This window comes from Lagopus muta, chromosome 1 (assembly GCF_023343835.1).
Source record: "Lagopus muta isolate bLagMut1 chromosome 1, bLagMut1 primary, whole genome shotgun sequence".
NCBI lineage: Eukaryota > Metazoa > Chordata > Aves > Galliformes > Phasianidae > Lagopus > Lagopus muta.
This window is the reverse complement of record NC_064433.1, coordinates 185861086-186087776: the sequence shown is the minus strand read 5'-3', so window position 1 is coordinate 186087776 and position 226691 is coordinate 185861086. Positions and strand designations below refer to the sequence as shown.

The 226691-nt window shown below is 40.5% G+C and overlaps 2 protein-coding genes across 3 annotated transcripts in view; one reads left to right on the top strand and one right to left on the bottom strand.

The window, feature by feature from the left end:
• The window catches only part of TYR (tyrosinase), a 45932-nt gene extending 26282 nt beyond the window's left edge, over positions 1-19650 (top strand). Inside the window, exons 4-5 of the mRNA XM_048940165.1 lie at positions 13681-13862; positions 19228-19650. Coding sequence (XP_048796122.1) covers positions 13681-13862; positions 19228-19451 — 406 coding nt within the window. The 3' untranslated portion in view covers positions 19452-19650. The remainder of the gene's footprint in view (positions 1-13680; positions 13863-19227) is intronic.
• Positions 19651-46063: 26413 nt separating this feature from the next.
• Positions 46064-151617, bottom strand: NOX4 (NADPH oxidase 4). Of its 2 annotated transcripts, none has more exons than XM_048940139.1 (18): positions 151455-151617; positions 150877-150972; positions 139774-139884; positions 138615-138699; positions 137884-137981; positions 135945-135972; positions 133712-133784; positions 129306-129386; positions 124005-124233; positions 122116-122280; positions 121907-121969; positions 105493-105553; positions 85534-85615; positions 59967-60086; positions 56437-56545; positions 55829-55897; positions 53690-53790; positions 46064-48432 (listed from the first exon to the last, which is right to left on the bottom strand). In XM_048940139.1, the coding sequence occupies exons 1-18, from the start codon at positions 151509-151511 to the stop codon at positions 48312-48314; spliced, it is 1749 nt and encodes a 582-aa protein (XP_048796096.1). In that variant the 5' UTR covers positions 151512-151617; the 3' UTR covers positions 46064-48311. The 2 variants fall into 2 exon arrangements, with proteins under 2 accessions (XP_048796096.1, XP_048796104.1); XM_048940147.1 differs by having other exon boundaries at positions 139774-139880; positions 151455-151472.
• Positions 151618-226691: the final 75074 nt, after the last annotated feature.

Below are 226691 nucleotides of genomic sequence, written 5' to 3'. Positions count from 1 at the left end.
ATTTTACCTGTCCAAGTGTCCCCATGCTGTTCAGCAACATCAGCTGCCACAGACTCCTTTGCAGGATGGAGAACTGAGAGCATTAGGAAATGCCAGACTTTGGCTCATGTCAGGATCTAACAATAAAATGTTCCTTATCACATTGATTATCAGTGAAATTAACAAGTGCATCTGAAGCAATCTGTTCAAAAGTATATTAGTAGTCCAAATCTGCACATCATGAATTGCATGCCAGCAATAGCCCACTGCAGGCACTTTCAGCCCCTTTAGGCTCAATATACTCACCTTCATGTCAGTTTTGCCTTAATTCCCCTCAAAAAGTTAACACTGCGTCAGAAGTGATTTTGTTGGAAAATACTTAACAAGAGGAAATGTGCTTTTCACTCCCAGGATATGCCAAAATAAAAGCCTCTTATTTTAATTCTGTTTTATAAACAACATTTTCATTTTCTCTTAAATGTCACCTCAGGCTTCGGAAACAAGCAAACAAATAAACAAAAAAACAGAATGAGAAAATCCAAGTTCTTCTCTTGTTTTGAAATGTTGACAGGAAACAAGATTTTTTTAGCTCTTAAAAACTATTTGCTTTGAGAGTTTGGAGAATTTTGAGTGAAATCATTCAAAAAGAATCATTGGAAATTCCTGTATGGCAAAATTAGGTTTCCAGACATAACATGAAATCATTCTTTATCCTGAAGTGTCTCCAGTGCAAGACAACATGAGCAAAACATGAAGCCAAAGAAGCAGTATCCCCATTAAAAATGGAGGAGTCATTGCATAAATGCAAAATGTACGATTAATTTTCTCTTTTGATATCAATACAGCAAAACTAATTGCTTTCTAAGGTATGTTTACAGAAAACAAACAAACAAACAAACAAAAAACAGATGGCATAGGGTAAAAGTTGCCCTGGTAAAAGTTTTTCTGGAACTGAATAAACTACGGCATGGAGTTGTGTAAAAGCTAATAGACGTAGAGAGGTCAAGAGGCTTGCATTAGCAATACACCTCCTCCCAAAGTCCTTCTGCATCATGACAGCTCAGGATGGGAAGCTATCTGTGCCCAGCACTTATCTTCCAAAGTGTCTCTGTGTAGGCAGTGGATGAAGTTAAGTGTTCTCTGCAGTTGTCCCTGACATGAAAGAGAAATGTGGTAAAGTCGTTCCATTTAGGGAAAGCACAAGCATTGCTGGGCTACTGTTACCCTCAGAGTAAGAATCACTGAATCATAGAATATCCCAAGTTGGAAGGGATCCCCAGGGATTACCCAGTCCAACTCCTGGCTCCACCCAGGATCACTCCAAATTTAAACCCTGCGTCTGAGATCACTGTCCAGAAGAATCTTGGGGCTGTGTGGTTTCAGAGGCAGCATATGAGTGAGCAAGATGGGGAAAGAAGGGGGTGACAAAGTTATCTCTCAACCTTCAAAGCTCTCAGGGAAATTAACTGCATTTCTGTGATATCCCTTGGGTGGCTGCTGCCTATCGGGCTTCTCATACCTGCCTTGCATGTATGACACAGACACTGCTGTATGGAGACCTCATCAGAATGCCCTTACATGGGTGATGAGATCCCTTCCTTACCAGTGTTGGAAGCCACCACTTCACAGAAAACATCTGAGTTTAACCTGGTGAGGCATCAAAGGGAAAAAAGTGCTGCCCATTAATCTTTTTTTACACTTTGTCAGTGGTTAGACTAAATGTTCTTAGAGGTCTTTTCCAATCTCAGTGTTTCTGTGATTCTATGACCTTGGTCTCTCCTTTTATTGGCACACACAGATTCCCATGACAGGGATGAGATACAGAACAGATCAGTACTGAGAGGGTGGGACATTCATGCAAGTATTTTAGAAATGATAGCAGGGAAGGAGTTGTCTTAATTCGTCCTCCCCTTGGGGACATCTGCAAATCAGCAGGAGACAGGGTCCCTCTGTTGCCACAAGCCATGTAGCTGCCTTGTCATGAGCTGGCACTGCACCAGAGCTATTAAACCTCCCCTCTAAACTCTTAGGCTTAGCACCACTTAAACCAGAGCTACTTGTTTGATGGAGCTGACTCACTCAAAGTGGGCTTAGTATGTGGGTAGAGTGAGTTCGCATCTACTGCAAAATACCGTATAAATATATCCATGGAAAGCAGAGTGTAAGTGGGAAGCTTGGGGTGTTGCTGAGAAACACTGATCCCCAGTATCTCTCCTTTGATATCACTGTGTTCTGACCTGAAAGGCAAATCATATACCAAGATACTGAACATGTACTCTGTCTTTGGTTTGGTAAAGAAATTGTGCAATCCCTGTTACTCAATTGCGAAACACCCAAAGGGACCCAGGAACAACTCTGTAGAGTTACACCTCATCTAATCTGCTTTGCTCACTGGGAAGACAAGGACTGAGTCTATAATACACTTGAGGAAGCTGCTTGGAGTTCCAGAGGACATTCTTAAGTCCTCTGGAAATCCACAAGTAGACTCTATAGAATTAGAGGCAGGGAAAGATAGGAACAAGCAATAGGCTCTGTAGATAAATGCTCTTGGCCTTGATTAAACATATATAAAATCTATAGTGCTGCTGACCTAGCTTACTTTGGGTAACAGTGAGAGGAAGGTAGAGCACGCATCTTTGGAATATACGTGGAAAATAGTAGTTGGAGATCTCACTTTCTGAGTCATGATTCAGGTTGGATGTTTCCCATCCTGCTCTTAAAAATCAGTAATCTAAGAGGTTCCATTCAAGTAGTTCAATTTAAAATGCATGTTTCCTATCATTTTTACTGCAAGATTTCAGTTCAGCCAATGCTGTTATAGAATTGATCACTTCTATACGCTATATATTATGCAAGCTATTAGTGGTTTTTAAAAATAAAGGTTACTATGCCCTGAAACTTGGCAAGAACCACCTGGTTGGTCTTTGTCTTCACCTATTCTTGTAACACTAGAGGAGGAAAAAGCTCTCTTTGTGTCACAATGATCAAGACAAACTCTGATGCAGACAAGTAACATAGCACTGAATTTGCTTCCTGCAGCACTTTGGCAATAATAGCAGCCATAATTGTTCAAATTGTAAAAAATCACAGGATAACATGGTACTTTTCTCACCCACGTGTAGCTGCCTTCTATTCATCAAAAGAAATTATCACTTTGCTGCCGTAGATGTGATTTATGTATTACATGCCCTTGTGAACCTCAGTAATGACGATCTCAAAAGAAATGAATTCCAAGAGAACAGGAGTGGGTTACAGTCAGTCCAGCCACTGCCACAGCAGTCCATTTTAATCTGCTTGTTATCGTTCTCTTCAGGAGAAACTAGTTATTAAACTTTAGAGCAGCTGGCATTTGTAATATCTTTTACTTCAAGTGATGTTTTTCTGTTAGCTGCAAACAGTAACAATGATGAACCCAAGAAAGACAGGGGAGGAAATATATTCCAGAAAATATTATCTTTTTTCTTTCCCCGTGCAACACACACTTGCATTTCTATTTCCTTTTTTTTTTTTTCATAGAATCATCAAGGTTGGAAAAAACCTCTAAGATCATCCAGTCTAACCATTCCCCTATCACCCATATTTCCCTCTTAACCGTGTCTCTCAACACAACATCTAAACATTTCCTGAAAACTTCTAGGGTCAGTGACTCCACCACCTCCCTGTGCAGCTTGTTCCAGCATGTAACTACTCTTTTGGAGAAGAATTTTTTCCTAGTATTAAACTTGAATCTCCCCTGGCACAACTTGAAGACATTTTCTCTCATCCTATCCCTGTTATCTGTGAGAAGAGGTTGACACCCACCTCACCACAGCCTCCCTTCAGGGAGCTGTAGGGAATGATAAGATCTGCCCTAAGCCTCCTCTTCTCCAGACCAAACAATCCCAGCTCCCTCAGCTGCTCCCTGTAAGACTTGTGCTCCAGAGCCCTGACAGCTTTGTTGCCCTTCTCTGGACATGCTCCAGGTCTTTCTTGCAGTGAGGGACCCAAAGCTGAACACAGTACTTGAGGTGCAGCCTTACCAGTGCTGAGTACAATGGTCAAGGGACACCATCATCTCTCATTTATCTCTTGTTTTTAACAGTGCTGAGAAACACTGGAGACCTAAACATGAATGAGAAATATATTAATTTTAGTCAAAAATTAACATGGATTGACAGCAAAGGGTGAAAGAACACCACTATTTTAAAGTAACAAGAATTTCCCTCCTGCAACTAGGTAGTGGCATTGCTGACTCTCACTGGTATTAGGAGACTGGCTTGACTAAGAAAAGTAGTAACAGTTTAGATCATTTTTTTGCTCAAATCTGAGCCCACCAATGTCCAACCAAAACTTGCTATTTTTCCAGCCAAGCAAGTATCTGTAGGAGTTAGTTTGCTCTATCAATAAACAAGTTACAATGAGGCACTACCCAGTCCTGTACTAGCCAGTATTCACATTCCTCTGCCCAGATTCCTACTCAAATTCCAACACTCAGCTCCTGCTTTTATTATCATAAGCAATATGTCATGCTCAGCTTATCCATTATCTCTTTCTCCAGTAGGAATAAAGCTGTTTATGTTGCAATCCATCAGCAACCCACCAAATATAAACTGGGCTCAGCAGTTGTTGGTTCAGCCTACAGCATTTTCTACAAAGAGAGAAAACAAGAATCAGTCAGTGAGATTCATTGAGTGGCAAAATGGGTTGCCAACAGGTTAGACTTTGTTGTTTGTTTGAGAGCCGTGCTTCAAGGCTTAAATGCAATGGAGTTGAAGCCTCAAGCAGTTTTCCTCTTAGAGGAGTAGTACTTACACCTACACTGCCAGCAGCCAGCTCTGCTCAGGACTGTTTTGTCTTAATCCTCATTTGGACTCAGGTCCCTGAGCAGCTTTTTCTCATGATAAACTTTGGAGAAGCTTCTGCATTTTGTGTTCTAGAAGAGGAACACTTGGAGCACTGCCTAATTACAGGGGCAAGGACTGAAAGCTGTGCAGCCCTGAGGCAGATCTTTGTATTCTCCTAATCACATAAAGGTGTTGAGGGCATCATAAAGATAAGGGAAAAGCTGTTCTAAATCACTTAGCAGATGGGATATTAAAATATCACATATGCCCAGCAATACAACCACCTTAATTTTTTTCATAAAGTGGGACATGGATAAAGAAAGTGGTGTTGATAGTCTTGCAGATGGGGATGATCATGTTGCATTATACCTTTACTGTCTCTCTCTCTCTTGTTTCCTCAGTCTGACACTCTCCAAGTACCCAGGTTTTGCAGTGCCATAAATGAAAGCAAAGAAAGTGGAAGAAAGTACAGATTCTTGTAGTGGGATGGTAAAGCAGAGCTATGCCAAGATCCTCTGGCACCACACAGCTCTCCCAGCCCTGGTGGTACTTTGTAACAAGTGGGAAGGTGTCAGCCTGGTGCACATCGCCTTGGCTCAGCCAGAGAACAGTCTCTGGGGAGGCAGCCTGTACTTTAGCTGGATAACTAAGGGGCTTTGTGTCACCTGCATTTTGCTACTTGGTGTTGCAGGTGGCCTGGTCCACTGTGAACTAAACAAACTCTTTTGGTCAGAAGGCAGAATAAAAGGAAACAACAAAACAGGACAGATCTTCACTGAAAATGAATATTCATATTTCAGAGGCATATGATTGATCTAAATGAGATTCTGTGTTTCAAGATAAAATTCAGAAGAACAGCTTTGCACGAAGGAACAGCTCCATTGGGCCAAAACATCCTCTTTCATCTGTTTTGTGCAAGTTATGTGTTTAAAATGAGAGGCTGTCATATCTGCTAGCCCAGTAGTGTTAAGACTACCACAGCTCCATGTTCTCAGGTCCAAACTGTACTGAGACTGAATATATTCTGATAGGTTCATATACACACAGTACATATATATATGTATATGTACATATGACCAGACACATCAACAAAGAAAATGCACCATTCACAAATGCCAACAGTATGAACAATTTAATCCTCTTGTTCTCTGTGCACGATCAGGATGAAAGCCTATTAATGAAAAATAGAGCTATATATATATGCATATATAGAATCTGAATCCCCTAGTTACTGGCTGTAAATACCCAATCTGTCTCTGGTTCTTTTCCCCAGGCTGAATAGACCCAGGTTACTCAGCCTTTCCTCATAAAGGAGATGCTCCAGGCTCTTTGTTGTCTTTGTGGCCCTCTGCTGGACTCCTTCCAGGATATGCCTGTCTTTTTTGAGCTGGGGAGCCCAGAACTGGACACTATAATCTACATTTGACCTCACCAGGGCAGAGTAGAGGGGGAGGTTAATTTCCCTCAACCTGCTGGTCACACTCTTTTTAATTCACCCCAAAAAACTCATACATGCACACATGGTTCTCTCCACTAGCTAGTCTGGAAACTGATCTAGAGGTAATTTGGCAGTGGTACCACAAGGACAAGCACTGAAATCCAGGGCAGTCCTCAGCACTGGCTCAATACGAGGAATCACAGCTTTGGCTGTGTTTCTTACAATAATTGAGGTCAGCAAGTTAATTTTTAATCAGACACTTGCATTTTGACAGGTTCAATTTGTTTACAACCAGCCTGAGTCCCTGTACTGTCTTTAGCCAACTTAAAAGAAAAGAATGACACTGCAATATAACTGCATACATTGGCAAAGAGGACAGTGCCTTGACTTTACAACCTCTGCATTAGCAGCTCTTCCAGTAGCAGAGTACCAATGTTTCTCCTAAATGCTTGGGATGGGAATTACCTGAAGTGACTTTGTATTATCAGGTGGATGGTGCCAACTTTTAAAGTGATGACTACTGTGTAATCACAGTTCTCATACTGACATTTCAGCTTTGCTCAGTTTGTTTTCTTTTCCCTTTCTTTCCAAATGCAAATATATGTTGCTTGCCAGATTTATTTTACAGAATGTCAGATCTCATGATTGTGAAACGAACTGTATAGACGTGCTCTAAGTAACAACATTCTGCCTTTCTTCTGCTGTAGTGAGCCTGACCTTGTCTCAGTCTTGCAAACATAAATCAGAAATGAAAGATACTGTTTCAAGTTTGGTGCAACCAGTGACATGGGTATATATTTGAGTGTGACAAAGTTATTAGTGGCTTGCCAGGTTGCTATGTAACAGCTAAACTTTTAGTATTCATCCATACAGTTTAGCAGAGGTGTATGGATGTATCAGGCTGAAAAAGAAAGGGCACAGCTCCACAGTTACTTTACATCAGCAAAACTGCTACATAACCACCATAGCTAACCTCTCAATGCTACATGGAGGTGCTCACCTCTGTTCCTCTGCTGTACTGGCCATCAAGTAAAAGCATAACACATCAGGTGCAGGACTTTATCTCACCTCATCTAACCTGAAATAAATGAAAATAAATGAGAAGTTAGTATTTAAACCAAATCAGCTCCTTAATCCTAGTTATGACAAGGTTGCACAATCACATATGAGGAGGTTGAGGACAAGAAAGTAGGGGGAAAGCAAGAATGTATCTTGAGACATAGATTGACTATGAACCTTCACCACAAGGCCAGCACTGTCCTTCCATTGGGGATACACATGTTTATGGTGGCATGGAATGTGTGAGGAGGTACTGAATCCTCTTCTTCCTCCTTTCCCTCTCTCCAGCTGTCCTTAATTGCAAGGTAAAGCACGTGACTTGAACCTCTCCTAGGAAAGCTTCCCAAACATCCAGTTAGGCTTACACTACGTGTCACTTCTCTGTGGTGGTACAGTACAAAGAAATGGCTAATAGCAGATATTGGTCTGGTTTCTCTTCCTACGCTGCAATCCAGCATAGCTCTGTGCATGACTGTGGAGGCAGACTGACAGGAAATGGCTCTTCAAAATTATGAAGGATATACCAATTCTTGTTGCTTTACTTTTTTTTTCTTTTTTTCTTTTTTTTTTTTTTTTCCAGGCTTTAAGATCTCCTTATTGTGAGCAATATCTTTTTTTTCAGAGCACACGTTATAGCTAGGACAGAATGAAGTTATGAAGCCTACATACGGCAGTACTGCTTATACTCTGCTTGATATTTCCCACTGGCAAAATAAACCCATTTGTTTCTTGACTCATCCTTTCATTAGCTATAATCCCATTGCATATATTATTCATAGAATAATATGAATCCAAAAATCCATATTGGTGCCCTTTTTAAAATCATCCTCAAATCAATCTCATTCCCCCCAATTCTTCTTTTAAACCAAGTTTTTTTCAAATTAATTTTCTTCTATGGCTCATTTCATTTCATTTTATATTACCTAGTATGTATGGAGCAGAATAAGGAAAATAATCAGGTCTCTTTATACACAATCAAATTGAAGTGATATATCCATGTCTTTTACGGATGCCTTTAAATTTCTCTGTAAAAGCACCCTACCACACCAAAATGCTTTGTGAAAGCAAAGTGCATTTCGTCAGACTGAAAATTTAAACTACCAAAGCAGCAACATGCCTGGTGAGTATCTTTATTATTTGTTACCATGTGCCAGCATTTACAGTAGCAGCACTGGGACTCAAAGATATTAAATTCTGACTGATCCAAAGAGTTTAACTGATAATTTACCATGACCTTAGATCAATTATTTCAGTGAGAACACAGAGCTTTCTTTTAGCCTAAATATATCTGAATAAAACTATTCTGTAACATTAAAATACTGTTTATAAATGACAAAAATAATCTTTGCATTGACTATTGATCACCATAATCTAGCAGTTCTAAAATCTTAAATATTTACTGTTACAAAAATCCCTCTTGAAAATAATTTCTACTCTGGAAATGCAGTACAGAGAGACAGAGCCTCTTTGGGCTTTGAACATGAAATAGAACCTCTTTCAAAATTCATATTATTTTTCTATCCGTTTTTATTCCTTAACCTCTTTGGACATGCAATTTGGGCACTTTGATTTTCTCAACAGAAGGGAGCAGCGTTCCAGATAGAAATAGTCTTTGCTGCGATCTACATACAGTTATTTCTAAAGCCTTTAAATAAAAGCTACTATTCCAAGTTACTTTTGCTTGCCACTGAAGACATGCGAAGGGCATTAAGGTTATCGCAAGATTGATTTCCATTCCAGTTAGTCCATTTCCATATTTTAAATTTCTATTTCCTAAATCCTGATTGCCCATGACCTTCCTAGATAAGAGCTGTCACCCTCATTCCCTGCCATTACAGGAGATGCTTACGTGTTGCATGAGCAAACTGCCCTTCAGTAAGACACCAAGATGTATAAAGTGAAGGGAATTTGCTCGATCCACAAGCCACAGTGGTTCAAGTGGGTTGGGGAATATGCAACTTGGGAAAGATGAAACTAAGAATTAGATACCATTTTTATATCAGAGGGCTGGAGCACCTGTCCTACAAAGAAGAGAGCTGGGCCTGTTCAGCCTGGAGAAGAGAAGGCTCCAGGAAGACCTCATTGATATCTTCCAGTACTTATGGGAGTTACAAACTGGAAAGAGACTGACTTTTTACATGGTCTGACAGGGATAGGCAAACAGAAAACTGTTTTAAACTAAAAGAGGAAAGATATTAGATATTAGGAGGAAATTATTTACTCATTGGTGGTGAACCACTGGCACAGACTACACAGAGAACCTGAAGATAGCCCATTTTTAGAGCTTCTCAAGGCCAGGCTGGATGGAGCCCTAGGCAGTCTGATCCGGTGGGGGAAAGCCCTGCCCACAACAGAGGGTTGGAATGGAATGATCTTTCAGGTCTCTTCCAGTCCAAGCCATTCTATGATTCAGTGCAAGAAGGAGCCCACTCTGCTCAATTTGCTCACTCTTCCAAATTTTTTATGACAGTCAAGTTCAAGCTCTGAGTGATTTCAAATAAGATCAGAAGTTAATTGACTTAGATAAAGAGATATTTCTTTGCAAGGCCCATGTATTTGTCCATTTCCTGTAGATAAAGAGATGATGACCCATGTATTCCACACAGAAACTTTCTTTCCTTTCCCTCTCCCTTCTCTACATGGTAGTGAGGATTTATGGTTTATCTCCAGATTTTGATCCCAGGTTTGGTCCTCCTAATTTCTATTCTCTAAATAAAATTCCCAGCTGCTTTAGACGTTCTTCTCTTAATCCCGCTTTGTGCATCCCGCCACTCTCTCATCCCATCTGTTCTTTTCAGCACTGCCAGCATCTCCCAAATGATGCCAATCTAGCTGGGAATGCAATGCTAAAAATGTCTCCGTGTCTGGAAAATGCCACTGTGACCTGTGCAACTAACTAATTATCTGCTTCTCCTCCGTGTCTACATACTGAGGAGGAAAGTAGCCAAACAGACTGTTATAGAAGTTGGACAGACTTTCCCTTCATTGAACTTCTGTCCACTACATTTTGGAAATAGAAAAAATACAGAGATTGGCTATCACAGAGTCCTGACTCGTTAGCTTTCTTTTTGGTACCATTATTTTCATAATGCCAAGCAATGGAAATGATGTAGAATAAAATGGCCTTTCAGTTTTCATTTTCTTGCTTTGTTAAGCTCTCGGGGGCAAAGTAATGTGAAGAGGTTGATAAGCAGTAATTTTGCCAAGTTAATCAAGAAATCTAAGGAGTTCAGATCTGTCACTCTGCCACTAACCTGGTTTTTACATCATCACCTCACAAAGGGACCAGCTAATTATATCAGCACTTTGTCTCTCTGCATGAGGATTTCCTTCTGCAGCCCTAAGCTCTTCCAAGTTTGCAGCTACTGAACGAAACATGCAAAATGAGCACATATTTTCAGGGTGTAAGAAAATATTCTACAACACAGCAGTTTTAAGGGAAGAAAACAAAACCTTTTATCCATAGAAAATGGATCTGATGACCAAATATTCTTTACCCAGGATGTACAAAATTCAGTGGTCCCAGTATTCTGAAACAGAAGACCGGTCATTATTTTACTTTACATATAGCTGTAGAATCCCGAAGGCCTTTCAGTTAAAACAAACCCCAGAAGATAGGGGGCACTGTGCCTAACCAATGGCAGAAGCATTAGTCTACATCAAGACTCCAGTTTTCCTTAAAAATGCATGAAAGCAATTAACAGCATCAGTCTGGGAATCATGAAATGTAACTGTTCAAAAACAGCTCAGTGAATTGTCCAGCATGCTTGTGCATCAGCACAACTCAACATATTAGTAATTGGAGATATATGATTGCATCTAAATCTAAAAATCAGCTGTAAGAGTCAGTAATTCAGTGCTCCTGCTACAGCTAAGAGAAGCTTGCTATTTAATGTGGGAGCCATGCTGCAAATGAAGGATTCCAAAGCATATGCGTTCATTTCCATGGAAATGCTTTGCATTTGCATTCTATTTAAAAGATTACTGGCCTAAGAATTCTTGAAACTGCTTATGAAATTGCAACATTCGAGTCATCCAGAGAGAATGCTGCATTCCAGGGCATGTCCTACAGAGTTATTTCAGGAGAATGACAACTTCTGGCACTGAACTGTGTGCTCATCAATTCTCCAGATTTTCAAAATATGACTGCTCAGCATTTTCAAAAAAGCAGACCCCAAGAAGTACTTTAGACTGGGCATTCAAAAGTTAGGGCATGGATCGTGATGAGACATTGAAAATATGAACGAAGTTCTATCTCTGCCATCATCTTAAAATGTTAATATTAAAAAATATATATTACTGTGTCCCTGCATTCAAACCACATCTATGCCTCTACTAGTCCTGTGATGCAGAGAAGAGTTGTCTCAGCTCCTACCTAGCTGGGTTTTTTCCTACAACTGCTAGGAAAAAAATGCATTGATAGTGAGGGGGCCTTGACCAAAACAGAAGCATAAGGCAGACAGTGTAGGGATGGCAGTCCCATGCCCTACTTCCCCTCAGACTAGACTAATGGCCTGATTTCCTTTATATTATTTGCCTTTTTAAATGATTACTGAATTTTTCTGTGGCATTCTCCAAAGATGTAATGAGATTACAGACTTTCTGTTCAAAAATTCTCAATATAACTGCAGCTGAAGACTTGATATCACTGTTCAAATTTGTCTATCTGAAAACTTCAGCTGAATATTATTATTCTGACAAGAGTTTTTCTAGACAGAGCTGATGAAATTTAACTGGAAAGCTACAAATGAAGATTCTAATCAATCTGCATTGTTAAAGGTTGACAAGGTGGATGAACATAGTGGTGCTTTCATCTACTAAATCTTTTGATCTTAATAAAGAACCAAATTTCTGGCCCAAGCTCTGTTTTCATGATGAAGAGAGAGCATTAATTTTGGTGGGATAAACATCGTGTTTCTCAACGTTTCTGCCCAGTGACAGGAGGTAAAATTCTACCTGCAGAGTTCTCAGATGCTCCACAGAGATTGCATTCAGGTTCTATGTTTTCAAGATAACTTGAGCCCCTGTACAGTCAATTACAAGATGGGAGGAAAGTCTATGTCCTCCAAGTAGTGGTTAGCCATGGGGAATAGTAAGAGTAGAAATAGATAGAGAAAATGATAGTAATTATGACAACTATATACATGTATATATTTATATATATGAATGTATATAACAAGTGATGCACAAGCAATTTCTCACCATCCTCCTATTGATGCACAGCTAGCCCTCTGAGCAGTGTAAGAGAGCAAGATGAACTCTTACCCCCTTCAAAACTCCTCCCTTATGATACCATGTGGTCTGGAATACGCCTTTGGCCAGTTTAAGTCAGCTGTCCTGATTCTGTTCCCTTCCAGCTCCTTGTGCCCTTCACTGAGAATGGCCTTGGTTCTGTACAACACTGCTTAGCAGCAACTATAAACATTGGCACGTTATTAACACTGATGTTTTCCTAGAACCAAAACATAGCATCATACCAGACACTCTGAGAAAAACAATTCCATTCCAGATGACACTAAGAGTATCTGAGGATTGAAACAAGGTGAAGAATTGAGAAGACAAAGCTCAGGCAGAAAAGGAGATCTGAGAATGTTTTGGAGGGCTGTTGATTTTGCCTTCCAAATATATCCAGCAGTTCACTTGAAAATGCCAACATAAACTGTTCTGCCCCCATAGTGCAGTATGTGAGCTTTCTCCTTCCCTTTTAAAATATTCAGAACTGTATTAGGAGACAGATGAACAGATGAACCAGTGGCAGAGATAAAAGGAAAAGTGCAGGTGAGGTCAGAGGTGCTGATAACACCCACAGCTGGAGAAAGCTTCTTTCCTGACTACTTATCTACTTTATCAAGCTTTTGGTTTCATATTGCCTATCCTTTCTTCCTAAGATATTTGTGGTGTTACATCAGCCATGGTATATCCATACCTTAATGCAGGAGTGAAAGCCTCTAGTTACAGCAGAGGAAAAATAAGGGAAGGGTAGTGGGACATAGCAGCATGGGACAAAACCACCCAAAAATAGCCTTAAACATGAGTGACAAGGAAGGATTGAGGTATTTAATCCTGCTTTCTATATCTCACAATCTTGCAAATTACTGAGCAAAAAACTTCAGTCAGGTCATAGTGACACAGTTTTGCATTTGTGGAATTTAAAAGCCGCTCTGAAGTCTTTTGCTTTTCACATGCTTGCACAAGAACTCAATACTGAAGAAGCTAACCCCAAACTACTTGGAAAGTATAATATATACAAACTCAAGTAATTGAATTCCACTTTGTCTCTAGAGTTCAAGAGGAAAAAGGATCAGCTTCTTTTCTTTTTATCTTCAAGAGGAAAATTTCTGCCAGGCTCCTCCATTAATAGACACACTTTTTCTTTTACAGCATTTTTGAGCAATGGTTAAGAAGACACAGACCCATGCTAGAAGTTTACCCAGCAGCCAATGCACCCATTGGGCACAATCGAGAAAATTATATGGTTCCCTTTATCCCTCTCTACAGAAATGGAGAATTTTTTACACCATCAAGGGAGCTGGGGTATGACTATGAGTATCTGCAAGAACCAGGTAACTCTGCAATTTTAAGTAAATATCAAATTTGTTGTTTAACTCATGGAATACGTCTGCAGAATGACAATATGTTTAAATACTGCCTATGTATATGTAATACAGATATAAATCCTTCTATTTCTTATTGTTTCATATTTTAGTTACGAACTGTACCTGCATGTTTTCACATTTCTCGTCTGGTCATACACAGAGCCAACCTGACTCTATTAGAAAAGTCCCAGTCAAAAAGGAATCACTGACATCAGTCATATCTATCCTAGCCTCATTATGATCAGAATGTGGTCCGAAGGATCAGATTATGAACAGAACAGGGGAGAAAAATTGATGGATTCTGAATCTGCTATTTGCCCAGCTCAGCTTATATCGTGTAACTTAGAATGGCCTGGGTTGAAAAGGACCACAATGATCATCTAGTTTCAACTCCCCTGCTATGTTCGCCAAGCACCAGATCAGGCTGCCCAGAGCCACATCCAGCCTGACCTTCCAGGAACTGATCCCCTTTCTCTCCCATTCCCTACTGCATGAGGAGGATCCACAGGGCAGCGGCGGACACTCAGCAGCTCCAGTGGGATTTTCAGGTTCTGGATGTCCACTGGTTTAACAGTGGACAGAACCAAAGCTCTCCTGGCTTACAAAAGTAATAAAATTGATCTCTTAAAGGCTCAGAGAAAAATTCATCTCAGTACCAAAGGCCAACGCAGTGTTCATGCAGCACTTTAAACAGCAATCTATTGACACTGTGCTTGTCATGTGGTCATTTATACAGAGCACAACAGAATCATTCATAATGTTAATTTCACTTACTCAGATGGATTTTGCTGTCATTGATAATATTTATGACTTCCATTGCTATTCAGAAGTGGTTTTGACTTGGCCATTCTCAAGTATATAGAGACTGAAGAGACCTTTGGGGAACCTCCAGTAGGGCAGGTCATGCGCTTAGGGCACGAGATTTTGTGGTTTTTAGTCTCCTTATTATTTAATGAAAGAGCTGCATTCTGCTAAAGATATAAAATTACTTAGTATCCAAAAGATAATATCCACTTATGCTGTGGGATGCAGTAATCTTTGCAACGCATTGGCCACAGGACAAATAGGTCACTGCACATGTTTGGTTTTCCTGTTTTAGGCAGAACAATTTCTCTTAATTTACAAGGCAATTAAGGGTAAGAAGTCCAATAATTATATAGCAAAAGCGCCAGGGACATTTTAACAGTGCTAGCGTTCTACTTTTTTTCTTGTTGTCTTTATCAAAGCACTATCAGTTATCACAGCATCTCTGTATTTCAATACAGTTTGCTTACTAGTGGAGATGTACAGTTTTGCATACTGTGTTAAACTGTGACATCATTAATTTATTTTGTTTATTCAATTCTCAAGTAAAATCTAGCTCATGATTTACAATCATCCAGCAAATGCATTTTTGGCTATTTTATAACTACGGAATCTTCTCTCCTAGATTATTGTTAAGGTCTTTTATTAATATACTACTGAGAGGAAAGTCGTTATTTCCCGTAATATTCTGTAACAAAATTTGGCCAACTCTATTTATTCAGAAAGAAAACAATCTAATACGTGTTTCATATATAGTCTCAAAGTTATTACGTATTTTTGTCTGATTATAAGCATTTCTATGCTTTTGTTCATGCCACCATAATTTAATTCCTGACCATCAAGACTATAAATATATGTATATATACAAATGAAAACCACTAGTTTCTGAAAACCACATTATTCCTAGAATCGTACATCTAAAAATGTGCCACGTACTGTGACAGCCAGAAATATTGAGTTCTGCATGGGTATTGCACAAAGAAGCAAATTGTAAATTATTTACCACTTAGCAATTCATTTCTGTTGCCTTCTGATCTCTTGCCTTTTCCCAGGGGAGCACTTTCCTTAGAAAATGAAATTCTTATTAAATTTGGTCTCTGTTTCTAATACAGAAGCAAGGAAAGTAGCTTCCTAATTATTTTGAAAGATCAACACAAAGAGTGAAATTCAAACTCATTTGGAAAGCCCAGATAATCCCCAGACGTTGCTCAACCCCTTATTAATCTCACTGAGAAGATGAGAGTTAAGCTATTTCTTATCTGAAGGAAGGCACTAGTTACAAGTGGAAAATGGCCCAGAATCTCAAAATAAAGAGATGGATTTTCTTAGTATTTCAATGTTTACACCTGGATTGTTCTCTAGAAAGGAATGACAGGTTCTGTTTAAGAGACATAAAAGTGAACAGGAATTTCTTAGAGGAAGTGAAGTGAGAAAGCCTGCTGGCTCCCTCAAAATCTCTTGTGTACTCAAGGATGTACAGAAAGTGTATGGCTTGGAAGCCAGGAGTTACTAGACAGACAGGAAAAAAGTGATATTGCTGCTATTAGTCATTAATGGAAATCTAGATATCATGCATCAGCACAACTTTCCTTCCTCTGGCTTTGTCATGAACATAAAGGATAGCTGTAACTGATGTTCATGGCACTTTCCTGGGATGATTATCTTTTAACTTCAAACAGCAACACAAAAGGAACAGAGTTGGCATTGGCTAATATCTCTCATTGCTTTTGTCTCCCCCCCCCCCCCCCACTCTCCCCTGACACTTTTCCCAGGTAATTGTCAGCAAATACAGTCACAGCACTTTTGGGTCTTTCACAGTTAGAGAGATTAAAGCTTTATGGAAATGGACTCCCTGAAATGCCACTTTGCAGGATTTCTGCTGGGCAGCCAGGACAGTCCCACATTTATGATTGTGTCACATTCACAGGTTACAGATTGCAGGGTGACTCCATACTCTGACACTCAAGAGTTAACATGACAACTTTATGATAAAGAACCCAAGCATCTTTTGTGCAGCAAAAGTAGTAGGAAAAAGGTAGTGGATGTCAAGAGGTTGCTGTTGGCTTTGAGCTAGCTACAGAAACTGTACAGACTGCGGCTGAATGCTGGAGGAAGGCATGTTTAACTGACTATTGGTATTTAAGAAAATAATTAGTTTCTCCTGCTATGAGAAGTGACATCTCTTCATCTCAAAGTCATGCTGTGTGTTACCAGGGAGAAGGTAGCTTAGGTACCTTGTGGGAGAGAAAGACTGTTGTTTCTGTTTCACAAAGATGATCAGAGGGCCGGGACACCTCCCCTGCAAAGACAGGCTGAGGGAGCTGGGCTTGTTCAGCCTGGAGTAAAGAAGGCTGCGGGGTGACCTCATTGCAGCTTTCCAGTACTTAAAGGGAAACTACAAACAGGAGGGGAATCAACTCTTTGAAGGGGTAGATAACTGCAGGACAAGGGGAAATGGTTTTAAGTTGAAGGAGGAGAGATTTAGGTTGGATGTCAGGGGGAAGTTCTTTACTATGAGAGTGGTGAGGTGCTGGAACAGCTGCACAGAGAGGTTGTGAATGCCCTGTTTATCCCTGGAGGTGTTCAAGGCCAGTTTGGATGGGGCTCTGGGCAGCCTGGTCTAGTATTGAATGCAGAAGTTGGTGGCCCTGCATGTGGCGGGGGTTTGGAGCTTCATGATCCTTGAGGTCCCTTCCAGCCCTGGCCATTCTATGTTCTGTTGAAAGACAACATACAGGTATAGGAAGCCACACAGAAATCTATATCACAGATAATTTCAGCTAGGTGGGGAATCTTGTGATATTTTCCTTTTTTCCTTATCACAAAAAACATATCTGTTATGTATCAAGCTTCTTCTGTGATATGTATCCTCCAGTATGAATAGCCAAATTATTTCTAATTTGGTCTTGTTTGCAATATGAACATAGAAGAGTTGTATTAAAAAGCACTGGGATTATGGAGTAAAGCAGACAGAGTTAGGAACTATCAGAATTGAAGTCGTGCTTTTAAAGTGAAAACACCCTCCAGCCCTGTACGTATGCATTACACACCACTTTCTCCCTAGTTCCCCACCTCACTCACAACCTAGCCAGAATTTGCTAAAAGCAGATGCCCAAACCTTTTTGCTGTTGGTTGTCTTTTTCTCAGTTAGAGCAGTATGTAGCCTAATGTAAGATTAACTGCACACTCTTAAAATGTTATCTTGAAAATGTGTTCTTTAACAATTTGTTGCCAGTCACCATAGCAGCTGTATTCTACAGAAAATACTGGTTTGTATTCACAATATGGAGGATTCTGTGAAGGTACTGTCCCTCCTTGTTGGACAGAGCAGAATTGAGGGATTAAAAAGAAACTGTATGTCATACACAGAGGTTTGTGGAGTTCATTCTCAACCATCAATAACTTATCTTTTTTAAAAAAATTCTTTGTGTTATATAGCATGTATATATGTCTAATGGGGTCAGAAGTCTGAACATGCATACTCTTACAAATCCAACCTCAGAATACAAAGTGGGATTCAAAGAAAAGTACAGACTTGAGAAGTAACACCAGAAGTGTTCCCCAAAATGAAGCTGAGTTGAAAAGAAACCAACTGTGTTCTGCCTAAACTCAGCCTGAATTGAAATATATCTAAGAATTTGATTGAGGCATCGAATGCTGAGTATAGTTCAGCATTAATAGTTCTACAAACTAAAATATTTTCATAGCAGTTACTAAACATCATGTGTTCAAAAGCACCAAGAAGATACATGGGATTACTTCTATGGGCACCAGTGAAACTGGAAGATGGTAGAAAAATATAATGTCTGGAGGTGTACCAGAATTACTGGAGGCTGGGTATCACTTCATGAAGGACTGTGATAGGTTTAATCTGTTCTTAAACTCCTCCTTGTACTCAGCCTCAGTTACTGTTACCAACAGGATGCTGACCTAGCAGGACCTTTGCCCATGCTGTATGAGATCTGACAAACCCTTGAGAAGGGTCTGTTGCGACAGGACAAGGAGAAATGGTTTCAAACTAAAAGAGGAGAGATTTAAACTGGATATAAGACAATAGTTTTTTACAGTATGGGTTTTGAGGCACTGGAACATGTTGCCCTGAGAGGTGGTGGATGTCCCATGCCTGGAGACACCCAAGGTCAGGCTGGATGGGGCTCTGAGCACCGGATGGAGCTGTAGGTGTCCCTGTTCATTGCAGGGGAGTTGGACTAGGTGGCCTTTAAGAGGATCTTTGAACTCAAACTATTCAGTGATTCAACAATTCTTGCTTTCTATTCTTACAGTTTTCACAAAACCATAAATAGCACTGGAAATGGTAAACTCAATTGCTGTCGATTTCAACACAAAAATGGGGAAACTTTAAGGACTGGTAGAATTTGCTTAGAATTGTTTGTAACCTTCAGATGATTTTTTTTCACTTTAACAATCATTTTTCACTCTGAGCCTTCGAATATTATCTGTTACACAATCTGTATACACTGGAACTGCATTGCATCATTAAAAGGACCTCTGTTTTTCTCCTTTCTAGCACTTGGTTCTTTCCAGGACTTTTTAATCCCCTACCTCGAGCAAGCCCGTCAGATCTGGCCCTGGCTGGTCGGCGCAGCTGTGATCGGAGGCATAGTTACTGCTGTGCTCTCTGGGCTCATCCTGGCCTGCAGAAAGAAAAAAGCAGGAACTTCTCCAGAAATACAACCCTTACTCACAGAAAGTGAGGATTACAACAATATATCTTATCAGTCCCATTTCTGAAGACCTCCAGTATCTCAGTGATGTTTCTAAGGTGCTAGTCAAGCATGCAGTGTTTATGTTTACAATGACCTTGTTGAGCTGTGCTACATAAGCTGGCTGGGCTGTCCTACTCCTTGTGCCTCTTGTAACATCCAGTGTTATAGTACCTTATCAGCTCCAGTACTCCAAGATCTCTCATATTCAACATGTTACCATGCCACCCAAGGAACAGAGTGTATTTCCAATGCTTGATTAAACAATGCTCCTGTTAATCCGACTGGCTTCTGTGTTGCTTACTAAAATGTATCTTTAGATACAACTCTCTGATCTTTTTTACTCTGTTATACCCATAGGCTCCAATCCCACAGCCCAATTCATGTGAAGAAATTCACAGGGCACGCATAGGTGCAGGGATTTAGTGACAGGAACTCGATTGCAAGATCAGTGCTACATTCACCCTGGTGTTCAGAGCCCTTTAGTTTTAGTGAGAGAAATGTGTTGTCTCTGAGCAGAGTGAATGATCCATGGACACATTTTTCTTTCAGGGTATAAAGATTTTCCCTCCAGCTACAGTAATGCACTGTTTGTCCATGATGGAATGCCATCAACAGCAGCAAGTGAGCTCTAAGGAACCACTTCTCACTTGTCTCAAACGTTCCAGTTATTCTTCTGCTAAACCATTTTCCATTTGTTTGGGGTGCAGAGGGTTTTTTTCAGAGATGAAACCTAGCCTCACTATGTACACCTCTCTTCAGTTTGACTTAGGGATGCTCAGGTTATGGCTGACTTACGATTTCTCAATAGGCATAAACTTCATACAGACAATCCATACATGACGAAACAAGATTTGTAACTACATGACAAGTTTTAAACTAAAATAAATAATAGTTTTCAGAGACGGTGACTCCAACTGACTTTAGTTCCAAAGCTTTTCTCAAGCAAAATGTAAGTCACGCAGTAATCTCTGAGATTTGGCACTGATAGCTAGCCATGTTCTGATTCCTATGTGATGCCGTCCATCCCTACCTGATCTTGTGTGGGTTTCCCACAAGCTGTAGCTCTCCCAGCATTGCTCCAGCATGTCTCCATCCCACGGGCCCACCTTTCAGGCAGTGCTCCAGTAGTTTGCAGATGACACCAAATTGGCTGGAAGTGTGGATCTGCCTGGGGGTAGCGAGGCCCTACAGAGGGATCTGGACAGGCTACATAGCTGGACTGAAGCCAATGGGATGAGGTTCAACAAGACCAAATGCCAGGTCCTGCACTTTGGCCACAACAACCCCAGGCAACACTACAGGCCTGGGGCAGAGTGGCTGGTAGACTGTGTAGAGGAAATGGACCTGGGGGTATTGATTGGCGCTCGGCTGAACATGAGCCAGCAGTGTGCCCAGGTGGCCAAGAAGGCTAACGGCATCCTGGCTTGCATCAGGAACAGTGCTGCCAGCAGGAGCAGGGCAGTGATTGTCCCCCTGTACTCAGCTCTGGTGAGGCTGCACCTCGAGTTCTGTGTCAGTTTGGGGCCCCTCACTACAAGAAAGATATTGAGGCCCTGGAGCAGGTTCAAAGAAGGGCGACAAAGCTGGTGGAGGGGTCTGGAACACAGGCCATATGAGAAGCGGCTGAAGGAGCTGGGAATGTTCAGCCTGGAGAAGAGGAGGCTCAAGGGAGACCTCAGTGCTCTCTTTAACTTCCTGAAGGGAGGTTGCATTGAGCTGGGGGTTGGCTTCTTCTCTCGTGTCATTAGTGATAGGACCAGGGGGAATGGCTTCAAGCTATGGCAGGGGAGATTCAGGCTGGACATCAGGAAGTATTACTTTTCAGAAAAGGTGGTCAGGCACTGGAATGGACTGCCCAGGGAGGTGGTGGAGTCACCGACCCTGGGGGTGTTCAAGGAATGTTTGGGCTTTGTGTTGAGGAACATGGTGTAGTGAGAACTATTGGTGATATGTGGATGGTTGGACTGGATGATCTTGTAGGTCTTTTCCAACCTTGGTGATACTGTGATTCTGTATCCATGGGCTGTGTCACCTCCAGGCCTCATCCACTGCTGCACTGTGGGCTCCTCCATGGCTGCACACACAGACCTGCTCCCTGTGGTGCCCATGGGCTACAGGGAACAGCTGCTCAGAGTAAACATTATATTTATACGGATCACTAAGGAAATCAGGAAAAGGAAAGGCTCATAAGTTTTCTCAAAGAGACAATACAAGCAGAACCAGCAAATGCATTTATGAATCAGAAGATTTTATTCTGAGAAAGCAGGTGGTGTAGATATTCACTTGTCCAGAGCTGTGGGGAGTTTCCATCTGTCTGTGAAGCCATGGTGAGTTACAGTCTGGGTCTGTGTTACCTTGTCCTTAGGTTCATGCCTTCACAGATGGCTGTAAAAACCTCAGTCAGAGTGGCTGAAGAGGCTGTGGGCAGAAGGGACCTGTGGCTTTCTAAAACAAGAAAATCTGAACCAAGATAAGGAGCAGTAACCCTCCATTCCCACGGGTAGCCCTTACCTCAGTCCGAGTATATCAATTCTATGTCTCCCGGCAGCCAGAGGACATGTGTTCTAACATGGGCTACCACCGGCTGGCTGCTTACTGTAACACGGGCTCTGCTGCTATTTTGATTACTTAGCTTTATATGAATGCCATGTACAAAGTGGAACAACTCCGTAGCTGAATGGCTAAGAACAAGAAGGTTTCATGCTTTGGCAATGTTCTCCTCAGGGTCTCCAGCCTTCAAAGACACAGAAAGAGAGAGCACAACCCATTCCATGACAACCACACGTGCTTCCTAGATCCAGAGCCCAGCCCTATATTTCCCTCCCTCTCTGTGCTTCCTGTCTTCTTATCACAGCGTTTCACCATCCACCAAAACTCCAATGACCTGGGTTGGCAGACAACTGAAGCTGTTTCTATGATCACACTATGCTGGCCATGACACCAATGCATGAGTGATTAAGGGAACTGCCACACATCTGCCTGTTCTGACAAGACCACGGCATCACTGTGACAGTTGCCAGCAGCTCATGCCCGAAAGTCCAGCCAGGCTGGTAATATTTTGATTACATACCATTTTACTGATGTCTCTGTGGGAAGTGGAACATATCTCCAGCTGAGCAGCAAAAAACAAGAGGTTCCTTGGTCTGGTCACAGAATCACAGAATCACAGAATCACAGAATCACAGAATCACAGAATCACAGAATGGCCAGGATTGGAAGGGACCTCAAGGATCATGAATTTTCAACCCCACTGCCACATGCAGGGCCACCCACCTCTACATTCAATACTAGACCAGGCTGCCTAGGGCCCCATCCAGTCTGGCCTAGAACACCTCCAGGGACGAGGCATCCGCAACCTCTCCAGGCAGCCAGCACCTCACCACTCTCATAGTAAAGAATTTCCCCCTGACATCCAACCTAAGTCTTCCCTTCTTCAGTGTAAAACCATTTCCCCTTGTCCTGCTGTTATCTACCCTTTCAAAGAGTTGACTCCTCTCCTGTTTGTAGGCTTTAGGTATTGAAATGCTGCAATGAGGTCACCCCGCAGCCTTCTTTTCTCCAGGCTGAACAAGCCCAGCTCCCTCAGCCTGTCTTCATAGGGGAGGTGCTCCTGTCCCCTGATCATCTTTGTGGTTCTCCTCTGGACCCTCTCCAACAGCTCTCTGTCTTTCTTGTACTGGGGGCTCCAGACCTGGACACAGTACTCCAGATGGGGCAAGAGCACAGTAGAGGGGGACAATCACCTCCCTGTCCCTGCTGGCCACCCCTCTTCTGATGGAATCACACAGAATCACAGAATCACCCGGGTTGGAAGGGACCCCAAGGATCATGTAGTTCCAACCCCCCTGCCTAGCAGGGCCACCAACATACATATTCAGATCAGGGAGCCCAGGATACCATTTGCCTTCTGATCTGCAAGAGCACACTGCTGGTTCATGTTAAGTTTTTCATCTATCAAGACCCCCAGATCCTTCTCTGCAGGGCTGCTCTCAAGGACCACTCCTTCCAGTCTGTATGAATGCCTGGGATTCCTCCAGCCCAAGTGCAAAACTCTGCACTTTGCTGTGCTGAACCTCATTAGGTTCACCCGGGCCCATCTTTCAAGCCTGTTGAGGTCCCTCTGCATGGCATCCCTTCCTTCCACTGTGTCAACCGCACCACTCAGCTTGGTGTCGTCAGCAAACTTGCTGAGGGTGCACTCGATTCCGTCATCGATGTCACTGATAAAGATGTTAAAGAGCACCGGTCCCAAGACAGAGCCCTGGGGGATGCCGCTCGTTACCGGCCTCCACCTGGACACAGAGCCATTGATGACTACCCTCTGTCTGCGGCCTTTCAACCAGTTTCTTATCCATCACATGGTCCACCCATCAAATCCACATCCCTGCAATTTGGAGATGAGGATGTGGTGGGGGACTGTGTCAAAGGCCTTGCTCAATCCAGGTAAATGACATCATTCGCCTTTCTCTTGTCCACCAATGCCGTCACTCCATCACAGAAGGCCACCAGATTGGTCAAGCATGACCTTCCCCTAGTGAAACCGTGCTGGCTGTCTCAGGTAACACACTCATTACTCATGTGGTCAAGCATGTCATCCAGGAGGATCTGTTCCATGATCTTCCCAGGCACAGAGGTGAGACTCACCAGCCTGTAGTTCCCAGGGTCCTTCTTGCTCCCTTTGTTGTAAATAGGAGTAACGTGACCCTTCCTCCAGTCATCTGGGACCTCACGTGACAGCCACGACTTTTCATATATGACAGAGATGGTCATTCCCCTCTGGGCATTTGGACCTCAAAGACAAAGAAGGAAGACAAACAGTTTCTTGAATCACAGCCAACTCTGCCTCCCTGCCCATGGCAAAGGCATCCCTTGCACATCAACAGTACTGCCCTCTCAACTCAGACTTGAATAATAAACTTCATATCCTCTGCCAGGGATGGCAGAGAGGGAAAGTAGTGTGTATGATCTCCCTACAACCAGTATGTTGCCAATTCCTGTGTGACACAGTAAATTGCAAATGGTCTGCATGATGGGATATGACCATGGCATTACCAAGGCAGTTACCAGAAGCTGGCACCCATATTACAGCCATGCTGGTGTTAACGTTGCTTACTTATAATTCAACTGATGTCTCTATGGAAGGTGAAAGATTTGACAGCTGAGCAACGTAGGAAATAAATGCAGCACGTTATGGAAAAATTCTCCTCAAGACCTCTGGCTCTACAAGACAAAGGAGGAAGACACACATTCAGTTCCGTCAAAACAACATCTGTCAGACTCTCCAGAGACCAGCCCTTCCCTTCTGTGCCCTCTATCCTGCCATCTTACATCAGCAATTGCACAATATTCTCCTCTCAATTTCCCTGGGCTGGAACAGAGCAGCAGCTATTTCAATGATCTCCATATGCATCCCATGCCTCCAATTCCTGTGTGACACAGGGAACAGACAAGAGTTTTCCTCCAGTGACATGCCCATGGCATCACCAAAGAAGTTGCCACTAGTGGGTGCATAATTTGTTGCAATGTTGGTGTAATTTTGATTACATATCTTTGTACTGATGTCCATGTCGATGACGGAACATCTCTGCAGATGTTCAGCAGAGGACAGGAGGTTCCATGGTCTGGCCATATTCTCATCTGGGCCTTTGTCTCTCCAAGACAAAGGAGGAAGACACAAAATCAGTTCCATCACAACAACTGCTGTCATCCTTTTGTTTTTACCAGACAACCGCGCCATGCCCTCTGGCCTGCCCGCTTACCTCAGCCTCTGTACACCATCCTCCACTTCAATGTCTTGGGCAGACACAGGGTTGCAGCGCTTCCTATGCTGTCCCTTTGAGTCCATGACACCAACACCTCAGTGACAAATGGATCTGTTAGCATTCTGCCTCCTGTGAAATGCCCATGGCATCCCCAAGGCAGTTACCAGCAGTGGGTGCATAATTTGCTGTAATGATGTATAATTTTGATTACGTATCTTTGTACGGATGTCCATGACAAAAATGGAACATCTCTGCAGCTGTTCAGCAGAGGACAGGAGGTTCCATGGTCTGGCCATGTTCTCCTCTGGGCCTCAGGCTCTCCAAGATAAAGGAGGAAGACACAAAATCAGTCCCATCACAACCACACCTGTCATCCTGTTGATTTATCCAGACAAACCTGCCGTGCCCCCTGGCCTGCCCTCTTGCCTCAGCCTCTGTTCACCATCCTCCACTTCAATGTCTTGGGCAGGCACAGGGCTGCGGCACTTTCTATGCTCTCCCCCTGCAGCCCATGTGACAAATGGATCGTAAGCTTTTTGCCTCCTGTGACATGCTCATGGCATCCCCAAGGCACCTGCCAGTAGCTGGTGCCCAAGTTGCTGCAATGCTGGTGTAATTTTGATTACATATCTTTGTATTGATGTGCATGTGGATGATGGAACATCTCTGCAGCTGTGCAGCACAGGGCAGGAGGTTCCATGGTTTGGCCATTTTCCAATCTGGGCCTCAGGCTCTCCAAGACAAAAAAGATGGACAATAAATCAGTTGCATCACAACCACTGCTGTCATCCTGTTGTTTTTACTGGCCAAACCCTGCCGTGCCCCCTGGCCTGCCCTCTTACCTCAGGCTTTGCACACCATCCTCCACTTCAATGTCTTGGGCAGGCACAGGGCAGCAACTGTTTCTCTGATCTCCTATGCAGCCCATGTCACCAATACCTGCGTGACACATGGATCTGTCAGCATTCTGCCTCCTGTGACATGTCCATGGCATCCCCAAGGCACGTGCCAGTAGCTGGTGCCCGAGTTGCTGCAATGCTGGTGTAATTTTGATTACATATCTTTGTATTGATGTGCATGTGGACGATGGAACATCTCTGCAGCTGTTCAGCACAGGACAGGAGGTTCCATGGCCATCTCTCCAAGACAAAGGAGGAGGACACAAAGTCAGTCCCATCACAACCACTGCTGTCATAATGTTGATTTAACCAGCCAAACCCTGCCGTGCCCTCTGGCCTGCCCTCTTACCTCAGGCTCTGCACACCATCCTTCTCTCCTCTGTCTTAGGCTGACACAGGGCTGCATTGCTTTCTATCATCACCCCATGCAGCCCATGTCACCAATACCTGTGTGACACATGGATCTGTCAGCATTCTGCCTCCTGTGACATGTCCATGGCATCCCCAAGGCACGTGCCAGTAGCTGGTGCCCAAGTTGCTGCAATGCTGGTGTAATTTTGATTACATATCTTTGTATTGATGTGCATGTGGACGATGGAACATCTCTGCAGCTGTTCAGCACAGGGCAGGAGGTTCCATGGTCTGGCCATGTTCTCATCTGGGCCTCTGGTTCTCCAAGACAAAGGAGGAGGACACAAAATCAGTCCCATCACAACCACTCCTTTTAATCTGTTGATTTTACCAGCCAAAACCTGCCGTGCCCTCTGGCCTGCCCTCTTACCTCAGCCTCTGCACACCATCCTGCACTTCCCTGCCTTGGGCTGACACAGGGCTGCAGTGCTTTCTGTGATGTCCCTCTGAGCCCATGACACAAACACCTGTGTGACACATGGATCTGTCAGCATTCTGCCTCCTGTGACATGCCCATGGCATCCCCAAGGCACGTGCCAGTAGCTGGTGCCCAAATTGCTGCAATGCTGGTGTAATTTTGATTACATATCTTTGTACTGATGTCCATGTGGATGATGGAACATTTCTGCAGCTGTGCAGCACAGGGCAGGAGGTTCCATGGTTTGGCCATGTTCTCCTCCGGGCCCCTGTCTCTCCAAGACAAGGAGGAGGACACAAAATCAGTTCCATCACAACAACTGCTGTCATAATGTTGATTTAACCAGCCAAACCCTGCCGTGCCCTCTGTCTTGCCCTCTTACCTCAGGCTTTGCACACCATCCTCCACTTCAGTGTCTTGGGCAGGCACAGGGCAGCAACTGTTTCTCTGATCTCCTATGCAGCCCATGTCACCAATACCTGCGTGACACATGGATCTGTCAGCATTCTGCCTCCTGTGACATGTCCATGGCATCCCCAAGGCACGTGCCAGTAGCTGGTGCCCGAGTTGCTGCAATGCTGGTGTAATTTTGATTACATATCTTTGTATTGATGTGCATGTGGACGATGGAACATCTCTGCAGCTGTTCAGCACAGGGCAGGAGGTTCCATGGTCTGGCCATGTTCTCATCTGGGCCTCTGGTTCTCCAAGACAAAGGAGGAGGACACAAAATCAGTCCCATCACAACCACTCCTTTTAATCTGTTGATTTTACCAGCCAAAACCTGCCGTGCCCTCTGGCCTGCCCTCTTACCTCAGCCTCTGCACACCATCCTGCACTTCCCTGCCTTGGGCTGACACAGGGCTGCAGTGCTTTCTGTGCTGTCCCTCTGAGCCCATGACACAAACACCTGTGTGACACATGGATCTGTCAGCATTCTGCCTCCTGTGACATGCCCATGGCATCCCCAAGGCACGTGCCAGTAGCTGGTGCCCAAGTTGCTGCAATGCTGGTGTAATTTTGATTACATATCTTTGTATTGATGTCTGTTTTGACGATAGAACATCTCTGCAGCTGTGCAGCACAGGGCAGGAGGTTCCATGGTCTGGCCATTTTCCAATCTGGGCCTCAGGCTCTCCAAGACAAAAAAGATGGACACAAAATCAGTTGTATCACAACAACTGCTGTCATCCTCTTGTTTTTACTGGCCAAACTCTGCTGTGCCCCCTGGCCTGCCCTCTTACCTCAGGCTCTGCACATCATCCTTCTCTCCTCTGTCTTAGGCTGACACAGGGCTGCAGTGCTTTCTGTGGTCATCAGAATTGGTGCGAGTAGATGATTGAAGGCCTCTCCTGCTAGTGCTTTTTGAGATGGAACTGTAAAGTTAACATTTGGTCAATTTCTGTGGGTTGGAGTATAGATTTAACTCAGTGTCATTCAGAAATGGCTGACTGTGAAAGCTTTCTAACACTCCATTTTTTTGGGGCAGAGCATCCTACCCAACAGTGTGGTCTCACCACAGCCCCTCATCACCTCATCTTGGCCTTTCCCCACCTCGTGGTGGCTTTTACCTTGTTGTTAGGGCTGGGGGGGGGAGACCAGCATGAGGGTACCAGCATGTGAGCATTTCCTTCAGTTAGGAAGTGCTCATACATAAGAAAATGGAGAGAGCTTTGTACTCAAAGAAAAATGAGTTTATAAATATCCGTACTTGTATTTATCTACACAGATCAGTAAGTTAGTCAGGTCCATAAGAAAAGGTTCCCAAGTTTTCTCAATGAGAACACAAAGCAGGAGAACCAGCCAATATGTTTATGAATCAGAAAATTTTATTGTGAGATGGGTTGTGTAGAGCTTCCTTTGACCATAGCTGTGGGGAGTTCCAGCTCTCTGTGATGTCACTGTTGTACAGTCTGGGGCTGTTTCCTTGTTCTTATGTCAGCAACTTCACAGTTGGCTACAAAACTTTGGCTCTGGCTCAGGCCAATACTGTCAATGCAGTATCTGCAGTATCCTGTCATCCACAAGACACCGATCTTCCATACAATAAACAACAAAATATCTGACTAGACATTTGTAGGGGGGATATGCTTCAATACTTTCTCACATAAAAGTGTTAATATTCTTCTCCCACTGTGGCAATCTTGCTTTCAAGTCACATGCAACATCTGCCATCTCCCAGATGTCCATGACCAAACACTAACAAATGGAAGTTGAGAATCCCTTTAATGAAAGAAGGAAAGGTGACTGATGACATCCTCAAATCCAACCGTATCACATCCCCAAGAGATAACTGAGTGACTGACCTGTGCCCACTGAAGCTCCCCTGACTGAGGAGCACTTTGACAGAAACTGCCCTCCGCAAAGTGCAGGCCTTCTGCTGAATGAAAGTGTTTTCTTGTGTGAAGGATCTGGGTGGCAGATCCAAAGGAGCTGCTTATTTTCCAAACGCTTCTGACTAATGAACTGAGATACTAGCAGATGAATGCTCTTCCAGTACCTTAGAAAGTGTTAAACAGACTTAATAGGATCTTAAGTGCTCCTTGGCACTGAGGCACAAGGAGAAGGAAAGGGATGATAGTACGATAATATTCCAAATGGTCAGTTCAGTCATTCAGTTTATATTTTATATAACCCTGAGTACTGGTAGAAATCCTCATGAATTCTACAAGCAGTAACTATTGGTTTTGCTGGAATACTTCAGCTAAGTAAAATGCAAAAAATTGACAAGAAACACCCTTTGGTGCTCAGTAATTCCTTTCGAAACCTCTCTTGGTACATTCAGTAACCATGGTTTGGCTAAAATACGTAGGTGCTGGCGCAGGCTGCCCAGAGAGATTATGGATGCCCCATCCCTGGGGATGTTCAAGGCCAGGTTGGATGGGGCCCTGGCCAGCTTGATCTAACATTAGATATGGAGGTTGGTGGCCCTGCCTGTGACAGGGGGGTTGGAGCTTGATGGTCCTTGAGATCCCTTCCAACCCAGGCCATTCTGTGATTCTACAATTCTATGATTATGGCATTTTTACTCTGAAAAATTCTTCTGAACAAATACAAAAAAGGTAACAAAATATTTTTTAAGGAAAAACTTAAGGAGCATGAAAAGTGAGACAAGGCCTTTGCGAGGAAAACAACAAACCTTCATCCCACCACCCACTACGCACACCAAGAGGGGAGGGTCTGCATGCTAACGAACTCTCAGGGGTGTGTAACGAATATGTATCCGAATTCCGGGAAAACTACTGATTATGTATTAGTTCAGCCTATATCTGTAGCACAATTTTTCTAGACAGTGTGCAAGTTAGGCAGATCCATCCCCATTGCACCCGGTGTTTGTGCAGCACTGAATAAACCTTACCTGCTTTGTAATCTTACTTGGGTTACAGAGTTTGATTCTGCATGTCAGGCAGGAAGGTTGTAATTAAAATTGCCTTTTTAAGCTATAGCTAACTGTTCACAGTACTCTAAGCAGCACAACAGCCTAGGAATGACAGCTCCCACTCAGTCTTAGTGGGCAACAGGAGATCTGGGAATGCACAAATAGTGGAAGTCACAACGAAGTTGAGAACTACAGACTTCAGGGATTTATAGAAGTGGAGTGGAAATCCCACGGCCTTCACAAGTGGAGAGGTGTCTTCCGTAGGAATCCTGGAGCTGGTAAACTCCTCACTTCCCCAGTCCTGAAGGACTGTGTCTGGGTTACATGCCTTGAAAATCCCAAATGTTTGGCTTTGAGACAAGTCTTAGGCTTGGATGGTCTGAGAGACTGAGGAGGGTTGTGATCCCTGGTCAGGTGAATGTCATGGTGGTTGATTGGGAGTTTGTTGAAAACAATGCTGTTCTACACAATATTTGTGTCAGTACAGTGTTGTCTTTGTTTGGAAAGTTGTTATAGAACAGTCCTAACTGTATTGAGCAAGTTTATCTCCAGATTCCATGCAATATTCCAAGGCCAAATTAAATCTCAGATGCCACTACTTCACTTTCACATCTGTCAAGGTCATTTCTACCATGTTATCCTCCTGTGAAGGTCATAGCCAAACAGTCATTTCTCATCTAGTTCCCGTCTTTCCCACTGAAGATCTTCACCAGTGTTCCTTGGGTCTCCCAGCCCTACCCACAGAATTTCATGTGCATGGAAGTGAAGCTTTGGTTCAACATCTCTTCTAAATCCCCCCCCTTTTTTTCTTTGCCAACCCTTGATCATCTCTCCTTGCCAAAAGCACTGAATTCATAATTCATATTCTGTGATCAAACCTTGTGACCAACAAGTAAAGTTCTCTGAATATAAGTGATTAAAGGGAGTCTGTATCCCTTTCATACTTGTAGCCATACCCTCCAGCATTTCCCCTCTTTAATTCCCAATCCCTGTATGACCTGGAGACCACGTATGGCAACCATTAAGTCTCTGTATAACCTGGAGACCACGTCTGCTTTGAGGAGGAGCATGCTAGCCCTGTTTCAGTAGTAAGCATGTTCTGTAGTAAGTACTGAACAGTACAACGTATATTGATCTATGTAACTAGGACAAAATTCTTTCCATTGCTGCGGGGCTGACATTTAAACCACTGCCTTCATGGTAATTTGGATTCAAAGCTCTCTGTAAGCTCTGCTCTGGGCACACGAAAACTCAGCTGTTCTCTCATCAAGCTATTCAGGTTCTTTTAAAGTGAAAAAACAACACGGTGAGGTAGAGATTCACTGCACCAGTGAAAAGCAACTTGGGGGGGGGACCGTAAAGGCTAAACTGTCCTGCAAACATGCCTAATCCTTCCCACAGGCTTTCTGGGGGACCTTAGCTTCAACCAGACACTGAATTGTTACAAGGCTAAGGAGGGAGAGGCTGCAAGGCAACAATTGGTACCTATCCTTTTTGGCCATGTTCAGGCTTATATTTACTGTTCGGTATTGAAGGATGTCTCCTCTTTGCAGATGCTTTACTGAAATGGGAGCTGGAGCTTCTGCCTTTTTTTTTTTTTTTTTTCCAGTGCGAATAATATTATGCTATGAGGCTGTGCACGATGTTTACCTCACCAAATTAGAGCTTAAACAAAATTCTGCCTTATCTTTTCCCAGCCAAGGTGACTCCCCACAGTGTACCCCTCCTGAGGGGAGAAATTCCTCATCAGCACAACAGCTCACTCAGGCTAGGGAGTCCATTCTCAGAAGATGTGAGAGGTGCCACAACTGGGGCATTATAGTTCTTCACGCCCATGTAAAATCTAGATCCTGTGTACATAGTCCACGAGACCACATGCTACTCCTACCTCTCAGAGTACTCAAGTTAGGCTTGTCCAAAAGTACTCATTGCTTGAGGATCCCACCAGCTTCAGCATCTGGGGACATATCAGCCCCATCTTGCTTTTCATAATGAACCAAATACACTGCATGCCTGCCATGCAGAAAATTATAGTGTACTTGTCAGGCAGCTTCATTATAGTGTAACTCAGTACTGAAGGAGACTCTTATCTATGTGAAGTCTTTAATTTTTTGACCTCATCTCCTTCTCCTTGACCGTTAGAGTTACATTTCATCAAGGCAGCACAGCGAGCAGCTGCTCATCTTTTTTTTCCTGTTCTCCCTTTCACATTTTCCCAAAATCTGTATTTTTAGCACCTGTCCACTCCATTGAGTTAAATCTGTTAATTCACCATCTGTGTATACAAACGTGTGTAGGGATGCAAGTCGCTCTGAATCAGTCTCCAACGATGAGCTGAAGAACTGGCAGAAAATGAGACCTTGTCATTAAAAAAATGGTATTTTCCTGTAATTTTTGTAATAAGCTCTGAATTAGAAATGAAGTTGCTAATATAACTACAGAAAACCAACTTCCGCATGTCCATCTCACAGCCATTAAGGTAATACCCCATTTTATACACAGACAGATCCATGTAAGTCTGCCTGTTGCTTCCTTCTTTTGAAGCATCAGGAATTCAGAATTCACATGATGCTAAGAAGTTCTGGGCCTTGCTGGATTAGGGTAAGTAAAAGGAGACCAACTCTTCCCCTGCACACTGAAAAAATCTCCTTTGGAACACGAACAACTCAGAAATAAATAAATAAATAAATTTAATAAATTAATTATAGACCTTAATGGTGTCCTTTTGCCACGTCCCTTCATGCACTTTGGTTCAGCCTACATGGCCTCCCCTCTTCTCTCACCCCACGGCACCAATGCGTTCCTTGTGAGAACACTTCCAAGGGCTCGGTGGTGGGATTGCCCTGTGGGGCATCAGCAATGCAACAGCCTGTATGGCTGGCACCAATGCTGCTGAGTGTGACATACAGGTTTTAATGGAATTTGAATGTAAGAAAACACCTCCCTGATTTTTCACGTTTTCAAGTAAAAGAACCATGCTCAGATAACGGTAAATAACGGTAAGCGAGTAAGGTATTTTTAGGCATATTATGTATTGTGGACACATTTTTCACAGATTTCTCTGCAATCATCACGATATTAAAAAGTTTCTGGATTGAATTGCTTCTTGGAAAATGTAAGCGCTCCTGACATCAGTGTCATAAATACGAATAAAGTCTGCAGAGCCTCTCCACTCAGAGCAAAGCCATGCACCAGCCCTTTCCTCCCTTGCATACCAATACAACCCTCCTTGCAAACAGATTCAGTATTTCTCCACCAGCTTTTTATTACAACATTAAGGATATTACTCACCTTCATTCTTCTCTGCAAGCAACCATAAATAAATTGCCTGTACATCCCAACAAAAGAAAAGGTATTTCTGGAGAACATGCTAAAAGCTTATACTCTATTCAGGCAAGAACACTGCAAAAATGTGCTGGCTATTTAGTCAGAGAGCTGAATGTGTCAAGAAGAGATGCTAATAAGGACCTGAAGGTCTGGATTGTCTTCTATAAATTTACTGGGAGATTGGCAGAATGGAAAATACTAGTCCATTAATGGTGCTCTGTTAAATTTACTGTGGACTGATTTCATTGTCAGATGACCTGACTGTATAGAATGGAATATACATACAGTTAGATAGCTAAAAAAATATCATACTACTGAGATCGTGACAGTATCTGTGTACAGAAAATTTTATTGGTCTAATAATGGAAAAAAATGTCCTTCTGCTTTGTAACTGAAGCACAACACACATCCCAGTGTGATGAAGCTACAGCCATTAGCTGATAGCAAAATATAGACGTTCATGGGGACAAAGGGGTGCCATATAACTGCATTCTCACTGTAGCAACAACTTGTATGTACATGTGCATGCAGCTGTGTATGGGTAGACATGCCCTATAAGGACTCTCCTGCTGCCCTTTCATATGGATGGCATGAAGACATCTGTTTCAAGAGAAAGTGAACCTATGATTCACCGAGTCAGAACAGCAGCACTTTGTCTTCACTTTGGTCTTGTTAATTAATGTCACAGTGACCATATAAGATACAAAAATAAAGAATCTAGGTCCACGTCCTCTTTTAGCTTTGAGCTAACAAAATTCATTTTTAGGAAAAGCAGAAGAATGTTTTCTGGGACACAGTTGGTGGCTATTCAGACCATCAGTCATCGGTTGACGATGCGTAATTTCAGATTAGAAAGTGAGGTTATTAAGCTCAGACTGAGGTTCATGCATATGTTAAAGAAGATAACATAAAGAGTAATGACAAATGACGGAGCCATTACGTTTACAAGAATTAAATCTAGGAGGAGTTGGGAAGAGGAAACAGATGAAAAATGCAGATTATGTTAAGTCATCTCACACACAAAAGAGATGATGTTTTTTCAGGAAACAATCCAAGTGGCACTGATTACAAATTATTCTGGTGTGCTGCTCCACAGCCCTCCTGCAACATCCGAGTGGATGTAAAGCCCTCTGGGGCACATACAAGATTAAGCACAGGTTCTGTGCACCTAACAGAATGCATGGTTGTTCTCAGTTTTTAGGAGGCTGGTGTGACCAGAACTGGGGTACCAATCTATTCACCCCGGAGTTCAGATAAGGGACAGGTAAGAGACCACTTGCATATGCTCCTTGGATGCTCTCGGTTTTGTAACACGCACTCCTTTTTCAGCTGATTCTCTGCCTGAGACTTTTTAGGATGCAGGAGCCATTTCACACCTAAAGATTTTGTACGCTGAAATGCAAAAATCCATGCCAGGTGAACCAGACTCCCTGCAGGTCTTCAAAGGCTTTCATATTTCCCTAGTGGTCATACAAGAAAGGTGTTCATTTACTTCAGCAGACTTTGTACATCAAGTAATTGAAATTCATGAGTCTGGTGCCTGCACTGGGCAGACAGCTGCTCTCAGCCCTTTGCTGCTGTTTTTCTTTCCAGAAAGGCTCAGCTGTTAGTAAGGGCACTCACTGTCCACCCTTCTGCTCACCACGATTTTGAGAATTTATCATGATCAATGATACCTACACAGAGCTGAAGCAGAGAGAAGAAACAGTTTTCCACTTCTGGTAGAATAACAGCAGAAGACTGCAGTACCACCTTGCTGTCCAGTTTAGGGAGAGTTCACTTTCTTGTTTCAGCATTTTTAGCTAGGTTTTGTCATAATAAACCAGCTTTAGTAATTCTCCTTCCCTACTCTTGTACAATCGAGACTTTTCTCTTGATCAAATGCATTTGTGAAATGTATCGTTTCCCGTAAAAAGTCTCCAAATACCACATGGAAAACAAAGCTCATGAGCCAAAACACATTTTGTCAAACCTCATTACTCGGCCAGGGGAAGGTGAGTGGGGACAGATATTCTTCTAAATGAAAAACACCATAATTGAAAGTATCAGAATTTTCTGCAGTAACTGTCCAGTATTTCACTGACCCCATTTGAAGTGTTAACACTTCATCCATTTCCACAGCTCAAGAACTTTTCTGCCAGTGCTAATCTCCTCACATATTTATATCATAACAAAAATAAATGAGAAGGAATTTACAGGGTATTTTCATTTTGCTGCAGTTAATCTCATTTTGGAGGATGGTGCCTTTTGCCAGCACTGTATCAACACCAGTTTGGAAGGAGAATGTAACAAATGCAACCTGGAAATTGATATGCAGTTTGTGTACCCTTACTTCTCAAAAATAACCAGTGAACCAGAATTGTTGACAGCCATTCTGAAACCTCAGAGAAGTATGCACACCTGCATTTCTGTTCACCAAAAGAAGTCATGTTTCACATTGAATTTTCATTAAAAAAAAAAAAAGCAATTCTGTCAATGCAGAAACAATTAGGTGGATGGTTTCTTGGACATTCAACACTCTGCAAATGAATCAAGTGGAGGCCTTGGTTATCAGTGCACCAGCAGGACCTCTAACATTATTGGGAAGTGCGAGCTTTAAAACAATTTACTTTCTGATTTGCTATAGAATCAGCAGTATCTTGAAGACATAATAAAAAATCAGCTCTCCAAAACATTCTATCAAAAGCAGCACTGTCTGAGCAGGTACTTTAAATAAGACAGTGTAATTACTTTACAATAATGCACCTTGCTAGTCTGAGCAAACTAGAGAAATTGCCCAGATGATGTTTCATTCAGTCAGGACCTTAAGTGCTAATCCTAAATGGGAAGGATTTCTGTATACTTCTGGAATGGGAGGGAACTTTGTTCACCATTGATTTCAGTGCATTTGGGCCAGACAGTTGCTGTTTTGTTTCCCTTGTGCTCTAACAGGCCAAGACGTGATGCAGAATGCAGGGGACTGATGTTCTGCTAAGCTCTGGTACAGAGATGACTGTGAAAAGGAATGAAATACATTCATTTTGCTTCTGATATGGTCTAACAGTCAAAGATACAAAAGCAATGTATTTGCCACAGTTCTTCATTTCAAAAAACGATTGATCAGAAATTCCAAGAGAAGATATATGAAGTCAATATGTGCCTAAAATGTGCAGAAAATCACTTTGGATAGCTAAAGAAGGATGTCCAGCAGCATTTTGGCACTTCAGGCATCCTACTGCCATTCCAACAGGTCCTCTGCTAACTCTATATGAATGTTTCATCTGGTTAAGGGCATCTCAAGCGGTGTTAAGAGCCTCAGTTTAAGTAGTGAAATCCCAGCCTCTCCTGTCAGAAGTAATACATATACATATATGCACACACAATGCTCCCATGATTAAAGCAGTATGTCATTAATTAGAACCAACTAATAAACAGCATCTCAGTCACGTTTCGCTCGGTCTTGGAATGCTTGTTTATTCCATAGTCATGAAGTTTCCTGTAAAGCAAATACCTTGAGAGTACAGTGCTATAATTACATGATGAATAAATGGATGGTGCTTTGACAGATACAATACAAGACATAAACTCAAGTTAGGGTGTCCTGCTAATATAACAGAATGCAACAATAACATCTGAGCAGCAAAAGAACTCTGCAGCCAAATAATTTTCTTAGCAGGGTTACCATTAATATAAAACGGCTAATTCGGTATTTTTGGAAATTAAGCATCTTTTTTTTAATGCAACCAGGATCTTGCAATTAAGCTAAACAAAATTGGAAAGGGTAACTTATTTAGGGATTCACAAGCACTTGGTATAGCAACAGATCGTGATGCCAGGCAAATTCATAATACTTTTCATCAATTGTGACCATGGCAAAAACCAAACAAACATGGGATTTTAGAAAGAAGCTGGGCATCGAAACCTCAATGACCTTGGATTCATCACATTACTGAAAATCCTAAGAGGAGTCTGTGAGGAAACTCGGAAAGAACATGGAATAGCAGCCAGGTATTCTCTCTGCCTGATCCCATCTTTAGCCAATAGCTTGCATATACCCTCACAACACTGTGTACCTAAGACAGGGACGCAATGGGAAAAAAATTCCACATGGAACTTAGAAGAAAAGAAAAAAAACAACAAGACTTTTAATAATCAATCTTCTAGCTCAGCCTTGTTATATGTCTAACTGATAAAATCTTTGCTTCATTTGATGGAAATGAGCGGAGTCCAAAAGCTTACTGCTTACTCTTTGAAGTTCTACTGGCACGCACTTACAGTAGTGACCTATTTAAATCCAGCCAGTGAAACTGTACTGTTCCTGTGTCAGGTTGGGGGTCAGCAAAGTCAGCAAAGCTACAAAGGGCTATTTCATATGACAAGAGTATGACAGGAACCTACTGAGCACTGTTCTTGTTCTTCAAGTCAAGCCTGGGGAAAAAAAATAAAAAATGAAAGTTCAGGGACAAATTTTGGTTTCTGTTCCACTTGGAAACTAAGCAATCATTTCTCTTCAAAGAACCATACCACATCTTGATCTATAAAAACATAAGAACAGATTGAATTTGCATTAACGTAAACAGGCATCTCTGAAAAGAACACAGAGTACTCAAAAGCGTGGACGTTTATGCTAGTACTTTCTAAAACTGTTACTGCGTATACTGTATACAGATAAATGTAAATGCTGTCTTCTTTTAAAATATTTTCTTATTTCAGTCAACTGGGAAAATTATGTAATTGCAGAATTGGAAATTCAGGAAAAGAATTTTCAGCCCTCCTTCTTTTGGGACTTGGAAAACTGCAGAAGAAAGAAAGTGGCCAGTGGTGATCTGCATCTACCGAAAAGATGAAACTGGAAATAGCTACTTCCAAAGTTCAGCTCCTAACGGCAAACTGGAAAGCTGAAAGTGCTTTCCAAATTTTAGTAATGGCAATATTTCCATCTAGAGTCCACTGTCTTTCCTGAAAATGCATTCTGATCAACTGGAACCACAGATTAAGGCCTGCATAGGACACCCATGCTCGTGTCAGCACAGACAAATTCTTGGATGCTGACCAGCTGTGTAACTCACACAGCTACCCAAAATGAGACAAAAACGCTCTACCTCCCTCCTACTCTGTAAAAAAAGGTGGTCTTCCTCCATTCCTACTGAATATGCTCATGGCTTCATACACCATTACGAGACAATCTAACCCGTGGCTGAAGACTAAATGCCCAACGCGCTCCCTGCCCGCAGTACACCAGCAAGCACTTGGCAGCCTGCTCACTTCTGGGCTTGAGCACCCAAGCCTGGATGTGCCACAGCATTGTCTTGAGGGCTCAGACAAACTCTTCCAAGTGCTTTGCTTTAAAAGGAAACCATTTGATTATCTAAGCTCAGATTGCTTGGTTTGAACAGCATTTTTTGCTAATGAAAAATGGCTGAGAAGGCAAGGAATTAGCAAAGAATGCTTTGCCTTTAGAAAATAATAGCTTCCTGAAGTAGAATATGGAGAGTGTTGGCTTCCAGAAGTTTCTCCCCTTCAAAGCAACTTTGAAGGATTTCTTAAAATAAACGGATATGTTTGGGGCATCATGATATTTCTAAGTAAATATATGTAAGTTGTTTGGTTTTTTTTGTCTGTTTTGTTGTTGTTGCTGCTCTGAAACTAAAATTTATTTATTTAAACAATATAAAAATAGACCCAGAAAAAAACCACACAAGAAACAACCACGCACAAAACCATTTGCACATTATGAAATAAATATCGCTGGCCCAAACTATCTATCTCTTTGGTTCTCAATTTGAGGGAAATGTCACAGTTAGGACTTTTCTCCTAAATTCTCACAGATCAGGAAACCTTTCCTTACCCAGATGTGCTTCATCAAATTTGCTCTTGCAAATGACTGAGAGGAACACAGGGAAAGAAAAGCTAAGTAGCATTAAGGGTTTCACAGCCTGGCACAGATGGGCTAAAGCCTCTTGATTCAGGAAAAAAGCTAATTAATTAACCCAGAGCTTCATCAACATCGAAATCCTGGAAGAGGCTCTTGGCTGCCTCTGAATCTCAATAAAACTGCCCTTCTGCAATTGTAGAAGCATCAGTGCCTCCTCAAAGATGCAGAGCAGAACATATGTGTTGGGAGCTGTCTGCTTAACAGCATAATCCTTCTTTCCCTTTATGAACACTGAGCTCTCAAGCTCCCTGAAGCAAAGAAATCAGGTGAGGAAATATTTAAACAGTGAAAGAGGAATTTATGTGCCACTGATAAGCTAGGAATTGTATGGAAATAGGGAATGTAATTGAAAGAAGCAAACTCTTTCCATCACTGACCTCTGTCTTGCAGTGCCTACGTGCAAAAGCAGAAACATGACTTAATTTCACTGATGGCCACAGTCTGAATTTCACAAAACGGGTTCCCGTTTCTTATCCAGAAGATGATACAATCTTGGCTATTGTGCGTTTTTCCCATTTACCTATCACTGTGGCATGGCCTCTCCTCCCATTCTAAAAAAGCATTTTCAGGGCTAGAATCCTGCATCCATTTGACTACTGCTATTTATGGTGACTACATGACTCTCACTAGATCAGATACATTAGGAGCATTATAAAGGAGACTAGGAGACTAGGCTGTGGCTATGGCTATGAATATGGCTATGAGTAAAATAAACTCTGCATTTCCCACTGTATCATTTTCCTGAGTGAAGGGAAGCAGAGGGGGTTTCCTGACACAAACAAGATGTTGAGGGTGGGGAGTGACAGCAGAAAAGGAAACTGGATGATCTTTAAATGCCCCTTTCAACCCAAACCATTCTGTGATTCGGTGACATATGGACAAGGTGGCTTCCAGTAATCTAAAGGTCAGAGCACCAAACCCAGATGAAGACTGGAGGTATACAGGAAGGAATTGGGGTAGCTGAATGCTCAGTTCCCACTAGGTTTCCATGGAATACACTGAGACTAATGAAAGCACCGATGCCTCCAGCTCCAACAGAAAATGATATTTCAGTCATTAGGAGACACTTTGCCACACTGCATCCCAGCCATGTTGTCTAACTCCACTTGAGGGCATTATGTCCATTAAGTTTCTTTCAAAAAGCGCAGTTTGAATAGTTACAGGCATTTAAGGAATCAGAAAGAATACCATGGATCAATCTTCCCAATTTAATCATTTCTCTTCCATCAGCTAATTATGTTGTTCTGACACAAAAAAGGAATAACAAAGAACTTAGACACTCTCTGCAGATTCTCCCTTTTTTTTCCCATGAACATGAGTGTGAATATGGGCAGGCCATATTAATTCACCAATGGAAACTGGCAGTCATCATCCTCATCTGGTCAGGCCACTGTTCTTAACAGGAAAGAACAGGATTTCGAGCAACTAACCCTACAGTAAGATACTCTGCTCCCAGTCACTAAGCAACTTGCTTTTGCAAAGCAATAGAAATACAAAGGGGATGCACATACCCTCTGTTAGCTACACAACTGAGTCCACACTTGGGAGTCAGATCAGCTCATCATCTATACAAGAAGCTCTCAGACAGAGCAGGTCCAAGTTCCAAGCTGGAAACCAAACAGGTGGCTCACCTAATTTGCTTTCATCTCACATTGTAGACTCAATTTGAGAGCTCTCAACTTTCCTTGATGCCAGGTATACTTGTAAGGTAGGCTTCTGACTCAGCATCATTCAGATGTGATGGCCACTGCTGTGACATGCCTGCTTCTGGTTTCAAATGATATATCACTGTTGTGCTTCTCTTTCAAGAGTTCTTTCCTCTTTGCCTAAACCTTGCACCTTCCCACCAGCTTGCATGATTTCTGAGCAGCACTGCTAACGAGGCTGCACTTGGAGCAGCTTAAGGCACAGTCCACTCTGTGTGCCGTGTGGCATTTGGTATTTCTCTTTGATAATTTAAAGGAGAAGAAAAGACCCAGAGGTGTTATTTATTCAGTTCAGAAGTAGCATGTTACCACTAACATGCAAACACCATTACTTAGCACCAGGAATCCATTATCCTTAGAAAAGAAATCGCATGCTCTTTTGAAATAGAAAGAAATGCTGCTGATGAGTATGTTCTTAGCAGTAGCACAAGGTGGAAGTTTTTGCTCTTCCTCCCCCACCTTCCATTCTTATTCAGGGTTGTAGAGTATGAGATGAGCAATGCGACCTTGCAGTGACAGAATTTTAATGTATGTCTAGTGCACCAAAGCAACACAGCAGCATCTCTCTTCTCAGTGTTGCTATGTACTCTACACATTTATGCAACGCTGCTTCACATCCTCAAGGCTGTCCTTACCTAGGGTCAGCTGTAAAGAACACAGAATGTATTTATTGAACTGTCAAAGCTACTTACAGCTAGCATGGAGAACTATATATACTGCACGATTCTGGTGAAAAAGAAGTAAAGCCATTCCAAACACCAAAGCTGCAAAACAGAAGTAGATGTTTTTTGACACAAGTTAACTAGAAGGAATCAATGGTGAATTTATTTCAAGTAAATTACTTATTTCCAAGGTGTTTTACTAAAATATACCAGTTTTCTTCTGTGCTTTAGCTTTCAGTTGACCACTGAAAGGCTATCTCTGTATACAAGTTCTCAAACCCCAGAGAGAATTAGCATCCACATCCAGGCAATAGGGTTTGCTTTTAATTTCTGCTACTGAAGAGCCAGGGAGAATGTCTCCCACCTTCCCCTTTGCTTCCACGTTCTAAATATTTCAAGCTGTTCACGTGCTGGAATTCATCATCCTCCCCTGCCCGCCTCGGTTTGCTCCTCAGCTGACAGCTTCAGGAGCTACTCACAGATCCCCCTCTCCTGGTGTAACAGTGCAGATCATTAGGAAGAAGGTACAGATTTGGGGCTGTAGGAAAGCCAGACTTTTGCCAGAAAGAGGCACTTAAAATACCTAATAGTACTTTTCACAAGGTATGACACACCCTGAAATCTAAGGACTCTATTAAGAGGCAATCTGCAATTGGGATGGGTTGCTTTCTCCAGCTTTCTGCTTGTATTCCCCAAAGAATAGGGCAGATCCTTCGCTATTTCTACAGCATACAGATAGAATCATAGCATCATCCAGGTGGAAAAGACCTCAAAGATAATCTAGCCCAACCATGCCCACTAAACCATGTCCCCATTATATGATCCTTTCAGACAATATAATGCTTCAGACACTGCAAAGCTTGAGCATTCACTACATTGAAGTTTAGAACTATTCCTAACCTCAGAAATAGTCCACAGGATGAAAACATATCCCATACCTCCTACAACAAGGGTGATGCAATTAGCAGAATGAGAAATCTTTACAAACACTCAAACAGCTCTTGAAGAAGAATTTGTTGCTCAGAATCTGGTGCATTCATTGTACGTGCCAGTCTAGCAGAGCACACAGGGTTCCTATAAAGGAAATCCCAGACTTTCTGGAATTTACTGTGCTTAGTACAGGAACAACCTCTTTATGGGAATGAAAAGTCTCATTTCAGCTCCATGTGTTTCACCAGTGCATTATCACAGTGATCTTAATTAAATACACCAACAGCAGAGATGACTCAAACTCCAAATCACCATTCAGAGTTGAGTCCTCAGCTGTTTTCTATATAACCCTGATAAATGCACGTTCATTACAGAAAAGCTCAGTTCAGCACGGGTGCCAGTGGCATTTTGATTAAACTTTGCTTTAAAATCCTCTTTGTTAAAACAATAAAACTGCTTTTATTTGTGAGGGGTGGGAAACTGCAGACAAATCAGATGCATAATCCAGAGAAGAACAGATCCAGCTTGCCTTAAATCACACTGGCATGTTTATGAAATGATTGCCAGACTGAAGTGAAAATTAATCTCCCTAGAAGCTCTTTTATTTTTTAAACAAGTAAACACTGCACTTGAATAACTTCGCTCTGACTTAAGGGGCTCAGACTCCTACTGACAATGACTAGTTAGCCTCCTGCTGGCTTTTGTAAGCAACTTCTTGTAGTTTGAAACTACAACCTGGTGTGCAGTGTTGAGCAGAGGCTTTTCTCTTAGGCTGCTTCTTGGATTTGTTAGGCTTTTACAGCTCAATTACCACTCCCCAAGAGGCCAGCCTACCACTCATATTATCTGCACCTTCACAGTCAGCTCCAAACTGCTTCCTCACTTCTGTGCTAAAGGCATTAGAAGCAAAAGGACAGTTCTGCACCTGGCTGCAGAGAATGCTCACAAGTTGCTCTGAGTTTATATCAGCCTCTGTGTGCACACAAGCATATATAGTACTTCTCTCTGCGAGATCAATGGTGGCAAGTTGCACCAGGAGTAGTTCAGGTTGCCTATGAGCAAAAGCAAGCTCACCAAAAAGTGGTTGGGCACTGGAACAAGATGCCCAGGAAATTAGTGGAGTCACTGTCCCTGGAGCTATTCAAGGAATGTGAAGCTGAATATGTGCAGTGTTTCCATACATCTTCACATCAGGCTTGTGTGGGCAGGAGTCTTCAAACAGAAAGGATTTATCTTTTTTTTCCTTTCGCAGCAACTGTTCTCTAGTTTGGTGTGGCAAAACAATACACGTTCTGTTAGAAAGCAGATTTGGCTTAACATTTCTACCAGTGCTCTAAGCAGTGCAGTCAGCAGCAAGGGGGATGTGGTACATCCTGCTCTCCTCTCCTCAGCCTAGGTTCAAGGATGTGCACAGGAATCTCTTGGTCCTTCTAATCCTGTCTCCTAGAAGAGCAGATAAAAGGACAAGGAAGAAATCATGTACACTGAGTGCTCTAAGCAGAAACGGGGTTGCAAGGCGAAAAGACTCCAAACTCAGGGCTGGAATAACCATCCTGGAGGAATGGAGCGGAATGCAGGCCTCTGAGGTGCAGGCTGCTTCCCATGGCTCATCTCTGCAGCCCTTCACTATGGTAGCAAACACTTACTCAGACAGGCGAGCTCAGTGCTGTGGGACCAGGACTGCCTGGGGAAGTCTGATGAATGCAGCTGTGCAAAGCTCCAGCTCTCACATTGCTGGGCTGGGCTTTCTTTGCAGAGAAAGGGTTTGGCTTCCATCATGGCATGAAAACCCTCCTGTTTTAAATAAAAATCCCAAAACATCTATGATGAATAAAGCACAAAGATGCCACTGAGGGTCTGTAGCTTTGGGACAAGTGAGCAAGAAGTAGCACAATACATGGTGGGATTCTTCCCCTGTCAGCAGGAAGCTTATGGCAGACTCACTCCCAGGACACAAATGTAACATGTAAAGTGACATTAAATAGCATAAATTCAACTGAACAGTAAAAGTGGAATTAGGTGCTGCCAGCCTTCATTTACTTGCCTGGCAAAGAGTTATATTTTCATGTACATTTGGTGTACATATAAAAACTGTATGTAGTTTAAAAGCAAGTTCAGCTTGATTTTGCAAGCTAAAGTGAAACATTACAAAGCAGCAAGGAGAATGCAGACCAACTGCTTTTATAAATAACATTTGCCACTGCTGAGGTCAAGTCACAGTCACTCACCCTTAGACTTTCTGCTTCTCTAAAGAGCACAGTGCAAAGAAAAGGAAAAAAAGCAACGGACACTTTAACTTTCCACCAAACCCACACTCATCCAGTCTAGTAATACCCACGTGAGCAACAGAAAGGTTCAGTCAAATGAAAGAAACTGCAAAAAATAGAACACAAATACAGCTCAATAGCAACTACAGAAACCTGCTAAAGGTGCACTGAAGAGATCCTGTAACATTCATTACATCTCACAACTCTCCAGACAGGTAGACAGTCCCCAGCCTGTCAGCTGGGGTCAGCTGTGCTTGGCACAGGACAAGGCTCTGCCAGCTTCTTGCTCTGACAGCACTGCTAATGTAACAACAGGGGATAACATTCCTCCACGCAGTGTCAGCTCCTGCTAGAATTCAGCACAAGAGTACAGTGCTATTATTAATTATAAAGCACTACCTATGTAACAGCTGAGCCAGAAAGGATAACCTGCATTAGCGCAGAGTTTGCTACAAAACTAACTGCTCATTATGCAGTAAGGGAACTGGTAGCTATCAGAGGAGATGTGAAAACACAAAGAACATCATTGAGATTAGCAGACTCTATACCATATTTAAAAATCATTAGATGCTAGATACTAAAACAAGAGAAAAATGATCACTGTGTGGTTGTGGCTAACAGATGGAGTCGTGATTTCAATCACAGTCATGATTTCAATCATGCTTTAAGCTAACAGCAAACAAACCATTCCAGGGGGAATGGTTTCAAGCTACGCCAGGGGAAATTCAGGCTGGACATGAGGAAGTATTACTTTTCAGAAAGGGTGGTCAGGCACTGGAATGGACTGCCCAGGGAGGTGGTGGAATCACCGAGCCTGGGGGTGTTCAAGGAAAGACTGGATGTTGCGTTGAGGGACATGGTTTAGTAGGAGCTATTGGGAATAGGTGAACGGTTGGACTGGGTGATCTTTTAGGTCTTTTCCAACCTTAGTGATTCTATGATTCTATGATTCTATGAAACAAAAAAGCCTGCAATACAGGCAATACCTGATTATGCATTTTGTCATCAGTTTTGTGCTTATTATGAAATCCACACAGGCAGTATAAGGAAAAATATTAATAATTAAAGAAGAACTGGTACTGTTCTGCGTACCTCTTGTTTATAGGGACAAGATGAAGGAGATCCAATGGGAAAATAATGATTCAGACTTAAAAAAAATAAATAAATAAAAATCACAAGCTGCAGTGTAGGCTTCCATCTCACACTTCAATTTTGGGTTCTCTCTCCTCTAGGCTACTTAAATAATTCTCATCAGTAGAAATTAGTCCATCTCTGGCTCTTCCCTTCCCTCCTCAATTTCAAATTGAGCAGAGTCAGAGGCAAGAACTTCAGTGCAAAGTCCAGGCAGTAAAAAACATCCCTGCGGGGCCGTGCTGCTGCACTGAATCCAGCTGCACCATTTTGAGCAACTCCTGAGCAGAAACTGTCATGGAAAAGACCAAATACACGTTCACTAGTTACACACACAACATGCCACAACACCACCTACCAGAGAGAAGCTTGCCTCTGTCCGCTGAAACCCATACTTGAAGAATCCTGTATAGAGCCTGTGCTGTGAGAAATTACTGATTTGTTTTTACTAAAATGAAAAATGCATGCATTGGAAAGCTCTATGCTGAATCAAATACACTGTGCTAAATACAGGTGAACTGTGCTATGAGGGATGCTGAGCAATCATAGACCTGCATATGCTGCAGACATTACAGGCTTTGCTCCTGAGCAGCTGCTGAAGGGCCAGGTTTTCAGCAAGAGTAAAGCAATGCTGTTGTATTAAGATGCTCTAGAATGAGGTGTATTTATGCCAACTATGCGACTGACTCCAGCTTACATGTCCCTTTCTTGGCAAAATAGTAAGAGAAAGAAGGTCAAGAGAAAATAAGAGAAATTGGTTTGGCTACCGAATTGAGTAAGTAAAATGCTGCTACTCTGAATCAAAGAAGTTTTGAAGTGTCCGTTTCAACCTCATGGCAACTATGAGAAGTCAGGAAAGCAGCTGTGGTAATGAGAAGGGAAGAAGACCTTAAATTTGGATGTTTCAGACCCTCCCTTTTAGAACACACTGAAAACTGCAAATCCTGCAAAGTTTGTATCTGTACACAAGATGCAAAGAGCCATAGTAAAGAAAGCTTTACTCCTACCCTGCTGCAGATCTGGACTAATGCTGCTTTCAGGGACACCAATGGGACTGAACAAACAAGAGATCAGTGAGACTGAACAAGCATGACTATAGCAATGGTAGTCAAAGGACCGCAGTCAACCAAAGACATTCCACAACTGCTAAAATAGGATTTCAGCCTGCTGCATTGTACATTAATCACTAAGAACATCTGAATGCTGTAAGTATTTGACATTCAGGGCATGTGAGTGCAAAGTGAGTGCAACTTCCATGCTGAGCCTGTGGTATAATAAAACATCATATCCTGTCTCCTCCTGTTAATCGCTTTTCTTGCTCCATCTTTCTGGCTGCATAAATCACACTTATTCTGCAAACTCACTGAATGCTGAATTGATGCTAGATACTGAGTTTTCCAGGTACAGCTGTTTCCTTGCCAAAAGGCTGTGATATACATCATGGCTGAGACTGCCCAAAGGTGCTAGGGCTGTTGTGCTCACTTTTCCTTACGTTGATTTACATCTTCCCCTAAATTCCCTCTCTCCTCTATTCAAAGTGGGAATATCGATACCCATTACAGAGTATGTTTGAAATACAGAATCCCAGTTTTGTAACGCATAAAACCTTGAATGTGGAGTGTCTGCACTCCAAAGTCACAAGGTCTATAGGCCAACAAAAGCAACAGTTGTTTGAAATGCCCTATGACTTGTCATTTGGATTAACCTGGGGGTTTCGTTTATTGATCCAACTTCAGAAGATTGAAGTGGAAGAACATTCCACAGATTTTTCTTCCACTGGCTTTTAAAGCAACTGCATTTATCCCCAGCATTAGTACTTTTTAATTAACAGAAACAATTCCAAAGAATCACCGCTGCCACAAATACTGTGTGAGCACATTTGGCTTTGAGCATGAGTACTTAATATTTGTTGGTATACTGCCATATCCATCATTTTCCAGAGTCTTAAATAATCATAAATAAGAAAAACTGTGCTACTCTTTGGTACATTTCTGTTTAAACCACAGTGGAACTTTAAAGTTATACGAACAAAAAATTGCACTTTTATCTTCTAGAGATTCTTCCAAGTCCAACAGACTTTCAGCTGAACGACTCTTTATTATATTCAAACCTCGTCCCGTAAGGGTTGCTGCTGTTGCTCAGTTTATGAAGTATCTTAGACATCTTGCTTGGTCCACAACAGAAAACTCCAATGGTTTTCCTGTTAAAAAAAAAGAAAAAAGTTACAACTCTGCCAATAAGCACTGACTTGTAACAACTGACAGAACTGGATTCTAAGTCTCACTGAATTATACAAATGCCCACTGTGCAAAGATTTCAGGGTGAGAACAGCTCACAAGGTCATGTAACTCATATTAAAGAAGCCAGTATCCTAGCATCAAACTCTGTTACATATTTTGACAGTGACAACTCTTGCAAAAAAGTACCTCATCTCAGCCTCAAGATACCAAGCACGAAAAAACTAATACATCCCACTCTCATTTTTTCTATAATTAATCACTTTTTTTTTTGTTAACGTGTCTCATCGTAACAACTTCTTCATTGTAACTTGTGATTTACACTGGCAGGGGATCTAGCCACTAGTGATGATTTGTTACACTAATGAAAGCTGAGCACTACTAACACATGATTATTTCTGGCAGCAGCAGGACAACTTCACTGCATTCATTTCACACTACCATGCAGTCTTTCCTCCATCAGCTGCACTGGAAAGCCTTGTGAAAAGCCAGAAAAGAATAAGACCTTTGCTCATCATCAATAGCTATCAGGTCAGGTCCATTACTTAACCCAACTTTTACATACCACTCCGCTGACATCACCACTTTGCTCTCTGGTCACCTTAAACACAGACTTGAAGTCAGACTCATGGTCACACTACCTTTAATGGCTCAAGGCAGAAGAACAAGGCGTGTATACAACAGCAGGACTGAGCCACTCATGATATTCATCACCTCCTTTTTTTTTTTACAGATGAAGAAACGAGTATGGATGGAGCAGGGAAAGATGACACAGTGCTGTCTCTTCTATATTATTAAAATAAATTCTTCATCTTCCTGCTGAAATTGTGGCACCGCACAGAAAATTTTGTATGATTTACTGGGATGGAGAGAGAACACAAAAGCGAATATGGTTCTAACTATTAAGATTTACAGCATTCACGGGAGGCTGAAGACTTGAATTCTGCTCCTTGCCTCAGGACTACCTTAGCATTTGTCCAGTGACTAATATAACATGTCTTAGCACACAAGGATACTCAAATGCACAGTTTAATGGTGCCTGTATACGTATTTGGTGAGAGAATCAGAAAATTAATGCATAGAAAAAGAAATGGATGCATACTGCCAAGTGTATGTGCTCAACGTTAAGCAGCAGCCCAAAAAGCACAGCATGCATACATGCTGTATAACTGAATACAAACACTGGCTTAGCACATCTGAGGACTCAGACATCAAAAAGCATCACAAAGTTACAGAGGTAACAGCAACTGTGTCATTGTGCAGGCACCTTACAATGCTCTCACAGCAAGCCATGGCAAATATTCATACTCTTTTTTTTTTCTCGTTCCTATATGTATCTACTAAACTCCTCTCTCCTGGCAGAACTTCTTTTAATGGCAAAGGATGGTTGCACTGGTGGTTGGATTCCCAGAAATAATGAGAAAGCTACTGCTTGTTCTCAAACAAAATTCCACTAGAAGAATCTGAACATCCTCTGTTCTGTGCACAGAGAATAAAAGGGTGTGCAAGCTGCCAGAAAGAATCTGTTTCCTACTGTGCATTTGACTGAATGTTATTGTTTTCATTAGTCTGACTAGTATAGACAACTGCTGAATAAAACCCAGAATTCATCTGCCTTTCTCCCTTTCATTTTCATTCATACATACCTCCCAAGCACAGACATACCTAAGCAGTGTACAAATGTCTAAGCAGCACATTCTGCTAATGTACCCCCATCCCAGCAACATCCTTCCAAAGTAAACAGAATGGCTGGAGGGTAAACAGAGTTGCAGAAAAGTGAAGTGATCTGCCTAAGGTAACACAAGAGATCTGTGGTTGACTCACAAGGTCTCCAGAAACACTAATTCCTTTACCCCAGGGATTCCCAGGGATACCCCCCTTGACGGCTATTCTGGACATCACTCCAGGTACCACTTACCTCCCACAATTCACCTCCCACATTCTGCCCTACTTATGCCCACCACGTCCCTACTTGCAGGGAAAACTGATATACTTTGCTACTCAAAAGACGACAGACTCAGAGTTGAAATATTCCAGTTTTTTTAATTCCACGTTAGATATTCCTCATATTCCACATTACATTATTCCTCATAGAGAGGAATATCTTCTTCATAGTGCATGGGAAACGTACTGTGGTGCTCCATGCCTTCCTTTCTTATGGATATTTATATCATTTTCTAGGTCAGAATCCATCTCAAAAAATCTACTTGAACTAAACAAAGCTAAGAAAGTACAGCAGCACTGGCATGGTGTAAGCTTTGCACTCAGGCTACAGCTGACCAGAAACAAGTGCTGCTCTGTCCTAGGAAAAAAAAAAAACAAAACAACAAGAAAAAGAAGACTAATAATTTATTACATAAAGTCCCAGTGTGCATCTTTGGGACTGCAGATGCCATATAAAATATCAACAGTAGATGGCATGAGTCTGCCCTGCTTTCTTCAGAGGAAAGAGTTAGGAACCTGATGCTGGGTTGACCAATGTCATGCTCTGAAGCTTTGGCAAAGCTCACACTTACAAATGTACTTTGACTATTTGGGACTCAAACAGCAACAACAGCAACAATCCACAAACCACAAAGCAATCAGGTGGTTAAACTGATGAGAGGTTTGCCAGCTGTGTGTTTATTTATGCACAGCTTTTACTAAAATCACAAGATAAAAAATGGAAAATATCTTGCCTTCTTGGCTGCCCATAAACAAACCCAAGGGGTTGATTACAAATGCATGTGAACAATTGAACACTGGCACCAGATGCTGGAAAAAACTTGGTTGCCCAGCTTCTTTTTTTTGGTATCCATAATATAACAGGGTTGTTTAAGTGGAATAATAGGAATTGGAATAAAGTTAGTAGGAGACTAGAAAATTGGAAGACTTAGACTACAGAGAAAAATGCCTTATTCAGGGAAACAGAGAGAACATTCATCTCTAGCATCTGAATATCTTCGGGATACTGAGTTACAGGTCGTACTATCTATCTATCATCTAGATGTCCTACATCAGCATACAGGTAACTGTATCTATAAAGAACTACCTGTACCTATAAATTGTGGTAAATGGATGACAGATGGTGAGAAAGCCTACATCTCAGCCAGCTGCAGGATGATCAAAATACGCAGAACATTATTTAGGAAATGAAAGACATCTCACTTAGAAATGGTGGCACAATTCAAAGACCTGACATGAAAATGCAGAGCAAATGGCACTTGAAAGGTCTAATTACGTATAATGCAACAGAAAGCACAAAAGAAAAAGCAAGTAGGACTACCACTAAAAGCTTCATCCATATTCTGTGCTACTGCAACCTTGCAAGGAAGTGGCAGAAGCACCACCATTTCCATTTTTATTTTATAAAACTCGGTTTGCACCGTTAAACAAAAAAAGATACTGGAACGTACCAGAAAAGGCTATCAGTTCTCTATACAGGAGCCTGAGACAAAGCTAACTTGCTTTTCTGCCCTCTCTATTTAACTTTCCTTCCCATGGATCTTTACTACAAAACCCTATTTAAGTGGTATTCACCTGCTTTGCATCAGTCTTTGAGACATTCCGGGCAAGGAACCCTTTCTACAACATCCTTCCTCTAGGATGTGAACCAACTTTATTCACTACCAACAGTGCAACATACAGCTTACTTACTATTACTCAAGATACAAGGCTCAATATTCCATACTCATATTCAGCTCCAGAAGAATCAATAAGCCATGGGCAACAGGTCAGAAGTGAAACAGAAGACAAAATCTTTTTGATGTGAGTGAATGAGACTAGCAGAGTACCTCTCACACTGGTGCACCCAGATTTCCTTCGACAGCTGCTGCAGGTAGCCTGCTCCTACCCTACTGACTTTGACAGAAGTGGAATAGGGAAAACTCGTACGATCTTTTCTTTGAAACCAGCTTTTGAGGGTGTCAGTAGGGTGTCACATAACCAATCAATAAAGCTGTATCTGGAAAATATATTCCATGGTCTAAATGTATGTCTTCTCTGGTTTACAATTGTCTTGTTTTAGACTGAACTATAGAACAGTAAAAAAACATTGCCAGGTCTTAACAAAGAACAAAGAAGTGTCAGAAATCCCCAAAAACAATATATCCTCAGAATAAAAACAGTACAGGGCAGTCGGAGTCTTTCTCATGCAATTTAATTTTTTGTAATCCAGTGATATAAATCACAGAAATTATAGTAAAAATGGTTTAGGTTGCAAGTGAGATATTGTAGTGGATAAAGAATACACAACCTCTGTGGAGTGAGATGGAAATCTATCAGTATTGTTTTTGGGGCCACTGAATACCCAACCTGCATGAAAAGATGAAGTATTTTGAGCTTTTAAAAAATCAAAAATTCACAGAAAAAGTGGGTTGCAAGGGCCCTTATAATCATCCAGTTATAACTGCCTTCCATGTACAGCGATATGTCCCATTAAATCAAATTGCCAACAGCCCCATCCAAACTGGCCTCAAAAACCTCTGAGAATGGAGTATTCACAGCTCATCTGGGCAACCTGTCCCAGTGCCTCACTGCACTCTTACAGTGGATAATTTCTTCCTTATATCTCACTATCTGGATGAAAATTGTTACCCCTTTTCCTTTCATCTGTCCCTGACAAAGAGTCCCTTCCCAGCTTTTCTGTGGGCTCCTTTAGGTATTGGAAGGCCACACTGAGGTCTTCCTGGAGTTTTCTCCAGACTGAAAAAGCCCAGCTTAGCCTGTCTTCAAAGGAGAGGTGCTCCAGCCCTCTAAGCATCTTCACGGCTCTCTTCTGGACTTGTTCCTACAGCTCCACATCCTTCTTGTCTGTCCTGGATGCACTACTGCAGGTGGGGTCTCAAGAGGAAAAACAGAAGTGGCCAATCACCTACCTGAACTGCTGGCCACCCTACTTTTACTGCAGTCCAGAATACAGTTAGCTTTCTAGGCTACAAGTTCATCCTGCCATGTCAGGTTGAGCTTCTCGTCCATCAGCTCTCAAAGACATCCTCCTCAGGGTTGCTTTCAATACAACTTCTGCCCAGCCTGAATTTGTGCTCAGGATTGCCCTGACCCATGTTTCAGTTTGTGCAGGCAATCTCTCACAGCAAAAATACTAGCTAATTTCAACATTACTACCTTGAACATTACACTCAAAGATAAAACTCGAAAAACATTTTCATACAAACACAGCTGCAAAGACCTAATATCCCCATCCTTCAGACTGTGGCATCCTACAAGAAGACTGGTACTCACCGCCTGTTATACTTTGCTATTTCATCAAAAAGGAGTTTCCACCGGGGTCGTCCAATCAAAAGCCTTGAGTTTAGAGCTTGATATTTTTCACCAATTATCTTCTGCAAGGAAAGAAAAATTCCATACTGCCTGATTTGCAGATTGCCTCATATTACCCAGGGATCCCATTTCTGACACTGCCCAACCTGACATATCGATGAGGTGTAAAACCTGAACACAAGTATCAGACAGTTGTGATTAAAATTGGAGTTATTTCATGCATCACCTCTGCTCACTGCCTTTTCAATGGGTCTCCTTGGTGTTTGCTATACACTTCATGCAGCTGCTCATTAATCTACTCATTATTTTTAAACCAATTTATTTGAACCACAAAACAATAACTGTGCTCCTATTATTCATTCCCTCGTTGGCCTTTAATGCTTAGCTGGAAGAAACACTGCTGATGCAAAAATTTTATTTGTTTTGTCGTTTTGTTTTTTTTTCCACTTCATACAAGTAACTATTAAGACCAGGCCTGAAAACATAACTAGGGAAATCTCCCGTTTCTCCCTGAGAGTCGTTTGCCAGCTGCTTTGTGCTGCTTCAACAGTAGAAAACAGCCAAAATCAGTCCCCATGTGGAACCCAACTCATTCCAGCAGCACTAGGTCATCAGCACTTTACAAGGTCAAATGCCCTTCCATTGCAGGGCATTACCTTTCCTAGGTTTTGTGATCCACTACAATAGGAATGGAGAGGGGAATTACATCTTCTCCAGGCTCCCACATTCCCTCCACTGCTGAATGATTTGAAACATGGCTCACGCCAATGCAAATACAGGCTTGGCCAACTCATCCTCCAGTGGCCTTTTATATTCAAGAGGTATTTGCTGAAGGATGGAATTGACTGCCTGTTGACACACTGGCATACTACTCCTGAGCAAAGGGAGCATGAAATGAAACTGCCCTGATTTTGGTAGCAATCAGTAATTGGACTGACTTCAGTGAACACATAAGCTGTAAGACAATGGAGAGTAGAGTTTAACATCCCCTTGAGAAATCATGAGCAGCATTATAGTTCATGCCAGCTTTGTTCAACAGCCACAAAAGAAAAGTGACTTTAAAGGAAGACTTAAAACAAAGTTGACTTAAATAATAAATTCAGAATCTGCTTCAAACACAGTATCAGAAAACTTACACTGAATTGTCTGTTATTACAATCTTGCTGTGTCTTTGCCACACAATCCTGCTTCAAGTTTAATTTTAACCTTACTGCTTACCAGGTTCACAATTAGGTAATTTTCAAGCAGTCCATTCAAGATGACATGTCATCCAGGCATTAAATCTGTTCATAACTGCTGTAGCTATCACATTATCTAAACTATTGCAAAGTGCCTGTGCTGGAGCTATAAATATTATTCTGCCTCTACCTGATACCAGGTAGATCAAAATTCTCCGGGCATGGCTTCTCACTGCATTTCATGTTTTGCAGTAATTGTCAGGCTCACTCCTGGGCCTGTGGCAGTGAATGGTGAAGCTTCCAGATGCAGTACAATCAAGCTCAGGATTGTGTGCTAAATAATGTAAAATGAAGATCATAAGCATAAAGAGCTATGGGAGATTACAGGAGTAGAGGAATGAGCACAGTACTGTGGTTTATAGTATGACAATTGACAGTTCAGTATAATTTCCAGTCTCATGCATCAAAGAATTTGTAACTTCTATATCTCAGACAAAACCGATCAGAAGCTTTCAAAAGTAGCTAGCTTCCCTCAAAATATTTAGTTTAGAAGGAGATCTGAGCCACCACGCTCCTACAACTATCCTGCTTTGATTCTTAGCCCAGCAATGATTTAGATTTCCCATCAAAACCTGCCAACTGTCTGGTCTGTGGCCTGGCCTGGAAGGACCTCTTTCCTAGAAAAGGAAGATATGGATTTTTGCCCACATATAATCAAGTTAAGACTGCTAGACTAGATTCTCTTAATGCGGTGGGGAGGAACTTGCTCTCCTGCCCTACTAATGAATCAATCACTAGAGTTTATAGCCTCATTTCCTGTTTTGGCCATCTGCAGTAACTCTCTTTTGCATATGACTGACAGTTTGCATTGTCTGCTACCCCAAGGTCTAGTTTGGTTTACAAACAGTTTTTAACCACATACCTGTATTCCATCTGTCTGACTGAGGTACAGCTGGATGTTTATATAGTCTGGTCGATTCTCTTGCCAGAGCTGAGAGGATGATAAAAACAGCTAGTGAAATAATATCCTTTCTTTTAATATAAGTATAAAGTAACTTGTGACTACTATCTTGATAGACTGAAGTTTCAGCATCAGTGAAGTAAGCTTTTTAATGAAGATGTGCTTGCATAGTATCCCTTTGTGCAGTCCAGAATGCTGCCCATCAGGCTATGAACAAAGTATTATTTTAGAAAGCTACACTGCTTTTAAAATCCACTTAAAATTGTAAAACCCTCTCCCTTCTCAATCTGTGTATGAACCAAAAAGCAAAAGCCACTCAGACTCCCCAACTTGGCATGTTCTTCTTCTATCTCATAAGTTTCACAGATAATTCTCCAGCAATAATGTGCAGTGAAATACTATGAGATATACTCAAACTGCTTTGTGGAGCTTCAAGCACAATGGAGTGTGGGTCAGGTAACTCAGGCAAAGCCGCAGTTTGCTTGCATTCTCTATAGCATGCCAGCTGTAGAGTGAACAAATTTTGCATTTATTACATTATCAGCATCCTTCCAAGCAACACCTATTACCTTGTTATGCAACATACAGAGCAAATCTGCAAACCAGCGGAAAGATTCGACGTCCCTGCATACCCAGATGAAGTAGAGTCTTCTCAGTTTGTAGCATTTCCAGTCATCACTTGAAAATGAGATGTTTGAAGAATTAAAAATTATCATTCAAGAAGAGAATGTCAACTAAGATGCTTTATATTCATTTGTGGAAACACATTAGAAGCCAACTGCAAAGCTGTTTTTCATTTTGTCATCTATCAGACACTGAAATGATCAGCACAGTCCATGTGGATGATCATTAGAATAATAAATCTCAAGCACATGACCAACACCCCTCACAGAATGTGTTTCTGCATTGGAAGATGTCAAGTATACAGACAATTTGGGCTGCAAATATGGATTCATGCACCACCATCATTAGACTTTTATTTCAAAGCAAAGCAGACATTCTAAGTTCAAGTGTATTATGTCAAATGTTTATTAGATTTATAAAGCAACCCCTAGGAGAAAAATACTGACAAACACAGTAATGTCAGGACTAAATTCTGCCAATAAATGTGAAAGCCTGTGGTTGATTATAATACTGCAGCAGAATCACAAAGACCAATTCAAATTAGAGCTCCATTGTTCCAGGCAACTGTAAGAAACGCTACAGTCCTTCCAAAATGCTGGTGATAAAGTGCAGTCATGGACAGATTCTGACATTTTGTTTAGAAAAACATGAATATTATGTCAGATTTCGAAAGCAAACAAAATGCAACTGCAGCACAAAGGAAGTTTTGGAACAAACTGGAATAGGAAACAGAAATGAAAATAACCCTAATGATTAATGAGTTTAAACCAAACAAAAATGTCTAGGAAATCTTTTCTTAGCTAGCCAATGCTGTCTGCTGTTGTCCAGTGAACAGTTTGTGTCCACATCCTCTACATAGATTTTCAGACTGAGAAGATCACAGACTGCTGACTTCAAAAACCAGATCCAAGAGCCAACTTCAGTAAAAAGGCTTCATAACACAACCCACCATATTATTAAAGTTGCTTGCAGACTTGTCCAGGTACTGTACTAACAGATACACATAAATGATAGATCCAGCTACTGTTCTACCTCCCCATGCCCTTCACTTACAGTACATGCCTAAGAAGCAAAGATGGAGATATTTTTAGGAACACATTGGGCTGAGAACTCGTATTTCACAGGTCACATGAAAAGAAAATGCATCAAGACTAGGGGGAGTGTGTCTTCCAAGTCCTAACTACAGCTTTTACAATTGTAAGCTGTTGACCTGTAGAGTAGGATTTCCTCCTACTCAGGATTTTCTTCTGATTGCTTCTAATACAAGCCCTTACAAAGGGTCATAGTCTGGTCAGATGTGACAAGATAACCATAAGCAGTAGTGAGGAAAGTAAGTGCCTTTCACCATTAAAGAAAAAAAAAAAGGATAAAAGAGAAAAATGTAAGGAATTTGTAAGGAATTACTATAGCTCAGCAACAGAATGCTACTCTTGGTGATGAAACACTGCAGCTGGACTGTAAGATTTTAGGAAACAAGTCAAGCACAAATTTAAAATCTCAACTCAGATAAACACACTTGGGTCTAACTTCAGGAGGATATATTAAGGTGAAATCTCTCATTGTAAACAAATCCAGATGTATACAGTACTTCTCACACATTTTTAAATGTTACCCCTGCCCATAATAGCAGCCATTATTTAAAGCTCCTCCTGTTGTAAGCCACCAGCTTTCTTTAATGTAAGTCATGATTTCTTAAAAATAGGGGGTAGGGTTCAGGAGTCAAGTGCAGGGAAGGGCAGGAATTAAATTGAGAACACAGAACAGGAACATAATTGAGCAGGAAACAAACGACTTTCCTGCTTGACAGGATTCTGATCTCTCTGAGGTCTGCATGTCCTTGACACCACAGGACTGGCTTCACTGCTCTGCAGCGCTGGCATCCTAAGGCAGTTTGCATTTTCACACCTGCCAAGTTCTTCTCAGCCAGGGCAACGACAATAGGCAACTCGTCCAGGACACTGGCGTTTTGTTGTTGATGTTTAAATACTGAGAATGAAAGCAGGTTGAGAGTGTTCTGTGTTTTGTTTTGTTTCTTTTCGTGTCTGGAATCATAGAATTATTCCCCTGTATAATGTTACAGTGAACAAGAGGAAGACGGGCTACAAAGTCAGATTATAGGATGGGGTGTTTGGAAACTTATTTATGGCTTTTACCAAAAGAACAGACTGCTGAAGTTTTTGGATGCTAAGTATCTGCACGGGTTCTTATAGCATCTAATAACACACTGCTAGAGGCAGCCATCTCATTACCTGCTGATGTCCTATCATTTATGATCTGTGACATTTTTACTAAACACTGTCAAGGATAAAACATCCCAAGGAAAACGGTCAGCAAAACAGGCAGCTTATTCCTCTGGACTGTAAGCTTCAAGAAAAACTGTACCCACATTTCACAGTTTTTCTCTTTGAGAAGATGTTCGATATACAGATAGGGAAAGAAAATGAAGGGGCCCAAGATGGACTCACAGGGATACACTATGAGACAGATGGGGTTGCTCATTTTCAGAAATGCTCAGCATTGGCAGGTCCAGCTCAGATCAAGGATGGAAGAACAACATGGCATTTAAATTGAGGTTTTAATTTCACTTTTGTGTTAGAATTGCACATTGGCACATCCATCTTAGTATAAATGCTTCAGATGTGTACTGTAAAGCGTTCCCAAAGCCATCCAGCCTTCTGAGACTTCAGGGAAGGACTGTTGCTTTGATTGGCTGTGATGTGAAATGGGGGTTCTTAAGTGACTGAAGATCTGAGCTAACATTCCAGGAAAAAATAAAAATAAAAAAAAAACATCAACAACAATCATAAAAACAAGCCTAATTCATGCAGGGTAACATTTTGGGGATCCATGTTGCCAGTGTGACAGAGAAGCAAGAGATGAAAGGTTTGGTTTGAAGAGAATTTCAAAGGTTTCATTTTAATACAGAGGGAAGAAAGTAGAGAAAAAGGCATATCTACATTTCTAAATTTTCAGATAGAATTAAAATCCAAACACTATCTGAATCCATGTCAAGTCCATTCCTATAAAACCCTAAGGGTGCACACTTACAAAATTCAAACAAAACATGAGAGTTGGCCTGCAATTCCAGCTGAAAGACTGTCACAAACTACTGACTGAAAAATAGACTCTATCACAGTCCACAGCTTCCTCTAAGCAGATGCTGGGCAACAAATCTAGCTGAAGGGTCTGTGGTTATAGCAAGCATCAATCATAGTCTATCTAGTGTAAGGGTATAAATATTATGCTATTGTCCAATTGATGTGCATTAGTAGCACAACTCTGCCAAACCCTGGTTTACATAACCCATGAGATTCCTTATGCTCCCCAGATACCCTAGTCCTCTGCCCCTCTTCAAGGAAACATTCACTTGTGTTACGCTAAGTTTTGAAATACTCTGAGAACCCTTCTGACATGTACTATTATGGAAAATTGGAAAGGGAGAAGAAATGGCTTTACAAAGTTTAAGTTCACTTACAGCAGAGCGTTGAGAACTGATGCAAATGGTGTAACTCCAATACCACCAGCCACGCAGAGGCTGACTTCATAGTTCAAGGATTCCTCAAAGGGACTTCCAAAAGGTCCGTCCACATACAGTCTGCAAGAAAAGCAAAAAGAACACTTTTGGAGAAAGCTGCTACAGGCTAAGTTGAAAGGGAAGAAGAAATAGGCTGGAATTAAAACTCTGCAAATAATTTGTTTCAATTTTTTTATTATTCTTGGGATGCAAAATATGAAAAGCTTTTTCCTGGAAAGCTTTGTGTGAATGAGGATTGTGGAGAGGAACTAATGTACAGGTGGTACAAAAAATTATGCCAGATAAAATTTCTTGGCATGACTGCCATGATTACACAAGCCTGTTTTAATTAAGCCGGTGGAGATGACTAAATTATGACTGCCTTTTCTACCCTTTATGTCTGGTATTAGGGGACAAAGAAAGTGTTGCACTAGAAACAATAACAAGATGGCGGGCCATAAGCAGGAGCACAAAGAGTTTGGCTAACTCTGCCTAGAATGTTCATCTCTTGAACATCAGAAACAACTGAGATGGACAAAGGGATATGAAAATCTATTTTTCCTGGCTTCTCATTATGCTTTTCAAGGGCTTCCAGAGGAGAAAGAAGAGGTGACATATATCCATCTTGCAGCACTCAAAAGAAATGAATTAACATCTGTCTACTCCTTCATGCACAGACTCTTGAGAATGCGATCTACCCCAAACATGGAGAATATATGAAGAGGAAAAAAAAACACCACTGAGCTGTATCCCTTTAACTCATGCCCCTCAGTTTTACAACACTTTTGTCTAATTGCTTTTAAAAAGCACTTAGGAGACTAAGTCCCATTTCCAAACCAGTCTGAATATTTCAAAGACTGCTGAAAAGTCAGCCAACTGTAATACAAAATGGGTCTTTACACATCTTCTCAGCTTCAATTTCCAAACTGTTGCTATACTGCTGAAGTCTGACCAAGGTCATCCATAGATAATCAAAATATATGATGGTAATTTTTCTAACAGAATCATAATAGAATCATAGAATCACGATGGAAGCACTGAATGGCCTGGGTTGAAAGAGCCCTTAAAGATCATCTAGTTCCAACCCCCATGACGTAGGCAGGGTTGCTACCCACTAGACCAGGCTGCCCAAGGCTCCATCCGAAGTAAGATTCATATAAGGCCTATTCTGCCTATGTAATACCTAGTGCATCTTCTGACTTCAGTCACAGATTCACCTTTACAAATGAGAAACTCAAACAATGAGAGAACTCCAAAAGCAAATCTAGTCAAGATTCATTCTGTGTAGGAGAGCTAACCTAAGAGATTACTGGATCACCACATTTTAGGTAACCAGTGGGACCTGCACTGTGTTCAGCAGTGCAGCAACTCACAGTAAGGCTGACTGCGATCAACCTTTGGCATGACTCCTGAAAAAAGCTCCCATTTATACATTTTTATTCATAAACATACTACTAGAATTATGCAACAAGGCTAGGCATACTGCACATCTAAGAAATGGGCACAAGCTTCTTAATACAATCAGACAGAATTAATAGCTAAGGAGATGTCACTTTTGCCAAAAAATGTCTTCCAATTCCTACCTGTTTCTTTCCTATTGAGGGCTGGCTCTTAGTTGTAACTTAACGTCATACAGTCTGATTCTCTTTCTTTTAGCTTTGTGGCTTGATCCTTGGCCTCTGACCATTCAAGACGATATCTTGTCTGAGCAGCTAACATAATCCTTTTGGAAAAATTTCTTCCAGAGCTCTACTACTGCTGACATCTTGATGCTTTGTTAGACTCCTTATTCTAAAATGACTTATCTGAAGATGTTTAAGTATCTATGTTCTGATGGAGTTGCAGGTAAAGGGTCTGATCCCTTTCTATACTCTGTCTTATAATCTCCTCCTTGGCTCCTGGTGTTCTAAATGGAGAGAGAAGAAGAAGGCAGTTGGCCTATCATACCTAGTATCAGAATGCATCACAAATGCCAGTAATAGTTACAGATTAGTAGAATTTCATAACTCATCAATCCTTAAATATGCTTATTCCTATTTCAGTCTTTATGTTCTGAAGTCAGAACAGTATTCTACAAACGTTATCTTGGAGAATCTAAAACTCTTTCAGCGTTAGGTATGTTAGTACCAGCATGATGAGAACACTAGAAAAACTAATTAGTTCCTGAGTTAGGATGGATGAATTCATTTGCATAATGGGGCCAAGAAAAACTTAACTGGATGTGTGCATAAAATATAAACAGAATTTTAAGTGTCTTCTCATGAAATGATTCCTGTTACATAAAACTTCATTTCCCATTTGCTTACCAAGGGTTTATCTTCCACAAATAAAATGGAACTGCTGCTGGAGGACAGTGCAGCAGAAGCTTCTTTAAGAGATCTTCTCCATATTGCGCTATCGTTCAACTTGAAGAGGTAAAACGTCATCTCTTATTTAAATAAACAGCAGGGGCAATGTAGAGAAACAGGTAAATACTCTGACAGGAATTTGGTCCAGGGAAATTTTGAGATAAGTCTAGAAATGTTATGGGTCTCTGATGTGTGTCTGAATAGGGATCTAATTTGTGGATAACCGGGTTGGGCAAGAAGATCAAACTCTGTACTGAATTACCGAGAACAGCCACTGAAGCCCACTGCCAATCCTGGCATACTGCCTATACGTGTGCCCCTACACAGATCCTGCCCAGCTGGTAAAACTCGGAGAATCACTCCTGAAAGGCACTTAGGGCATAAGTACAGCCCTGAGGGCAACTTCTTGCATTTCACACATGAAACACTTTCATTTCTATATACAGACTTAAAGCCAACATTTTGGGAGAAAACAAGCAAGCAAAGCAAAGGCAAACAAGCAAAGTACAGTTTTCCCAGAAATGACCACGGCTGATGTGACTGCAGTCATAAACTGCACGAATGCCATACAATGCACTCAGGCCTGCTTGAGGACTATCTGAAGTATGCATTCCTGACCTCATATGGGATTAAGAAACCTCTGGAAAGTGTGAGTGACATTGAATATTACTGAGGTGTTCATAAACTGAAACGTGCAAAATTTGAAATCACTCTAAACCAGAAAAGCGTGTGCTCTATTTCATGCCAGAAATTCAAGAAACAAGCCTCAATTAAACATGTATTTCGATCAGATTGCTCCAGTTCATGGCCTGTTAGCCAGGTCTGGCCTGCAAAATATTTCTTTCTGCCCACTGGTTCTTCTGACAAGGGGGTGAGGAGCAGTTGTTTGGACAGCAAATGCAGTCAGAGGAGCCAAGGGCCTCCTGCTGTGCCTGCATGTGGCCCAGCACAGAAGAGCCAGAAGTCGCTGCTTCCAATTGTGAAAATGAACGAAAAAGCAGAAGAACTGCTGCTATTGCATTAACTCACTGCACCAGGCTGCTTGAGAAGACTGATTCGTAGAATCATAGAACGGCTTAGGTTGGAGGGGGCCTTAAATCATCTAGTTTTCCAACCCCTCTGCCATGACAGGATTGCCAGCCACCACTTCAGGCTGCCCTGGATCCCATCCTACCTGCCCTAGAATACCTCCAGAGATGGGGCAACCACAGCTTCTCTGGGCATCCTGCTCCAGCAGCTCACCACACTCTGCTTTAGAAAAAAAAACAAAAACAACCTAACCTAAATTTCCCCTCGTTTAGTTTAAAGCTACTTCCCCTTGCTCTGTCCCTATCACACAACATAAAAAGTTGGTCCCCCTCCTGCTTGTACGCTCCCTTCAAGTACTGAAGACTGCAATGTAGTCCCCCTTGAGCCTTCTCCTCTCCAAGCCCAGTTCCCTCACCCTTTCCTCATAGGAGAGGTGCTCCAGCCCTCTGTTCATCTCAGTGCCCTCCTCTGGACCCACTCCAAGAGCTCCAACATCCTTCCTGTACTGGGGGCCCCAGCCCTGGACGCAGTGCTGCAGATGGGGCCTCACAAGAGCCAAGCAGAGGGGGACAATCACCACCCCTTTCTTGATGCCAGGTTGCTGTTGGCCTTCCAGGCAGCAGGAGCACAATGCTGGCTCATAACCAGATTTTTGTTCATCAGAATCCTCAAATCCTTCCCCACAGGTTTGCTCTCAAAGAGTTCTTCTCCCAGGCTGCGTTCATGTCTGGGATTAAGAATTCAGAGAATAATATGACCTCTTGGGTTGATTTTGTTGAATGGATGCCATTAACATACTATTTAATCCCTGTTTACTATAGGAACAATTTATAACTGAAAGAAATGTGGCTCTGATGGCCTGATGGCAATGGTCAGATAGGATTTCAAGACAGAAGAAGAAATCTGATGCCATATCAAGCAGCAGAATGAAGAATGGAGCACGGATTCAGGCATGGGCTTCTGCAAAGATTATGCAACTTGCATTTCCTGTCAAAGTGCTCTTCATTTCATTTGGTGGAAATGCAAAGTTCTGAATAAAAGCAGTCATTATAAATGAAATCTCAAAGCTTCAGTAAGAAGACAGACAAGCCAAGGGAGATAAGATGGCTTTTTGTTTCTTCAGTTGCATCCCAGATATATCACACTACTATGTTATGGTCCCCCCCTAAGCTTTAATTTAATTAACATGAAGGAAGGGAATGGAATTTTAGTAAAAGTTTAGCAATTCCCCTCCAGGCAAACTTATTCAAATAACAAGTTGTTCTTTTCACATGCATTCATTTCCAGACTTTTGAGTGCTTTCAGTAATTCTGGCACAACTTTTCAGCTCACAAAAAAGAAAAAAAGCCCTTCAGAACACGATATATCACAAAAATCAGCAGAACACCATATTAAAAAGATAGATGGTGAATGTACTTTCTACTTAAAGCATACATATTCTACAGTATGGTAGAACAGAAATATCCCAGCAAGCACCAAGACAGTTTTTTCTTTCTTTTTTTTTTTTTTACAGTTTTTTTACTGCAATGCAAGTGCAGTATCACATGGCTGTCCCTGAACTAACAGACATGGTCTTGGTGACACAGGCAGCTATTCTCTTCTGAAAGGAACTGCACAGGGATATGTGGAGGTACCTGTCCACATCTGTTCAGCTTGGATGACAGTGCCATGCCCTGCTGTAGGGTGCCCTGAGAGAAGTTTACTGCCTATATTGCACCTCATTGCTCAACTTTACATTGTAGCTTAGGGAGCTATTGTGAGACATTATCAGGGATATTAGTGGAATAACAGATGGATAGAAGACTAACGAAGAATTTGTAGGAAATGTTAATTAAAGTCTCAGCATTTGGAAGGCGAACAAAATGCCTGGATATTAAGTACTGCATTAAGCAGACAGTGAAGTCCTCGTCTGATTTAAGTTATGGCAAAACTGTCAAAAAAGTAAGGACTTCCCCAAGCAGAATGAGGTTTTATATCCTTGGAGCGGTATTCAGTTTCCTGCTATGACCTAAGGGTAGATATCTTTGTATAAATATACTGAGTAAGTCTCCTGGAGTCAAAAGAGATGGAGACAGGACAATGTACACAGGGTAGGATGAGCTGCATGCCCACTGACTGCACTGGCTCAGCTCAACAGGACCTCAGAGATAGTCCTGCTCTGAACAGCAGCTGAAGGCCACACAGAACTGAAGTGGTAGCATAAACTTACGCTGAGCCAAAGCCTCAGCTCAGTGCTGCCATGACGGATACAGACTGAGAAGTCCAAGGAATTAACTCTGATGGCTGAATCTCTCTCCTGCTCTGCTACTGCAATTCCCCTCCCCTCCGATGCACCAATGAGATCCCATCCCCTCCCTCTGATAACTCACAGCATCAGCCTCCACCCTCATGTGATAAATATTCAGACAAGTGCCTTTATGTTCCTCCCACACTGCCCTTCGTGCCTGGGAGGGAATTCTGTAAACATCTACAGAGCTATTTCACTACCTATCTCCCACCAAATTCCTTATGAATTCTTGCTTCCTTAGTACCTAAAAAACAAAACAGGAGTTTACAGCAGTGAGGCTGCTGGCTTTCTGGACACAGCTCAGTGATATTCTGGCCCAGTACTGTTTTGCTGTTGCCCTGAATTCTGCTGTCTGGTTGCATCCATCTCTTGTTTCCAGTTCAAGTTTGCATTGGTTTGGTGAGGGCAGCCTCTGCTGTGTGGCTGTGTGCACCTGGATGCATGGTAATACAGATGAATAATACTGGAAATTATCCAATTCTGAAACTTATATATCAGAAAATCTTTCATATGCTGGGTTGGTAGATAGCAAAGCAGATCACTGAAGTGTTTAGTTACTTAGAGCCAAGGGTTCAATTTGCAGTTTTCAGTAAAAACCTAGATACAACAAATTACACTCCTTTACTTTTCAAAGACACTATAATCAGCGTTTTTCAACCATTTTCTGCAGCAAAAATCCACAGAGATGCTTCATCTTTTGAAATCAATATATGATGCTTCATGTCATTTAAACTTCAGTAAAGCACACACTCTGACATTACGCTTCCAAAACACTTGTGATTATTGAGAGAATTTCAGTACCAATATCCTTTTAAAGCTGAAGAACCAACACTGAACAAAGTATGTAAGTTTATCATCCTTCGTTTAGATGAATATCCAAAAATATGAAGACTTTTGCAGCTTCTAAGGGTAAGAAAATGTGACATCTGGCATGTGAGATCAGAGATTCTCATGTGATCATCTGACACTGTGAAGGATGATGTTTTCATTGCTGAAAACAGCAGTCCTTTAGACAAACAACCTTCTAAAACCCAGTGGGTTCAATTAACTTTATATATTACTTTGCACAAGACTGCATATTATTTGAATTCAGATTTCATTAGGCATCACCTTTTTTAAAACATCTTGAGGTTCATTTCTGATTGATTGCATACATTATTTTTTCTTTTTAACATCATATTATTTAAAGTGCATGTTAGAGCTTGTAGGAGTTTCCTTTTCTCTTTTATAGAAATTCCTTCTTTTAGCTGTTGGTGCAACACCAAATTTTGACAAAGTATATGCCTTTAAACCACAAAGAATCAACTGTCATTAGATTTTCTTCTCATAGTAACATGGCCATTTTTTTTTCTTCCAAGTTTTAGTAAAGCCACTGGATTTTAAACCACTCAGTTTCATTTATTTCTCTTTGGTTGGGTATAACAAAATCAACTGTTGTTCAGCTTATACCCTCAAGGCCCAGGAATGACTGGAGAATAATTTCGTATTTGTACAACATAGAAAAATATAGCATGTTGAAGGCAGGGTGACTAAGGTAAGAAAACAGAAGAGCAATGCAGATACCTACACCTTAATGAACAAAGTTCACTCTGCAAACCTTGAACCAAGATTTATGGTTTTCTGAGACACAGTGCAGGTTCCAGGGGACTCTCACTGGAGCAGGCTGGAGCTAAACAGCAGTGACAGCTGTTCAAGCACCAATGGGGAGCTGGACATTTATCACAGAATTGAGGAAGATGGATGAAGGGGAAAAACTTGGTAACAATGAATGAAATTTTCAAAGAAGCACAGAAACAAAACTTCCACTGAAGGCAACAGAAAACAGACACATCACTGACAGACATCCTGGCACGTACAGCTCTTTCTTCTTCAGGACTTCTATGGCAATCTGAAGGCAAACTGCAATTTAATACTGCCTTCCCTCAGAGCAAGTACTTTTTCATAAAAAAGTGAATAAAGCTGCCTAAAAATTGCCCCAAAATATTTATGAGTAGCCTGTATTTCTTATCGCTCCTTGCTCACTATCACAGAAGTATCAGCTTAGACCATCACTTACCTCATTAAAAGGTCTGTAAAATCAGTATGAAAATTGCAATCAAATATAATTATATATTCAAACAACTTTGTTCTCTCAAAGAAGTACATGTACTTTCTGTACCAAATTCTTGGTTCAATACTTTTAATTAATGTTACATTAATTCTCCTCCATGGCAGCCTTTTTAACTGTCATTTTTATACAATGTTTCCAAAAAGTATTCCTTTGATTAAAGATCACAAACGATTTAATTTTATTACAAGAAGAAATCCAATTTGCCACTTATTTCCTTAATAATGACAATAACTTCAGTGAGGCGCCCTGCCTTTCTGAAAATTGTCTCCTACCAATTCTGTTCCAGATAATGAAGTAAAATTAAAAGCAGAGTATTTGTAGTGGCTGCACCACCCATTTTTAACTTGCCTTTTGAAAATTTACTTTGTTGTATCATTAAGTGATAAGATGCTGCTTCAGACCAATACCTTCAGCCAGGCTGAACATATCAGCCAGGTTTCTCCACAACTCATTCAATGCCACCACTGCAGTTACCTGCCCATCTCACTGCACAAAGTATTTCTGATTCAAAGTAATTAACTTCAATATTTGACTTTCTGTCTATTGTAATAATTAGAGGAAGTTTTTTCTTCCTACTTCCTACTGTTCCAACTTCCAACTTCCAACTTCCTACTGTTGGCTTTGGTGGCCGCTTCAGAGATGCCATTTAGTAGAGCTCCCGGATCCTTCTCACAAGGAGTGATGACATTAGCACTAAGCCCTTTTCCTCCCTTGATAAACCACACTCCCCTCAGACAGTGTTCAGGTATTTTCAAGTTATTATTAAAAAAAAAAAAAAAAAAAAAAAGGAAAGTAGACAAATATTTCCATTAGAGTTTAGGGCTCAAGATAGCCTGACAGTATATACAAGAGATGTAGTAGCCTCTCATAGAATCATAGAATCATAGAATCACTAAGGTTGGAAAAGACCTAAAAGATCACCCAGTCCAACCGTTCACCTATTCCCAATAGCTCCTACTAAACCATGTCCCTCAACGCAACATCCAGTCTTTCCTTGAACACCCCCAGGCTCGGTGATTCCACCACCTCCCTGGGCAGTCCATTCCAGTGCCTGACCACCCTTTCTGAAAAGTAATACTTCCTCATGTCCAGCCTGAATTTCCCCTGGCGAAAGCTGCTTTGCACTTACAAAAACACACACAAATTTATATATAAGAAGCACATATTGTATCAAAGGTTAAACTACTTTACATGACAGAGTAGACTGGGGGGGAAAATCACTGTAACAGGACATCCATACTGCTGGTAGTCTTTTCTAGCCAAGCTTCAATACACCTTAGGCTTGAGGAAAGAAAAGTTGATTGACAAATCCCAAAGATGACAAGCAGAAACTGAAGCCCTAGACATGAAGATGCAGAAACAAAAGGCGAGAAGAAGCTGGCCAGAGTGCTGGTGGACAGAGTTGGCAGCAGATCAATCCAAAGACAAGGCCAGGCAGATCCCAATCCATTCAAAAGCAGCCCACTTAGGCTCTCTGGGCTGCACTGAGTAGACATAATGAATTAAAAGTGACAGCAGGAAGGAGAACAAAAAGAAGAAGAATAAATCACACAACAAATTCTGTAGTCACAATGAAGCAGTAAGTCCTGGAATAAAATGGAATCCTCAGCATATAGCAGAACTGAGCAGAAATACAATATCCCCCAGAGAAAAATTGCCATGTGCTGCTGCTGCTCCCTCTTTTCTGTCTTTGGACGTACAGTGTGTAAGCAAAGCAATTTAGTTCAGTCATAAGGCTATCTGTTCTCTGGAAAACTCCATCTGTAAGGAAGTCTCTCACAACTGCACTTCCTTTAAGGAAAGATGCTCTCTGTGAGCCTTATATCCTAAACAGGACTGTTAATGTGCCTATTGGAGTAGGTTTCCTTCAGGGGAGCTGCAGAGAATCACAGAATGGGTTGCAAGGGACCTTGAAGATCATTTGCTTCCAACTCACTGCTGTGATCAGGGATGAAGCACGAAGAAAATGATTACTGGTTTGGGAGTATGTAAAGCACATCTGGTTGAACAGAGATGCTTTCTGTTAGAAAGCCTACAAAGAAGTTTTCTACATATTGCTCCGACTGTAGAGAAATGAGGTCTGCAAAATTCTGAGAAAGCAACTTCAAATGGCTTCCAGATGTTCAGTGATAGACAAGCTCATTTCCTTAGATAAGCAGCTTCTTATCTGGAAAGTAACATAGAGAACTGGATAAGCTAAACAGAAAGAAGGAACACCTGTCAGAAGCTAGAGTGAACCACACACACACAGACACAATAAAATAGCAGATTAAGGATGAGATCACTGCATGCAGAAGGAATTTCTGAAGTCAGTATAAGCCTATAGATGAATCTATATACAGACTCACAAGCAGAAGCTTATCAAGCTACTGGAGCATATACAGCATTACATCACAGATGAGCTCAATCCAGCCCTGAACATCTTGACCTCCTCATTGTTTTTCTCTGAACAGGCTCCAACTTCTCATTTTGAGTTCTGTTTAAAGTGAATGGCCCATTATTGTCTGCAGTATTCCAATTTCAGCCCTGCCAAGGCTCTATATAATGGCATAATTATTCATAGCTGGTAGTGTCATCATTATTACCTTTCCAAACATACAAAGATGTGCCTGTACCACCCTCTGGTCTCTTGGGTTAATCAAAAACGAAGCATTTTTAATCCCTTTAATTTTGATATTTCTTTGTACTCTTATCTTTCTGTGTACCATAAGAGGGTACACGATAACAAAGAGAATCTTATTGTTAGCATTTCTATGAAATTCTATTAAAAGATGAGAGAGAAAAGATGACTCCAACCAAGACAGATGAGCAAGAGAATTTGCAAGAGAAAGAGTGGAAGGACCGTGTTTAAACTCACTCTAGGCACTTCAAATAGAGCATTTGTCTCACAGTCTGCCCCACTCTTGCTTTTTGTAAATAAAGTGAAGGTTGTAACCTGCTGTTTGCAAAACACTGCTATAGGGCACTGCCATGAAATGGCAAGAGCAGAGGCGGGACATCACTGCAGAACACATCTGGCACAGATTCAGAGTCTAAGAGGAAAGTACCCTGAGGCTTTTGCTGTAGGTCCAAGTGCAGTTTCTACTGACCAGGAGCTGTGAATTTCTGTGAATATACAGAGAAATCACAGCGTGTCACAGGTCTTGTCACTCAGGAGACACACAGAAAATCTGATTTGTGAGACTTCTTGCATAAAATCAGCGTCCTGGAGCTCTGCGCTGGTTAAGCTTATCCCTGTCATGTTGTTATTGTAAAATGCAGATCACAGAACTGCGCCCCAGGTCTGACCTCAAATGCCAGTTTTGATGGGTCTGAGAGGAACAGAAGTAGTCCTGACTTTTAATACAGTCTCCCTGATCCACTGTCATTTCCAGAATGTCATTCAATTCTGCAGCTATGCTCTTCATTTTGGTGTAATAAAGCAGCAACACTTTCTCAACTTCCATGAGCTTAATTTAATAGGTATCTGATTCATCTTACTTTACTTCAGCACACCTCCTGAAATTTGCCAGATCATTCAGAAGCTTTAATCCATCTGCTCTGCACTGTACTACCTTCCCTGTCCCAATACCATCTGAGCACTTAATTAACTTGGTGTTTACAGTTTCCTCCTTGTCAGTCATTACTTAAGATATTAAAAACAACAAGTCCCAAGATGAATTGCTGCATATTTGATACCTCACTCCATTATAAATTGTCTGCTTAAGAATTATTCACTGGTTTCTACCTGATAGTGATTTTTTTTTTCTCTTCATTTTAATATACTATGCAGTATTCTGCAGTATTTTGCCTAGAGAGGTGGCGGATGCCCCATCCCTTGAGATATTCAAGGTCAGGCTGGACAGGGGTCTGAGCACATTAACTAGCTCTAGGTGTCCTGTTCATTGCAGGGGAATTGGACTGGATGGCGTTTAAAGGTCCTTTCCAACTCCAACGATTCTAAGATTCTTATTCAGACAGTAATTCGATAAACTCTCTATGAAAAGATAGAATTGTAGCATCATAGAATTGCTCAGGTTGGAGAAGACCTTCAAGACCATCACGTCCAGCTGCAAAATAGTTTGGTTCAAGGACAAAAATGTAGCAAAAATGCTACTGATCCCACGACTCTAGGATTTTATTCTGCAGAATTGAGAGATACTATCAAGCAAACACGGATTATCGATTCTGTCCAAGCCTACTTTTTACTGTTTTTCCTGGTACGGCACTTACATTTGCAAGTAAGCAGAGCAGGACATAGGAAGTACACAATAGGTTAAATCCCAGTGCTCTAGGTTCTGTGTATCTACCAACAGTCATTCTTTGCCTAGCCCATTCTGTATCTATCAGCTGAGATCAGCACTCTGTTTCGCATACCACTTACTTTCTTTCTGCTTAAGGGCTTCCTAAGCAGTTGTGATTTTAACAAACCATAAAGTAAAAATCAGGCTGGCAGATGAATACAGAGATTCTGAAATTGCATTTATGTTTCTCCTCATGGCTGCATTCACCAACCATTTGTTAAACCATCACATATTTCTAATGCTATTGCTGCTCTATCTGCTGTGGAAGTGCGCAAAGGATCCAAATTAAAAATTACTCTTTCCCCCTTAGCAAGAACTTTACAAAGAGCACAAAAAGAAAGGATGAATGTGGCAGCTCAAGTGCTGTGCTGGGACTTAAAGACTCCAGACGAATCCAGTTCTCTGCCATACCTTCCCCAGGAAAACACAGGCGTTTCAGTTTGACACTGTGTGAAAGTATTTAATTTATACACAGGAATAATTCTGTTTGTTTCTCCAACACTGCAAAGCACTGCAACAATGACCTCATTAAAAGGCTGAGAGGCCTGGAGAAATATCTCTTACAGTGGTCATAAACCTCATCAGTATATAGATGACACTATTTAATAAGTAAATGAAAGGGAGGGCAACAACACCCAAAGGACTGTTTCTAGAATTCCCTTGCTTTATATTTTCTCTAGTGACAGTTTTATCTGCGGACCTCTCAGATACACGGCTTAAACTGATAGCTTCATATCTCATTGGAGAACTCTCAGCAAGCCAAACGTGAAAGAAAGGATAAAAATGACTTCAGATAAAAGCTTCAGTCCTGTAATTTCCCTGTGAATTCTGTTTCATCATTTTGGTTGACCTTACATGGCACTTGACTGAACAGGGTTTTTTTTAACCACTAGTGACCCAATGATAATGAAACCACACATAATTTAAAAGCACTTTTTTTTTCTTCTTTTTTTTTCTGTTTATAGCTGTTATGGATGATGTCCTTTGAAGTATCATCTATGAAGCCACCTTTGGTGCAGAGAAAAACAGACGCTCATCTTACAGAAATGAAACCCTTTTTTAAAATAGATGTTAAATATTTCAGTTGTAAGTCTCCACTTTTGACATCATAAGATGGATAGAACAGGGAAACAAGTCAAATTTAATTGGCTTTTAATTGCCAAAGTATTTCCACTCTGTGCAGATGTTATTCACTAGTGCCAGAATCTGAGTGCAGGGCTAAATAATTAATAACAGACAAAGTTAATCCAAGGAAGGGGGTTCATCTGTCCATGTATTGCTTGCACAGGCAATGAACAAAGGAATGGATTTCTTAAGGTCTAGTGATACTTCTTAGAGTTACTTGCAGCCAACCTGCTCTGTTTTGCTATCAAATGACTTCAGAAAGGCAGTCCAAATTTTGGTAACCACCGTTTACATCTGTCTCTTTAAGTAAGAGAGCTGCAATTCTACACCAAGAAAAGTGTACTATTAATTACTATAGAGCTGGTTCCCATTATTTGATCATATGAAAATAAAATGCATACTGTTAAAAACAGAACAAAACAACCCGCACATTCAAAAAGGAAATTGCTGCTGCAAATGGGGCAGTGAAAGTTAGAGTTTCTCACCTCAGAAGTGCCTCTTCTGCTGACTCTGAAAGAGGGAAGCAGGGACTGAGCCCTTGGGGACAGCCCTTCCGCTGCAATTTACAGCTTAGAAGGAGATGCTCAAGTGCATGCTAATGGCTCCCTGGATGAGAGAAGCCTTGGGGACACCAGGCTCAGCCTATTTTCTCCAGGGAATATAGAGCTCAGCAAATAAATTAGCCAGACATTCCTTAAACCCTCAACCCCAACAGAAGACAGAAGGATCTCATGTTGTCAGTGTGTATCAGCACCTCTTGCCTGTCACATAAGTGCCTACAAGCTCTCATTACAATTAGAACCTTATAAAGCTGAGCAAGCTCATTAAATTCTGTTCTGCTGATCCCATAAGGTAAACCTGTTTGTTTGAATTAAGGTGCCTTTCTTCATGTAACGTGTGGACCGCATGCAAAATAGAAAGCTGCATCTGTCTCTCCTTTCTCCCTTCTCTCCCTTCCTCCTCCCACTCAGATCACACAATATCCAGCAGCATTCCACTTCCTTTCAAGCCCTTCAGACACCAAATTCAAATACACAGCTTTTTCTTAAGTTCATCAGCAATTCTGACACATGTGAGCTGAAGCAAAATTTCCTGGCCTCTCTTTGGCACAAAGCAGGGCTGATAGATAAGCAAGAATGTAATGACTGTCTTTCACCAAAAGTTTTCTCCTTCTGGAGGGAAAGCAGTACAGTATTTCACTTGAATGTAAGTGGAACATGTAACCAGAGATTTTTACACTCCCCAGATCAGCCATGATCTTTCAGTACAGCAGCACCTGCCCTTCCCACTCAGAAACACTGGCACAGCCACTGAATTGTCTACAGAATCCCTTACCTAAATGTTTTGGGCACATTGTAGCCTTTTTTCCAGCTTATTCTGAATTTTTATGGAGAGCTTGAGTTTGGTTCACAGCTCTCACAGATGTGGTCATGTATCAGCTTGAATGAAGTGTTTATTCCCTAGATTTGAGCAAAATGAGTGAGATCTCTCCAATACACTTCAAACTCCTACTGATGAAATGATTAGCAGAAAACTCACTTTGAAAACTTTGCAGTGGTAGGAGATACTCTTGATACATTCTTAAGATCACAGTTTCATCTTTACAGTGCCCAAATGCCCAGAATAGCAAGTTTATGACTCCTTCACATGATGAAATTACATGCACATGACTTGTCTCATCCCAGTTAAAGCAGCACAATATGGCCCACACACACACACAGAAAATATGACAAATAGTTTCAAAGTCTTTTGAGATTTCTGAGGGGTTGTAAGTACCCTTATTTTGAAGACGACTCTGCAAATAAATGGTCACATTTCCAATGCTGTTCACTTACCCATGTAAAAAAGGACAATTCAGCCTATTTGAAAGAACTTCAGAAATACCTTAGCGAAGTGGCAGCAGTATAATTAAGACATTCAATTTTTAATGGCGATTTATCTAAAACAGGATGTAATTCCATCGTAAACATTCCAATCTAAGAAAACAACACTATAGAATCACAGACTCGTTAAGGCTGGAAAAGTCCCCTAAGATCACCATCACCACCATGCCCACCAACCACATCCCTCAGTGCCACATGTGGCACAGTGTTCACATTTTTTTTAACATCTCCAGGGATGATGACCCCACCACCATTCTGGGCAGCCCATTCCAGCATCTAACCATTCTTTCTGAGACGAAATTTTTCCTGATATCCAACCTGAACCTCTTGTGGTGCAACTTAAGGCCATTTTTTCTCATCCTATCACTGTTACCTGGGAGAAGAGGCTGATCCCCACCCCACCAAAACCTTCCTTCAAGGAGTTCTGAAAAGCAATAAGGTCCCCCCTGAGCCTCCTCTTCTCCAGACCGAACAATCCCGCTTCCCTCACCTGCTCCCCTTAAGTCTAGTGCTCCAGACCCCTCATAGATTCACTGCCCTTGTCTGGACACACACCCAGACCTCGATGTCTTTCTTGTATTAATGGCCCAAAACTGAACACAGTTCTCAAGATGCAGCCCCTCCAGTGCCAAGTATATCTAGAAGTTATTTTATGCCTTAGAAATATGGTAAACAGTGAAGGGAAATACACAGCTATTACATCATGACAAAACATCATGAGGCACAGTGCCTTATGAAAGCAAGAGGCCAGTGCTGAGAAGCACTCAGACGTTTGGCCTCACTTAGGCAATTGAGTATTTTAGGACAGGACACATTGATAGGACACAGAGAGCACTTACACTGTACAGGCTGTAGGACAGGTTACAGTCTCCAAAATGTTGAATCAGAGTTAGGGCAGCAGGACTGACCCTATTCCCATGTATTTTTTGGAGCATGAAGCAATTTTGCTTTCAAAAGGTTCTCGGAGGAATGAGGAAACTTCCTTGTGGAGTTTGGCTTTAAATTATTTTCTACCATGCACAAACTTAATTTAAATTTCATATTACAGATACCGTGACAGCAATGGATAATTAACACATAAAGTGCTACATGAAAACTATTAGGCTTTAAAATAAATGATCTCAGTATGTCTTCTTTCCAGTTTGTGCCTATAACTCAGCTTCTGCCATTGCTTTGAGGGGAGAAAAAATGTCATTACATTTATGATACCAAGGAAGAAGCACTGTGAGGCACCTCACTCAGCACATGCAATGCCTCACTTTAGCTGCAGACACTTACACTAGTAATTTTCTGTCAAATCTATAACCCACACACTTTTTTCATTAGAAAACAGCCACCAGGATCTCTGAGTATCACTCAATTTATCTTCCCTATGCAATAACTGTACAAATCTTGTATTTAAGTTGCTGTTGTGTTAGGATTTATCTACTTCAGTCTCCAGTACTAGTCACAAGCAGCTTGAGCTAGCTGATTAGGCAACACTTAGAACGGATTTGGCAGCTAATATCACGGGCTGTTGCTGCTCTGCAGCTGCTAACAATGTTTTCCAGCTGCTGGCTGTCTGGCTGCTCAAAAACACTTGTGCTTCTTGCAAACCACTTGACGTGGATGTAGAAGAATTTTCCTTTGGGCAAGACTGGCCTACTAGGCACCATCTCCCAGGAGCCAACTCCTGTCCCAGTGACTGAAGATAATTAACTGCTGCAATAACTTACTATGGGATGAAATGAGTTCTCTATCACAGCCAGTTTTTAAGACTTGAGAGAGACTTCTGAGCAAAGTTCTAGCCTCAAAGCTGAAGCACGTTTCTCAATGAAGTGTGCTTGATGTATGTGTTTGCTTGACGATGCTCAGTCCAGCGTGGCCTGGTAGACATCCCACAGCCCAGAGCTCCTATTCATTTCTCAGAGAAGATACAGGATGGCTGTCAGATCAACATGGGCACTTCTCTGCTTCTGATTAGCACCAAGAGCTTCAAGTCCAATACTGCATGAAAAATAACTGTGTAGTATCTCACGTACATAAAGGAGCCTGGCACTCAGAACTGAACCACTCCATCAGTGCTTACTGTCAATATGTTGATGAAACTGAAATTTAGGCTCATGTCCTGACGAGAAAAGAGCATCCCTGTCAATTTTGTGAAAAACTGCAAGCTTATCTCTTTTGGCTTGAATATTCATGTTCTCCTTTGCTCTTACACAGAGCTTATACTTGCTCTGCTACCTCTGGGGCAGCACCAGTGTGTTCTGTTTTCTGAAGCATTAAGTGGTTTGAAGGGGACTGGTGGTACAGCTGAGACTCTGATCTCATAGCTTTCCTGCTTCTTCAAACCTTGTTTGGGCAAGAGCCAGAACAGAGCACTTTTCTGCCCTCCTTAGACACCAGGAAATACAGTTTTTGTTGTATCTTATATAAAATTACATGAAATACAAAGGAAGACACAGTAAGCAGCTCCTTTTTCCTTTCCAATTTCTTTAACATCTTTAGGGGCATAATATTGTCCATTGTCCTCTTTATTCTAATTGGAATTCACATCTTTCTTTTCTCTCCTTTTCACTTCTTTGTTGTAACTGGAATTCACATCTTTTCCTTTTTCACCAAGACCAACAAAGCACCTACAAAAGATGCTGGCTCCTTGACAGGTTCTATGTGAAACTCAGCTTCAGCGGTCACATGCTGAAAGCAAGAGGCCACAAATTAAATTGCTAATGTGCAGGTAGGTGTATAGGAGTGAATGAATGAATCTTTCCTTTTGTTCATGGACTTAAGGAGGAAATCACTACTGTCAACAACCACGATAAGTTCGTATTTGTTTTTCTCCCTCAAGAGCCCAGTGACTGGATTTCTGTACCTACGGTAATTGTGAAACTAATTTTTTTCAACTACTGTAAATCATTATATTTAAAACTTTGATAAAACTGGATATGGGGCCAGAAGGGATCACTGAAACTCCCTCTTGCATAATGAATCAAAGAAGCCTACTAGTATTTTATGTACCAAACTACTGTCACTTCTATTCGAGCTACGTAGAAAAAAAAACTTCCTTCCAGATATCTGGTGGCAGTTAATTTCACATAGTCTGGCACTGCTGCTCAGTAGAGGGCAGATAGATATTAATTAAATCAACAGGGTTCATCAAGGACTGTGCTCATGCTCCCAAACAGCAAAATGAAAACCAGTTGCAACATTCTGTCTTCTGCCATTCAGTTTAAATAAAACAATCTCCTAGGTATTTTGAAAGGTTTAGGAATCTTTTATTTTCAGTCAACCCTTCTCCCTTCTCAACTGGGAGCATTGCAATATTTTGCATAAAGCAGATCATGCCTGCTAATGAGCCACAGCTATGCTGTGATGAACAGAGCTAAGTTGAACTTGAAATGTAGATTGCTTAGTACTCAAAAGAGAGTATATATGCCCACAAAGCATCAACTTTGTATGTATGTTGCTCCACCAAATTCTCAGAAGATACAGGTTTCTCCCCACATCTCTACTTCTGAAAGATCTGTACTTGTTTCTTCGAAGTTTCTTCAATTTCAAGTTAAATCTGAACAGCAAAATTCCCTTCTACTTTGAGGGGACTCACTGCCTCTACACTGTTGGTACTTGAACTCAAGGCCTTTGGAAACAGAACAAAAGTGTCTTTATGTTGCACTAGAACTTACTGGGGCACTGCACTGATACTATAAACAAATAAAGCCTCTGTCTCAAGAAATAGATGACCCATATTTGAATTTAATGTACCATTATAAATATTGCAAGATATCAAGCTGTCCTTGCTTGATATTATGTGAATATGTCCACATTTCTCTTTGTAGCTCAAACATACAGAATGAATTACAGTTCTCCTTCTTTCCTTTTTCCTTCTGGTTTCAAGAAAACCAAGCCAGTATTTGCATTTTTATTGACACGATTACTTCTACAACATGATTTTTGTTTTTATAAACAGCTTCCAGCCTTTATCCTGCTGTCACTGTTGTTTGTGCCATTTGGTAAAAATCCCAAATTACAAGAAAATATCCTTCTCTTACAGTGGCGATTTTGTGTTCATGCAACTCAATTCTGCACTGGACAACAAACTGTACAGGATAACATAATACGGTCAAAAGGCCAATGTAAAAAAAGGAAAATGGGTGAAAGGTTACAGCCAAAAAAAACCCTACAAACCACTAAGAAAGCACCCTAAAACATTCTTCTTTATAAACATGTTGAGCTTATTTAAATGTCACCGCTGATTCCTTCAGCAGGTATCTTTTTTTAATCACTTAATCAATCTAAATGCTCTGAGTTCCCTGAGACTCAGGCTTACTGAGGGCTCAGTGTTGCTGTGAGACAGTCAGCTTCCAGCCTGCATTTTGCAATAAATCTTGGAGCGCTTCTAAAACAGAAGTTTTCACGCTTGGAGCACTCAGTACAGTACACAAAGCACTGTACTGCTTGTGTGGGCACTACTGAAAAGCTCCTTCACTTGGTATCTTCCTATGTGATTTCAGCAATATAGGCAGACCATGTGTTTTTGTAGCTGGAAACAGGATGAATACTATTTTATATCAAAGAGCCAAAGGCACAAATCAGAAAAGACAGCAGAAGACCTGATTCCTATTTCTGGTGTATTTCTATTTCTGTAACAACATAGAATACCTTTTGTAAAGCACTTCACAGAAACCCAATTTTAGAAAATCACTGTTAAATTTGATTCCTTTTTTTTAAATTATAAAACTTGCCTTATAATGAAGAGTGAGTGACAAAGGCATAAGTCATACTCTTATCCCTTGCACAACACCAAGGAAGATGTTGCCTTTGCTTCTAATGTGAACTGAACTGGGTTTCTAGGACACGATCTTGCTGACTACTCCTGAGTAATAAATCTGGGATGCAGGGGAACCTCCACATATATGATGTTTATGCACTGTAACCTCCAGGAGCCACATGCCAGGACTCATTGCTTTTTCTGGTTAGCCACAAATTACTTTTCTCTCTAAAAGGAAAAACATTCTCAAGACAGTTACAAATAAGATAAAACATTTATTTCTGGGGTATTTATGAAATTTTAGAAGCTTCTTGGCTCCAGCCTCAGGCTGTAGTAAATTGGCACGAATCCATCACAGATCCATTATCATTAAAATGAGCAGCGATTGGGAGCCAGATGGCACAACAGTTCAGGGCACTCAGTTTCAGCCGCCTATTTGTCTAGACTGCTCCATGATGAGAATTGAATAACATCATTTGGCTTTGCTTGAGCTAAAAATTTCAACACCTTAACAAAGATGACCTTCAAAGATATATATTTGAGCCTACATATATATAAAGGTAAGGGTTTGGAATTTTGTTTTTTGTGACAAGAAAATGACCAGTATTTTGGTACGTGCACACCAAGTCTACCTTAATTTATGAAAAATATATGCCAAAGAAAGGCTTATAAGTTTGTGACAGATGGAAATTACATATTTTTGGAATACTCTTTTATATTATTATACCTTGTAGGTTCTAAGTTCTTTTTTTTCCTCCAAAGTTCAGCATCTTGTCATTTCAGTTAAATACTAATACAGTGTTCAGCCTCAGTCATTTTTCAATTATCCATAAAGAAGTACTGCTATTTCTGTATACGAGCATTAAAGAAATTCCTCTCCATGTTTCTTAATTAAAAAAAAAAAAAAAAAAAAAAAAAAAAAAGAATGGCACAGTTTTAAAAAGAGAGCATAAGCTGTTATAGAACTTTGCCCTGCAACAAAGTTTTGCCTATTTAATTTGTTCAAGAGCAGGTTGTGTTGTTAAATGACCTCTATCCACTCATACGGAGGTATCACTTTCTGTAGAGCTTCCTTGTTTGGCAGACAGTGGTACAATGAAATGGCAGATTGGAAACTGATGCTAAAGAAATTCATGCTATACATACATGCAGCAACTGAAGCAAGTGGATCTAAAGGTTTACGATTTTTCCTGTTTTAATGTCTCAATTTGAAGATTAGATGTCTTTCTAAATTTATGATCTGATCGAACCTTGCTGCAGGGATTATCAGGCAATGCTCTATTGCTCACGTTAAGAAGGGACACAAATTAGGTAGAACATAACAGCTCCTTCTGTTCTTAAAATCTTACAGTGGTGAATCACTTTTCCACCAAACCACAGAAGATAAGAATGAATATTTCCAAGGGGAAAAAAAAAAAAAAAGCAAATAATTCCTCTAAAAAATCACACACATATTTGAGGACCTTGGTAGTATCTTGAAAATAAAAAAAATGCATCTGCAATCTCAAAAGTCACTTTTGAGAAAAAAAGAGAAATTTGCTGAAAAGATTTAGCGCCAACAGCACTTGCGACCCATTCCTCACAAGCAGAGTTTTCACAGAATAACAGAATGGCTTGGGTTGTAAAGGGACCTCAAAGATCATCAAGTTCCAACCTCCGTGCTGCAGGCTGGGCTGGGATGTGGACCACTAGAGCAAGACATCAGACTGCCCAGGGCCCCATCCAGCCTGGCATTGAGAACCTCCAAGGATGGGGCACCCACAGCTCTGGGCAGCACCTCACCGCCCTCTCAGTGGAAAACTTTCCCAACATCTAATCTAAATCTCCCTCCTTTTGTTTAAAGACATTCTCACTTGTCCTGTCACTATCTAACATGTAAAAAGTTGGATTTCTTCCTGTTCTATAATCTTCTTTTAAATATTGGGAGATTACTGGAAGTTTTGTGCAGCGTTGGCCTCACTCCTGCCCTTGTAACCTACCAACTTAACTCCTAACTCTCAGACTTAAAACATTTCTCCTCGTGTTTTGTCCTTCCCTTCTGACAGACCAGCTAAAGTCAAGGTCAAATACAGTCTGACAGTGGAAATCAGCATGGTGCCAGTCAGTAACTTAGGAACACACTGCTGGCTAAGCTCAGTGCCGCATGCTGGATCTGATTAACGGGCATTACAACATTTTCAAGCCCAACCTTCTACAGCCTGTGTTAGTACTGCAGCATTTTTTGCATTTTATGAGTAATTTAATGTGATAAACAGTATGAAACTCCTGGGCTATGCAGGCAAACAGGCAATGTACAAACTAGATTTCAACTTCAAGAAAACTCCTGTGGAAATACCTGAAGAGTGATATTTTTAAAAGGTCCTTTAAGAAATTTACGAGTCTTAGTGCTCGCTGTCAAAGTGACTGGTCAGGATAAGACTCACTGCAACAAGTTCAACTTGTTGATACACCTGACTGTGTTTGTGTTTGTGTGGCCCACCTCAGGGTCCACTGCAGGCTCGTGGAGGTGAGGGAATGAAGGAGAAAGCTGCAAGCACATCTGCAATTTGGTTTCAGGGCTGAGGATCTTCCCAGGTGGTACCATTTGGAGGCTGACATGAGACCCTGCCTGCCTGGCTGCCCACAGTTGCAGGTTTATTCTTCAGTGTTCAGAATGTCACTTCCCACAGACAGGAATGGTTTCATGTCAGCTAGGAAACAGATTTTCTGCACCAAACATTTTAATGTGGATGGAGAGTTTCCTGATGAGGTGCACAAGGGGTCCAGTAATGTCCAGTTTCATCTTCTGAAGCTCACTTGAGGTATGGATAAGACTTGCCTGGACTGGACTTCTCCTCCAAGTTCAGTAACCTATGTAGTACAGTATGTTTCATTGTGAAACTCCTCTGCAGGCATTTATGGGAGAACATACTCCCATAACTCTTCCCTAATAACTGCAGTTTTCCCAAGACACAGTTGCACTGTCATGTGAAAGAAGCACATGATGATGCTGTACTCCCACTCTGCAAGCTCAATATGAAAAGTGCTGGTGTAGTGCTCCATCTAAGCCCATGGGCTGCACTGATAACAAGTGCTCAAGTTGCCATGCTAGTTGTGGACATACACAGCTAAGCCAAGGAAGCACTGAGATGTGCAAAGTGGCTTTTTCAAGCTTGAATCTTTGTAAGCTCTGGGTCCTCTATAACCTGCCTCATGTGTCAGAGCAGGTATTCAATTTAGTCATCAACAGCAGAATAAATTCAGACAAACACAAGGGTCATCAAAAGATCTAACATTTCTTCCTGCATCAACCAAGACTGCAAAGTACAACTGACATATTTACCTAAAAAATTCAGAACAATGTGTTTGTATATGCTAGAAAAGTACTTCCTAATCTTCCAGTGCACAGACATCTAGGAGAACAAACACATACTCAAAATTAACATGCTGTTTCATGAGATGGTCATGATCTTAATATAACAAGAACATAAGTCAGCCTAGAAGACAAAGCTTCTACCTCTTTCGAAACTGATGGATTATACTTGGCTCATTTTGCCTTTAATATTTCTACTGTAACTCTGAATATCCTGGATGATACTGATCACCTTCCTTTCCCACCTCCTTCTTTTGGCATATGTCTCTCAAATACGTGCAAACTTTTGCTCATTCTACCTACTAAACCTTGCTCATTCAGGCTGTTCATCTAAAACATTATTGTAATTGCTCTTCTATTTTTAACCTTCCATATCTTTAGGTTATTCATAAGTGTTTGAGGTTTCATCCTGTGTTCCACAATAAGGTCACATTAAAATGACCTTACTGCTCAGATCCTTACATAGTACAAATGATGACTGCTTAGCTGAAGTCAAGGAACACTCATTTATGAGATGTGTCTGTTAATTATCTTGATTTCTGTTGACTGATCTTTTAATAAAAATGAGCACACTGAAATGGGAATAAGACAGAATATATCATGAAGATGAACATTTTCTACCTTGCCGAACACAAGGATTTCACTTGAAAAAGAACCCCCAGGGAAATTAGGACATGTCAACAGTATTCAACTAGCTTGTAAATACACGATAAATTTCTGTAAGCAAGCAAGCAAATATGCATGGATTAATGATGCTATAAGCAGAAATCTATTGTTTGTAACAACATATGCAAAATTTTCTATCAATCAAGTGCTGAAGTGTGACTCATTTTTTGCATTATGGGAATCACTCAATCTTCCCAAGTAATATGGCTGAAAACGTTTATCATTTCATATACAGGCCCACTTAAGTTCAAATAGCTCCATGTATGATCTTGAAAGAGCTGTAACATGGACTGAGCAGAGAAGAACAGATACTCATTCCCCCACAGATTTGATAATGTTAGTCTGCTGCACTTGACAACAATATTAGCAATAAATTGCATATGAACATGGAAAGTCAGGTAGCTTGTGAATGATTTGTACAGAGGTAAGGAGGATAAGCTTCCTTCTCTGGCCAGTCTGACAGCGTCCACAACATGAGAGAAAACATTTAAGCTAAACTAAGCTTTTTACTACTATGGAAAAATTACTATTCTAGTGCTCCTACAGGTGAAAGACCAAGGTAATAATACATGGAAGTCCTAATGAAACAAGCAGAGCAGACAACTTAAGGTATCTATCTCCCAGAGACTCATATATTGTACCTCCATGATAGTCCAGTAAAACAATAACAATAGGTGATGCAAAAAATAGAACTGGGGATAGAATCCTTTCACCCTTGAAGTCAATGCAAAAGTTTCACTGTTTTGGGAATAGGGATTCACCTGAGTGCTTTTATTTTCCAGTATTTACAGTGAAGAGGTGACTAGTTCACAGCACTCAGCTCTTCTATCTGCTGTATGCTTTTAAAAAAGTTATTAGATTTTAAGAGCTGTATTTAGCAAGTAGCTCCACTGGCTTCTTACGTATTACAGGAACCAGTTAATGATTAAAATAATGATGATTGAAATGAATAATTTTGCTGATTGCCATCATTGTTGCTGGCTTGTCTCCAGATATTTATATTTCCTTTTCCTCCTTCTGTTCATCCCACACAATCTTCCCTCCATGGCTCACTGTGGCCACAATTAATGTGAGGACTACTTCTTCTTCTTCCTTCCCCTCATTGCTTTTTTCCAAAACTTTATTGAAATTCACAGTTTTTTAAAAATAATATAGCAAGCAGTGCTTATTGTTTCATTCAAGTATGTCATTTAAGAGAAAGAGACTGAATCAATACAATTACACAATGAAAAAACACACAACGCAATTTTTTTTGTTTTGCCTGCATGTATATCAATAAAAAATGGCAGCAAAAAATATTTTCTAGAGCTTGTAGTCTTCCTGAGGGGGCCTGTTAAAATCCAAGGGAATCTGTCATTGCAAATGATGGAATCCCAGATGAGAAGAGTGGGGATTAGCCTGACAAAACATCTGCCTATGTCAACACGCAGTGCCAAGTGAAACAAAGCTACACCAGACTGATCCAGGCAGCTTAATGTCTGCACTCTGCCACCACCTCCCCCTGACAGCTAGGCATGCTTGCAGAGAATGTCTGCTTCTTCCTGACACTGCTGAAAGACTGAAAATCTCAGTGCAAGTGTGGCTCTGCCTTAGCACAGCTCTGCCTTAGCACTTTGCACCAAAAGTGCTACGAATGCTTTGCCCTCCTCAGCTGCAAAGAGGTAAGGATTATAACTCTGACAAGACAGTGTTACTTACTTGGGATAGCACCTCTGCTGAAAGATGGGCAGAATCTCTGCATCTTGATTTGACTGTAGAAGCAGTAAATCCCGAAATCTTTCTGTCAGGACAAAGAAAAAAAGAAAACAAACCCAGACTGTGACTCTGCATTTTATGTTCAGGCTACCAGTAAGCAAGCAGTAATACGAGTGAATTCCTTTCTGCAGCACTGATAATTAGCAAAGGGCCAAGCTATGTTTGTAGTGAAGAAAATCTATATATTCACACAGACAAAACTCCTAAGACTAGAAATCACTCTTTCCTGTATACTCCTTTACTAGTATTTTAAAATGTTTTGGTTTTTTATTTCCATGTAATGCTGAATTCCAATAGTACTCTGAAGTTTCTGAGGTCTGCATATAGGACTTCTGCATATCATACACAGCAAGAAATTGTCCCTGCACTGAAGAGACCAGTCTAAACACAAAGGAGGAACAACTAAGAATTCAACAAGCACTCAAAGATCATAGTAGTCTAAATGAATGTAAATTAATTAATCAAAATTAAATCAACATGTAAGTCCTTGAGTAACTGACTCACTGACATTTCTAAGGAAGGCTGAAAGAGTGCATTGCTTTTTGCTCATTACTATTGCCTTAGTTTCACTTGGGACAGATTTGTTCAGTGTCTGGTATGATGCTATGTTTTGGTTCTGGGAGAAAAACAATGTTAACACATCGGTAGTTATAGTTACTGCTAAGCAGTGTTGTACAAAGTCCAGACCATTGATAGAGAATGGTCCAAGTACCTGGAAGGGAACAGAATTAGAACAGCTGACTTAAACTGGCCAAAGGAATTTTCCATACCATATAATATCACATGGGAGGAGTTTTGAAGGGCATGGGAATTCATCTCACTCTCTTCTGCTAAGGGGGGGGGAGGGGAGGGGCGGGGCGGGTTAGCTGGGCATCAGTCATGGGGTAGTGAGCAACTGTGCATCATTTGTTATATACCTGTTATATACATTCACACACACACACACGTATATATATACATACACATAGTCCTATTATCCTTTTATCTATCATAGTAAATAGTTTTATCTCAACCCACAAGTTCTATTTATTTTATTTTTTTCAATTCTCTCCCCCACCTCACTGGGAAGAGGGTGAAGGGAGCAAACTGCTGTGTGATGCTCAGTCACCTGTCAGGTTAAACCACAAGGACAATGTATTTGAAAAAGTGAACCACAGTGTCATTTGCAGTAGCCAAGTTACTTGTAACTTGGCTTCTCTGACCAATAGGTGTGGGGACAGCTGCTTTGGGTAGCTACCCTTAATTGATGTTCTAGAGGTAGCTCGATGCAAAACAGATGTGGGATCTGTACAAGATTCTATCAGTATCAATTTTTCAGTTTGCTGTAGATGGGAACCTCCTCAAATTATCTTGATAGAAAGAAGGGAAATACACTCAGGTCAAACTCCCTTAGCACAGTTCTCAGCTCTCCACATCATGGGAATACTCTGCTTCTTTCCATGCTCTGCAACTTTTATTTAACTACTCCTCTAGTAGCACAGATACTGAGGACGCTGCTGATATATTTCCCAGCTTGGCAACTCCTGCTTTTCCTGCAACACCTATATACCTTGAAGGCTTCAGCTACAGAGTTTAAGCCTCCATCATCTGCTGAGCCACTACTGTTTGCAGCCTGTTGTAGCTGAGCTACAAGTTTCTCTAAACTAGCCATCTTTTTCATATACCATTCTCTTTCTGGGAAGTGAACTTCCAACAAATGTAGACCTTCCTTCCTTGGTATCCCTAGGTATCTCAAAATATCCTCCAAAATAAGGTTTACAGATAAGGATATCAAGGGACAAATCAACGAAGATGAATCTTCCAGCTCCAAAAAGGAGTAATTTCCTACTTCTTACAGTTGAGCATGTGATGGTTTTCTCAACATTAATTTTTATGTCATATTATATAATTACAGCTAAAATAGATCAATTCGGATAAAGTTCTACTAAGTAGCCATTTAAATGAAAAAAAATCACCTATGCTTCATAAATTATATTACTTTGATGAAGGAACAATAAGTTAAAAATAAAAAGTGTCCTGATAAAGGCTCAGTTGTAAAGGTCAAGCCCTTCTGATGGTATGACCTAGTCTTCCAGCAGCTGGCTGGGAAGTTTAGCAAAGAAACTCCAGCAAAGAAGAAACAAGAAGTAATAGTTGCTACCTTCATTTCCAGATCTCTTCAAATTCAATTTTGAAGCATATGTACCTGCAAAATTCTTACCACATCTTCAAAGGTAGCTCTTAGCTTTTACTGTACCTGCCTGAGACAGAAACAGGATGTGGCCAACAATGATAAATATAATGCTGTAAAGATGGAAACAAAATTCATCGGGCATTTGTCAAGGAAGATCCTGCTCACTGTCTTGACAAAAACCTTTGTCGTTTTTTTACCTCTTTCTGAACTTTCAGGAAGAGGCAAAGATTTTTTTTATTGCCAGTCCCCCGACACACGGCAGTATGCTGCATACAGGCATGCCATCATCCTTCCAGATGGTACGCTATGATCTTCAAACGCCGCAAGACAAGAGATGAAAGATTTAAGTAGTGCAAAATATCCAACTGTTTATGTGTCAGAGCAAGCACATTAACTTCCTCCCCCACCTCAGGAATCCTCACGTATTTTTGATATCTCCCAAGACAACTCAAGTTACTGGTGCCACTCTAGGAACTCTTTATAAATAGGCTTCCTATGAACAACAGTAGCCTTTGTATATGCCTGGTGGAGGAGTGAGAGGAAGTTTTCAATGGCAAACACTGAACAAAAGAACTTCCCTCTGTGACCTGAGCGTTTTGACCTTCAGTGCACAGTTTAAGTCATGCCTATGAAGGATTTGATCAATAAAATGTCTTCTTGGTGCCTGATCTATTTGTTTTTAGCACATACAACCAGGTGAAAAAGCAATGGAAAACACTGAGAGTCACTCTCCGTTCAATATTGTGCAACACTACAGTACATTTAAGTGTGTCAGACTGCTCTGGCAAATGTTACAAGAGCCTGTAATTTGGGAGAGACGAAATTCATCTCATGTTGGGCACAGATGTGTCCCACACCAGCATTCTACTTGCATCCAGGCTGGGTTCCATCTCCAACCTCTATTCTCTGACTTCTTCTTAGGGTGCAGCCCTTTCTCCTTGGCCTAGGTCTGCTGGCTGCATTCCACAACTCAGTTCAACAAGCTGCCATCTTGAAAATATTTCAAATAGCAATGCGACAGGGCTGGCGAATATTGGGAGTGAAAGCAGCCAAAGCATCTGAAATTGGCTTAAACAGCCCTCCTGTTTGGATCCTCCTGGATCGTGTTTTAGTTAAACTCTATTTTTTTCTTCTTTTTTTTTCCCCCTGCCCTATGGCAAATTTCCCAGGCAGATGTGTTTTCTTTTCACCATATGAATTTATCCATTTTTCCATAGCAACACTCATACTTATATGGTAGTATTCCACATCACCTCACATACATCCTACAACTTTTTCCAGTACATGGAGCCTCCACGTCCTATAAATCTTCTTAAGAGAAACAGCACACTGAACAGAACTCTTTAGGATTAATTTCTCCACAGGATCATTATGTACACGATTCACTCTTCAGGTCTAAGATACTTTCTATTACACAAGTGCACACAGCGCGAAAGTCAAATTGGTACAAATGACACCACTGCCTTTAAGGACAATCCAGCAATGTGATGAAGGAGGTGATGAGAGCTTCAGCTGCAACTGATGAGACATAGGTACGTTTGATGCTTCTACAAGAGTATATCAGAAGCCTAAAGCACAAAAAAGGAAGGTTTTTCAAATTACAGTAACAAACAGATAAACAAGCAAAAGCAAACAACCAATAGATCACAACATCTTCCAAGACAGACAAAGGTGGGAGATAAAGAGGACAGGGGGGTTTCAAAAAAGAAGATAGAATAGTTTTGCTGGAAGGGACCTTCAAAAATCAAGTCCAATTGCCTGATCTCTTCAAAGCTAACCAAGACTTAAAGTGCATTATCTAAATGACTCTTGAACTGGAAGGTATAGGACTTCAGCCACTTCTCCAGGAAGCTCATTCCAATGTTTTGCCACCCTCACAGTACAGAAATGGAACTGGAAAAACAAAATAGTCTTATCAGTTGTAAAGCAGAGAACATTGCGGTCCAGGAATCTATTTGTCTACCAAAAGATCTATCTGTATATTTATACCTTTGAAAAATTAGCAAACATGTTTCTGTAGTTAACCTTGGGTCAGCTCCATCTTTCACTACATGGACATCTGTAAACTCTATTGTTTCTACCTAAAAACATCTCCGCCTCTTGTTTTGCAAAATGCAGATTAGTCTGGAACCTTCTGAGTTATGGATGCCTCCTCAGTGTCTTGGAACAATAAAAAAAATAATTAGGTCAGCTTTCTTAAAACTGCCAATTGTATCAGAAAAGATTTGAGACCCGCTAATCTGTCTTGTTCTCAAGGTCTGTAAATTTGGAAATACTGTCATAAGCACTTCCTCAGTGCTTTGAAAAGAAAAAGCATTTAGGGAGAAGCCTCTGCTAGTGAAGGACTATAAAAATTATGAGTAACAAGATGGGATAAAACCGAAACATCTAGTATATTGATTTGACCTGTGACTTATTAATGGTCAGAACTTCTGAAGTAAAGCAAGTGTCACATTAAGCAGTCTCAGAGCTCAATGCTGTCAGAAATCCTGCACGTTACACAGCAGCCCCCTAGCAGAGCTGGGGATGAGGTAGACCTCTGGAGTTCAAAACTAGTATCCTAATCAAGAGATTTATTTTTCTCAGATGTACCATACTTGAAGAGCATTTTCTTCACAGAAGTGTTTATTCCAGAACATACTAAAAGGTAACTTTAACCTCAAAATATCATTATAAATACATGCTATGAAAGAAATGTTATTTGCACTGAATTTCGTAGCAGTGAGTCCTACAAGCACCCTATGGCTGTGAAGGGCTGTTCCTTCCTGTTTGAACACCATGAGTCAGTGCAGGGAGGCTCAATTAGCTCTTTTTTCTTTAGCGATGCACTTTCCTCTTTCACGTGCCACAAGAAACAGTGAGGCAATAGTTCTATCTCTCTTTATCTGTAAGTCATGATACTTGATGTAAAATACTCTTATACTCACCAAAGAAAAAGACTCTCCAAGTACTTATGGGCAGGGAGGCTCAGCTGATTCTCTTTGTAATCTGTAATCTCATACAGAAACTAGAGAAAGCCTACTGAAATGAGCTACTCTCCAAGTGTACAATTACTGCAGTACTATACAGCACTGCCAAGCTCCAAAGGGTATGCCTTTAAAAAGCTGAGCTTTACATGGTTTGTCTGTTAAGCCCCTGGATTCTCTTTCAAGTACTTCTCCAGTTGCCCACCTAAACCTCTTCATCCCTTCCACATCCTCTGTCAGGGAATTCAAAGGTGTTTCTCACCTTATACATGAAGAGCCACCATTCTGTATTTGCTCTGAATTAGTATCTGCGTTTGATGGCCAAAAGTTCTGCTACTGACAGAAACTGTGGTGTGAGCCTTCCTATTCACTATGCCATTGTTATGCATGATTTGGTACACCGCTGTTTTCCTAAATTTTCCTGTGTACTGATGTACTGAGTTGTCACCTGTTTAGAAGCCTTTTCATGTTTTTGAACACTTTCATCACTTTTCCATGAAGCATGTCCACTCCTAATGTATGCTGTTTGAAACAAAGAATCAAACCTGCATATGGGATTCAAGGCTTGGGAGCACCACAGAGGTACACAGCTGCACTGCAATCTCTCTCTAAGTTATTTTCTGCTTTACTCGTATTAATTCTCTCCTACTGGGCACAGTGTTGATGTCTTCCTGGAAATAACTGTCATAACTCTGCAGTGTCATTTGTGGGCTATTATAGTCACATCACTTCCCATCCTCAAATAGATTAAAATTAGCATGCAGCAACATGCATATATGTACTGGTATTTTTAGCCAGGTTTATAAATAGGTTCATAAGTTAATATATTCTATACATATTCATTTCAAGAAGTACAAGTGCTCTTAAGACAACATATTTACATGGCAGCAAATAAATAACTGAATTAATCCCATTCAAGGTCAAATTTTTGTAGTAGTCAGAACAAAACACCACCAGTCACTGACAACTTCTCATGCTTTTGTCCGTTTGTATTTGGTCTCAGTTAGGATGCTAAGTATGGGATACTTTCACCCTCTCACTAATACATACCTTCATTATTACAGTGAAATATATTATCATGTAACAACTTTGCAGAATCACAGAGTAGCTGAGGATGGGAGGCATCTCTGGAGTTTGCCCAGTCCAAACCAGTGTTCAGAGTGAGGTCAGCAAGAGGGGGCTGCTAACGGTACCGCTCAGCTGGAATCTGAGCATCTCCAGGGATGGAGACTCCACAGCCTTTCAGAAGACCGCTTCCTGTACTCGAGCACTCACACTGCACAAACCTTTTTCTCACATTTAGAAATAATTCCCTGCATTTCAGTTGGCTTCCCCTGCCTCTTAATGGCAGTGAGAAGAATGGACACCAGTTCGTTCCTCTTTGCTCTCTCCCAGGTAAAATTAGATACGACAAAAGATTTTGTGGGGAACGACTGCTTACTATGAGACTTGGATTTGAGACCACAGAATCACAGAATCACCAAGGTTAGAAAACACCTCCAAGATAATCCAGTTCAAGCATTCACCTGCCACCTGTATTTCCCCACTAAACCATATCTCTCAGTACAACATCTGAACGTTTCTTGATCACCTCCAGGTACAGAGACTCCACCATCTCCCTGTGCATCCTGTTCCAGTGCCTGATCAGTCTTTCAGAGAAGAAATTTCTCCTAATGTCCAGCCTCAATGAAGATCTAATGAACCATTCCCTGTGCAACATAAGGGGCAATTTAAGGCTGACAAGATTTTATTTTCAGCCACTGTTCTGCTGGGGGACGGTGATGCACAAAATCCTCTGCATACCCAAAACACAAACCAAGCCAGTCTTATACCAAGAAACAGTATGTCATTAAAACAGACAGGGGGGACGCACTAGCAGATTTTAGCCTAAAAAAGGATGCCCCTAAAGAGACATCACTGCTAAGTACATTACGGCTCTTTGTGCTGTCCCATTTCATAAAAATCCCACCGAAGTTCACTTACTGCTGCAATCAGTAGGTTTGAATATGAGGGAAAAGAGTGCATTTTTACACTATCAGTACTTGGTGCTTTTTCCTCCCTGCCTTCTAATGTAAAGTAGCCCTAAGAACCCAACTCTGCCCTCTTCCCTCCAAACGCCACTGTGATAAATGCTGCTCATCACCGAGACTCCGCTCATTTCATTTCAGTAAAGTCATTAAGCGTACTACAGACCTAAGCCACCTTGACCTCAGTCAAGCATCTGTAAAACACAGCCGCCAACTTCCATGTCCTCACAGCTCAGCTGTGTGAATACCTGCATTAGAGGTGCTAAGTTGTTCCCATGGCCTGTATCCGGGGCCAGGAATCCATATAATACCCAGATTCATGCTGAGATAAACCAGCAGTGATACTCATCCTTGTGAAAATGCCCTGAATCCTTCCACAGTTGATCTTGTGACTATAACAAATTTCTGGAAGTAACAGTAACAGGGCTCTGAATAAGAAACAAGAAGAGAAATTGGGTACCGAGGGACTCCACTATATATCCAAGTAATTTTTCCTGTGTTTCCTGCTGTCTGACTCTCTCTGACAACACATACAAGTTCTTCACTTGCACTGAAGCACATAACTCAGCAGAAAGTGATTAGAGCTCAGCTGGACCCTATTTTTTATGTAAATTTTGCTAGTCAACTGGAGATGATCCACTGGGAAGAAATGAGCAACTCTTCCAGAGATCTAATCACATCTGAGGCTCTGGCTCTTCCAAAGTTTCTCAAAGGGCAATATCAAAACCTTAGCAGGTAATTATTTTAATGACTAGCAAATGAAATGGCCCATTAGATATTGGTTATTCCTTTTTCTTTTGGGTAGGTGATAAAAGTTATTCACACAGTGTATCAAGAAATGTACCACAAGTTTAGTTTAATTTCACCCTGATGTAATTCTGTTATTTCTTCTTACATACGAATTAAAAGAAGCAATTCTTGACTACTTAAACCAACCCACTCCCTGAAGATAAACTTGCTACTTAGGACCTAGTCTGGCTAGTTTTATTTTACACTTAACTAATAAGTTTATGAAAATATATATTCTTTTTGCTGACTTTGCTGCAGGATGTTCTAGTGGTTTGTTGTCTCCACTTTTCAAATATCACGTGTTATGAAAATAATAAAATATTAAGCACACATGTTTTTGCATGACAGAAAGTCCACTGCTGAATATTTTAATATTTTCTATCAACAGGACAATTATTCCTAATCTTGAGTGGGAGAGAAAATATTGAAGATGTTGGTGTAATAGGAGACTGATCAAGATTGTCTAGTACAAGAAACCTGTGGTTTAACATGATTTAACACGATTTTGTTAATTCTTATATAATGATGAACTCTCATTTGATGTGTCTGAGTGATTCCTCTAGCGACCTGCAATGACAATGCACTTGATGCACCATCACAAATTCTGCAATACAGAATGGCATGGGAGTAATAAAGCCCTCTGCTTGCAGAAAAGGTGGTACATATGCTTTGAGAGATATGGGAGGCTTTTAAATTACTGCTGTACTGGTTTTTGGATTAACAAAATGCTACTTTATTTGGAAGCTGCACAAAGAAAATTCCATTTGCCATGCTTGTTAGTGACAGGGCACAATTAGCATAATCCCCTCTGCGCATCACAAAAAAAAAAAAAAAAAAAAAAGCAAACATCAAAAAAACTGAAATTATAAAAACTTCTTCCTTTAATTATAGATTTTGCTGTTTTTAAACCCGTTACAACTGAGCTGTAGGGATATTCGGCTCACACAGCGCAAGTAAAATCTCTGAGGGGAAGCCCTGTGCTGTCAAGGCTGACAGCAGCCACTTAGCAGAGCACAGCAAAGCATCTCAACTTCATCTCCAAAACCATGTGTGGGTGTCTGTGGCATTTCCCTTAAGGAAACAGTGCTTACACTGCCTACAGGGAGTAAAGGAAGATGTTAAATTTATGTGAAGGGATGGAATTTAAGACTGCTTCTTGCAATGAAGAGCACAAATTGCCCACTGATTTATTTCATTTGCTCTTACAAGAAGAGGCTTCTCAGAGGATCTAGATGTGCTAACTATCAGCAGCAGCTCAGAAAAATCGTCACAGCAGCCATTTCAGCAAACTTCAACCAACCAATGACCACTGGAACTCCTCCTCCAGCCCAAATCTCTTTCAGTGCTGAAAACTGTGCCCACAGCCCTCTGTAAGCCTCCTTCCTGAACCCCCAGTTGTTCAACAAATAGCAGCGTGACTATTTGAATTCATAGCCCTTTTCTCACCCTTCTCCCATGCCCATGACCACAGAGTTTAGTGCAACAACGCTTAGAATGTTACAGCTCAAAAATAAGTCACAGATCCAAACAGTTTATCAATATTGTCTGCCATAAAGGCTGCTCTCAAATTACCAGGCACACACTAATACTTTGCATAAAGCACTGTCTGAATTTTACTCTTTCTAGATGGTCAAGCATTTTGAATCTGAACTTTATTAAAGATAACATAACGAGATTTTAAGAGAGGAAAAAAAGAACACAATAAAAGGTAAATATATAGATGCTGGAACAAAAAACTGTGTATCCATGTTTAAATAAAATTCAGTATTTCATGCAAATCACAATGACACTAGAGTCTACTTGTGTCTTTGTCTTTTTCCACTTAAGAGTTGCCAACCTAACCTGCATCTGCCATGATGCAAAAGCCTTCTCCTCCAGGAGAGATCACAGCACGTTATAGCAAATACATCCTACAGCACCCTGATGGAGCTGTAGGTGTCCCTGTTTATTGCACAGGAGTTGGACTAAATGGCTTTTAAAGGTCCCTTCCAACTCAAATAATTCTATGATTCTGGGAAATCAGGAACTTAGCCAAGAGAAGATAAGGAAAGCTGGAGACATACAAATGCTAACAGGCAGTGGGGACAGCATTTACAAGTGATATTTTTGGCCTCATAACAGTGTTTTTGGCAATCTCAATTTTTTGGAAAAACAAATATTATTTCTCATGGAAATGGTAAATCAACTAAAAAACTGCAGGGTGAAGGAGGGCATTTGCTATTTATTTACTTGTCTTGCTCATATTTCTGAAGAAACAAACAAACAAACAAACAAAAACCCTTTAAAATAAGAGGTAATATTATTGTATTCCCTGTTGTTTGCTTTGACTTTTCTGCCTCTTTGTCAAACCTGCTGAAGGTTCTGCATGCCTGAAGGCCTGACAGTTTTTTCTGTTTTATCTGATCTAATAAAAGATATTACCTCTCCCTGCAGAACTTGCATCTCATGGAATGTTACTCCACTACACAGTACTCTGGACTAATCTGGTACAAATGTCACAAACAATATAAATAAAAAGCATCATGATATCCTTTTTTAAGCAAACTCCATAACTTTACTCCTACTCATAGCACAAAGTAGTTTAAATAAAGAGGAAGAGCAAGAATAAGGCTGAGCTGTAGAAATGTGGGTTACAGTGTCAGTGAAATATATACAGGGTGCACCCTGCCTTCAGCTGCTGCCTTCCACACCAGCGCACCATTAATTAACAAGAAAGCACACTCTGCTTCACACATCCCAGTGCACAACACTGCAATCCTATTTACATTTTGGCTAAGGGAGTTCCAGCTTATGAACTCCCTCCTACATATTCTCCTCAAAGCACATGAGTTAATAATTAGATGATTGAGCCATTTGTCTCATTTGGGAATGTCACATTCAGCACGTAACAAGAGTCATTTCAAATTTCACGCATGAACCAGAAAATGTAAATAGCCACTTTGCTGCATCTCACACTCCATACAGTATTTAAGGCATTTTTGCTTTGCCTTATTCTGAAATGGCAAGGCCTGAGAGATAAAAAGCAGGTTTTAGTTACAAATGGATTCAATGGACTGACACTCACAAAAGGACTCCTTTTTACTAAGAACTGGCAGTTTCACTCCATTCCCATTAGGAATGACCTCCCACATCTCTCTTCTGCACTTTTCCGACACAAAGGGGCACTAAGTTCATAGCCCAGTACAGAGCACTGCTTGGCATGTGGCTTATAGTACGTGGTTTAAGCTTGTACAAAAAGCATAGCTATAATCCTTGTAAAGTAAACTTTTCTATTCTGTTTACTGCAGAAGCCAAAATACCTATTCTGCCAAGTATGGAAACGTGCTATTGGCCCGGGGTCATGACAGCGCTTTCAGTGCATGTTCTGAGGTTTGGCTGGTAAAGGAAGAATGGTAAGTAATATTTCTGAGGCTGTCACACTCATTTTTATCCACAGGAATCTTATTTCCGCTGTTGATAATTATATAGTTGGGTGGTGACAGGTTTTTTATAACCTTTATGATTGAATGGGATAAATCTCTTGGGAAAGCCTGGGACAGAGAAGAGTTGTGGTTGCAAGATACTCCTCAAAAATTCTTGGATCACAAACTGGCTGTGTTGCCTCATAGAAAAACTCAAACTCTTCAGTTAGTGCTGTCTGAAGCAGAGAATCAACACATATGCAAAAGTGAAAGTCTAGAGAGAGTAGCAAGGAAACGTGTGCGACAATGGAAAGCTGGGTTGCCAGGGGCTATAGAGAACCAAAGCAAAATTTGCTTTGGGGAGGGGAGGGGAGGGGAGGGGAGGGGAGGGGAGGGGAGAGGAGAGGAGAGGAGAGGAGAGGAGAGGAGAGGAGAGGAGAGGAGAGGAGAGGAGAGGAGAGGAGAGGAGAGGAGAGGAGAGGAGAGGAGAGGAGAGGAGAGGAGAGGAGAGGAGAGGAGAGGAGAGGAGAGGAGAGGAGAGGAGAGGAGAGGAGAGGAGAGGAGAGGAGAGGAGAGGAGAGGAGAGGAGAGGAGAGGAGAGGAGGGGAGAGGAGGGGAGAGGAGGGGAGAGGAGGGGAGAGGAGGGGAGAGGAGAGGAGAGGAGAGGAGAGGAGAGGAGAGGAGAGGAGAGGAGAGGAGAGGAGAGGAGAGAAGAGGAGAGGAGAGGAGAGGAGAGGAGAGGAGAGGAGAGGAGAGGAGAGGAGAGGAGAGGAGAGGAGAGGAGAGGAGAGGAGAGGAGAGGAGAGGAGAGGAGAGGAGAGGAGAGGAGAGAGGATATGGGATCCCTGACCAGAACTTGAGCATTACTATCATGCCTACAGGGAGCTGTACAGCATTTGCTATTTAAATAATATTAAAATGCAACTCTCATATCATACAATCATGGTATCGCTTGCAATATTGTCAGTTTTATTAAACACACCACCATGGTTCTGTACAGAACACAGAACAAATTCAGATAACATGATAATACTCTCTCTCTTCCCATCCAGTTGTTAGGTAAGACATTAGCAGAAATAAGCTGACAGGTAGGAGAGACCAAAGATTAAGGAGCAATACAAGACAGCATGATAAACAGTCATCTGAGAGGGCCATCAATCACCACTGTTGGCAATCTGTATGGTAATAGTGCTACACTTCACATCATCCTCACAGCCCACATCAGAGATGACACTGCTATTGAACAGTGACTCCAATTCAGTATTTCAAAGGAATGTTAAAAGTGGAGAGACTGCAAACCTGGCACTGGTTGTCCAGAGAAACTGGGATGCCCCATCCCAGGAAATGTTCAGGGCCAGGTTGGATGGAGGCCTGGGCAGCCAGATCTTGTGCAAGGTTTTGGAGCCCACAGCAGGGAGCTGGAACTAAATGGTCTTTGAAGTTCCTTCCATACAAACAATTCTATGATTCTGTGATTTTATGAAAACAGTAAATCATGGGAACCATCACAGAGTTGAACTTCATGCACAGAAAGATCCCACGGACATCCAAAGGCTGAACCTGAAAAATGTGCTAGTTCAATCCCAAGTTTTGTTTCTGGCTTATGCTAGCTTCTCTATAGAAATTAATCATGAAATTCCAAAGTGTCATGCAGGAACTGGGAGCACATATAGGTAACCGTCCCTTCTGCTCATGAAGTTTATAGACATCAGCAGTTTCTACAGCAGTTATTCTATTCCTTTGACATTCCCAATTTGAAATACTGTTTTCCTAATTAACTACAGCACTTTCAGAGTCTGCTAGGAAAGGATGCCAGAAATAAACCTCGTCAATCTAATTTTAAGGTATTTTAACTAACAATTGTGATAACTTCCATTTTCAAGTCTAAAATGTGTTTGCATTTTTCATCTGCCCCTGAAGGAGAAGCTTCACTGAACTGGGAACAAAACAAGAAGTTGGTCTGGAAGGCATTACCCAGCAAAACCTGAGAGGCATCCAAGCAAGTGGGCTACAGCCTCAGGGTAGTGCAGGCATGCATGAAGAGCTGGCATTTTTGTGTCAACTCTACCATTCCTTTGGAAACCATTACAAATCTGTTAAAGGTGCTCATACAAAGGAACCATGAAGTCCAGCTAGACTTCACATATTAAGTGCCTGAAGCAGATCTGATCCTCTGCAAAGAAACTACCACAAGAATGGGACCCTCATATGCATGAATCCAAAGAACTGGCAACTCCAGAGCAGCAACTTTGTCTTCTCAACAAATCAAACACTGCATAGAAACACAGATTACCATAGCAAAGACCTGCATGGAAGCCCACTCATCTGCATCTCTTGGAGCCTTCCTATCCTGTAACTCTACTTTCAAGGTGGAGTGTGGGTTGGTTTTTTTTCTGTTTTTACTATATTCATTTAGTTCCTATCAGTTGTTATGTGTTAGTGAGCTCCAGAGGAGCTCACTAACAGGGAGTTACACATAACAAGGTGTATAAAGAAAGGACTGCAGAGACTTCAAGGCAACCTTCTGTCCTAACAAACTTGATTTTCTTCTTTGTGGAGAAAAAAATTCACAAATTGCTTAAATCAGAGTCGATGTAAGTTATACTGGGTTTGGTATTCAGTCTGCTGCAGTTCAAGTGTTCAGCAATCCACAGCTGGAGTCAAAACTTCAGACATGTTCTTTCAGCAGTAATTCTTATTTTTTTCTTATTTTAATTCTATAAAGGGGCTTTCAGAGCACAGCCAGTGAACTGACTCTGTTATCTTCCTTTTTCTCCATTCTCCTAATCCTGCCTTTAATGAGCTGTTTACATGAATAAATAAAAAGATTAATGAATGTTAATAGCACTGAAGAATAGAACTAGTATTCTTTGTAGCACACTTTGGCTAATTATATTGTTAAGGTATTTTAACCTCCCGGTAATGTAAGAGTACTACTATTATTATTAATATCAAATTATGTAAAAGAAACACAATTAAACCTCTTTAGCACTCAATTCTGAAATCTTCCTTAGAAGCGTAAGTAAGATTCACTGAGAAGATAAGAATCAGCAGTCATAAAATGTAAGGGAAAAAATAACATCTCTACCATCTCTGACTTCAGCTTTCTGGAACAATCAACACTAGCACAACATTAACACCTTTATACCCTGCCTGGAATCCCATGGAAGAACTAAACACAACAAAAATCATGTTACTACAGAATGAGAAAGGCCCAAACCAAACAGAACTGGAGGTAAGAGGAAATGAGGTGAGCAACTGCTCATCAGAATTGACTAGATAGCTTTAGAGAAACTCAGTAGCAATGACAGTGACCCCAGGACAACCCTGTCACATCCTGCTGGCAGACTCTGTAGTCATATTATTCCTTCGTGTCACCTTGTCACTAGGATATTATTCCTTCTTCACACTTCTCCAGTGAAAGAAGATCTGCTACAAATACAGCTGATACTGACAGAGTGATACAATATTTCAGTATCTTCCAAACTATTCCCTGCGTTACTAAAAAAATACTATTCCTTTGCTAGCTCCTACACCAGCTAAGGGCAGCAATGTGCAGTGAGCTTCAGATCTTCTCTGTATTAGGAGCTTCAAGGTCTCAGGAAGGTAATGAAGATACCAGCAAAGATATGACAAACCCTCCCTGCCCAGAAAGTTTAGATTATGCCTCCTTTGGAGCTACTTAGAAGGCATGTCTATTGTCTTCTGGAGGGCAGTCAAAAAATCCTTAGTCCATCTCCAACAGGTCAAACAACTGCATTACAAATTAAGCCTGTTCAAGAAATTAGAGATCTAGATAGAATTCTGTTTTGTGTACTTGTTGCTATCTGAGGTTTTAGTGCATAGGCATTTAAACAAGATCCATGTTTTCATACATTTGCCACGTTCTGGGAAAAGAGTTCTGCTGTTTTCAACTGCATAATATTTTTTTCCTGAAACTACCTGCTCCAAACCTGGATCTTCCAGAAAAAAAGACTATTAACAGTCTCTGATAAAAATTCACAACCTCAAGGACCTCCTGACCATGCCTATCCTCATCTCCAACAGGAAGAATTAAGATAACATCCATATTTCCTGGTGAGACATTGCTTTCTACAGCAATGCAGATCAATACACTAAAATACATAGGTCTCTCCAAAAGTAACATTTCTTATTTACTTCCATGAAAACTACAATAAATACAAAGAGCACAACAGCACTATTTCCCAGAGCAAATTCTCAGCTATGAAACACTATTTCTCAATATAGTCACTGTCATTTATGGAATGACAAACTATAAACACAGGTTCACAAGTACAGCTGTGCATGGCTATTCAGAGCGTAACTTACTTCTCACAGCACCACCACCACTGCAGAAACACACGATCCATAGCATCACTGTGCTCACATCCCCTGTTTGATTTCCAAAAATGCTGAGAAAGCATCCATGAATGTCAATGGGTGCCATTCTTTCCACATGGAGGGACTCAGTGACACACCTTTGCTTCATACACACTTCCATGTCAGATGTGATTTTGTCAGACTGCTTCTCTGCTGCCATCTGTAACTCAGCAAAAAAATGTAGCGGAATACTGAAGGGTCAACCTCTACTGCTGTACTACCAGCATCCACCTCTGACATTGTGGGCCAACATAATAACATAGGAGGCATTACTTTTGGACCATCCCCCGTAGATCTGTTGTGATTCTAGCTCAGCACCTCCTGTTGCCACAATGTGTACTAAGTTGAGTGGATAGAAGTCTCTGATTTAATGGGTCATATTAAAGTGCTTTACAGGGCTTTCATAATTGGTATCTTGCTGCTCAGAATGGCGGATAGGTTTTGCAAATACTCTCCAAGATCATAACCACCTGAAAGGCAGGAGGATTTCACTACAAGATAAAAATTACTGCAGAGCACAGAACAGCAGCAGTGTTTTAAACACAATCCCATCCCAATTTGTACCAGAAACAGCCTGCAGCATAACAGCAATGTTCTGATGCCCTAAAACATGCAGTTCACCTCAACACTTCTGAGTGCTGTCTGCTTGTTTCCCACACAATCACGTTGTGAGGCTTCAGACGTCTGTCATTTCAACACCATCAGTACCACTTTCTGTCTAGCACCCTGAAGTCTGGCCAGTAAATGAGACACATTGTCTTGCATTGCTGTGCTTTCTTCACTGCCGTTGAGAGGCTGGACACATCAAGCATGCTCTGTGGGTTCTCTCCTTTTCCCTCCAGAGGTGCCAGATGGAATGTCAGCTTTCAGACTAAACAAGTGGCACTTGATGCAGCGGCGAGGAAGGACACCCTGACAGCTGACAATGCTAGGACAAACTAGGCATCAAGCGAGGAAAAAACAACCTAAAATCCTTTTGTAAATATTAAGACACCAAATCTCTCAAAGCTGACTGAGAAAAAGCTGACCAAAGACACATGAGAGAAGCAGAACAGAACAGGCGTTCAGAAGGTCATTAATAGCAAAACCAGCTCATCTACAGATCTCATTACGGATTCATACAGAAACCCTTGCAGAGACACCAGTGATCTGCAAGGTTTAAAGCCATCACCCACCAGCACTATCTCCTGGGCAGCTGCACTGTAAGATATGCTGGTGTAGCTCCAAATGAGAGCTAGTCCAAGCTGCATGGCTTCACATTTGCCATTACTGACATCAGCCAGCGGAAACACACAGTAAGTACAGGGCTGCCCAGAGAGGTGGGAGAGGTGATGGATGTCCCATCCCTGGAGACACTCAAGGTCAGGCTGGGGCTCTGAGCAGCCTGGTTAAGCTGCAGATGCCCCTGTTCATTGCAGGACGGTTGAACTAGATGACCTTTAAAGATCCCTTCAATTAACTAAGCTACCTCTAAAGTAGAGATGCAGAACTTGACTTCCTTTAAAATCAATGAAGAGTAAAAAGGCATGCTTGGGGCCTGGTTTGTCTCCTGAAACAGACACAGCAATAGGCCAGAAGTCTACAAAGGAAGCCAAAAGAAGCAGTCCACTTGAAAGAATCTACATAGGCATCTAAGACCACATTACAGGAATTCTACTGCCTGTGTATATCTATTTTCTGTAACAAACTTGAATGCTAAACACAGTACATTTACTACCTCTACCATAACACAGACAAGAAATGAAAGAGCTCAGATTTATATTGGAAATATACACAGTGCTTCTGAGAAGTGCAGGTTCTCGACTGTTCTAAGTTCAGACACCTCCATTTGATTTCAATAAAGCAAAAAATACATTGCTTAGGGGATCTGCATTACTCTTAGCTTTGCAAAGGTCTTAGAGATATAATTTCTGAAGATTTGTTCTTTCTCCCCTGCTTCTTTTGTAAAACAATTTGTGATATTCAAATCACAGCTCTAAAAAGAACATGATTACATATACTGCCTTAAAATCCACTATATACTTGTTTCTGTGCAGAAAGAAAAGATAATTCTAAAGGGACTGCTTTTTTTCAGAAGCCACTTCTTGCGAGTTATTGGTAATCTACAGTTTTATGTATTGGGATATGGACGATAATTGGCATTAACAGCAACATCTCACCAGTAGCTGATAATTCTATTACCCCTTATCTTTTCTCTTTACACACAGTTGCTTTCCCAGCTGACAAAATACAATCACTAAGGCCACAAGGTATTCTATTCAATTTTCAAAACACGAGACTCAGTGTCAGAGAGTTGACCTGAAACATAACTTGCAGAATTGATTTGCCAGCATTGTGCATCCATCCCCAGCTGATGTTCGTACAGCTAATGGCAGGCAATTGTTCTTTCTGTATGTGTTTCAGGTGCAGGTGGCAGAAACTGAACTCAGTGAGGAAGGCAACATCTCAAATGAACTGGTTCTTCTCTGTATTTCACACTGTATCTGCACTCTTCTTGCATCCCTTTAATTTAAGCCTGTAATTGAGATCTCTAAAATAAATTGCTAACTCTCTTTGGTATCATGCATAAACTGTCAGGAAAGTGAAAATGTGATACATAGAGGATCTGAATAAATAGGATAAAGGCTGAGGGAATAGGTTGTGAGAGGAGCTTAAATGACAGAATGCTGCATAAAAACTCTCCCAGCCCAATATCCCATTTCTGGGAGCAGCCATTAAAATATGCTTAAGAAAGATTATAACGAATGTGGCAAATGTCTTAGTACTTCTTCAGTATTCTCCTCAAACAGTCCGAAGATTAGAGACCATTAACTGTCAGAGGGCTTAAGGGAATGAGTGCGAAGAGGGCTGCTTGGTAGAGATGCAGGGTACACAGCGTGCTTCGTGCCAGCACATTTGACCCACGGGGAGATATCCCTGTGTAGCTATACTACAACAAATGCTCTCTGTACTGTAACAGTGTCATGAGTTCTACTTAGGACAGTGTCCACAGCACCACTTAGGCAGACCTGCTTCATAGTGGAGAATACAGATACAGAGCTGGAAGAAAGACATTTGAATACTATTAAAGAGCAATTCACAGCACTGAGGGAGAGACTTCAAAGATGCCACTTCATTTGGAAAACTCATTTAGCTAGCACTTCTCTGCTCCATTTGGGGTACCTACTGTCCTGCCCCAGCCCAGGTAGGAGGGGTGCACAAAAACAGCATGAATGAAGACCAGTTAGGCCCATACTCTGCCACTGTCTGGACAACAACTTATGCTTTAAGAAAGGCCAGAAAACTGGGGTAATTATGCATTATACTTACAACTGGCATTACTCTCTTAACCTTTTCCTATTAAAGTTTCAGACACTTCCACAGCTGAGTACGCACTTGGACCAGTAACTTGAACAGACACTGATGCACTTATTTTCCCTGAACCGGTCTAATCCGTTTTAGGGTTTAGTTTATTTGACTCCATTCCACAAAAACATGAGCCAAAACAAATTAACACAGAAAACATTGCTTCTTAGGAAATGAACAAGATGGTGTTGTTTATTTATCTTCCTTACAAGGAAATGCTATGCTAAGCAGAAGAAAGTCAGCTGCCAAGCAATGATGACAACTAGTACTTGAGCATACAACTGTATAGGGAGCAGGAAATTAACATTTTTCTCTGCAGGGAATCTTGGTTTACACCTTTGGTCTAGAGGACATTCAGAGAGCAATGGAAGAGCATGGAAGAACATGAAAGCAACCTGTAATCTCACTGTTCCATGGGTGTTAATTGACCTGGCAGCCATTCAAATCGCTGGCATTAAAATCCTCTTATCTGAGAGCTGCACATTTCAGCATTTCTGCAGTCTCTACTATGTACAGAGGCATTATACAGGGCCAGCAGGCTACCAAAAAAAATAAGAAAAAGAGGCAGAAGCTTGAGGATGACTGCAAATCAGTAAATTGTGATCAGAACATCTGTTAGTAGTTAGAGAAACATGCTATCTGGAGAAATTCACATCTCAATAAAGCAAAGGTTCCATCAAGAATGTAATAAGAAGATCTTTGAGAAAACAAGCATAAATGTTCTCTGGTAAGAGTATGCTGCAATCAAGGTAAAACTGTGCTGAAGCCAGAAAGTTTGAGTAAAGATATTGGTCTCTGAAAGGAATTTTTTTTCTACGTACCTGTCCAGTCTCCTACTACTTTAAGGTGGACCCCAAACGTTGCTTTGGTATCTGTAGGGCACTAAAAATATTAAATATATTAAGGACCGATTCTATGTAATGAGAAAGTAAAAAAACAAATGCATTCAAAATACAGTTGTTAAGACAGAATTTGTTGTAAATAGGTCATTCCTGAGGAGACACATCAGCAGCTACTCCTTTTATAAAGCAGGTCTAGCACCAGTATGGTTCCTCCACTCAATTGTTTACAGAAGAGCGTGGGGTCGCTTTTGTCTGGACGTGCCATTTGGAGCAACCACTTCACTAAGCATTACTCAGCAATGGTATCAAACAAGAATACAGCACTACAGAAGTACTTCTCCTACTGCCAACCCTTATCATTCCACATCAGGAACTGCCCCATCATCCCAAAATCAAGGCATTTAAAGAAACATCTTCCTATTTAGAGATTTCTGGTTTTTCAGGGCTCATAATTTCAAGCTGATCACTCTCATACAACTGTTGCTTTCTTCTGTACTAAAACTGAGATTTTGGTGCCCTTCAGAAGAGCTTAGAGCCTGCAAAGGAAAAGCATCAGAGTGCATGACATACAATAAAATCACTTTGCAGCCTCTATACTCTCACTTTACACTTATAACCTCACCTCAGGGCTACTTAAATGTAACTATCAACAAAGGAATTGTTATTTACAGTCTTATTTACACCATGATATCTAGAAACCTCCAGTCAAGCCATGTCAAAGGACTGAGGAGCCTTCTCAGTTCCACTCCTTGTCAGCCACAGGGAGAGCTCAAACTCAGTGGCTGGACAACTTCTGCTGAGACACCGAATGATTTCACACATGAACAGGATAAGCATTATTCCTCAAAGATTCTTTACTTTCCTTCTATAAATCAACACTATTGGTTTGTCTTTGACAGATGATACTACTACTTTTGACATCTTTCCATCAGAGCCTGTGAACAACTGATCTAAGGTCCATCATGAATTCAACACCCAATCAGTGACACTTCTGTCTCTACTTTCTCCTGCTACAGACAAACACTGAGGAGAAGGTTGAAATCAATGAAACGTATCTGTATTATAAATAAAAGAGGCTCGAGGATATAGTCCAAGCACTGAAGCCTCAATCATCCACCAAGCCTGTGAGGAGTCTTCTTGGCTCTTTTTTCAACCATTTCCAGCATGAAATCAATCTCAGATAAGGCTGGAGCGGGAAACCACTGGCCTCAGGGCTTGAGGATCCACTCCTATTCCTCCTTATACAGCAGAAAAGAAGTAGGTAATATTTTAATATTCTCTGCATCTTGCCAAAAACCTAGAACACAGACTAAAAAGTCCCTGCTAGTCATTCAATCTTCCTGAAGAGGAAGACCATTCTTTTTTAAGAGCACTGATCACTACTAAGATTTCTTAACTGTCATCTTCCAAGTTTTCCTACAAAAATTTAATACAGATACTTACTTAGGCAAGTCTTAGCCTTCAAAAATGCAGTATTGAGGTCACGGACAAATGTCGTATAACAAGGTCTGTGTTTGCTATGGCAGTTTGCACAATCCTCCAGAAGAAAAATATGAGAGCAATTCTCAACATAAAAATAGATGTGTTTTCTCTCAGCTAGAAAGAAGCATTCTATCTACAAAAATATTTGTTTTCCTGGGGACTTCTGTAAAAGCCTTTGGCAGAGTTGATTTTTCATTCTGGGTTGTCCTGAGGTTCTCTGTGTTTCACAGGAGACTGAGTGGTTTTCTTAGCACAACCATGAAAAATCCTAGTTCAGGACATCTATAAAACTGCCTGCTATTCCCTCATTCCATTACAGTTAGTGGCTGAACAACCCTTGACTCTAGCCGAAATAGGTTCAAATCTATTATACTTTATGTTAACCTTGGGACAAATCCCTTTTTACATTACATTGAAAAATAATAAAAAAAAGATTTACATCTCTTTAGCCTCCAGGAAGCCTATTTTGATTCCTATAACTAGACATGAGGGTTCCTCAGAGAGTTCTAGAAAAATCTTATTATGCTACTAAACCTTACCAGAAGAAACACCCATCATGCAGGCAATACAGTGTTAAATTCCCCACGTGCAATAGGAAGAAAAAGTGCAGATGGTCCAGCAAAGAGCCACCAAGATGATTTGGTTACAGAATCAGACATATGAAGAGAGATCCAAGAAAATGCGTTTAGTCCACAAAGAAAAGAAGGTTCAGAGTGATCAGAGTGGCCTCTGACATGGTCCCACACCACATCCTTATCTCCAAATTGGAGAGATATGGAACTGAAGGGTGGACTATTCAAAGGATAAAAATTGGGTGGATGGTTGGAGTTGGAGGGTTGCAGTCAACAGCTCCATGACCAGTCAAGGCCAGTGATGAGTGATGTCCCTCACCAGTCTTTGGACAGGTGCTCTTTAATATATTTATCAATGACACAGATGGTGAGATTGAATGCACCCTCAGCAAGTTTGCTGATGACAGAGTGGTACAGTTGATACAACAGAAGGAAGGGGTATAATCCGGAAGGACCTGGACAGGCTTGAAAAGTGGAATCACAAGAGTCAAAGGCCAAGAGTAAGGTGCTACACTTCAGTTGAGACGAGTCCAGGTGTGTGTACAGACTGGAAGAAGAAAGCCTCAAAAGCAGCCCAGCTGAGAAGGACTTGAGAAGGTCTTTTAGAAGGTCTTCATGGGTAAGAAGTTGAACATGAGCCAGCAGTGCATGCCTGCAGCCCCAAAGGATGACAGTATCCTGGGCTGCATCAAAGAAGAGGTGGCAGCAGGGCCAATTAAAGTCATTTTACAATAATTATCTGCCAATATCTAAAAAAAAGCTATAAAGACGATGGAGATGCTCACTTTACCACCACATCTGGTTACAGAACAAGGGAAAAGCTGCTTCAGGAGAAATTCATTCTGGATGTAAGAAAGACATCCTTCACTGGAAGAACAGCTAAATATTGGAATAGGCAGCCCACAGAAATGGAGAAATTTATCTTTTTCCACTGCAGAGGAATGCCCTTGCACCAGTATGTTATACAGACGATAATCTGCAGAGGATCCTTCCATCTTAAGTGCTTTGAAACTGTAATTTGAACTTGAAAATTTTTATTTTTGCATTTATTGTAAAAAACCACTTATTTTATGCCTCTCATCTCCATAAAGACAGCAAGTCTCCCAACTGTGGCTTTTTCTAGACTGTGAAAATTCTGCATAAGCTGAAGAAAAATATTCAGACAGAATTTTGAAAAGTTCAATGATAAAAGTGGGCTAACTTTCATGTATTATCAACAGACAACTGTGCAAGTGTAATGAAGTACAACAAAAGTATCTTTACAGATTGGACTGTCTTCATGGAATCAGGAAATCAAAGAATAGCTGAGACTGGAAAGCATCTCCAAAATCTGGCTTAGCTCATTCCCTCTGCTCATGCAGTCAGTGAGAGCAATGCCCAGTCTTGTTTTGCTTATCTTCAAGGAGGAAACTCCTCAGTATCCCTAGGCAACCCATGCCAGTGTTCATACTCTCTCACAGTAGATGTGTTTTTTTCTTTTGTTCAAATGGAACCTGAAGTACTTCAGTTTGTGACCACTGTCGTGTCACTGTATATAACTGAGAAGAGTCAGCTTTGATCTTAATTTCCCCCTAGCAGGTATTTATGCCCATCGATAAGATTCCCAAGCCTCCTCCAGGCTGAAGAGTCCCAACTCTTTCAGCCTCTCCTTATAGAAGAGATGCTCCAGACCCTTAAGCATTTTTGTGTTTGTGCTCCAGCATGTCTATGTCTCTCTTATACTGGGGAGCTCAGAACTTGAAATGAAGCTCAACATGTACTCACGAGTGCTGAGTAGAGTGGAAGGATAATGTCACTTATCTGCCTAACAGTTCAGGAGGCTGCTGACCTTCTTAACTGCAAGAAAACATTGCTGGTTCATGTTTAAGCTGGTGTGAACTCTTGTCCTTGTCCAACTCTTGGGTCAGCATCAAAAGACATGTGAAATATACTATTGCCTATTTTACATACCTCAATCTCTGATCACCTATTCCTTTTTATTTCATAGAATCATAGAATATCCTGAGATGTAAAGTACTCAGAAAGATCATCAAGAGCAGTTCTTCCCTCCATTCAGGATCACCCATAATCCAAACACTGTATCTGAAAACCTTGTCCAAATGCTCCTTGAGCTCCAGCAGCTTGGAGCTGTGCACACTGCCCTGGGTAGCCTGCTCCTTGCCCACCCCCCTCTGATCATAAACTATTGCTTTTTGAAGAACCCAACCTGATCCCCCCCAACACAGCTTCATTTGTAATATGTAACATTTCATCTTTAAAATACCTCACAGCTAACACTGCTTCAAGATTCTTATTACAGTCAGCTCATGCACACACATAAACTGACATCTATTTGTTCTGTACAGTAAAAGTCCAGCACAAGCTGAAGTGCCCTCTTGAATTGGAAATCAAGAAAATCAAGAAAAATTTATGTGGGCATTGGTCAAATAAGGGCATATCAAGATGCTTAAACAATGTATGATGTCCTTTCTGCAGTTGTGCATGAAAAAATCAGTAGAACTGCTTTTAAAATATGTTTTGGCAATTTATGTTTGGCTTTTCCCTTCTCCTTCTAATCTGGAAAGTCTAAGACAGAAGCCAGTGACTATTAACTGTACTGAAGCAAAAGCTGCATTCACTTCCTTGTTTATCTCTTATTTCTCAACAGAATGACAAAGAAGAAATTGTTAAGATTAGACAGTCCTGACATAATAATAAGTAAAAACCAAAATACATAATCCTCACCATTTATTTTCCTTAAATAATGTTTTCCAAACAGGAAAATCAATAACTTGTAATACAACGGGACACTGGACATTATCAAACAGAATGTCACACATTTTTCAGTTGTTCTTTCTTCACTTTGTAGAGCAGTAATGAACCTCATTTGATACACACATTTGATTAAAATGCCACAGTACACAAATTAACTGTGGCAGATAGGTGTAATTACGTGAAGCTATGTTAATCTTATTCTAACCCCAAGCTATCTGTATCTTCAAGAAGTGAAAGCTCTCACAGGTAGGAACGTCTCTGCTAATCGGGTTGTTCGCTTGCATTTGGCCATCCTCCAAAAAACCTGAAGACCAAAGGAATTCTGCTAAATTTAATAGAGCTGTGCATAGCTACACCCCTGGAGAAAACAATGTTCTCAGCATGGAAAATTGGTAGGTTTTCACAGAGTTGCTAATTGCAAGTGGGAAAGTTTATAATATATATCTTCACTCTATTTTTTGCATGCATTTCACGTTCTGAGCAATGAGAATGGTATTTTGGGCACAGAACTTCTGGAATATAGATTTCTCTATAGCTTGACAGAAAACAGATTTAAATTTTTTCTTCCTTTTTTTTTTAAATGCTAATCATAGTAGAAACACAAATTATCACGTAGCGAATTAGGAACACTCCCTGGAGCAGTAACTGAATTACCCTTACCATTGGTTATAGCTCTGGTATTTATGTCTACGCTGAAATAAAATATAGATGTATTTTTAATTAATAACTTAATAATGTAAGTAATTAATGTTGAACTCAGTACTAGATTAACATATAGTTGAAATATATTTTTTAAGTTTTATAGAATGAATGCAGTTCTATACTTTCCTCTATGCCTTGCTTTTATACAAATACGAAGTGAGGGAACTGATTACTGTGAGCTCACAGTGGTAAGGCTTTACACAGTGTTTTATATTGATATAAAAATTTCCTGGCATGGACGAGCAATGGAAAATCTAAGCATATGAAAGCACAACATATAGGAAGTGAAAACCATCTTGTCAGCATCTGTGTTTCCAGCTTCCTGTACCCAGATATCGCTGGTACCTATTACCAGTCAAGAATCCTATCCAGAACAAGAATGAGGTCACATCTTATTGAAACAATAGTAATTCTAAACAGTACTGAAATATTTTAAAATATTCTTTTATACCTTGAGGTGTTGGGAGAGAAGTCAAGAGCAAACTATCAAGAAAATACAAACTTAATTCCTGAAAGTTTCTAGTTCTTCTGTACATCTCTACCTTTGTCCATAAGAAATGTGAAGAGATGTTAATTATTTTAATAACAGTTCTGTCGTGGAAGGTGTGATGGATACATAAGAACTACACTGCAGAATATCCATTAAAAGAAAAAAGGAAAAGGAAAGGCAGGTCCAAGTTCTGTACCCCCACGTGACTGTGCACATAAAGCACATGAGAAGCTCCTGTACAGTTGCACACTCACCTACAGGCTGAGCAGTGCAGGAGATACTGCTCTCAAACTGATGCAACACAGCAAACACCAACTTCTGCCTGGTGCTGTATCAGGTGGCCTTCATTATTCCCAAAGTTACTAAGATCTATGCCACAGCTGGAAGAGCAAAGAAAAACCTCATCTTGTCCAGTTTCAAGAGCTATAAAGATGTTTGCAGAATTTGTTCAAATAAAGGTAAACTGCTTCAAAGGAGGTTTACACTTTTTGAAATAGCCGTTATATGATTGTAATATGGAGTTTGCAGATAATCTAACAGGGACTGTAAACACTGCTAAGTCCCTGATCTGCTTTCATGTCTATGACAGCCTGCCAGGGGGAACCAGCTATGCTGCCAACCCCTGCTCCGTCAGCCTATCCTTGCTCCAGACTCAAGAGAAATGCTTGCACAGATCAAGGGAAACATACAAAAGACAGCAAACTTGGAAAAGAAACAGAACTGGAAGAAAAACAGAACTACACACAACAACCTATTTTCCCTCCCACATCGGGGGGAAAAAAAGGTTTTTAAAACCCTGTCAACTGACAAGAACATGTGAACTTCATAATCTCAGTAAAATCGAAAGCTGTAGCTTGTCTGGTTTCATATAAAACTGATATAAACATTCCTAAAATGATTCATCCTGGCATTACAAAATGAAGAGGAGTGATGACAAACACAGGCATGCTATATAAAGGTAGCCAAGAAGTAGTAGCTAGACTTCAGACTGACTCACAGGAGGTGAACTCTGTAACACTGGGCTACCCCCCTTTCAACAAATGAATCCCATATGAAGCAAATTTCAAAGGAAAAAAGGTTTATCTGTGGAGTCTGTCCTTTAAACACACCTCTGCCTCAGAAGCGAGGAAAAGCTCAAAAAAGGCTCTGTTTATTTTTCTGCTTAGTTACTTTACAAATCAGATTTTGTCTAAGAGCTTTCCCTGTTGGAGAGCTACACAGCTATCCTAATTTTACTGGCATACAACAGCATGTCTCTGACTGTGGGAAAATTCTAACCATGGAACATAATTTAAGTATAAGGAGTGTCTGGATGATCAAGGCAAGACCACCGTGTCTTCAATACTACTTCAGCCAGAGCCCTCCCATTGCACATCTGACTCTTTGCAAGCAGCCCAGCTGCAGAAACATATCCCAAGCACTTTTCCCTTTCACTTTCCATTCCTTTACACTACCCGCTGTCCAACTCGAAACACCTGCAGTCTAGCTAGTGGGAAAAAAACACACCAAAATATTGTGGGATGCTTGGGATGCATCACGGCCAGCTGCAGCAGCAAGAGGGATCATTCTGGTCATCTGAGGTCTAACGTTGTCTGTAACAAACCACAAATCCACACCCACTAAATCCTGTGGGTCCACAACTGAGTATTTGCTACTTCATTCCCTGCAGTTTTCAGCTGTGAAACTACTCTCAGTATTCAAAACAATATTTTTTTTTCTTTTTTCTAGACTCAACCAATGAGCATTTGTTCCTTGATGTCACTCTTGCACCAGGGAAAACCACAGATTTTTAGCATAATATGTGTCTTAAGACTGTAAACAGGCCAGCAATTGAAAATGTGAAACACTTCTTAATTTTAAATGTCCCTATTTTTGAATAGGTGAAAAGGTGCTCAGCCTTCATGGCTGCAAAAAGTGAGAAGAGGCAGTGGAAATTCAAACACAGACACTGGAAAAGACTTGTCAGAGGTTTGAGATACTTAGCAGTTTTCATTAGTCATTTCAGAAAATGTTGTTTATATTAAGTAATTAATATTCAAAGACTGTTTTCTAGTCAGTCTATGGTAGTCTCACTCATAAAACGTCGCTAGTATAGATGCACTACTACTCCACACTTACACAGACTAGTGAGTTGTTTTTTTTGTCTCTGTAGCTTAACCAATGCAGAAAACCTGCAGGCTACTCTTTCATTCCCAGCAGATACATTACATTTCTCAAAACATAAACTCTTAACATTCAGTCCATATTATGCATTTCAAGTTGCTGCCTAATAGGAAAAACAAACCACAACTTTACAGGATGCTCAAGTTGCAAACGTTTGTCCTTGACAGAGCAAAAGGCAGCAGAACTGCATTTCAGCCCAGCATTGTTCTTTGAGTCCTCTGTGGGAATATAAACCTATGGTCAAGCAGCACTGCCTTGAGTTGACAGATGCATGGCCAAGGAAACCGAATGGCACATCAGGTTCCATCTCCATCATCCCTAAGCACTTACTTATTTTTAAGACAGCAAGAGAAAGTGCTCTGTTTTTTTAATACTTCCTTCATGTAATAATTGTATTAATGCTTAGAAGTTACACCTTTTTTTCCATCTTAAATTTTCTCCTTTACTTCCTAGGCTTTTCTCTAACCTAACCTAGAAACACTGCTTTTGATGGGAGAAAAAACTCTTCTCTGCCCAAGTCAGTGAAGATTTATTATATACTGTAAATTTATAATATCAGAAAAAAACATGTCTGAGTGTGACACCTTCTGTTCAAAGTATCTACAGAAGGAGAACATAGGATTTAGTGAACCTGAATGTAACAACTTCTCTGATCCCTTTATCCAAAAGAAAAAGATCTGTGAGTTTAAATGAAAACGGAGGTTTACTTATGGTTTTTATGCAGACCCCAGAACTATCGAGCCCAATGCGAAACCAAACCAGATAAACACATCTAAAGAAGCACTCTAAAGGCATCTGAAAGATTTAACTATTCTATTTTTGTTTTACTTAAATTCTTTGTTGAACAGCTGCTAGACTCTCCTTCTATGAAGAGTAGACATGCTCCAGGGATTTCTTCAGTTTGCCAGCAAGATACTTCATAATATCTGCATTTCCCTAAATGCTCTGTGAATCATCTTATAAAGCCAAATTTCACAACCATTTGCATGAGGTATTTAACAAAGCTTACTAGAATGTCATCATGCTAGAATGTTTTTATTGTATTTATTTTAGCTCTTCATGTCCTTACATCCTTTTCACTCTGGCAAAGTTCCAACAAGTTCTCCATTTTTTTTTTATGAAGTATTTAAGATTTGTGCCCCTGGGCCTTTCCTGTAGTACTGTTTATTTCTCGGGTTTTTGTTACAGAGTACGTATTTCTACATCAGCTCCGTAAACTGTCAGTGCCTTCACTGATGAACTTTGGATTATCCATGGATAGAGACAAATTTGTCTCTATCTAAAACCCTGGTTTTCTGTTATAATAGCAAATATGTTATTCATCGTAACATCGTTGTTTATACTTGTGTATTATTGGCTGAGACCTCCCTGACAAGGCATCAGGCCCCAAACTGTAGAAGCAGATCATAGCCATCACTTTGCAATCCTATCAGGCCTAAATCCGCTTAGTACCTGGATCAAAACAGGCTGTAAGGAAAAAAAGAAAAGTCAATCTAAAGAGGAAAAAATAACCAAAAACTTAAAACATGCAATAGCTTGGAGATACATAAGTAGAGTAAGATTATTCATCCTGAACAAGTACACCTCCTTCAGCTAATTCTCCTATTTACTCTGAGATGATTAATGGATTTAAGAGTTTCTCTGCCTAGGGTTCACTAATTTTATTACTTTACAATTTTAATTTGGATATAAATCAAACTAGGCTTTCTTCCTCAATAACGTAGATTTAGATTTTATGCTGGAATCTGCACATGGCAATGGGGTAACCCTGGATGTACCTGCAGACTGGGGACAAGAGGCTGAAAAGCCCCATGGAAAGGGATCTGGGCATTCTGGCCAACAGCAAGTTGACAGCACTGTGCCCTGGAACCAAAAGGGTCACCATGTCCTGGGGTGCATTGGGGCTAGCACTGCCACTGGGAGAGTGGAGAGATTGTCCCCTCTGCTCTGCACTGTGCAGCCTCACCTCCAGCACTGGGTGCTGGTCTGGGCACCACAATATAAAGACACAAAATAAGTGTCCAAAGGAGAGCTGCAAACATGGTGAAGCATCTGGAGGGCAAAGTCTACGAAGAGCAGCTGAGGTCCGTGGTGTGCTCAGCCCAGAGCAGAGCAGGCTGAGGGGAGGCCTGATGGCGGCTGCAGCTCCTCACAGGGAGCGGGGGCAGCGCTGAGCTCTGCTCTGTGTGACAGCGACTGGGCCTGAGGGAATGGCATGGAGCTGTGACAGGGGAGGGCGGCTGAGGGTGAGGGAAAGGGTCTGCAGCACAGGGCGGTGGGCATGGAACAGCCTGCCCAGGGCTTTCTGCAGAGCAGAAGCTTTAGCTTTCACTGAATCTCAGATGTCAGTCACACCAAAGTTTAGAAGAATTCAGTTCCTGGTCATGTCCGTACTTCACCGTCTGTCACAATCTGAGTTCTATCTGAACTGATGTAATTGTTTTCTACCTTCTTTTGTCACAAGAAATCAACACTGATAAAACAAGATTCTTGTTATATGAGATGCTGGGAGTAGACACCAGAATCAATAGCTAAGCTGTCAAAATGCAGGCTTGTAAGAGTTTGTGGCTTGTGCTGACTTTGCAGCAGAGACCACATGAAAGTATCCAGCATGTCTTTTGACTCAACATCTACAAAACACAAAGCTATTTCAACGGGACTTACTGTCAGCCTTCCATGCCAATGCAAGAAGCAATTCCAAAAACATACAAGCGCATCACCTTATTTTCTAGAGACACATATATATTCCAAATGAGAATCTACTTGTTAAGTTACTTATTAGGAAAAAAAGAAAAAAAGGATGAATGCAGTTATCAATGGTTGGTATCACGTTTTTTTGCTACTGCAAATAATCAGGAATGTGATTAAGTTTCTGGAAGGATGGGGATCTCAATTCAAAGTGGAAGGTCTAAGATGGGAGTGGAAAGAAAAGTAATGCTATTTAGGCAAGCCTTAGTTCTCTTCATACAGGGTATAATTAAGAGAAACCATAATGAAGTTAGAGAAATTGAACACTACATGTTCAAAAGAAAAGGGAGAATTTCCTGAAACTCATATTACAAAGGCTGCTCCAAAAGTAATGCCTCCTATTTATTTCCATGCAAACTACAACACATTTCAAGAGCACGAAAATGCTGTTTCATAAAGCCAATTTTCAGCTACAAAACATTATTTCTCAACATAGTCATCACAGTTAGTCCAACAAAGGATCACCAAAACACTGCACCTTTCCTGCGAGGAGGGGATGAGAGTGCGGGGACTTCTCAGCCCTGGGGAAGAGGAGGCTCAGAGGGGTGTCATCCATGTCCATCAATATCTGCAGACAGGGTGCAAACTGGATGGAGCCAGGCTCTTGTCAGTGGTGCCCAGTGCCAGGACAAGAGGCAGTGGGCACAGGTTGGAACACTGGAGGTTCCTTCTGAACACCAGGAAGCACTTCTGTGCTGTGTGGCTGATGGAGCACTGGCACAGGTTGCCCCCAAAGGCTGTGGGGTCTCCTCCTTGGAGATCTTCCAGAGCCACCTGGACATGGCCCTGGGCACCCTGCTCTGGGTGTCCCTACTGGAGTGGGGGTTGGAACAGATGGACCCAGAGGCCCCTTCCAACCACTCTATGATTCTGTCACATAAAGTTTTTGACAGCAGAACCAAGTCAGTTGTTAGAAAGGAAGCCAGATTGGCAGCTCTGAGATCAGAGTAACATGAGTTTTGCTCCTCCAAATTCCTGTGCGCATTCTGCACCAATTACTTCTGCTCATTCCTTCTACCATCACAGGGAGGAATGCTTTCAGTTGACAAAAGGGAAAAGAAAACAAACACCACTGCACACATTTCTGAACAATGCCCACATCTTTATGTTCACTCAGTTAAAATTCATAGCTCCCTCTGGCTCCGACTGAAATACATGGGAGCTTTACAAGAATACAATAAGAGTGGGCTCAGGCCCTTTCGTGCGGTCTCCCAGAGTTTTCCTCCACCCTGGCATTATGTAAGAGAGTGAGCTAAACTGTAAATATTACATAACCTCTAAAAGGGAAGGGACTAGTAAAACATCAGCATGACTCCTTCAGGCCAAATCACCCCTTCCTTTCTGTTTCTACTTAGTGTTGGCTGAGTGAAGTGCTAAGCCTGAACTACTCATTTCTCTTTTGAGCACCGAACAGCACAACGGTGCTAGGGAGAAAGTTGCAACCTTCCTCCACACCTGCTGCAGGCAACGCTGCATTGCAATTCAGCACCCAAAAGCTTTCATTAGGGCTTTTAGCCCCATGTTCCTGTACTAGCCAAGAAGAGTAATCCTGGGACTACCATCACTGAAAAAAAGGAGCAGTAGTAGTTTTCCAGCTTGCTAGGTAAAAACAAGTAGGTCAGATGAAAGCAGACAAAAAAACACCCAGCGAAGACATTGCATACACACTCTATAAGCACAGTCCCATGTCTGGAATCGTGTTAGATCAGAAAATGCTTTCTGTGCAGTACTGCAGCCCAAGACATGTTCTGTGACCTAAAATGACATGGAAATGACTGTCCCCTGCTTACACTGGGCAAGAAGACTCGCACTTGCAAACCCAGACATTTAAAATCCTCATGATGCTGTAAAACAGACATTTTTTCTCTAGCATAGCTGAGGATCTGTACATCTGTAGCAATAAAAAAAAAATGGAAGTTAGAAACCTAGTAGTAAATTCCTATCTCAAAATTTCTTATCTTAAAATAATTAAAATACACATACAATCTTCCAACAGTTATGCTGAAGGATATCACTGTACTTTAAAGTATAAAGCATTCAGCATGAATAGAAATTGCCAGGTCTGGTATTATATATATGCATTATATATATGTGCGTGTGTGTGATACATTGTGGAAATGGAGTGGAACTGGCCAGTTCTAACATTACACATCTAATATACGTGTAAAAATTACACCACCTGCAATTTATCAAGTAGAATTGTGTATTTAACTGAAATGAAAGGTACAAAAATTGAATATAAATTACTTATTTATATTCAATAAGACACTCAGAACGAGATGCTTTTCATAGCTCCTAAATTTAGAAGCTTTCATTCAAAAATCATTTTTTTTAATAACAAGCAATATTATAGTACGCCATTTTAAACTACAGATGAAATCCTCAACTCATGCAAAGAATCCAACTTTAATAAAACACCCTATTTAAACCATGATCTAATCACATTGTTCCATGTCAGCAGTCTTTTTTTTTCTGAAAAATAACTCTGAAAAACAAGTAAGAAGTTTTGCCAGAGAAAGACTGCTGAACAAGGTCTAACATTTTTTGATGACATTAGTTCTATCAGTACCACACAAACCAGTGTCCTAATACAAGGAGAGTATACCTTTGAGAGCTTTGTATTTTCCAAACTGTGTAACTATTATTAATGATGAAAATATTACTATTATTTTAAATTCCATTGAGTTGGACAGACTGAAAATAAGAACAAGATATTTTGAGATTAACATTTATACAAGGGACATCTGCTAATACACAACAGGTGTAACTTATTTAAGGTTATTTAATAAATATATCTATGCTACTGTTAAATGAACATGAAGAGCAATCTGTGGATTATGCTGAGTGTTTCAAATTCATCTTCTGATTGCTGAATCAATCATAAATATAAATAAATATGAACTAAGTAATCCTGCACAAAAATCTAGCTACCATTCCATCAGTACTGCAGTGTATATCATTTTTAGCACTACATATCTTGTTATGTTTAGGTGCTCTAGAGAGTGCCTTAAAATGGATTACTGGAGCTAGTAACAGATAAATAACACACGGCTTCGCTTTCTACTGTTAATGCAGCTAGCCAAAAGCACTTTGCAAATGTTAGGCTTTGCAAATGCCAATACTGCTTCATCAAGCTATACAGAGGCAGCTTTCTCTAGGAGATTTTGCTGTACAAGGTGTACAACAAAAAGTTTATTTTAGTGGAAAGCACTGTGGATTGAACTGTGACAGTATTAGCTTGCCTGCCTGGCACTCAGATACATCAAAACAAAACCACACAAAAAAACAAAGAACTGGAAGTGGACAGGACCTATTTCAGTGTATATTGCCGCTGAAAGGAAAACTCTGCCACTAATATTCCAACCTAGACTCTGCTGCAGCATTTCTAAGTACTCTGTATTGCTCACTCCTCAAGAACTTTGGGTATATTAATGTACCATTTCATCTTATTCCAATCCATTTCCTTCGGACCCAAACCGCATTCTAGATAAATTGAGCTGAGGCAGTAATAATCCCAGTGTTCTACAACTTCACTCATAGAATCATAGAATCACGAGGTTGGAAACAACCTGCAGGATCATCTAGTGCAACCACCCTGCCATTCCTATCAGTACCACAAGCACTAAACCATATCTCGTAGCTCCTCATCCAGACACCTCCTGAACACTGCCAGGGACGGCGACTCCACCACCTCCCTGGGCAGCCATTCCAGTGCCTCACTATTCTCTGAAAGAAAAAGTTTTTCCTTATATCTGATCTAAACCTCCTCTGGTACAACTTGTGGCTGTTTCCTCAGGTCCTGTTTGTTGCCTGGGATTAGAGGCCAAACCCCTCCTCATCGCAACCTCATCATTCCCCCTTCAGGAAGTTATAGCATGCAATGAGGTCTCCCCTGAGCCTCCTCTTCTCCAGACTGAACAATCCCAGCTCTCTCAGCCGCTCCTCGTAAGACTTGTGCTCCAGACGCCTCGCCAGTTTCATTGCCCTTCTCTGGACACGCTCCAGGGCCTCAATGTCTTTCTTGTAGTGAGGGGCCCAAAACTGAACACAGTACTCGAGGTGCGGCCTCACCAGTGCTGAGTACAGGAGGATGATCACCTCCCTGCTCCTGCTGGCCACACTATTTCTAATGCAGGCCAGGATGCCGTTGGCCCTCTTGGCCACCTGGGCACACTGTCAGCTCTTGTTCAGCCGAGCATCAACCAACACCCCCAGGTCCCTTTCCTCTTCACACTCATCCAGCCACTCATCCCCAAGCCTGTAGCACTGCTGGGGTTGTTGTGGCCAAAGTGCAGGACCCGACACTTGGCGTTATTGAACCTCATCCCATTCACCTCTTTTTCTTCTGGAGTCTCAACAACAGTTCTCAGCACATCCACACCAGTCTTCTTCCCCTATGGCTCACCTTATGGCATTCAGGAACAGCCTGTTCTTGTGCCTTTAAGGAGCGTCCAGTCCTTCTAGACACCTTTACCCTTAAGGAGCAACTCCCAAGGGACCCCTGCAACAAGCATCCTGAACAGGTCAGATTCCACCCTCAGGAAGTTCAAGATAGCAGATTTGCTTCTGACATCTCCAAGAATAGAGAATTCTACCGTTTCATGGTTGCTCTGCCCAAGACAGTCCACAGCCTTCACATCTCCCACCTGTTAGTGAAGAGCAGGTCTAGCATGGCACCACCCTGGTAGGCTCTCGTACTGTCTGCATACCTTTCATACACTCTAGAAACCCCTTGGACTTCTTCCCTTGCACTGTATTATATTTCCAACACATAGCAGGGATGTTGAAGTCTCCCATGAGAACAAGTGCTGGTGATTGCACAACTTCTGCAAGCTGCTCACAGAATTCTGGTCCTTCTCTTCATCCTGCTTAGGCAGTCTGTAACAGACCCCCACCAAGATGTCACCCCTGTAGACCCACACCCTTACTCATATATGACTAAGTCACTGATGTATCTCTTACAGTAATAAAGCAGAAGACTACTTTAGAAACATTTTAGAAAAAACTATTGAGGGAAACTATTTTAAAAACAAAACAATAAACCAAACCTTGATGCTTTTCTAACTCTGTTTGGAGAAGGTTGTTGAAGAATCTCTGTTCATTTTGATTAACAGCAAAAAATCCACCAAAAATTCATCTGAGTTCATGTTCATTGTGTATTAATGTCTACAAACAGATGGTAAAACTTCACTTATGAAATAGAATGACTGAATACCACATGGATTCTATTTATTTATTATGTTTTTCACTTACGGAAGAATTTGAAAAAAGTTCCCCTTATTATTTTCTCAACAGTGGGGAAAATTGAATATATATTGAGTACTATCATACATAATAATCATGCCATTTTATATTCATTGGTATCCTCATTAATCAAAAATAAGCTCTCCTGAAGGACTTTCCACTTTGAAGGCAATAAAGACCATTTGTTTACCAAATACAAATAAATGGGAATGTACAGAAAAAAGCTCTTATTTCTTACCATTGTAAGGGTGAATGGATGGCTTTCCAGTCCAGACACTCTCGGACAGTGTAGAATAACATACTGAAAATCAAAAAGAAATAAATAAAAGAAAGAAAACATATGTCCAAAACATTCAGTGATGGATTAGTACACAGAAAGGGAAAGTCATCCCTACAGAAGATGCTACATGAACAGCAGTGACTTGTTTTAGGGGCACGTTAACTGACCTGACCAGGCCTTGCTCGGAAGTCATCTTTGATCATCCTTACTTCGAGGACATTGGAGGGATGGCTTATCACTGATGTTATTGTGACTGGCTTGTTGCTGCGGATGTAGCGGTACAGTCTTTCTACACAGTACAAGCACAGAGGTCCAGAAATCCAAAACCAAGTCTATGGGAGAACAGTGGACATTTAATTTTGTTTCATTCTAAGCCACTTCATTTTACATTTTCTAATTTTAAAATTACATGAGCACCTGCAGGATCTCATTTCTCATTTATTGCAGAACAGTGTTTGATCACAAGTCATCTCCACATCCTTCCACACACAGAAATCCAAGCACATCATGGGAACTTAGTCAGATTAACTGGCAGCAGCATCCACAAGCACGAATGATTTCATTCATAAAACTAATCAGGAATAAAATGCTATTCATCTAATTTGTCACCATGTTACTCTGGTGTTATGCAGTTGGATTGCAACTGTTTTCAGAAGTGAATCACAAAGTACATAGACCATTTCAAAATCTAACAGACCAAAACACTGTAGAACTGGTTAACTTCCAAGGAAGAACACTATCTGACTTGCAGTACTATGAGACAATTACCTTATTTTAATTATCTCAAGTACATGCAAAAAGTTAAAAAGAACAAGCAATCCTTGTGCTATAGAATTTGTAGAAAAGAGTACAGAAAAGTGAAAGAAATGGAAAGTTAAAGCACTGTTCAATTGTCTTTGTGGAAGATGCATATGATAGCACAAATGGTTTCCTGGAAGTGCCCGTAGAGTGACCAGCTCAGATGAACACATTTGTAGCAAAATCCCATCCCAGCAGTTAGTTAGCAAGACTTAACAAAATAGAAATCCAAAGGACTTTATTGGAAGGCTTCTGTGTAGTATTGACTGCTTGTTATTATGAATACATGCTCAGTGGTAAAATGGGTTACCCCTGCAGCTAGCAGAATCATAGAATGGTTTGAGTTGGAAGGGACCATTAAAGGCCATCTAGTCCAACTCCCCTGCAATGAACCGGGATACCTACAGCTGGATCAGCTGCTCAGAGCCCCATCCAGCCTCACCCTGGATGTTTCCAGTGATGGGACATCCACCACCTCTCTGGGGCAAAAGGACCTTACAAGAAAACAGTAGTAATGATAAGGAGAAGCTCTTGTAAAGTCTGTTATGATAGGCCTTAGACTTGAGAATACAGTATTCCCAAGCCTCCTGAGGCTACTTGCTCATATAGCTCCGCTCATCTTTTCTGAAAAGAAATGAGCAAATCTGGATGAAGACAAAGATCCTGCACAAAGCATAAAAACACAAGAGGAAATAAAGGAAAACAGAAGGCTTGTCTGTCCGCACTATCATCATATTCATTTACCAATTCCACTTATAGTAGTATTCTCAGCAAACAAGAGACTACACAAAGCCAAACCACAACCAACCACATCCCAGAAATGCTATTAGGACTTGAAGCCACATGGTTAAACGAGAGAATAAACAGAATCTGATTATTTCAATTAATTAATGCCAAACGATTCAAAGAAAAGAGTCATACGAATGTTATATAAATGTTTGCTCTGAACTACTATGCTGTAATTTAAGGTCACATTTGTAGCAAGACCAATACACCTTTTATCATGTACAAAAAAAAACAACCATTACAGTCAATCTCTTGATATTTTTCCACCCTTTTCTGTGCACCACATTTTAATGCAATACAAGATTTAATACAGATTGTTTTTTTCCCCACCAGATCTCTGAATGCCTGAAAAGGTTTTAATAATATTTTCCATTATTAAAACATCTGGTCTGGAAAAGCAATAATTAGTGGTTATGGCTGACTGAAAGACTTGGCATGGCTTGTAATACCTGAAATGTCGGATCATACAGACCTCTGGGAAGTGCGACTGAAACTTGGGTTCCTTGGAACAAATTCTCATAAAGTTACTTTGTACAAGGGGTTCTGGAAATGTTAAGTCCTCTGGGAAAGGCTCATTAGTATAGTCAGGAAACAGCTCTTCAAAAGGCTTCGGCACTGTCATATTCCCTAGCAGCGTTCTGTTAGGATTAAAGCAACCAGGTGGGTGTTCCTCTAAGTTGGTCTGGTACTTGAGCACTCCCCTACAGGAAAAGAAAAATAACAAAAGATGCTGAAGTAACAGTTCAAACCAAGCAACTTCTCTTAATTCGGAGAGGATTTTAGAAAGCTGTCACAATGCTCATCTTCTATATTTGAGAAGTCACAGCTGTCAGGTGATCACTCCCATTTTTAAGACAGAAAGAAAGGAAGATCCGGGATCCTCATGCCTGTGACTGGGAAGATCATGGAGAAGACCCTCCTGTAAGCTATGTTAAAGCACATGTGAGACAAGCAAATGATCTGAGACAACCAGCATGACTGCATCACGGTCAGATCATGCCTGACCAATCTGGTGGCCACCTATGATGGAGTGATGACATCACCTAAAAAGGAAGGGCAAATGAAGTCGTCTGCCTGGACTTGTGCAAAATCTTTGATAGGGTCCTGCATCACATCCTTATCTCCGATTTGAAGACTGGACTATTTCGCAGATGAATAAATGGTTGGATGGCCGTAGCCAACAGATTTATGAAATCTGGTAACTAGTGGTATCCCTTAGCAGTCCATCTTGGGACGGGTGCTCAGAAGCCAGCACAGTGTGACTGAGTGCACCTTGAACAAGTTTGCTGATGACACTAAGCTGAGTGCAACATTTTATACAGTGGAAGAATGGGATGCCATCCAGACACACCAGAATAGGCTCAGAGAATGTGCCCACAAGTACCAAATGAGGTTCAACAAGGCCAAGACCAAGGTGTTGCACTGGTAAGACCTAATTGTGGCTGTCCAGTACTTGAAGGGAGCTTATAAACAGGAGGGAGAGTGTCATTTTACACAGTCTGATAGGGATAGGACAAGGGGGGGGGTAGTTTTATTCTTAGAGGAGAGATTTAAGTTAGATGTCAGGCAGAAATTCTTCACTCACACGGTTGCGAGGCACTGAACAGGTTGCTCAGGAATTGTGGATGCCCCACCACTGGAAGCTTTTAAGGCCGGGACAGATGGGGTCCTGTACAGTTTAATGTCAGGGGTGGAAACCCTGCTAAAGCAGTGGAGCTGGAACCAGATGTTCTTTAAGGTCCTTTCCAGTCAAAGCCATTTTACGATTCAATGATTCTATACCACTTGCTTTCGGTGAGATTGAACCTTTTTAACTATAGAGCCTTCTGTCACTAGAAGCAAGGATTAACTTCTCTATCTCACTTGGCACTTCTACACTGAACAGCCTCAAGTTTAATACTGCTTGAAAAGTAGAGATGCTGTGGGAGCCTTGAAGAAAAATTAAATAAGCACATTTGCAGTTCCTTCCCATCCAGGTTGTTTTCAGTCATTCTTCCCACAGTCAGAAAGTTTTGTTTTTAAGGCAAACTGCAGCAGAAATGTCTTAAATTGCCAAAACATAAACTGCAGTAATGTTCCCACTTCGTGATGTGTATCAAGTTTACATGCAAAGGCATCATTTGTGAACATGACTGCTTCTTTGAATATCAAACTGTCAAAAGGTAAGAAGAAAAAAAATAGAAAGGATCTATCATGCAGAACTATCTTATCTTGAAAATTATTTTTGGGCTCCTTGCTCATTTCAATCTGAAATTAAACATGTAGTATAATCAAGTGAGAATTTTGCAGCTTCAGCTAGAAACCATAAAGAAAGAAATGGAAATCTAAGACACTCTAGGATATCTCAATACACTCATGAATCACTGAAAGAGGGGAAGAAATGATAATAATAGTAATAAAACTCCCCAGGAGTATTCCATGCTTCCAATCCAAATTTGATGACAGTAAAAGATGGATAGGATGGTGCCTAGAGAGAAACTGGCACAAGGTCTGACAAGTGCTTGGGCATGTTCAGAAAGCTTAAGTACACAATAAGAACACACGCACAGCAGCAGCAAAAGTGACAGAATCTAATTCACAAGGACAGAGAGAAGTAGGAGACATTTGCAACATTCCTAACTGAAATGGCTTCTGACCAGCTACTGGCATCCTTCTCGATCAACAGTTGGTAACATGCTTCCCACTTGTTCCTGTGAATGATGTACAGGTTGGAAGTTAAACTTACCCTAAATCTCATGTCTGACCCTTGGAGAATCACCTGACAATTTCTGTTTGTCTACACCCATGTTTCAGGCTGTATCTGTTGCCCAATCATCCCTATCATTTGTGTCTGCATTCATTGCTGCTCACTCCATACTTGCAAAGTGACAGAGACCCTAAGCATTAAGTGAATTCCCTGCTCCATAAACATTATGGTGCCTGATAGATTTAGCTGGAAATCACAGCCCGTACAGCATTTTTCCAACCAACCTCATATGTATGCCTGCCAGCTGCTCACACAGCTTCTCTGGCCTCTGGACATCCCAAAAAGGGATTCGAAGTTTTTCCTATGACACAAATAGCTGAACTGCAAACATGAGCATTTCCTCCAGTAATCTCTAAATTGTTCAAACTATTACAAACATGCTATCTGAGTGGCAAACTGGGATAACAAAGCTGCCTCCCTTGGCAGCTGCAATGACTTCCATTTCTGAAGATGCCAGGGAAATACAAGTGTTCTCACATGTGCAAGGTCATTTCCCAGAAATGACGAGTTTTCCATAAGGAGTCTATGATACACTCTTGTGTATTTATTTAGTACAACATTTGCACCCATGAAATCTCGCTGTGGATATCGACATCTTTAGCAAAAGGATGAGCCACATGGAAGTGGCTGACATGCTGAGCATTTAGACTATTCACATGGGCATACAGCAATCTCTGCCCCAATTTTTCACCCTAAAAACAGAGGTAACATTTACTTCTGGCTTTTACGATATGCTAGATGCCAAAAATCACTGAGGTTTTATAGGTAATTGCACTGCTCCTATTCTCGCAACTGTTTTCTGCTGCTGAGCTCAAGTTCAGCTGCTTGAGGGCTCCTCTCTCTGCTAAAGACTGATGTCTGGAATTTTCACCCTTCCAGAGATAAACCCTTGGATAATTCTAGCAACAGCACAAAGGCCTTATTCTAGCTTCTATTGAGTTAACTCTGTTAATAACAAATTAGGATCAACTGAGTTTTTGGTTCAAAATGCTTTGTGGATTTTGTACCTCCTGGAATTAATTGGTAATAGAAACATCACACTTTCATTTTACATAAAATACTTTTTGTTGCTGCTACTAAAGGTTTAAAATACAGATAAATTAGTGTAGATATGCAGCAAGCCCTAAGCTGCTAAAATATCTGAAAGTCATGTTGCAAGAAATACAAGATGAAGGAAAGTCTTTAAGGATAATTTCCCCCAAATATTCTTCTCTTCTTTTTGGTAAAGATAAAAGAACAAACCAGTAATATATGACAAATGAATCATATCACTTCATATATTGCTGAGAAGTGTCTGGCTACCCTGAAAATGAGGATACAATAAGAACATACTCATAATGGTTTGAAACAAGGCAACAATCTAAGAATACTGTAGGAACACTCATAGAACAGATTTCAAAATAGGTAAATCCTCACCCAGTCTGCCTACACCATCCAGTCATAGGAGTGTCTTGCTCTGTAGGCTAGCTGACTATGCATCCCTTAGACGTACCATGTAGGAGTCAGTTGGGCACATAAGAATGACAGTCAAATTTTTCTTTATTCTCAGAATAGATCTTCCAATCAGTATAACAAATGGAGCCCAGAAATCAATCCAGATCACTTGCATGTACATGTTTGTAGCAGATTAGCTTAAGCTTTCTCCAGGCTCCATAGGCTGTATTTCTTAGAACTCATTTGATTACAGTGGGAGGTAAACACTCAGAAAACATGCAGAGATCTAAATTTGGGCATCTTAAACTTTAACTGACTCCCACTCTCCATGACTCAACTTTCTCTCACTTTCATCTGATTCTCAGTTCTTTCAGATACATTCTGAAAGATCTCCCAATTCATCACTAAAGAGTCTCTGTAGGAGGAGGTGCCTCTTCAGTGCTTGGATTCCTGCAGTCTTGGTTTGCAGACTTGTCCAATAGTCTCCCTCTTTCAGGAAGTGGCAACATGGCTGAGAGGACAATGGGCAAAGGATAAGGCAGAGATGATTTAAACTGGACATGAGAAATACTTATAAGGTAATCGCTAAAACTGACAGCCTAAAGAGGTAAGAAAATCTCAGTCATCAGAGGTTCTCAAGAAGAAAACACCTGTCAGAAATAATTTAGCAAAAATTCTACCTGCCCCAGGAAGGGGAGAGCAGATTAGATTCACCTTTGCCAGACCCATGCCACAGAAAGAAGAAAAATAAAAGACAGAAAACCCACAGAAAACCAGAATTATATCCACGAGTTTCAATGTTTTCAACTCATTATTTCAATTCAGCAGATCTCAAGCTGCGTTTATTTTGTTCAACAACATATTCCTACTGTGATCTGGCTATGCCTAATTACCTTTTACTGTTTAAACAGCAGTGCTCAGAGCTGTGCAGACATTCCAGTGTTCCATGTTTCAAAAGGTATTTGATGACACACAGAAATTAACCTTGTTCAAATATACCTTCTCTTTCCTATATCAAACTCTGCACTTACATTCACAGAGGAAAGTTTGTTCATGTTAGCGGACCACATTTCCACACAGCATAGATGTGAAAGCTGCTTTACCCTTTAGTAGATCTGGGCTTTTTGGACCTCACCAGAAGAAACCATCTTGATGATGTATCAGCATCTCATGTTTGTGAAAACAGTAAGAAAGTTTTTTATTAAAGCAATGAGCAATAGAGAGGCCATTCCTTCTCTCTTCTTCGGGTTGAAAATGGAAGACTGAGACTAAAGAGAAAGGGATGAGCAACTTCTTAGCTGCCTCTCAGCAAACGGGTGATAGGGCATGTAAAGAAAAAATGTTATCTTGATTTCCCTGTAGAAAATGGTAAAATGGACAATAGATGAACTTCAAAGTGAAGAAATTTGTGCTAGCTGATTCTCCAATTACAGTCTGAACTTTACTTTAAAAAAAAAAACTTTTTGAAGAACTGAAGATGACAGTATCTTGTCAAGAAGTTGACCTATGTTGCACGAGAGATCTCAGGAAAAACAAGTTAAGAGAACAGCTCCTGTGCTTCAGGAAAAGGGACAGTATTTTTCATTTACTTACCCGGAAACATGCAGCATCAGCAGTATATAGAAGACAAAGAAAAGGTTGTGGGTATACCAGAAGATGTCATAGTTTGAAACCCTGAAAAGAATAAACCATGGTTCAATGCTATTTCACTCAGACAGAATCATTGCTAGTTAAAAGCAGATCTGTACCCACAGGACACTGTTATTCAGCATGTAGTCATGTAGAATAGTGAAAGTCCAGTATCCATTCCTACAGAAATACAATCTTGGTAAATAAGCTAAATATTGAGAAGAAAAGGTGACTGGCACACAATTAAATAGCAAAAGAGAATGAAGTGGACATTCAGAGCAGTTGAAGACTTGTTTCTAAATTAGGAGACTTCCCTACTTGCACAGATCTTAAATTGCTACAACACTTCTTCAGCCTTCTGCAGCCATAGGACTGCAGTGTTCAAAGTACCATGACTGCATCCTAAAAGGTAGACAGCAGAAGATAGGCTAGTGGGAAAGGTACAAGAAATGTTTGTGGGTGTGGAGGGAAAGGAGACGCAACAGAAAAAGGGACTACAGCAAGAAGGCAAGAAGAGGACAGCCAGGAGAACTCTGGAGATAGGGGAAACGCATATGGTTGGACTCTAGGACCGATGGCCTTGAGACATACAAGAACATCACCACTATGAAGACGAGGGCACGTAATGAGGAAAGTGGATCATCAGTAATTTGTTAGGAAATTTAAACAGAACCAATTCCAATGAAAAAGTCCATTTGGAACTGAGGTTAGGAATTCGCTTTCTCCTGAGTAAAATATTCATCAAAACAAAACAACAACAATCCAACCAAATGATTAAGAAAATCCTTCACAGCATACAAACATCTCTCACATTCACAGCATGGTAGAAAAGTCTGTTCCAAAACAAAAAAGCTAGCCGATGAATAAGCCAAAATAACTATTAAATAAAAAGCAACCCAAACTCTTGAGAATATCATTTAAAAAGCAATTCTTCTGAGATAGCTACATTTTTCCAGATTATTTTCCCCCCCTACAGTCTTTTAAATAAACAGTAAGCTAGTACACTTCCCCGTTTGCCTGTAAATACAGGGTTTGTTTCATTTCTCAAGACAGAAAAAAATCTATTCTGACAATCTATTTGAGGGCAACCTGGAAGAAAACCCAAGCAAGGGCAGTTCTTAAGAACCTAGCAACAACAAAAAGCTTCTGAAAACCTTTCATCATCCCACCATCCTTCCCACATTCAGCATCACACTAACACTAACACCTTTCCATCCTTGAGGCAGCTCAAACCATTTCTAACTACCCACAGCCTGGTAGGCATTTCCACACAGTCACTCGTCAGTATCTGTAAGGAGCCGTGGGAGCAAACATCAGTAAGATAAAAGTAAAGAGCGTTGATGTGTGGAGTGGAAGTACATTACAAGGAAGAAAGAATACCTCTGCTTAGCCCTAAACTCAAAACAGGTCTTGGGGCTCTTGCTTAATTTGGCATCTTGCTGAAATACCAGAAGCTACACACTGAACTTATTTTTATTGGATCCTGAGCACTTTTTTTTCCCAGAATGGACCGAGTTTTCAACATTTCAGCAATGGAAAGTCAATTCCAACTTCTTACAAGTTGATTTCAACAGCTAATATTATCACTTATAAGAATGTACATCATTGATCTGAATATGCCTAAGCATAAGCTTCCAGTCACTTGAACATTTCACCCTCCTCACAGCTTTCTTTGCAGATGCCTCTGTTATAAAAGCTGGTTCCTCAGAAGAAATGTCAACTCTTCTTAAACACTATCAAGTCCTCTCAGCCTCACCTCCCTGAACAAAAGATATCAAGACCCTTGAGTCTTCTACTATGAGGTGCATTTTAATCGTTGCATTTTCTTACTTGTATTCTTTTTAAGCTGTGCCTATTCTAACACACTCAGTAACTTTCATACTGTCATACGCATACAGTTCTTCAGAGCACTGTTTTCTTTACCTTCCTCTTAGAGTTAAAATAGATAGTAATCAAAAGAAGTAATGTTATTTCTCAGCAACCCAAATTCATGGAAATTGGAGATCAAGTTGTTTGTATAATTTTATTTATGTAAATTTTTAATTTTTTTTTTTTTTTTTACTTCAGAATGTAGCAGGTGAATATCAGCAAGAGGGAACTTATTGAGAAATGTAAGATTGTGACACTTTTAAAGGGATACAGTAAACAGCATAGCTTTGGAAAAAAGTTTTTAACCCTGTTACAGATAGCTTTGAAATGGAAGATATATGTAGTAGTTTGGTAGATGAAACTGAATACTGGAGCATTTTACTATAAAAAGAGATGTCATTTGAGCCATTTTAAACATACAATTTCCAACATTGTTAGTAACGGTGTTTAATGGAAATGATCTTGAACAACATTAATTTGAAAGTTAGCTAAAATGTCAACATTTATCCACATGATTAATTGCAGCTTCTAGCAACTTTACATGCCTTCCAATAAACAATTACTGAACCAAAACATGGTGATGTAATTCTCAGGTACGACATGGTAAAAAATTTTTGAACAGAATTCACTTGCCACTTTCAAACCATTAAGAGCTAATTCCATTCTCTCAGTACTTACTCACACAGTTCCCTGAACAGGTAAAGACATGAAAATGGCATGAAAATCAAGAACAGAAAAAAATAGGGAAGAACATATGAAGGAAGACTCCAATGATTAAGGAGTTCAGTGTGCAAGAGTGTGTTAGGGCTGAAATCCAAGACAGCATGATCTGATACAACTTTAATCAAGAAAAAAAATCTCAGTTTCCGATAATTAATTTTCCTAAAAACTGTAGCATGAGTTTAGCCATCGTTAGGCACCTGAGAATCCACATGGAAAGAAATAGAGAAGAGAGAGAGAGATGCACACAGAAGCTCGTTTCCTTAGCAAAACAGACCACAAAGACAAGCTTGAGCCATATGCCTGAGAGAGAAGCCAGAACAAATCTTTAAATAAGAATTACTGATTAAGTAATAGAAGATGCTGATCTGCTCAGAGCTTTGATTCTGTTGGCTAGATGGCACAAAAACACATTTGCAGTTAGAGTAATCGAAGAAGGAAATAGCAAAGATGTAACTCAGAAATCTGGAAACCATTGTTGCATGAACCTTAATATTATTGTTTCCAAAGACATGCATGCAGTTGCAAACATTTCCTCAAGTTTCCCAAACCTCAGTAAAAGTTGGGGGCTTGTTTCCTTTTTTCTAGTTTCTAATGGCCTTGGAGAAAACAAGACTGTTCTGGCTCACTGCTGCAGCGTGAAGTAATTGTTTCATTTTTCCATCCTCCCTGAACTGGCTCTCTTTTGCAAGAAGAGCAGCCTGTGTGGACGATGTAACATGCCACTGTGTCTGCCACTTTGTGTAGCAGTTTTATCCTGTACTTCTGTACCTTCCAGTTCCTCATAAGGATCTCAGTGTGGAAGTACCCCTGGCTAGGAGGAATACAGAAGTATTTGCTGAACTGCTCTCCTGACTGAGCACCCAGTAACACTGCTTCTAAGAGAATACATTATTTCAACACGGTTCAAAACCACACATCAAGCTCACAGCAGCTGAGCATCTCCTATGTTTGAAGACAAGGAATTAAAATATCCTGCAGTGTTTGCAGAACTGGGATGATGTATTCACAGCCAATCTTTTAATTCACCAAAGACTGTATCAATAGCAGAACACACGCCTATAAAAGGCTACTATGTTGGGTTAGATCCTTGAAGGTACTGCTCACCTGATGAACAACACATATTCAATAATGTTGGTGCAGAATATGAACTCACCAGGGGACAAAACCTCCAGGAGAAATTCCAATAGTTATTCTGAGTCAGTAATGCACTGCACCTTTTAAAGTATCATCTACATTAAGAACATATTTGATAACCAGAAGTCTAGTTGAAGAACTTAAAAAACAAAAACAAAACAAAACTACATTCTACTTTGGTAGCACAGTTCTGTTTTTGTTTCCTTTGCTTTGGCTGGTTGTTTAAAAAAATTGGTTTTTATTTTTACAATTAATTGGTGAAAATAATTAAGATGAAGATGTCACTATTTTCCAGTGGAGGCTATTTATGCATTGTTTTAGTTTTCTGCTTCCTCAGACAAACAGGATAAAAGAATTATAGAAATTTGTAAAGTTCTAGACTTCTAACTGCGTGTGTCCTTCAGAAAAAAAAAGTTTATTCTGAAGAAAATTTAATCAGTTTTTGTAATTAAAAATTCTCTGCACTAATTTGCTTGCAAGTTACATTAAAAAAAAAAAAAAGAAGGCAAGAAAGCTGGTATTTTTAACATTCATTAAAATATTTCTCATCTCATATTGCACTTGCCCTTCATTCCCTCCAATCTGTGTAAGAATATGATTATTTAAAAAGCATTCTTCAGCATAATGATCAGATTATGTCTTACCTGATGGCGTATGTAGATGCTGTACACATTAGGAATAGCACTAAAACCATAATGACTCCAGTCAGACCTGGAACTAAAACAAACATTATATAACTTATATTTGAATTTTGGGGAGGTATACTTATCTACCAGACTGATAAGTAAGAATTAATCCTGTATCTTTATTTGTAAGACTGACTATCCAAGTTTTGGCATTTCTTTTTTATTCCAAACTCCAAACTGTTGAACACTACAATTATAAACCTGATCAGGGACAAAATTTCAAACAAATCAATTTCAGTGCAAGCTGTCACTGCAATTGTTTGCCAACCCATTTCATCCTGGAATGAGAAAGAGCCTGAAATTATTCTCTGTGGCATTGTAATATGCTTGAAATTGTTGCCTGTAGAGCAAGGTCTGTGAGAGTGATCTACAGCCAAAACTGAAGAAGGTTAAAAAAATTAAGGATTGGACTCATCTGCTCAAAAATACGAACTCCAGTGTCAGAACTAGTCTATCCTGGGCTCCATTTTCAGACAAAGGAGAGAATTAAGTTTTTCTAGGATATGATTCATCTCATCCTAAAGTAGAACCCTGCTCAAAAAGTACAGTATATCATCTGCTTAAAGACAGATTGGACAAATTCCAACCGGAGTTACACTTTGGTGATGAGCACTTTATCATAAAAATTGCTCTCCAAGGAACTAAGAGTCTGAATTGAGAACTAAGAACCTAGAAGCCATGAAGCATTACGTCAAAACATTTCACTTCCTGAAGAATGTAAACTCTTAGAAGTTTTTAAGCACAGTTCCTGGTCTAAAAACCGTGTGTTTAGATTTAAGCAAAGTCAGCTAGGCCAATCACTGAGCACAATGGTATGTAACTATCTTTTTAGCATCAGAATATAAGCGTCTCAAACTGATTTCATGGAAGTACAACAATAAAACCAGATTTAAGGAGGTTCAGGATCTCTTCAAATGATCACGTCCTACATTTAAGAACAGGCTAGCCTTTTTAGTTTAAAATAATTAATTGCAATTTTAGACTTTCTAGTGATAAAGAGACAATTTTCAATCTCATCCTTTCATAACCACGCATCATTCAATTGCTGAGAAGTCTTATAACCAAAATCTGATGCATTTCAAAATCAAACCTCAGCTTTTACAAGCTGTAAGAAAAATCCTGGGCCTACAATCAGTGTAAGTTTTTGCATAGACTACATAATTCTATCCTTCCATGGAAAGGTTACAATTAAAAACAGTTGCATTAGAAAATGTGTGTTCTTCCTGCTGCCTCCTTCCTTATAGGTAGTCCTTTGTGGAATATGCAGCTGGACACAACAATCCTGGTGGTTCCCTTCCAATTCAGTATATTTTATGGTTCACTTCTTTCTTAATCTAGTGGGATTCGCAGCTTGCAACCAATCTCCCCTCTGACACAAACATATCCAATTCATTTGTAGTAACATCAATTTCAACTATCTCACTTTTTTACTTCCACTAAACTCATCTAAACCTTGCTTAAGGTTTCTGGAAAGCACTTTTCCCAGAGTCACTAATAAATGGCAAACTTATTAAGACTGGCACATTTACAAGCCTATTCAGTAACCCAAATTCACTGCTGTTCAGAGTGATTCCTTTCAGTCTTGATTTAAATGCTACCAAGTCAGTAGTTTTGCATTTGTTAAAATTAAGAGTGAAAGATATAACATCAGGAAAGACCTTTATGCAGTAGCAAAGCACTACAGCTCAGGCTTTTACTTAACCCGTCCATAATTAAAATGTTGCTCTCTTTCAAATTCCTGCCCCAAATACCTCTTCATTTATTTACACTTCAAAAGTGCTGAAGCTTGATAGCTGAGTAGTGGGCTTAAATTTCTCTGAATTCCAAAAAACTTTTTAATAAACCTGCTGAAGCAAGAAGACTGCTTTTTTGTTTTGTTTCTGTTTTCTAGAAATTGAATCATTTAGGAATTTGGTTTTAATATCACGCAGAATCTCTGTTTGAAACTAATGATATTCTACTGACTCATCTGGACAACAACAGCTTTGAAGATGTTGCTCATCCTACTACAGAGGCTTATGTAACTCCTCCCTCATGACTGCTGGGTAAGCAAACCCTGGGTATATTAACACAAACAACATAGCTTTGCTGAGATACAACAAATGCAGCATGCAAACAGATAAATTGTTTTGTCTGGAGATTGATGAAGAAAAGCAGCAAACTTTCTCTTTCTGCTTTGCAACAGACTTACCAGTAGTAAAAAGCAGTTTCCTTGGGTCCTAAAAAACAATTAGGGGGAAAAAAGGTCAGTAAATAATTTTATATCCATGTGAATAATGTGAGGAAAAAAAGAAGCTCATATGTAGCTCATACAGCTCACACACAGTAGAAAGCATAAGTAGTCTCTAATTCTGGATGAAGGAATGGGTTTGACGACAGTTTATTGACTGTTTATTGCAGTGTTGCAGTGTTGACTGCAGTTCAACATAAACTAAAACTTCTGTCTTCGCATTTCCTGAGCAAAGACAAAATACAATGTTATGAAAAGCTGGGACCCAGGTAATTTTGCAGATAATTATTTCTTGAAAGCTTAACTATACTCAGTTACATCATACTTTTGGAAGGACAGAGGAACAGCAGAGTGAGAGATTTGGAAGTTAAATGGAAGAGCACTTTACTGCCAACTACATCACCAAGTGATATGCAGTGGATCCCACTGAAGCAAGACTGACCTCTAAGGAGGTGACAACAGAAGGCCAGATGCTCCTGTGTCCTTCACAAGCAAAAAGGTGGAGGCAGAGAAGTTCGTTGGGAAGGGATGAGGGATTTGTCATCCTCACAGAAAACTGTCCCACTCCCCAGATCTTAAGTCTCATGAAATCTGTCTTCACTGCAGACTTTTTTAACAAGCAAACTTGTAGCAAAAGACAGTGAAGGGAAATGAGCACTTTTCATACAAATCAGGAAAAACTAAGCATCATCTGCATCCAAACACGCACACTCTTCCAAACACAAACACAGGATGCTGGTAGCATCCAGACTGCTCATCACAATTAATGGAATACATTTAAGAAGAATTCAAGAAGAAATGCTCGAGAGCTATTAAAGTACCTAAAATCCAGGAGCCTTTCATCCCAGAGTTACTAAAAACTCGTTTCATCTCCATTTTCTATTGCAAAATTCCTAAGCCTGTTTAGCACAGGCTGCCATCCATACCCTGGTGTGTTCTCCCCTGAGGCAAGCTCTTGACAACCTTCCTGATGAGACTATATCTACCAGACCACTCCTAGCACACTCAGACTCCTGAGTTCAATCAGCACAACAGTTGGTGTTGGTATGTCTGCCTCCCATAGCATAGCTTAGGAATTAGGTCATCCACCCAGGGAGCAAAAGACCTTGGTTGTTGGTCCTTATGAGCCTAGGCTGACTCGAGTTTTCCTTTTTCAGGAAAGGATGCAGCTGGGATGGGATCATTTTAAATCCTTCCCAATGAATTTGGTAGAAAATAAAGACTTGAGACTAGAATGAATGTAAACAAGATCATAGCCCAGAGAAGAAAAAGTTCTGGATTTCAATCTTAATCCTGAAATCTGCACATTTCCAGTGCCAAACGCAGAAGGGGACTAGGATTCTGATATGCCTTCTAAAGATCTGCATCACGGGCAGACTTCTGTAAGTAGAAATTAGCTTCCAGCCCAGTTGATGCAGACAAGTAATTCCACACTTAGCACAGTTCCCACTGCAGTTTAGAAGTGCAGATCAGTCTCAAGTCTCAGCTGTTCTCACAGTCCCAGTACACGTTGGCACTACAATCTCAACATTGGAAATGCAGAATGTAGCTCCCTCAAAACAGCAGCAGAAGCCTTCCAGCTCACTCCTCACAAGAAAGAGAGAGAAGTAGGAAAGAGCAGAATGAAGAGCAAGATTAAAGGACTTGGTGGCAGCATTATCCACCTCCTAGCGAAGTAAGTGTGAATACTGCTGGCTTAACAAGATTGTCAAAACATGTTTTGTACAGAGGTGAATAAAACCCACAGCAATCCATACAACAGTTTTTTCAGTGCAAAAAGCAGCAGTGATCTATATAGTGTAGCTCACAGGATGGACTGTACAAAGCAATTGCATACAGCAACACTCAAATATTTAAATTATGCATTTAAATTCAAATTATAGAAGGATAGCTGGCTTACCTCACCACGATAATTTGCTGCATTTATTGCCAGAAAATCTTCATTGTAATTCTCAGAGAAGTTAAGAGCATTCACCAGATGAGCAGCAACATGCAAGACTAAAACAAATAAAAAAGCCACAAATGAAAACTGAGATCAACGAGAGGTGTATTTTGCTCTGAACAAAACAGAAGTGGCTCCACAGATTCCAAGTAACAATCCCATCAACTATGAAGGATGCATCAGGGATTACAGAAGATAATAGATATTCCTAGCAGACAGTTGTATGTATTTTTGACTTTTTCACACTATAGCAATAATTTCTCACTGAAATGCTTCAGCTGAGAAACAACATTGCAAGATGCCCACCAAGGAATGTTTCTTCTTCACTGAATGGGGAATCGGTCTCCACTGCAGAACACTCTGCAGTACCTTGCCTCTTCATGTAAATTTCTGAACCACCATCTAGGATCACTTACAATGGCAGATTCTGACCTGATCTCATTTCCTTCCAAATTTTAAGGAAATTTGGAATTCCTGCAATTTTAAGGAAAGCTTTAGATCTAGATCATAACTTCATGTGTTTAAACGAAAAATAAAACCCACAGACAGCTGAGAAAGCATTCACAATTTAAGGCAGGAAAGCACAGAGCAAGACTACCCCCAAATGCACTGTACAAGGAAAACCACAAAATACTGCCTTATTCAACATATTCTCAAAGAAGGTACTGCTCAGAACAGTAAGATCTCACCTGAAAAGATGCATATTGTAACACCACATGTCACATGAAAAGTTTTACTTTTGTCTATCAGCCTTCTGGTCTTCCTGCTGGCAACCTAATAAAAGAAGAATTCAAGCAATCTCTCTTCTAAAACAAAGCAAGAAAAAAAATACTAGCAGCAATTGAAGGGATTTAACAGTAACTTCAGCTTTTACTATGTTAAATAATCTTGTTAGCATAGCACCTAATCTAAAAACTACAGGTTTATGAGAATAAGACAACTTTGAGGTGTTGATTAAGAACTTTCAGTTTCATCAGTTACAAAGATGCTACAAAAATGTTAAGTGCATATAAAGTAACATCTCTTCTGCCTTTAAAATTCCTAATTCTAACATCAATTGCTGTACTGTCACTGACTCCTCAAGTGAGCATCTACAGGCATCCAGTCTTGTAAGTACTGATGAATAGGACTGGTGGGTTCAATTTTCAGCCATCTAGAAAACACTCACTTTCCCCAAAATCATTACTTGTATTTCTCTCATAGTAACCTGTGAATCACAAACAAGCTCAGTTACTGAATACATGCATAGAAAAGAAGCCCTCTTAGCTTTGCCAGAAGTTTTTTTCCTCCCATGATAACTAATATAACAGTTTGGGTATTTTTATCCCCAGTGGCACTTTTCAAGTCATACAGAGTTGAATGTTTTTGCTCTTGAACTCTACCACACTCCTACTACAGCAGTAGCGGGGACACAGATTCTTTTACATTAGAGGTGGGAAAGGAGCAGAACTCATCTGGTCAAAATTCCTCAGCAAGCTCACATCCTACCAGGAAGAATTAAAGAAACTTTCATCGCAACAAGTCCAATCAAACCAGACAATGCCAGCCAAGGCATTACTGTCAATGAGGTCATGAATTGAGGTTGAATTTCACAGAATCATAAAATCATTTGAACTGGACTAGACGACTTTTAATTGCCCTGTCCAACTTCCCTGCAATGAGCAGAGACACCTACAGTTAAGTCAGGCTGCTGAGAATCTGGTCCAGCCTGAACATCTGTGCTACTGCACCATGCTGGCATATAATGTAGAATAAACAGTGATAAAACATTTAGTTCTTATTATGTTTAGACAATATAAACCAGGGCACTTTACTTCTTAACTGGTGAGTTACGAGGACAGTACTCACCTTCTGAGATCCCCTGAGGAAGGCCAAGAGAATGCGGCACATTGGGAGCAGCACCAGGCAGCAGTTGAGATTGAGGACAGATGCTGAAGCTCTGCTAACACACAATCCTAGCTGAACAAATACAGCAAGAGTTAGATAACAGGGAGGAAAGATGCTCTTAACATTTTAAACAGTACTAAACATCCTTTCTGTTTCTGCTTAAATAGCTCCCATGTTCTCTTGGCTGATCAGAACAGTGGAGTTCCATAACATTTTACACATACAACAGTGCACACAGCACATTACCCTGGTCTCTGAAAAGAAATAGCTCCCACCTTTCATCAAAAAATTACTCAAAATGAGTTTTGAATTAAAACCAGACTTCTGAAAGGGGCTAAGAGATTGGTTTAAACTGAATTGATGACATTTCAAGGACTGTCAGGGCATCCTCACTGAATTCCTCATCCATTCACACCATCCCGTGCCACATTTAGACAGAAGAAAGCAGGCTCTTTTAACTACTCAGTATGTGGAAAATTAATGAAATCTAATTTCACTAATGCTTTTACCGGTATATTTGGAACCTACATAATTAGAACAAAAACACTTGTCAAATAAATGAACAAAGCACACATTAGTGTCATAACTGTATTTTTTCAGCTTATTTTAGTTTCTCATTCATTTATGAATTTTAAAGAAGTTAGCAATGTGCCATTGTTCTCCCAGCTATTAGGCTGAATTACCATTTACCAGCTTTTATAACAGGTGCTTTTAGAATGTCAACAGATTTCTAGAACAATATTTCTTACAGTGTTCTCTAAATCCAAGTTTTCCATTCCTAAAGAAATTAATAAAAAACTGACATAACTCTGTATGGTAACTAAAATGCTGCCTAGGTATGAACATACAAATATTATAACATACAAGTTACTAAAGATTTATCACTTTTCCAGAATGGAACTTCAGGATGAAAATTTTCTGTCCCAAAAATAAAGAAAAATTAATTAAGTCATGTCTTTCTTATCAAGCAAAATCGGAGAAAGAGGTTTTATTTTTTTGGTTTTATTTGCTTGGAAATTTATTTTTCAGTTTTTACAAAATGATTACACAAGCCTTTTAACTTCAGGTTATTAGGTGCTTTATCAGAGACTTCTCTACTTGCTACAGAAATTGATAAAACATAACCTAGCGCAACAAAATAAAGCAACAGGAACACAGCGTGTCCAGTGCGACTGCAAACACAGCTGCAGAGCAGGAGCTCCTCCATGCCATGAAACACCAAAAGCACTATGCTTGGAAAGATTATTTTTGTGTACAAATGGCTGGTTATTACACACAAAGGGACAGGAGCTTTGTGCCTGCTCTCATGTTTAGTAACACCCATGTATGTACCTGTCTTCCAAAGCAGATCTGGACAACTGCCACAACTCCAGCCAACTGAAATTTCCACTTCAAAGTATGATTTAAGCAATGATGTATACAACCATAATAAGCATTTCTTTGTCTCTGCCCACATTCGCTTTATCTCTGCCAAACATTATGGTCTGAAGTGAATTTAAAACATCAATAAGTTTTTTCAGACTATTAGGGAAACCAGCAGTACCCTTGAAACCATTAGACTTAAGAAGAAGTAAAATGTCTCTACAATGTGCTACTTGCATTATACAAAACTGTATAATCATTAATCTTCCCTCTAAGCTAAAAATGTAATACATTCAAAGCACGGTCATTAAAAACATATATATGCAGTTTTATTACAGCTTGCTGATGTGTTACTGAATTCCAGGAATAAATGAGCACATTCTGAGAAACAATCATAGAATCACAGAATGGTCTGGGTTGGAAAGGACCCCAATGATCATCTAGTTTCAACCCCCTGCTATGTGCAGGGTCGCCAACCACCAGACCAGGCTGCCTAGACCCGCAGAACTCAGGAATAAACTGAATTATTCCTGTATCTCTTAATGAAGACTCAAAAGAGAAAAAAAAAAAAAAAAAAAAGAAACCCAACCTGTTACAACTTTCTAATTGAATTACTTCAGTGTAATAACTTCTGCTGTATGATCTACGTGATACATGATGAGTTTTTGAAGAATTTATGTTGTCTCAGTTTAGACATAAACTAGGCAAGATATCAGTCATCCAATGTATCAGCTATCCTTTATCAGGCACAAGTATTGCATTTGCAAAACTTCAACAGAACAGTCTAATTTGGAATATTCTGGAATATTTCTACAGGACATACCAATAAATAAATAAAATTACTTATTATACAAAATCAGGAAAATGACAATTTCACTGATGTGAAAGGACCTGAATCATCTGTGAGTAGAAAGAGCTTCAGAACAGCCTCAATGCAGCTCTTCTAGCCCTTCCTCAAACACAAGGAGACTACAGCATGAGCTGTGCCCAGAGAACTTCTTAAGCTAGGTTTGATGAGAAGAGTGAAATATTTTTTTCTCTGGAATCTAGTGTGGCTTGTCCATCACTAAGTTTGCATTACGTGTCATTCAAATCCACTTCCTGAAGAAACAAAAATGGTTTCAAATTTCTGGAGCCAAGTTTTCATTTGACTGGTACAATAAAACCTGTCTTTTTGGAGAACAACTCACAATATGCTCCATATAAGAAGCATGGAACTGTTTACAGTGGAAGCAACTGTTAATTGCACTGAATGGAGACACGTACAGCTAGAATGCCAGACATGCACACAGACCATGGATGGAGCAGCGCAGGGAGAAGGAGCAGTACTCACCCCCCAGTGAAATGCAAACTTCGGTGCCATAGTACGGCTGTCAAAGATAACACCCTACTGATCTTGCTTTGTGTTTTTCTATGCCATTCCTTGACAAATAGCAAATACTAATTCCCAGAGTCATTCCTAGTGAGCAATCACCTTCCATTAAATCCAATTCCATGCTATCAGCATCCATACAAAGGTTAAGAAAAAAAGCAGGAAATGACTTTTCCAGAAACACAGCACACTTCTAGGAAAGCATGACTGAAATAGTTTCATGAATGGTTCATTTAAGGTATTACTCTTAAGAAATAAAATTGGGCAATGTATGCCAAAAGAAGCACGTGAGCAATTTGAAAACAACAGTAAAGAAATACAGTTCGCAATTCTGAGAATCAGAACTCATGCAAGTCTGAGAACAACAGAGCACTGCATTTGCTCTTAACATATATTCAAAGGCTTAAAATATCCACACGAAACTAATTCTTTCCAAATGGTTTCCAAGTGGTCTCTTTCTTGACTTCCTTTGCATTGACTGGATGGCATAATAACTAATTAACATAGTGCATTCCTGGATTGTAAGGCTGGATTGGAACATTCTACCACTGGAACAATGGGAGAAATACAGATTTTTTGCTCCCAGGCAACTTAATGCTTCTAGAAGGAAACACATAGCAATACTAACTAGTTCAGAAGTAAGAGAATTATAACTCTTCTTCCTAAGATTATCACTGCATTAAGGAACAAAAACTGTTACTTCATGTATATGCATCTGAAATTGCTACAGGATCAAAAACAGAGGAAAAACATTCCTAAAATCTCTGCTGGACACCCTCCTTCATTTGAGCATCTGACAACACCCTTCTGCACGTTCGGTACTACACATGCTTTTATCTTGTTTCATAGAGGGGAAAGGAGGCAAAGAAAAGCTAAAGAATTAACCAAATTCACCAAGGAAACCTGCAGTATCTAGAGGAGGGAATTGGACTCCTTACTAACTTGAAGCTGAAATCCCAAGAACTAGGCCAGATATCTTCTCCACACAAGTATAAAGAAATCAGCATTCTCCTACTACACAGCAGCAGAAAAAAGCTCCATAGATATATAGGGAACACAGTTCTCCAGCTACCAGTGCCTGCTGTATGCTAACATAACATGCTAACTAGGACAGCAAAGCAAGGAATTAGCTCCCATCAGATGTTCTGAGTGTTGCTGGTAGCAAGTGAGGTTCTCCGTAGTGAGAGGAAATCTTTCAGTATTTGATGGAGGGCTAAAATAATTTACTGTGTATCAAAGAATTCCCCAAAGTTTGTTAGCTGTAAGCAGAGATGAACATTAGCTGCAACTCCAGGTCTAAGATCCAATATTCAATACATGGTTGCAAAATACATTCTAGAGGAGAATTCAGGAAAACCAACAAATACTGCTGTCCCTCACTTTTTAAGCTCACCTTGTAGGAAAAATGGGAGAAAAACAGACACACCTCCATACCTAAATGTAGCATTTCTGATTCTCAGGCCTTCACCATTTACATGCAACAATCCTAACCAAGGGAAAAACACCACCCTTGACTCTCTGAAGGACTTCCTTTGAACTTCCTCAAATCCATGGGTCAGACCCTATGATCCTTGTGAAGCCCTTCCAACTGGGGATATTCTATGATTCTATGAGTCGCAACAACCTGAATGGGAAGATCCATAAGCAACATGATGTCCTACAGACAGATTCTGAAGACCACCTCCCCAAATAAGTACTGGAGCACATAAAAATATTTCCTAGGCAGGAAAAACTGTGCTACACAGTGAGTCTTCATTTGACACAGCTTCCTTTTCTTCATAGAATACTCTTTTTTTTTTTTGGATAACAGAGCATATATAATCTAAGATGAAGACAGATCTGAATTACACAGGATAGCAATTATAACCCCTAGACATGTCAAAGCTAGCTGGAAGGCTTCAAGGCAAGACTGTAAATGTCATCCTGTGGTACTGCAATCCTTTAAAATTATTCTAAAATTAAGCGATGTAATATATACATATTTTACAAGTGTGATTCAAATATATTACATATAAGACAAACCACTGCTGTTCTCCACAAGAAAGTATTTAGCAGAAGCTCAATTTTCAATGCCAACTCAAATTCAGCCTTCTGCATGCATTTATAAATCAAGATTTGGATCTGGTATAACAGAAAGGGAGAAACATCAGGAGTGGGCAATGGTAACGATGTTTTCAGTTCCTTTATGAGGTACGGTTTATCCTCTGTGCACTACCAAGAATCAATATTGCCACCTGAACCCCACCTATCAGGCAATCCTCAAAGTTGTGTTTCTGTTTTTTTTTTTTCTCTTTGTGTTCTCATATCTAGGTCATGTTCTTTTTTTTTTTATATACAGTCCCTCTGTGGTAGATGTACTCCTCGCTCAGCTTAAGTCAGTCATGCAATCTAAAGAAAGCAATTAACTTAATCTGGAATTCAATATTAGCTTCCAAGTTCTCTGACAACCTCCAGACAAAGGACACTCACAAGATTTCAGATCAAATGCTGCCCAGGAAGGTGGTGGAGTCACCGACCCTGGAGGTGTCTAAGGAACATTCAGACAGTGTGTCGAGAGACACAGTTTAGTGAGAACTACTGGTGATGGGGGATGGTTGGACTGGATGATCTTGCAGACCTTTTCCAACCTTGGCAATTCAGTTATTCTAAAACTCTACAATCATGGTCAATTCAGAAGTAAGAGCAATGACATTAACATGATAACATGGTAAAAAATTCAGTACTCGTTTAAGAGGCACCTCTGCTAATACTGCTACTGAAAGCTTCACAACAGGGTGGAAGTTGCCCATGTTAGTACCTTAAGTGTCCTCCACAGGACTAGTGCCACTTGATCTTAAAAAATAAACCGCAAGAAAACACATGCATAAGAACTATATAGTACAAAACTCAAGATCTTCACTGCATTGTAACTTACAACAACGTTAGAAAGGATGCTGAACTCCAAGCTGTCCAGGAAGGACAAAGGGATGGAGGAAAAAATGTTTTAATAAATAACAAAAACAAAAAACAACAGGAATGAGGCCATGAAAAGGCACAAAAAGATCAGTTTACAAATTCAGGGAGACTGTCAAGAGAAAGTATTGTGAATTAACACTCTCAGCCTTCGCTAGGAAATCCTACATACACACATGTATACATGTACACACACATATACAGTTACCATAGTAACATAAATCTATCAATAAACATTTTTGTTGCATGCAATAACCTGAAGAACAAATCCCAAATGCCTGGGTTGCAAGGCAGTTACTAAACAGCAGGAACACACCAAAGAAAACAGTCAAGATAAACTCCCTTTAATGCTTACTTGCTTAAACTCCCTTTTATGCGAGGGAAATAACACTGCCAATGCACAAGCATCAATGAAAGCACAATTTGGCAAAATTAGCATAATCTCAATTGTCATAATAAATGATGAGAAAAAAGAAGCTACTAGAACATCCAGAAAGTATTCTGGAAAGTATTATGGAAAGTTTATTCCAATAAAAAAGGATGTCATAAGTCTGAGTACAACGCAGTATGATAGCAGTGTAACTACAGTTAAAAAAAAAAAGCAGGGCAGCATTTTCCTTTCAGCCACATCCTCCGATTTAATCCATTCTTGAAGAGATCCTTCTGAGAATGCATTTTCTTCCTTTGTTGTGAAATCCCAAAGCTTATCATATTAACAAACATCTGATACATTCAAGTTATTTGAGCAGGGACTAGTGAGGGAAAAGGGAAAGAGTTTGCCATGAGAAAATAAGTCCAGCGCTGTTTCTGTTCACAGAGAAGTCACAGGATCACAGGGGTCAAAAGGGAACTCTGGAGAACAAGACCAATGCCCTGCTAAAGCAGGTTGCCTGGGGGGTCAGACTCCATGACCCTCCTGGGCAGCCTGTGCCAGTGCTCTGTCAACCTCAGGAAAAATTTTCCTCATGTATGTGTAGAGCTTCCTATGCTCTAGTTAGCACCTGTTGCCCCTTGCTCTGTCATAGGGCACCACGGAAAAGAACCCAGCCCCATCTACTTGACTTCTGCCCATTAGATATTCATTAGCATTAGTAAGATACCCTCTCATAGAATCACAGAATCACAGAATGGCCTGAGTTGAAAAGGACCACAATGATCATCTAGTTTCAACCTCTGCTATGTGCAGGGTCACCAACCACCAGACCAGGCTGCCCAGAGCCACATCCCGCCTGGCCTTGAATGCCTCCAGGGATGGGGCATCCACAGCCTCCTTGGGCAGCCTGTTCCAGTGTGTCACCACCTTCTGGGTGAAAAACTTCCTCCTAATATCTAACCTAAACCTTCCCTGTATCAGTTTAAAATTATTCCCTCTTGTCCTACCACTATCCACTATAAACAGCCGTTCCCCCTCCTGTTCATATGCTCCTTTCAAGTACTGGAAGGCCACAATGAAGCCTCCCCAGAGCCTTCTCCTCTTCAAGCCCAGTTCTCCTCATAGGAGAGGTGCTCCAGCCCTCTGTTCATCTCAGTGCCCTCCTCTGGACCCGCTCCAAGAGCTCCACGTCCTTCCTGTACTGGGGGCCCCAGCCCTGGACGCAGTGCTGCAGATGGGGCCTCACAAGAGCCGAGCAGAGGGGCACAATCACCTCCCTGTCCCTGCTGGCCACCCCTTTTTTAATGCAGCCCAGAACACAGCTGGCCTTCCAGGCTGCAAGTGCACACTGCTGGTTTACGTCCAGCTTCTCATCCACCAGGAACCCCAAGTCCTTCTCTGCAGGGCTGCTCTCAAGGAGATCTTCCCCCAGTTTGCATAAATACCTGGGATTGCCCCGACCCAAGTGCAGCACCTGCACTTGGCCTTACTGAACCTCATTAGGTTCTCATGGGCCCTCTTCTCCAGCCTCTCAGTCTTTTCCAGACCCAAGAGTCCCAGGTCTCTCAGCCTTTCCCTTCCTGGGAGATGCTGCAGGCCCTTAATTGTCTTTTTGGCCCTCCACTGGACTCTCTTGAGGAGATCCTTGTCCTTCTTGAACCAGGGAGCCCAGAACTGGACAAAGTATTCTCAACGTGGCCTCACCAGGGCAGAGTGGAAGCGGAGGATCAGGATACCCAGATCCTTCTTGGCAGAGCTCCTCTCTAGCAGGTCAGCCCCTATCCTGTACTGATGCATACAATTAAGCCAAGCAACAAGACACAGGTATTTTGTTCAATGATGTCAAAAGCAAGATTTAAGCTCTATGATAAAGCCAACTGTGAATACTGGATAAATTTTGTTGGTCAGATGCAAGCAAACTTTTCTCAAAAAAGACCTGTGTAGCTAGAGAGAAGGGAGAAATGTGGAAGTCTGAAAGGAAATAAATCATCTGGACAATTTACCTGATCAAGGAGACATAAAATCTCCAACAATTAAAACACTGAAGTTACATCAAGTAATCCATGAATCCTCCTTTCTGTAACTTACATCTACTATGTCTTGTAGTGTCTCTTATACAGAGATGAGAATACTCCTTTCCTCTTTCCTACACTCTTAAATTTAATCAGTGCCTGTTTCATACCTTCCCATTCTTTTCTTTAGGCTACATAATGTCAAAAGTTGGCACTTACTAAATTATAAAAATTTGAGTTTCTTTATCTGTATCATATTCCTGAACACGCAGCCCTGTACTATTTGTAAGACCAGATTATGATCAGCAGTGCTACAAGCAGTTATCAAAAGAGGCAGTTCATCAAGACAGAAGTACTGGGGAAGGTCTTTACATCCAATAGGTTCTAGTTTAATTTATCCTGCAAGAATCATATAATCACAGAATTAGTCAGATCAGAAGAAGTCTCTTTTCCAACCTCCTACTTCAAGCAAGTTCAACATGAAATTCAAACTAAGCTTAGAGTTCTGCCCAATTTGTTTTCACGGCACTAAGGAACACGATTTAGTAATTGGACTCAGTTAAGTCAGGTCAATGTTTGGACTTCATGATCTTGTAGTTCTTTTCCAACCTGAATGACTCTATGAAAACCTCAAGGGATAGAGATTCCACAATAGTTGATGGCCTCTTCATCAAGATTCAAACTCAGCAAAATGGTAATGTTTGATATAACGTAAATCTACACACAAAATTTTGTAGTGTAAAAAGATGTGCTCTTCCCAACCACACCATTGTCTCTGACCTATCTTTGCTCTCCCAGGACACCACTGTGCTATTACTGCCTTTTTGCAGACACTGAATAGCATCACACACATTCAGAGACTTACCTGAGTAAGAGTTCAGTAACTAAATAACTTCAAAATCCCATGCTAAGCATCTTGTTTAAAGTGACAGAAGGTACAAACAGAACAAAACTGAGCTTCCCTCTTCTGCTGAAGGCTGATGGAAAGTGAACCATTTCAGTGATAACTGAAGGGAAGAATAACCTCATTCTTCACATGGAAAAGTAATAGTGTAAAAGCAAGGCAAGTTGAATATATTTTGGATATTCAAGTCTAAAACCATTTCATATGGTTATCTCCTTTTCTACAGCAATTCTTGTTCTCCATCCTGTTACTTGGAAAACAATAACATAACATGTGATAAATTTTTCAGTGCTGCAAGTGAGAATACTCTTAAGAAGATTTTACTTCAACATGGTGTACAAGAGGAGAAAATAACTCCTGAGTAGACCTCTCAAAGACAAGAGATCTTTGTTTTTTCAATTAAGAAAAATGCAAGCCACTCACCCATGTGTGGAAGAGAAGTGAGAATGGTTATAGAGATGGACCAAGAGATGGCAAGTGGCTGTGCAAACTGATGTATAGAAGGTCAAGGAGCAAAAATCCACATGCAAATCACAGCAACTCTAGTACAGCAGCGCTCACTCTGTTTCCTAAAGAGGCTAAAATTGGGCTCAACTTTTTACAACTCTAAAAACAATCTGTATGATTTATACACACATACAAATATACTAGAAGATAAAGGAGAAAACTAACTTTGGCATCTAGAAGTGATATCTAGACAAACTATAAGTAACTGAATTGTGGGAATGCTTTACTGTGGCTTGAGTCATCTCATAGGTACTGCACACACAGGTCCAAATGCAGTCTATTAACTGGCTCATTCTGAAGCAAAAGAGAACCAAAAAAAGGACAGAAGATGAGCTGGCACAAGGCAGATGAGTCTTCTGAATTGAGAGGAATTTTGCTGATTGATATCAGCTGACAATCTGACCCAACATGTTGACCCAACATTTGCTTTATAAACAACACACTTGCTCTGCCAGGAACCAAACTACTTTCAAATGGATGCACTGGGCTGCAAAGCCATTAGAAATAATAGCAAAATTAAACATGTTTTCTGCTTTTTTCCTTGTAAAAAAGCCATCGTTGTAAAATATGCAAACATTTAATTTCCCATGTTTTTTCCACTACCTATGCAAAAGATTATTTTCCTGAACACAACTGAGTCGGTAGGAATTAAAAAACCAGACAAGTATAATCACCACATCAGCTCATTTTCAAGCTAGTTTCACAAGGATCTGTGGAACTAGCTAGTTCTGGCAATACTGTCAACCATATGAAAAATATATATCCTGGATCTACCAAAGATAAAACAGAGATGATGCACGCAGGTTAGGACATGCATCATCTCTGCTTTTGCCCCAAGTCAGCTTACCATTCAAGTCCACTGTGTCAAAAAGCATAGCATTATTCATTCACTTGTACCTGGATTCTAAAAATCTCAGCCACTCTACAGACTTCTTCAGAAAATTGTTATCTCCAAATCTACCTCTTTGGATACAAGTCATTCCAAGCAACCGTGACTGCATAACTGTGGATTTAGAACCCTATCTCACTTCCCAGAAAGTAACTATTTGAACTCTTTTGGTGGTGGTGGATGTTATAGTCAACAGTCGAGTCTTCAGTAGATCACTCACCTTCCAATATGCTGTTTTCACAAAAAAAAAAACCCAAAATGTATATAATTGTAGTGATTTATACTGAACCTAAGAGCATTACAACCTGAGATTGAAAAGAACCAAAATTTATCAAGAGATCCTGAAGCAAATTGGGATAAAAAAAGAGCACGTGCCTATCAGTTTGACTAATGCTTTGATGACAAGAGGTTTGGCTCCAGTCTGTTCTGCATGTTTGCGTTCCTTTGAGCCTGCCAGCAGCAGGCAGGATGGAGAAGGAAGGACTGCTGTCCTACACTTAAGTGGCTCTTCTCAGCAATGGCAATTTTCTAATGCTAAGTCATTGTTAGCAGTCTTGCAGTAGTCTCCTATATGATCTTCCCCAAATTTAGAGGGCTTGCAGGCATTCCTTGTCATTGCAAATGCTTTCTGTCCCTTTCCTTCCTCCTACAATCCCCATTTCCAGAGTAAAACTCAGTGTCCAGGTGACTCACCCCTAACATCTGATGCAGATAGTAATACTGCAACCCTCGGCAGTACAGCAGGAAGGTCTTCCAGAAGAACCACACGTTCAGTGAGAGCCAGAAAAACTAAAATCAAAAGAAAAGAGAGTCTGGAAGTTATATGTACAGACTGCTGTATTAATTCTGTTTGTAAGTCACATGCGTGTACTTTCATAACGATTTTTAAATGGAAAACAAGCTTAGAGCAGCTAGCAAAAGTATTTTAATAGCAATGCATGCGAAAGGACAGCCTTTAGGTGAGACGTTTCCACTGACACCGAAAACACAGAAGTAAAGTTTAACAAGTGAGGGCGAAGCACGAAACGCAGCTCCAGGATCAAAGCACAAAAACCGAGACAAAAGCAGGAGGAGCAGGACCTGCGGACCCCTCTTCTCCCCCAAACTTTGCCCACAAGCGCTAACAAAGAGCACCCGCTGCCCGCGACCGGACACGCAGCGCCGTGCGCCCGCCCACCCGGCGCCGGGTCCACCTCGCGCGCGGGCGGGAAGCGGCGCCCCTCAGCGCGGGGCTGCGCACCCCCGTCCCCAACCCCGAGGCAGCGCCCTACCAGAAAGAGGTGCTTGCTCCCCTCATTAGCCAGCCAGCTCCTCCACGACACGGCCATGGTGCTCTGCCCGCCGCCCCCACCACGAGCAACGCCGGCGGGGCTCGCGGGATGCCGGCGGTGGGGGCGACGGGCGAGCGAGCCCTCCTTTTCAGCCGGGCCGGGCCGGTCCTCCCCTCTCCCCACCCCTCACCCCCCGCCCTGTCTTCCGGCCGCCGGGGCGTGCGCTGCGGACGGGACTCGTCGAGCTCCCCGTGGGGCCCCGGCGCTTTGTCCCGAGCGGAGCGCGCAGCGACCGCCCCCGGGCGGGTTCGGGGTCCCTAGAGCCTCGTCCCCGACCGGCGGTGCGGGACCGGAGCGCTGAGGCTCGGCGCTGCCCTGCCCTGCTCTGCCCCAGCAGACTGCTCGTCTTCCCCCCACCTGGAAAAGCATCGTGGTCCGCTCCCTGCCTTACAGCCCCAGAAAGTCGGGGAGCGGTGTGGAGTGCGAGTAGAGGGGAAACAAAGAGACTGCCTGAGGAACGGGCTGTGTGTGGGGTGCTTGGAAATGGGAAGGGGCAGATTTGGCTGCTGTGGGTTTGACTCTGCTCCCTCAGGTTTCCCTGGGAGTTTAGGGGAGAGGTGGGTCCTTGTGCACTGGTGGATACCATGTCCCATATGGAGTGGGTTGGGTTGAAAGGGACTTCAAAGGCCAACTTTATGCATGCATCAGTACGGTTCAGGGGCTGACCTGGTAGAGAGGAGCTCTGTGGAGAAGAATCTGGGTAACCAGATGGTCAATAGGTTGGCCATGAGTTAAAAGTGTGCCTTGGGCCAGAAGGCCAATGAGATCCAAGTATGCATTAAGTGTGGCCAGCAGGATGAGGGAGGTGATCCTCCCACTCTACCCTGCTGAAGCCACATTGAGAATAATGTGTCCAGTTCTGGGCTCTCCAGTTCAAGAAAGATGGGGATCTCCTTAAGAGAGTCCAGAGGAAGGCCACGAAAGCATTTAAGGGCCTGCAGCATCTCCCATGCACGGAAAGGCTGAGAGACTGTTGCAAATATCCAAATAATTTTCTAGGAGGTTTCTCTGATAAAGCAGATTTTATTTGCAATTGCAATGGCAGGCTTCCTGCAAGCAGGAGAGCCCAGAGAAACCAGTGCTATGTCTTTTATCCCCTACTGCCCGATGCTGATCTCTTTCTCCCCTGGCTCCTCACTGGCTGAGTACTGTAGGTTCACACTCTTTCCTGACGCTTCACTAATCATACAAATAGCAAGTACACACAAATCCTTGCCTTCCAAACACAAATATTTTAATTGGTTGATTGACTTCTAGTAATTACTTTCTTAACAAACGTTTGGTCGGATGTCTGTTTTGCAACATAAACATAGCCTCTTAATTGTTTAATTACTCCCCTAACATTTGTACCCCTTTTACACTGGGTCATTGTTCTGGTCATTCATCTGTCCTTGCGTAGAAATAAGCTCGGAAGGAGGATAGAGGGGAGTATCTTGGTGCCCGCCTATGGCATCCTAACATTCCCACAAGGTGGGACAGTTTTGTTTTGTGTAAAGACCCTGACTCCTTGAAAGTCTGTTAAATGTATATCGCTTCTGTTGGTCTAATGAACAACCTTACAATATGTTTCTTAGTTCAGAATACTATACCCACATTGTTTAGAACATTTAAAATCTATTGCAGCTTTGTGAGAAATAATTTGTTAGGTAATCCAGTAACTATGTTTTAAAATATGTTACTAAAATATATATGGTATTCTTACTTTCCAAATCAGCTATTTCTAAGGATACGTTACTGCTTAATTTTTTAGATCGTTTGCCCTTTTCAGTGTTCAATGCAGAAACAACACTTTCACTTTCCACAGAGACCAAGCGCTCTTGAGTGTGGAGAAGACTGAGAGGGCATCTTATCAATGCTTATGAATATCTAGGGCAGGAGTCAAGTAGATGGGGCTGGGCTCTTTTCAGTGGTGCCCAGTGGCAGAGCAAGGGGCAATGTGTACGAACTAGTATAGAAGTTCTGTATAAACATGAGAAAAATCTTTTCTGTGAGGTTGGCAGCATGCTGGCACAGGCTGCCCAGGAAAGCTGTGGAATTTCTTTCTCTGCAGGTATTCAAAACTTGCTTGGGCACTGTACTGTCTGACCTACTCTAGGGAACCTGCTTTAGCAGGGGGTTGGACTCAGCAATCCTTAGAGGTCCCTTCCAATTCCTACATTCTGTGATTTTGTGATCTGATTCCAGCCTGCCATGGATAGGACACTTCTCACTAGCCAAGGTTGCCCAGGGCGCCATCCACCCTGGCTTTCACCATTTACAGGGATGGGGCATGATCCAGCCCCAGGGAGGAGTACCCACAGCAGTTCCGCATTCAGAATGTTTCAGGTTATGACTGCTCTACCTTGCAATCAGTGTGCTTTCTGTGGTGGTCTTCATGTTTTGGTTTGGCATAGTTTTTTGTTGGATGAGGGTTGCTCTGGGTACTAGCCTTTATGCCAAAACTTGAAAAAATCTTTGTTCCAGTAGCTTTTAAATGCAGCCTCCTCACTTGGAGAACTTCATCTCTGTAGCAAGCATCATGCTTCTCAGGCTGCTCTTTGAGACATCAGCAGCAAGGCTGTTTCTTTAGGGGATGTTAAGTCTGAGTAGCAGCCCAAAGAGTTCTTATCCTGTCCAACTTGAGCTGGTTATCCACCTCTTAAAACTGGGTATGTGACCATGTCCATAAGGAAGAGGCACACGTAGAATGATAGAAGTATAGAATGGCCTGAATTGAAAAGAACTATAATGATCATCTGGTTTCAACCCCCCTGAAATGCGCAGGGTCACCAACCACCAGACCAGGCTGCCCAGAGCCACATCCTGCCTGGCATTGAATGCCTCCAGAGATGGGGCATCCACAGCCTCCTTGGGCAACCTGTTCCAGTGTGTCACCACCCTCTGGGTGAAAAACTTCCTCCTAATATCTAACCTAAACCTCCCCTGTCTACCCATTTGTCCTTGTCCTATCACTGTCCACATGTGGGCAAGATTGTATTCTAATGGCTAAGGTCCAGAGAAAACTGAGAGAAAGCTAGGCCCCATCTTCCTCTCCAGTCCCTTTGAAGATGGACAGAGTACCTGGCCCATAAGAAGCCTGAAGTTTAAGGACTAAGTAGGACATAGATGTTGTGAGGCTTAGATGGAGTTTTTGGCTGTCTTAGAAAGTAGCTGAATTCCTTCAGCTGCAAGTGAAGTTTTGGATCAGTGAGACAGAGGGGTGCAATTATTTTCCATCATCAAATGACACTAGAAGGAGAGTTAGTGAAAAGGAAAATGCGTACTTTGAAATTCAAAACTCACCAGAACCATAGTTTGATGCCAAAGCAGCTCTAACCACAGAAGAAACACTTTAGCTTATGTATTGTTTGCTATTTCCATTCACTTCCATCTTTCTACTAGAGTGTAAAAGACATGGAAGTTGCTTACAGAGAACAAGGTGATGTGGCTTTCCTAGACAAGTACATCAAAGCCAGAATGACAGAAAATAAAACTTGTAGGATGTTTCATGCCTAATAATGTGGGGCCTTGACTAAAGTGTATGCCACAGCAAGTGCAGACAAAACCAAAATAATTTGCTTGTGCCATAGACCATGGGGTGTCCAACCTTTTAGCTTGTCCAGGCCACACTGAGTGAAGAGGAATTGTCTGGGGCTGCAAATATGTAGGTCACTCCAAAAGTGATTGATGTCTCTTATTCATTTCCGTGGAAACTGCAACAGATAGAGTAAACACAGTAACACTGATAGAGTAAATTCTCAGCTATAAAACACCTTTTTCAACGTAGTCATCACCATTAGCTCTCCATTTTCATAAGCAATGAACAGGAGCCTGTATGCTGTCCTCATAAAAGCCTGCACCAGTGGAGGTGAGGAGGTGACCTGCTGTTGCCAGTGCTGAAACACACCACCCACTGCCTGACTGTGCTCACATCCGCTGTTTGGTCTCCATAAACATTCAGCAAGCATTGATGAATGTCAGTGGGTGCCATATTTTCTGCATGGAGGAATTCAGTGACACACCTTTACTTCATACATTCTTTCATGTCAGGTGCCATTCTGTCAGACTTCCCCTCTGCTGCCATCTGTCACACAGCCACAAAATGTAATGGAATACTGGCATGAATAAAGTGTGACTGTGAAATGAGGAATATTTCTCTCTCAGTTAAGATAGGTCTTTTGAAAGCCCCGTAGGGAGACATGATCAGATTTTTGAGCTGAATGTCTGATAGCAACTCTATAAATTCCACTTGAAAATTTGCAGGTCATGCATTTATTCCAACAGAAAATGGAGTGACAAATAGACCAAAAGTACATATATATATATATTTTGCAATCTTCAAGCTGGTTCTCAAATTCTTTTATCACAATGGAAAGCAAGGCTGCATATTTGTTGCTGTTCAGAGGACTGTGTTTAGCCAGTGAATCAAAATGCATAAAATTATTTTCCATAACTTGAGTTAGCACTGCACTTTTCCCTCTCCTTGTCCTGGTTAGTAGCACACCAGTGTCTGATCATTGCTGGTATATGTGTGCTGCCTCCACAATGGTGTGGGGCAGGAGCACGCTGCATTGTAAGTTGTGCTGGGCTGCATGCAGGCTGTGAGTTGGACATGCCTGCCATGTACTATACTTCAAAATACTTGTAGATGTATCTCCGAAAAATCAGCTTATGCAGGATTTGACTGCCCACTCACATGAAGCTGATGACTCACGCTCCAGCAACTGTACTTCACTGCCCACTTATAAGCTCCGTACTGCATGTAGAATATGTGACTCATGCTTTTGTCGATATTGGATCCTCCACCATTCCTATGTACAGAGCAAGGAATGTCTTTTTGTCTTTGATTCTATAATTCTATGAAAACATTTCCTTCTCTTTCTCCCTGCAAACATCCAAGCGTTTTGAATCAGTATCCCAGGTTGGCAGAGATGAGTGTCAGACTTCAGCACAACTTTGTTCATCCTCCATAGAAAAAGCTGAGTTTGCAAGTGGCTGAATCAACACTCCTTCCCAGCAAATTTTGTGTCTTCATTCTCTGTTTAAACTGTCCCAGATATACGAGTTTTAAACTTCTTAGTAAGAGTACTCAGAAATGGCTACAGATGGTAGTTATACTTGGAATGATTTGAGAAGTTTTTTGACTCTTAAACATCAGCACCAGCTCATCTCTTCTTGCCTTCCTAAAGATCATTTCTCCAGTTACAATTAACTTCTGCTTTGTCCTCCACCAGTTGGACAGACCACTGTCAAGACAGGCATCCCTCTTAAGAACAGAGCATGTGTTTTTTCTTGTAAGCTTATTTTAACTGCAGGAGCTGTCCCCTGACATCACATCCACCTTCCAAGTCTGCTTCCCAACATCTGTAACACACAAATCTATTCTCCCAGAACTTATTCAGGTGCTGTACACTGCTTCGCATGTTACGTTTCTAATATTAAAGGCTTAAAAGACTTTGAGTACATAAATTTTCCTCAACTATGTGAGAATGATCCAGAATCTAATCACCTGAACTTCTACATGTCTCCATGTCAGTGTGCAGTGATCATCCTGCAAGGTCCTGCAGTGGCTGCCCATATTGTGAGAACAACTCTGTCCCCCAAGTCTGGGGAGCCAACTGGGGTCATCATTGGTTCTGTTGCAGTCTGGATTTTGTCAGGCCCCTAAATTCTGCCCACATCCCAAAAGGTGCTGAACTACTACGCCCAGTATTTATCCTCCAACACTGGGCTGGTTGAAAGAGAAGGAAATGTTTTACTGGTTTTGTTATGGAGAACAGGAAAAGTGCAGTTTCAGCACAACAGCTGAGTGATTAAAGCACTTGCCCAACAGCCGGAGAGCTGAGCCTTTCTTAATGCACTGAAGCCATTGCATTCCCATCTCAGACAGGTTTCTTAATCACTGTCACTTTAAATCCAATGCTTAGTCACAAAAAAAAGTGTAAAATAGCAATCAAAATACGTCACTATTATGATCTGTGCCATCTGAGTAATATACTGTGAGATGACGTATGGCTTTTATGGCACTACACATTGTGTCATTTCTCTCCTATTTTGAAACTGGATATTTACATTTGCTGCATACCATGAGATCAACTTTCTGTCTCATATGCTCCCTGCCTGACTTGGAGGACTCCTTTATGTGAAGTGCTCTCCCAGATCTGGGTGGTAGACAGGTTTATTAGTTTCAATGAAGCCACAGTGATTCATGGCAGTGCGTTATTTACTGCTTCTATGGTGTGTAGGAGCACTTGGCACGGCCCAGACCCCACTTTGCCTTACCTGTGCCAAAAGGTAAGGAAAGCCAAATCTGTGCATGAAGACCTGAAACGAGGAATCAAACAACATCAGATAGAGACCTGATCCTTGACTCTCATAGACACAGTGAAAGCAGCAACAAGGCAGGCTATACTTCGCTTCAACTGAAAATCTCCCCCAAACCAAGCCATTGAGCCACTGCTCAGCTCCATGCTACGAGCATAAAGTTGAAAAATGTAACAGAAGGTCCTACAGTATTCTGTCCTCAGATGACCTACACATTCCTGATCCAAACAAGAAAGATAGCATGACAACTCCAACACACAGCAGCATCGTTCATCATGAAAGAATGCAAGCACATAGCACATGGGGAAAATGTGTATAAAAAATACAGCTGGAGTGCATTCCACGACAATGTAAGAGAAATGTCAGTTGTATTTATTTTTCCAACTGTTTGAAAGACCTTCTTGAACACTTGCTACAGAACTGAACCACATATCTAGGGGTAATAAACACAGCACCTCGTGCCTGGTTGAAGCTTTAGGATCAATCCACCATACAGAATTTATGCACCTTTCCTTGACTTCACTGTGAGTGGGGATCAGGTCTGAGAACAGCGCAGTGGTTAAAAATGTGTCTTGCATTGGTTTTAGAGGTGAACGGAATAATTGGTATATTCCCCCAAACAGGGATTCCAGAGGTTATTTTTGTATTTGGCAGACCAACTCCCCGTTAGGCTGTTCTTTTTGGAAAAAAGAGCCAGCCTTATTTTAAAACGCTCCAAGAACAATATAAACACAAGGTATAAAGCTAAATTATTAACTATTTATTAACTATTCTTTGTTTTCCTTTCTTCTGAATACACTACATTTTTAGACCCAACAGGACTAAAACCATAATGGGAGCACAAGCATTATCACGTATTTTGCTGTTATACAGAAACAAATCTACCCTCCAAAATCCTTTTTCTCTTCAGTTGCAAAGAACGTTGTCATGTCTCCTTTTTATCTGTTTCCTGCTTAACTGAATAGATCAAAAATTCATTTCTTAATTTTTCTCTGTGGGGCAGAGTTTCCAGAGTTGTAGATCTTTCAGAAGACATTTCATCTTCCATTCTGAAAGGAAAAAACTTTTTTCTTTAATAGTTCAAAACCAGTCTAGCTAATATTACATGGAGGATTATTTGTATCTTAATGCTTTACAGGACACTGTTCTGTCTATATGCCAAGACACTGCATCTGCCAATTTAGCTACAGCTTTGTGCTAATGCTTCCAGACCACAAATAAAAGCTATTAAACAGAGTCGGTGTGGAAAAATTGTTTCTGAATGATTGCAGTAACACATCACCACCGAATAACAATCCCATGTGATATGCACCTAATAAATATGCAGTATCCTTCAAAGAGAGGCCAGAGATTTAATAGAATTATTAATATCCAAGTCTTTGAACAGTCCATGAAGTAAGTAAAGACTGGGCAAGAAGTGCTTCACATCAGCACAGTCACTTCTCAAGTTGAAGGGGGAAGCTGGTTAAGAGTGCCTAGCAATATTTAAGACAAGAAATAAAACATTCCCTTACATCTCTGTAGCTTGCATCCAAGGTGACATAGTGTATGCTAACCTTGTGCCAGGCACCCTTATTCCATGCCAAGACAGAAAGGTGAGTGCCAAATAATCTGCAGCCTCCAGATTTCCTGGGGGGCTCATCGAGAACACATCAAACCTGGTTAACTGAAACAGTTTAAGCAATTACTGTACAAACTGCAGCTCTTACAGTTTACAGAGCATAGTTTACAGAGACTCTTAAAAGCTACAGTACAAAATATAACAACATACTTCTGCAAGTATCATAAATATCAGTGTTGACTAAACATTCGTAATTGCCCAGTTCTTGGAAAATCTTTTTCGTCATAATAGTGTAAAGTTAAAAGCATCAAAGCTGCAGATCTGAGATATGGCTGCATTCTTCTGCTTTAACTCTGCCAAACTAGCGTTTGCACTCTTACTGCAGAGTTAGCAAGGCAGGAAAACATCAGAATGGCAGGGGCAGAGGAGGGCATGGGACTAACAGAGAGCTCCCAGGACTAAAGCTGACTTTTAGCTGTGATCCAAAGAGTAAAATCAGAAAAGCACTTTAATACAACAAGGTGATCCGTCCTGAGCTAGAGCTCGTTCTTTGACTCTTCACGTTGTCGCACCTCAGGCTCGTCTTGTAAAAGTGCCTTGGCCAGCTGTGTTACTCTTATTTAATCTGGAGTTAGGTTTGCCTGTGTAAAGCTTGCCCAAATCACTAAGTTAAACTGCTTCCACAGAAATTCACTGCTGTTTCCATATTTGAGAAAGATATTCAGATGGGAATGCAGAAGAGGGCAATTTAGGTGTTTCTCCCCTCCTTATCTTAAATAGCTCCTAAAGTTTGCCTTCTGCAAGATGCCTTCAGGCTGCCTTCAAGATGAGTCTTGCTGCCTGTACAGAGAATCTGAAGCATGATGCATGCTACTGCCAGAGACAGATATCTCCAAATGCCCACGTGCAGCAAGAAGTTTAGAACAACACCAGAAAATGTACAAAACAAATGAAAAAAGTCCTAACCACCACCACATAAACAATGTTTGGGGTGTGCCAGGACAGTACAGATCCAGGGCAGAAGGGCTGAGGTTGCCATGCTTTCATCTGCACCTGCTCAGCTGCTTAGTCTGGAGAAAAAAGGCGGTATGGGGTTCATTCAGACAAAGCAACTACAGTTGGCAGTAGAAGAGTAAACACTAATGAGGAGAAGAACTCTACCACTCCTTAAATAAAAGGAAATACCAGCATATGAGTAAATATTTATGCTGTGATTATTAAATTTAGCCTGAAAACCAGAAGAAAAGCTCTGGAACTGCTTTCCAGGGAGACTAAGGGGCAAATAAGAACTTGTTAAATGTTAGCACTCTATTCTTTTATGAAAAGGACTGTGTAATGCCTGCAGAGTACCTAGAGAACTCTTAAATGATCCAGCTTAGAAAATGTCTTTCAGTCCAAACACATCTTCCAGAAATTAGTCACGTGGCAATGGCAAGGGACCTGCCTCTGTCCCACTTCAGCGTTTGTTCCATATTGTTATCAGTTACGTGAGTCACAATTGCTGTGTCTGAGTTTTCATTTTCAATTTAATGTAGATCACAGCACCTCTCACTCTGTTGTTTAAAACCCTCTTGAATTTTCTTGAGGATGATCCCATGATTGTCACAATATTTTTTTTTCCACATTTTTTTTACTCCAGAATTCAACTACATACAAAAGTAATACTAAATATTCTTACCTGGCACTGCAAATCTAACATCTGTTCACAAAAGGATGTAACTTGCATTCTCCACTTCATACAACAACATAAAGAGCCAACCTCACCAAGTTAAGACTATCCCAACTTCTGCTCAGTTTGATGAAGCCTGACGGCACTTGGAGCCTTCTGTGGATCTCACTGCATTTAGAGCTAAGACAAGATAAACAAGATTGGGCAGGATAGTTTAGAGGGAAAAAAAAGATTATGAATGTTATAGAGGAGATTATAGGGGATAGAACTGAATCCCCTCTTGTGTTCAGTTAGGCTTTTATCCATCAGGCTGTAAGTGCACATTTAACTTCAAAACACCCAAGCAGATACGGTGAGGTCCTGTCTAACTTGCTTACAGTTCAGTAAGGGGATTTTGTTGCTCAGTGAGTGCTTTCAGCACATATGTAAGCGCTTTGTTGTATCAAAGTCCTGCACAGGAGTAAATGAGAAGCAACATTACTGAAATTCATATAATTATGCCAGTTTAACAAAACATGGCCAGCACTTCTCCTCGTTCTCCCTTCAGTACTTCATGTAGGCAAAGCCAGATTTATCACAGGCAGCCAATACGTGACAGACCCGACACAAAATGCTGCTGGCTTGGGAGCTTTCATTTTGAAAGCACTTAAAGTTTAATAGCACGTTTAAGTGTTACTGGAAATCTAGAGGTTTATGACTTGCTTGCACAGATAGATATGTATGCAACTGGTGCTATGACATTTTTTCAGACCATGCCATTTTTTTTTGGTGTTTCTAGTAGAAAAGTTAGGATGAATCTTTGTTATCTATAACTACTTTGGGCTTTCTTGCAAGACACTCCTTTGGAAGAAGCGGAAGGCCTCCTCATTGTATAATAAGGACGTACATTGCAGTTAATTTTCTTAATTCCTCTGGAGCCACAAGTATTATATGAGCCTTTGCAAATTAATGGAACAGTGCTTCTGGTGAGAGTAGTTAAACTGAAGAACCCAGCAGCATCATGAAAGATTGGGGCTGTTTTTATGTGAGACCAGTTCCATGGCTGAGAAGTATATTTGCAGGGCAGTCACACCTACTCAGTGAACTATTTCCACAACTGTTCTGTACTCGCCAGTCATGTTTTATGACCACAGTGTTCTCGTTTTCCCTATTTACATGCTGCCTCTGAAACATTGCTGCAGTCACCTTTCTGTATTAGAAGTCCAGAATGTGTTTTCCAAAGGCTTCCCTCTGAGAACACTGCCACTGTGGATTATGTCAAACCTCACTGCATCCAAGGGCTGTAACCAAAGTCACTTCCCTCATTTCCCTCACTTAGGAAAAGTGTAAGAAGTCACTGAGATTGTCAAAAAAGGCCGTTGAAAAGAAAAATCCCCAGAAAAGGGGACACACAACTGTGTCAAAAGGCAAGATTTTGTTAGATATCGATTTCAGATTCACAGACTGACCAAGGTTGGCAGGGACTTCTAGGTCCATCTGTTCAAACCTCTGCTCCAGTAGGGACACCCAGAGCAGGGTGCCCAGGGCCATGTCCAGGTGGCTCTGGAAGATCTCCAAGGAGGAGACCCCACAGCCTTTGGGGGCAACCTGTGCCAGTGCTCCATCAGCCGCACAGCACAGAAGTGCTTCCTGGTGTTCAGAAGGAACCTCCAGTGTTCCAACCTGTGCCCTTCCCTGGACTCTCTCTAGTGCATCTATGGCTTTGGGGCCACAGCTGGACATACAGCTCCATATGCAACTTCACACAGAGAATTGAGATAACCAATCTTGACCTGCTCACAGTAAAAATGAATTAAGTTGACATTGCATGTTAGAGCTAAAAACAAAAGAAACAAATGGCAGAAATTGAAAAGCTGGGACTCTTCGAATAAGATTATCAAGATCTGTAGATGGTGGTTTTCTTGAAACAAGTATGGACTAAGGACAAGAACTAGATCCTTTTCTCAGAAAACAGAAGTGTACATTCTTCTTGGACAAGCGTTTTTAATAAATACTTTTCCATCAAGTTAGAGCTTGATTTATTCTTCAATCATTTTTTCGTTCTGTGAATAGCTCCAGCAATTAAAAAAATACAAGTTATTGTGTAGATAATAATGTCATGATTTCTGCGATTCATGTGCTTTCAAAAATAATTGTTCAGTAATTCAAATTTTCATCTCAAGGAAAATATATAACAAGTTTTATAAAATAACTTTTTTTTTTCCATAAAGTAAGAATTCTTCTATCATTATTCATCCTTTTGTTTTGTTTTGTTTTGTTTTGTTTTTGTTCGCTTAAACTATTATGAGTACTTTAGAATAGATGAATAGCATCTATTTTCAATTATGCTAGACTTCTGGAAATACATCAGTAATTCCTCTTGATGTAGTAATTTGCTGCTTTAAAGCAGTTTCACTCTTGAAATGTTATTGAAAAGCAAAATTTTTGTCTCTCACATACACAATTTGAAACACATTAAATCATTTATATGGTGATTGATATGCCAAGCATTCTTGAGCAGATTTTTTGGATGTTCTTTTAATTGCCCTATGTCCTCAGTGGAATTCAAGTTATCACCATATGCTTTGGAAGCCAAAAATATGAATTGTGGTATCAACTATACTAATTAACTAATTAATTTTCAATACTCTGGTATCAAAAGATTTATAAAAATATTTAAAATCCAAAGGTCAGCAAGCAGCCACATTTTTCAATAATTCAAGAGAAAGCAAAGTTTCTAAGTTGATTAAAAGAGACTAAGGGAAAGTGAAATACACTTGTCAGGGATAAAACTCAATAACATTTTCCTGCCAGTTAAAGGTAAATGGCCGCCATTGAAGGCAAAAAGAAACAAACAAATAAGATAAGGTCAGTTCTTTGTGAAAATATGGGTTTTTTTCTTCTCTAATTAAATTGCTTCCCAAAGGAAATATTCTTCAGTCCTGTGTTTTTCATCAGATAACATTCTCCATCGTCTACAAGGAGGGTGCTGTAACACTACAGTATTGCTATTCTTAAATACATAAATTTATATGAGTTCAGCAGAAAATTTTTTTTATTAGCTCATTGCTGCTTGCTTGCATTTTATCACAATATTTTTCTCCTTATTTATGGCACAATGGCAAAGGAAATCACAGATGATAGAGTCTCATCAGGTTTCTCTGCAAGTTGAGCTTTGTGTCATCCAGACTGTCCTGGGTACCTCTTCTGTCAAGACATGCTGTCTGAGTGAATCTGGGGACTTCGGCTGCTCACCTAAAATTTCCAGAGACAGAGCAATTTGATCTATTTCTAGCAGTTGGAAAGTACTCAGCTCTTTTTGGGAAGTAGATCCTCTATGAGGTGGTTTTGCAAACAGGATCAATTCACTCCAACAAACCAAAACAAAGCCATGGCAGTAGTGGTTGCTGGGAGCAAGAAAACAATTGAATGCATCCTGGATAATGGAGGGTGACCACTAGGTCAGACCTACAGCTTATTCTGGGTGGCAAGTGATGCTGAGCATAAGTATTTTGTCCTCAGTTCATGGAGATTTAAGCTCTACTTCCCTACCAACAGTTTTTATGGTTGGTTGGAGTGAGGATATGCCATTGAAGCTCTCACCCAATATGGTGCAAAATTCAGGCACTGAGAAGGAAGATGAGCACTTACATAGTCATGTAAGTGTGGGGGATCACAAATAGAAGGCATCAGTTCCCATCTGCATTCCCACCTCCTGGCATTGCTGCTCAGTAGCACATCCACAAGTTAACTTGTTGAAATCAGCTGTTCACTAAATTTTAGTTCACCAGGTACTCATCTTATTTTGTCTGACATGTCACACCATCACAATAGAAGCAGATGCATCCATAAAATCAGAGGTTTTTATTAATCTTCAATGACTGTTGTAATTTGAAATACAGAATTTCACAGTGCTTTCTTCTGAGGTTCTGAAATGTTTCAAGAAAATGTGGTCTGTTTTAACGAGATGTTACAAAATATAACAATAAAAATTAAAAACAACTTTATCTTTTTCCAAAACAAGATCTTCATAATTTCTGCTTCGGTGCAAATTTGGAAGACAGTTTTCATTGTGATTCAAACAATAACAATGTTTTCTGCAAAACATTTATTTTATTTTTTAAACCACTTCTGAAAGAAACACGATGGGCAATAAAATAATGCTGTAGCAGTAGCACATGCTGTAGATGAGGTCAAAGCCTAGAGTAGAATCCATGACTGTTCTGTCTCTGTACCAACTGCCCTTGCAAGATCTCTCTCCTTTCTCTCCTCAGGTGTCTGCATAGGTTTCCTTCTCTTGTAGCTGGAAGAACACTGCAGCAGAAGCAAAGGACACATCCGCACCCTCCTCCCCAAGAGGTAATGCTTGTTCCTTCCCCACAGTAGTATTGCTGAGCATTTGAGATCAGCAGTCTCAAGAAGTAAGAATGGTAGATGCTTGCAGTCCTGCACATTGAAAAAGTGGATGAGGAACATGGAGTTCCCAGCAGCCTCCTGCAGCCCCGGCCATGAGATAAAGTTCCCAAGGAACATTTTATCATCTTAGCAACTTTGGGAAGGGAAGGAAGAAAAGAAGGAGAACGGGATCTCTACCTACAGCCAGAGCTACCTAGAAATCTATAGAACTGCTTCTAAGGGGTTTATTATGATTAGAAAAAACAGGAATATAGAATATATTTTTATCTCATAGGTGTTTGAGGAACACCAGCTGTTGCTCTAACAGAACTACATCTTTAGCTGAAAGCAGTAGTGCCATTAGATTGTTGCAGTCATCTTTTGCTATGCACTGATTAGTAGGATGTTTGGTAGGGTATGTTAAAAGGGCAGCAGATGTGCTGAGATGGGCTGAGCAGTGACATGCTCGCAGCATCCCCTCAAACACAAAAATGGGCATCACTCATTAGCAGTGCTAACCCAGAACTGCTACAAGAGGTCAGCCTGTCTTCCAGGGCAAACCCTGTGCATCAAGTGAGATCACAGAATCACAGAATTGTAGGGGTTGAAAGGGATCTCTAGAGATCATTGAGACCAACCCCTTGCCAAAGCAGGTTCCCTACAGCAGGTCGCACAGGTAGGCATCCAGGTGAGACTTGAACATCTCCAGAGAAGGAGATTCCACAACTCCCCTGGGCAGCCTGTTCCAGTGCTCTGTCACCTCACTGTAAAGAAGTTCTTACATACATTCGTGTGGAACTTCCTATGCTGCAGCTTATGTCCATTTCCCCTTGTCCTGTCTCCACGTACCACTGAAAAGAGACTGGCCTCACCACTGTGGCCCCCACACCTCAGGTGTTTATAAACCTGGATCAGGTCCCCTCTCAGTCGTCTTTTCTCAAGGCTAAACAGACCCAGTTCACTCAGCCTTTCCTCATAGGGGAGATGCTCCAGGCCCTTCACCATCTTTGTGGCCCTCTGCTGGACTCTTTCCAAGAGATCCTTGTCTTTTTTGTACTGGGGAGCCCAGAACTGGACGCAGTACTCCAGATGAAGCCTCACCAGGGCAGAATAGAGGGGAAGGATCACCTCCCTCGACCTGCTGGCCACGCTCTTTTTAATGCACCCCAGAATGCCATTGGCCTTTTTGGCCACGAGGGCACACTGCTGGCTCATGGCCAACCTGTCGTCCAGATGTTTGCACAGCCACAACCCTAGACCTACAGTTCTGTGTCACATAATTTCACATTATGTTCACTTGTGTGTGTACAAATACAAATATACACTTACTGATAATGAGATCTCTTTGCTATTTGCATCTTAATGGCATGCATTTCATACTTATATCATCTTACTTTATGTCCCACAGTATTTGTAAGTGTCATCATTTTCAATTTTAAATACCTAATAGGAACACTTTTTACATCCATTTCCTTTTTTCATGATTGCTGTACCTATAAACATATATATGCAATCCATCTCTTTAAGTAAAGGACTCCCAGAACTTGGGAATAAAATTGTTCTCATCAAACAAAGAATCTGTACCTACCACAGAGAAATTCTCATTCGTGCTGGGGAGTGTTTTGATTGTTTACCTGCTGTTCATTTAATTTCTAAATGATAGAATTCAGCACTGTCTATTGAATGGCAGGGTAACCTTTGACTTTAGGCTTCTCAATGAGCTTTATTCTTTGTCTTTCCTACAGAAATTAAAAAATGCTATTTAGAAACGTTATTGTTTACAGAAAGCAAATAGCCATGTATTCCAAGGAACATTTCTTGCTCTCACAGCCTCCCGTCTGCAAGAACAAAGACAGCAAGAATGACTTGCATGTGTAGATTTACTGAAAAAGTATTAAAAAGCAGTTGGAGAGCTGCAGTGGTGCTCTGCATTAATTTACACAACTCACATGGCACTTGCGCTTTCTAAAAGCAAGAATAATTGACAAAGTGTTGGTGTTATGTAACATTTCTTAGCAGATAAGTTGTTGTTACCCTTTCATCACTTGCATTATTTTGAGTTTGCACAGACAATGAAATTCCAAAGGATCATCACACACGCACTGAATTGATCAATCCAGTTCCCATGTCGTCGGGTATTTCTCTTGTTTATCAAACACTGTAAATGAAAGAAACACAAAGGAGTCATAAGCTGATGTATAATTACTGCCTTTACCACACCATGCAAAAGAAGAAAGGAAACACTTTGCAGTATAAGTTTCAGAGGCTGTTTGCTATTAACCTCTTTGTTACATTAAATTTTGTCATGTTATTTTAGTGAACTAGAATGAAGTAACCCTGAATAGAATAACAAACTTCCCAAAAATGTCAGTTCCTTGGGGTAACCTAGCCTAGGGGCTGGAAAGTTTGCTTTTGCATTCGTTTCATTCCAGAGATAATAAAGCTAACATAATACGGAAAAGATCTAGCAATAAGGCACCACTGGTTTACACTAAGACTCATCTGTTTACGCTTAACAAACACACTTACAAGACACACTACCAATGAGTGACTGAACCAGGAGAATGACAGAAGTATTATGTATATCTAAGTAACCACTCATGATCAGAACATAACCTGGCTAGCGTCATCCTTTACTGTGACTTTCCATCCTTTCCAAAAATAGGAAAGAAACAAGAAGATGGACTGAAATGGCGGAAGGAAATATCAGAGATTTAATAAATGCACTAGATGGTACAAGCCCATTAGTATCGCCAAGTTCTTTTGTAATACTGATTCTAAAGGACTTGAAAGAAGGCAGAATAGTGGCTTTGGGGAGTCATACAGCAAGCTGCCTTTAGCAAGAAAGTCACGGTAAGAAACAGCCCAGCTGATGCTTGTTGGTGAGTTAACAGGCTGCTTATGGATGTGACAGTCACTATTTCAAGAAACATGTAGATGTGGTACATAATGACATGGTTCAGTGGGCATGGTGGTGGTGGGTTCATGGTTGGACTAGAGGATCTTAGTGGTCTTTTCCAACCTTAATTGGATTTGGCAACTGGACTGGGAAGGCTGGTGATTCAAACTATGTTAGCAAAGGAGAGTTAATAGCCAACATGGTAAATCACAGCCTAAACATTTTTGTCTTTGATCTGTCAGTGAAAGGGAGCAATTAATGACAGTGAATTATATAAATTATTAAGAGGAATTTTCCATTTGAAGAAGGGCACTTCACAAATCAGTGTCAAAAAACTTCAGTGGTGTCAGGGGCAAGTTGCAATGTCTTCCAATCCAGCCAGGAAAAGGAGATCCGTAATATGTCCCTTATCTTTCAATTCTCATATAATTCTGGAAAATATTACTGTTTTTACTAATCCTGAAGTGATCAGAGCCATGGAAACCTAGATAAGCAGGCAAAGGCAGTTGTGTTTTTTTGTTTTGTGTTGTTTTCATTTGCTTTTCCTGTGGGACTAATACCCATGGTTCTTTGTAGCAATTGAGGAGACAAAGGCAGTTTAAAAATAAAAAACTAATTTGAATTTGAGAGACTTGAAAAAAAAAAAAAAAAGCAGCAACAACAGTACATTAACACCTCTATGTCTGTTTTTAGAATCAAATGTCTTAGACAGACATCAAAGACTGCGGAATAGAGACTGGAAATCCTATTGCCCTCTGCTCTCAGAGTTATCTTATCCCTTATGTTATCCTGAAATGAATCCATGTGTAGAAGGAAAGCAGAGCATCATAACTTCACTGAAGGGAAGATGCTGCCTCCATCCCACCAGCCTGATGGCTTGGGTACCCTTCTGCATAGCACATATGGGAGCTTAATTCCCTGAGGCTGAGGAAGACATCCATCAGTACTCTTCGTGCATCTTCCGTGTATGTTCTTACTATCAAGGCTCTGAATGAAACAGGTGTTATCTTATTCTGCATTTGAAAGCATAAAATTCAACAGCATTTAACGACTTTACCAGTCTGATGGGAATTCTGAGAAGGTCTATCACATGCTGCCCAACTGTAGTTTAAATTTTCAGATAATAGGACTTGGGTGAGAAAATGTAATTGGCAGCTTGATACCACTGGGGAGAAGTGCCTAGGTAGGTACAAAACATTAAAAATCAGCTGAGAATTGCCAGTGTTAAGATTATGCATCTAAAATTGCATAGAGTGGTAAGCATGGGGAAAATGGAGATATCATCTTACTGTGCAGGGAAAGAAAGTCAGGAATTGTGTTAATTGGAGCCATACAATTGCCCTTAAGACATCCAGAACTGTAAACATGAAGATCGAGCACCAACAAAATAAGCAGTTTTGATATATATATATATGTGCCATTATGTCATCTCTTTCACATTAATCCAGACCCTGCTGTAGGTCATGATATATCAGTAAGAGTGTTTCCTTCTAATCCTAAATCTTATTTATTTATTTCAGTTAGATGCTTTGATGCAGAATGCTCAACAAGAAGAGCATCTTTCCGTTCAGAATTATCTATTTTATTCACTTCAGTCAGTATGTGGCTTCACGCTCCTCTGCACTTCACTGCATACAGAATATTGTGTTGCTTGGAATCTTTTTTACTGTGTGCATTGCTGCAGCAAATAAGCATCTCTAATTTACTCAGACTTGTTTGCAGCCTTTGTGAGATGTCCTCATTATATACATAAGAAGTTAAAGCTGATACTTGTCCCTAAAATTCTTACTGGTTCTGAGTGGGTGAACATCTTCAGTTCCAACATCCTTCAACTTTTTCCTCTTCTGATCTCCGGCTATGTTGGCTTTCCACTTGTTACATTACAAGCTTTGCAAGACCAAAGTCCCTCTTCATCTTTGTGCCTTGTCAAACGTAAATAAATAAAGGAGGATGATAGAAGAGATTTTTTTCCCACAGAGATCGAGAAGGAATTTGCGGTTCTAGCCATCTTGCCAGGCACATGTCAAGTATTACTTAGTTAAACAACAGTTTGTGGAGGAATGAAAGCTTGGACTCTCAGTATCTTTTCTTTCTTTCCACTTTTTCAAAACAGCTCTGTAATTCAGGCTATGTGACATACAGGCAATGGGCGAGATTCAGTTCACAAGGCAATTCCTTGGGGTCTATGTGCTCTCCAGCCCAAAAATACATGTGCTTCAATAGACTAAACAGCCCAGATGTGCCTTTCTAACACTGCCAACAAAACCAGTCTGTTTTTTAGAGTTGACTGTCCTGGAGGCTCCAGCTTCTCTGCAAAGTTAATTGACCCAAAATGCAGAAAAACAAAGTGCATTCTGTATTATTATTTATTGTATTCCAAACATCCAAGTTATTCAGGATTGCAAAAGCCTGAAAAAGTGCTTTAGCAAGCAATATCCATTCGAGGTCAGGCAAATGGCCTCATATATTGCCCTGTATCTGAGAGCAACTAGGGTCAGATGCCAAAGGAAAAACAAAAGAATGCAAGGAGAGTCTTATGGATGCTTCCGCAGAACAATCTCACTATCGGTAGTTCAGGGAGTTTTCGAGTCTCTTATTTGACCTTTTTTTGATATATTTTTCCTACCATGGATTGTCCACGGAACCGTGTCTACTAGCAGCGTCCACTTCCTCTGCTGGTAAGAAACTGGTAAGAACAGCTGAACAGTAAGGAATAAATAACTGAATGAATAAATATGTTCTTTGCCTGCTGAAAACAACTCACTTAGCACTTCCATCTGATATCATCTGTTTATTGTTTTAGAAGTACATTTATTTTGTATTATTTTTTACTAAAGCACTGAGGATTTTGAAGACCTGTATGTACCCTCCTCCTAAGATAAGTTTTATTTCTTGGGCAAAACTCCCAAATTCTGCTTTTGTTATAGAATCATAGAATCAATAAGCTTGGAAAGACCTTTAAGATCATCTAGTCCACCAACCCATTCCCACCATGCCCACTAAACCATGTCCCTTAGTACAACATCTGCACATTTCATGAACACTGCCACAGATATTGATTCTACCTTTTCTCCAGGCAGCCTGTTCCACTACCTCATCACTCTTCCCGAGAACAATTCTTTCCTACTATCCAACCTGAACCTCCTGTGGTGCAACTTAAGGCCGTTGACTCTTATCCTGGAAAAAGAGGCCAACCACCAGCTCACCACAGCCTCCTTTCAGGGAGTTCTAAAGAGTGAGCCTCCTCTTCTTCAGACTCAACAATTCCAGTTGCCTCAAAGCTGTCTCGAATTTGAATGACTTCACTTGCTTTCTCTATTGCTCTTGCAGTTGTAATATAACGTTTTGAAAACAGATGAACACTCTTTGTGTAGCACCTGGTTTAATGGAGCCCTGACATTGCACTGGACTCTATAATTCAATTATTTGTAATATAATTTAAAAAAAAAATAAATGAGTGCAACCTAAGAGAATGCCCAGTTTGTTCAGAATAGAACCAATTAACATCTTCATGGATAAAACCAAATAAAACACAGCAATGTGCAAAGTGTTTCTGCTGAATATACAGAGAAAAGAAAATTATCAAAAAGTGCGGAAGAGTAAATGTCACACATTAGTTTGAATTTATGAAATTTAAAAATGAACAATTGTAAGTAAAAAAAGAAGGGCTTATTCTTTCCAATATCAACTAAACTAGAAAAGATATGCATCAACACTGAGTAACCTCAAAGACATGAACATTATTTAGCAAGCTGATTTTGAATTGCCAGAAGATGCATTGACCTAAATGACAAACATTTTGGATGTTGTCAAGCCATTTCACTACCTACTAAACCCAGTAAAGAGTCCTATTTAACTAAGTGATGGCACACTGTGGCTTCACAGGAGGATAAGCTAAAGAAAAGCTGAAGAAAATGAAGCCTTAGAAATAAGGAACAATGTCAAAAAGTATCTAAAAGCAGGGGAAAAAAAAAAAAAAAAAGATATATCATTACAGATGGATTATATGTTGGAAATGTGAAGAAAGAGGCTGGAAAGAGTCTGAAGAAACAGTTTATGAAAAGATAATGGGAAGAGATGTCTTACTGCCAGCTTCAAAGAAGCTCAGAATGACTGCCTCCAATCACACAGTTGCACAGAAGAAAGATAACAACTAGGGAAGGAAAATGAATATGATTTAATTATCTCAAAATGACTGTTTTTAGCCACATCTGAAGACAAATGGAAGAAAGGTCAACTGCAAGAATGTGAAACTGCTAAGAAACAAAGGAAAATGGTAAACAACATTTGAAAATGAGAAATGGCAATGAGGAGAGGAAGAACTCCCAGTCCTTGCCCCTTTTAAAAGTGAATTTGTCGAGTTTAGTTCTGTAAAACATTCAAACATAATAAACAATCCACAGAAGGCATAAAACCAAAGATGAGGCTGCTGCTGCAGTTCATACACTGAGTCATCAGGCCTGGCCCCTCAAATTGACCAAAAGTTGCGTGCAGGAGAATACCTTCAAAATGTTTCAGCCAAACCACCCTAAATACTGACTTGGACTTCTGTATCAGTAACTTGGAATGAGAGTTCTTGCAAAACCAGGGATTTTGTCAAGCATTGTAAGACTGTTATTTATATTATGATCAGTCATTTTGAAGCCATACAGATTTCACAGGGCAAATCACACAACAATGGGAAAAAATCAGATTGAACTGTATTGCAGTTACCTTCATAACAGGAACGTCATTCTGAGGCAGAAAGCAACACAACCAGGCTTGCATTTTAAAATGCAATTCAGATCCTGATGAAAACTTAAGAATGTTTTTGTCTTCGCAAAGAACAAAGTTAACAAAACCATTACAGAGCAAGTCTCCATTGATACAGAGAAAGTATGGAGAAAGAATGGAGAGTTCTGAATTATATACGCATTCAATGCAATCAAACTTATTGCTTGCACTCTGAGCTTTATTTAAGTGAATTTGGGTGAATCTGACCAGTAAATGGCATCTTGCATTTGCAATAGAATAGTGCTATGGATGTGTTTTGCTTCAAGCAATCCTCACTGCATGCCATTGCAGCAACAGGAAATAGTGCGCAAGTGGCAAGACATTAAAAATTAGCATATGGTGAAAGGCAAATGGTAACTTAAAAAAAAGCCACAATGTAATGTGAGAATGCAGACCCAGCAGTAAAAGAGCAAGTGGTTCCCATCATGACTTCATTAAAGAACCATCAGTTACAGTGTCCCTAATGCTCACCATAAGATGTTCTATGGCACTTTACACAGTGGATGGTGATACTCGATACATACCAGTACCTTTGGCATCAAGAGGAATTCCTACAAATTATTAAGCATTTTTTTCCCAAACAATGCGCTGCTGAGCACCCACCTGTTCTGTCACTATTTGTATCTTCACTTTCTTCAAAGACATGGCATCCAGTGGTCTTCTTCCACTCTATTTCCACAGCTTGATCCATTCATTCAGAACCTAGTGTGAAGTAAATGGGAATTCTTCCCTTTACATTGGTCTTCTCTGCTCTACACATGACTATAACAACACTTACCTATTTTAGCTGGAGCTCCTCTGATGGAAGAGCCAATTACTTCAGCCCTCACATTTGAGGTTTGCAAATAGTCTGGTATGGATCATGTCCCACCTCTTGTCTCAGAATCACTGTTGTCCAGGAGACAGTTCCTCGCTGTGTGTGGGTGGCCATTTACCTTGGCATACAATGTGGCTTTATTAAGCAGCAAATTATTCACAGGTACACTCATCATGCTGTAGAAACCTATTTGTACAACTGACATCCTCCAAATTGCATCTTATTTGAAAAGTGCATCTTTTTTCATTGTAAATTTTTTGTTTGAACTATTGATAATGAGCTCAGAAGTAGATCATTTATATTTTCTTCCAGGAAAATAACAGTGATCTTTTTATCATTTAATATATGTTATGCTTCAGCACATGTGAGCATAGTTTCTTAACCAGTCTTCAAGCAATGAAAATTTATCAGTACATTAAACACAACTGGTATAAATGATTGCCTGGAGACAGTCCTGGCAAAAGTTAGTAAACTTGTACACTAAGTAATTTTGAAGACTAAGTATCTTAAGTATCCACACTTCAAGATTTAGGATGTTTATATACTACTACTATTTGAAGTTTAAATATTGTTATGATGTTTTTAAACTCAAGTTGGAAAAAAGGAAGCAGCCAAAGAGCAGAAGAAAAACAGCCATCGGTCCTTCCAGCTGAGATAAACAGAGGCTGGATAACCAAGTCTTAATATCTTCTCTTTTTTTCCTGGCAAGATTCTCTGTTTTTAATTTGCTAGGACAACTTGTTGATTTAAAAAAAAGAAAAAAGAAAAGTTAAAACGATTTGCCTGTCTGGAGAGACACACGTGAGCCTAAGGGAAAAGAAGATGTGCTCAGAACAGTAGCACTGCATAAAATATTCAGGAAAAGGAATGAGATGACTTCATCCTATTTCTACATGAGTTGGCCAGTTGCAAAAACTGAGTTGGCCGTGGATCCGCTCTAGCAATTCTTTCTAGAACTCAGGCTCACCATGAAGAGAGGCAGTGATGGCTGACAGCCAGGTGAACACAAGCCAGCAGTATACCCAAGTGGCCAAAAAGGCCAATGGCATTCTGGCCTGCATCAGAAATAGTGCAACCAGGAGGACCAGGGAAACAATTGTCCCTTTGTGCTCAGCTCTGGTGAGACCACACTTTGAGTATATGATTTGATCTTGGGACTCTCACTACAAGAAGGACCTGGAGTTGTTAGAAAAAGAGTAGTGGAAAAGAGCATTCGGAAAAGAGCAACGAAGCTGGTTAATTGACTAGAAAACAAGGATTAAGAAGAGTAGAACTAGAGCTTTTTTGGTCTGGAGAAGAGAAGGCTATGAGGAGACCTCATCATTCTCTACAACTACTCGAAAGGAGGTTGCAGTGAGAAGATATTTGGTTTCTTTACTCAGGTTACAAGTGATAGCAGGTGAGGAAATAGCCCCAAGTTGCGCCATAGAAGATCTAGATTAAGAATTTGAAAAATTTCTTCATGGTGAATGAAGACGGTGGTCAAGCATTGGAATGGGCTGCGCAGTGCAGTGGTGGAGTCCTCATCGTTGGAAGTATTCAAGAGGCATGTGGACATGGCACTATGGGACATGGTTTAGTGATGGGACTCAGTATGGCAGATTGATGGTTGGAACTGGTGATCTTGAGGGTTTTTTTTTCCTATCTGGCTGATTCTATGATTCTATAAGTGCAGATCCTCCTCATCCACATTAATATATTGGCTTTTCTGGAAGTTTAGGAAATGAAAAGGTTAGTTCTTCCATAAGAACATCAACCACATCAAAAAGGAACATATCACAGCACACACTTTAAACAGAAAAAGAAATTATCCAAGATATTTTTTGCAACAAGAAAAATATGAACAAATTAGAGCAAATAAATTCTGTGCTGAATGCCCACATGCTATTTAAGATACTGCTTACAAAAAAGTTTCTTTCAATTTCTCTTCGAAGAAAAAAAAAATCAGCTTTCACTTAAAAAATTGAAAGAATCCAATCTAAAAGTTATTTTCTAAGAAAGGTTCCTCTGCAAGTTCATCTTAACGTTGTTCGTGTTCCTGCTTCCTGCTCTCCAGGCTCAGATACGTATCCCCCCACACACACAAAGCAACTACAGCATTCAGTTTTATCCATTTCCCTCTTAATAGAGTCAATCCTGTTACATTTGTCCAAGTGATAACTTATGCCTCAGCTTGTTTTCCTCAGAGCTTCTTCTACAGTTTCAGTGAACAAACTGTATCCATTCCTCTCCAGCTTCCCAGTGACAACTTTCTCAGATTAACCATGAAAACTGGAAGAAGGCCACGCAGTATGTGAGTTAAAACAGCCTTCTTAGTTATAGTTACGTGCATCCAGAACGACATCATTTGTCCACACGTGTTGATTCCAGCAAAGCTGTTTCCTCCAGTCAAGCTGGGACATACATTTCTCCTTTTTGGAAGGAAATAAGGGAAGCACAAGTTGCAGACTGTGAAGGATCTGCACGTTTCTCTCCTTGTTACAGTGATGCAGAAGTATGCATGCGCACACAGATAACCTCTCTCCAATATTTTGACAGAAAACAGTACCGAAACATACCTCCTCAGAATAGTCCAGATTTGTGATTCATATTTCCTGTCAAATTATCAAATTATAAATACTATTCCTGAAGGGGCTTATTTTGGGTTTGCGGGGCTTTATGTAGTGATATTTTTTGAATCATGACAACATTGTGTGGCCTATAAATGATATTTTCCTTGCACCCTTTACAAGTGAAAAACATGTTAAAATTTCTGGGGAAATATTTGTAAACATGGAGTCAAGTTCTGCTCCCATTTCTTCAAGCATAATCCAAAACAATTTCAGTAAACTCAGTCATGTTTCTCTAGTTCATCCTCATGCAAACAAAATGCAGTTTGACTTCAAATCTCTTAAGTTGTTTGCAGTGTGCGTAGTCACTTGGGCATCCAGATGTTTCTTTCCTCTTGCCAAAAGGGTTTATGCTCACAGCAAGACAATAGCTGAGGTGAAATTAGAAGACTGTATACCCTGATCCAAAGTTTGTATGACAAATTATGCATGTATGCACAACTAGCTGGCAAATTCTGGAAGGGTTTTCCTGAAAGTTTTAAGTACCTCCTTCAGCACATCCTCAACTCTGATAGTAAAACTTGGTTTTCTACCAGAGATGCTGCATGTAATGGAAGAGGTTTACATTACACACGAGGTTCCTAGATTATACAAGCTCTGTAATGACAGTGAATCACCTTCTGGACCATAAAGCTGAAAGCATGATGGTTTCTTCCAGGGAAAACAAAGGACAATTTATGCGCCTGTGTCATCCTTTTAAACTGTTTTTTTTCCAGCGGGGTAATAAAGTAACTCTGCACAGTTGTGGAAGGCAGGAAAGCATTGCGTTTCCTTTTTGCCTTTTCTTCAGAAGTAGCAGCTGTGCCAAAGACATGAAGAGATGAGAAGTAGAAAAATGAGCAGATTTAGGCTGCTATAATTCAAACTGTAATAGAGAAAGATTGTATTTACCGTGCAGAGACACAAGGTTTATGAATATGAATGAGTGAAATTCATATGTAATTAATTCTGAGATGCATAATTAGTTAATGGTATGATGGGTTGGAGAGTGTTGCTTTCTATACACTCCTGAGCAGCAGGGTGCCAGGAACCTCAATGCACCCTTATAGGAATTTCAGTTGTAAGACACACAGTTGCTTCACAGAGATTCTGTCATCTGAGCCCAACGTTGCAAAGGTGCATCCTGTACTGTACATACAGCAAAGGACACGCTCACACTTGGAAATAATTGCTGTACCTGGATATGCTTTTTATGGGCCCCTCGCTACAAGAAAGACTTTGAGGCTCTGGAGCACGTCCAGAAAAGAAGAAAGAAGCTGTGAGGGGTCTGAAGCACAGGTCTTATGGGGAGCAGCTGAGGGAATGGATTGCTCGATCTGGAGAAGAGGAGGCTTGGGAACACCTTATTGCTGTCTACAGCTCCCTGAAAGGAGGTTGTGGTTGTGGTGAAGTGGGGGTAGGCCTCTTTTTTCCAGGTAATGGCGATGGGACAAGAAGAAATGGCCTTAAGTTGTGTCAGCGGAGGTTCAGGTTGGATACTAGGACAATTTTTTTCTCAGAAAGATTGGTGAGGCATTGCCACAGGCTGCCCAGGGTGAAGTCACTGACCCTGGAGGTGTTAAGGAAATGTGGAGGTGTGGCACGGAGGAACATGGCTTAGTGGGCAATACTGGTGGTAGGTAGACAGTTGTACTGCATTGTCATTGAGATCATTTCCAACCTTAATGATTCCATAATTCTGTGATACCCGGAAGTTATCATCAACCATAATTCTGTGAACTCCATGTTGTCCCGAGAGCTCGAACTACATTTTCTCAACTGTGGGAAAAATGTGCACGATCCTCAGTATTTACAGGAAATGTTGCCTCGGCCCTTTGACACACATTTTCTTAGAAATTCATATGGACTCTACTGTACTCAATTTTCCCTTAGTACATTTTCCTCCTTAGGAGACCTTCTTTAGAAGGTCCAACTTTTCCTTCAGAAAAAGAAAACTCATTTCACTAATACTGGGCATTTAGTAGGTTGTTTCTTGGCAACTCTCTAAGTTCTGATATTTGCTTCAAATTTCTCATCAACAAGATACTTCTATGAGCAGCAATATTCTTGTAGCATCCTGTGCATCACTGACAATCACTGGGGTTGTTTAGTTCAAGAAGAGGAGGCTCAGGGGAGACCTTATAGCTCTCTACAACTTCCTGAAAAAAAAGGTTGTGGTGAGGTGGGGGTTGGCCTCTTCTCCCACATGATTAGCAATAGGACGAGAGGGGATGGCCTCAAGTTGTGTGGGGGAGATTCAGGTTGGACATTAGGAAAGATTACTTCTCTGAAAGAGTGGTCAGGCAGTGGTATGAGCTGCCCAGGCAGTGGTGGAGTCACCACCCCCGGAGGTGTTCAATAAACTTTTAGATGTTGCACTAAGGGACATGGTTTAGTGGGGAAATATGGGTGGTAGGTGGACAGTTGGACTGGATGATGTTGGAGGTCTTTTCCAACTTTTGTGATTCTATGATTCTATGACTTACTGGCTGAATTCAAATACAGGCACAGAATGTGAGTGGAAACATCTCAAATGTCTCTTTAAAGTTTATTTCCTTGTAATAGTTCAAAAGCAAAAAGGTCTGTTGATGAGGCTTCCTTAGGCATGGAATCTGATAACCAAATCCCTGCATTCCAGTGACATCATTTCTTGGTGTGACTGGAAAAAAATATTTCAGCTTTGCAGACCTCAATTGGTTAATTCCTTGGAAATAAGAACAAAAATGTTTTTGCTATTGCTTTTGAAGATGTGTCAGGTCTCCAAATACAAAAGTCTCCAACTACTTAGAAGACCATTTGTAGTTTAAAATATTTTAACTGCTCCATCATGATTTGTTTATGATGCATATCTTCATCATAACTCATTAGTAGTTGAAGAGGTGTTGTTCACATTAGAAGAAAATCATAAGTACTCTTTTTTTTTTTTTTTTTTTACTTTGTGTTGAAAGGAGACTGTGGAGTCTATTAGCATTTTGCTCTCTGTACAACCTTGCCTTGCAGCTCTACTTCTTCAAATGCTGCAAGGAGGCAGCAGAAGCTGTAGGAGGCTGACAGACAAGAAAGAACTTTTAAGATAAATACGTGTGAACATGTGCAGCATCCCAGACTTCCCGCTACTCTTAAATTCTTTCTTCATTTCTTTTTTTCCCCCTCAGCCTGGCCCATTGTGGCACCTTATTGCATGCTTTCAGGGCAGCTGCTACTGTGACTTTTCACTGCTTCAATATGGATAAGGAGGGTCAGGGAGATGGTGATGTGTTGTCTCAAAAATGTCAAAAGGAGAAAACATGGGAGTTCCCATCTTGTTCCCATTCTGCTTTTCCCAGAGGTTTGAACCTAAATGATGCACTGGAGAATCCCAGTGCATTCAGAGGGGAGGGCTGTAGGATGAACTCATGCACATACGTTTAGTTATTACATACTATGGGACATGGTTTAGTGGGGAAATACTGATGGTAGGTAGACAGTTGAACTGGATGATCTTGTAGGACTTTTCCAGTCTTAATGATTCTATGATTCTATAGGCGCAATCATCTGTTCAGAGCAAAGAAAATAATTTTGCATTGTGTGGACTTTCTAAATATCAGAGTGAACACAGACATATCACCACACAACAGTGGGAGAAGTTCTCTCCTCAAGTCATCGCCAAGTAAACACAAATACAGACCCAGGTAATTTTGCATAACAGGTATTTCTCATTATGTCGGAAAAGATCAGGCAAACTTATTGGAGTCCTCTCTTTGTTTGCAGTTTGCAATGCAGTCCTTAATAACAGCAGGTGTGGAGCAGCACACAGTCTTTGCAACTTACTTTATGGACTCTGCTTTAGCAGGAGGGTTGGACTAGATCCAACCAGAGGTTTCTTCAAACTCCTGTGATTCTATAAATCTGTGATTCTGTGGTCAGAGAGGCTGAAAAGTTCGGTGAGAAACTGAAGCCTAAAACAGTATGTGAGAGACTAAACCCAAGTATAAAATGGAAGTGACAACTGTTGGTTGCTGAATAGTGTTGTTATCTGTCAGAACCAATCATTCTCAGTCCACTGCAAAAGAATCAGAACATGATTGAGAGGAACCTTTTCAGTCAGTGAACTCAGACCTCCAAGGGGCAACTCAGCGAGATTTTGTTTCATATCCTGAATAAGTTTTGTCTTAAAATTCCTTATCATTTCAGTTTGGTTCCTACTGTTATTACTGAAAGATCATCACAGAGCTCAGTTCCTCAGATAGCTAGATGCTTTTGATACTTCTGTTATGCAGCTTAAATTTATAAACATCCTCAAAAATCTGTCCTGAATTCATTCCAATACTCTCTTTTAGCTTATATATCTTTTTTTCCTTCCTCCCCTTCAGTTTTTCCTTCTGAATACAATTCATGTAGCCATGAGCTGTCCTTACAAGTTCTGCTTCTCTAAACCAAACACAGGACAGGGATATTCTCCTGGGTAATCTGAAATCTTGCATCCCACTTGTGTACCAAAGCTGTGTTATGACTCCTTGCTGGGAAAAGACTTAGCTCAGACATGTTTCCAAAGCCTTGGTCAACAGCATTAATAACTCCTTAGTTCTGGTAGAAATGTGTTGTTCAATACATTATGTTTATTGTTTTTAAATTATTTACTGAGGCCCAGATAAGGGAAATTTATTGCATTTCCTTTATTTAGAAAAAAATCATAAATCTTGTCAGAGAAAATATTTGTGTTACTGAATAATGTTTGTTTTTGGAAAAGCCATGTTGCCTTCTTTGTTTTCATCTCACTGATAAAGGATTTTCTTCAAGCTATATTGCTAAACTTTTCATATAACCAAGGTCACTCTTAAACATTCAAATTCTGCTTTATCCTTTCCAGAACTTGCATATGCTCTCTCCTTCACGTCTTCCCTTCTTCCCCTTGCATTTGTCAATAATCCTCATTAATACATTCATGTTTAATGCAATCAGAATATCAGAATTCTGAAATGAAATGAATTTAATTTTCCACAAATATACACTCTGTCTCTCTAATGTGCTAATCATATGCTAAGCTAAGCATGCTAGCTTCCACTTCAGTTGTGATAATTTTCTTTTCTATTATCAGTTTAATCAAGTTATTGATTGACTGGAACTTGAGTTCTGGCTGTTTGTAAGACAGTAACTAAGCTCTTACTCAGAATTATGCAAATAGGAAAAGAAATGTTTCACATGTTAGGTAGCAGCAAGAGGAGGACTTCTGTTTAAGGGAGGATGAGCTGGGAGCTGCAGTTGGATGGAACACAGACAAGGTACCAATCCTAAATACCTGAGCAGAGCAGAATGATGGTAACAGGATCCATCAGCAGTCCTCAGTAAAGTGGAGTGATGAAGGCATCTAAAGGATCTAAAGCAGCAAGAGACAGGATGGAAACAGAAACTGGACACAGTCTGAAAGACAGGTCCAAAATCCAGGCAAGCAATAGGGCTAGAGATCATAGAATGTGTTGTGTTGGAATGGACCTCAAAAGATCATGAATTTCAATGCCTGCCATGAGGAGGATTGCTCCTTACTAAACCACACTGCCTGTGGCCCCAGCCTGCCTGTGAATATCCAGGGGTGGGACATCCACAACTTCTTGGGCAGTCTGTTTGAGTGCATTCCCACAGTGAAGAATTTCTTCCTTATATCTAGTTGAAATATATCCTCTTCCAATTTAAAACAGTTACTCCTTTTCTTATCACTACATGGCCTGGTAAATAGTTTCTCTCCATCTTTCTTATAAGCCCTCATTAAATACTTAAAGCCTTACACTGAAGTAAGGCTTCAATGAGGTCTTCCCAGAGCCTTCTCTTCTCTAGCCTAAACAATCCCAACTACTCAGCCTGTCCTCATAGGAGAGGTGCTCCAGCCATCTGATCCTTTTGTCCGTGTACATTTACAACATAGTTCAGGTAAGGCATAAAGTTGCATTCCAAGCCTAAAGCTGTAACAATTAGCAGGGAATGCACGGAGTGGAGGGCAAAGATGAGGTCAGCCAGGACAGTTAAGGCTTACTGGTGTCCTTGAATATCTTGAAAAATTGTACCTACCCTTCTACCACTTGCTGTATGGATTTCACAAAAAGAAACCATAGAAAGGAAAAGGATAAACAGGAACTTGAGAAAGAGCTTAGTAATAAGCATATCTATATGTATAATTCCTTTCCTTTGCCCCTTCAGAGCTATCAATTTCTGCAAACATGCAGCAGACTGAAGAACTCCTTTTCTGTTCTCCTCACGTTCCCTCTCTATATATATTTCATGGTCATCAATACCCTGACAAGTGCAATGCTATTTCACATTGTTCTTTCTTTCAATGCTATGTAGTCCAGGCTACAAGCAACAGACAAATTTCAAAGAGATCTAAAACAAGGATCAAAGAATCAGGTGCAGTCATATTGAAAAGTAATGGTTGGGAAGGGGAAGTGTTGAAGTCTTTCAGCTGTTCAAATTTCCCCTTTGGTGAAACAAACATTTCTTTTTTTGAGGGTAGCAATCTTAACAATATTTTGACACATGTACTGAAAATGTTTTGTAAAATTTTGGTGCTTATCCTTTAAAAATTAAATATGCAACCCAACACTTACTGAGTTGATAAATTTCATTCTGTTTATGTGGATGTAACATTTTATCATAATAATTTTCATCCAGGTCGCTCTGAATCCTATTAATTCTGCAGTTTCAAAAGGAACCGTGGAAAACAAGCAAACCATATGCAAACACTGTAACAAGATTTCAAGTCAGTTTATATGGGACTCCTCTCTACCTAATCCCTGGTAGAGTTTAATATACAGGATGCAGCATTCTCTAAAATGTCTGACAATGCATCACTGGGCCAAGTTTCTTTTCTCTGTGCTGTTCTGCCATGGCTGCAGTCAGCCCATGTTTCCACTCTGCAGCATCAGGTTGGCAGTATGATTTCTGAGAGGGCACTGGAATACTCAGACTTGGTTTTTAATCTCTCCAACAGAAATGACCTCCACCTGGTGACATTCTGGACCACCACAAGGACCACAAGTGTAACGGACTCCTTGGAGAAGAGTAAGGGTGTGCTTCATGAAACAAACATGCTGCTTCTGCAGCTGAAACAATTTCTTGCAACAGCAATGCATTTAATTATAATGCCAAGCCTGGAGCCTTGGACAAGGATTTATTATCTTAATTAGGCTATGAGTATTCCATTGCGCTAAGGTACAATTGGTAAAGAAACCTAATTGTTTTGCTTGAGCAACTACCTATTAGAGATGTGCCATATAGAAGTGCATCCAGATTAAAAAGAAGTGTTTTATAACATTAGAATCCATGACAGTTCTTACAATCACCTCAGTGTTCTGCCACTTCTTCATTTAAGGCTGCAAACACATTTGATATTATTTCTAAATTCCCATTAAATGTAAGGGCTGGCTTATGATCTTACTGACAACAGGATCTCACCAAAGGAAATACAAAGTGAAAATGCTGTGACAATGCTTTCCAGTTCATTGATAATACAGAATAAGATAAACAGATATTTTGATGGCATGGGGATACATACTTGGATTTGAAGGATTCTGAGTTTATAGGTGGAAGAGCAGGCCTGAATAAACAGGTAGATGTTCAACCCCGAGCCAGGGAATGCTATGACAACTGGTTTGAGTGTTTGGAAGGTGGGGTCAGAGGAGGAAGAAGCAAATGAAATTCTTGCTGATAACTACTTCAACAAGGCTCTTGCTAGCTTATATTGTATCACTGAATTTTGTGCGAGGTGCTGGAACAGCTGCCCAGAGAGGTTGTGGATGCCCCGTCCCTGGAGGTGTTCAAGGCCAGGTTGGATGGGGCCCTGGGCAGCCTGGTCTAGTATTAAATGGGAATTGGTTGGTGGCCCTGCCTGTGGCATGGGGGTTGGAGACTCATGATTCTTGAGGTCCCTTCCAACCTGTGATTCTGTGATTCTATGATTCTGTAATTTTTTTTGATTGGTGCCTTTAAATCTCTGTAAGCCTTTCTTAATTCCTCTTTCCCACTTTATGTTGACGCTCTGGCAAAAGTATTTGACAACTCTTAGTGTAACTTTCATCAGTGAAATACTTCATATGAGGAAGTTCCAAATCTGATGGTACAAATACAAAACAGGACTGCAAACACAGTGCTAAACAATTATGACAAAGTTTATGAGGGAGCAGTTTTATCTCAGCCCATCGCCTACACAGCGTCTACTTTTTGTAGCTGCTTCTCTCTGTGAAGAGAAAGTAGATGGGGATGTCATGGTATTTTTTATGGTGAGAGACCTAAAACATGCTAAGACCAATAAAAAAGGAAGAAAAACCCTAATGATGTACCGAATGCTAATATATCCCTTGCTGTGTGACACAGCTTTAATTTATCAAAGTGCAGATTAGGAGGAGTACTGGGACTGAAAGGTCGCCAGGGAAGGGTCATTACTGACTTGCACAGTCATATTAAAAAAGAAAACAAAACAACACACTTGCTTCTTGGACCGTGCCTGGGAACACAGACAATTTCTCATGGATAATCTGCAAGGTAGTCCCCATTTCTGCTACTCAAAGCAGAAAATAGCAAGCAAAATAAATAAACACCACCAGGATCACACAAGGATGCCAAATTTCAGATAATGGAGGCTCCAGCTGCAGAGTAGTAAAGGTTCCCAAGAAAGTCTGGCTCCACTTAGAAACGTCACCTATCTCCTTCTCTATTTAGCTTCCTCTTGAGACTTGCCAAGCCCAGTAGCATTTCCTCCGAATAATTTTTCATATGCCAAGGAATTGCTCCCAGAGGGAAAGAAGTTTCCTTATAGACCAGAAAGGGCATCTGGTTCAAATCAAATCCTGGATCAGAAGGCAGGAATACTTTGCCTATACTGATAATAGATTTCTGCAGTTTCCTTGCAGCAGAACAAGGTACAAAATGCCAATTCAATTAAGCAACACCATTGTTTCCTCTGACACCAGCAGGGAGGTCTGTTGTTGTAAGGCAGAGACTCCTGGGACCAACCAGCTCCTTGCTAGGTGACCTTGGGCAAGATTTCTTGTATTCCCATACCTCACTGATCTGGCAAGAGTGCTGGAGTCTTAATTAACATTGTAGAAACACAAAGATGACTGTAGAAAAAGTGTGCAATTTTGTCATTATGACTTTCACATTCAGATTTGCTGTGCATAATTCTGTTCCTGTTGATCACCTTCCAAAAATGTTTCAGATTTAAACATAGGGTGATTGTTTGAATAAGGTAATTGTTAAGTAGGAGTTATACTGGGCCTGGTATGGTTGTTTTGGCTGCCAGGGCAAACTGCTGACTCAGATTCAACTTACACAGCTCATGTTATCAATGTACCATGAGCTGATAGCGCTCACTGAAACTGGGGAAAAAAACACCAATCTCCACGAAATCATTAATTTTCTTTAAGAGTAAGAAAGCAGATCTGGCTCACCCAGATCAGAAGAGCTCTGGAGGTGGCACACAGGGATCAGCATGGCCGTGTTTCCTGGGAAGGGATGTGGGCTGGAATGGGGAACAGCCCCTTCTTCCCGCTAGTAATGAGGTCCCGTCGTACTCTCGGCCTTACTCACAAATCATCTCCTCTGTTCAAATGGACTTCTCCACCAAAGATTCAGTTTTCAGAAAAGAAACACACAACAAATAATGTGACTCTTTTCCAGGAAGCTTCAAAAGTTATGATATCTAAAAATCATAAAGTAGTTATATCATAAAATCATAGTAGTTATAAATCAAAAGTAGTTTTAAAAGCAACACCAAGTATTGCCCGCTGGGCACCCCGTGGTTCCAGGAACCAGTGCTCATATTTCCCAGTGCTCACTTCCTTCAGACTGCTTCCCGAAGAGACAGGGATTCGATAAGTGAGATCGAAAGAGTTGCACAGGAAAGTCTAAGACTAAATCTGTAGTCTCTAATAAATATGTAGACTATTTGTTTGTTGTTACAGTTTGGAGCTAAGAGAGTTTGCAGATTAATCTCCCATTTTTCCTATAAATTTTTCAGTTCACTAAGAAAAATAAAAAATTCTCTTCCATCTTGTTGTCAATGCATCCCTTTGGCCTAGAGCTTTCAAAAGCTATTTCACTGAAAACTAGATCTTAGTCCTTAACTAAGTAACTAAGTGGAAAGAAACCTTCAGCACTTGTTTTGGTTCAAGGCTTTCTCATGCTCTTCTATCATATTGTTAAAGCAAAAATTTTCCAGCAAAGGAAAAAAACTCTACCTTATCCAAGGCTCTTCTGATCTCCCTTGTTCCTTGAAAGTCTAAATACTTCCTGTAACTACTGATGTATCAGATAAGTAAATCTACAGTGCATAGCCATACCAACATGCAAATTACTTTCTCTTGTTCTTACTTTAGAGATGCAAGTGAAGTTATTCTGTGGAATCTGAGAATTAGAAATTGTTCCTTCTCATTGTTTCCATTGCTTTTAGAAGGAACCTGATTAGAATCAAACTATATTTCCCTTAATTTCTTTATTTTTCTTCTGCTTGTTCCCACCCTTTTTTGGAATCCTCTGAAGCTGGAACTTCTCATAACAATTGAGTAATCTCCTATTTTTACCATCCTTCATCCTTATTTTCAAAGTTCAGCCACTACGTTCTATAAAGGAAAAAAACAAAGCTCTCACTCCAGAATAGACACAGAGAGTTCATAAGTTGTAAGGTTGTGACAGGTAACACTGCAAAGACAATTCACCTTAAAATAGCAAGTCCAGGAGATTTTACTAAAATGGCAATTAACACTAATTGAGAGAACAGAAGGTGGGTGTTCTTCAGAGATCTAGCCTTCCATCTTCACGTCTGTGTTTGAAATTAAGTTAATTAACTCCAGAAGATAAATCAAGATATTTAGTATCCCACTAAATCCATTATGAATCCCTTGGAAGAGAGGAGCTAGCAAACGTGCTGCCAAATTATGTTCTTTTCTCTTTTAGCAAGGAGAGAAAGACCAAGCATTTCCTGACCCATGTTAGTAATACCATAACTTCAGCTTTACAAACAAATACAGTATGGCACCCAATTATGTGTGCAATGGCTCAGGTTCATTGGAAGCTGACCAGTTGCCCTCCAGTGAATATAAGGACATAACTGCTTTGTTTCTGGTGCAGCAGGTCTGTTTTCATGCCATGCTGTGCATCCACTCCAGCCCAGATGGTGCTCCACCAGTTGGCTGCTATGAAGTCCCAGCTCTGAACTGAGGAAAACCAGAAATAGAGTTAATTGGCATAGTGCTTACACAGGGAGAGTACCAAAGAGCACTACTCACATAACTACTTGCAGAGCTTCTTTTCACTGAAAAATGGAGTAGGCTGTTGATCTGTTTCTGTGGCAGAGTTTCAGCAGGGATGTAACAACTAGTCAACTGGTGGTCCGTCCTGATGCCTTTTCTTACTGTTATCAGGCTCTCCCCTAAACACCAATTGCAGCTTTCTGGAATTTGAGACTTTCAAGATACAAATTTTTTTTGAGACAGAATGAAAAGGGAGTCTGAAAAAATCAAGCAATTATAATACACAATGCATCAAATTTCAAAAGATTCGGGAGATATTTCTACATCTTAACCACACTGTCAGATTCATTGGGCTGTGAGATCAGCAAGGTTACACTATCAGCCATGAAGCAGGACAAATACTGAAGCTGTTTGCTAATATAATGATGAGTCCCATGCTACTCTGCTAAATTATTCCTTTCACTCCAACTGACTTACATGAAAGCAAGAAAAACAACACTGAGTATGGCTGACCAAGTCAGCCTTCCCAGCTTCATTGCCTCTTCCAGCAGTGAGGTGCACCAATGGCTCATTACCCTCATGCATTGAGAAGCCAACATATTTTTAATGTACTCAGAGTGACAGAGGTAATCAGTGCACAGCTACATCCATCATGCACCATGGACAGAAGGACAAGTGGAGGCAGCAGATGCACTGGCCATTTTGTTTGGCCATACTCATTCTCTTTCTCTCACCTATGTGATTTTTCAGCAGGCCCATCAACACCCAAGGGAACCCAAAAAGAAAAATGTCTAAGATTAATATGATTGCTGTGGACAAAACAGCTCAAGGGGTTGAATATTTAAATGCAGTTAACTACCTCATGGCTTTTAAAGCTTGGGAAACCTTACAACTTTTCAATGCAATCGGAGATTGAGGTTTTAGTTTTGCTTTTCAAGGTAACTGGAATGCTGTGATTGCAATCAGAAGAGCTGCTTCTTTTTTAAGCACACACATTTTGGAAAAAATGGTTTAACATTTGTTTATTCACAGTCGCAGTCACTGACACCCAGGATGACTCATGTCTGTGTGATTCTCCAGGCCACCACGGATCTTCTACACAACTTTTGAAAGGTGCCACAACTTGCAGTTTTACAGCAATGTAAAATTCTGTAACGAAACCATCCAAAACCACAAATCCTAATGCTTTAAACTACAGCAGTGACATTGACATTACAGTAATTCTTTCTTGGATTCATAATAGCAAGGCTTTGCAGCCTTTGCTCACCCAGAATGGTTCAAAACTTCCTTTTTATTAAAAAAAAAGACCAGTGATTCATTTTAATGCTCTGAGCATTCATTTGTTGTATCAAATTTCAAAATCAAGGAATCTTAGTCAAATTTAGCAGATGCTCAGATAAATATCTGTTGCTCTTGTTAAAATAATAAAAACAAAATTTGTTTTCTTGGAAGGTCAGCCTAAATGTCAGCTTCCGTCTGCCTGATTTTCTAAACTGGGATTTCTTTAGAGAAACGATTCATGTGAAACAGTTTAGTGACAAAAATTCCCAGTCCCAAAGCTACCAAGACTGTCTCCTGGCTGAATATCATACCTGGCTCTGGTACAGATTTTCTCATTTGTCTCACGCTTCAGAAAGAGCTCTTCCATTGTTACCTTTAATATTAAAAAACTATAAATGCTTAAAAAGATGAGAGTAGGTGCTGTCTGAAAAGCAAGCACTTACACTGTGCTCTGCTTAAGTATACTGCAAGCATTGATAAAAACACAAAAAGAACAGCTTGAGTAATGCTGTACGTACAAAAGCGACTGCATTCCTGTGGCGTAAGTTTACTGCTTGTTAGCCGTAGAACTGAGGCAGTTTACTTCCCAGCTGCAGACATCTAGCAGTGATTACCGAGTCCATCCCCACTCTTCAGAATGCAGGTAGTTTACCACAACAGAACAAAGCATTTTTAGCTGCCCAACCAGACTTTGAAGGATCTTAGCACAAATTCTGAGTCAAGAATTATTGTGGTTTCAGCATCTTATCTACACTGCACACCAACACTGAGTGTAGAGAAAATAAGTTAGCTTGGCTGCAAGAACAGTCCAGTCATGTGAAGTCAGAGCTCAGCACGGGCTACTGTATGCATCCAGTGGTCTGAATACAGCCTTAGAAATGGGGCAGGCTGTTAGCTCAGGTCTCTGTCCAATGTCAAATTACATTGGATGTTTTTGGGATCCAAACACCGGGGTCTAGACAAGTGAATCTTTACACAGGAGTCACAATACTGAAGATACCAGGAAGTCTTTGAGGCTTTTTTATGTTCACTGTTTTAATTCTCCCATCCATACCATGATATTAATGCTGGCTTATAGATTTTTAAGTCTTTTTTTTTTTTTAATTAAATATATAAAATACTGTAAAATAGTTCATTTTATTAAAACAGCAGCGTGAGGGCAATATTTTTCTGTTTCTGTTTTTGTTCAGTTTGTCAGCTTATCAGGGAAGATGGAAGTACCACCAAGCCCATGGGGATCCTGGTCTAATCAGAGATGAGCAATCATTATTGCTGCACAATTATTAAGTACTGTCCAAAGCCCTCTGAAGTTTTGGAACTTGTGGTTATTACACATTTGCTTTAAGGATTAACATAACAGCCTTAAAACGCCAACGTGACCAGACCCAGTCATTTTGGTATCATAAATAAGTGAAAGAAACCATCTATGCATCCATCCCCAATCCTGGCATTGCTCAGTGCTGCACCATTCCTACTGCAGGTCACAGCTTGTCTTCAGACACCTCAGCTGCACATCCCATCCCTGCCATAGTGCATATATCAAAATATCTTGAGTAGTTTCCTATTTCCTTTTGAAGAGAGTTTACCAAAAGGAGGTGTAGTTTTAAAGGCATCTTTTCTCACCAGCACAGAATACATGCTTGTAGTACATCTTCAGAAGATTTCATTTTGAGCAACCTGTCAAAATACATGCTGCCAGCTAATACCACAATGATAGGAAAACTGCCAATGCCAAGTATTCTCGGATCATGACTTAACTAAATACTTCATTTTCAACAGCAAAGGCTTTTAATAACTACTCATGTTAAAGGGTAATGTCTAAATGAGTGCATTTAGTGCAAACGTCTTAAGAGCATCAGAAATACACAACATAAAACAACATCTCCCTCATCTGTTTGTCAGTCGGAGGAATGTTTAATGAAATAAGGAGAGAAAGCAGAAATAAATATATTTACTAATGAAATATAAGTGAGATAAACAGATAATTTTATTGACTTAATTACTTAATTCATTGCAACCTACCAACGAACCTCTCATGCACTATATATTAAGAACACAGATTAAGTCTAGAACTGGAGTAACAATTAACACTGGATTTCAAGGCTAAATAATGGTATGCTCTATGATTTTATGCCTTCTGTGTTTAAAAGGCAATATCTTATTTTCTCTAACATCAAATAAATTAAAATTATCCACTGGGATTGGAATGTAAGCATAATGAACAGAAGTGCTAGTGTTTAGCTTGTGGAAGAAGAAACAGAAGGCAAAGTGATAGGAAGAAGAAATCTGAGCTCACAATGATGAGGCACACTTACTGTGTGCCCTTCACAATTTGTTTTACAGAAAAGAGCCAACACAAAGTGTTATCAGTGTATAACTGAGCTCTCATACAGCTGCCAATTTCGGGTGTGACAGCTTCAGCTACGTATCCACGAGCTCATTTCTCAGGGCACTGGGTGATGAATTGTTGTCCACTGGTGTGATTCCAACTCCATGGGAACAGCCTTGGCCAGAGCTCCTGGTCCCCTCTGCCCATAAATGCATCCTAAATCATTATCAGATTATCTGTCCTTAATGGGCAATCTGTTGACCTGAGGAAGCAGCATGCAATCTGTTGGCATAATATTTGGAACCCATCTGTGAGACAATTCCATAAGCAATTCAGAATTTGCCTATATTTTCCTGATCTGTTCCATGAAGAAGTTACAGTGATTAAAGAGAGGTAGGATTTTGGACAAAAAGACTATATCCCTGCTCCTGTGAGGCTCAGATAATTTAGATAAACTAAAGTTGATAAGGTTTATATGTCAGGAAAATAAATGGTTTTCTTTTATTCCTGGAATGTAAATTTTAATTAAAGAATGTAAATTTTAATTATCCATTTCAAGTTCTTATCCTGATAGCATCTTTTAATGGATAGTTTCCTGAGCATATAAGAAAGACTAAATACAGTATAAGAGCATATGAGTAACACGTGTGTCTTTAGTGAACACTGCTCTCTCAGGGGCCAGAGTAACCAAAGACAGAGATTTGTCTCTGTCTGGAGATTTCTGCACCAACTTGAAAACACTTTATTTAATTCTAACTGTATTTATTTAACGTGTTTTGCTTACGATGTTTTTGGGTCAGTCTCCAAGATGTCAGTGGATATCATAGCAGTCAAACAATCAGTGCCATCAGATGAAATTTAGGCCAAATAGGAAAGATCTGTAGTAGCTGTTCCAATTAACCCAAAGGACACGAATTCAAGAAGGGCCCCAGCATTAAACAGCTCACTTTCTAAAACATGTCTGTCTATCTGTCTGTGTTCTGATGATGATTTATGACTGTAGCTCTTGCATAGCAGAGTGATGTTGCCCTGGGCCATTTGATCTAATATATATATATAAAAGGAACAGCACAACAGTGTTCTTCATTGGTTGTCTTATATGGCATGATACCTATGCTGAGAGGCCTCAACCACAGCAGGCTTCCCATTCTGGTATTATTTGCACTGCAAGAACCAAACCCGGCTGGAAAGAAGCACACTGAACTCTGTCAGACACGCTGCCTGTGTCTGCTTCCCTCCTCTGTAACTCTAAGAGGGTAGAATCAAAGAGAAAAGATCACCAATTTCCAAGACAGCCATAAGCCCTTATGTCAACAATTGTAGTTTTTATTGCTTCTTTTTAATAGATATTGTTTAAATTTCCTACCATATGGGATGTGCAGAGTACATCCCTCTTCACAGCATGTAAGTGCAGATTCCAAATTAACACACTTTCAGATTACACATACTAAAAATCAGCAGCAATGCACTTGATTATGCCTAGAATGGGACGCAGAGCATTAGTCCAGAAATTTGAGTACATAGATCACAGAATCACAGAATGCACCGAGTTGGAGGGGAGCCACAGGGATCATCGAGTCCAGCTCCTGCCTCCACACAGAAACACCCAGCATTCAAACCCAATGTCTGACTCAGATCCAACCCGCCATCAGCCAGAACACCTAGACTCCTTTTCATGGGCCTGCTCTCCAGCCTCTTATCCTCCAATCTCTGCATCTTGTTTCAGATGATACCATCAATATTTAAAGTCACAAAATTTGTGAACTGATCCTGTAACGTTGGACAGTGCATCCTGAGTAGGTACTATCAGGGGGTAATACTTGGATTGAATGTACAGATGTACAAAAATTTATCCACTGACATTATTTGGTCCCTATTCCATGTCCCTACAATGTTCACAAGCTACAAGATATAACAATGACTGGAGTGTTATACATGTTTCTGTCCCTGACAGAAGTATTGCAGAAGTTTTATGCTGTGTATATAATGCTGTAAATACAGCATTTATATGTGCTATAAATCAAGGGCACTGCTGAAGTGCTAAGTGGGAGGAAAAAGCAGCAGGTGCAGAAGAGAACAGAGCATGAGGTCTAGCAGTAAACAAAGCTGCCTTTGTCCAGAGGAAGGAAGCTATTATCTTCAACACACTGCAGACAGACAGAGCACTGTTACTCACCCGGACTTTGTCAGCATTGGTAATGCATGTTGCCCATTCCCTAGGGATCTGGAGCTGCTGCTCTGTAGAGAGATGCCTATTGAAACTTCTTGTTTTACAGAGAGAAAGCAATGCTTTCTCAATTGGAAATATAACCTAAACATACAGCCAATATAACAGAAAACAGACAATGTACAAAGCGGGTATTTTGCAAGACTCAGATGTAAGACCAAGGGGCATCGCCTACATTAAAAGCCTTGCCAAGATTGTATAATTTCATCCTATTATCTTTGAGTTGAGCAGACATCCAGTTATTACTATCATGCTTAAAAACTACAGCTTTTTGGATAATATTAATTATAATAATGATGATGCTTGGAGCTGTCTATGTTTCCATAACATGGGGCTGGAACAGCAGCAACAAACAGAAATACTGAGTGACACAACTTAATCTTTTCAGTCTCAGTCCTGGACACTTTCCCTGCAAGTCAGGGAATGCACTCCATGTGTCCTAAGTCCACAATCAAAGCCACTTTCAGTGCACAGTTGATTTGTTCTTTCTCCAGTCCACTGCCCTAAAATACACACTAAAGAGAAGTTATTTTCCTTAGGTAAGTGGCCGAATTCTGTCTTCAGTTACTGTAACATAAATCAGTTGCTTACCTGGAGCAGCACAGAGAAAAGGAAGAGAGCTGTCTCTGATGCTACTGGGTTTAATTAGGCCTCAGTTAGCACATACACTTCATTGCAGCTTTTACTTCAGAAATAAATTTCCTAACGCGTCACTATGATACACTGTACTTGTATGATTCATACAAATACTTTAATTATTCTAAACAGACAAAAGCAACATGGGAAGGATGTTTATGTTCTTCTGAAGCATTTATAGATCTTTAATGTACACAGTAGTATATTTTTGAGGCAGCAGATAACATCATTTAATAGAGCCATAAGCCATCTAGTTCTGATGCACTGCTGGCTTTGCAGCGCATTCACATTTGCATTTACGTGGCTTCAGACAGCCAGCAGAGATCCAGGTACTGTGAATCTGTTCAATCTCATAGGCTTCTATCCATTCAGGTAATAAATTCTTTCTCTCGGACTGAAGGGAATAACCAAACTATTTCCTTCCTGGGAAGAGAGTTTCAGCTTTGGAAAATAAGAACGCCACACAAACAGAAATGGACTGAGATTCCATTTACAGAATTTTTAAAAAGACAGCTTCCAGGCAGCCTTTTTCTAATCAAGCAAGTAAGCTCTGGAAAGTGGGAAATGGTTCTGGCACAGAGCCCTTTAATTTTGTCCCACTATTCTGAAGAATAATCTCACTTGTTGTTTTGGGGCTGGGAGGTAACCTTTGGAGTGATACGCCATAAGTAGCCAAGGCTGACTTTTTTCTCAAGCACACGATCCAAGTGGTGAGTTGTATGTTCACAGGTCCATCAGCATTTCATTGGAAGAAACCTGGTAATTAAGAACACAGGCCCAGTCTTTCTTTGGACTACAGCAACACGGAGCAGCTGCAACTCAGACTGCAGAGCTTTACAGCGTGTGTAAACCATAGTTGTTTTCACAAACCAGAAACGTGGAAGAAATCTACAGGCTCCATTTCTTTCAGTCATCCTTGATCACAACCCAGTAATCCCTCAGAAACTACTGTCTGGCCGCCTAGGGAAGAAAAGAAACTTCATGTTCCTTTTTTCCCTAACTTTGCCTTCCATCCTAGCTGAAGTCACCCCTGGGATTTCTTAATCCTCTGAAGAAAGATCACAGCTCTGAGGGTGGCTCAGGTGCTTCATATAAACCTCAGCAACAGAAACACATCGAGCAAGTGGAAGTGTGGCTGCGAGAGGAGGAACTGCTGTCTGTCCTTCATCACATCCAGGCTGTTTCTTAGATCATTACTTGAAGAACATTCCCCACCAACGAGAATAATGTATATCCTCACATGGTGAAACCAGCCCCAAAGAGGAGCTCTGACTTTCAGAGGAGTATTTTCTAACCTGAACTTCGGAACTCAAGCTAGCGTTCAGTCTATTGAGTCCAGAAATTCAATTCACATTTCCTTGTTAATTCCAACACATTAATAAGTAATTATTTAGATTAAAAATCCATCCTCAGGATGCACTTCAGAATGGAAAGCTGCTGATATAAATGAGGTGAAGAAAACTAATTCTCTTCCTTTCTATCATATATTGAAATAGCCCAGCTTTGCACCAGGGATTAATTCCACAGTGCTTAAGACCATGTCAAGACATGGTTTAAAACTCTGCCGAGACATTTGAGAAACACGGAACATTGAACTCTTTCTATCCTACACAGAAAGAGGTCGGTTTTCACCTTGTTTTCTTACATAATTTTTTTTTCCTTGGTTTACAAGTTACGGCATTCTTTTGATTTTACCTCTGGTTGGCAGTTCACTTAGTATGAGACTGCCAAACCGAACCAGGTATTAACATTGCATCTATGAGTCAGCATCCAGAGAATGCAGCTGGAAAAAAAAAAGCAATTAAAAAAGGCAGATTCTCACATTTGAGTACCTAAGCTACTTTGAATGGCTTTTGGAGATTTAATCTATAAACAGGAGGAACAGACTCTTTTTTTTTTTTCTTTTTTTTTTTTATTAAAGGGGAAAATACATTAGACTGGGACTTTTATCCTGAGCAAAATGTCTATTTAATCAAATTCATGAGCTGACAAAAGGTTAATAGCAAATTCCATGTGGAATTTCCATGGCCAACCACTTCTGTCTGCCATCACAGATCTTTTAAGTTTTAATATACTTACCCTCACACAGTTATCCCTTTGAGGCAGGGTAGTAATTACATCTGAGTTTCCCAGTGTCTCACAAGTCTAAGAACAGAACTCTGCCGTTGTTTGTTCTGTGACAGTAATTTCTTCTCAAGAACATTTTTTTTCACATTATACAGTTATTTTGCCTTCAGCCCCACAGTGCTGATTAAGCCAGACCTTGTTTACAGTTTATTCATCAGAACTGCTGGAACTGAGGCACAAGAATAATTGTTCAGCCTGAACTGAAGAAAAAACATCAGTCAGAACCAGATCACAGGAACCTTGCCTTCCATATACAGATCTTACCTTCAAATCAGAACCCTTGCCATGTCAAAGAAAGACATATTCTAATAAGATGCCCACTCATGGATAATATTACTAAATAAAAGAGATGATTGCTACCTGAAGAGCCTGTTAGCATTACTGTACATAGAAAAAATACGAGAAATAAAGGGCATCTGGGGAGACAGCAGATATGTAAGAGAGACTGGCTCTAGTCCTATATGCTCTATGAACTCAGCAAGATATGCTGTCTGATTGGTACCTCAAGGCACTCCCAAAACAATTGGATTGTGACATTTTTCTGGTATTGAGCAGCAGGAAGGGTACGGAACAACAAGGGCTGCTCCAAAAGTGATGCCTCCTACTTTAATATGTTGGCCCATGATGTCAGAGGCAGATGGTTGGTACGATGTCAGTAGAGGGTGAAGCTTTCCACCAGTATTTTGCTGCATTTTGTTGCTGTGTGAGAGATTGCAGCAGAGGGACAGTGTGACAAAATGGCATCAGATAAGGAAGTGCCTAAGGTTAGTCACTGAATTCGTCCATGCAGAAAAGTGACATTCATTGACACCTGGTGAGTGTTTATGGAGACCAACCAGTGGATGTGAGCACAGTGAGGAGGTGGGTGGTGCATTTCAGCAGACGTGACAGCAACAGTTGGGTCACCTCTGCTGGTGCAGATTTTTGTGATTGCAGCATGCAGCTCTTGTTCATCGCTGGTAAAAAGTATAGCTAATGGTGGAGACTATGTTGGAAAAGAAGTGCTTTATAGCTGAGAATTTTCTCTATCAAACACTCTTATTGTGTTCTTTGTGTATGTTATATTTTCTGTGAAAATAAAGAGGAGGCATTACTTTTGGAGCGACCTATGCGGCCCAAGGCAATTCCTCTTCACTCGGTGCAGCTCTAGCAAACCAAAACGTTGGACATCCATGGTATATGGCATAGGCAAATCGTTTTTTGTTTTGTCTGTACTTGCTGCAGCATGTGCTTTGGCTAAGGCCCCGTGTTATTAGCCATGAAACATCCTACAAGTCTTATTTGCTGTCATTCTGGTTTTGATGTACTTGTCTAGGAAAGTTGCATCATTATATTTACTGCTGAAATACAATCTAGTATAAATCTGCAAGACTAATGCCTGTTTTCTTTCACTTACAGAGTGCACCACCACAAAGCGGCTGTTAGCATCATCCCTTGAAGAAGAGAATTAAGGCTGGAACACTGTGCCTGCATTAAGTATTTTAGGGTTGTGTGAGGCTTTTTTAAACTTCAGTATCCATCATAATCTCAATCACCAAGCCAACCATCAGGCCAAGAAGAAAAGCAAAACAGCAAAGTAAAAAGGAATTGATGACTGCAGTAATATTTTTTGTACAAGAAATCAGAATCTCAGTGGAACATCAGGGATGTGTTCAGGAAATGGGTTGTTCCAGAGAACCTTGAAGTATTTCCTTCTGATTTGCAGTCTTCTGTGTCAATGCAGTAACAAACTTACACAGGAGAAAATGTTTAGAGCAATTATAGAAGAAGGCAGTTTGGTTGTCACGAAGAAATACAAATAAATGAGGAATACATGTGCAGTAACAGGGAGTAACTAAACCTGAAAGCCTTTCTTTACAAAAGAGGTGTCCCAGATATAAGGGAATATGTCCAAATTCACTGACAAGCCAGTGCAGAAATTAAAGGGAAAAAGCAACCACACTGAGATTTTGAAGAGAAAAGGTTGTAGCACTTCAGTCAGAAATGCTAAGTGAAAAAGCATGAGTTTTTACAATCGTGAAATCTTTGGGAAAACAGGAATGAAAATCAGTTGTAATCACATAATCCAATATGCCCTGGAGTCTAATGTTAGAAAAAGTCAAGCCATGTTATAAGAATTCAAAAACTCAGACCAATAGTATGTAAAAGAAATCTCGGTGCTTGTAGTTTGCTTTTAGTTCTCACTGCTCTGGTCAGTTAATAATCATAGAATCACAGAATCATAGAATGACCTGGGTTGAAAAAGAAAAGGAGGAAAAGGACCACAATGATCACGTAGTTTCTACCCCTCTGCCATGTGCAGGGTCGCCAACCAATAGACAAGGCTGCCCAGAGCCACATGGCAAGAAAATGGCAAGTAATGGCAAGAAAAGAATCTTCACCAAGCTGAGCCTGTGTTACCCATAATGGTAATTGGTCCAGAAATCCCTGCTAGTAAGCTGCAGGGGGTGGAATACAGCAAAAATAAACGTGCTGCCAAATTTAAGCAAAGCTGCATCTCTGAAGGAAGATCTAATGATGTATGACATTAGAACATCTCCATGTCTTCTGTGAAACTATTTTATGGGGAGAACAACATATGGAGATTCTCACCCCCATATCCCACTTCTTAAAGTGGCAGCTCAGCGATGGGTCTTCATTGAGCAGTCCTGAAAACAAGTCCTGAAAACCACCAATCAAAACCCAAGGATTTTTTCTATCAGATCATTTCAGTGTGGCTTTGGTCTATTATTTCTAAGAATTGAAGTCTGCTCTTTCCTCTAGGTCAGTACTGGCAAAAAAGATACATATCTTTATACCTCAGCTCTTTATAAAGCTGTTATCAGCAGCCATTCAGCACAGTAAACACCAAATTCCTCTGTCTCACATCTCAAAAGAGCTTGTGATCAATTCTAGGAAGCAGAGAGAAGAAAATCCTGTGTTTTCATTGCAGTATTTGTGAATTAATTTACAATGAGTGCATTGTGTTACTGTGAAGATGTCAGTAGAGATTTCAAAAGCAAAATATGGCAGTGCATTTTAAATTGATTGGGAGAAATATATTCAATACTGCTCTGAGAATACATTAAAAAAGTCAGAAAAGCTGGAACCATAAATGTCAAGTACTGTTCTGCAGTCTTAATATTCACTGCAGAGCTGAAAGACTTAATAACACAGAAGCATCTTACGTTTGGTGTTTGAACTGAAGAACAACAGTCAGAGCTGCTGTAACCACACCACAACAGGCTGGACTAAGAGCATCAACAGTAAGTAGCCAGACACAAAATGAGGAACAGGGCTAGACCAAGAATTTCTTCTGCAGTTACCAAATGATCAACAAGGAGACGTCTGGGTCAAAAGGCATGCTGGCCAAGTGCAGCTCATATTTACACCAGATTTATGCCAGCCAAAGAGGGTATTATGGCTCCTATTTCCAAGCAGCATTCGCAGCCCCCAGGATGGAAATGGTTCAAATCCTCTGCTCCCACTGCAGTTGCTCCCACTGCAGTTGCTGGAAACTTTATCTGTGTAACTGTATCCATGCAGCCAATTATAAAATTAGACTTCCAAACCAAGATTTCCTTTGGACTATTTGGGCAGTGCTTAGCTGACAAACTGTGCTACCTTCAGAAGTTCTACATATTTGAATAAACACGTTGAAAGTAATAAAAACACTATCGCAGCAAACTCTAAAAGGATAGACTACTGAAATCCTACTGCAGTGGCAAGAAGAAATGTGTTCCTTCATACAATTACCCCGTGTTCTACTAATTGGGAAGACTCACTGACACATCAAATCAAAGCAGAGTCATGGAAAAGGTCTTTAAATCATGACAAACATGAGAAGATTCTGTGAAAAATTCTGAGCAATTCTATGATTCTATAAGATACAGAATGGGGAGGAAAAAAAGCTCTAGATGAACCACGTATCTTTGATTAGATATGTATGGTCTCTTGTGTGCAGAAGCAGAATTTGTTTCACATTTTTTCAGCTCTCAGAGGAAGGACAACTTAGAGTGACAAAGTATTTGTAAAATTTCTGCAGGGGAATTGCTTTCTTTGTGGCCATTCTCAGCAGTAACTGCTGATTGTTGAGGCTGCAGTGTCTTCTATCAGACCTCAAAGGAGTCCTTTTTCTCTCACCTGTAGGAATGTGCTTCCCATAAGGGCCAGAGATCTTCGTGGCTATAGTCTTGAAACTGTCTCTGCTTTCCTCTGATTTGCAGGGCCAAAAAGGCATTGCTCTGCCTAGGTCTAAGGAACAACCACATCAGTGGTAGCACCATAATTCTCTTACTTAATTCCCTTATTCCCTAATATCCCCTTATTCTCCAATAGAGAGAACTTCAGCCATAGGCCTATGGAATTAAGAAGAAGTGAACTGCTCAGCAACACTCACGTTTGAGAAGTCACCATGTTGAGACCACAACTGACTTGAGAATCTTCACTGAGCCTCATGAAGAATGGAATATAAATTGACTGCAGGTGTCAGAAATGGAAATCACCTGTACACATCTCATCAAGCAATGCTCAGTTTTTCTACTGGAAGCATTGTACAAAACAAACCGATATCCTAACACTCTTCTGAAGTACTGCACTGCAGATAGATTTTGTCCCAGCTTGACATTCTACTAATTATCTAATCTTCCAAAAACATAACTGCATGAATCCCTGAACTATGAATTTTAACAAGCAGGCAGAGATTAACAACTTATGACTTATTTCCAGAAACAATAAAAGTAACTAAAAAAAAAAAGGATACAGCTTCTTTCTGTCCTTCTCTCTTTCTTTCTCACTTTCTTTCTCCCTTTCTTTACTCTCTTTCCTCTCTTTATTTTGTTCTCCCTTTCTGTCTTTCTTTTTTTTTCTTTCCTGCATGATTGTGCAGGAAAAAAAAAAAAACAGGCAGAAAACAGCCACTTCAATTTCTGGATTATGTAGAAGCTGGGAATCTAAATGTTGCAAATAAACTAATTTATTTCCAGTCATTTTATTTCAACAGTTAGCAGAATTCTGATTTACTGACAAAAGCAGTTATCCCTACAGTTATTCTTCTTGATAGAAAATGCATTACTTACCTTTGCAATATAGTGCACGGAGTTTAATATAATGCTACTGAAGCAGAGGGCACCTGCAAATGAACCAGATGTTGTTAGAACATTATGATGACTGAGCAGTGTACTGTTGCAGGGCTCTATTCAACTGTTATCAGTTGGACAGAACATCTGGTGCTGGGAATTCGTCAGCCATTCTTCATCAACACTTTCTAACAGGCTGCTCTGGGGGTGACTGTGAATGCCAATTGGTTTTCCTTAGATTCCATGGAAATGACAACAGGTACATGAACTATAAAGGAGGAAAAAAAAACACTGCAGGTCTATAAACAAAATAAAAAAGAAAGGCAAACACAACAATTGTTGGAGGCAGGAAAGAGACAGGTTAAAAGCATAAGCCAATTGCATATGTTTTAATATCAGAAAATCTAAACTTATATGAGAATATGCAAACTCATTGTATTACCTCCTCTTCGCAAATTACAGCTCCACAAGCAGAAGCATCCCCATTATGGCATACTTGGAATACTCATTTATTTTTACCTCTGTAAAACTTTTATTACTGCAGTCTATTCTGGCAGCCTCATAATCGCTGCCTCAGCAAATAGGCCAGCACCATTTGCACCTCTGCAAAATATGGAAAACAAGCAAGAGGTAATTCTCGTAATTCTCCTGCTGAATACACTCATGTCCTTGAGCAGTGAATTCCTTTCTTGCCATCTCCAGTAATTAAAGAGGGCATCAGAATTGTGTCTGTGCCCACTTTTGACTGGAAGAGCAGCATTACCTTTTCTTCAGCCATTTGGCAAACTGCCCTGTAGAATGCAAAGGTTGTGCTACAGGGACTCCACTCACAAACCGATCCCGCATAATTGATGATTGAAGCTTCCATTGCTAATCATTAACCATCTCTGGGAGTTCTGGTCTGCTTCAGTGCTCCCTGTCAGGGGAAATCAGACTCTTAATGTTGAAAGTCATTTCTTTATTTAATAATTGATGCTCCTACATCACTACTTCCTCCTAAATTAATAGCACCTGCACTGCCTAACAGAAGAAGTTTTTTAAAACACAGCTAACCAAGTACAGAAACAGCCAGCAGAGTCCTCAAAACTGAAAAATACTAAGTGAGACCAGATCAACTGCTGCAGTGATTTGTTCGGCCCATGCAGCAGAATAGGAATAACAACAAAACTTCCCAAAAGAAAAAAAAACTTCAGAAATCCAAACTACTTAATAGGAGAATTGTGAAAGCTTACGGGAAGCTGTGCTCCATGTTGGAAAGGATATCTTCCCTCTTCTTTCTGATTGAACTCAATTTCATCTTCTCTAATGTTATCAGTTTTCAGCTCCACACACTGCACTCTACAAATGCACCAGCTTTGTTCTTTCTTTTTGGAAGTTTTGTACATGCCACATGGACTAACCCTTCTACTTTTAGCAGTGAACTGCTACTGCTGATCTGTGCTGATCCAAAGGGCTGATCATAGAAGTCTGACCTACACCTTTTTTGCCATGTCAGTGCTAACAGACCTGTAAGAACAGCAGCACAGCACAGAGTACAGCTACAAAGCCCCAGATCAGGTAGGCATACAGTCCCGAATTCACCTCTGAAGTTATCTGCTATGGAAACTATATTTGGAGCACTTCCTAATGCTCAGTTTTAACATTGTGTGACAGGCATACAATGACCTGTCACATCCTCCAGGGTATCATCTCTTTTACAGTCAAGAAGTGTTTAAAAATACTTCATCTAATTCTGTGCAGAGTCTGTGCGAAGCCTTTGTAATTCTGTGCTCCTGCCTTTTTTTGTTAACCAGAACTTCGGACTAAAAGCTCATTGAAATCACCCCAGTACTTTCTTCAGTGAGCCAGCATATCTCATTCCTACCAGTACAATTATGAATTATGAGCTTGGTTATTCTGTATCAATTTTATGCGGGACCACTGACACAGATCCATGAATCAAAACTAATTTTTAAACAGAAATTCTGACTGTTTTGCTGTCCCTCATTTTGTCATATGCCTTTGCACAAAAGCAAATTTTCTAGAACCTTATTTTTCATTCTTTCCATTCCCGTTTTCCTCCCTACCAGTGTTCAGCACATCAATAGATTTTTCTACATCTATATTCTATAAGCAGGATTTTTTTTCCTATCTGTTGTTTCTCAGTCAGAACTATGAGTGCAGACTTTCATCACTTTTTCATCTCAATCCCTTTTCATTTAGCTGCAGAAAGCTTACATAATGTAGAGACTCTAACAGTGCCCTCCTCCTTTAGTAGAGTAATACCATGACCTAAACTTCCTACTGGGGTTTCAGGGTAGTCGTATTCCATTTTTGGATGACTGCATGTTCCCAAATGGTCGATTTTATTTAGAGTGGTTCTGCTTTAAGCTCACTTCCCACATTTTTTAGAACACCTTTTCCATGAGTGGTTGTTAAACAAGTACATCAGTTACCCTGTGCTTTTGCCACTTCCTTTTACCATCTCAAAGGCCAAACACTACTATTCAGCTGCAAAACCAATGAATTCACTGTACTTCCAAATCTGTAGATTTAGTCAGGTGTTTTTTCAGTTCAGGAAAGGGATTTTCCTTGGACACATATGGTGCTCTCTGCTAACCAGTTTTGCATTAATAATGAGAGCTCCAGATGTGTCTTCAAATGTAAGCAGAAGGCAAGGATCACCTCCCTCAACCTGATGGCGTTGCTTTGCACAGAATATTAGCTTTCAATGTGACAAGGGCATATTGCTGGCTCACATATTTGACATTCTTTAAGCTGTTGTAATTTAAGTTCAATTCCACTTCAACATTCATAAATAGTTCCTTTGCCAGTTTAGCTTTGCAGCCCTTGGCCTATCTGTAGCACAGGTCTCCACATGTCCATCAGCTGACTCTTTCCTCACTATCTAGCTTCTGGCATACTTTGGCTAGTTGACTTTCCACTCCATGTCCAGGACTTGCATCATTTCCAGGAGAATCTGTTTCCTTCACTTTTATTTGGCTTGGTTGCCTTAGTTAGGCTGTTAAAATGTGCTTTCATCCTAGTCATCTATTTGTGTTACAGTGCTGAATGAGCTCTCCTTATAGCTTTTCCTCTAAGCTGGGACATCCTGGCCTGTGCCCAAATGGCCCTCTGCCTGAGCTGTCTTACCATGACAGAGAAGAATTTTCTAACTATGCTTTTGAGCTTGCACAGACATTTTGCAGTTATTGTTACAACAAAATGGTTCAACAGAATGTCATTTTTTCTGTTTATTACAGGAATAAAAGCATAGTGACCATTGTATAATGAATGTATGTTGACTATTTGTTCAGCAGAACGTAGCTTGCAAGTACCGAGGTTACCTCCCTTACCAGGAAAGAAGAAAAGTTGAAATCATGAAAAATCTAGGTGACAGTATATGTTTGATGCTGCTGCTGCTTTATAAGCACCTACACCTTCTTGAATACAAGGGATGAAGACAAACAAAGGCAGTTTCCTGGTCCATAGCAAACACATTACCAGCAATTTTCTAACCCATTCTCCACACTTCTAAATATAGATTGATTCTTTCTTTTGAGTTTGTTCCTTTCTTCACAACAGTTTATGTTATATACACTAGATACCCTCCAGAAAGGTATGCTAACTACTGAACTGCATTACATCTTCTTCTATCTGGTGTGAATTGAATGTTTAACTGTCTTTTATAACTATTTTACATGACAGACAATGATTTAATAAAGTTTGTCTGTTCTTTAATCTCATGTACATAATTGTTTAATAAATGTACAAAAGAATAGATGCCTTTCTATCTCCTCTGATTTGTCAAATAAACATTATTTTTTTACATTGATATTTCTCAAGCACAGCATCAAATCTTCTTTAAATGTACAAACAAACGCCACGTGTTTCTAAGATGCTTCACATAAAATTTTTGCTTTCCAGCAAAGTCCTGTGCTGCTGAACTCAACATAGGTGTTTTGTTTCATCCAAAGTATCAAATCTATCTTAAGGGTAGCAGTGATAAAATCAGTGTATCACCAATCACACAGGTTATCTGTCTTTTGGTGCGGCAACCTCAGTCAAGCAAACCCAAGCACAGTAATCCTGCTGATTGATGCTAACAGCTTGTTTAAAAGAATATGACAGCTACTTCATACTTCGCTTAATATCTTCTAACACACAGAAGTCTCAGCTTCACAAGGGTGTGGTGCAGCAGAACCTGACTCCAGATGCGTTGAATTCATAAGGTAATTGATACATCATCAGGGAATGACTGACAATCTTATCTGGAGCATCAGATTTTGATGAAATTCAGTGGCAGTTGGTTTGACTGATTAAGCACAGCTTCACCTATGCTTGCATTTCAATTTTCCACATGCATGAATCTGAGAGCATTCCATTCTGTCAGACTAAAGTCTATATTCTACCAGCTGTATCTCTTCCAGGACACCTCTCTACATGTCTGGTATGTAAAGTCACTTAATTTTCCACACGGCAATCCAGTAAGGATCTGGATCTACTGAAGAAAGTTCAGAGAACAGGGGTAGAAAAAAGGCAATCAGAATTTACTGAAAGAAAGGGGAAAAAAATTGAGCTGCTTTCTTCAGAGAGGGAAAAATAAGTTATATTGACGTTTCAATAAGTTGAAGTACATTGGCTTTTTGAAAACATAAGAGATAGCCAGAAAAAGATAATCTCCATGCATGCTGTTAGTAAAACCAGTATCAGTGTGTTACATTACAGCAATAGAGATATCAGCATCAGAAGTGAAAAGCTCCCTATCAGTATGGATAATTTACAAAGGAGGAGTTGAGGTTCACAGGCAGGTCCATGTGAATCTCCCAAAGTTCAGTAAAGCCAAGTGCAATATCCTGCACCTAGACTGAGGCAATTTCAAGCACAAATAAAAGTTTGGGGATGAGTGGATTGGGAGCAGCCCTGAGGAGAACAACATGGGGGTACTGGTTGATGGGAGACTCAGCGTGATTTGGCAATGTACGCCTGCAGCCCAGAAAGCAACAATATCCTGGGCTTCATCAAAAGAAGCGTGGCCAGCAGTCAAGGGAGGTGATTCTCCCCGTAAGTTTGGCTCCTGTGAAACCCCACCTGCAGTGCTGTGTTTAGTTCAGGGGCTCCCAACATAAGAGGGACATGGACCTGTTGGAATGGGGCCAGAGGAGGTTGTGAGGATGATCAAAGGGCTAGAGAACCTCTTCTGTGAAGGCAGGCTAGGAGAGCTGGGATTGTACAGCCTGGGGGAGGCTCCACAGAGAACTTATAGTTGCCTTCCAGTACTCAAAGAGTGCCTGCAGAAAAGCTAGGGAGGGACTCTTTATCAGAGAGTGCAGTGGTAGGACAAGGGATAACAACTTTAAACTGAAATAGGGTAGATTTGGATTCAATATCAGGAAGAAGTTTTTCACTGTGAGGATGGTGAGGCACTGAAACAAGTTGTTCAGAGAAACTGTGGATGTCCCATTCCTGGAAGCGTTCAAAGGCAAGTTGGTGAGGCTCTGGGTAACCTGGTCTATTAGAAGCTGTCCCTGACCATGGCAGGGGGATTGGAACTTTAAAGGACTCTCACAAACCAAGCCATTCTATCATTCTATGAAGCAAAGGAATTAGTTTTTAATAAAAGTTGTTGGGAGGATGTATTGGGTAGGCATCTTTTAGAAAGAGAAATACTCACTTCAGGTATACCTAAATCTTCTTTCTCTTCTGCTTCTTTCCAAATACATTTCTTATGATCTAATCCTCCCTTCAGGTTAAGAGATGCAGCTCTCTCCATTTCAGAAGGCACTTAGACATCTGCCTATGAATTCTGATGTATTTCCAACATTAACATTTTCAAATAATAAAAAAGCATTTCAGTTGATGATTCATTGTTTGGTGTTTAAATCATAGATTTTTCTATGACTCTGAAATGCAAATGCAGCCTCTCTTACATGTTACTTTTTTACTTTCTTTTTTTTCTCTTTCTCTAGATATCACCATTGATTGGGTTGAAAAAGATAGCTATGGAGTGGTAGCTAATGACTCTATTTTGCTATATATATCAAATTGAGTAAGGGTTGCGTGGCAATTAGATTTTAACAGTCAAGCCACAAGATTTTGATTATTCTCATGGTATTTCTTATGCTTATCTGACTTGCCAGATTCTTTTGATGCACAAGATTCAGATATATCCCTACTGAAATTCTTTTGAGGGATAATACTGATAGAAAAATGAATAACTGTTTATGGACTTTTTTGATATAAAAATTCCAAACTGCCAACACTAAGGCTGCAATGATGTATTTTTCTAGTTCACTTGGTAACATTTCATTAACATAACAATTTGCTCTAGCCACTGAAATGATTGCTGTAAAGTGCCATCAGCCACTAGCTCTATCATAGAATCATAGAATAGCCTGGATTAAAAAGGACCACAGTGATCCCCTAGTTCCAACCCCCCTGCTATGTGCAGGGTCGCCAGCCACCAGACCAGGCTGCCCAGAGCCACATCCAGCCTGGCCTTGAATGCCTCCAGGCATGGGGCATCCACAGCCTCCTTGGGCAACCTGTTCAGTGCGTCACCACCTTCTGGGTGAAAAACTTCCTCCTAATATCTAACCTAAACCTCCCGTCTTAATTTAGAACCATTCCCCCTTGTCCTGCCACTATCCACCCTCATAAACAGCCGTTCCCCCTCCTGTTTATACGCTCCCTTCAAGTATTGGAAGGCCACAATGAAGTCTCCCCAGAGCCTTCTTTTCTCCAAGCTAAACAAGCCCAGTTCCCTCACCCTTTCCTGATAGAAGAGGTGCTCCAGCCCTCTGTTCATCTCAGTGCCCTCCTCTGGACCCGCTCCAACAGCTCCACGTCCTTCCTGTACTGGGGGCCCCAGCCCTGGACGCAGTGCTGCAGATGGGGCCTCACAAGAGCCGAGCAGAGGGGCACAATCACCTCCCTGTCCCTGCTGGCCACCCCTTTTTTAATGCAGCCCAGAATACAGCTGGCCTTCTGAGCTGCAAGTGCACACTGCTGGTTTACGTCCAGCTTCTCATCCACCAGGAACCCCAAGTCCTTCTCCGCAGGGCTGCTCTCAAGGAGATCTTCCCCCAGTTTGCATAAATACCTGGGATTGCCCCGACCCAAGCATAGCACCTGCACTTGGCCTTACTGAACCTCATCAGGTTCTCATGGACCCACTTCTCCAGGCTGTCCAGGTCCCTCTGGATGGCTTCCCTTCCTTCCAGTGTATTGACTGCACTGCTCAGCTCGGTGTCATCTGCAAACTTGCTGAGAATGCACTCGATGCCATCATTTATGTCACTGATGAATGTAAGTCAAAGTGTACTTTTGCTAAAGGGCAGAAGAATGTTCCATTATAGAAAAGAGTGCGTTCTGCTGTAACTTACACAGCTGATCCCAGTGTTTCAGTCCTCCTACAATTACAGTTTTCTGAATACTCAGTAATTTAACACTCCTAATACCCTGCCTCTTCAACAATGGAAGCCACCTGAGTTCTCTGCTTTTCTTAATATTATGGAAGTAGAGTGGAAGATTACATAATTAAGTCCTACCTTTTTCCAGTGTCTGAGGCCACTGAAAATCTAAGAAAAACTGCATTAATAATTATTTTTTTTTTACATGAGATAATGAACTTGGAACAAGTACTCACACATCTTAAGCAACGGAAGACACCTATTTAGAAGTGCATGGAGTGAAATGCAAACTGTTAAAGATTTGTTATAGATTCTGATCCAATGAATTGCACCAATTAGTCAAGGATTGATTTTCCAGGGCAAGCAGCTCTACGGAGCATTTTTCCTGAAACATCAATGTATTATTGCTTATTCAGTGAGTGATGAAGCTTACTTCCCTGACAGAGCATTACTGGTCTAGCAGGAAACACATCTCGCCTGTTCTCTCTGATGTGGAGAAGGGCCATAAGCAGTGGACAAATGTGACAAATGCAATCCCTAATGGCATTGCCATTATCAGATTATCCCTGGTTATTGGGTTGCTCACGTATGTCTCTTGCACAAGTGACTGGAAAAAAAAATGCTTCAGACTAACCTGTGTGCTCCTTTCTAACAGCACACTTCTGTTTTCCTGGCAGAATTCCCCTGCTTTGACACTGTATTTATCAAACCAATAGAAAGACAGAGCCCATCTCCTTGCACATTCACTCCCTCTCATCTCTCTCCCCAAAAGTCACATAAATTTATGTCACCTGCTCTTAGAAGTCTTCAGAAATGATAATAAGCCCTCCCTGTGAGTAGTCTGCTCCTGTTTTACACTCATGAGCTGCCAAATAAAGCCATACCAGGTCAGCTCAAGGGTCCTTGCAGTCCAGGATTTTACTTCCAACAGCTATAAACAGAAGAATGGAATAAAAAGACAAACACACGATAGTAATTCTTCAGACCACATTCACTGGCTGTGATGAATTCTGGCTTAGGAAGTCACAGAGCCAGCATTCTTCTGTATACACAACCTAAAATTCACCTGCAAGGGATAGATTCTATGCAGAGAAAAGAAAGTCTATAATGAAGAATTATACAGTCTCATTGTACAAGATTCAGTCTTGCAATGCATATCATAGTGAATATCAGCTAAAAGTCTTCAAAGTTAATCAATTTAGTTTCAGATTTTATCCCACTTCACCTGTCCCCAGCATTATCCCTTCCTTTACATGGCCTCTGATAGACTTCAGTGTGCTGAGTCCAGGAAAACATTCAACTTCTACCTTTTGGAAATTCGGCTGTCAGCAGTAAACTGAGAGTAAATTAGAAGTTTTTATAATGGGACTCACTTCAAAATATCTCAGTTCTCCTTTGCTTCAGAAACGGTAATCTAAAAGCAGTACACAAATAAAACAGGTGACAAAGGCATGAAAAATCACGTTGCATTTATTAGAAATACCAATTGAGTGCCTTTTAAAAATGGTTATTTAATTAACATTGATCTCATGTCTTCATCTTGAGGATGAGCATCTCATTGAACTCATGATTTTCTTTTTTATTTTGATTTGCCTGATTAATCTCTGCCTCTTGTAAAGATGAACCACTTCAGATGGCTTTATTCTGCATCAAACAAGAAGCTAGAATGTCTCAGATAGGTTAGGCCACCCATCAGCATATTTCTTTAGCTTCAGAATAAAGATCTGTGCGTGTCAAGAGCAGCTTTTTGGAGCATCTCTGCAATAGACTCTTGAAAGTGTTAAAGTGGTATCACAGTTTTACTTGTTAGCAAGTGAATGGACAGCTGAAGCAACTAAAGACACAGTGATGGAATACTACCAATTTAGCACAGTTGTCCTACTGTTAATTTACTAAATGCATTATCTTGGCATGAAAAATAGTAAATACAATGGACTCAGTATAGATACTAATTCATTTTCAAATCTGGGCTCATGAGATCTGTGTGAGGACCTTTGAGTAGAGGCATACACAACATAGGCAATTGCTTAAATTGCTGATTCACTTAAACTGCCAGAAGAGAAATTTTAAAAAATAACAACACTTTTTCACTTTGCAAAATCACAGAATCACAGAATCACAGAATTGTAGGGGTTGGAAGGGACCTCCAGAGATCATCGAGTCCAACCCCCCTGCCAAAGCAGGTTCCCTACACCAGGTAGCACAGGTAGGCATCCAGGCAGGTCTTGAACGTCTCCAGAGAAGGAGACTCCACCACCTCCCTGGGCAGCCTGTTCCAGTGCTCCGTCACCTCACTGTAAAGAAGTTCTTGTGCACATTTGTGCAGAACTTCCTATGCTGCAGTTTCTGGCCGTTTCCCCTTGTCCTGTCTCCACTCACCACTGAAAACAGTCTGGCCTCACCATTCTGCCCCCCGCACCTTAGATATTTATAGACCTGGATCAGGTCCCCTCTCAGTTTTCTTTTCTCAAGGCTGAACAGACCCAGTTCACTCAGCCTTTCAATAATATAAAAATATACAAGTGAATGAAATATCAGTCCAAATTTTGGAATGCTCTGGGCTGAGAGATGATATCCAAGTCAAGTTATAAGGTGGGTTCTGAAAAGTTGCTTAATCTGTTTTCTATGTATTCTCTTTCTTTCCTTTCTACGATCATGCCAGTCCCCAACTCTTCACATGAAAGGGGCTCAATCCCAAACAGCCTTTAATAGCTGTGCAAGACACAGGGAGCTGCACAGTGAAAATTCAGCAAATCTGTTGGTGTCCTATGCGTGCAAGATTGATGCACTAGACTCCAAAGCCCTGCAAGCCTCAAAGACAGTGTTGGCTGCACCACCAGTTTGTCACTGCAGAGAGATATTCCCCCAGAGTAGCTCATACATGCACTAACAATATGATGACTGTTCTTTCTCCCACCCCAAGAGGAAAAAAGAGTCGTGTCATAATGAATTATACCTCCAACAAAAACAAAAACACCAAGACAGCATCTTTGGCATTCCAGTTACAGAAAAAGCACACAGCATACCAAGTATCAATATTCAAGTCAGATAAGCATATCTGTCTTGGGTTTATTTAAGCTCATTGTCAGTTCTGCTCTCTGCACTTCTGTGAGCTCACTGCTACCATACTGTTTTTCTACCCTCCTCTGTCTGACAATATCAATCAAACGTGCAGTAGAGGATTACTTGTTCTGAAGATTTTCCCTTACACTCTTTTTAAGCCTAAGAAGGGATGGCCAGACCTTAGGAATCCCTGCTTCAAATTATCCAGTTTACATTAAACAAACTAGCAGTAAGGTTCTGGACATGCCCTTCAGCAACAGACACTGCTGAGGAAAGGACTGTGTCCATTTCAGACTGTGAAAACAGATCTCAGATCCTCAGTCTCTCACGAACAAAATCGTCATCATCTGCTACAGCCCCTGTATGCATAAACAATGCATAGCAATGCATTTCAGATGACAACTATAACAAGCATAAATGTTATGCAAGAAAAGGATGTTGGCAGCATGATATACTATTTTTGAAAACCGTTTTGAGATTGACCTGGCTTTCAATTAATGAAAGCTTTAATCATGATGGAGACTTTGTGACAAAGTCTTCAAACTGAAATTCCTCATGAAGCATTTTGAAAAGCTACCAAATCTGATTCTACTCTTACCTAACTTGGAAAAGCCATACTAGCCAATCTTAATTAAAGGAAAGATAACTCCATCCAGACTCCAGACTACGCTCTACAGGAAAACATGTGAATTTCCTAACACAGATTACTAATCCCACATAGATTTCTTAGTTTGTCAAGAGGTAACTGATTTCACTCCAATTATGCAATTCTACATTTGAAGCATTGTTGTTACAGACGAATTGCTCATTTGCTCCTTACTAGTGTCACTTTTTGGCTCTTACCCTAACACAGAACTGCAGTGCTCAGGCTGAAAGCACTCCCCAGGAAAGTTTCACTGTAAATGAAACAAACACTTTTGCCATTATTATTACTTAAAAACTACCCAGGAAAATGCAAGCATGTGATGTATACAACAAAGTTGAAAGCTGAATTTATACTGTAGCATCTGACCACTCCATCTTAAGACCACTGGACATAATATAGTCAGCAGGCTTTGGCAGCTGTCCTAAAGTAACTCTCATTCAAAAAGGAGCAGCTTTACTTTCATTACAGTTAATTTTGACACTGACTTTAGACTCATGTGTATAAACACATCCAAACAGGATGTAAGAAGATGGGCATCTAACCATATAAACCAGCTCATCTCCTATAAATGCTATGTGGTTAAGAAACTAAGCATCATCTGTCTTCACAACTTATTTGAAATTGCAGTTCAAAGGGTTTTTTATCCAAATACCATTGCTCTGGAAATCTTTGTGAAAAGTACTCATAAATACATGCCCAAAAGTCAACAGAAATTCACTATGGAAAGTACACCAAGGAGCAGTTTTGAGGCTAGGTTTATCAATTCATAGTTCCTATTACATTTAAAGGACCAGAGAAGGATGTTAGGAAAAAATAAAAAAGTAAAAGCTGTTTTGCTGCAGCAGTGATACAACACTACTAGAAATTACCAAGGTAGTATGTAAAGGAAGATTAAATTCAGGAATACTATATTTGCTTTGGTGGACAATTAGCTAGGACGTGCAATGGCAAATTCCTCCCAGGAGAGAAAACAGGGACCCCCACACACGTCAGGCTGTTGTCATAGTTTTAATTAAAAGAATGTCAGACATTATAGGAACAAGGATAGTGAAAGAATATAAACAGAACTAAAAGTCAAACACTTTTGTTTATTGCTTGAATCATTCAAAAAATTAACAAAACTCTTCAAAGCTCTTTAAAATACTTAGGATGAAGTTTTTTGGCCACAAAGTAAGCAAGTCCTCATTCTTTCAACTAAAGTTTTCTAATAGTTACTTCTGTAGGAGCATGAAACAACTGAAGAGCAATTGCCTCAGCCTTGGTAGATCTGCAGATCTAGAACAGAAGAGGATCTCATTTATAGGAGCCTGATGTCAGGGAACTAGCTGGGTTCTCTGAGCGAGGTGATGGTGGAAATGGGATACACAGACCATGTATTAGGAAAAAAAAAAGGATCACAGAATAATGGGCAAAATTCTGATTTGAGACTCCTTCACTCTCAGAAATCCATACCCTATGGCATGTTAGAAACCAAAAAACACACATTAGTCAGAAAACAGGCATAAGCAATGGTACAACATTCCTTGGCCCAACTACAGTGCTCATGTCTAGCCCCACAGCAGCATTCACTTGCTCCAGACTACTGGTTTGGAACACAGCAGTGCTTTATGGTCTCACACTACAGTCCTTCAACAAAAATACCCTCCAAATTATTTGGGGTAAATTTAAGGCAGCAAATCTCATTAGCCAATCTCTTGTTGGCTTGGGCTTCTCAACAGCCCATCTCAGCAATGCCCATCTCAGTTTCTTCCTCCTCCCTTTGTTGCAATGACTAATATAACTACTGAATAAGAACACTTTAGGTGCAATTCCTAGGCTGTTGCTATGATTGCAGAAGCAGTCTTTCTTTTCTAGCTTGATTATATCATCCCTTTGCTCTACTGTACTACATGCAGAGATGTAAAAGTAAGAGAAAAAATCAGACCTGTTTCACTGTAGTAAATTTCATCTGAGAACTGGCTTCATATGTTTACGTGAGTGAAATGGAAAGCTGAATAAAATTGAGTGCATTTTATTCTACAGAAGAGTGAATATCCAAAATAACACTAGGAGAATATTTTTTAGTTCACTCAGAAAGGTAGAGCCAGCATAAAGACAGGATCTCAAATGCAAACCTTCACAAAATTGATTTTACTGAAGTAAATTCTCATGCCTGTCTTCAAAAGTAAATGAACAACAGCAACAGAAGAGACACTTTCCTTTCTCTCAAATTGAATATTTGTAATAACTTGCCATTTCTGACAGCCTTAGTGAAGGTTTCTGTTGCAATCATTAGATAACACTCTCCACAACATGCATTCCAGTGTGGCAGATGACAAGTAGGCATAAGATGTAAGAGCATATACTATAAATGATAGCTGATAGGGATGTAAAGGCAGAGACACTTTCATGTGATCCCTGCAGTAGCACAGCATTGCTCACTGCAGTATAAACAGATAACTTCTGTAATAATAATAAATCTTCAAGATGTTTCTATTCTGAAAAAACAAATATGTAAGATGGAATTTCCTTATGTATAACATCTGGTAAAAATAACTACTGAGTACTTACACAACCAGTTCCTGAAGGAATAAGATCAGGCCCTGAGATAGGCAAAAACCAATGGTCACACTGAGTTTCACAAACATTTCCTCTGTTAGAAGCAGTTGGCTGCCTAAGCAGCATGGCATCATCCTTACTAATGACTCCATTCACAAAATGATGAAGTATCCCCAAAGCCCAGATAAAGAAATTTTCTGGAGTATATTATCTAGCATAAAAAACAAATAACAACAACAACAAAAACTCTCATACCTCCAGCCAAAGCAACCTGAAGGATATTTCAGAATATAAACATTCCATAGACAGTGCCATTGCAAATTCATTTCTATAAAAATAACTCTGGTGTTGCAGCAAAGAGGACTTTGACAAGTAATTTACAGTTCCTGCAGTCTCTATAGTCTGTATCCCTCTTAAGTAATAGCAGTATAACATGTTCACTGTTTCCTTTGTATCTGTCTACAGAAAGTGAAGAAGTCTACAATAAAGCAGCTAGTAGAGATCCATGAATTAGACAATATGTATTTTAGGAGGTCGGGTTTTAACACTGCTACAGTGCAATGCTAACTTGAATATTTTTTTTAATTATGAATCATGACGTTGCATAGCAGCAAGAGTCAGCCCTATACTCCCAGCTGTATGAAATAGCTTTTGTTGTTGTTTTTAAACACAGTAAGAACTGTCAAAAGCTCCAACAGAAATTAACATTAGCTTAGATTTTCAACTCTGAACACTTCAAGACTGGAAACACAGCAGCTCTGGGTGCCCATACTGGACTCAAAACAGTCTAAAAATATAAGGATGCAGAATCATTTACCATGCCTATGGCAGTTAATACTCAAAGGAAAAGCTCTAATATTGTATTCTCTCACATTACCTACACTGAAGGCAAATGATGACCTTGTTTTAAGACATGAGTAATAATCTTTTTCTTTCTAAGATGGAAATAAAAATAGGATTGCCAGATTTTCCTTGCAGAAGAGAAGGAACAGTAACTGCTGAAATCCTTCCCGATTTCTACATGTGAAATAAAGTAGGTCAGGAAGCAGTCAATGGTAAAGCCTTTCAGAAGAGCTACCAGCAAATGAAACACGTGGGAAGGAAAAAAGTGGGCCTGTGATTTCTCATCCTGCAGCATTTCAAATGTGTAGGCTGATGTTTAAGGTAGAATTGAGATAAGAGGCTACTTAGGAATAAAATTCACAGACATGTCCCTCCTGTTGAATCAAAACTAGGGTAAGAAAGATGAAATAGCTGCTTGCAGACCCAATACTGTATCCTGCTTTAGCCCCTTGCAACCTCCTTCAGCTTGTGTGTAAAAAAAAGTGTAAGTATGAGAGACTCATGCAGGTGGCTTTGACTTTTTGCTTCCTCCTCACAAGATACATCAAGGTGCATCAACACAGCTTCCCTCTTCCTAACAGATTTACGATCTTGGCTGCTACTGGCAGACCTGCATTGTGTCCCACAAACATGCTGCACCTCTCCACCAGGTAAACAGAGTGAGAGAAGAGGCTGTGGCACTGCACTTCTGCTACAATCCATCAGGATTCCTTTAAATAGCACACTGTCCCTTCTGTGAGATATTGCAATCGTGTACCCAAATGTAACTTTCCATTTACTCTCATATGACTTGATTTCTATCAGCCCAGAGCAGCCTCAGAGTGGCACTTTATCCTGCAGAGGAAGGGGCTTGCTGATAGCCAGGATGCTGTGCTGGAGACTTACCTATGGAAAAGAGTTCTGTGCTGAGGAGGAACCTCTCTCTTTGCACGTCCACGTCAGTAAAGAAAATAATGGCACTTAGCTTGTTACTTCCACGGCCTTTACATATGTAAGATTCTGCAGTTATTACCACATCCTAACCCTAAACCTTCCAAAATGTTTCAGCTGTTTTTTTTTTTTTCCATGTAGAAAAGAAACAATCTACCCAGCACGATTCTACCTTATAAACCAGTTTTGTCACTAGGATTCATTTTGTTTCATGCATGTCTTTGTTAGGTATAGTTCCTTCCAGGCTGCCTACTCAAATTATCTACTGGAACAGCAAGGGTATTAAAATACTGTCTTACTGTATGTTTCTCAAAGCTTGCCAGCTCAGAAAAACTCACAGGCAAAACAAAAGCCAAATGCAAAGCACATCTCTGACAGCTCTCAGGAAAACTCAGCTTCTAGTGCTGCTATTCTTGGGTCCTCCTTGGACAGTAGTTTCCAAATTGAGTAGCTTCCAGAGTAAAAATGAGTTCTAAGAGCTCAGGACAGCAATAGGTTTAAGTGACATTGCTCAGTGAATGCCTTAGCATGAATAACCTGGAATGTCTGGGATCTCTCTTCGTTCTGTGTTGACAAGCTCTGTGATCTGAGACATGTCCCTACTCATCCTGATGATAATTCCCTCCTACTATTTACCATACATGTCCAACCCAATGCTCTTCTTGCCCTCTTTGTATGTTATAATAAAAAAGATATTTTAAAAAGTTTTGTTGTTTATATGCTTTATTATATATTTTCTAAGTGGTCCAAGATAATTAATTTTAACTCAATGTAGCCTGAGTAAGCCAAGAGGTTGGATATCCATAGTAAATCCTCTATTATGAAGATCCTATGATAAATTTGCATGGAGTCTAGTCCAGTAGAACTCCACACCTACAAAATGTTGTCAACCATCTCATCAGATGAAGATTTTAAGCATCTACTTTCAGTACATGAAAGTTATGACTTTCATTCTATTGATGATGCCAGAGCAGGACAGAAGTGTTTTTAACATTAATATACATGATCAAAAAGTTGGGCAATAACAAGCAGCTGAAATCCAAGCTGGCTCCCTGTGGAAAGCACACTCCAAGTAAGCTGCAGTACTGCCCTATCTCCTACTTAATACAAGTGATGGGGGGAAAGCAGGCATAGGAAAGACCAAAAGAATGAATGGGAATGAAAGAAAGAGGCTTTCACACTGAATGCATGAGATTTAATGTTTCAATGTAGTTGGTAGGCTGCATCACGCCAGATGCTGTAAAACTAGGACTATTGTTTTCACTCGCTTAGGCCAATGTAACTTGACTGAATGCATTTCATTGTCTCTTTCCACAAGCTGAAGACCTGACCTGACCTGACCTTACCTATTCAGTCCAGAAAAAGCTGTGAGAAGAATGCAACTACAGCCTCCATTAACAAATTTATTCTACTAGATTTAAATGCATTACATAAGCACATCCATTGCATACATAGATTCAGCTGGCTTGATTCCTAAGTTGGAAATGCTGTAGCAGCACTGATAGCAAGCAAGAATAAGTGTAAAGCAGAACCAAACCCGCAATGTTCGTTTTACAGTTGTATTTCTTTTTCCTTGCTTCTTTGAAAGCAAACAGCTCTGCCAAGTTATGGTCCCAGGCCTCAGATGTTAAATAAACAGCGGGGGAATAGGCCCACGTTGGTGGGCAGTGTGTGGTTGCCATCTGGCGGTTTAATATGAAAAGTACAGGAAAATCAAGAAATTACCCATCCTTTGATCATATCTTAAGAGTGTTTTTAAAGAATGTGTTGTGTATTCTCACTATTTTTAATTCCTTCAGGATGAGCAACATGAATATTCTTATATATACATATGATAGTTATACTCATTACTTACATTCTCAATAATGTAAATCCCTTCACTTTCATGAATCACACCATCACTCAGTTCACCCTCATTCTCCTCATGGAACTCACTCTTTGCAGAGTAGCTCTATAAAGAATTAAGTGGCATGCAGACACACATGGGATTCCCTTGTGGTCTTTTGCCTTCTAGGGTACCTTACAGATGTTGCCACTCCCATCACCCGTTTGTCACAGCAGTAACCATTGACTGTGAGGTTCAGTATGCTGACATTTAGGTGGCAAGGATCACCAACAGCAGCACTGATGACATGGGCATTGTCAGGAAGGCTTGTGACCAAGGTGTGATACTTGTCAGGATGCAGTTCCACCAAAAATTCAGAAGGAGACTTTGTTCACTTTAATTTTCCTATCAAAATCGCTGAAATTTAAGGCTGTTTCACCTGTAAATTCAAAACATCAATACCCAAGCTTTCCACTCGTTCTCAGCTTCCCTATTTCTATTTTTCCTTTTTTCAAATAACTTCACCTTGTTCCAAGAGAAAAACAAGTTGCTATTGGCAACATTTCTTTTTATAACCCCCTGTGCAACACCATCTAAGGGATTCACCCTGTGGCTTCGAAACAGAGAACACAGTTTCTCCAAGAATTAAAAGGAATGATGCAATACGTCAGACCATTTTTATTTAAGTTCTTTTGGTGAGGAAGAAATGATTACACCTTTTGGTAAAACATCTAATAAGTCCCTCAATCCATTATTCTCCAAGGATTGATACAATGACGCATTTTACAATGCATAGGCATCGCATCAATCAAATCTGATGCTGCAGATGCTCATATAACACAAACTAATAATACAGTATATGAAATATTGGATACATTGTGCAGAAAACTCATGTAATTTTATACAGCTGATCACTTGTACAGTTTGGGTTCAGAATTCTCCTTTTTAGCATCCAATAAAGTACACTCTACTTTCTCACCAGAGAAAACCACGATTTTCTTTAGTGGTCTATCAGTAACAAAGCCTAAAATCTAATCAATTTTCCTATCTACATTTGCTTAAGGGCAAGAACCTACAAGTTAAATGCCGTAACACCAAATGCTGTGACAGAGCTAAATCCTGTGTCACCATAAGGATTCAGACATGATAAATTTAGCTGATCCACACATACCTTCAGTTGATCGCCCTTTCACTTTACTCTTCCACTATGGAGGTGCAGGAAACCTGCTTGGTTTGCACTTTGTGCTAGTAATTAAACCACCTGTAAGGAGATCTATTCTAGTGATAATGATATTCAACAGTGGAAACAGACCAGGACATGGATGAGACCTGCCCTCTCATTCCCACTATTCATGTGCAAAGAAAAAATAACAGTAAGACAAGGCAGGTCTCCTCAGAGCCACTAATTTCACTGACCTCATATTTGAAAGTTGAAAGGCAGATGGTAATTTTAACTGAACCATGAAGTGTTGGAATTATTAAGATATCTCCTAACAGTAGAAGAAGGAAAGCCATTTACAGCTGGAATAAATAGTCTTGTGGAGACTGAGGAAAGAAGTGGACCCCAGTGATTCAATTTCATTCTCCCTGCAGTCTCCCAGACCCTCATTTCAATCAATTTAGGTTAATACTTGTTTCAAGCTCCCTGAGCGATGCATTTTCAGCACAAAAGGGTTCAGCAGAAGATGGCCTTCCTTTCACTGCTGGGTAGAACAGATAACATGACTGAATTCTTGAAGCGATTTTTTTTCTTCAGGCTATATCAAAACCACTAATTGAAAATACAGTCAACAGATGTTAGCACTTCCTTTTCACATAGACTTTCAAAGAACTGATGACTTCTGTTTAGAGGTCAGGGCAGGAGAAAACATTTTTCCCCTTACACTGCAGGACTTTCACAAGAGTTATTTTAATGTTGTTTATTTTCCTGAATTGCCTTTCTTCAGCTTCTGTCTTTAATCTGAACTCTGTCCTTTCTTCATATTTTTTCCATAGCAGTATATCTTTTTATTGCTCTCTCAATTGCTTTTATCAGGAGGTTGAGTGTAGCTCAATTTGTCCTTCGGACAGCAATCACACAAAGTTCAGGAGTCTGATTTACATGTGTACTATGCCAATTTCACACCAGCACAGTTCCTTCTTGAAGAGACAAGAGCAAGACTTGTATGATTCAGGCCTACGGTACAGATTTGTATAAGGGACTGAACATCACAGAAGTATTTAGATGCATGTTTGGAGGAAAGTTCATTTGAGCCACTGGGATATTTTTTAAAGAAACACATTGCATGAAATATTCTAGAGAAGTGGGAAAAATATCTCCCTACTTTCTGCTGACAACAGAAATTATGACCACAGAGGTGGAACTTTCCATGATAGCATTTTTTTCTTCATGCACACAGTACATAACTACCTCAGTCAAAACAACTTGCCTTTGAACTAACAGCAGTAGTGAGGACCAAAATCTAATTAGATCATCATCCAAAAGTCAAGTGTAGACTTAACTACTTAAGACTGAAGTACCATAGACTTCAGATTCAGGGAAGTCTTGTGGTCAGCATACGGTGCTGAGAAATGAGAGACCTTCCTGTCTACTACAGAGACCTCAGACAAGTCCCAAAGACTACACTTCAAATTCAGTGAGGACTAAAATAAATATAATACTTACAAAAGATAAAGTGCTTCAGACTAACCAGGAGAAATGGTGTTACCTGCAGCCATATGTTCTAATTTTTCTGAATAATGAGATCCTAAAAGAAAATACAACAAGATAAAATCTTCAATCACAGGATGATCCCGAATTGGACAAAAATATGAAGCAGACACTGCAAATTTCTGGAGCAAATATTATGTCTTAAGTCTGACCACAAAAAATCCTGCTGGGAATTATTAGCTCCTTATTTCTGAGATGAAATTCAGAACAGGAAACTATTAAAAAAATAAGCTTCATACTTTGCATTACGATGAAATTACACTTCAAACAAAAATGTCCATAACAGCGATGCCTATTTTTAACTTGTTTTTAAAATTTTAAGTCACTGTGTCTTGTCCACCAACAGAATTTGGCTTCTGACTACAAACACCAAATCTCTTCCAGCTGCAAGAGGAGATCAGAAAGAGTAAACAGCCAGGAGCAGACAAAATTATCAAAGCACATGTAACAGTGGTAATCACAGCAACACCACTATTTGTAACATTTTGGCTAACTATAACTCACAAAGAAAGGGATATTTAAAAGGCAGAGCAGTGTCAGTCTGTTCAGGAAATCACAAAAAATAAAATAAAATAAAAAAATCCACACTCCTCCAGCATGCAAAAGCTAGGGTATCAGAAAGCTCTGGGGCACTCCAGTACAGCTATGAGGAAAGCATAAACTGTTAGGATGTTCATCCTGAAGCATTTGTAACACAGCTAAATTGGAGTTTATTGATTTCCCTGTCCAAAAAGGCACATATTTTGATATCAATTATGCCCTAAAAACAGAGAAATCTTCCAAGTGTACATCATTAATTCGCTCCATTATCTGTGTATTCCACATTAGCATCTTGTTCTTTGCCAGTGAAGTCAGAAGAACACTGCAGGAACCCGTGCTTTCTGTACGTGATAGACCAGCGCCCCGAGAAACAAAAAAAGCTGAAAATATCCACAGAAGAAACTGTCCTATAAGAAATCATTCTCAATCAATAGCAAGATTCCGCTTCAGCTTGGAAGAGTTAATTCTGCATTACTTACAAGCCATTTCTGTTCTCATGGCAACATCCACATAGGGAAGCTAGAGATGAATTAACATTTTGCTGTCCAGCTTCTTCATGGGCCAATCCTTTCACATGTCAAGGGAGGTGATCCTCCCAATCTACTCTGATCTCATCAGATGAGGCCCCAGCAAGAGACCTGTTGGAGTGAGTCCACAGGAGGACCATGGAGATGATAAAAAAGATGGAACATCCCTCCTATGGAGGCTGAGAGAGCTTGAGTTGATCATCCTGGAGATGAAAAGCTCCAGAGAGACTTTATTGTGGCCTTCCAGTACCTGAAGTGGGTCCGCAAGAAAGCAGGAGAGGGATTCTTTATCGCAATATGTAGTTATAGCACAAGGAGTAATGGTTTTAAATTAAAAGAGAATAGATAAGATTAGATATAGGAAGACATTCTTCGTTGTGTTGTTGGTGAGGCGCTTGGACAGGTTGTCCAGAGCAGCTGTGAATGCTTCATCCCTCCAGCCAGGTTGGATGGCAATCTTGTGTACTGGGTGTTGTTCCTGCCCACAGCAGTGGAATTGAAAGTAGATGGTTTTTAAGGTCATTTCCAACCCAAACCATTCTAATCCAGCAGCAAACTGAATGATGATGAAACCTAATTAATTATATGTAGCACACTGAGCACTGCAACTGGGAGATAACTGACCTGTGAAGCCAAGAGCAGGAGAGAGCAGCAAAAGCTCTTCAGTTGCTATGGCAAGCTGATCAATCTGTGCACCATCTTTCTTAACTTTCTGTAGCTTGCAACACTAGAACAAGGACAGCCTGGTACAATTCAGAATTGCCTCATGTCTTTATATGCATGGAACTGATCCTCAGAGGCCTTTGCACTAGTTCACAGTACCTTTTTCTTCCTTCTTTCACAATGTGCTACCCTAAAATGCTTTACTATTTGAATAACTGGACTGAAGATAGATGGATATTCATTCCTGTGAGGTCTTTAAAAGCTAAAGTGTGCCAGCATTTCATTAGCAAGGCTCAGAAGATGGGAACATAGTCATTTCTGACAGTTACAAATGTCATAATTCAGGACTGAAGGGAGCTAAATAACACACATGAGAAGGTACTTACCACAGCCAATTCATTTCCATTTTCACTAGGGCAGAAGAATCAATCCCCTTATAGAGTTTTACTGTCTGTGAGAGGAAATCCCTCAAAGGGAAAGGAGTAACAAAAGGAACTCGGATGTGAGCAGGAATAAAAAATGATTGAGCACTTACCACAGGAAAGCAAAATTGTCAGACTTGTCACTGCTTCTTTTTTTTAACAATCATGAGAATCTCAGCAGAAGGAGTGCTATCACAGCAGTGCAAACACAACAAAAATCTCTAAGCACACAGTGTAGGGACAAAGCACAAAACTCAACAAAGAAAGTTAAAGAGCTTCACTACCAAAAATTAAAATCAGAGAAATGCTGTTCACCTTTCTGTCACTGCTTACTGCCTTATGTAGGCACAGATATAGCACTCTTCTTTATACGCAGATCTATAGGGATAAAAATACTAAGAAAGCACAAGTTTTATTTTAATACATAGGCAGATGTGGCACCTTGCAGAATGGGACATTTGAGAAGCCCTGTAGTGCGTTGTGAAAATCAAAAGCAGCGTGGTTTGTGGACACTTGTGAAAGATTATATCCATACAAATGTCATTCAACCAGGAAGGTATATAGAAGGGGGAAGGAAAATGTAAGCTATATATTTACTTATTATTTCTATCCCACCTATGAGTAAAAAGTGGGAAGCTGGTATTTTATACAGTTTGAAACTAAGAAAGTCAAATAAATTGTAATAAAAGTTTTCTAGAACCTATGTTTCACTTCCTTGCATTCTACTGACACTTTACAACGATATACCTCATTTAGTTCTCTCATGTAACATTCAACAATAACTTCTATCAGAAACACTTCAGATTTAATTAGAGAGTGGTTCCATTGCATAATAGAGACTTGGAACTCATGAATTTCTTCACTTTTTCTAAATAAATGATTTAATCCTACAGAACCCTGGGGAGCTAAGCAAGTCATTTTATTTCACTATCTGTATGGCAAATATGTAACAGAGAAGGAGGGATATTTAATATTTACAAAGCAGACAGCATATTAATCCACAAGTAAGTCTCCATTGAAATCACAGGAAAAAAATGTTAGAAGGGATCTCTAGAGGTCAATCTGGCCTAAATTCCTGCTCAAAGCTGTGCTGCCTTCAACTGTTCAAAGTTAGATCAGGTTGCGTGGAGCTTTGTGCAGTGTTTTGAAATACTCCAGGAATTTATACTCCAACTTTGGGAAGCCTGTTCCACTGTTTACCTGCTCCCACGTTGAAGGTACTGCAATGGTGGGACCTCTTCCAGTTGTTTACAAAAGGTTTCTTTCTCTTTCTTGTCTTGAGATAGCTGTCAGTTGCAGTCAGACAACATGAAGGCCCCCTCGTTGGCCTCCCTTCCTAATTCTGACACATAACCCTCTCATCATTTCCAAAGCAGAACCCCATGTATTTGAGCATCTGCTTAGCATCCTCTCTCTGACAATTAAAACTGTAACAAAGACCAACAACCTTTTTCTGTAGATAACTCATCTTTATTTGACAATCTGCAAACGTTCTTCTCAGACATTACAGAATAACCTGAATCTCTGCTCAGGACTAGGTGTTCCTCCAGGGGGTTGTAAGTGGAATCACTGGTTTTACCTTCTTAGCCTTCTGCTGTAATCAGAATGCTGGAAGTTGTCTTAATCACCTATCAAACTCGCTATGTGACTCACAGGAATGAAATGATATGGTAAAAATTACCACTGAGAGATCTTCTCTCCATCTTCTCCCAAAACCTTACAAAACTTAGAAAACCTGAGTAAATTCGCAGCATGCTCGCTCAATTTAGTAGGAGCATTATCAGCTTGTATCTTCAGCAACAGATTTTCTGCACTAGGACATAGGGAAGGGATAAATATGCTACTTTCTGATTTATTTAATGTTTTTGTTTTAGTGAAATGTTTTGGCTGTAAAGTGATCTACAGAATTCTGCAGAGGAACAAACATAGCACTTTATGTATTTATCACAGCTGTGATATGCTCTTGAGTAAAGTTTGCCTGTGTTCTTTGGGGTCATAATGTCCTGTATAAGCTGAGGCACACTGAAGGCTATATATAAAATAGCTGAATTCATAGATTCTAAGGGGTGTGGGTGGCTAATTAGCTTATGAGTGCTGAATAGCACCAAACTTTTGACAGCATTCCCACCACAGTTTCCTCACTGTTACTTTTCATCTCAAATTTTACTTGAGTAAGTGTGCCTATAACCCATAGGGATTAAATCTCCAAGGAATATTAGTCTAGAGATAAAATATATTTTTGTTCATTGCATAGTCCCACAGTGCTTCATTAACTTGAATTCCAAATACCTCCAGCAGAAATTAACTTATCAAGGATTCCAAATTTCTAGCCCTGAAGGTACCCTGGCCATGTTAGTCTTCACAGGAACAACATATGTGCCTGTTCTTCACTGACTTCACTTAAACACAGCATTGACTTCAGTTTACACCAGTGAGTAATGGCACAATAGTGAACATGGGCACATAATGTAGACCGGTTGATGGTTGGACTAGATGATCTCTTTTCCAACCTTAATGACTCTTTGATTATGGCACTCCAGGAACAAAACCTGACACTAACTGCAAGGCAGGGATACAAACTTCCACTGTGGTGACTCCCAAACTCTTGTTGCCTTCTTTCTACACAGGAGATCTAAAACATTCCAGAACAGTATTGACAACAGAGGGTAATTTGGCAGACATCTGGTACTGACTTACTTGACAGAGTGACAGAGCACTCTACCTAGACTGTTAGCTTAACCATTAAAATCATAGAGTCAGAGTTGCTTGAGTTGGAAGGGACCTTTAAAGGTCATCACATCCAACTCCCTTGCAATGAACAGAGACTCCTACAGCTTGATCAGGGTGCTCAGAGCCCATCCAGCCTGACATTCAGTGTCTCCAGGGATGGGGCATCCACTGCCTCTAGGCTGCTATCAGATCTCTCCAGAGTCTTCTCTTCTACAGGCTGAACAGTCTCTCAGCCAGTCCTCATCGGGAAGATGTTCCATACCTCCAATCATTTCTGTGGCCCCAGGGAGCGCTCCAACAGCTCCACGTCTCTGCTGTACAGAGGTCTGCACATCGGGCCGTAGTGCTCCAGGTGAGGTCTCACAGCACAGAGCAGAGGAGCAGGATCACCTCCCTCGCCCTGCTGCCCACATTTATTTTGGTGCAGCCCAGGATACAGCTGGCTTTCTGGTTGTGAGGGCACTTTGCTGGCTCGTGACCAGCTGCCAT

What these genes read in the sequence shown, in the direction of transcription:
- NOX4 (XM_048940139.1), bottom strand. Translation starts at nt 151,511, where the DNA reads ATGGCCGTGTCGTGGAGGAGCTGGCTGGCTAATGAGGGGAGCAAGCAC. An exon ending in ATCCATTCACCCTTACAATG is followed by an intron (nt 105,554 to 121,906) that starts GTAAGAAATAAG and finishes TAATATTTTTAG; the next exon opens with TGCCCTACAGATACCAAAGC. An exon ending in TCTGTATGTTGCATAACAAG is followed by an intron (nt 55,898 to 56,436) that starts GTAATAGGTGTT and finishes TCATCCTCTCAG; the next exon opens with CTCTGGCAAGAGAATCGACC.